Source organism: Crocuta crocuta, unplaced genomic scaffold (assembly GCF_008692635.1).
Source record: "Crocuta crocuta isolate KB4526 unplaced genomic scaffold, BGI_CrCroc_1.0 scaffold363, whole genome shotgun sequence".
In the NCBI taxonomy this organism is placed as follows: domain Eukaryota; kingdom Metazoa; phylum Chordata; class Mammalia; order Carnivora; family Hyaenidae; genus Crocuta; species Crocuta crocuta.
Genome location: NW_027531626.1, coordinates 583,188 through 838,283, shown reverse-complemented (window position 1 = coordinate 838,283; position 255,096 = coordinate 583,188). Strand labels below are relative to the sequence as shown.

Here is a 255,096-nt window from a genome sequence, read left to right as displayed (position 1 = left end):
GGCGTGGAGTCCTCTTGCACCGGCCACCCAGGACTGGGATTGAAATGAGGCTTGAAGCTGCGGTCTTGGTCTGCGGAGAGGAAACGTCTAAGGCTTGATTCCTAAACCTTTTGGGATCGGAACCCTCCTGACCACCTGACGCAGGTCCTTCCGGCAAAATGCACGCGGGCCCTTGCTGTCAGCATTTGGGCACCATTCGGTAAATTAGAGATCCTCTGAAGTGGAGTCCGCGAACCCCGAGTTAAGAACCTCGTCCGCAGAGACTAGGTCTTTATTCTTAGAATGAATGAAAGTGGGGGCGCCTGGGTGGCTTAGTCGGCTAAGCGTCCGACTTTCGCTTAGGTCATGATCTCGCGGTTCGTGGGTTCGAGCCCCGTGTCGGGCTCTGTGCTGACTGCCACGGAGCCTGGAGCCTGTTTCAGTCTGTGACTCCCTCTCTCTCTGACCCTCCCCTGCTCATGCTGTCTCTCTCTCTCTCTCCTAGAAATAAAAAGATTTAAAAAAATAAAAAATTTTAAAAAATTAAAAAAAAATTAAAAAAAGAATGAATGAACGTGGAGGAAAGTATCCGGGCGCCTGGCTGGTTGAGTCCGAGGAGGCTGCCCCTCGATCTAGGGGTCGTGACGTGAGTTCAAGCCCCATATCCGGTGTAGAGATTACACACATAAATACATATATACCCAAACAAATACAACAAACTTAATAAGGTGCAAGGAAAGTATCTGGTTTTGAGGCTGCCACTAAATCATGACCCAGCGGGGCATGTGGTCCGGCGGCTGGTGCAAGGGAAGTTCGTGGAGGAAAGACTGACGCCCAAAACCTGTCGCCCCTGAGTGCCTGCCGCTGAGCACGGAGCTGGCGCCCCACTCGCAAGTCCTTTCTTGTCCTTCCTCCTTCGTAGCCGCCGTCCTGGGCCGAAACGGAGGCTCAAAGAGCCAGGCGTCAGCGGGGCGGGACGCTTCCCCAGCGGGCCTGACGCCTGCCCTCTGAGAATGCCTTGCACGATCTAGGGCAGTCCTGACCCTGCAGCCAAGAAGTCAGGGATAAAGCTGCAAGAGATCTCTGAAAGAGCTGCTCGTGGAGAGAGTGGTGCTCAGCTGCTGCAAGAAGCCAAAGGAAGCTAAGCCCTAGGTCTTCTCCTTGAGAAGCAATTAAAAGTTCTTTGTGCGGGAAATGTTTAATCAGTGTGACCAAACCTGTTTTGTTTGTTTGTTAAGCACAAAATCCAGCACTGTCTAAACCGTTCGACAGTGGAAATACCACTACACCAAGCGCCGTATGTGCCTGCAGAGCCCATTGTCGCACACAGTGAACTTGGTGCGTTCTTTAGAATTCAAGGNGCTCAGATCATGATCTCAAGGTTTCATGGGTTCTGGCCCCATGGCAGGCTCTGCACTGAGCATGTGGAGCCTGCTTGGAATTCTCTGTCTCTCTCTCTCTCTGTCTCTCTCTCCTCTCTCTCTCTCTCCCCCTCCCCCACTCACCCTGTCTCTGTTTCTCTCAAAATAAACTTTTTTAGAAATCCTTAAATGAGATATGCTTGACAATGATAGTAATTAACTATATTTTTTTAACATTTTTTTTTATTTCTAGGAGAAAGAGAGAGACAGCAGGGGAGGGTCAGAGAGAGAGGGAGACACAGACTCCGAAATTGGCTCCAGGCTCCGAGCTGGTAGTCAGCACAGAGCCCGACGCGGGGCTCGAACCGCGAGATCATGACCTAAGCGCAAGTCGGACGCTTAACCGACTAAGCCACCCAGGCGCCCCAGTAATTAACTATATTAATCTCTCTTTAAGCAAAATGACTCCAGGAATAAAAATGTGGAAGAAAAAAAAATATGGTCTCAGTTGGAAAAAAATATATATGGAGTAGATACTGAGCTAATGGGTAGGGTAGGTCCACTTTGGCATCAGTGGCATGCCTTGCCTGGGCGGGCTGCTGGGAACCCTGATGTCACCATCTATTAAGTTCTTTTTCTTGAGCTGGTCCGATTTCTCAGAGACCCTTTTTTTTTTTAGTTTATTTGTTTATTTATTTAGAGAGAAGGGTTGGGAAGGGGGGCAGAGAGAGAGAATCTCAAGCAGGCTCCATGTTGTCAGCACAGAGCTGGAGGCAGAGCTCCATCCCTCCAACAGACAGATCATGACCTGAGCCCAAATCGGTTGCTCATTGCTTATCTGAATAAGCCACCCAGGTGCCCCTCTCGGAGACTCTTTAAATCTCCCCCTTTGAAGGGCATCTGGGTGGCTCAGTCAGTTAAGCACCTGACTTCGGCTCAGGTCACAATCTCATGGTTTCTGAGTTCTTCCCTTCTTCCTCAGGTTTGCTTAAGCATCCTAAATATGTGGCATGGAAGACCAGAAGAGAAGTGGAATCCTCAGACCTCAAGCTTTTTGCAAGTCAACACATTTCTCTGAATTTCACTTAGGAAAATAAGAACTATCTATGTTTTTAAAAAATGTGTTTTACGGGTGCCTGAGTGGCTCAGTCGGTTAAGTGTCCAACTCTGGTTCAGGTCACGATCTCATGGTTCACGAGTTCTATCAGGCTCTATGCTGACAGCTCAGAGCCTGGAGCCTGCTTCGGATTCTGTGTCTCCCTCTCTCTGACCCTCCCCTGCTTGCACTCTGTCTGTCTCTCTCAAAAATAAAAGCACTTTTAAAAATTAATTAATTAATTAATTAAAAAATAAATCTCCTCCCTAGAAAGTGAGGGTCTGGTTGCCAGAGTTCCAGAGCCAAGTAGAGCAAGAAAGCCAGGAGGCTCAGCATTCAAGACCCAGTCTGAATATCGGACCCTCTAAAGACCACTAAAATCGGGGTGAATGGGAAGGAGTGGGTCGGGGTTCCAAATGAATGACTCAACTTTGCCCAAGTCCTCCTCATTTTAGCCTCTCCTCTTCCCACCCCATGATCTTGAGTCCCAGCGGTATATAGTGCTCCCAGTTGCTGAGGCTTTTGAGGATTCTTCAGACTGGATGCAACTTTGCCTTAGTTTTTCCCATTGCATGTTTAGGATCGTGCTTTCTCTGCTCAGCTACATCAGTTACTAACTCCCAGATAGGGGCACCTAGCCTCATGGTCTCTTTCCCTGGGGGTTATGTCTTAATTGTTTCCTTCACTGTAGATGTAGTGGGTTTGAAGAAGAGACAGCATATGTTCAATATGCCATATTTACCCTAGAACCTTAAATTGTGTTGTAAGTGAAACTTTCTCCAAGTAGCTTCAAAACTGTTACACTTACGTGTTTTAACTAATCCTATCTCATATCTAAGTAGTAAAAAGGAGACAGGATTGTAACCAGCATTTCATGACCCTTCAATCCTTTTTCATATTCATTAACAAATCTCATGTTTAATAATAATAATTCCTGAATGTGTGTGGCAGCATTTTTAGTAATAGCCCAAAACAGGATACAACCCAAATGTCCAAGCACAGATGAGTGAATAAACAAAGTGTGCTATGTTGCTATACTGGACTTGTGTTCAGCTATAAAAATGAATAAACTATAGATACATACAATATACACAAATGCCAAATTGTGCTGAGTAAAATAAGCCAGGAAAAATAATATATGATATGATCCCATTTGTATAAATCTAGAAGGTGCAAAGTACTCTGTGACAGAAGGCCAACCAGTGTTTGCTGGGATGGGGAAATGGAGAAGGAAGCCCGGAGAGATTATTGAGCAGAGCAAGGACATTGGGGAGTAACAGATACATTCACTATCTGATTGTGCTAATGTTTTCATGGGAATATACATATGGAAAAACAAACTGTTCAGTTAAGACATGTGCACCTTTTTCTATGTCAGTTACACCCAGTCATACCTCAACACTGTTTTTTTAAAAAGCGTCCATTGTATAAAACATAAAATCTTATCTCCCAAGAATAGTATTCAAAAGCCTTCACCTGACACGCAATTCTTTCTTCTCATCCCCTGCTGGTCCTCCGCTCCTTCCAAGCGTTGTATCTTTCAGAACAAAACCCTACAATGACCAGGAACCCTCAGAGAGACCTAGCTGGGCCCGTGCCCTGTGACGAAGAAATTAACATGGACTGGACTTATAATACAAAGCAGACGTGGTGTTAAACACAGTTAAATGGATATCTCATTTAACTCTTATGATAACTCTTCACAGCAAGTATTCTTAAGCCAGTTTTTCAAATAAGGAAACTGAGAGGTAAGTACCTTGCTCAAGATGACACTGCGATTTGAATCTAGTCTGACCCCCAAAGCTCCATGCTCTCCACATCTGGTGGACAACGGTGGATGACAAGTGTGTGACTGGTCTGCAGGACAGAGCAAGTAGGTAAATAAGTAAAATAGCTTCCCTAGCAAACATACTAGAAACAGCTCTAGAGCCTAGGGCAGTACAGGTGCTAAAAAATCCCTAAAGGCAAAGATTGGAGAAGCAGCAGAAAGAATGCGGGTGAGGTGAGAATGTTTGTAGGAAGAGAAGCCAAATGGGACAGAACAAGGCAGCTCCCCTCCTTAATGAAAAGCAAGCAGATCCCATAAGTTTCCTTCCTCGGAAACTGCCCTGGTTAGTAGGGGCTGAAGCCAGGCAGCCCAGTGATGTCCTCTCAGGTTCTGCTTTGTCCTAGGGGCTCCTAGAATTTGACTCTATACACATAGCAAGCTAAATAAGACCCTTCCCTCCATCGGTCTTCATTCAGGTGAAAACAGCATAAGGCTTTCAACAAGACTTCACTAGATGCAATATGGGTACAAGGAAGACATAAATAGATACCGGAACAATGCCACTCTGTCTCAAATAGTCCAGGCTTGATCCAACCAGCTCTATTTAGAGAGTGCCACCCCTCCCTCGACTTAAGAACTCTTAGACATGCTTAGAATCACATAACAGGGCCTCCTCCCTTGGGTGGGAAGCTCTAAAGGGACCCATATATCACAAACACACTAACTCAAAGAATACATGAGTGAGGGTTCCTGTCACTCAAGATCCAAGGACACAAGGTGACCTTGAACAGCTGCCCTCTTGGTTTAGACTGTTTAGACTCCAGAGAAAGGCATTTCTATATAGTATCTATGTCCTGATGAGTTAAAAATACAGGGAGGGTTTGAGTTGCAGAAGGTAATAGGTAAGAGAAAGGACAATTAAAACTTGTTAAAATCTCTCTCTTGCCATGAATGTAACAGATTCTTGCGTAATTAAGTAACCGTCTTTTCTTCACAGTGAGTGATGCTCATTCCTTTGTTTGCTACTCTTTGCGTTCTATTTTTGGCTCTGGAACTAGTCATGAAATAGAATTTTATTTACAACAGATAGAGACAGTAGCTAGAAAACATTTCACAGTTTAAACAACTCAGATGTACCATTCAAATGAGATGTAATATGTCACCAATTCTTCACATTAGCCAGTGGATGAGATCAAACACTAGAACTGTTGAGTTTTGTTTTTATAAAAGATTGGATTAAATGTTTCAGATATTTTAAAAGTTTAGCTTTCTTTAACCAGCATGAAAGTTTTGATAGTCATTGATTATAGTTTGTATTTTGCTTTTAGTTTTAGTAAATAATTTTAGATGTTTTAGAAGAAAAACAGAAACATTTTCTTAAAAATTTACATTTTTGATGAAAATACATTCAAACTTTATATACTTGGAATAAAATTACATCATATATTTTTAATTCTTTAGTTTATTGATGTTAATAGGACCAGAAAAAGAAAAGGAAAAGACTGGATTCTCCCTTAGAGTCTTCAGTCCTTCCCACACCTTGATTTTAGACTTTTGGTCTCTAGAAATGTGGGTGACTAAATCTCTGTTGTTTTAAGCCCCCCAATTGCTGGTAATTTCTTACAACAGCCCTAGCAACTGACACAAGTTTTAAACCATCATTAAGATTTCGTCGAAAGAAAGTCAACATAAATAAATTCTATGGAATAAATATATAATATTATATGCCAATTTTGTATATATTTCATTACTTATGCAAACAATACTGGCCAATCAAAAGAATACTTCAACATGCCCAATAATTTAATTATTTTAATTATTTTGATGACTGGCACTTAAAAAACATGGTTTAACACATGTTCTTGGTTATGAAGATAACATTTGTCCAAGTAGGATGATAGGATATATTTCACATAGAATTATTAGTTTAAGGGGCACCTGGGTGGCTCTGTCAGTTAAGCGTTTGACTTTAGCTCAGGTTGTGATCTCATAGCTTGTAAGTTTGAGCCCCATGTTGGGCTCTGTGCTGACAGCTCAGAGCCTGGAGCCTGCTTTAGATCCTGTGTCTCCTCTCTCTGCCCCTCCCCTGCTCATGCTCTGTCTCTCAAAAATAAGTAAATATTAAAAAACCAATTACTTTAATAACTTAAATATTTGAATATATGGCATGTATATCTCCAGATACACTTCCCCTTCGATCAAATGACCATTGAGTGGCTGTAGTAATTTGAGAGGCCCAGGGAGTTGGGAATATATTTGATGTTGGTTCAGCGAGATAGATTTATGTAGTTTACAGTCATTTCTATGGATAATTAAGACATGGCTTCCAGGAATACTCCTATAGGCAACTTTCTGTGTTGATCTCTTATGGAACAAAAATACAGGTTGAAGGTGTTAGGGCAAAATAAATGAGTAATTCCTCTGGTGCTCTGGACCAGAGGTAGGTGGATGATGGAAGAGAAGCAAGGCTTAAAGTGTACAGAGCGATTAGAGATCTACAGAAAAATTTTCCAATAATCAGATATCTAAAACTGTGAGAAGACTCAGTCCTTGTCAGTGCCTGGCCAAAATGGAACTCTACTCCTGTCAGGAGTATGNCGGAGGAGTGTTTGACTTTGGGTTTGTAGTGATCATGCAGGTGGACAAGAATCAGCATCTCAGCTGAATACTTAGAAGTGACATTCTCCCTGAGGGCTTGGCATATGGTGAAGGGCTAAGGAAGGGCAATGAAGTCATGACCTTAAATAGGGAAGCTGTGTCTGATCTTGATCTTAAGCAGACGGAGTCCCTATTTTCTGAGAGGAGTGTTGGGCTCACTGTGATTGCGTGGCCACTGGACACAAAGGAAACTTGTGTTCTTCCTGGTCACACAGTGACCTGTTCTCAAGGGACCAGAAGAGTCTGCTGTCCAATCCCTTCTGGGGGAATTCCTGGATAACTTTAAAAAGAATACAACCAGTGATTTCAGCAATGTCCCTGATATCACAACTGGTCTGGAAAGGAGTCAGACTGATGGAATGCTGGACCCGCCTTCCCATAGGGAGAAAAGGCAGCAGATGTTAAGGGACCCCGCTCTTTTTTGGGCACTGATCATCCTGAATTACGTGCTCAGAGCTCCTCTTCCCATCCAGACTTGGGCCACCGTGAGCAGAGGGAGTATGTCAATCTGCTCATCACTGTGTCCATAGAAACAGAATGCTTAGAGCCTTTTCTGCCTGGTATTTTAGTATATTTTTATTTTATTTTGAGACAATGAACACAAGTTGGGGAGGGGGGCAGAAGGAGAGGGAGAGAGAGTCTTAAACAGGCTCCACCCTCAATGCAGAGACTGAAGGCAGGGGGGAGGGGGGGCTGGGGTAGGGAGGGGGTGAGGCTGGACCTCACGACCCTGGGATCATGACCTAAGCCCAAATCAAGAGTTGGCCACTCAACTGATGAGCCACCCAGGTGTCCCTGCCTGATTTTATTTTTAAACTGACAGGAAAGGAGTCCATTTATAAAAAGTAGTTAAAACTTAAACCACTGTTAAGACAGAAAATTCAAATAAGCCAAAGGATTAAAATATCTTGATTGACAACAAGAATGAAAAATAAATTATAAAACCAGTATTTTTTTTCCTTTTTGATGAGAATTATGGAATACAGAATTTATGTGTTGGTGAGACATAATCCTGTTGGAATACTATAAACAGTGTATATGTCCGTGGGTGAGGTGCATTTTATGCATCCCTACCATCAGTAGTAAAAAAGAAATATTAATCAACCATACTGGAAGAAATAAGGAATATTATGGCCTGTGAAGAGGTGATCAAAAGATTACAGCCAAGAAAATAACAGTGAAAAGACTGCAGCCAAAATATGTAAGGAAAAATGACGTATATGTCAATTATTGTTAGGTTATTTTTGGCATTTTGTTTGTGACATTTTAATTATGATCTCTTTTCCTCACTTTAAGTTTCCACTTGTGTAAAATTAAAGAATTCTAGGGGCGCGTGGGTGGCTCAGTCAGTTAAGCGTCCGACTTCGGCTCAGGTCATGATCTCACGGTTTGTGGGTTTGAGCCCTGTGTCAGGTTCTGTGCAAGTAGCTCAGAGCCTGGAGCCTGTTTCAGATTCCGTGTCTCCCTCTCTCTCTGCCCCTCCTCGCTCATGCTCTATCTCTCTCTGTTTCAAAAATAAAAACTATTAAAAAAATTAGAAAAAGAAATCTAAGAACAAAAGACAATTACACTGTAAAACTGCAAGGATAGAAGACAAATAGGAAGTTAAATTAAAACTATTGACAAGAGTCAAATAAAGGGCTGTCATTAAGGATTGTCATCAAGTTCAGGAAGAGAAGTAAAAGAATAAGACATTTAAGGTAGGTTACTATCTTAAACTACAGCATAGTATCAATTAATTCAATTACCTGTGAAACTCTTAGATGGAAAGAAATGTTTAACAACAGCAGGGTAAAAAAAAAAGAGATTTAAATAAACCTTCTACATAAAATTTAAAAATAATAAAAAATACACTACAAAAGGCAAGTTCAGAAGCCTTTCGGTTAAGGTTAGATTAACCTTAAAACCTAAAGATCAATCATTAAGTAAATTAAGGTTTAAAAAAAAGGCTTCAGGAAAGTTTCAATCACTATTCATTTTAAAAAAATAATAATTCAGGGGCCCCTGGGTGGCTCAGTTGGTTAAGGTGAGGTCCTGATTTCACTGTTCAAAAGTTTGAGCCCCATGTCAGGCTCTGTGCAGGCAGCTCAGAGCCTGGAGACTGCTTCAGATTGTAAGACTCCCTCTCCAACTGCCCCTCATTTGCTCGTGCTCGGTCTCTCTCTCGTTCTCTCTCTCAAAAATGAAATAAACATTAAAAAATAAAAAAATAATTCAACAGATATTTATTAAATACCTCTAATATGCTGGACACTCTGTTGGCGGCTAAGGTGCCAGAGGTAAACAGTCCCCACGCTCAGGAGACTCGCAGTGCAGTGGAAGAGACATGCACGCAACACAAAGAGAAACAACGACCTTGCTCTCGAGTGTGATAAAGCACTGGTGTGCTAAGGCTGGCCAGAGCCAGTGCACACCAAAAAATTCAGCCACTATTCTAGAGTAAACCTAACGTGAGATAAAGGGAGTCGAACACTCCCTTTTATAAACGGGGTCATGCATGAATTACAGAATTCAATCAGAAATACATGTAATTGCCAGGTTAAAAAATATCCAATGTGTAGCTAGCTATTTCCAGATAGTTTTTGGAAGTAAACAATGAGAAATCTGTGTCATTTAACTCTCAGGGCACAACCAGCTAAAACCAGCTAAAAGAGCTCTAACTAGTCTCTCTAAATAATGAAAACAGCTCTAGGGAGATGGGGCTCTGTGGCCCCGGAAAAGAGGGAGAAAGCAAAGAACGAAACCTGTAGGAAGGTTAGGGAAAAGCGATAGCAAGGAGCAGAAGTGCGGGATGGGAGCAGGGGGAGGGATGAAACAGATCCAGGTCTACCCTTCTGACCTAGCCCTCGGAAAAGAGGAGGCGAGGGAGGCGGGGAGGATCAGTAATCCGATGCCCCCAGCAGCCTGGACACGGCTGGACCAGGCGATTCCTCCCTGGGGAAAGAGTGTATAAAGCTGCAAAATAGTGGCCAGTGCAGTTTCTTCCTGCGCGAGAAAACATAGCTGGTGCAGCCTGAGCAGGAGCACGTAAAGAAGCACAGGAAACCAGTCATGTGGTGGAGCCCGTGGGGTCACTACAGGATCGCATGGAGGGTTGAAGGGAGGAAGCCAGAGGATGCCTCTTTTATCTTGGAAATGGACAGGCTCAGAGGACTCAGGACGGCTCCTGTAGCCTGAAGCATCAGGCGATTAGAAGCTGAAAGAAAGCTGTGGGAAATTGAGCAGCTTTTCAAGAGAAAAAAGGGAAAGAGCTTTTTTTTTTTTCTTTTTAAAGTAGACTCCATGCCCAACGTGGGGCTTGTACCTAATGAGCCAGCCAGGTGCTCCAGAAAGGGCTTCCTTTTGGGGTGCCTGGATGGCTCAGTCGGTTAAGCATCTGACTCTTGATCTCAGCTTAGGTCTCTATCTCAGGGTTCTGAGTTCAAGCCCCACACTGGGCTCCTTGCTGGGTCTGAAGCCTACTTAAAAAAAAAAAAAACAACCTTCCTTTTAACCTGGCTGGCACCTTCCAACTTGAACACATGGCCTCTGCATTCTTACCACTATCCTAGGCTGAGTGGGAGCATAGGAATGGTAGATGAGACCCAGAGAGTGGTTTAACCTATTCCAAATGGGCTCCAGACGGGCTTACAACCAGTACTAAATCAATCCCTGTTAGAAAATATAGGATTCTGGGGCACCTGGGTGGCTCAGTTGGTTGGGCAGCCGACTTAGGCTCAGGTCATGATCTCATGATTCATGGGTTCGAGACCCGCATCGGGCTCTGTGCTGACAGCTTGCTCAGAGCCTGGAGCCTGCTTCAGATTCTGTGTCTCCCTCTCTCTCTGACCCTCCCCTGCTCACGCTGTCTCTCCTTCTCTCAGAAATAAATAAAAACCATTATATAAAAAAAGAAAATATAGGATTCTTTGGTCTTTGTACACGGACACCCTTTAAAATAATAAAGAAACAATTAAAATCACAAAGGAAAAGATCAATCGATTATTTCATGATGATTTAAAACTTCTGTGAGAAAAACTAAAAGGCCATTTGGGAAAATTACAAACAAGAATGATAAAAAAAATAACATCCTACTACACAAGCAGCTCATATATATTAAAACATTAAAACAATACATTAAAAAATGGGAAAGAGGCATGAAGTCATCATTGACAAAGTAGAGATTCAAATGGCTAACAATGTTGAAGAAATGCAGATAAAATCATATTTGATGATGATAAGTAAAAATGCTAGATTAAAAAACTATAATCCCCAATGCTGGCCAGGGCATGGCAATGTTAAGGGATATTGTAATTAAGAATCAATACAACCTCTCTGGGAAGCAATTCATCATTATATATATCAAAACCTTTTACTTTACTTCCAGGATTTATCATAAGGAAATAAAGGGGTATTGACCATGTTAATCAGAGCATTATTTGTAATTAGAAAGACAGAAATAAACTAAATGTCCAACAGTAAGGGATTGGGTAAGTATACCCATATTCATGTAGCCATTTTCCTTAATGATAGAAAGTGTCCCTAACATGTTGTTAAAAAGCTGATAGAATTGTATATACAATCTAACAATTACATAGAAAAGAGAAGTATAGAAAACAGATTTGGAGCGAAAGATACCAGAAAACTAATTTCACATTTTGTATTTTTTTCAGGATTTTTCCAATTTTCCATAGTGAGCTGTACATTAAACTATAATAATAATGAAAACCCTCAGCATGATGAAGCCAGATGAACCCAAGAGCTTCCATGCCCTGACTTCCTTGCCCAAGACTGGAGCATCAGCGCGGCAGCCCGGGCCAGGCTGCTGGCCGGTCCCCAGCCGCCCTGGCTGCCTCCCTGGCTGAGTCTGGCTGGCTCGCCCCAGGTCTGCAACTGGATCTCTTGTTCCCATGTCTAGGTTGACCCAGTGGACATGTCTGTTTGCACCTTGGAATCTTTTGTTCTAACTAGTGTCATTAGCTCACAAGATGTGAAGCTTGTTTCAGCAAAATACTATTCTAGCTCCTACACAGGTCCTACCGGAATAAACTTTAAGTGTATATATTGTTTGGTTAAAAAAAAAAAAAAGCCAACCGTAGAAATTCATCTACTTAATCAGCTTTGGTTTAAGGAATAAATGGCCACAGGGTACTGCCTGGCTAGGGACCAAGCCTCATTTGAGTTGTTGAGCACAGTGCACCTCAAGTCATGGTCAAGACTGCTTCCAGTGCACAATAGGCAAAGTACAGACCGTGAGAGGAAACAATGTGACAAACTGCGACCTTTTTATGGCATCTTATAAAGTGTGGAATGGGTCTCTAACAGAAAGGAACCAAAAACCTGGACTCTATCATTTCAAGACACATTAACTAGAACATCTCACCTCATCCATCTTCTCCTACATAAACCAAATTACAGGACATTTAAAAAAATTTATAGTGCTTTCCCATTTGTCTGACTTTGAAGATGTTGGTCTTAATGGTATCTATGCGGTTTATTTCTGTACTTTAAGATAACATCTTCATAGCTAATAGTTTTAAGAATACATCAGTGGCTTTATTGGTTTCCAAATTTCTTCACATTTTCTGCACGTGCTTTTTTGGATCTAGGCCATCCTATGCCTGCTGGGTTTTGTTCCATCCTTTTCCAAGGCCTTCATGCTTACCTTCCCCACCCACTCAAACCTCCCTCAGGCTCCTTAGCCTGTAAACATGCTGGTCATTCTTATACCAAAAAAATATGCATTCCCCCCTCCTTCCTACTTCTTTGACCTAGTTTATGCCCTACCACTTGGACGCTAGTGGGCCCTTCTCTCCTTACCTTCCCATAGTTGGTAGAATCATCTTCCTGAAACACAGTACGACCAGGTTGCTCCCCTAATTAAAGCTCCTTGGGAGCTCTCCATCACCCACAGGAAGTTACAGCTCCTTAACAAGAAACGTCTTCCATGATCCAAGCCCTCCTATCTAATACTGCAGCCTACATTTCATTTGACTATCCTACACTATTACAATCCAATGTGTTATTAACTCGAGCTCTCCTCTTGTTCCCTTGTGTATTTTTTTAAAATTAATGTTTGAGAGAGAGAGAGAGAGGAGAGAGAGAGAGAGAAAATGAGAGCAGGGGAGGGACAGAGAGAGAGACACAGAATCCAAAATCCAAAGCAGGCTCCAGGCTCTAAGTTGTCAGCACAGAGCCTGACACGGGACTCGAACTCACGAACCATGAGATCATGCCCCAAACCGAAGTCAGATGCTTAGCCAACTAAGCCACCCAGGTGCCCCACTTATGTCTGTAATAACTTCCTTCTGCCTAAAGTCTTTATCCTCATCCTTCAAGACCCAGGATATCTTCCTTAAGGAAGCCTTTCCTGGCCATGTGACCTCAATGACCATTAACATTTTGCCTGAGCTAAGCGTTCCTCCCCTGCGTTCCCAAAGGTGCCCTGTAAAGAACTCTATCAGAGAACGTAGCAATTGTACTGGCATTAAGGTTCCATGTCTGTCATACAGCCCTGAAGTCCAGGAACCTGTACCTAGTACCAAAGTGAGTGGTCAAATGTTTGCTGGCATAAAGTGAGGATCTCAGATGGAACCATTTGAAAGGAATCAGTCTCAAATTCAGACTTCTAGGTTTTGGTTTTTCAAAAACATGAATCAGACCTTACTGTAGTGGTATTGTTACTTTTCTTTTATAAAGCTTTCTGAAGGCTAGTGGTGTGAACTGGAGAAAATGACCCAGCCTTATTTTAATGATTAAAAATAAAATCCCAACTTGGGGGCAAATAGTACACCTGATAGAGTAGCTTTTATCATCTATCCCTGACAGAACCCTGAGAGCCCAAAAATCAAAATGCCTAGAGGACTGAGGACTGTTCTTTTACTTCTTACTGCTCATCATTTTATACCTAGATTGCAGCTAGCGTGTGTGTGGATGACACTTAATGGACTCTTCTTCCTCATAAATGGACTTTATTTTGTCATTCTTGGTGTAGCTCACCACCCACCAGATCGAACAGTGTGTGTTTAAGAACTTTGTGTTTTCTGGTCACAGTCTGTCCCCTCCCCTGTCCAGGAGCACTACCCCTTGGTACAGAGAGTGCCATGCTCTCTAGTTCCCCTGCTGGTTCAGAGAGCAGCTCACTGTTCAGAATACAGTTTCTCTTGGTCACCTCCACATTCAAGGTTCCCACAGGCCACATCATTTTATATACTTAGCTTTTCCTTTGTGATAATTGCTCTTTGAAAATATCCTTTCTTTCCCAGGCTTAGGTCCTGGAAGTGTCCAATTCTTTGTAGAAATAGCATTTCACACCATGGCAAACTGATTTAGAAAGAAGACATACTAATACACCTAAGTCTTTATTTATTTGGCTCTAGGAAGAATTTGCATGAAAATGAGCCTATATGGCAGGTACAGAATGTACTGTAACAGCACCAGAGAGGTATCCTCTCTGCTCTACAGAGCCTCAATGTTTAATACATACATGTGACTTTAGTATTAAAACCAGAGTCCAGGAAAAAAGGAGCCCTTTAGGAAAAAAATCAGTTTAGAGTGACTTTTTAAATTGACCATTCCTTTTCATATACTTAAATTCAAATAACGGATACATTCACAGGCCCAAATGTTGGCATAGAATAAAATCATGTTCATTTATTTTTTCTGCATCGTAGAATTAGAAGGCATAAAATTAAATACGTTGAATGTAATAAATTCATCCATACAAGTGCAAGTCTCCAGCTATAATGCATATTATGGCATATTTATCATTTAAAAAATGTACCAGTAAATCAAAAAAGAGGGAGTATGTCCATTTAACTTTTATTTAAATGTATGTAGGAGGTCTTCAGAAATCAAATATGAGCATGAAGATATGGCCAAACATAAAATCTATCAAATTCAGTGAAAAGTTGCTGACTTTAAATAGTAGTTGTAAGAATGACCAATATATATTCTTTGTTAACAACCCCTCACTCTACAGTAAAAAAAAAAAATAAAATAAACATTCAGTAAACATTCTTTCCTAAGGTAGTTTCCCTTATAGATCAGTGATTTATCCATTTCTTTGTATACACAAATTTGTTGAACATACCAATCAGTGGTTCTCACAATTGAAAAATAAAAGCACAAAAAAGTTTACACTCTTGTACAGGTAAATAAAAGATCACCTTGAATTAAACTGGATCTCCTTAAGGGCATAGTATAGTTTCAGTTTCAATAACTATTACATAATTAGTTTCTTACATACAAATATTGACATATTTGGCTTGTGCTTCAAAGCCTCTGTGTCTACGAAGTCCATGTCAATGCAGCTCATAATTTGAAGTCACTGGGGAGTTCCTTACTGCTGCTGGGTTTGACCTGATCATGCATTAGAGTCCCCTCAGCACCCGCTGTGGCACTGCACATCTCCGAGGCATCATCAGCATCAGGGTCCAGGCCCTCGGGACAGGGAAGTTTTAGCAGCTCTTCCCGGAGCTGAGCAGTGTGACGCTACACCGGGGGAAACAAATGATATTGGAATTGTAAACCCTGGGATTCCAACATAACATCAGTTGAGAGAGGAAATGAGTTTAAAACAAAACCCAAAGCATTAGGCTTACAAATACTTACTGAACACCTTCCTTATGCTAGTTATTGTAAGAGGCAGTGAACAAAACTGGCAAAAATCTCAAACTTCAAAATAACTGATGTTGCTAAAAAGCCCCGAGTAGCATGGCCACAGACCCTACTCAGGTCTCCATCCCTGTAGCAGAAAGAGCATTACTTATGACTTATAGGATACCATTCATTTGCAGTATATACTCTTTTAAATTAAAGAGAGCAACCTCTCGCCTTTTCATACAGCTTGCCTCTGGCTAAATATTTTTGAGAGAAAGTCTTTAAATGAAAATAAACCCACCATTATTTTACTTAATGAAAACAAGTATTCATTAGGCACACCAGGTCGATGTAGAATATTTGCAAAATGTTTCACGCTAATTACCTCACGTAAGGCTAGAAAAAACTTTAGAAACAATTTTATCAACCTAATTTTTTTTTCTAATTTAAGCAAATGAAAAAGAAGATCTAGAGGGAGTATATAATTCCTACGATACCATACTGCCATTTAGGGAAAGATGCAGACTTGTTAACAGAGAGTAGTTGTCTACGAATATTAAGTTGTGGATTATAATTTTCTAGAGGGAGAGAATGACCTCAAATATTACACCAGGGTTTGAAATTCTGTTGTTGTCATCAGCTGACTTTGAAAACTAACAAACCAACATTTACAGTACAAGTTTTATGTAGGAGGCACTGTGTTCAGCAATGACAATGTAAAAGAAGGAGAATAAGGAAGACATGATCTCTGACCTCAGAGAGACTAAATTTTGGTCAGAGATCTAAGATACATAAACAAGATAAGACAGCTACACACTTGCAGCCATTTGTAAGGTTTTAAAATGTATTAACATGCTGGTAACTCACAAGTTCTCTACCGCAATTTCCCTTCCACTGTGAACAACAGGAGAAAACAATTAGGGAAGGAGAAGGAAAAATTCAATGATTTTAATCCTGATTCCTTTACCATCTGGTGGCCATGGCTCTGTCGGTGGATATACAACAGGGCTCCTGTGAGGAAGGCTGACTCACCTTGAGAGCTGCCGCATGGTGAGACATAGTCCTGCCTACCCGCTTATCACTGCTGTACTGCTGGATGTCCGCGATCCACTCCTCACACTGGGCCATGATCTCGACTCTTTTCAAGTAAAAATGTTTGTGTATAACCTTAAGAATAAACCAAGGGAACAAAATTTGTTAAGGTCAGAATTTAAAAGACAGACTAAGTAGCATTACAAAGAAATGTAATTTATAAATTTTTTAAATGTTTCTTTGTGAGAGAGAGAGAGGGGGAGGGAGAGAGAGAGAGAGAAGGGGAGAGGCAGAGAAAGAGAGGGAGACACACAATCAGAAGAGGCAGAGAAAGAGAGGGAGAGAGGGAAGGAGGGGGAGGGAGGGAGAGAGAGGGAGAGAGAGAGAGAGAGAGAGACAGACAGACAGACACAATCAAAAGCAGGCTCCAGGCTCTGTGCTGTCAGCACAGAGCCTGATGTGGGGCTCCAACTCACAAACTGAGATTGTGACCTGAGCTGAAGTCGGACACTCAACGGACTGAGCCATCCTGGCGCCCCACAAGGAAATAAAATTTAAAAGACAATTACAATGTTTTTGTCCCCATACAACTCAATTTAGTGAATTCTGTATTAACAGGGAAACATCATGCTTATGACATCAGATGCCATGTGCTGAGGTGCCCAGCTCTACATAGAAAATAATGCCCAAATAGTCCTATCAGAGAAAATAAAGATGTGTATAATGCAGTATATTCACAAGGTAAGAAGTGTAAATAAATAACTAACCAGGAGAAAATAATGAGGAAAGTACTGACAACAGAAAAATTGTCAAATTTTCTACCTTTAAAAGAGAACTCTACAAATCTCTAAATAACTAAAGACGTTCAAATGTCAAAGATATTCACACAAAAATCAGAATAGAGTCCTAAAAAATAGCACTATTACTACTTTCTCAATTTTATCTTCTGGATAAATTTTAGATAAAACTGTATTTTATAAAGTTAACTGTCCTTATAATAATAATTGTAGTTTGTATTTGGAATTAAAAAATTATCTGAAAAATTAAATAAAATTTCTCCCTGCACAAGCAGGAGTCGACTTCTGATAAATGTAAGTTAGAAAAGAGATCAAATTGGAAATATTATTAAATCAATTAAAAAATACTATTCTGAATGCTGGGTGAGCCACTATATTCCCATGAGCTTATGTCCCCTAAAGAAAAGGCAACAATAGCTACAAGGTTTTATTAGGGGAATTTGGGAATGGATGTAAAACACCAATCAGATCCAATTACAATTAACAGTTATTGCTGTTGATGCCTGACATGACGACACATGAGGACACAGAAGACCCTGCCTGACATGATGAACCATGACAACCATAGAGCCAGACAGGAGGTGAGTGCACCAGACAAAGGTACTTAAAAAACAAAAACGTGCGGAATTATTCAATTGCTATATTGTACACCTGAAACTAATATAACACTGTATGTTATCAATAATGGAACTGAACTGAACTGAACTGAAATAAATTGAAGAAAAACCTCAAAAAACTCTCAGGGAAGTCAAAGAGGCACATCTGATGGGAAAAATCAGGAAAGCATTCATGGACGAAGGGTGCCCCGTTCAATGTGAACTAGATGCTAAAGGATGAGAAAGATTATTGTTTCAAATTATACTTATCTGCTTTTTGCAAAAGTCATCCCCCAACTCGGAATTCCTTGTTAACAGTTTTTCTTCCAGAAAAATATGTTTATGCATAAACCAACAAATTATGCATCAACTGAATATAAATACTTACACACTTATTTCAATACATTTTAAAAGTTAAATTTAGCAAAGAGAAAAGTACACAAATCACACATACCATTGGATGCATCTTCCCAGAGTGTACACCAATGTAATCTCTACTCGGACCAGAAGCAGGACATTAGCAAGCACGCAGCAAACCCCTTTGTGCTACCTCTCGCCACTAATCCTCATGCAAGGGTAGACGCTATCCTGACTTCCTTAAGCTCAAGTTAGTTTTACTCATTTCTGAACTTTCTATAAAAGGAAACATATGGAATGTACTATCTCTTTCTGGCTTCTTATGCCCTATATTTTATTCATGACATTTGTCCATGTTAACCTGCATAGCAGTTCATTCGTTCACATTGCTGTATTCCATTTTATGAATATTCCCTAATTTGTCCATTCTGTTGATAGACAAATGAACTGTTTCTAATTTTTGGCAGTTATGAATAATGTAATGAATATTCTCTATACCCAGTATGTACCCAATTTCTGTGAAGCACATACCAAGGAGCGGAACTGCTAGTCTTTCAGCATATATTGAGCTGATCAGGTCCTGCCAAAGAGGTTTCTAAAGAGACTTTACTGATTTATGTTCCCATCAGAGGGTATCAAGGTTCCAGTTGCTGCACACCCTAACACTTGGTATGAAAAGCCTTTAAATTTCTAGAGATGCTGAAGAATGAGAGGACAGGGCCCAGACAATGTAGGGCTTTGCAGGCCATGGTAAGGACTGGAGTTGGATTTGGAGATTATGTGTAGAAAAGCACTGCAGAGGGACAAAAGCAGAAGCAGGAAAAATGGTGAGGAAACCACTTCAACTGCCCAAGCAAGAGGTAATTAACGATGGCTTGAAACAGGCTGGTCACGGCAAAGATAGTTTTAACCACTAGATTTTGATTATGTTTCAAAGGGTGGAGCCAAGAGGATTTATCATTACACTGAATGTGGTATGTGAGGAAAAGCGCCTGGGTGGCTCAGTCGGTTAAGCATCTGACTTCAGCTCAGGTTATGATCTCGCAGTTCTTGGGTTCAAGCCCCATGTCAGGCTCTGTGCTGACAGCTCAGAGCCTGGAGCCTGCTTCCGATTCTGTGTCTCTCTCTCTCTCTCTGCCCCTCCTCTGCTCATTCACTGTCTCTGTCTCTCAAAAATACATAAACATTAAAAAAAATTAAAGAAAATGAATCGAGTCACAGACGGTAAAGATTTGGGGCTTAGATAATGGTGCTTGTACTGAGACAGGGAGTGGAGGAAGAATCCAGAGTTCAGTTTTATAGTGTTAAGGGGACTCTTGGTACTATCTAGTGGACTTGGCAAGTAGTTTATGTATCTGGATTCAATATTTGAGTCTTAAGGGCACTAAAGAAATTCATTAATGATATAACAGGAGGAATAGAAGTTTTTCAAGGGCAGGAGCTCAGTTTAATTTATTCTTGAGTTCTGAGCACCTTAGTGGAGTGCCTGGTAACAGTTGATATTTGATATGGGTACAAAAGTAATTAACTTAATAGCAGTAACCCAAACTTGAAAAGAGATAGAAATATGCATAAGAGCACAAAGAAGTAAGTGTTTGTATTTCCTGTAATATCAGGAAAAGTGATTTCCCATTGCCTTACAAGGCAAAATAAAATGCAAGCCTTTGCAGAAATAAAATACTCAACTTTATCAAAGTGTGAATTCATTTAGTAACAACAAAAACAAAAGAAAAAATGTTCTCGTCACATTTCTTCAAAGTATATTCATCACTGCTCTCTGGTGAAAAGGAGGGCTTCGAGTATGACGTTACAAAGCAGCCACACATAACTGCTTAGCTAGGCTAAAGGGCAATTTCCTGTCAGGTAAAAATGCCAATCTTCTCTAAAATGCTGAGTTTCTAGCACAATTTAAGAAACTGATGACCAAGAGAACCAATTTTTAGAAAGAACCATGTTTCACGACATAGTCCAACTACGATGTGATAAAGTAATGTGGTGTCACAGGTGAAGAAAACAATCATATGTTAGGCAGATTATGGAGAGAAAACTAACCAGAGGAAGAGTTACGTTTCAGGATGTGGAGAAATAAAAGCACTTGAGAATATCAAGAGAGATTTCAGAAACCTACTAAGTCCAACTTTCACCAAAAGGGAAGAAAATCTGTTCTCTTCAACACTCACACATAGCTATTAGCATAAGGGCAAAGTTTTCATTTGCAAGACAACTTTAGAAAGTACCTTGACCACGAATAAAAAAGAATATTTTTATGAGGTCTATTTTAATAACATAGACAATGTGCTAGTAGAATGGTAACTGTTAAAAATAAAGAATTAAAAAATTGTCCCAAAATATAGTCAGACGTCTTTTAGGAAGTAGGTGGTTTTAAGATTCATCTGTGTTATATTATTACTCATCTTTTATGATCAAAAGCTATATTGAGTATACCACAGATTGTCTAAATATAAAGGCAAGTACAATACTAACTATATTTTATAAGGTCTTTAATAAAATATTTCATTAATTTTATTGAACATACCTCTTTAAAGCATGGTGAAGGGTTTCTGATTTGTTCTAGCATTGCCCATTTAACCGTTGCTTGTCTAATGTTTCCATCATATTCTCGAGAACTCTGTGTGCCACTGGGAGTGCCTCTAGACCGTTCATATCCTGGTTCATTAAAGTAAGGCTCAGCTACTAGTATAAGGGACTGAACAGACACCAACACCTGCGGAACAAAGAAATAAAGAAAAGCAATTATAATGGCACATTTTTATTACCAGTAAATTGGTATCTTTTAATATGTGCTTCCACATATTTTTATCACCATATAATTGATGTTAATCATGAGGACACTGAAATGCTATATTATTAAAAGCAATAGACACAGTAGGTTCTTGTAAAACATTCATATATCTTACATTTTATATCTATAATGAAGATATTTCCTGAAACTGCTAAAAACATTTGTTTTTATAAACATCCCACACCAATTTAGACATTATTGAGCTCAAATTGTCNGGGGGGGGGGTGCTGTGGGGCTCAGTTGGGTGAGAGTCTGACTGTTGATCTGGGCTCAGGTCATGATCTCACAGTTGCAAGATCAAAGCCTACATTGGGGTTGCAGTGACAGCGAGAAGCCTGCTTGGGATTTATTCTCTCTCTCTCTCTCTCTCTCTCTCTCCCTCCCTCCCTCCCTCCCTTTCTCTGTCTGCTCTTCCCCTACTCACACTCACTCTCTCAAAATAAATAAACATTAGAAAAAATACTCACTTGTAAGAACAACTATGCATGAGGCAATCTTCATTTTTATTCTAAAGAAAGTACTTTTTAAAGGCATTTTCTATTTGCTTTTTAAAACATATACCACTTTGGAAGTATGCAGATGTTATTTTATTTTTCTTCAGTGAATTCAGCTATTTATGAGTCATATTATTTATTTTATGGAATTTTCTGGAGCCACGGATTATCTGACCTCTTTAGTCAGATAATCACAGTACACTTTACTATAGCCATAGAAACTGGGCATGAAGGGATTCCTGGCTGGCTCAGTTGTTTGAACATCCAACTCTGGATTTTGGCTCAGGTCATGATCCCAGGGTTGGTGGGAATGAGCCCTGCATTAGGCTCCGTGCTGACCGTGGAGCCTGCTTCAGATCCTCTCCTTCTCTCTCTCTCCCTCTGCTCCTCTCCCCAGCTTGTGCTCTCTCAAAAACAAAAAAATAGAAACAAAACTGGGCACAAAAAACAAGTAAATTAATAAATCCTGCACAGAAAGATTTCTCTTTTTTAAAAGGATTTGAATTTCAATATTAAAAATTACCTATCCCTAAGAACAATGTATAATGTATATTTTTAAACATTTAATTAATTATTTATTTGTTGGTTTATTTGTTTGCTTGATTTAGAGAGAAAGAGTGCTCGAGGTGGGGGGAGAGAGGCACAGAGACAGAATCCCAAGCAGGCTCCACAGTGAGCGCTGAGCTTGAGACCTTACTTATTTTTTTAAAGTAGGCTTCACGTCCAGCACTGAGCCCAACTCCAGGCCTGAACTCACAACTCTTAAGATCAAGACCTGCACTGAATCAAGAATCAGTCGTGTAACCAAGTCACCTAGGTGTCTCCTTGAGAACAATGTGTAATATTTAAGTCAGAGACCACAGTAGGCAGAACAACTTAGTCCCTCAGAACTACTCTGGTCATCTATAAAATGAGGATCACTCCTACTTACGTAAAGACTGGCTGTGAGGATCAAACAACCTTTGCAGCAGGTGAAATAGTAGCACTTAAATTTAAGTTTACCTAATACAGAGCAGCTATTCTTTCTTGGAGTAAAAATGACAGCATGAAGCCAGAAGGCAGTAAAATGCAAAACAAAATCATTTTTACTCTGAAAATAAAGTCTTTTTACCTATGTTAAAAGGGTCCTGCAAAAAAGCAGTCAGCATGAGTTCCATTTTGATCAACAAAACTTAACAGAGCTACCTAGCTCAAATAAAAAGCTAATATGTATCATAGATACATCTGCCTAAAGTGTTTTCTTAAGAATATGACCTGACAATGCATTGGTAATTAACAGAAAAACATCTACTACCACCATAGCATACTTACATAGTTACATTTAAGTTCATAATAAACACAAAAGATATTCATTCTGTGACATAGGTTCACTGATTCTTAGTCAATCCTTTGATACTTTAAGATAAAGAATTATAGACTTATTCATAGGCTAAATTTACAGTACCCTCCTCTTTAGTTTTATATTAGCATCCACAAAACTACAAGAAGTTTTCACTATAATTTGTTCAAGAACTGACTAAATCAAGAACCATATAACACCTTTCTTTCACTATCTGTGTCAAAACAAAAATTTTAACCCTATTGCATGGTCTTCTACCAGGCCACTCAAGTTGTCAGTAATCTGGTCTCCTATGATTTTATATATTCATTTGGTCACTATATTGCTACCACTAACCATTCTTGCAATTTATTCTTTCGAATATCCACTAATTTGCCATATTCCTCCTCCTACCTCACATCCCTTAGAAATTATTAACTTTTGGGGCGCTTGGGTGACTTAGTCGGTTAAGCGTCCGACTTTCGCTTGGGTCAGGATCTCGCGGTTCGTGGGTTCGAGCCCCGCGTCGGGCTCTGTGCTGACTGCCAGCTCAGAGCCTGGAGCCTGTTTCAGTCTGTGACTCCCTCTCTCTCTGACCCTCCCCTGCTCACGCTATCTCTCTCTCTCCTAAAAATAAATAAAACATTAAAAAAAAAAAGAAATTATTAACTTTTGACTTTTTGTATTTTCATATGGCATCTCATCAAAAGATTTAATTCTCTGACTTGATCTGGTACTTCAAAACTTTTTATCACAGGTATTTAAAACATAGGAGAGTACAGAGTATATAATCCAAAATACTAATTTTCAACAAGAAACTATATTTTAGGAAATAATAACATCTTTGGTGTGAGGGAAACATTCCTTTTTTAATGTTTATTTTTCAGAAGAGAGAGCGCGAGAGGGGAAAGGGCAGAGAGAGAAGGGGACAGAGGATCTGAGGCAGGCTCTGTGCTTGAAAGCAGGGAGCCGGATGTGGGGCTCAAACTCAAAAACTGTGAGATCATGAGCTGAGCCGAAGTCGGACAACGAACCAACTAAGCCACCTAGGCAACCTGGGAAACACTCTTAATTAGTAAAATGCTTTTTGCCTTTTAAAATAGTAAGTACCTATCTCTGGAAAATTATGCTGCTGTTGACTAGGACTGTAAACAAGTGGCTAATTTCCAGAATTTTCTATTTTAAGAGAAATAGTTATATATATTTTGTTAACATTTATAAATGGTTGATTACATGAACCATAAAATATGTTCAATTCCGCTTGCATATGATATCTTTATTAACATCCAACTGGAACAAACTATTCATAAGGCATTATAATAGGTTTTGTTTTTTTTTTTTAATTTTTTTTTTATGTCTTTATTTTGAGAGACAGAGAGCGAGCAGAGGAGGAGAGAGGGAGACCCAGAATTGGAGGCAGGCTCCAGGCTCTGAGCGGTCAGCACAGAGCCCGACGTGGGGCTCGAACCCACAGACTGTGAGATCATGACCTGAGCCAAAGTCAGACACTTAACCGACTGAGCCACCCAGGCACCCCTTATAATAGGTATTTTAAGTACATTATAGCAACATTAAAAACCAGTTATAAAAGCAATGCTAAGATTTGGTGCTACTGTAAAAATTCTGATGATAGTTCTAATGAATAATATGACTTTGATATGATGTAATTTTTTTAAAATGTTCCTTTATTTTTGAGAGAGTGAGTGTACCAGCAGGGTAGGGCCAGAGAGAGAGAGAGGGACAGAGGATCTGAAGTGGGCTCTGTGCTGACAGCAGAGAGCCTAAAGAGATCATGACCGGAGCTGAAACTGGACACTTAACTGACTATTATTTTTAAAAATATTAACAATTTAAAAAATTTTTTTAAATATATTTTAAAACATTATTTGAAAAATATTTTTGAGAGGCGCCTGGGTGGTTCAGTCAGTTAAGCGTCCAACTTCGGCTCAGGTCATGATCTCATGGTTCGTGGGTTTGAGCCCCACATTGGGCTCTGTGCTGACAGCTAGCTCAGAGCCTAAAGAGGGGGACAGAGGATCCAAAGTGGGCTCTGCACTGACAGGCTGATAGCAGCTGTAAGCCTGATGGGGCTCGAACTCACGAACCGTGAAATGATGACCTGAGCAGAAATGAGACACTCAGATGACCAAGCCACCCAGGTGCCCCATGACTTTGATTTTAAATTGTGCTAATAGTTAAGGCTATTACTACTAGCTATGAGACCTATTGCATAAGGCTACAAAATGTATTATTTTTATACAAAGAAACATTATTCTTCTGACAGTTTCACTCAGAGAAACCAAGCAATTCTAATAAAAGCTGTCACTGTTCAAGTATTTCGGAATTGTTTTTAATTGTATATAACCTTCAAAAACTTTTGTGGAAGATTTTCAGTCTGGCAAAAGTACTTTTATCCTTTGTGTGATAAATAAAAGGGTAAAACAACATTAGGCTCTAAAATCTAACCAAAAAGAAATAAAATAGTTTTCCCTGAGCCTTTCTAGTCTGCCTCTAAAGAAAGTTCTAACACACAACATTGAGCAATGTGGTCCCGCCTACATGTGTTTATGTCTTGTATAATGTTAATGAAACCAGCTCACAAAGTGATCAGACCAATATTTTGTAGGAACACAGATGCAAAAATCCTCAAACAAAATACCAGCAAATTGAATCCAATAATATTTTAAAAAGAATTATACACCAAGAGACCAAATGGGATTTATCCCAAGAATGCAGGGTTGGTTTAGCATCCAAAAATTAATAAACCATATTAATAAAATAAAAAGCCAAAAATAGTAGAATCATATCAACAGATGCAGACAAAGCATCTGACAAAATTCAACATCCATTCACAATAAAAAGAGGAGTAAAGAGCAATGTCCTCAACATGAAGAGATGGGGAAAGACTGAAAGTCTCCCCCCTAAAATCTGGAAGAAGACAAGGCTATTCACTCCTGCCAGAGAAAAAGAGAGCCTCCTCTTGCTCCTGCCCAAGTCAATTTTCCAAAGATCTGAAAACCTGGATTCAGGAAACTATCTAAAGTGTACAGAAAGTCAAATAATAAGTATTATTTATAAAACTAAAAAAAATTAGAAGCAAAAACATTAATAGAGTCATTAATAGAAAACCAGTTCAACTAGAGTAGATGAATTCAAAAGATTAGTAAGAGCAATTAGAAATTATAAAAGTGTAACTTGGAAAAATGTATATGCTCTAATGTTATTTGAAAAGAAGAGTGTACAGATGATTTATCTACTATGTTAATTTTCACTCTGTGAATTATGTATATGGCAAAAAAAAAACCAAAAACCAAAACCCAAAACCCAAAACCAAAATAAACTCAAATCCTAACTAAAGGGAATAAAGAACAAAGATCATTTTCTATGCATGGGTAGTTAAGTTTCCAAACTTGTAAAATCTAAACCTCTGAACAGAAGTTTCTTTACAAGATTTTGGTTATATATTAGATACATGAGTCATATGGGTGACTCAGTTGGTTAAGCGTCCGACTTTGGCTCAGGTCATGATCTCACAGTTTGTTGAGTTTGAGCCTCGCATCGGACTCTGTGCTGACAGCTCAGAGCCTGGAGCCTGCTTCGGATTCTGTGTCTCCCACTGTCTCTGTCCCTCCCCTCCTTGCATTCTGTCTCTCTCTCAAAAATAAATAAAAATAAACTAATTAGTTGTAAATTTATTTTAAAGATTATCTAAATTTGACAAAAAATTCAATTTTCAGCTAAATCTAATTTACTTTATGAAAAGTAGGATATCTCTGAGTTTCCTTGCTTAGTAAAACTCATCATAAGCCTGTTTGTGTTGACAAGACTAACATACATGTAGAAAAAATATTTTATTTTAAAGTTTTTGGACTAGAACTGAAATAAGCATATCTAAAATGAGGTAGTAGTCACTTGGGAGGAATATTCTAATATTTTCCTAATAGTTCTCCTGCATGAATCACGTAAACTTCCTTTTTCCTAATCTCGACATCAACAAAAAGGGCAAAATTATACCATGGTATTATTTCTTTAATTCATGAGGATGATACAAAGTCTTTTCAGAGAATCAAAAAAGTGACATCCTAAAGAATTATTTCTCATATCTTCTTTCACCTAATTCAAAATAAGAATGTAGAAAAAGAATCTTTTCAGAAGCAGGCTCCTGGCTTCGAGCTGTCAGCACAGAACCTGATGTGGGGCTCAAACTCATGAACCGTGAGATCATGACCTGAGCTGAGACTGAATGATTATGACTGAGCCATCCAGACACCCTTAAACAGTAAACTTTAAATGTGAGTTTAAACTCATCTGAGCAATAGTGATGTTTCTGCTGCCTTACTGAACAAGCAGAAAAGTTAATTCATGCTGTTTAACATGCACACCTGTCCATCTCTTTGCTGGAATTCTGAACTAGTAAGATAAAACATCAGCAAAAAAGCATCTGATGGGATATTATGTAACATATTATGTGCTCAAGTGGTCTGTGGAAATTAATTTCCAAAATTCAAGATTATGAAATGTATGTCAAATGCTCTACAAAACAACAACTACAAGTCCCAAGTTTATGAATTCTACCACAGTGCTTCTGAGTTTCAAATGAGTCCCATTATTAAGGAGACTACAGAAAAACCGTATTATTTGTGGAAGAAAATATAATATTAGTAGTTTATGAAATTCTACTCCCATGAGTTTAAGTCTGTATGGAGACAGGAGAGACCGACCTGTCTTAGGTTATCATTCTGTACCATAGAGTACTTCAGGGCTAACTTAAGCATTTTCTTAAAGGTAAATCCGACAAAATGCAACTTTTGTCTAATGCCCTAACTTAAGATTCTAAACTCCAGATAAGATGAGACTCGACTCTACGAACTGCTAACATGTAGGTTATTTAGTGTGGCTTTTTTTTTTTTTTTTTTTTGGTTTCTTATGTTTTTCTTGGTCACTAAAACACTTTAAAAATTTTTTTTGACTTTTATTCATTTTTGAGAGAGAGAGAGAGAACGGGCATGCACACGTGAGCGGGGGAGGGGCAGAGAGAGAGGGAGACACAGGATCAGAAGCAGGCTCCAGGCTCTGAACTGTCAGCACAGAGCCTGATGCAGGGCTAGAACTCGTGAACCACGAGATTGTGACCTGAACCTAAGTGAGACACTTAATCAACTGAGCCACCCAGGCACCTGCAAAACACATTTTTTTAAACATAGATACTTCTTATTTTTCTTTCTAAGTGAAATTCAGAGAAATGTGTTTACTTGCAAAAAGCTTGAGGTCTGAGGATTCCACTTCTCTTCTGGTCTTCCATGCCACGTATTTAAGATGCTTAAGCAAACCTAAGGAAGAAGGGAAGAAAACACAGAATTGAATAGAGTGCTTTTTAAAAGCAAAGCGTCACAACTAGAAGCAAAAATTAAATGCTATCATGTCATAGTATCTCCGTTTTATGTCCCCAACAAAACCCCAAGGGTCAGTTTGTTAAAACAAATTGGCATCTTCAGATGTGATTCAAATCTGCATGGCATTTCATTTTCATAATGAAAAACGAATCAGCACCTATTACATGTTACTAAAAATAACATTTTTAAATAAAATTTAACTCATTCCCAAACCAAAAATAAATTTCAGTGAGAAAAAGTGGCACCATTTATATTTAAAAATACTTCTCTCAAAATTTTCTAAATTTTAAAAATGGATATGGTTCAAAAGAAGAGATCTCGATTTCATATCTGCTTCTACATTCGATGTGTTACTATATACTGTTTTGGTTGAAGTATGATATCATCTAGCTTCACATAAACCTGAAGTTGGAAGGAGGAGACCTCACAGACTCCCTGAGAGGGGCTTGAGCGTCCACTGAGTTCCTCGGAACAAACTTTACCACATAGATACTTGTTCACTCACACAACAAGAATGAACTTAAACTATCTGCCAACACAGGTCAAGAGGCCACTCTGGGAAAAACAAAACTGGGGACATTTTATGTGTACTTGTAAACCGGCAATTTCATATAATGGGCAACAGATTTGGAAAATAACTGATCCTTAATAAAGCAGAAGTCCATTGCCATGCTACTTTTGCAACTGCTCTATGACAGTAATAAGGCAAAATACATTAATTCATTTAGAACATAATCTCATTAACAATTTTTAAAGAACTATATCTGAATGGCTTTGTACATTATTTAAGGTACTGTCAGACATTTGACTTTTTAGAACATCCCTGTGACTATCAATGCCAGGTATTTTTTTTTTAAACATAATTTATTGTCAAGTTGGCTAACATACAGTGTATACAGTGTGCTCTTGGTTTTTAGGGTAGATTCCCATGATTCATCGCTTACATACAACACCCAGTGCTCATCCCAACAAGTGCCTCCTCAGTGCCCATCACCCATTTTCCCTTCTCCTCTGCTCTCCCTGCCCCCTATCAACCCTCAGTTGTTCTCTGTATTTAAGAGTCTCTTATGGTTTGCCTCCCTCCCTCTCTATAACTAATTTTCCCCTTCCCTTTCCCTATGCTCTTCTGTTAAGTTTCTCAAGTTCCAAATATTAGTGAAACATCTATCTTTCTCTGACTGACTTATTTCACTTAGCATAATACCCTCCAGTTCCAGTCATGTTGTTGCAAATGAATGCCTGGTATTCTTATCCCTATCTACAGATCTAGACCCCAAGGTTAAATGTTACCAGTGCATTAATAACAAAGACTATATAAATCAAAATATATACTGATAAATATAATGTATATTATATAATATATATTATGCAATATATTATATCATATATATGTATAATTCAGGATATATCCCAGGCCCTTACCTGCTTCACTATAACATTAAGTTTTAAGGAAATAATTTCTTTCTTTTTTTTTTTTTAAGGAGGCTTCACAGCCAGTGTGGAGCCCAACCAACACAGGGCTTCAACTTAGATCCTTAGATCAAGACCTGAGTTTGAGGGGTGTCTGGGTGGCTCAGTCGGTTAATCTGACTCTGATTTTCAGCTCAGATCATGATCTCAGTTTGTGAGATCAAACTCCTCATCAGGCTCTGCGCTGACAGGATTCTCTTGGGTTTTTCTCTCTCTCTCTGCCCCTCTCCTGCTCATGCTCTGTCTCAAAAAAAAAAAAAAAAAAAAAAAAAAAAAANCCTGCTCATGCTCTGTCAAAAAAAAAAAAAAAAAAAGACCCAAGCTGAGATCAAGAGACCAATGCTTAGCTGACTGAGCCACCCAGGTACTCCAATGAAATTTCTTAAATAAATTTTAACATTTTACACTTAAACTCTTCAGATTCTAGTGTCTCTCTTGGGTAAAGTCAACACTGCTATTTCCTCCTGTCTGCTCAGTTATAAAAGACCTGTTCTTTCCTCTCCCAAAGAAAGTAAGATCTCTGGTTAAATCTCCTGCAGTCAACTCAGAAAACAAATTTCAGCTTTATGATCTCAGTTTACAATGAAGATAAAACGACAGCCTAGGAGCACAGATCTCAGGCAAGCCCCTCCCGAAACCAGGAAGATGATGCCAAGGGAAAACGTAGTCCATCTGTAATAAACCAGATCAAATTCAAGCCCTTGTTCCTCTCAGATCATCACAGGGGTATCTGCTTGTGAAGTCTATGAATTTCTTCTTACCATCTAGTGATTTTTAAATATTTAATACATCCAGCATGGAACTTACTATTGAAATGCCATCAAGGCATGCAAATTACTTTGAAAAGTGATGGCTGCTCTTTAAAAAAATTTTTTTGTTTTAATGTTTATTTTTAAGAGAGAGAGAGACAGCATAAGTGGGAGAAGGGCAGAAAGAGAGGGAGACACAGAATCTGAAGCAGGATTCAGGCTCTGTCAGTATAAACCCTGATGCAGGGCTTAAACTCATGAGCTGTGAGATCATGACCTAAACCAAAGTTGGATGCTTAACTGATTGAGCCACCCAAGTGGCCCTATGACTGCTCTTTTAAATCTAATTTTAAAGAGTTTACTGTCAAATGAAATGCTTTTTATTATACCTCCTACTCAACTTTTTAATTTTTTTTTTAGAGAGAAAAAGAGAGGGGACGAGGGGGAAAAGGGGAGGGGGATAGAAGGAGAGGGAGAGAGGGAGTGAGGAGGGAGAGAGAGAAAGAGAGAGAGATGATGGATCAACTGGGAGAAGATCCCAAGCAGGCTCCACATGAGTGTGGACCCTGACGCAGGACTCGATCCCACAACCCTGGAAGAGCCGACTGATCAACCAATTGAGCCACCCACGTGCCCCAACCTTTTTTTTGAGATAGAACACATCTTCCTATATATATTAAAAAAGTAGGAAACATTTTAGCATAAATTAAGTATCCAAAATAAGATCATAATTATATGTTTCATGGAAAACATGGATAGCTATGAAAGCAAAAAAAAAAAAAAAAAAGTCAAGACAGGCAAAAAACAAGGGAATACAGAGTTGCCAGGACCATGCTTTTGCCATTCAACTATCTTCAGGCTCTTGTGAAAAGAAAACGGAATTGGAGATATGGAAAGTAAAGAAAGGTCAGAGGCAAAGACAGACATCTGGCTCTACTACATCCTGAGGGAAGAAAGCTCTCAATTGGCCAAGGAATGTGTTGAATGAGTTAGTTCCTCAGTAACTTAAGACTCTAAGTGCTTCTCAACACTGTTATGTTTTTGCCTGGTTCCTTCTCTCCTTCCCCAGGCTAATCTTTGCCTACAGGAAAGAGAAGCATGAAGAAAGCCACAGAACTCTTGGAAAGAAGATATCCAAAGGAAAATTTTTGCTTAAATTACAAAGAACCTTTGGTTACGATACTTTGGCATTAGAAACAAAAGGCTGAAATTACATTACCTTGCCATCATTATAAAGGTTTGGATTAAATCGCACGCTATGACCACCAGTCGTCTCTAGATTCACAAGAGGGGGTGAACTGGGATAATCTTGAGGAAAGTATACATCAAACTCAAAGCAGCCATTTGCATAAGGAGTGTCCGCTGGACCAGTTATCAGAACCTAATAAGCATACACAAATTCAGAAGTCTCTGTTACTGCTCCCAAACATTGTTTGCTATTTAGAAAAACACAATCCAACATGAAATAAGAACAACCTTCTTACATCCTATTTACATCTATCTCTACCAGAATGTGTTAAAAATGAGTTTGAAGTTAAAAATAACAGCATGAATGGAAATGGCTACAGATTAGGATTAAGGATTTTTAGTTTTGGTGAAAACAGGCTATTAAAGGATGCCTTAGTGGCAGCAGGAAAGCTTACCGTAACATCAAATACCTTTTAATATTAAGTGACTATTTTCCTGAGAGCTTTCCTTCGTGATATCTTGTACAGTATTTAATAATTCGAGATTTTAGGTATATTCATTATCACATCCAAAAGGTATGGGGGTAATTTTCTGCAATATATCTTCAGATAAATTAATGTCTTAGGAAATAACTTAGTTTTAAATATTTTTCTCTGGGATAATAGGACAAATAGGTAACAAGAAAGGTTCTCACATAATAAGATAAAAAGGTTTGAGGGAACAACAGGTGTTCCCTTTAGGGTTACCAGTAGTCCAAAAAATAGCAGAGGATGACTATCAGGACGACGACTGTCAGAATTATTTAATGAATTTTGTTTAGGTCAATCAACAGATACTAATTGCGCAAGGCCTGAGCAGCAAAGCCTGTGATCCTGAAAAGCTACGTGTGTGGAGGAAAGTGATACAGAGTCTCAATCTGTGACAACCCTGATTTAAGATCTAGAGCTCCATGTTGGGATTTTTTATTTAGGTACAGCATAATGTGCACCAGAGACAAAGTCACAAGTCTGAACTTCTGTGGTCTATTTAGTGATAAAATACTTCCGGAAGCAATCCTTCCATAATTGGCTATTGTTTGTAACAAGGGACAGGTAAGAGTGTGCTCAAATAGGCAAAGCCTAGGAGATTTTTACTGAAAAATTATTCAAAAGAGCAAAATTAAAAAGTAACAAAGAAGCAAAAAAAAAACCAACACACAAAAAAGGTTCTCAAATCAATGTGTTGATAGTTACAGCTGTGTATCTAAGGAAGCCAGACTGTAACCCAGGATTAAATAGCAAATGTAAAGAAAGGTTCCTCCCCAGCAGGTGTCAGATCTTTATTATTTTCCTGTGGAAGCAATCGCTTAGAATTTAAAGCCAGATAACCACAGTGGTAAAACATAAAGGTGCAGTTATTCATTATTATACTATCATTACTGAACTCACAGATCTTAAGTAATTAAGTAGGCCTTAAGTAATTAAGTAAATGGATGAATTTCTTAGTAAAGAAAAAAAAAGAATAATTTCTGAAGGCTGATAGTATAAAACATGAAGGAAATAGCCTGGATGACAAGGAAGAAGTCCTATGATTTTTTTCTACCGAGTAACATTAAATCCTTTGATGCTCAGCCCTTAAAGCTACAGGCTGCATTCCACCTTTACTCAAGGCAGGCATTTTGGTACTTTCTTCTAAATTGTTATTTTGTCCCATACACATGCTCTAGCGTGAAAAAAAGGATTCTTTTCAGTGATGTCCAAAATGGTCAACAGAATTCTTATTTATTAAAATTCATGCCATTTCTAGTGCTCTGTATAAACACTACCTGAATAATACAGACAGTATCTGAATAATGACATTAGCCAGAGAGACAAAACAGTTATTTCCACCTTCATGATGTCAAGTCGCTCCTCGTCGCAGCGCACAAACACACTCGAAGAGGATGACAGAGGCAGTGAAGTGGACAGTGTCACGGCCTCCTGGGCCAGGCGGCGCGCTCTGGCCGCACTGTTGGCGTCATTCGCGTTCTTCACCTGAGACATGTAGTGGTAATTTACTTTAAAACCCAACTTCCCATCTTCATCCTCAGAAACCATCTCAAATGTATCTAAAAGAAAAAGAAGAAAAATAAAACACTGAAAAACAGAAAAAGCACTAGAATGGAGTAGTGTTATCACGACAAAGATCACAAATAAATCACTAGCCCTTCTTCCACCCAAAATAGAGAGGACCAGAAGCACAGTACAGGGAACACAGTCAACGGCACTGTAACAGTGTTGTATGGTGACAGATGGCTGTGACACTTGTGGTGAGCACAGGAGAATGCACAGAAATCATGAACTGCCATGTTGTACACCTGAAACTAATGTGACACTGTGTGTCAACATACTAAAAAAAATTTTTCTTTTAAGCCCTACAAAATGGATAGGACCATGAAAAATTAGCAAGCTACACATGTTTGTTACAACTACTGTTTGATGGATGGATTAGGTATTGGAGCAAAATCAAGAAATGATTTTTTTTTTTAAGATTTTATTTTTAAGTAATCTCTACACCAATGTGGGGTTCAAATTTACAACCCTGAGATCAAGAGTCACATATGCTCTACCAACCGAGTCAGCCAGGAACCCCAGGAAGTGAGTGATTTAATAATCTATATAATGTGGACACACTGACAGATTGTATCAAGTTGCTATGACAATGTAAAGCAGAAGAAAATTTATTCCTAAAATGTGTGGTACATAATATTTTTGCCAAAATAATTCAAAATACTAAATGACAGAAAGTATTATTACATTTCATTTTTAAAACCAGAAAAGGTCTTTATATATTTGCACTGATTTTGGAATCAGAAAACAGAAGTCTCAGGCTGAAGTTTACTCTTGCTTTACTTTTGGGACTTAATGGAATAAAGGAAGATTATTAGGTCAATCTTCTAAGTACTCTGAGAAAATACAACTAATGGGCTAATTCTTCACCATTTATTCAGGCAGATTTAGAAAAGACTTAAAGTTATTCTTTTCTTATAACCTCTATATATAACAGAAAGAAAAATAACGGATTTGAATTTTATCTCTAGTTCAGATTACTCCACCCTACCCAATGGGTTACAACAAAAGAGATTTATATAAATTTTAACACTACATCAAAACCATGTACTAGGGCAAATACTGTCAATTAGAAGCAACAATAACTTCTGATCTTGTGTTCATATAATTCTAAATATATGGAAAAACTAATGCTATATTATAATTAGCACTAATGCACTAAATTTCACCAAGAACTTACTAAGTGTAAAATTCTAAGCTAGGTTGTATGGATTAAATGATAAATAGGAAATGAAATCTTCAAACCTTCAAGTAGCTTATAATCTAGAAAAAGGGAAGACCTATGAAGTGTCACAGGTCTGTGTACTCCATATGTTTAAAAGAGGAGTGCTGCCATCTTTATTTAACAAACCTTTCAGAGAGGAAAAGAAACTTTTGGTGCGTTTCTTGTAGAAACTATCACCAATTCTACATGAGTTGAATCTAACAAGAAATGTTGAAAGCTAACTTTATGACACAGTACATATAGCTGTTACTATCAAATGTACAAGACTGATAACTACTTCCTGACAGTAAAGGTGTAAACTGGAGTTGTTTCATCTGCCCAATTCTTCCTTTCACATACTACAGAGATAAACTTCTGTATAAATTTGAATTTCATTAACAACAATCCACCAGGAACAAACATGAGCCCATTCCCATGACTGGAGGAAAACTTTTCTATCTTATACCTATGAGAGAAAAGGATCTACTAATACCAAAATCTTANGTGGGGATGAGCACTGAGTGTTATGTGGAAACTAATTTGACAATAAACTATTAGAAAAAAAAATATTCAACGATAATGACTAGTTGCTAAAAATGTACATACTGTTTGCCACAACAATTCCTCTTCTATTAATTTATCCTAAAAATCATCATAAATGTATATAAATATTTATAACAATCATATGGCCCCTGAGATGTTGCAAATGTTATTAAAAAATGGAGGGCCACCTGGGTGGCTCAGACTGTTGAGCATCTGACTTTTGGTTTTGATTCAGGTCATGATCTCATGGTTTGTGAGTTGGAGCCCCGCTGACAGCACAGAGCCCAGTTGGGATTCTCTCTTTCTCTCTTCCTCTCTCTACCCCTCCCCCACTCATGCATGCATGTACATGCTCTCTCTCAAAATAAATAAATAAAGTTAAAAAATTTTTATATTTAAGAAAGGAAAACCTGGAAACAACTTGAAGATCCAGTTATTGGTTATATGACAGTATGTTATATGATGGAATATCAGGCAGTCAATAAATATCAAATTGTAGAAGAATCATCATATTGGAAGTACTCGATATAAAAGGTAGAAAATATAGTTGATTCCAAAAAGCTCAACAGAAAATATGCAATTTTTTTTTTTTTTTGGTGAATGATTTTCAAAGTCAATGGGTAGTAGAAATTATGTTTAATGTCACATCCAACTTGGAGAGTTTATGATTTTATTTGGTATGAGAGAAGTCTCCTGGCTCTGACATAAGGTCTCTGAATTTCTTGATTAGAGGTAATAATTTAAATCAGAATTTCCTATACATACAGAAGCATAAGACATTCAAATTGACAAAATGAAACTTTTTGAATGGAAAGATGGAATGTGGCTAAATACTTTCAACTACATGAACATTACAGTATGTTTTCAAAAACCGTTAATACATATTAGGGTCTGACCCAGTAAGTGAGTTCAAATCTAAAGCTCACTAAAACATTTAACTTTCACACATACACAAACACATTTCAGGAAAACTTCTTAGAATTCTAGAACAAATTTGTTATTTTCCTAATAGAAGCTTGATGGTTTAAAATACTTTCAAAAATTCTTTGACACCCTCTTCAAAATGTAGAAATTAATTCCCCTTTTCTTGAGTATGGGCTAGACTTCTTAGTGATTTGCTTCTAATGATAAAGCAGAAGCAATGGTATATAACTTTTAAGACTAAGTCATACAAGGCAGTGTGGCTTCCTGTCTGCTTTCTCTGTCTATGAGAAGCCAGACACAGTGTGTGAAGACACTCAAGAAGTCCTACGGATATGCCCACATGGCAAGGAGATAAGGCTTCCTGTCAACAGCCATGTGAGTGAGCCTGAAAACACAGCCCCCAGAGCCAGTCAAGATCTTACATGACTGAAGCTCCAGCCAACATTTTGATGGCAACCCTATATATAAGAGACCGTAAGTCAGAAACAGTGAGCTAAACCATTCCTGACCCATGGAGACTGTGAGATAATAAAGGTTTTAAGCACCTAAGTTTTAAGAGTAATCTTTAATGCAACAACAAATAAGGGAATAATCTGATAAAATACTATAGAAAACTAATCTGAGTCCAAAAAGATATAACCTATCTTAGTAATGCTTAATCAAATTCACATAAACCAAGTTCAAGCATTTGCTTTAAATAACCACAAAAAGGAATTTCCAACAAAATGCTTATTCAGGGGGCCGGGGTGGCTCAGATGGTTAAGAGTCTGACTCTTGATTTCAGCTCAGGTTATGATCCCATGGTCACGGCTCCCACTTGTTCTCTCTCTTTCTCTCTCTCTCTCAAAAAAAATTAAACTTTAAAAAATGCTTCTTCAGAGTATTGTTTAAAAACAAACAAAGGGGCACCTGGATGCCTCAGTCAGTTAAGTATCTGACTCTTGGTTTTGGCCTGGGTCATGATCTACCAGTTCTTGAGTTCAATTCCAGCATCAGGTTCTGTGTTGACAGTGCAGAGCCTGCTTGGGGATTCTCTCTCTCTCTCTGCCCCTCCCCCACACATGCGTGTTTTCTCTCTCTCTCCCTCTCTCTCTCCCTCCCTCAAAATAAACATTAAAAAATTATTAAAAACAAACAAACATGTTAACGGAATGAAGGAACAGATTAGATTGCCAAAATGAGTGAGGCAAAAGGCTGCAGTATCATTAGAAACTAACCAGACCCCTAATTAAAGTATACAAAGAAGAAATCTGCTTGACAAAGATTATGAAAAAAATTTTAAGAGACATAAAAATGATATTGTACAATATCAGAACACAAATGATAATTATATTCCACAGTATCCTTTCAGGACTAATAAACTAATAAGTAACAACGGAAGAGAAAGAATAATCACTTTTATTTACTTATTTATTTTAAATGTTTTATTTATTTCTGAAAGAGAGAGAGGGAGAGAGAGAGTGTAAGCAGGGGAGGATCAGAGAGAGAGGGAGATACAGAATCTGAAACAGGCTCCAGGCTCTGGGCCAGCTGTCAGCACAGAGCCCGATGTGGGGCTCAAACCCATGAACGGTGAGATCATGACCTGAGCTGAAGTCAGATGCTTAACTGACTGAGCCACTCAGGCGCCCCAAGAATAATCAATTTTAAAAGATTTCTAAAAAGCCCAAACCAGCTTTCAAATGATTAACTAAAGTTATATAAAAAATTAATCTATATAAATTTTCACCCACCAGGAAGAATGTTTTTCCAAGTAGAAGGAAACCAATTCTTGGTTAGAATAATCACCTCTTCTCGCTCCCCAACCCTATTCTTGACACCTCCCACTCGAGGCTAACACTATAAACATTGAACAGGAAATTAAAGTTTGCAAATTATGTGCCCCCCAAAAGACCAAACACATTGAATAAAAATTCTAAGTAAAATTAAGAACTTAAAAAAAAACAGTTTAAATCTAGTTATATCCAAAGCCTCTGTGAATTACTAAAGATCAGTAAATCCAAAGTTCAGCAGTAACAGCAAATCGTATGTGGTTTATAAAATGCTATTTAAAATCTTGAGGGGCGTCTGGGTGACTTAGTCCGTTATGCATCTGACTCTTGATTTTGGCTCAGGTCATGATCTCAAGGTCATATGATAGAGCCCTGCATTGGGCTCTATGCTGAAGGAATGGAGCCTGCTTGGGACTCTCCCTCTCCCCTGCCTTCACTCTCTCTCAAAAATAAACATTTTTTAAAGTCTTAAAAAAAGAGAGATTTAAAATCTGAAAATATCATGATCATGGATCACTTTTTCTTCCTTTTCGTATAGTTCCAGCAAGTATCAGTGTTACGTCTAATGGCATGAGTGGGAAGCAACCGAATGAAGTCCTTCTGTCAAATCTACCAGTCATACTAGAAAGGTCTTAGTTTTTGCAGGATTTATTTTTAACCTACGCATGCTTTCAGTGGCTCCACAACAAAGGTACTGTCCACTGACTTGAGGTTCAAAATTCTGTTCCATTCCATTCCACTCCACTCAGGAATTCCATTCCAGAAACAGACATTAAAGGTTTCAGTAGATATGCAATGTTACCTAGTTGGGGCAACTCATGGACTAAATCTCATTCATAATCAAAGTACAATTAGACAACAAATAAAGAAGCAGAAAAAGTTTCTTTAGGCTTTTGAATCTGAGGGAGGGAAGGGAAACGGGAATGAATGCTTTTGTGGACAACAGGTTGTCACAAAGTGGAAAAAGTATGCAGAAATGTGAAGCTAAAGATAAACCCATCTAATATCTGAGTTTTGCCTCAAGGATACCAATAGTTACCTTCAACTGTATGCAGACAAACTGAGTAGAGATATATCAAGTATTTCATCTTAATGAATGCTACTGACAACTCCTGATATATCTCCACTCTATTTCTGTTGTTTTTTTCCTACACAATATAGTGAATTTAGTTTTAAAAAAGGTTTGCAATACATTAATCAAATTATAACTATAAAGGCTTTCATTTGAGAGATTTAAAAAATGAAGTCTATTTAAAATCTGAGAGTATTTTTCCTAATTGTGATAGCAAATGTGGCTACAAGGATCGTACTGGTGTGTAGCTTTCCCTGATAATTCTGATTATTCCTTTATATGACACCCCTCTGAGGATATCTACAATTGTTAAATTTGTATAATAGTATTTGTTCTTGGTATCATGTAACTTTAAGATTACAGCAGACAATATTTTTGCTACTTTGGTAATCATTTATAGTTATTAATATAGTGTTGAATGAACCTGACATTTATTACATCTTCCTGAATTGAAGTGTTTATTAAACAAAACAAAATGATCACAACCTATCAGTGGCTGGCACAATTATCCAAAAACATGGATTCCTTGGCAAAACTTTACATTTTTTCTGAACATATATATATGTTCACAAACACACATATATATATACACTTCAATTCTTCCAATCTTTTTTGAGATGAACAAAAGCTGCCTGAGTGCTTTATCATTTTCATATATATTACTACTATAAGTGATTTTTACTGCAAACCTAGGAAGCAAGGTAGAGCAAAAGCTAAATGATTTCTACTGAAGTTTCAAAGACGTGTGACAAAAATTTATGTATTTTTATGCTTGCTTTAGTATTCTTTTCCTTTTCTTTTTTTTTTTAATGTTTGTTTTTGAGACAGAGAGCAGGGGAGAAGCAGTGACAGAGGGAGACACAGAATCTGAAGTAGGCTCCAGGCTCTGAGCTGTCAGCACAGGAGTTCAAGGCAGGGCTCGAACCCACAAACTGCGAGATCATGACCGGAGCTGAAGGTGGGATGCTCAACCAACTGAGCCACCCAGGTCTCCCTTTAGTGTTCTTTTTCATATCATCAATGTATTATGGCTGGTTCTCAAGGGTGGAAAGGAGGCACAGACAATAACAGTTACTAACCGTCACCAAAATTTGGAATTCTAGTGTTTATTTATAGACTAACACCTTATGAGGGAGACTGGTAGGCCTCTTCATCAGTCTTTACTTGTCAAGAGTTTTGGAATAGAAAAGGCTACCAGTGAACTTTACAAAACTATGTTTTCCAAAGGCAAATCTCATGGAATTCTAAAATGGCAAGAGTAACAGACTTAGGTCAAAGTCCCAGGTCTTAGCTTTCTTCTGGTCAGGATATACAGAAAAGGAGAGGTCTTAAAGAAAGAAAACCACTTTCTGCCATTTTTTTTTTTTTTTTAGACATTGGACTTTTTTTTGTTTTTGTTTTTCTAGGTTTCTACTGAATCATGATTTCCAAATACAACTATAAATACATATATAAATTCAGAGATGAAAAGCTGATCAATTTTTTGCATATATACATATAGCATGCACATATACAGACACAAACACATATAGATAGGATATGAATTCATGGTACAGACCACATTTAAAATCTTTTAAAATTTACTAGAACACATTTCAATAGCACTATTACACAATGTGAAACGAGATCTCAAGAAATGAAGGTTAAAATTTCAACTTACCAAACTGTAATTTCTTCATAACAGCCACATATTTTTCTTCAAGTGATTTCAATACTGATAGAGGTTTGGGTTTCATAGCCACCTTCTTTGAACATTCACCTAGTTTTTTTTCTGTTATTTAATATTTCAAGATAAATAACATAAGCATACATTTAAAAAGGTTAAAACAAAAAACAATTTCTATACTTCAAAGAATGAATTCTAAAAAATTACCAAACTCTTCACAATCATCTTCCTATTGTATCAGTTTAAGAATAAGAGATTTCTATTTCATAAACATAACTAACAAGGCTAAAACCTTTCCCAACTTTAAAGTTTATGTTCTTAAATTTTACAAAATTAGTTTTATCCAATCAGGCAAAACAGCATAAGTAAATCAATAAAGAATACACTGCTAAGACATGAAAATACTAATTTAAACCTAATTCTCCCATGCAGTCTAAATATACTCTTTCTTCTCCAAGACAATGGCATTTTTCAATTTCACAGCTACAAATAGGAAGAAGAGAAGTTCATATGCATGCTGTCAGCCTGCTCAATCTAGTCTGAGTGATGGTACATAGTAGACGTAAGTATTTAAAAATTAGAGACTATTCATGATTCGCTTGGAAACGTGACAACAAAATTTTTACGTAAATGAGCTTTCTCGAAAACCATTAACACAGAGGAAAGAGAGAGGTAGTTTTCAGAAGTAAATGAGACATCTCTGGATCAAAAGAAAAGCAGCAAAGGACAGTACTGTACCTTGATTTGCCTGCCGCAAACTGGTAGTGGCTGCATGCACGATCTCAGCAGTCTTCTGGATGTCCGGTACCAACAGTGTAAGTCCTTCTGGCTCTTGATCAGATGCATCTGGTTTTACTCCTGTTTTAACATTTTCCCTTTTAGATCTGAATTTTTTTTTAATATGGAAAGAAATGCAAGGAAAATTAAGATTTTAGGATTGAAAAATAAGTAACTCTGTTAAGTCACAAACAGTGGTTAAAAATCAAAATGATAGTGTGTATTTCATTTCAAATACATATGATATATGGCAGAAGTAGTTTAAATTAGATTCATTGTTGCTTTTGAAGCCATAGAATAATGCCTAGCATAATACATAAAGCTTTGGACAGGTTTTCCCTTCAAATGCAATCAGCCAATCAATCTAAAAAAAATATAAATACTGTAGAAACACCATATTGTAAAAAGACTCAGATACCCGATAAATCCTTGGATCCACACCTTTAAAAACATACTTAGAGTAATTATCAATACCTAGAAGTAGAGAAATCACTTCTTCTTTTATCTAAAAGTGACAGAGGTCTATCCTCTGTCTTCTAAGATTTGGGAATCAAAGAACCATATTACTTTTCCACTTTAATACTATTTGTATTTCCCTCAGAGTAAGTACATTAATCCCAAGGGGAAAAATTAAAAGACATATTCTTGGTAAAAATGCAGGTTTACTACTAGGTATCTTAATATAATGCGTTTTTATACATTAGAACTGTATTTAAACACTAAGTTTTAGGACATAATCATTTTAGAGGCATTCTCAATTCAAGATCTAAAATGTACCCAACCTTGTATCAAATTTTGTATCATAACAGGATGTACCATAACAATGTCTCAGTGTATGAGGCATCAAAATGTTTCTTTAAAATCTCTAGATGAATACAGTAGAATTTTATTGTAAGAGTCATTGAAAATAACAAGTGAATATCAATATCCTTTTTGTATTTCAACTCTCAGCACATATTATTCACATAATAATCACCACACTATTGCTTAGATACTAAAAATTCACACTTTTGTTAATTCACTAAATAGATAATCCAAACTGAAAACACATAGAAATAAAGGTGTTCAATATATTCATGCTATGACATTACTTATTTTTCTAGTTGTATACCTACCAACAAAAGGACTTGGCAACTATATTACATCAGCATTTCAAAAAGTGGGCATTGAGCCATAGATGAACTATATGAAAAGACTAGAAGGTAGAAGAGTCCTTAACAAAATAATACTGTTAGCTGTGTATAAATGAACTGTTCTTGATCACAAAGAGGAAAATCTGCTCAGAAGCAACTCAGGGCTTACACTCAAGGGAGATAACAAGAGGTGAGTGAGGCAGCACCATTCAGGTGGCTAGCAAGGGTAAACATATAGAGTGTTCTGCATGTGTTCTGAACTGATTCCTGAAGCGTGTGAAAAAACTAGTATCCACAGGTATTTTTAACTAGAAGGTACATAGTTGTCTCACCTGGCAAGATGGCTCAACTCTGTAAGAAGTCACAAAGAACACATGGCCGACTTGGTGGATGTTATACTTTTCATCATTTCCGTTAGCAACTTACGTGTATGTGTATATGAACATATATGTTTGCATGTTTATGTAAGGAGAGTATAGTGAATGAATGTTTTAAGACTGAAATATCAGGCATTTTAAGTGCTAGAATCAAGTAAGATATTGTTGTCTTTTATAGCTACAAAATAAAGTTAAGACTATTAACAGTATCTGATACTTTTCTTAATAAAGATATAATTCTGGACAAGCTCAAACAGATTCTCAACTTCTGCATTTACCAACAGCTATTCACAATCAGTGTCAAACAATGAGAATCAAGAAAAGTGGATAAGCTGTATGTTTGACTGTCCTTTCTGAATTTAGAAGGACTCTCCCCGCCAGATGTAAATGATTCTCCCTCCTCTAATACCAGGGCTTAAACAATTCTTAAGTAATATGGCCACTGACCATAATAGGAAAACAACAGTAAGTAGTTTGAAAAAACAGAAGAGCTATGGTTATAGCTATAATAAAATTAAGATGGTTTCCTAAAATCTGTCATCAAACAGTTGATCCACTGTATGCTCAATAAAGATTTCACTTAAGAAACACATCCTGCAAAGCAGAGAAGAAAGATATGAAGTGAAGTTTGTTTTTCCAGAATTAGCGTATTTTCTCCTTGAAGAAACAAGGATGTCTGGCATGCAGAATAAAGTGCATCAATACAGTTGAGAGCAAGTCACCCGTGGAAAAAGTACTCATTCTAAATTTCAAGCCCTATTCATGAATACCCATTTCCTAAATCCAGTTTTTAAAAGATGATTAGTAGGAGAAATTCCTATTATTAAAATAGTTCAAATAGTCAGGATGGTAAATTTTATAGTTTTTTTTTACCACAAAATTTTTAAAAAATTTTTAAAAAAAGGGGAAAAACACATAGAAGTTAAAATATTTTTATACTAAATGTGTGAAAGAAACAATTTTATGGATTTCCTATTGAAAGTAATGGTGAACTCATAAAGCAGTTATATTTTAGAGCTTTACACCAGGTTTCAATGAGAAATTTTTACATGAATAACCTTGACAAAAACATACAGGAGAAAAAGGGATAATGTCCAAAGGCGAGAGTACTTCAAATATATGAAGAACACACACTCCCTGCCTAATGATGACTACAACTACTCATTGTCTGATATTAAACTACAGCCAGTAGTCTCTTTTCTATCAAAGTTGCAGGTTACTGTCAACCCATATGTAGGCCCAGCTCATGAAAAAAGGCCATACCTTAGCTCACATCCTGAAGTCTGTGGGAAAAGCTATTTGAGTTCAAGGCACCTAGCTGGAAGTAGGTCTTTGAGACTGACAATGGATCCAACATGGTAAAAGCAATCAGCGACGGCCGCTACCATGGTATCCGCTGCTTTGTGCAGACGTTGAATCTGGTTGTGATCACTGCCCTGAAGAAATACGAGGAATCAACTGAAGTTTCTACTATTGCACAGAATTATCTGCAAACATTTTCCACTATGCCCTGAATTCCAACTAAATGGCTAACAAATTAAGCAAATTTTGGCTCTGTGACATATAATCTGAACTAGGATGTGAGCAAAATGGGTAAATCTTTCTTGTAAAAACAAAAGGAAAAAATCCCCACAACTCAACATTCAGTTACAGTGCCCTACCTCTGCTAACACTGTCACCCAAAATAAGTTGGATTTTTTAAGACTAAATGCAAAATATCAGAATTATGTTATTTTATGATCTATAAACCGAAAACAGCTTAATATAGCTATTTTCTTGGTTGAACATTAAGGAAGACCACCTCCATTCCCTGCACTCCTAATTCTAAAGTCAAAACTATCACACAGTTGAAATAAACATTTAAAAAGTACAGCCATGTTGAAGAAGTGATCTGGAGACAACATGCTGAAATGTCCAGATTCCAGAACTACTAAGGACTAGCATCTTAGAGAAAGATTCTAAAACTATAAGCAAATGAAACTTCTACATTTCTCTGTAAACCAATGCATCATATAATATTCCATAGTTCTAAAGTCCTTTGTCGGGGTAAAGTCTAAAATGACTTAAGATTAAAAGTAAGCAGAAAGATTTAGAAAAATATATTACTGTGGAGAACTATTTGCTTCTAATTAACTCCAGAAAACATGAAAATTCTTGAAATGCACCAGTAAATGGAACAAAGACCCCTGTAAGATGAACGCTTTTCATTATTAGTTTACAGCTTAATTTTTAACTCTGATTCCCTTTTGTTTTTATTTAAACTCTTTCCAAATGGAAGTGCCAGCTTAAGTTTTCAATAGCATTTAAAACTGAAAACATAATCTCCACTGTCTTGGGAAGCATAAATGAACAGTATTAAGAGAAGGAAATATTCAAAGCAGAGGGTATGATAAGCCTTTTAAAAATAAACCCTTGATTTCTAGCTTAGATAAAAATAATAATTTTTAGGTCAGAATAAACACCACAAGACAAAATGAAGGTACTGTGTGCTGTTGCAGAATGGGTTGCCACAAATAAGATGGCTTCACCAAGGGATAACCCAACGGAGGCAAATAAAAAACAGTAAAATAAACGGCATCGTTATCTCCGCCACCGAGTAAAATGTTGATGAACTATTAAACTTGGTCAATGTCATCAAAAAAAGAAACTTAAAAAATAAAAATGTATGTATGGTTGTAACAAATGCTTCTTGGTTATGAAACTAGGTCTCTTTCCTTCTGTAGGTATTAGAAAATAGAGGAAAAACAGGAGAAATTAGGAAATGTTTTTCCAACAGAAACAAGAGTAGGAGAGCCGGAACTGAAATTCTGTTAGCTAACTGAAGCCCTAGAGGAACTAGCTTAAGGCCGTTAAAATTAGAGAGTCTGATAGAAATTATGCCTTTGAAGAAAGACGTCAACTAATCTTATTGCTTAGTTAGATAAAAAGGAATTGGACATTTCTACAAGAAAATTAAGTTATTTTCCTTTATTTATTTTATGAAAATATTTTAATGTTTATTTCTTTTTGTGAGAGAGAGAGAGAGAGCGAGAGCGAGCGAGCAGGAGAAGGGCAAAGAGACAGAGACACAAAATCCAAAGCAGGCTCCAGGTTCTGAGCTGTCAGCACAGAGCCTCATGTGGGGCTCAAACTCACAGATCACAAGATCATGACCTGAGCCGAAGTCGGACGCCCAACTGACTGAGCCACCCAGGTGTCCTATTTATTTTAAAAAGTTTATTTATTTTATTTTGGGGGAGAGAGTGCAAGCAGGGGGAGAGATGGGGGGAGGGCAGAGAGAGAGAGAGAGAGAGAGAGAATCCTAAGCAGGTTTCCATGCTGTCAGTACAGAGCCTGATGTAAGGTTCATGTACCATGAGATCATGACCTGAGGTGCAATCAAGAGTCAGATGCTTAACCTACTAAGCCACCCAGGTGCCTCAGAATTCAGTTATTTTAAAAATATGATGACCTTTCTTACACCAGGAAGATGTTTCAAAATAGCTAAGGGAAATGGCAATAAAAGATGTTTGCTTTAATGCTGTTAAAGAGAAGTTCAATGTCCAGAACACCTCATACTCAACACAGACATTTGTGATGCATCCTTTTTTTTAAATTAATTTTTCTTATTTACAAATAGTTTATTGTCAAGTTGGTTCCCATATAACACCCAGTGCTCATCCCCACAAGTGCCCTTCTCGATGCCCATCTCCCCCTCCCCCCACACCCATGAGTCCTCAGTTTGTTCTCAGCATTCAAGAGTCTCTCATGGTTTGCCTCTCTCCCTCTCACCCACCATTTCCCCCCTTCTTCTCCCCCATGGTCCTCCGTTAAGTTCCTCCTAATCCTCCTATACGTGCAAACATATGATATTTGTCCTTCTCTGCCTGACTTATTTCGCTCAGCATAACACCCTCAAGGTCCATCCATGTTGCTACACATGGCCAGATTTCATTGTTTCTCATTGCCATGTAGTATTCCATGGTATAGATAAACCACATCTTCTTGATCCATTCATCTGTTGATGGACACTTAGGCTCTTTCCATGTTTTAGCTATTGTGGAGAGTGCTGCTATGAACATTGGGGTACATGTGCTCCTATGCATCAGCATTTCTGTATCCCTTGGGTAAATTCCTAGCAGTGCTATTGCTGGGTCATAGGGGAGTTCTATTGTTAGTTTCCTGAGGAACCTCCACACTGTTTTCCAGAGGGGCTGTACCAGTTTACATTCCCACCAACAGTGTAGGAGGGTGCCCGTTTCTCCACATCCTCGCCAGCATCTAGAGTTCTCTGATTTGCTCATTTTAGCCACTCTGACTGGCGTGAGGTGGTATCTCAGTGTGGTTTTGATTTGTATTTCCCTGATGAGGAGGGATGCTGAGCATCGTTTCATCTGTCTGTTGGCCATGTGATGCATCCTTATTAGCAATTCAGATTAACTGACCGACAAGTCCCTCTTTAAAATTTTTGGCGAAAACTGTCAAGTCTGCATAGAAGATGAAAGATAAAATAAACTGTCTTCACCCCTGCTTCAAGGAAGCTATGAAGTGTCACTACTACTATGAAATCAAACTACTATGGCTTACTCTGACTTCGTTTCCAGGTAACAGGTTGGAATAGCCAGCAGTAATTGAATTTCACTAGGACTGATATGTAAAAGCCGAAGGGGTTACATCTTCACAGTGTGACTGTTTTGTGGGCAAAAGAATGAATTTTCACACTAGACAACTATATTTCAAATGGAAATGATTATATATGTATGTGTGTGTATATAAAAGTATATATGTATGTGTATATGTATATGTGTGTGTATATATATATATGTACACACACAAACACACACATACATACACATAGATATATACAAAAACTTAAAGTATTATGTTACCCATGCCACAAATCCCTTCATTAACAAGTGAGGTTGCTTCCAAGTTCTTTCATTTTTTAAGTCTAAAATAAAATGTTGATCAATAGCTGATCATAAATGGGAGGGGGAGTGTTTCTGATTATTCTTCAAATATCAAGTATTGCTATATAAATTCTTTAATTATCCCTTGATAATATAGTAAAAGATAACAGAAATACAAGGTATACAAGGATAGCAATAAAATTCAGGAGACAGAAAATAATAGTGTGGGGGCGAGGGATGGGGAGAGGCTTCCTTTATCACCCAGATAAAACAATTTATAACCTATGCATTACCCTAATCTATGTGAGGAGATACCAAAACCAGCTTGAAAAGACAGTAGAAGAAAAACACACACATTAGCAACTAAGAAAATTTCAGAGGAATATATTACTTTTTTCAGAGAGAGCACAATCGGGACAGAGGGAGAAAGAGAATCTTAAACAGGGTCCATGCTTAGCATGGAGCCAAAGGCTGAGCTCGATCCCATGACGCTATGATCATGACTTTAGCCAAAATCAAGAGTTGGCATGCTCAATGGACTGAGCCACTCAGCTGTCCCTACTTTTAATTAATTCTTTTGAGCAAGAAAAATATCAAATAGGTAAAGCCAACTCACTCTTCACTTAAGTGCTAATTTTATAATGTTGCCCCTTGCTCATGTATTAGAGAGACCAAAATACAGTGAGGCTTAGTAATGCAGTAATCTCTACTTAGGCACAACTCAAATGTTATTCGTGTCAGTATAACATGCTGCATTTTAATAGCTTATCATGACTTGAAAATTCTTCAGGGTAATGAAAGAAGATCAATAAAAGGAAATTATCAGAAAAACTGTAGAATTTGTATTATTGTATATATATTTGTAATTCATAAAAGCAGAATTTGATTAGAAAAATTTTACCTTACTATCAACACTAAAAAAATGATATATATCCTAAATATCTAAAACCAGCTCAGAAAGAAGTCCACCTCTCCAATTTCTAATTATTCACTGATGCCCAAACTGAATTGTTCTTTGGAACTTAAGCTTAACTTAGTGGATAAACTTATTTGATTAGAACATAAGAGATCTGAGTTATCACAGCTGTGCAACTAAGCATCAGAGAACCTGGAACAAACCAAAATATTTATGGACCTTGTTTTCCTCATTTATAAAAAGAAATATCTGAACCACCTGAACTCTACAGAGTTCCCTCATCGCTCTAAAACCTATAGATATTATGGAACAGTTTACTTATTGAGATGTGCCCAGAAGGATTTGTTATAGACTAAATCTTGATATTAGCAAGACACTTTAGATTCAGCAATTTAGAACGCTTGAAGTATTATCTGAGATAAAGATAATGGAAAGTCTAAAGCTCATTTAATGTAATTTGATAAGGAATAATCATTTTATATTGTTATGTTATGCTACTGAGGTAGAAATATTAAGTCAATCTATAATTTTTTACGAGTTTGTTAATCATTTTTTAAAATATTTTTTTAAGCAGACTTCACACCTAGCACAGAGTGTAATGCACAAACCTGAGGTAAAGACCTGAGCTGCAATCAAGAGTCAGACACTTAACCAAATGAGCCACCCAAGCACCCCTTAAATTAAAAAATAATTTAAAAAATTTTTTTATTTTAAGTAGGCTTCATGTCTAATGTGGAGTATGCTTCAATGACTGAGCCAGTGAGGCACCCTGTTAATCACTTAAATAATAGAATAAGTTGTATTTTGGCATTTGATCAATGTGTTTCTCAAGAACCAGCTAATCCTCAAGTATAGCCATTATACAAGCATGAAGCCTAAATGATCAACGCACTATTTGGTAAGATAGAATAGCAGTGGTCTAACTGGAGTAAGGGTTAATTGACTTGTCTTTATTCATACAGTTTTTTTTTACTTAGAAATTTTTTTTAATGTTTATTTACTTTTGAGAGAAAGACAGAGCACAAGCAGGGGAGAAGCAGAGAGGGAGACACAGAATCTAAGGCAGGCTCCAGACTCTGAGCTGTCAGCACAGAGCCCGATGTGGGGCTCGAAATCGTGACCTAAGCCAAAGTTCAATGTCAACTGATTGAGCTACCCAGGTGCCCCTTAAATTTTTTGTTTTTAATAATGAATATCATAGGCATCAAGAAACTGGGAAGCAATATGCTAGCTCTATAATCTATTAGTAAGTTTTTAATGTTAAACTCTTAAGCAACAGTTTCATTCTCTGTCAAACAACAGTAATAAGTATTTTCTTGCCTACTGCATAGAGCAGGAAAAAGTAATAAATACACATCTAAGAACTTTTGAAACTGTATACACTACACAGAAGTTATATTACTTCCTTCTATTTTTATATGACTATGCTACCCTATATTATTAAAACTTAATCCACAATTTAAAGCGGTTTGGATAATTCTCAAGAAACAAAAAAGGAAATCAGTGACAGCACAGAGGCTGTAACACAAATACTATATACTAAGCAAATTTACTTCAAACTGGCAAAAAAGGAATGCAATCAATCTGACAGTTACGAAAATTCACTTTCTCAAGATTCTGATCTTTTATAATTGGTATAAAATTAAGTGGTAGTGACTCTGGACTTATACATCAATGAATATCTAATCACAGGCTGTCTGGCACGTGAGTAACACTGCTTACACCTTATGTACATCTTTTGGCCTCTACTGTTGATACACTCTGTCATTCTCCATGCACTTCCTCTCCATCTCTCTCTCTCTCTCTCTCTCTCTCATTTGTTCCCTAGGGAACTATTTCTTCCCACCGCCTGTAGGCCTAAAACTTATTAAGCACAAAAATTACTAAGCTGAAGAAAAAACCCAGAAATTAAGACGTTGTGTAGAAAACAATTGAGAAGCCAGTAAACTGTTTTTGCATTAGGCCAAAAAGAAAAAGGTTAATACTGGTAGACAAAGAGCATCTGAGAAACGGAATGTTTATGGTAATGAAAAATTTTAACCACCACCAAGGGAGTTAATTCCACTTAGAGTATAAGTCTCATGCAGATAAATATTCAACTTTTTGTTCTTCACAGGTGCCTAGTATATAGCAGGAGACAAGCAAAGGAAATGGAGCCCTTTATCACTTTGGAAATCCTTTGTTCTTTCTTTCTTTTTAAAACATTTTTTAAATGTTTTTTTATTTTTGAGAGCTAGAGAGACAGAGAATGAGCCGGGGAGGGGTAGAGAGGGAGACACAGAATCCAAAGCAGGCTCCAAGCTCTAAGCTGTCAGCACAGAGCTGGATGCGGGGCTTGAACTCATGAGCCGTGAGATCATGACCTGAGCCGAAGTCGGACGTGCAACTGACTGAGCCACCCAGGTGCCCCTTCTTTGTTCTTTCTATCGAAGAGATGAATAAAGTGGCTTTTGAACAATGTCTCTGAAATAAAGTAATAGACTATATTATTGAGGCCAGGATAAATAGCACCAATATTTATAGTTTAACCATTTCCCCATTTTCACTGAAATTATTATAAAAAGTTTCAAATGAACAAGAAAAAAACTACAAAATTTCCTAATGCTCCAATATTGTTTGGGTTTTAAGTAACAGATAATGGAAGAAAATTATGTAAGTAGAAAACTACATTACACACCCTTACAGGCACAGGTAAAGTGTGCTTTCAAACTGCTACATAACTAACATACAAAATATGCCATCTGTAGTTTATTTTTTCCTAAAGCTTATTTATTTTGAAAGAGAGAGAGTGCGTGCAGAAGTGCAATTAGGGGAAGAGGGAAGGGCAGGGGGAGAGAGGGAGAGAGAGACTCCCAAGCAGGCTGTCAGCACAGGGCCCTCAAGGGGCTCCATCTCAAAAAATCTCAAGAACCTGTGAGGTCATCATTTGAGCTAAAATCAAGAGTTGGCTAACCTCAATGAGCCACCCAGGTGCCTCTATATCATCCATATTTTTAAAAATCAATTCCTGAAAAAATCCTGCTGACTAATTACCTTTCATCTTGTCCATTTCAGACAAAAATAGGAAAATAGTGAATGTAAAATTCTCTATTTTGAAGCAATACACTTTTGCCTATTCTTTTGTGCTTCCAAAAGGAACATAATCCTTGATTTCTCTTAATCTAAATGCTTACTAATAATCCGTCAACAGTAATATTGATCAGTTTGTCTATGTTAGCCATTAGACTCAAATTAACTCTACACAGTTAATATAAACTGTAAATCTTGAAAGGCAGTAAATAATAAAAATATAGAATCATGGATAAAAGAATATTAAAATATTATGATCTTTAGAAAGTTCTTAATGCAATTTGTACAGTGAATATTTAACAACTGCCTAAGGAATGGTCAACTTCAAGCCAGGAAAGAGGAATACAGTAAGCTAGAAGTACATTCATTCCCTGAGTAGTGCTGTGGTTTACACTGAATATCAATCCCACAGTCATCACACTATCCTGGCCTACAAGAGACCATTGTTTTATTCAGGTATAATTATAATTGAAGGAAATTTCAAACATGCCTCAGAGTCTATTACTTCAAAAATTAAAAACTCAGAAGGTACTTTTCAGAGACATATATATGTGCACACTGATATATACATGCATATATAATTATATCTCATATATAATAAAACAGCTCAGTAATTACAGGACTAGGCATAAAAGGCATCGTCATGGTGTTATGCACTGTGCCAACAACTCATGTTCCTTGTCTAAGCAGTCACGCTTGCTCAAGCCTTGGGTACAAAGAGAGTGGGGAAATGCAAATCCAATCAGGTCTCTGAAATCCCTTCAGTGGCTCATCACCACACTTCAGAGCAAGTAACTGTAAAGACAGCCCTCTCCACCTTCTAGCTCCTGCTCTCACCTCTAGCCTCCCATATACCGTACAGAGTCATACCAAACTCCCTTAGGTTTCCTTGAATATGTGACACTTTCTTTCACTGCTAACACTATTCCTACTTTGGTACAGCAGCCCACTACACACTTAATTTAGCTAATTCCTACTTACTCCTAAATATAGTCACAATTTCTAACGCGCAAATTAGGTAACAGCCAGGTAAATGATCTGCCGTTTCAGTCTCTTAATAGTATCTTTCTGTTTCCTCTTAGAGAAGGTTCAAAGTTTAGGTGGGGGAGAGTTGGCTCACCTATATAATCTCCTTCACTTTTTAAATTTTGAGATCTAAATCTGTTGGGACAGAATAATCTCAATCTCCCAGCAGAAGAGTAAACTTCCTTTCAGTACTGGGGCAAAACATTCTCATTTCTCTCATCCACAAAAGGGAGAAAAAAATTGTAAATATATACAGAAGAAATAATTTTAATGAGAATCATTATATGTAATCACAATCATCATCTAGGGACCTACAGAGTACACACCAAATCTCTTTTCTTTGTTTAAGATAAACAAATGGTTATATATAAATGATATACATTTCATTCAAAGGGGAAAATATTGTATGCCCTTTGTGTATGCTTAGTTTTAAAAAAGTAACAACTGAGAAGTTAACAAGGGAATAAAACGAGGAAATAAAGTACATAAGCATTAATTAATAAATAAATACTTTCTACTTTAAAAAAAAACTATAGTAAAAAGATGTACTTTATTCACTCTTACATTTTTTACTGAGAGCAGAGACAAAAAGAACGTAAAAATTTTCTGAGCTGAGGTGCACCTACACATTATTTTTAAAGCCACACCTCCAAACCCTGATAATGCAACAAAACATATCCTAAAAGTGATCAATGAACAGAACATATTTGTCTTGACCATTGTTTCTCAAGAGTATCCTGGGTTTAAAAAAAAAAATACAGCTGGGATGGGGTAGAGAGGTGGGGGAACGGGAAGTTTTGTACTTTCAAACAGTGTTAAAATTGAACTCGGCCAATCTCTGTAGGTATAAACTCTTGACTTTATTAGAGTTCTATTATAATGAAAATATTAAAAGAAATACATCTTAAGTCTTGACAAGCTGGAAGAGAATAGATTTTACCCCCTCTCTGTGTGAAGTGGAAAATGAATTCTCAACATACCAAACCTCGAAAGGCAAACAGCGATGTTATAACATGCATGTCTTTGCTGGTTTCTTTGCTAACAGTGGCTGTAAAATGTAACACATATCATGAACAATCTTGACTAAGAAGAATACTCAAATCCTAATGTAAAACTCACTAGCATTGTTTCAACATCACTAAAGCAGAGCTATTAAAAGTAGTTACTGAAGAGTCACCGTAAAGCTAAAACATAAATAAAATGAGCTCTGAACAGTCATTACGATCTTTACGTGTATGTTTTATGATAGAGAATGTAGAGTCTTAAGTGACATTTTTTTCTTACTTAAGTAAGAAGGAAAGAATTCAAAGAATAATTTTTTTCCAGTAGGAAAAGTAGAAAACAAAAGCTCCAGTTAAACAACACTTGTTATTATCTGTCTGAAATTAAATTTTATAGTGAATCATGAATACAGTTTATACAGAAGTCAAGCTTACTTTAAAAAAATTATACTGCATATGTTATGTAAACAGGAAATATATTAACTTAGGAAAAGCAACAAGAAAGCTACTCTAGGAATACAAATTCCATTCATTGCGTCTTCTGTAATTAATTTAGAACTCAATATACTGTAATTTCATTTTTGCAGAATCCAACAGAAATTATAGCTTAAGAAAATACATAATATAGAGTTGTTCATATCTTAATGGTCTTATTTTAACATTTATACCATCATAAATTTGTGATACTATTTTTAATGAATGATAATTATAACTACATTCCCAATTTTTATGCAATTTTTTCATCTAAGAAATAAAATACTCATGGGAAAAAACTCAAGGTTTCATAAAACTTTTCAATACAACTCAAAACACAGAAATATGACGTAAAGAAACAAAGGGCAAGATCACCCTAAAAATATTCAAAACTCTGTGTATTTATATTAGTTGCCCTGTCAGAACTATATGTTTATTGTACAATAAGGAACACAGATGGCCAGGGTAGAGATGGGATATTCCATTAGAAGTTTCTCAATGAGACATTAGCTCAACTAGAAAATTAGACCTTTAGTTCAATTATGACACGACACTCTGCTTAGGTAATTATTCCAGCTGCCTAGATTACCAGTTAGATTTCTGACATGATGAAGGATGGGACCAAACATAATGTTCTCTTCTCTACAACAGAAACAATCTCACTATCAAAGAAACTATACCTTTACATTGTCCTTCCCTGTGAAAGAGCAGTGTGAACCTATAGCTATTTTGTTTCCACAAACTGGCTCTTTTTTAATCTTTTGTCCAAATTACGATTCTTATTGCCTGGTAGTGAACCACCAGCTTTAAAAGTGATAGTGACAGTACAAAAAATCAACAGTCAGGATTATCTCAGCAGCTGATTCCTCCCTGAAAAAAATTATTCTTCCAGTGACCAATTCTCTGCCATTATTTGACATATATTGTTTCTCAAATTTTAGTATAAAAAAATAAGTGAGAATAGGTAGAACAAATTTATTGTAAAGACGGTAAAGATCATTAAATGACTCAAAACCCGCTGACAAAAGAATAAACTACCACTGGCAGTAGAAATGCCTTAAAAATCAGAATCAGGCCATCTTTACATAAAATGGACAACCACTGAACAGATTCTGCTAAGAGAAAGAAAAAGGTTTGCTAGGTTACTTAAAAAGAGCTTTTGTTAACAGAACCCATCATCTGAATCTAATGAAGTATAAAGTTAAGCCAAACATTCATTAAATAATTAAATTTACCAAAAAGAGAAATACTAACTTTATTATAACTTCAACAAGTAAATATTGAATATTCTCTCTTCTAAAAAATATTGTAACATGAATTATAGCATGTATCACAATGAAATAGGAGTAATCTATAAATCCAACAATTCTATTTCTATGAATCCACTGTGTGGAGATTTCTACAAGCCTCAAAAGATGTATTCTGAGTTTATAAAATAAAAATAACCCAAATGTTGAGTAACAGATGGTTAAGTAAAACACAGCAACTATATACAATGCATAACTGGAAGCATTAAGAACAATGTCAGCCAAAATGTATTTACTAACACTGAAAGGTGTCTGTGTCCTCAATATGGACTAAAACTAGGATCCATCTATGTAATCAGTACAATATGACAGAATTTAAGAAAAACTCTATACCTAAAGCCCTAAGATTGCATAAAGAGATGTCTGATAAGCCAGTGTAAATAAATGTTTCTGAGTGTAGGATTTGGTGGATACTTTCTCTTTGTAGTTTTATACCTTGCTTGTATGCATGTGTGTTCAGTCAGCACAAGTCATTTAAAAAAACCCACAAAGTTATTTTTAAAAGATTGTTAGGGGCACAATCAAGGGAAATGAAACAAGTATACTACCTTAAACGGTTGGTGTAGGTATCAACACAGGTCTTCATTTTGGCTAGTAAGGTACCAACAGAAGTTTGACACTCTGCCTGTTCTTCTTCCTCTTCACCATTCTCTGTAGAAAGAGGCAGCAGTAGGGGCACCATGGACGTACAAGAAGCAATGGCCCGGAGCAATTCTAGCAGAGCTCGATAGAGCGGCACATGTCTTGCCATGTCAAGAACTGTACAAAGGAAAGGGAAAAGCATAAAATAAGAACATGTGCAATATAAAAGTCCACAGCCATGAAGCTTCTACTCAAATCTCAAGATTGCTTGGTTACTTGTTAATGAATTAATGCCAATGTTTAGGAAGCACCATGTGCAGAGTGTAATAGACATTTCTAGGGAACAAAAAATGAGTAAGGCAAACAGAAGGGGAGAGAGGAAGAAACGAAATTAAATATCTAGGTATTTTACACATAAAAATGACTAAACAGCCCGGATAATACCTTCTGGCAATAAGTACATTAGTAATGAAGTGGAAATCTATTTATAAAATTAAATTGAAGGGTGTCTGGGTGGCTCAGTCAGTTAACCACCCTCCTCTTGATTTCAGCTCAGGTCATGATCTCGCGGTTCCTGAATTTGAGCCCCGCCTCTGGCTCTGTGTTGACACTGCAGAGACTGCTTGGGATTCTCTCTCCCCCTCCTTCCCAAGCACACGCAGCTCTCAAAATAAACAAACATTAAAAAAAACTGAAAAAATAAAGACACCATTAACTTAGGTAAAATAAAAAGATATGATCACAGTGTATCAAAAGTATAATTCAACAAATCAACTTGTTAGGAAGGAAGTTAACTATGTAACTTTTAATCACTAGCTCAAATGTCTTTTCTTTCTCTTTCTTTCTTTCTTTCCTTCTTTCTCTCTCTCTCTCTTTCTTTTTTGAAAGAGGGAGACAGAGAGAGAGGAAGCATGTATGCGGTGCTTGAGGCGCAGGGGTGGGAAGGGAGTAGAGGGAGAGGGGACTCTTCTTAAGCAGGTTCCATGCCTGAGGTGGAGCCTGATGCTTAACCAACCTAATCACCCAAGCATCCATCCAGTGTTTTCTTTTTTTTTTTTAATTTTTAATGTTTATTTATTTTTGAGAGAGACAGAGCATGAGTGGGGGAGGGGTAGAGAGAGAGAGGGAGTCACAGAATCCCAAACAGGCTCCAGGTTCCGAGCTGTCAGCACAGAGCCCAACATGGGGCTCGAACTCACAGACTGTGAGATCATGACCCGAGCCAAAGTCAGACGCTCAACCGACTGAGCCATCCAGGTGCCCCCACCTAGTGTTTTATTAAAAGGACATGTATCTAAGAATAAATGCCCCTCTGTAAGAATATATACAACGTCTACAGCTTTTATAAATTGTTTTGTTAGGTTTTATAGTTTTCTTCCAACTGGAATTTACTTTTGTGATCATGTGAGATAGACTTTAACTAACGGGCACCTGCGTGGTTCAGTTGGTTAAGCAGCTGACTCTTGTTTTCACTCAGGTCATGATATCACAGTTTGTGAGACTGAGCCCTGCATACAGGGCTCTGCACTGACAGGGCAGACCCTAACAATTTTTTAAGTGTATTTTTTTATTTTGAGAGACACAGAGACAGAGAGCGGGCACCTATAGTGAGAGAGCATCTCCAGAAAGACTCCACCCAGCCTAAAGTCTAACTTGGGCTCAATCCCACAACAGAGAGACAATGACCTGAGCTGGTATCAAGAGTTGGATACTTAACCAACCACCCAGACACCCCTCTTTTTGTTTTTTTTTAAAGTAAGTTCTCCTCGCACTGTGATGGGACCCTGAGATCAAGAGTAGCGCGCTCTACCAACTAAACCAGCCAGGTACTCCTAAAAACTTTTTCTCATACCAGTTTTTGAATAAAGTTATCCCATAAATATTCACTAAAAACGTGCTGCTGAGAATATACCAGTGAAGAAAATAAACAAAATTCTTCTTGCTCTCATGCAGCTTACATTCCACATAGAGGACATAGGAGTAAAATTTTTTTCAGATGCTAACAGGGACTCTTACTGCTACAGAAAAGACTGAAACAGGGAAGGAGAACTGGGAGAGTACCCACTGGAGGCAGAAACTGCTTCACTGCCCACAGACCTATACTGAGATTAGAGTAAGGGGGATGAGGCCTAGGAATCCTGAACTCTATGTGGCAACTGATTAAAACAATACAATTAGTTGTGATAGTCTGATGACAAAGAGGAAGGCTCTTCAGAGTGATGGAGGACAGGTCATCGGTGCACACCTTCCAACGGTGATGCAGATGACAGGGGCAGGAAAGTAGGACTGCTCATTCTTACTTTGAAATTTTACTCTTCATCTTAATCATATATAAAATTTCCACACATCCTTGGTTAGGTTTAAAGCCTCTTTTCCAACCCATGACCTAGTGTTATGACTTACTACAATTTTATAATATAACATAGTACACTCTAGTATTCAAGGAAATCTGAGTTAAAACCCAAAGTTACGAATCGACAGGCATAAAATACAACATTAATTCCTGTGAGGATATGAGAAAGCCAGATTTCCAGAAATGGACAGATATGCAACCTGATAACTAATCTAGCATTATTTAATGCCCATATCCTGTGACTTAGCAATACCACCTGTTAGTATACACCTATAAAACAAGGGTGATTAATATAATACTGTTTTTAATACTGAAAATAGGAGCACCCTAAGAGCAATAAAGGACTAAATACACAATAATATCTAAATGACTGTATCCTATGTCGCATTTAAAAAGAATATAGATCTCCTATACCTATACTTTAGTGAAATAAGTTGTAAAATAATAAAGATCACATTTATGTAAAGAGAAACTCAAATATATTTGTTTTTTTTATAGCTAGCGAACTACATAGTAATAGAGGAAAAAGATGAATTTCTAAACATAAATGTTACACATACATGACTAACATCTCACAGTGATTATCCCGACAAATCATAAAACATTCCTGATAAGGCTACAGTCTATTTTGACCATTTCTCTCCTTCTCCACTCCTTCACCAGGCATATCACTTTGGTATACATATACCTAATCCTTTTTCTAAAGGTATTTCTGTGTGTGTATAACTTTTAGGAATTACATTCCTCATTGTATATATGAGAAGCTAAGATTTAAGAAGATGTACAAGCAGCTAAATAGAAGATAGCAAGAACAACAATGACACTGAGGCACATCTAACTCTAGGGTTTGTTAACTATACTGTGATGCCTCCTGAGTTGTTCAATATGATAATCACTGGCCACGCATGGCTATTTAACTTTAATTAAAATGGAAAAAACTAAAAATTCTGTTCCTTAATTTTACTAGCCACATTTCAAGTGATCAACAGTCACCTGAGTTCATACTGGAAAACATAGATATAGAATATTTCCATCACAGTGAAAAATTCTCCTGGGTAATTCCATCTTCAAAAGCCGAATTCCCAGGGCGCCTGGGTGGCTCAGTCTGGTTAAGCGTCTGACTTCAGCTCAGGTCATGATCTCACGGTTCGTGGGTTCGAGCCATGTGTCGGGCTCTGTGCTGACAGCCAGCTCGGAGCCTGGAGCCTGTTTTGGATTCTATGTCTCCCTCTCTCTCTGACCCTCCCCTGCTCATGCTCCCTCTCTATCTCTCTCATAAATAAATAAAACATTAAAAAAATTTTTTAAGTCCTAAATTAAAAAAAAAAAAAAACTGAATTCCCTTACTTTCATACACAAGCCATGAAAAACATGTGAGTATGGTCTCTACCCAAAGAGATGGGTCTTTCTCTGGGAGTTGCAGATATCGTATAGAGAAAAAGAAACAATCTCTAGACTACATTCAAAACAGCACAGATACTTTGTTTCAGGTTTATTTAAAAGCCAGTGATATATACATGTACTAGATATACAGTTAGATATAGAATATCAATAATATTAATCAAACCGTAATGGTACTTTCATGTAGAAAGAAGAACTAGTGTTGGGGGGCAATATTAGGGTGAATTACTTTTCATCATCTACCAGTTTGAACTACTTTATAATGGTTTATCAGGGTATTTGTTATGCAGTAAATATTTCCTTGACAAAAGGAGATAATTTGGTAATTACTAGGTCATAACAACTTGATAACATATAGATGATTTAAAGAACTTAAGACATAAAAACACTCCAGCTATGACCTTGTCACAGAATAAGCAACAGACAATACATCATGTATTTTTTCTAGTTTAAAAATGAATTGATCTCTATATAAAAGAAAAAATACTTATTATTTTAGACAGTGCGTTCATTATGGGATAGAATTTTGTTTTCCAATATTATTAAGTAATGTATACTTATAGACTTTGCTCAGAATTTGGAGTTTTTCCTTATAGTCTTTTGAATAGAATTCTATGAATGTAATTTGTGCTCCACATTAAATTACTTCCAGATAATCCATCCCCCACTGCTATACCACATTCTATTGCTGGAAAAATTAAACCTAATAGAACAAAGTATGGCTTTTTATAAGTAATTAATAACATATAATCTCACATTACAGAAGCAGTAAAATAAATTATATATACTAAATCACATCATATTGAAGTGACTCAAAACATTAAAGTGACAGGAAATTATTATATATACACAGAACTGTCTTAGAGGTTTTATAACAAGACTCTTGGCAAGGATAATCAACAGGAAGAAAAATAAACACCAATTTTGTTCTTTCAATAAAGTAACTGAGGCAATGTTGTTTTTGTTAAAAGACAATAACTCTTATTGAATTAAACCTAAATGTTCTGAAATATAAACTATTTGATACAAAGAATATGAAGAAATAATCTGACAAAGGAAATTTTAAAGTGAAAAAGCATATCTGCTAACAGTGTAACATTAGCTCCTCACTGATCAATTTTTAAGAATAAAGGTATAAATCACAGTACACTGATTGCTAATCCCCAAATGAAAATAGCAATTATAAACAGTGTAATTATCTGCCTTTCTAAAATTGGAAAACAATTAAATAATACAGGAAATGACTCTGATTGTATTATCCACAATTTACTGAAGCCACACACTAATACTAGAAGTAATCCCTCTCTACAGGTAGTGACGGCTGCACCTATCTGTGAAGATGCCAAAACTCATCCAAAGTACACTTTAAGTGGGTAAACTGTACAGTAAAAGTGAATTATCTGCAGAAAAACTGTTATGAAAAACGTTTCAGTTAAGTACTTATCCACATACCATTTCCACTTTTTCCTCCTGGGGTATTTATTTTTTCAATTGCTTTGTAATACTACTTTGTATATGAGGAAAAGAAAAAAATGAGTTTTATAAACATTTTCCCTAACATGTCGTTTTAGTTTTCAAATATATAAAAACATAGACATAAATGCAACTTATACAGCTTCTTTCGTCTTGGGGCCAGCAAAAGAAACGAAGCTTAAGCTTATCTTCCCTCTTCCACTAAAATTCTGAATAGCTTCCATTTCTACACTTAAGTATTTGAAACATTAGAATTTATACTCATATAAATGTAGCCAGTTATCCAAGTATTTCCATTTGTATTATTTTATAAACTCATATAATGAAGTACTGCAGACAGTATTTTATTCTTCCAAACCTTTCTCATACAAAAGAAATAGAATAGAGTACAAACTACCTCAATAAAAACCCCAGTAACTTATTTTGTGGATATCAACCAATTCTAAAATTTATATAGAAAGGCAAAATACTCAAAATAGCCAATACAATACTTAAAAAGAAGGACTGCTAAAACCAGACTTTAAGACTCACTACAAAGTTACAATAATCAAAATAATGTAGTATTGGCAAAAGAACAAATAGATCAATGGAACAAAAATTTTAACAAAACTCTGTACATGAAGATTTATAGCAGCTTTATTCATAATTGCCGAAACCTGGAAACAACCAACATGTCTTTCAAAAGGTGAACCTATTAGTTAACTGTTGAATAGCCAAGCTTTCAAGCCACAAAATGACATGGAGGAAAGTCAAATACATATTGCTCAATGAAAGCCAATTATACAGTATATATATATATTCCAACTATGTGACATTTTGAAAAAGGAAAAACTGGAGCCTGTAAAAAAGATCAGTGGTTACCAGAGGTTTTGAGGGGTGAGAAAGAGGTTGGGATGAATAGGGGGAACACAGAGAGTTTCTTAGGGAAGTGAATGGAATCTGTTTAGTGTGACACAATAATGGTGGAATGCAGGACACTATGCATTTGTCAAAATTCACAGAATTGTACAACAGAGAGTGAACACTAATGTAAACTACTGACTTTAAAAATAATGTATCATTATTATTCCATCAACTATAACATGTACCACACTAATGCAAGATACAAGTAACAGGATACTAAGTAGAAGAGAGAGGGAGTACATGAGAACTCTGTATTATGCTCAATATCATGTAAAGCTACAACTGCTTTAAAAAATTAAGTGTATATATATATATACACATACTTAATATATATATACACTTTATATACATATATATACTTTATACACACACACACACACACACACATTTAAGGTTTTTAAGTAATCTCTTAAAAAGCTCCAACTCACAACCCCAAAATCAAGACCTGCACACTCTNAAGTGAATGGAATCTGTTTAGTGTGACACAATAATGGTGGAATGCAGGACACTATGCATTTGTCAAAATTCACAGAATTGTACAACAGAGAGTGAACACTAATGTAAACTACTGACTTTAAAAATAATGTATCATTATTATTCCATCAACTATAACATGTACCACACTAATGCAAGATACAAGTAACAGGATACTAAGTAGAAGAGAGAGGGAGTACATGAGAACTCTGTATTATGCTCAATATCATGTAAAGCTACAACTGCTTTAAAAAATTAAGTGCATATATATATATATACATACTTAATATATATATATACTTTATATACATATATATACTTTATACACACACACACACATATTTGGTTTATTTATTTTGAGAGAGAGCGCATGCATATGAGGGGGTAGAGCAGAGAAAGAGGGAAAAAGAGAATCCCAAGCTGGCTCCGTGCTGTCAGTGTCAAGTCTGACACGGGGCTCAAACTCATGAACCATGAGATCAAGACCTGAACTGAAATCCAGAGCTGGTCACTTAACGAACTGAGCCACCCAGGTATACCCCAAAATAAATTAGTTTAAAAAACTAAACTACATAAAATTAAAGTTATTTTATACAAGAATATAACCTAAGAAACAATGGGTTTTTTTTTTTAATTATTAAATGGTTATAAGTTATCAAAGAAAGACAGGAAAAACCACAAAATAAAAAGCTACCTGTCCTTCTAAGAATAATGCCAAGGACAGACTAGCATGCTAAAACTCAATAAAGAGGAGTCAGGGAAAAAATATATGACAAATTTGCAATTACATGTATGATGTTAATTTTTTAAAAAATTTAAAAATAAATGGGAATAGAGAAAATAAAACCCCTCTTTTAAGTAATGAAACATGGTATTTCCTTTTATTCAAATGGCATTTATTGCATTCAATTAAGTTAGCAGTGAGAAAGGCCAACTGGGAATCTGAAATGATTCATAAAATTATGAAAATAAAACACATTCTCTTCAAATGAAGAACAGAAGCAAAAGCTGTGGAGACAAGGTAATAAGCAATGGACAATGAAATTGAGACTAGTCTGAACACCGTGAGACATAAAACCTAGGGTCTGATTTACAAAGAGCTTTAAATTTCATGACTGTATTATTTCTTATGTGTTTTGCTCTTAAAATGTCAAGTTTTTGTATGCCTGTGTTCTTCCTGCTAACAGTTACATAAACAAGTACATTAATTTTAATGTCAAATTCTAATAGATATTAACATATCTGGCAATCTGCACTTATGTCTGGAACCTAGAACATTGTTATAATATCTAATTTTGTATTAATCTGTGTTTTTTAAAAAAAGATTTATTTCTGAATATGGCCAGAGAGGAGAAAACCAAGGAAAAGCTAATTTATGTTCCTGTTTTTTTGATATATACTTTTAAACATGGGTTGGTGGTCAAAGAACAAAAGGAGTCAATAAATCTAACAAACTCTTAATGAAAACCTTCTTGTTAAAATATAAAACAAGGAGCGCCTGCGTGGCTCAGTCCGTTAAGCGTTTAACTTTGGCTCAGGTCATGATCTCACAGTTCATTGGTTCAAGCCCCTCGTCAGGCTCTGTGCTGACAGCTCAGAGCCTGGAGCCTGCTTCGGATTCTCTGTCTCCCTCTCTCTCTGACCCTTCCCTGCTCATGTGGTCTGTCTCTCTCTCTCTCAAATAAATAAAACATTAAAAAAATTAAAAACAAAACAAAGCAGGGCACTTGGATGGTTCAGTTGGTTAAGCATCCGATTTCGGCTCTGGTCATGATCTCATGGTTTAAGAATGCCAGCACTGCATCAGGTGAGCCCAGACTCCACTCCAGGCTCCATACTCTCTCTCCCTCTCTCTCTGAACCTCATGGGATTCTCTCTCTCCCTACCTCTCTGCCTCCTGCTCTCTTGCGTGCTTTCTCGCTCAAAAAATAAATGAATTAAAAAATAAAATAAAAGAATTTTAAATTGCTTTAAAAAACACAAAACAAATTGCTTTTGGTGTCTCCCTCTCTTTCTGACTCTCCCCTGCTCATACTCTGTGTGTGTGTGTCTCTCTCTCTCAAAAATAAACATGAAAAAAATGGAAAAAAGAAAAAAGTATCTTGTTTTTTTTTCGATGAATCATCAGCACATGTTGATTTTACTCTCTGATGAATTTCAGTAAAAACAAAAACAAAATAGGAGACACTCACCTAAAGTGTGCAAGAGTTTCAATTTAATCAAATAAAATAGTATGTTTACAAAATATTAAGTGAACTGAAAAATAATGTGAAAACTAAATAAATTCATTATTCAAATGTTTGATTTTATTTAACATTTAATTTTTAATGTTTATTTATTTTTGAGAGTGCAAGCTGGAGAGGGGCAAAGAGAGAGAAGCAGACAGAGAACCTGAACCACTCTCTGTGCTGACAGCAGACAGCCCAGTGAGGGGCTCAAACTCATGAACCATGAAATCATGACCTGAGGCAAAGTCTGATGCTCAACTGAATGAGCCACCACGTGACCCTCAAATATTTAATTTTTAATTAAGGAATTTATTCACTTACTTTGTCTAACTTGAAACATAAAATCATTCTATATTTCATGGAAATACCATATGGAAAGAAAGTAACCAGATATCTTTAAATTATTTCTCTGTAAATTATAAATCCTTTCAGTAATTAAATACTAAAATTTAATCTATAGTTATTTGCAAATAATAACTCTACAAAGTAATGTGGGTAATGTTCCTATCTTAAAAGATAATCACATAACAAATACATTATATCTGATAAACTAATTTATTTAAAAGACCACTGATTTTTTTAGTAGTGATCTGATAATTTGACTTTTATAGTTAAAATCCTTCCTAACTAAAACTGGATTTTCTCCTCTAAAAGATCAAGTTGTATAATTATACTTGAACAAAACATAGTTAAAAACAAATGCTGAGGAGCGCCTGAGTGGCTCAGTGAGTTAGGCATCTGACTTTGGCTCAAGTCATGATCTCGTGGTTCATTTGTTCGAGCCCCGTACCAGGCTCTGTGCTGACAGCTCAGAGCCTGGAGCCTATTTTGATTTATGTGTCTCCCTCTCTCTCTGCCTCTCTGCCATTCGTGCTCTGTCTCTCAGAAATAAATAAATGTTAAAACAAAGCAAAACGCTAAAGTAAACACTGGGTAGAGTAAGATAAAGAATTTTTTCACCCATGATAATCTTATATTCTATGAAAATGTAACTCAATAAATTAACCAAAAACTATTTTCTGATATTATTGCATTTTTAAAAACAAAATATGCCTCTGCAATTAAGATGCTTGCAAATGAGGGGAGACTGGGTGGCTCTGCAATTAAGATGCTTGCAAATGAGGGGAGACTGGGTAGATTAAGTGTCCAACCCTTGATTTCAGCTCAGATCATCATCTCAAAGTTTGTGAGACTGAGCTCCGAGATGGGCTCTGTGCTGACAGCACGGGAACGTGCTTGGAATTCTCTCTCTCTTTCTCTTTTCCCTGCTCTTGCACACACATGCTCTCTCTCTCTGTCTCTCTCTCTCAAAATGAATAAACTTTAAAAAAAATTTTTTTAAAGGTAGTTGCAAATGAAATTACTAAAAGGATATTTTAAGTGAGCACACAGCGTGAAGACTATTTGTCCCCTAACAAACTATTAGAAGGTGTTTTACTGAATAGCTATAAATTTGATATAACAAGCACTATCATATACGTATTATATCAGAAACACCAATGAGTTTCATACAAACACTTTGACAAAAACAACTTTTGCATATAATTCATATGCAATATTTCATCTCCCATGCAATTTTCCAATTAATTTATTGAATTCAGACTCCTCAACCGAAGCTTAGGCAACAAATTGTTTTGGGGATTCATGTCAACCTTAGATATGCCGAATGCTGGCTTAAGCTGGCAGTAAAGCCAGCCAGTAGACAAAAAGAATGAAACACAGAGAAACCCACATCAAAGTATCAAAGATTTTTGCGGGAAGATCAAAGTACGTATGTTTCTTATACAAGTCAGGAAGGGCTCTATCCAGCTCGAAGGGCATTCTACTGGGGAGATATGTATATATATGATATATTTTACAGTTTCTCAATGTAAACCCAATTAACTGATTGTTTTAGCCAATTCCTTTTTTTGTGGCATCTTTAAAAAAAAGTATTCTAAACTTGTCATATAAACATTTAGTTTATGTAATATTTAAATTATGTAATGGCAATACAGAGGCATAAATAAATTTGGAAACAAGCACAACTAACTTTTAACAGGTTTACAATTTAATTACTGAGAAGAGAAAAATACATACATAACTCAAGTTGTTTATAGAAGAACTGGAGAGTTTGGTTTAATTTGGCAAGTTGGTTAGGTGGATTTTCATTAGGAAAGGTTATACTATAATAGGTCTACAATGTGACAAGTGAAAATCTTAGCATTAGGTACACTGGCAACTAACAAGAAGGAAGGATAACTTTACTTTGGTTGATCAAGTAAGGTATCCTTGCACTGTTGCAGGTATTTTATCTTTATAAACCTGTATAACTCAAATCAGTTGGAAATCCATTTGAAGTTTAATTAAAGCAACCTCTACTCCCTCTTTAAATTACCAGTATAATTATTTAACAGATAGAGTGATGTATTCTACACCAAAGATATTTCCATATAGGATGCCTTTGACAAAGATAAGGATTCCAGATACAAGGAACTAACATTTGTTGATGAACACCTTTTGCAAGACACCTTGAGTGGACACTAATATGATCAAAATTTTGGCATTCTATACTCCTTTACCAAGAATGAAATGGTAGAAGGGTGCTGGAGTAGCTCATTTAGTTAAATGTCTGATTTTGGCTCAGGTCATGATCTCGCTGTTTGCGTGTTTGAGGCCCTGCACTGGGATCTGAGCTGACAGCTCAGACCCTGGAGCCTGCTTCGGATTCTATGTCTCTCTCTCTCTCTCTCTCTCTCTCTCTCTCTGCCCCTCCCCTGCTTGCGTGTACGTTCTGTCTCTCAAATAAACATCAAAAAAATTTAAAAAAAAACCTAAATGGTAGACAGATCCTGATAGTATCGTGTTTTTGTAGAAAATAAATACANAGATTCTGCCTCTCTCGCGCTCTCTCTCTCTGCCCCTCCCCTGCTTGCCTTTTCGTTCTGTCTCTCAAATAAACATCAAAAAAATTTAAAAAAAAAACCTAAATGGTAGACAGATCCTGATAGTATCGTGTTTTTGTAGAAAATAAATACACTAAATATAGACAAGCATTCCAAATTTCATTCTGTACCCCACAGCTAATTTTCAAGAAAACCAGGGCCATATTTGGGATTAAAAACCAAATGGCATGCAATTCTACATAGCAGAATTATCTTTTAAAATGTTTACCTTTTTCTGAAATATTGTTTACTAAAATAGTGCAAAGAAATGGCATGCACAACACAGCTCAAAAGAATTAAGTAAATCATTACCAAGAAAACTGTAAGTAAGGCTATAAAGTTAAGTATTATGGGTCATAATGGCTCAATAATTTCTACTTATTTCTTGCCAGGCAATTTGTATCAACAAAATAACTTTTTGTAAATGATAAAACTGCATACTTTCTATTGATAAACCATTATNCTGTCAGCACAGAGCCCCACGCGGGGCTCGAATCCACGAACCGCTAGATCATGACCTAAGTGAAAGTCGGACGCTTAACCGACTAAGCCACCCAGGCGCCCCATTAATAACTTGGGGTTTTAAAGAATGTGGTCATAACTGAATTAAGACATTTGCCATAACAACAAAGTTAACTTTATTCTGAAATCGTGTTCTCATGAAATTAAGCTTAAGTCCTGACTTTCTGAGAAATACAACAGAAGATAAGATACAATAAGAACTATAAACACATAAATCCAGTGTGAGGAAAATCGGATGGTGTAACACAGCTTGCATTAATGGGTTTTGTCCCACTATAGGTAGTTATGGAACTGGCAAACCAATACTGTCAAAATGAGAAAATTTCCTATTAATATATACCATTACTTAGCTAAGACAAACAGCCAAACAGATAGATATCTTATAATGTTTCCAACAAAATCTCTCATTTCTACCTTCTTCTAACCTATCATGTTTATTCATTTTTCTTTTCCATACTGAAAAATCCATTTACACCTTTCCTTCAAATTTGAAAATTTGTGATTTTAATAATGGCCATATTACTGCTAAACATTTAAACCTGGGCAACTGAATAAATGTCTCTGGATTTCATTTTTTCTCATTTGTCCCTTCCTAATCTGTAAATTGGCAGGGACTGAACAGGATAACTCAAATTTCCCTTTGTGAAATTATATTTACCTCCATGCTATGAAACCAGCACTAAAATGGTAGAGATTTTATGACACTGATAAAGGAGTTTTTCTTTTTTTTTTTCTTTATTTTTTTTGCAGAGAGAGAAAGAGAGTATGAGTAGGGAAGAGGGGTGGTGGGAGGTGAACAGAGTGGGAGAGAGAAGGAGGGAGGGAGGGGGGAGAGAGAGAGAGAAAGAAAGAAAGAGAGACAGACAGACAGACAGAGAATCTTAGACTGGCTCAATGCTCAGTGTGGAGCCTGTTGTAGGGCTAGATCCCAAGACCCTGGGATCACGACCCAAGCTAAAATTAAGAGTCAGATGCATAACCAACTGAGCCACCCAGGGATTCCTGATAAAGGCTTTTTTAAAAAAATTTTTTAATGTTTTATTTATTTTTGAGAGAGAGAGAGAGAGGGGCAGCGTGAGCAGGGGAGGGTCAGAGAGAGAGGGAGACAAAGAATTCGAAGCAAACTCCAGGTTCTGAGCTAGCGGTAAGCACAGAGCCGGATACGGGGCTCGAACCCACGAACTGTGAGATCATGACCTGAGCTGAAGTCGGACTCTTAATCGACTGAGCCACCCAGGCACCCCCTTGATAAAGGCTTTTAACATGTTCTATTACATTAGTGGTAAGTAAGTTTATGTGCTCAGTGATGTTGTTTTCTGAAAACAGGAGAATGTCATTTTCAAAACGGTACCAAGATGAAGTGAGGGTGAGGTACCCTAAAGTAACATTCTACATTCATACATTTTTTTTTAACCAAATATTGCTAGCAATGAAACAGGATCTCCATCTACTGGCCAGTAGGGTAACTGCATGCTTACTGAATAGCCTTTAAACAGTGGCTTGAAGAAAAAAAATCTTGTTTACAAGGCAGCTTTCAAACTAACATAGCTATAACAAATAGAAGTCAGAATGTTACCAGAGAAAAGTTAAAATGAACACATTCTTTATGCAAGGATTTTCCTATCCACCTACTTTCTCTAATGGTTTTTACCATTCCTTTGAAAACTGATACTGGAGTTAAAACATAAAATTCACTTATTTGTTTCAATTATCCATCTTGAAGCTCTGGCTTCAAATTTACTGTTTTATATTATTTTCCAACAACTCTCTTAATTACAGACTAAGCTTAATGAATTAAATTCTTTCAAGACAAATTTAAAAATATATACACAATACTGTTTGATACATAAAGCTGGCCAACACAGTTATATTACTGGGTTAATCTAATGTACAAAAGCAAGTGAGAACACTAACAGATTTCTTTATTTTAGTTAGTATAAAAAGAACTATTATTAAGCTTCAAATGTACATATCTATTTTAAGTAACTGGAACCACCCCATAACATTTGACAAATCTGATAAATTTAGCCTAAATATATGAAGACTTACACTGCTGTTGTGATGCCACCAAACCAAACACTTCAAAAATTTTTCCATTGTTTGATTTATAAACGGGTCTCTACATTTTCTTCCCCACTCATTTTCAGGCCAAGAGAGAAAGGCCAATATATGAGAAGTGTATAGTAAGGAAACTACTATTAGGTTATTAAAACTTCCTGCTAGCGGTGCCTGGGTGGCTCAGTTGCTTAACCGTCTAACTTCAGCTCAGGTAATGATCTCATGGTTTCTGACTTTGAGCCCTGCATCAAGCTCTGCACTGACAGCCTGGAGCCTGCTTTGGATTTTCTGTCTTCTTCTCCCTCTCCATCTTTTTCTCTCTCTCTTTCTCCCCCTCCCTCACTTGCATGCACACATGTGCATGTGCTCTCTCTCTCTCAAAAATAAAGTACTAAAAATACACATTCATAAGTCCATCTAGTAATTTTTAAATTTTACAAATTAATATAAAAATAACATACTGGATAAATAATACAGAGACATTTTATGCTACAAGTTAAAGTGTTTGAGAAATCACTTATTGTAAGTATAACAGATGTAATGACTAAATAATCAGGACCTATCTCTGGGGAATGGGGTCAGTGTCTCAGGTATAGTACTGTTAGAAGGTTAGTAATGGAAAAAAGTTGTCCTTTTCTCCCAAGGAATCAGTATGCACTCTTTATGCTGGTAATAATTTTACAACTGACAGTACTCTCTTTTCACCTCTGATGCAAAGATGTTCACAGCTAAAAATGAAAATCAATTATTATATGCAAGTGCTATTTACCAGTATGGCTAGCATAGTGTTAATCACTTAAAATTTTTGGCCAATTTTTAGACTTCCACCAAAATAAAACAGAGTTATAGTTAAACTGCTACATAACAAGCCTTCTAATATGAGAACTTGAAGGCATTATTAAAAGATACAAAGAGTAGACTCTGTTATTCATATCAACCTTTAACATTAAATAATTAAGAAGAAAAGTTCAAGGATTTCAAGTATCTAACATGTATATTAGGAGCCAGAAAAGGACAAAAAGGAGGTTGTAAAGGGGGGTAGGGTAAGAAACTACATTTGATAGTTAATGGCAGGCCAATGAAAAGTAGGGCATAAACTACTGTATGTTTCTGTATTTTCTTTTTTTTTTAATTTTTATAGTTTTTAAACTTATTTTTGAGACAGAGAGACAGAGCATAAGCAGAGGAGGGGCAGAGAGAGAGGGAGACACAGAACCTGAAACAGACTCCTGGCTCTGAGCTAGCTGTCAGCACAGAACCTGACACGGGGCTCGAACCCATGAACCACGAGATCATGACCTAAGCCGAAGTTGGATACTTAACCAACTGAGCCACCCAGGCGCCCCTGTATGTTTCTATATTTTCTTATCTTGCTGACCTATCATTTCAAAACATGTAACAGAAAGGAAATGTGTACTACTTTACCACAGTTCTCAAGAGAGCCTATTGCATTATGCTTGTGTTTTTGTATATTATCTGCTAACGATGTAAGCAAACCATCCCTTAAACATAATGTCTCAAATGAAATTATTAGCACTTCTCCCAGAAATACCAACTTGCCAGATAGTCCATGAAATAAATGGCCTGCACTCTATAAAAATGGTCAGTATTATGAAAGACAAAGAAAAGCTGGGAACTGTTTCAGATTAAGGAAGACAGATTATGATTCTAGACTGGATTTTTTTTACTCTACCCCACCCCCCAAACTTGCCAATATTCCTTTTTTTTAAAATTTTTTTTATTTTTAAGAAAGAGAGCAAGAGCATGTAAGCAGGGGAGGAATAGAGAGAGGAAGAAAGAGAATCCTAAGCAGGGTCCACGCTGCCAGTACAGAGTCCAACGTGGGGCTTGAACCGTGAGATTGTGACTGAAGCAAAATCAAGAGTCTGATGCTTAAATGACTGAGCCACCCAGGCATCCCACCAAAAATAATATTCTTTGGCAAATGACAAAACTGGAAATTGGACTAGGTAATCTGTTCAGATTTTAAAATGCTACTTAAAAACTAATATTTAGGGGCACCTGGGTGGCTGAGTCGGTTAAGTGTCCGACTTTCACTTAGGTCATGATCTCGCGGTTCGTAGGTTCGATCCCCGCGTCGGGTTCTGTGCTGACTGCCAGCTCAGAGCCTGGAGCCTGTTTCAGAGTCTGTGACTCCCTCTCTCTCTGACCCTCCCCTGCTCATGCTGTCTCTCTCTCTCTCTCTCTCCTAGAAATAAATAAAACATTAAAAAAAAACACTAATATTTAACCAAAATTGATGATTATATAAGTAACATATTTACTAATATAATACTAAGGTATTTTCTTCCTGAAAACCATCTCATATTTAGAATATTCTAAATGAGCATACTTTTCTCACAATCTAAAGATCAGACACAGATGAATGAAGATCTCTGGAAACGGTATCAAATAAAAAAATATAAAAGATAAAGATCAGAATATATCCCAAAATCAACAACAATTTTCTCTGATCATTTAAAACATCACTTAAGAGGTGTGCTACCAAATTATCCGATCTCCTTAACTAAGTCACTTTACATCAATCAATTTATGTTAAAGTACTATTTCAAAATAATTTTTAACCACATTCAAATATAGATGTACCAATTCCAATTATACCACTGGACAAGGTGCCAGGTTCAAGCACATAATTCTACACCTACGGCTAAAAAATATCATTTTATAGAGAAATAGTCACAAAGGAAAGGTCAAATTCTAATCTGTCACATTAAATTTCTAAAATAATTCCAAGATACAGTAAATAAGTCTCCTTAATTCCATATGGTTAGCAAAATCAGTTTATTTATTGACACACATATACTTACCAGAAAGTACACCTTACATGAATACATTACTTTAAACAGTAAAAGTAGGTAATAATGGATTTCCTTTTTGACTCCAATCCATAAACATAAAAGTTCAGTGTTACACAAGGACTGAATTATAGAACACGAAAAATTTTAAATTTTCTGAAAAGATATACATTTTAAAATGAAAGGGGGCGCCTGGGTGGCTGAGTCGGTTAAGCGTCCGACTTTCGCTTAGGTCATGATCTCGCGGTTCGTGGGTTCGAGCCCCGTGTCGGGCTCTGTGCTGACTGCCAGCTCAGAGCCTGGAGCCTACTTCAGAGTCTGTGACTCCCTCTCTCTCTGACCCTCCCCTGCTCACGCTGTCTCTCTCTCTCCTAGAAATAAATAAAACATTAAAAAAAATTTTTTTTAAGTGAAAGAACTAATTAAATAATATTTTAATGTGGAAAGAGATAAAGAAAACCTTATCCCACTCTACTCACTTTTCTACACAATCCGATGTTAAATTTCAGCACTGATATCTAAAATAGTTTAATGCTTATACCTCTAAACATTTTAATAAAAAAAATACACTGCGTATCTGACATCTACTTTTAAAAAAAAAGACCAATTTGATGTATCAAACAGGTGAATGTAAAAGAAAGATTAATCTACATAATGTATCATCTCAATATTTTTATGAAGTTTAAGGCAGATTAGAGAACTGTATGCTTAGAAACCCAATAATGTCCACAGTGGTAGAAAATAGGGGCAGTTACCCCTTTTCAAATACAAGTAGCTTTTCCATCTTCAACAGTGCATTATACTACTACCAAGCACCAAACGGAGTTCAAGATTTTTTACCATCACTTTCCTTACCTATTCTTCCTTAATAATCTAATTAGACACATAAATGTCTATTTTCATAAGAATATGACTAAAAAAAGGCATAGATAAGAAGAACAGATAGTAGAAAACAAAAACAAAAACCTAAAAGTTCCTCGTGAAAGGGAAGTGATTTTAATTACTTGTTTTTCTTGGCACTATCTGTAAACAGAACATAATCTTCTATTATTATTTAGGAAAAGAATACATTTCTCAGAAGATATTTTCACCACCAGGGTAAAAATAAACTAATTTCAAAGATCAGTTGCGTATTGGCAAAGTAAATACCTGTTGTTCTTTTATTATTGCATTTATAAAAATTAGTCTTATTATCAAGTACCTATGGACTATAATAATTTCTATGTCTTGAAATTACCATCATCTGAAATTTTACAGTGTTTGAGAAAAACACTAAAATCATTAAAATGAGTAGAAGTTCAATCAACCATATTTAGCTCAGAATATTGTCATGAAACTACTAGCCTTTGCCTATTATTTTCAGTTATACATTATTTTTAAAAAAGTACATTCACAGGTTAAAACAAAGGGATAATGAAAACTTTCATTTTGTGTTTCAGGACAGATGACAAGACAGGTTGCCCAGTTAGGAGCTCCTAAAAACAACTAAGTGTTTTCAGAATAATTTCTAAGAAATAGATCTGTTAATCTCATTCCTAAAGATACTGGGAAAGGATAAAACCAATACTTCAAGTGAACCTTATTATTTTAATAGACAATAAAGTAAACAAAGGCCTAATGACAACATGATTTACCTGAATCATTTCGTAGATAAGATGACATAGCTGGGATGAGGCAAGACTGACTGAGAAGCTCCAGAAGTACAGAAGGAAGGGCATTGCTGTTCTGTGCTCTACTCTCATGAGATGACTGAGCTTCCCCGTTGACTGCACCACTCACAGGATTTATGTAACTTGCAAGAACCTAAAAATAAAAATTAGTGGGTTTAAATTGGATTTTAGCTTCACATTCTTTAAATTTTTTATGTTTTATTTTATATTTGAGAGAGAGAGACAGAGAGACAGAGCACACGCAGGGGAGGGGCAGAAAGTTGGAGACAGAATCTAAAGCAGCCTCCAGACTCCGAGCTGCCAACACAGAGCCAGATATGTGACTCAAACTCACCAACTGGGAGATCATGACCTGAGCTGAAGCCGGATGCCCAACCAACTGAGCCACCCAGACACCCCTAGCTTCATATACTTTAAAAGCCCACATATTGTTAGATATTTAATCTAATTTCCAAGAGTTTATATTTTCAAGTCAGTCAATGCCTATGTTTCGAAAACAAGACTTGTTTCCCTCAGACTTTCAAAAGAGAAAAGTGTTTTGCAAGATGTTACACTGTATATAACTAAACATACCGGAAAAAAATTCACCTAAGATCACAAACTTAAAAACTTAGCCACAATTCTCGTATTATTTACACTACTGAATAGATTCAGTTTACAGTTTGACAGTGATCTTAGAATTTTAAATGAGCCTATCATTCTAGAATTACAGAAAATAATGCTTATAGACTTGACTCATTTTAGTCAATTAGTTGATGCAGGGACTAAAGCTATAATTTAAGCACCTGCCCTTCTCATTGGTACTGTGGGACCTTCTATAGTGGTTCAACTTGTCTGATTCTAGAAACGTCATAAAACAACACAAGGAACAAAGATAGATAGATATAAATAAATAGAAATAAGTAAATAAATAAATAAAATATTTTCAAAAAAAAGAGTCCAGATACAGCATTTTAGATGTGATGATGAGAAGAAGGTAAATATGGTATATTTTCCAGTTATTGGATAATTTCGTCCTTGTCACTTGCCTCTCAGTGAAGAAACTAATTGAGAGGGAAGAAACCTAGACTTATAAGTAGGGAAGAACAATCTTTGTCAGTGGTATTTCAATGTACTAACAGCAAGGAGCATTATAGATTTTTAAACAGTAGCTGAGAATGAGTTGGATAATCATCAATACAAATATAAAAAATAATTTAACTATTATCAATGACAATATCAACTCTGTAAATATACCTGCAGAAGACAGGTAACATGTTCCTCTTCCAGCCTCTGTTTAGTTAAGGCTTGTTCCACGTCCCATCCAGAAGCCGTAGAACCTGTTCCAAAGCCAGTCCCCTTTGCCCAATACAGCTGTTGTTCTTCTGTTGATGTAGGGTTATGAGAACTTGATACCTGTGGCTTGTAACAAAAAATGAAAATTTCTTACTATTTGATTTTACTTATCCTCAAAAATATTTTTGAGTACAAACATAAATAATTTAGCTTCTATAGAGAAAAGTTGAGTCTCCTTAAAAAATTAAACAAAGGATTATATGACCCAGCAATTCCATTCCTAGGTATACGACCAAAGAAATAAAAACTGACACTCAAAGGCATACAGGACTATGAGTTTTCAGGGCAAGACTATTCCTAACAGCCAACAAGTCAAAACAGCACAAATGACCACTGATGGATGAATGCATAAATAATTGTGATATTTACATACAATAAAATTAATTCAGTCATAAGAAGTAATTAAGTACTGATATATGTTACTTTGTGGATGAACCTCAAAAACATGCTAAGTCAAAGATGACAGACACAAAAAGTAACATACTGTACAATTCCACTTATATGAAATACCCAGAGTAGGTAAATACAGAGAGCCGGAACACATGGTAGTTGCCAGGGGTTAAGGGCAGGGGGGAATGGAGAACAAACGCTTACCCTTAAGTATATATCAATAAAGGGGCGCCTGGGTGGTTCAGCTGGTTAAGGGTCCAACTTTGGCTCAGGTCACAATCTCACGGTTTCTAAGTTCAAGCCCTGCGTCGGGCTCTGTGCTAACAGCTTAGAGCTTGGAGCCTGCTTCAGATTCCGTGTCTCCCTCTCTCTGTGTCCCTTCCCTACTCATGCTCTGTCTCTTTCTCTCTCAAAAATAAACGCTAAAAAATTTTTTAAGCAAAAACATATAAAAATTTAAAAATATTTATTAGTAAAACATGGGGTAAAGACTTGTAGTCATTGACAAAAAATTAGAGCAAACAGTGAAAGGGACAGAAATATGAGCCAGATCCCTTAGGATGAACCTAGTTAAAGCACATCTTCAATTCTTTAATAGTATCATATGTCTTTAATCACAGGAAGTAAGATTCCTTCTACTTTTAGAAGGAATAATTTTCAATTTCTTTCTTGAGAATGTGATATGTAGAAAAAATTTCTTAGAAATAGGGAACATATTAAAAAAGTGAATAGTATAGAGACAAAAAATGACTTACAACCATTGGTTTTATTAACATAACCTCAAACTCTGTAAAGGTCAATTCTTTATTATTATTCTTGCGGAATGTAAAATTATTTATATAACAAGAATCCTCTTTTTTTTTTTTTTTAATTTTTTAATGTTTATTTATTCTTGAGAAGCAGAGACAGACAGAGCACAAGCAAAGGAGGGGCAGAGAGAAAGGCAGACACAGAATCCAAAGCAGGATCCAGACTCTGAGCAAGCTGTCAGCACAGAGCCAGAACCCACAGACCGTGAGATCATGACCTGAGCTGAAGTTGGACACTCAATCAACTGAGCCACCCAGGCGCCCCACAAGAATCCTCTTTTTAAAGAATTTTCATTAAATATAACATACTACACACCTTCAAAACATATGAAATTAAGTATTAGTTTCAAGGGTAATTTAAAATTAATACCAATGCCTTTCAATTCTTTTAATGAGAATATTCTAAAGAGGAATATTATATACAATGAAACTTTATACAAATTGATCTGTAAAACAGTTTTATGGATCTATGACTTCAAATGTCATTTTTAGCATTTTTATAAGATAAACTGTATANTAATTTGACAATAAACTATTTGTAAAAAAAAAAAAAAAAAGATTTAATATACAAATAAAAAAAAGACAGACTGTTAAAATGAATAATTTCATTGCCATATAAAAAGTACGTATGGAATAATTAACATTATTGATAAAGAGTGATTTTTAAAACTTTGTAAATATAAAGCATAACATACACAGGATTAAAAAAAGACGAGTTTAATGAACTGCAAAAACCTATTTAACCATGCAGGCCAAGAACTACATCACTGCACATAAGAAATTGCCATAATTCCATCTTTTATTTCTCAAACCTTCAATTTCTCCACAAAGTTAATTATAAAACCTCAATTTTTATACTCATGCTTTCTTACTCTTTTACCACCAAAGCATGAAACTCCAGCCACTATAGTTTCATTTTGTCTAATTTATGAACATTCTATCAATGGAATCATGCTGTATAAATTCCACCATGTGTGTGGCATTTTAGTTGTGCTTGTGAAATTTATCACTGCTGTTATGTGTAGTTGGCTGTAGGTGTTTATTTACATTCCATTATACTATCCCGTTATATAGGAGACTACAATTTGCTGATCTTTTACCGTCTCCTCATTACTGTATCCATTTTAGTCAAATTATGACAAATGATGATGGGACAGTATTTGGCATTGTGGTTTTTGAAATTTTACACTTTCGGATTGGTTTGGAGTCTTAGTGTATTAAAGGTGTTCATTTGTGCTTTTCTGATAAAGAAATAGATCACCTTTTCCCATTCACTGGACATTTAGATAGCCCCTCTTATGAAGTGCCCATTCTAGTTTTTCCTCTATTTTTCTATGAGATTTTCTGCTTTTTCCTTTTGAAATTTTTGAAGCTCTCCAATTATGCTGAAGATAAGTTCTTTATCAGATACACCCAAATACAGCCTCCCATTCTATGTTTTCCTTTTTCACTATCTTAATAGTTTTTGAGGAAAAAAGTTCTTAATTTTAACATAGTTGTTTTCCAATGTTTTTCCCCTTAAGGGACAGTGCTTTTTAAAAATTCTTTTCAATAAACCTTTGTGTACTTTAAGATCATAAAAGTATGCATATATTTTTTCCATAAAAGAGTACTGTTATATTTTGTGTGTTACATACATTTATATGTATCATCCAGTTAGAATTAATTTTTGCATACAGAGTCCATTACTGTTTAAAGCTTCATTTTAGTTCCACAAAAATAGCTGACTCCCCCATCATTTATTGATAAGATCATACTCACCCCATTATGTTGTGCAGTTATTATTGTCATACCAGGTAATCATATATACAAGGGTTTAAGTCCATTGTTTGCTGGGCTTCTATCTCTCCTTGTACTAATAACACAAACTATTAACAAATTTTGATATATGATAGTATAAGCCTATAAGATATGTTGTTCTTTGAAACTGCCTTGGCTATTTTTGAGCCTCTGCCTTTCCCAAAAACATGTCAGAATTGCCTTGTCAGTTTCCTCCAAATTACATCCAGAATTTCATCAAACATACAGATCAACTTGAAAAGAAATATTATTGGGGCGCAATTGGTTAAGCATCCAACTCTGGATCTCACTCAGGTCATGATCGCGTAGTTCATGAGATCTAGCCCCATGTCGGGCTCTGCACTGATGGCGTACAGCCTGCTTGGGATTCTGACTCTTCTGTTTGTCCCTCCTCTGTTTGTGCACTCTCTCCCTCTCTCAATAAGTAATAAAACTTAAAAAATAGGAGAAATATTCTCAAACTGTTATATTTTCTGTGCCCATGGAAATAAACACGAGCACACCTCAGATTATAAAGTCTAGTGTTTAAAAAATTTCACATATTTCATGTGTAAATGTCTTGCACATATTTTTTTCAGGTTCATTCACAGATACTTTCTCTTTTTGGTATTTCTAAAAAATAGCTTGAAAAAGCTTATTTTATGCTTCTTGATGGAATACAGAAGGATCTTATTTTGAAATACTGAACCTGGATACTGTACCCTCATTAAACTTATACCGTTAAGTATTTAAAAAATTTCCAAAAACATAATCAAATCATCTTGAAATAATCAGGTTTTTTTCTTTCTTTCTCTTTTTCCCTTGTTTTACTATCTAGCTAGAGGCAACAATTCAATAGTATGATTCTAAGGTTTGAGAAAGAAAATGAAGAGAGATCATAGTATAAATTCAGCACATCCTGGTAAATGGGAAAGCTTCCTTAAGATTTTAAATCTTTGTTTTTCAAGCAGATGGGTTAACCTATGGTTCCTTAAAGCACCCAATAAAGAAGAAAACACTTAGTTCATAGTTTCTCTTTCTTTTTTTTTAATTTTTAATTTTTATTTTTTTCATAGTTTCTCTTTCAAATATTGTTTAAGAACCAAAAAAGATGTACAGGAGTCTCTGAAATATTATTTCAGAAAAAACCCTACTCTGAACTCCATGAATTTAACTGGCTTTTCTCATAACGTAAGTAAAACTCAACCTACCTCTGCTTGATTGAGACTAGAGTTGGGAACTCGTGGGGCATGGTGGCTCAGGGCAGAGAGGCAGACAAGGATGAGGTGCAGTGCTCCAATTTCCAATGCCATCCGCCTTAGAAGCACACCATCATCAGTGGTCAAGGGTGTAGTGCTGAACAAGCTACGAAGGACATGGAAAGGAAGAGTTGGAAGCACATTGGCTGATGGAGACTGCAGAATATGACCTAGATTAAAAAAGAAAACTCAAAATTAAAAATATTTAAGAACACAATAAGGAACAATATTCAGGGTCACAAATTAACAGTGATAATGTAACAGAAAATTATATCATTAATTTATTAAAAAACAATCCAAAGACCACAGAATATCTTAAAATTTAATAAGTGTCTAGAAAACTCTTTAAGACATTCATGTATGTAGACAAATAAAAACCAAGATATATTCAAAGAATAATTAATAATCATAGCCTATGTCAAGATTGTTATAACCCAGAACTAAAACCTAACAACTAAAATAGAAGCATTAGAAGTTCCTTACAACAGTATATAAGTAACCTGATTGCCCTGGAAGTAGTTTCAAACAAGAACAGATAATGAAAGAGTGAAACTATTTTACTTGGTTTGTATGTAATACAGTTTTCTACTATGTCTAGCTAGAATGTTAAATGAAAAAAAGAAAGAAAGAAAGAAAGAAAGAAAAAGAAAACAAAACCACTGCTGTATGAATAGTGGAAGAGAACCACTTCAGAAACAGGTATCAGAATTATACTTTTTAAAAAACATTCACTGTACGTTCACACACACAAAAAATCTGAAATGGCATTAATGGTAATTTTCTGCTTAGAGTTACACCTATTATCCTATAATAGACTCCCATAATACAGTGGTTCGTCCCTCTCTATCTACTTAAATCAAAAAATCAGATCAAACAGGGGCGCCTGGGTGGTTCAGTCAGTTAGGGACCCAACTTCAGCTCAGGTCACAATCTCACGGTGTTTGTGAGACCCCCACCAGGCTTGCTGCTATCAGCACAGAGCCCGCTTCAGATCCTCTGTGCCCCTCTCTGCCCCTCCCCAACTCGCCCATGGGTGCACGTATAAGCATGCTCATTCTCACTCTCTTTCTCTCAAAGAAACACTTAAAAAAAAAAAAAAATCAGTTCAAGTAATTAGAAATTCCTGATCTAATGAAATAGGTATATAATTTACATATGAAACCAAACAGATAGGACTACTCAGTATGTAGAAGCTGTAATTTAAGAAATTATTACAAGAGGGGCGCCTGGGTGGCTCAGTCGGTTAAGCGTCCGACTTTGGCTCAGGTCATGATCTCACGGTTTGTGGGTTCAAGCCCCGCGTCGGGCTCTGTGCTGACAGCCAGCTCACAGCCTGGAGCCTGTTTCAGATTCTGTGTCTCCCTCTCTCTCTGACCCTCCCCTGCTCACACTGTCTCTCTCTCAGAAAAAAATAAAATATTAAAAAAAAAAGGAAGTTATTACAAGAATATTCAAAATAATATCATCATTTTCAAAGACAGATTTATTGACTGGTTGATAGAGACAGATGTGTGCGGGCAGAAGGGCAGAGAGAGGGGTAGAAAGAGGGTCCCACACAGGACCCACACGGTCATCCCAGAGCCTGACACAGAGCTCAAACCCACAGACTGCGAGGTCATGATCTGGGCAGAAATCAAGAGTCGGACACTTGACTGACGCCCCAATCATATCACCATTTTTGAAGAATTCCATCAAATAAGAAATTACGTTGAAAAGTATGTGCTTTATTTGGTAAAGTATGTACTCTGAACATTCAATAGTTTCAAATTCATACAGTTTTTATTAAATATACTTTGTGGTACGGATTTAATATTCTTTCTAACTAATATGTAACAGAATTCACCTCCAATAGAAACCATGTGATTTTAAAATAAAGAGCAATTAGGGACGCCTGGATGTTTCAGTTGGTTAAGTGTCCAACTTCGGCTCAGGTCATGATCATGGTTCACAAGTTGAAGCCCGGCGTCCTGCTCTCTGCTAATGGCTCACAGCCTGGAGCCTGTTTTGGATTCTGTCTCCCTCCCTCTCTGCCCTTTCCCCATTTGCTCTCTTTTTTTATTCCCCCTCTCTCTCAAGAAAGTAAACATTAAAAATTTTTTTTAAATAAAGAACAATTATTAATTTTCAAATGGAATGGTCATTAACTGAAGAATCACAGTTGTAAACTTAGAAAATCTACTTGTTAGGCTATCCTAAATTATGATTTTTCTTTAATGTTTCCTTATATTAAATAAAACTGTCAGCCTAATGCAAACAATCACCACAGCTTTCTATTATTATTCTGTAATATTATTATAATTATCACGTAATGTTTATTTTCCACATTCTGTTCTCTTTAGTCTAAATATTGGTTCCTGATTCAGTTTCGTAAAAAAAATCATATCATGACTTGGTTTATGTATTTTAATAAATCTTCACTACTAATCCAGAATAAAATCTGAAGCCAAAAAAAATTTTTTTAAGGTTTATTCATTTTTGAGAGAGGGAGAGGGACGGAGAGGGACTGAGTGTGAGCAGGAAAGGGGCAGAGAGAGGGGGAGACACAGAATCCAAAGCAGACTCCAGGCTCTGAGCTGTCAGCACAGAGCCTGATGCTGGGCTTGAATCCATGAACCCCAAGATCATGACCCAAGCTGAAGTCAGATGCTTAACCAACTGAGCTACCCAGGCGCCCCAAAATCTCAAGTTCTTAATAAGACTTTCCATGATGTTATCAGTAATAATAGCTTTTCAAATGAACACTCAGTGTTGCTTTTAATGCAAATTTTCATCAGCTAAATTATCCTCTCCAACATAATCTGAACACAGAAATGCTGCTCAAATCATCTTTCTAGCTCATTTTGGCCTAAATAGAGTCTATCCTTCAATGCCCTACTAAAAACTAATACGCCACTTTTTCACATAGCTGGGTAGTAAGGAAACAGTCTCATACCTGTAAGCCTACACAAGACTGTAACTCTGGCAAAGCGTTTGTAACCTAAGTCTACACTTATATGCGCTTCTTATTGCTATTACTGGAGAATAGGAGAACATTAGGTCTCAATACCTGCTTCATCTTTAAATGCTTCCAATGATGCCCAACAGTTTATAAACAGCAAATATATTTTGAATGAATAAAGAAATAAAAATAAAGATTCTTTAGGACTTATTATGTGTATCGTTACAATGAAACAACCAATAACAAATCGTCGAGGAGCTTCACCATGAATAAACAATAAATAACAGGCAATGATCTGAATAACTTTTATGCAACCTACCTTTGTTAAATTTCATTAATTTAACACTTCTTTAGAATTAACACTTTAGAATTTAACAATTTTAAACACTTACTTCCTTCTCCATCATCTGTCACTCCCAATACCAGTCGAAGAAGGCACTGGGCATGTTTTCTCTCTTTCAGTAGCACTTCAGCATAGCCCGGAAGACGAAGAAATAATCCAAAAGCAGCCAAAGAATGGGCAGGTATGGGAGACATGGTCTGCACTGCTGACTTGATAGGTGGAGGTTCAGCCGCAATGGTTTCTGGTGCTTCATAAACTAATTCCCCGGATTGTTCAATGGTCACCCATTCAAACTGATCACTATCTTTTGGTTTTTCCTGAGTGGTGGAAGTTACAACTGGAGCACTTACCTAAAGAAAAAGGAATTTTTTGTTTGGTTATTTGTGTGTTTTAACATCAGGTTCAAATTAAAGACTTGACTTTAAATGTTCTCTATAAAATATAGAAATAAAATATAGGAATAAAAGGATCAATAAAGGGACATGTTTTTTAAAAAAGTTTCTAAATATCAGGAATTAAATGATATCAGGAGTATAATGGTATCTGCAAAATATCTTTATTTTTTTTATAATGTTTTATTTATCTCTAGGAGAGAGAGAGAGAGAGACAGCGTGAGCAGGGGAGGGTCAGAGAGAGAGGGAGTCACAGACTGAAACAGGCTCCAGGCTCTGAGCTGGCAGTCAGCAAAGAGCCCGACGCGGGGCTCGAACCCACGAACCGCGAGATCATGGCCTAAGCAAAAGTCGGACGCTTAACTGACTAAGCCACCCAGGCGCCCCAAAATATCTTTACTTTAAACTTAGTAAAGTCACTATTTTATTTTTTGTAATTAGTTAAGAATATGCCAACAGAGTCTTTGAGGCTACATAAATATTTTGTTACTTTCTCACCAAACTTCAAAAAATCTGCATTTTTAAAATTCTTGCCTGAAATATAATTACTACAGTGGTTGCCAAGTTGGTGACTTTCTATCATTCTTTCTACATTTACTAGTTGGCCAGAACTCTAGTAAAAGCATTCCCGCCTTTTCCACCTATTTATTCATTCATTAATCTATACCAGAATGGAACTAGGGTCTTTGCAGATGTAGTCATGTTAAGATGACATCATACTGGATCAGAGTGGACCCTAAATCAATGACACTTATCCTTATAAGGAGAGGGAGACACAGAGACACACAGATACACAAGAGGGCCATGTGAAAATGTAGGCAGAAACTGGGAGTGATGCAGCTACAAGCCAACGAATGCCAAGGGCCAGCAAGCCCCAGAGGCTAAGAAGAGACAAGGATGGATCCTTCCCCAGACCTAGCACAGGGACCATGGATCTGGTGACAACTTAGTTTCAGACTTACAGATTCCTACAATGTAAAAGAATAAATTTCTGTTGTTTTAGGCCATCCAGTTCGTGGTACTTTGTTACAAGAGCTCTAGGAAACTAATACATATACTAAGTACATGCAATTACAGAGAATAATCCCCCTACTTCATTCAATAAACATGCAGTACTTTGTATTTACAACTTTCTATGTGCCACACTCCTCCTCATTAATAGAAAAGCATGGAAAGCACATCAATAAGCTCATCAGTAACAGCAACATTAACTGTAAAGAGGTTAAAGCAGTTATGTTTTTAAAACTACCGTAAATGGAAATGGTACCTAAAACAGGAAAAAAGTTAAGCAAAAAGACAATGTATTTGGGTAGCAGTATACACTACTACCTTATGCTCCCATTTCCAGTAATATCTATAGTTAATATCATGCCTAAAGCAGCACAGAAATAAAAATATTACAGTGTGATGACCATAAAATCAAGGAAAATGCTGTAATGTAATGAGTCTGGCAAATGTACTCGGTCTTCAGCATTTCTTCAGTCCCAACAAATTCTCACAAAGCTCTGTACAAATCCTGTACAAATTTAAAGGATGCTCAACCACTGTAAGGGAAAGGGTACTCCCCAAAAGTTATTACAAGTAAGTATTTTTAAAAAGCAAAAAAATAACAAAGGGCTTTGCCATGGAATTGTTTATTCACTTAGAAATCTTATCTTACTTGCTGAATTACTTCTGGATACAGCATGGGTAGTCTTTCTGCAATAAGAGCCAGTCCACCCATTCCTGCAAAAACTTGTAATGGTGACTGGATGGGACAAGTTTCAAGTAAAGATTCATCCAATACTCCATCCATACATTCATCACTTGGAGTGAGAGGCTCATCTTCTGGACAGCTACCAAGTAAGTCTCCATGATCTAGAATAAATTACAATTAACAGGTAAAAACAAAAAGGTCTGTGTTTATAATAATCTTTCATTTACAAGGTAGATATTATTGTCACCTCTCTACTCAACAAAAGAGCATCAGTAGGTTATTCAGAAAAAGCTTTAAGGCTGGACACTATGGTAATCTTTAAATGACTTCTGACGCTGCCTTTTATAGTCTTGCTACTCAAAGTAGGGTCACTGGAATGTAAGTACTGGCACCATCTAAGAACTTTTGGAATGTAGAATCTTGGGTCCCACCCTGGACCTACTGAGTAAGAATCTGCATTTTAACAATGTTCTGCAGGTAACTTATAAGCATATTGAAGTTTGAGAAGTACTGTCCTTTAGGGCATATTGTAAGACATATTCTATGTAAAAATAACTCAGTCTCCAGATTCAAAGCAAATAATAATATATGAATCAAGTTCTGAAGTATCCAATTAGGAAAAACTGATTACTAACACAGGCTTCTCATATTGAAAACTAAAGATTATATCCTACTGGTTAACTCTGAATCACTCACAAAGGAAAACCAAAAGGTTAGTATGTTTACAAATGACCAGATGCTATAAACACTAAAAAGAACCCCAAATAATCTGCTGAAAACTGAGCAAAGGCAATATTCCAAGATTTACTAAAGAATGCAAAATGCTACAGGCACCTGGGTGGCTCAGTAGGTTTCACAGTTAACTCCTGATTTTGGCTCAGGTCATGATTTCATGGTTTCTGGGTCCAAGCTCCTGCTGTTAGGGCAGAGCCTGCTTGGGATTCTCTCTCTCCCTCTCTCTCTGCCCAACCCCCACCCCACTGGTGCTCTTTCTCTCTCCAAATAAAATGCTTAAAAAAAAAAAAAGAATCCAAGATGCAAATTAATAAACCAAAGCATATGTGCTCATAAAGTAAGTGATGCTATAAGAAAAATTAAGATTTCCAGTGAAAATAAGAACAAGTTTTTATATTTACAAATTAATTCAGTCATAAAGAATAAGACCTCTTGACAGAATAAAAACAAAGGTAAATTAAGTCATCAGCAACAGAAGTCCCTACTTCCTCAGATTACAGACTATATTTTTAAAGGATCACCATATACATACCTTTTTCAGGATGTAACCTTTTGAAAGAATCTGTTTTTGACAGACTTGGGTCTGTGATAACTCTAGATCCCAATTTAACAGTCAGATCTATTGAGCGGTAACCTTGAGGAAGTTTTCGGTCATACAGGAGAGTTAAAAGTTGGGCAAGTGTCATTTCAGCTGGCAATGGTTGGCCTAAAAATGACATAACTAAGTTAAACCTGGAATCCAAGGGGGAAATATTTACTTGGTTTAAGTCAATTAGTGTTTTACTGAACTACATGTAAAGCATCTGATTCTGACACCAACTTAAAAACAATTTAAAATCAGCACATGAAAAGTTTATAGAAATCTATTTCTGACACATATGAACAATAATAATGTCTGTAGAAAGTGTTAGTCACAAACCAAATCCCACCAAGAGCTTCTGAGCCATAGCAAGAAACAAAGAAACAGACATTCTTAGACATCTGGGGTAGGCAAAATCTCTTCCCTACAAGGCCAGAATATAAATATTTTAATCTATGAAGACCATACAGTCTCTGCTACCACTACGAACTCTACCACTGTGGCATGAAAACAGCTATGGGCAATGCACAAATAAATAGGCACAGCCATTATTTCAATAAAACTTTTTTATGTCCAGTCTACTGGCCATAGTTTGTTGATCTCTGCAATAAATCGGTAACATAAAACTAAAAAGGAAAACCCATGTAAGTTAGTTGACAATTTTTGAGATTAAAGCACAAAAATGGAGATAAATTGGGTATCGCCTTGACCAATAAAGTATATTAATCAAAGATTATGTTTTAGCCAGGGAGAAAATACTGCTTAACTCTCAGTGGTACACCAATGACTTCCATTACCATAACTACTCTTCAAAATCTGCCTCATGCCCCTTCCTAACTTTATATGACCTCTTTAAGGCATTAGCTTTACTGATATTATAGCACATTGATAGCAAAATTTAAGAAGCTAGTGAAGTGTAAATACGCAACATTATCATGTTAAAAAGAATATATGTAAAAGGTTACCTCTTCTTTTCTTCTCATTTTTCTTAGAGGGAGCTGTAGGGATAAAGTCTCACTAACTCATGTATCTCATCAAAAGCACTTGATTAAACAGGAGTCTGAGTCTGGTGATTACATGTCTTTATAATTTTTTATATTTTTAAATATTGTGAACATTACCTGCCAAGAGTTTGTGGAACAGGTGAAACACTGGGACAGTAATTATTTTGCTGGCAGCCTCTGCTCCTGACGAAGCACTTCCTATTTTATCAGGAATTGTCCTTCCTCTCCTGGACGGTGGACGAGGTGGTGTAGCTGACACAGCCCGTTTGGATTGGGATTTCAGTCCTAAAAGAATCAGGAAGATTCTGTATCAGCAAACACACTAAAGAAATAAGAGTACTTCTGCAATATTTTTAAAAAGCATCACATTCCTAACTAATGCCAAAAGAGAGAAACAGAAATGTTACTTCTGATTTTATATCTGATCTCTCAATTCGATTTGTCCTTCATGACACACCATGAATTTTGGCTTCATGTTTGTAACTATTTTCCAAGAAAGTAAAAAATAAGGCTAAATTCTATTACTCTATTTCTCTGACATAAAAATAAAATCCACCAGAGATCTCCTATTTGAGAAGTAATGTATGCACACTTAAGCCTTATCTTTTCAACTAAAATCACCTCACTTATGTTAAAGAAAATATCCTCCAAAATTATCAGTGGTCTTGGTCATTTTGTCTTCTTCTTTTACCTGACAGTACGAACACAATTCTCTGTATACTGTCAAGCTTAACTGGAGTGCCTCTATGATTCACACATGTGCAATATCTGATGAAAGACACTAAGTTTTGGATACAAAGTATGTTTAATAATTACAGTGCCAACAAGTAATAGATTTTAGATGTAATATTTTTACATCCAGTATTATACATCATTTTAAGTCACCTTTTGCATTAATACTTTTATTACATGAAGTTCCTACAATATATATTGTTATATTTTACATAAAACTCAAACAAAATCAAGATTATAAAAAACAGAAAGCATACCTGAAGCAACAACAACACTGTAATTGTCCTGAAATCCATTTTCTGCCTTAACTTTTTCTTTTTCTTCATGGTTTTTCTTTTCTTTGTCATCTTTCTGTTCACTGATTAGTTTAGCAGTGATACTGGGTGTATCTGTAAGAAAATATTATTAAAATATACTCCTTTTCAAAATCATTAAGAAGGAAGCTATAAACATTTCAGACAAGGATTACACAAGATAGTATCATTAATATGAAGGCAATGTAAATGGATTTAGGAGAAATTGATGAGATAAAGCCTGATATTCAATCCTTAATGATTATCAATGAAAGGGAATCACCACTGTTCATAAGCCAGGATACTTAAATTATTATCTCAAGAAAATATTACAAATTACCTCTTGAGGCAATGAAAAACCTTTATTTTAGGCACAGTTCAATGTACTTGCCACAAACATTTCATTTCATCTTCACAATATGCATAAAAGAATTTTATTTTCAAAATAAGGAAAGAGCCTTTAACAAGGCTACTGATTATAATTTATAAATGACAAATATGGAATCTGAGTTCAGGGCTCATCCTAAAGCATTACAGCATATTTTTTGTTCTACAAATGGGAGTAGAAAGGAACAAACTTCAACAATGAAGATTTGTTTTGCTATTTGTATTTATGAAACTTAGATACTTTGAAAACAAATACCTAGGGCTTTAATAAGATAAACTCTCTGAATTAGTATTTTATTTCATTACTTTGGAATATGGCAAGCTATTAAAAATCATGAAATGAATGGGTGACTGCAAAATGATCTGATGTGACAGTTAAGAAATCCAAAACCCTGGATGAACTTAGGAAGGGCTCTCACCAGTGTGGTATGTTATACAGATTCTTTTTGTACTTTTCTAACTTAACACAAGTGTGATCTAATGTTTTTTTAATAATGTTAAAAAGGTGAAACAATCAAAATAGCAAATTAGCATGTTTTATATTATCTCCTGCGCTGTGATTTCTTTGAACATCTGAAAATAACCCTGTGATGTCAATTTCTGGAGTTCCTTCCTAATCACAGACTGCCTTTAGAGTTTCTGTTTTTTATATGAAATTTAAAAATTCTGTAAAACGATGAAATACATAATACAACAATACATTTACTCTCTTAAAAAACAACCAAGAAACCTCAAATGGCAAAAACAGTTACAAAGTCAGAGTAAAATACTTAAAAAAAAGAAAATCACACAATTAATTCGAAGCATAATCAGGAAAAACATTAAAGATCATTAGATGATAGGAATTTACATAGTATTATCCCAGTAAATGTCAAATACTAAAAGGTATCAGTAAAAAACATTTTTCTCAACTTTCTGTTTAAAATTGTTTTGGGACACCTGGGTAGCTCAGTTGGTTAACAGTCCAACTCTTGATTTCAGCTCAGGTCATGATCTCATGGTTTGTGAGATCAAGACCCATGTCAGGCTCTGTACTGACAGCATGGAGCCTGCTTAGGTTTCTCCCGCCGCCCTTCCCCCGCTTGTGCACGCATGCTCTCGCTCTCTCTCTCTCTCTCACTCTTGATAAATAAACAAACATGAAAAAAATTCTAAAAATAGGGGTGGCACCTGGGTGGCTCAGTCGGTTAAGTATCCAACTTTGGCTCAGGTCATGATCTCACGGCTTGTGAGTTCGAGTTCCATGTCGGGCTCTGTGCTAATAGAGCTCAGAACCTGAAGCCTGCTTCAGATTCCGTGTCTCCCTACCTCTGCTCACATTCTTGTCTGTCTGTCTCAAAAATAAACATTCAAAAAAATTTTTTTAATGAAAAAAAATTGTTGTAGTTTGAAATACCACTTCTGATCAAGATGAAATAACAAAACCAGATTTACTCTACTACCTGAAAGAACTAAAAACTGGGAAAATACATTAAATAGTTTTCAGACAATGGCCATCGGGAAGGCCACAGAGTGATGCCTAGGTGCATGGAAACTAAGGAGGTGAGCCCTAGGACTGCTCCAGCTCACTGCTAGAGTTTCCCAGGCCACAGATTGGCATGAATCAGAAGTCACCCAAGGTGAGGATATGAACTGGGAACCCATAAAGACAAAGATGTCTGGCTGCAGTTTTTAAGTCACATTGCCAGGGAGAAGAGATCTGCAGAAAGAACTCCAGACATCTACAGTCTCTTCTGGGTCTTTAGCACATACAGATGAGCACTCTATATGAAGAAACCACCAAAAGCCAAGTTAAGTACTTCTCAAAAGGGAACTAACCCAAGAGTCTAAAATAAGGGCTGTGCTATTTAGCCTAGTGAATTCCTAACAAGTTCTCTGAGGGGTATTACCTCTGTAGTGAGTTAAAGTAGCCCTACACTTTCATTTTCAAATGTGGTACCCTACTTCTATTTCAATATAGTACCTTTTCAAAATTAAATTCATTAAAAATTTAGTTCCTTAGTCTCACCAAACACATTTCACATGCTCAACAGCATAATGAGGAAAAAATCCATAATGAGGAAAAAATAATCAACATAAACAGACCACTGTGTTTATTTATTTATTTTTTATTAAGTATATTTATTTCTAGGAGAGAGAGAGAGAGAGACAGCGTGAGCAGGGGAGGGTCAGAGAGAGAGGGAGATACAGACTCTGAAATAGGCTCCAGGCTCTGAGCTAGCTGTCAGCACAGAGCCCGACGCGGGGCTCGAACCCACGAACTGAGAGATCATGACCTAAGCGAAAGTCGGACGCTTAACCGACTAAGCCACCCAGGCGCCCCCAGACCACTGTGTTTAAAGGAAAGCTTATACATTTTAAATAAGGACAAGGTGATATAAAAAAGAACTAACAAATTAGGCACTACAGAGGAAAAGAATTTAAAGACAGAGTAAAATCCAAAAATTTAAATAGAAGGGAAAACAGATGGGGTCGGGGAGAATGAACAGAGCTTCAGTGAGCTATGGAAGAACTTCAAGAGGCCTAATAAATCTGTAACTGGAATTACTCTAAGAGAAGAGAGAAACAGGGAAATAGAAAATATGAGAAAATGTCTGTAAAAAAAAAATTTCCAAATATGGTGGAATCTATAAACCCAGATTCAAGAAAGTCAACAAACCCACATCATAAATAGCAAGAAAACTACAAGGCATTAATCAAATTGCTTAAAAGCAATGATAGAAATTTATAAAAACAAAGATACTGACACATAACTATATTATTTGAAAGCAATATAGTCAAAAGCTATGGGAAGTGGGTCCAATTATTTTGGATCACTTGTTTTTATATATACTGATAAAATATATATGCACATGTAAATATACCAAGTATGACTGAACATCATAAACACACTTTTTTGTTAATCTTTTAAATGTTTGTTTATTTTTGAGAGAGAGACAGACAGACAGATAGACTATGAGCAGAGGAGGAGCAGAGAGAGAGGGAGGCACAGAATCCAAAGGAGACTCCAGGCTCTGAGCTGTCAGCACAGAGCCTGACACAGTGCTTGAACTCACAAACCATGAGATCATGATCTGAGCCAAAGTCAGCTGCTTAACAGACTGAGGCACTCAGATGCCCCGATAAACAAACTTTAAAGGACCAAAGCATAGCTAAAGAGAGGTAAAATTAGCACTTGCAAATTTTTGATGTATGCCCAGGATGACTCTTTGTCTGACTTTTTACTAGGAGTTAGTAGTCTTATAGAGCAACCAATTTATTTTTTAAATTTATAGGTAATAAAGGTCTTTATTTTTAATGACCTAATATGACATTTTAGGATATAGCGTTCCTTTATAGTGAAGATAGAAAAAAAAAATATGTATGAAATCTCAATAACTGAACTTCAATACTCTTCCCCACTTCTCCTTCTTTCATTTAATTAATTATTCATTTTTTCTTCATCATATAGAAGGAACAATTTCAAGGCTATGATAGAAAAAAAGTCTGTAAAATCAAATTTTCAAAGAAGTTGAGCTGTAAAAGGATATGGCAGACATTTTCAAATAAGAATGTTAATTATACAATTATAATAGTATTTGAACATTTTATTGTGTAATTTGTAAAACGGAAAGCATTATGTAGTATTATGTACATACTTGTGTTGGCTGCAGCGACTAAAACCAAGAAAGAATCTTTCTACCTTATTTTCTCATAGCAATCACATCCATTCATGTGGTTTAACTTAACATCTCCCAAATGTCTTCAACCCAGTTTTTTTCCTAAGCTTAGATTTGTATTTCCCACCAATACAGGGACTGATCAGCTTTTTGCTGAGATAATAAGTTCCCAGCTATAGGATTTAGGTATCCCCTTTTAATGTACACAGATAGAATTATACTTACATTTATGTGAGGATGCAAACATTCTTAAATTTCATTTATTTTTTAATCTGACAGCACACAGAAGATCCTAATACTGAGGGGCAGAGTATGGGTATTACTTACTCTTACAGCCTGAGAACTTATACATAGAAGGTGCTAGATCAATTCACTCACTGATTTCATTCTCAGGATTTGAGAGGCAATAAAATCAAACTATCGACAACTGATTTGCATTCTGCCATCAAAACTACTTATATTTTAATATAATACAAACCTGTGTTTTAGTAACCTGTATACTGTTTAAAGCTTACACCTTAGAATATAGGCAGGAAGCCTAGGGGAAAATTTCTCTCTGCTTTCTTCACTATTATAAACAATAAGGTCACCAGTCATTTTCATGTCTTGATCATTCATTTCTTCTTGAAATCTAGCAAATGTTCATTATTTAGAATCCTGTCATCCAACCTAATAGCCTGCAAACCATCTATTATAAAAAAGCCAAATGGTTTATCATGAGAAAATTCCATCAATGTCTTCCCAAGGCTTGTCAACATTTCCAACTGTCAACTGCCAACAATTCCATTCTGTCAATTCTCCACACAACACACAATACACCAAAAGAACTATGGGTGCTAGAAGGTATCGTGTATTTTGTCCCCTATATCATCTTCTTACCCCTGCCTGAAAATGTAAAGAGGTATTGAACTTTTCTATTCATGAAATGGTTGCTGAGTGAGCAGATGCAGTAAAATAAAGTTACAAAAGATAATAAAATTTTATATATTCTAACATAAAGTTAAAGAAAAATTTCAATACTTAAATCTGACTTACCTGACACTCTGTCAAGAACTTCTGATAACGTTGTTGAGACCGGCAAATGAAGTGTACGGAACTTATGGCCTGCTCCATACATTGGATGTTGGATAACATGGCTTGTAGCATTAATTCTACCTTTATACAGCTGAAAATTCAAAAGAAATAAAGAAGTGATTTTTTTTGAAACATGTATCATTACAAAATAATGTCAAAAACTTTTATAAAAGAATAACAAAATTGTAAATGCACACAAAATATAAAAGGTTTATTTTATATATTCTTAAAAATGTGGTACATTTGAAGGGTGCCTGGGTGGCTCAGTGGGTTAAGCATCCGACTTCGGCTCAGGTCATGATCTTGCGATTCATGGGTTTGAGCCACACATTGGGCTCTGGGTGGACAGCTCAGAGCTTGGAGCTTGTTTTGAATTCTGTATTTCCCTCTTTCTCTCTGTCCCTCCCCAACTCATGCTTTCCCTCTCTCTCTCAAAAATAAGCATTAAATTTTTTTTTTTTTAATGTGGCACATTTGACATCTGATTTGTTGGTCAGCTTTTATATTAGCACCACTGTACCTATTACTCTGTCACTTTTCCCTCCAACCAAATTATACTTTTCATGGTAGTGTATATTCATCACAAGGAGGGTTATCCAAAAAAAGATTTGTAAGTCTTATCATTAAGTACAAAGGTTGAGTTTCCATTTGCTATTTAAGAAATTGAGATGTAAAGACAGCTGCAGGTTCTGATATGAAATTATAAAATATCTTTATACATAGCTAATATTAAGATTTAACTGTTAAAATACTCACTGGACAGGGAGACTGAAGAAACATGGTCACTTTCTCATCCTCCAGCATCAACTGCAAAAATAATCTACGTATAAACCCTGAAATGTTCCCTGATGTTGGAAGGTTCCCTCTTTGAGGGGATGTCTGAAAAAGTTCACAGAGAACCTGGCAAGTAAAGAGATGTAAAAAGTTAAGCGCAGCTTTGAACTTCCAATAGGAAAGATTATCCCCAGAGAAAATTTCTATGGATAAATTACTATCACAGGGTTTTCACATATTAAATACCTGGTGTAACCAACTTACTTTTAACTTGAGTCAATATCAGAGTGGTTACAATGCAATAAAAATTATGAAAAAAGGGTATTAAAAATATCAAACAAAGCCTTAATAAGAAGCTGAGAGATGATAATTAAGCCAGAAAGCAACAAGACACAAAGTTTCATGCTACCCAGAGGCAGACACCAAATATTCAAATTCTCATATCCATGACCTTGGTTAAAATTGGTAGTTGAAGCATTTCCTTTAATTAGGCACATTAAGCAGATACAGTTTGACAATAATTAAATACTTTAGACCCTCAAGTATTTTCCTATCCTTCTCAATAAAGTTAAATCATTCAGTATTTCTTGAAAATTATGTTAACTATCTCTCTACATAAAGGTTAAAACAGCTAGAAAGGAATAGAATCTGGCAAAAATCAACTAGAATTATCCTTGAAATAATTCTAGCTTTCAAGATTTTTGGCCTCATAGACTTAAAACAATAAAATCATCTTTCATATTTTTAATGAGATTTGTCAGGGGTCTCCTATCTGAAATCTACCCTACTGTCTGCATCATCAGAAGCAAACTAAAAGTCGCAGCAATCCAGTTGTAACAAAATATAATACCCCACTGCAGATAAGGTGTTCGGGGACGACCTTCAAATGGTCAATCTGGTCTTTCAGCAACCCAAGTGTTGTTCTTCTGGCTTGTTCTTTTTTATGGGAGTGGGAGAGGATGAGTTTAAAAGGAAGAATGTATGATCTATAGCTAGCATCACCATGAATTTGCCCATTATTTCATCAAAAGGAATATGTGACAGTTGAGAGGAAGAGGGAAGAGATATCAAGACTTTACAGTTTCAATTTAGATCTTTAAATGCACCGAATCCCAATCTTCATCAATCTTCATCATCACCTGCAACACCTAACCCATTCTCAACTAATTTCATTAGTGTTATTTAACAGTGTTTTAAAATAGTAAGATGCCAATATTTCTAATCTTACCTGGGCCATTAGTTTTTGATTATTAGGGTGGCATGAAATGCACTGCAGGAAGAATGCAACAGTGGCATTCTCAATTGCTGTTCTCTGTTGCGTAGTCAATCCTGTTGGAGCAGCGGAAGAAAGAGAGGCCGATCTTGCACTAGTCTGTTGTTGTGCACCTAAATTATGTCCTCCAGAAGTGGACCCAGAGTGACACAATAAAAACAGAAGTGCTGTCCATAGTGGATTGACTTCAGACCCACCGAGCCAGTCTTTCATAACATGGCTACTGCCAACTTCTGTCAAAAACCTAAGAATGGGAGCAACCAGGTCTGCTGTAATAGGCATCTTATTACACTGCTGGGCGACATGATGGCGCCTGAGCTTGTCCTGGGAAGTATCTATTGACTGAGCAATGCTTTCTGAGTAAGAAATGTGACTGAAGCAGAAACTAGCCAGACTCCTCACAAGAAGAGAAGGCAAACCTGAGTCTAATAATTGTTTGATAGCTTCTGGAGATTGAGAAGAGGATGCAAGGGTTGCCAAATGTGATTCAGTCAGTGCGAGAGGAGCTTGTGCATTTTTAGAGTCATCTGTTAACGATGAAGTAAGATCTTGCTTTTTGCTATCATCAGTCATGGACAGTCTGTGGTGGCACTGCACTGGAGGAGGGGTAATCCCCATCCAGCCCATGAGCAAAGAAAAATAATTTGGGTGTATATGACACATTGAGCAAAGTAGACTGTCAACAGCTTTCTTCAAAACCATATTGCAGGGAAGAGACATGGACCAATTAAAAAGTAACCTAGGAGAATAAAAGACACCAGATTAATACTATATACACCAGATTAATATTATATATTTATCTTTAGAAAGGCCTCATTTTTCCAATACTTCTATTAAAAATCAACATACAGTGTATAAAATTGTAACATCTATGAAAGTATACATTTTATTTGACATAGAATATCATAAGACTTCACAATGACTGCTTTCATATATATTATTTAAGTATTTAGGTAGACAGATTAGACTTGAAAAATCAGTAGAGAAAAATCAAGAAATCTGTATAAAATGGATCTACCACTCTCTATGTGACATCAAAAGAGTCATAAAGAAACATTGAGGGGTGCCTGGGTGGCTGAGTTAGTTAAGGGTCCAACTCTTGATTTCGGCTCAGGTCATAACCTCACAGTTCCCGAATTTACGTCGCACATCAGGCTCTGCATTGATGGGGTGAAAACTGTTTGGGATTCTCTCTCCCTCTGTCCTTCTCTCTCTTTCTCTCTCTCTGCCCCTCCCCATTCACACACACTCTCTCTCAAAATAAATAAACTTAAATAAAAAAAGAAACATTGGAAAATTACACAAAACAAACGTTCAGGTTGAATTTGACATGATTGATGGCTTAAAATTCACGTTTGCAAATCAAAAACTATTAGTAAGTTTCATTAATAAGTCATGGGTTATGCCAATTGAGAAGCCCAAATATGAAAATGACAGACTAAAAAGGACAAAAGGCCAATCTTTCATTAGGTTATGGAACTCTTCAGAAATAAATATAATATTCTGTTACAGATTTAGCAATTACAGGTGATAAGTTCAGCCAAGTCTTAGCTAAGTGTGATAAAGAAATGTGGGTAAGTAGTAACTACCAAAAGAGCAATCGTATCAGATGACTAGAAAGTAGTAAAAACAAGTAATCATAAAAATTCTCTAAAGTAGTAACTCTTTCAAAACTTCCAGTTATAGTTTTACTCCTTAACTAGTTATACATTAACGATAAAAAAAAAAAATCTGGGGGTGCCTGGGTGCCTCAGTTGGTTAAGCGTCCCGCTCTTGATTTCAACTCAAGTCATGATCTCACAGCTGTGGGATTGAGCCTCATGTTGGGCTCCATGCTTGGGATGGAACCTGCTTGAGATTTTCTCTCTTCTTTTGTCCCTCTCTCACTTGTGTATACACAAGCACAATAAAAAATTCTGGTGGGTAAATTTGCAAAAAAAGAATATACACTATGACCTGTATGAACACACAGGTTCATAACACTCTGATTTTAAACACTCTGATTTTAGGTGGGAAAAAGCTAACAATGACACTAATATTTCTTCTTAAAATATGGAGATAAGTTTCATTAAATCTGGGTGCACCTAGTTCCAAAATAATACCTGATTATAGTTAACTACTACTTTCAAAGTATTATCCAAATACCATATTAAATACTACTTCATCGAGTGAAAACCTAGAACAATCTACTAAGAGAAAAAAAGGATTTCAAAAATTGTACTTACTCAAAGAGGTCTCGGTCCAGCAGCGCTGGTAAATCGTACTCTACAAGCAGTTCATAGCTGTGCCACAGAATTGCTGCCACACAGTGCAAGTGAGAAGGAGACGGCATGAGAAGACCATACTCTATTGTCGAAGAGTTAGGGCACATGTAGCTCATCCTGCCACTTCTCCTCATAGCAGCCACTCTTGCAGAATCACTGACCCATTTTAACAAGGCCTGAATTCTTAAAAGAAAATGAATTCAAATAACCAATTATACCACAACTGACATTTATTATGGAAAAATCTCACCATTACAAGTAAGCACTGTATTTATCAGAGTAATATTAATCTAAAATAGGAAGGAAAAGGAATTTATATAAGCAAAAAGGATATAGTAGTTCTAGCTTTCCAATAACCTTACTAATCTTAACTGATGAAAATGTCTGAAATAACATAACTATAATTCTGCAAATAAAGGTTCGTTAATTTCTTAACTCATTTACAAAAAAATCCTATAAATATCTGAACTTAGGGCATACAAAGCTTTACAGATTGTCTCCTGTAAACTTTCCTTCATCTTATAACAAATCCACACACCCTAGAATAGTAATCTGGGGCTAATTCCTCATTGTGCAGAAGCTCATGCAACACAGCATGTCTTCCATCCCGACCCCCAACCATTAAACACTACTAGCAGCCACCCATCCCCCTGCACTCTGATAACACAACATAGAGCCAACATAAGTACTTTTTTCAAGTGTCACCCTACCCTCAACACCCTGGAGTTGAGGGAATACTGACAACATTAAAAAAAAAATTTTTTTAAGTTTATTATTTATTTTGAGAGAGAGAACAAGCAGGGGGGAAGCAGAGAGAGAGAATCCGAAGCAGGCTCTGCAGAGTAGCGTAAGGGCTTAAACTCACAAAACTGTGAGATTATGAGCCGAAATCAAGAGTCAGACGCTTCACTGATTGAGCCGCTCAGGAGTCCCAAGAACAACATTTTTTAAAGCAATATGGCTTTGGAGTGTATATAAAATACAGAAAATGGGATACGATTTATATGGAGTTCTTAAAACACTGTGTTTTCTATTTTTGTTTACTTTCAAATTTCTAGTGTAGATCACAAGATTCTTTGCTCCGGGGTACAGGAAATAGGGGTAGGAAGGTATATAATTTTACTTAATCCCCTTTCTCTGCCCTGAAGGACAAGGCCCTTTATTTTGTTGTTTCTTAATATTTTTTTAAGATTTTATTTATTCAATCTGAGAAAAAGCGAGAGAGAGAAGGGCAGAGAAAGAGAGGGAGAGAGAGAATCCCAAGCAGGCCCCTCACTGTCAGCACAAAGCCTGATACAGAGCTCAAACTCACAAACTATGAGATCATGACCTGGGACAAAACTGAGAGTCAGACGCTTAACCGACTGAGCCACCCAGGCACCCCAGGACTAGACCCTTTAAATTTCATATGATAGGAAAAAAATATAAGTCAGAAAAAGAGAAAGCAGATGAGGCAATTAGAGAAGAGCAAGATTTTCTCAGTCCACAGAAGCCAGTATCTTGTTATGATGTCAGTTCTAAAATATTTATATGTTTTAAAAAGTATTATGCAGTGAGAACAATTTTATTTAGGGTGATTTTCCTATGATAAAAAAACATAAAACTATTAAAGAATTAAATAACTAGAAGAGATTTTAAAGCTGTTCTAGAAAAATATTTAAAACTAATTTTTTAGGGGCGCCTGGGTGGCTTAGTCGGTTAAGCGTCCGACTTTCGCTTAGGTCATGATCTCACGGTTCGTGGGTTCGAGCCCCACGTCGGGCTCTGTGCTGCCTGCCAGCCCAGAGCCTGGAGCCTGTTTCAGTCTGTGACTCCCTCTCTCTCTGACCCTTCCCTGCTCACGCTGTCTCTCTCTCTCTCCTAGAAATAAATTAAAAAAAAAAAAAACCTAATTTTTTATATTCTCTTTAACTCTATTAACCATTATGATTCAAATTTGGCACAAATTTCTTGTATCAAAGAATATTCCAAAAAATTTCATTCTATTTTTAAATATAATTATGTGAAACATAATTATTAAGCATAAAAAGATTAATAGAAAAATCAACTTATTTAATATTTTGATATTCAATATCAAAATTAATTAATTTACCATGTTGAAATAAAATAATGAAATAAATAATTAATCTAGCAAGCTGAAAATAAATTCAGTTGCTTGAATGCGAAATTAAACATTTTTCACTGGAGAATATGAAAGCAACTAGCCTAAAATATATAAAAGCTATTACATTACCAGTGGTTAAAGTATCAATATTTACTAGGCACCTGCCATGCCGAACACTATCCCATACCCTCAAGTGTGACCTATGTAAATCTTCCCTTTTGAGTGACAGTATTCTGTCCCTCAATCCAAGGCAAAAAGCTGGATTCAATTAACCTGGACACTCTAGTATCTAGCACAGTGCCAGACACAAAGCAGCTATTCAGTAAGTACCAATAAAATGAGTAAGTACCCACAAAATGATTTGTTAGTAATTTATAAACAAATTAACAAAATATCAAATAATTGTCTTAAATATTAATCAAAATATTAAAGGACAATATAACTCAGAAAACAATAGAGATTATTTGTTTATAGAGTCACACATTCAAGAAATGTTTTCTGATATATAAAACAAGAGAATATAAACAAGAGAGATATAACACAAGACTATATAAAACAAGAGAATGCCCCATCACTCAAAACTCTGTCAACAGAAACATGTTTCAAAAATATTTGGAAGTTCTTCTCAATGTGGAGGTCAAAGACATCAAAGAAGAGCTACATTAGTAAAACTTGTCTAAAATTACTTATACGTAAAGCATCACTAAATATTTAGGTGAGATATTCAAATATTATTTACTTGGTATGACAATGTTTCACCTTGCAGTAGGAAGGAGAAGGAAGGTAGAGAGTCCAATGAAAAGCCGTCAATGAATATTATAAATAAGTAATCAAAATAAATATTACCTTTGTCAAAATAGTCTAGGGACCTAATATGGACAGAATATTCTAATATTCACACACAGTTAGTAAATATTACCTAAGATAGTATGATTTGACGCTATCACAATTTATAAAGATCTCCTAACAGCATGGTTCACATTCTTGGGATTCTCTCTCTCCCTCTTTCTCTGCCCCTTCCTCACTTGTAATCTCTCTCTCAAAGTAAATAAACATTTCAAAAAAATGTAATATTTTATTCCATTCATCAAAAGTTAATATTGATTACAATTCTATTTCAAGTCAAATTTGCTTTAAGTATGTCCGAATATATAAAAATTGATGTTTAATGTTCACAAAAGTCTCTAGAAGTTATACCATGTAAAGCATACAGGTAAATGTCCAATATAATCAACAGTCTTGATTTTTATGAAACGACCTAAGGAGAAAGTATTCTAAGTAACGTTGCCTATCATGTAGCTGTATATATGTGTGCCCTTAAATAAAAAGCAAGATCTGGACACCTGGGTGGCCCAGTCGGTTGAGTGTCTACCTCTTGGTTTCAGCTCAGGTCATGATCTCACTGTCCGTGAATTAAAAACCCACATCTGACTCTGTGCTGACAGTACAGGCCCTGCTTGGGATTCTCTGCCTCCCTGTCACTCTGCCTCTCCCCTGCTCCACTCTCTCTCAAAATAAACAAACTGTAAATAATTAATTAATTAAAAACAAAAAACAAAAACAAGATCAATGTATACCTGTCTTTTGTTCCAGGATCTTGAGTTGTTCCAAGCTGGTAAAGAATATCTATCGTAGAATCAGAAGAGAGTCCATTCAGTCTTCCAAAAAGTAAAGGGCTGTTTAGATCTTGCAATAAAGAACCAAAAGAAAGTTTGCTAAATAAGCAAATGGTATAGGAACGTTTGCTCAATTTAATTTTAAATTGTTAACTAAAAATAACTCTTTCATAAAGTACAGCAATTACAAAAACTCCAAGAACATTGAAGCCATAATGAAAATTAATTTCAGAAACAGATTTCAGCACAAAGTTTACCTAATGCAACTGTCACTGCTTTGCAGATAGGTAAAAATTAAAATATCAAAGTTAACAGTCACCTGTAGGATCACTCCCTGATGCTGCACAGTTTCTCAGAAGAATGTCTATGAGCTTCAGGCCAATTCTCGTGGACTGCAGTCCTATCTTTACAAGCACGACCTCAATGTTGGGTGAGTGCATCCCACAGTATGGGGACATCAGTAAGGCAGCACAAGTCTGCAGCAGATTCGCAGTAGGTGCCGCTGCACTTGCCATCATTCCTTCCAGATCACTTATGTGAGTAAGGCAATGATGCAATAACCGTAACCAGCCGATGCTGAAACAGACAACACAAAGTGGCTTACATGGTAAATTCAAGTGGCTAAGATTATTTCTGGGGTAAAATAAAACTGAAAACTCAGCATGCTGTGTTTCATGAATAACACCAATCTGCATTTAAAAAAGACTATAACATCAATAAAGAATTAAGCACAGTAAGTGTCCTCCATAATTTAACAAATAAAAATACTTAACCAATACATGCTTGTCTTTTTTATTTAATCAGTCAGAAAATGGTCTGTTTTTTGTTTTAAAAGTAGGTTCCACATGCAATGTGGGGCTTGAACTCATGACCTTAAGATCAAGAGTCATATACTCTACTGACTGAGCCAGCCAGGTGGCCTGTCAGAAAATGTTTATATATACACATATATGTTTAAATATAAAATGAACAGAGATGATAACCTTGCAAAACTATGATGTCTTGGCAGCTTGAGAATAAAACAAAAAACTCTAATTTTCTTATCAGGCAAAACTTTCAATAGAACCAGTCTATAACATTTTCAACTATCAAAATTTATAACTGTGAATTAAAGGATGTATTCAGGTCCTTGTTTATTTGGTCAATTTGTATGGTTCAAATCTAACCCTTCTGCTAACTGTCATTTAGGAATTATCATATAAGACTAGGCCTCTGTCCATATGGTCAATTTGTATGGCTCAGATGTATACTAGTGACAGGCATGTGGAAATTCATGTATTAGACTGTGATCCAAACAAAAGAAACCCATACCCACAATTACTACACATTGTACAAATCTCAGGAATTAAACACACATAAATTTCCATCTTAACCAGCCTCCAAGTTCTGGTTTTAAAGAATTATTCTCTTTATTACATCTAATAAAATTATGGTATTATATAAATTCCCTATAGAACAAAGAATTTCTTAAGCCCTAAAACAAACCACAGAGTAAATAATTTAATAAAAAGCTCAGAAAGCTTTTTTTAAGAATGAGAAATTAGGGGAGCCTGGGTGGCTCAGTTGGTTGAGTATCCGACTTTAGCTCAGGTCATAATCTCACAGTTCTGTGAGCTCAAGCCCCTCCCCCTCTCTCTCTGCCCCTCCCCCGCTCAAGAGCACTCACCTTTTCTCTCTCTCAAAGATAAATAAAACATTAAAAAAAAAAAAAGAATAAGAAATAAAACATACCTTGTTTTGGAAACCTGATCTTCAGATGGAAGAAAGGGATTATTAACTGTTGCTGAAGAAGTGGTACCAAAAGCAGTGAGGCCCAGTAATTTAATTTGTGAAAGGCCTAATGTGCTGGCATCTCGTGGGCGATGAAGTCTGAGGCAGACAGCAGAAGCTACTTCAGCTTTTACCAGCTGAATTTTTATGTAGGTGAGACCGCTTGTGACAACAGGAGTGGACAAAGGCAGCATGTTTACCCCATCTGCACTCACTTCAACAGACACTGAGGATGGGCAGGCTGTAGGATAAGAATATTGAAAAATTACTAAAGAAAATGTGAACTGGACTTCATGGTTTAGTGGAAATCCCAGTAAGAGAGCAGCTTTTAGTTATGTTCATTGTGAACTTGCAACAAGATAATTTATATGCCAAATCATACTTTGTCACTGACTTTCACCATGACTGATTTGGGGGCTGTTTTCTAACATGAGATAGGAGATCTACAATATAATATTTTAAAAATTATAACATTCCACTAAATAAAAAGAATATCTGAATACATGTAATCCACATTTACATACCTGACTCTTGACAAGAAAAAAGTTGCCAAATTGGCAATTACTCTATTATTTCTATTACTCAGAATTATCACCAACAATGTGAGACATTTGATCAATACGCTATGGTTTACTGCTGTAAATAACTGAGAAAAGAATAATATAATAAAAACAAAGTGCTTTGGGGCATCTGGGTGGCTCAGTTGGTTAAGTATATGACTTTGTCTCAGGTCATTGTCTCATGGGGTGGGAGTCTGAGCCCCATACTGGCTCTGTGCTGACAGTTTGGAGCCTGCTTGGGATTCACTCTCTCCCTCTCCCACTCTCTCAAAATAAATGAACTTTAAAAAGTAATTCAAAAACAAAGTGCTTTTCTACCAACTCATTATTTCACTAATACCGTACTGCAATGATTTCTTTAACACAGCTGAGTTTAAAAACTGCTTTTGCCTCTAGTATTTTATTTCCCTTTAAAATTTTAACCAATTACCCAGAAGATTTTAAATCATTTTCTACTAAAATTTAAGAAGGCTCAATGAAGTAACAACTGGCGACTGCAACGGGAAAATGATTTCTAATGTAACATGGAAATCCCTATCACAAAAGTACCTATCAACTAAAATGACCTTTGAACTTTGATTTTAACCTGAATTACAAAATTAGGAAGTGTCTTACTATACGCCAATTACATGCTAGGTTTACAGCGAGAACTAGACAAGTCATATCAATTTCGAAATTAAATCTTCACTTTTGAGATAAGTATTATCCATATTTTATATAAACTGGCAGAGTCCAAGAGATTAAGTAATCCAAACTCCCACATGAACAAATGGCACATTTTATATTAAAGCTCGTATCTAATTCTAAAGGCTGTATAATTTCCACTGGAACAAAATATACTTTTAATTTCTGCTCCAATTCAATAATAAAACCAAAATGTTTTATTAAGCACACTTACAGCAGGGAACACCTACCTTGATTTTTTTTTTTTATAATGAACAGAGTTCTTCCTTCTAATAGTCTTCCTATCTCAATTCCCAAGTTCAAATTCTAGCCCCACTGCAAAGCCACCATTAACAAGGACCACTCTTTCTTCTTCCAAATAAATGCAAATTCTTCCTCATCTTAGGTTTTCCCTGATATCTTATCTTGACTTATATTATACCTTGTAATAGAGTTGTTTTTGATCTGTTAAAACACTATGGATTAATGCATTTTCCTTCTGCCATTTTATTCATATCTATTTTCATCTAAGAAGTTTGAATTCCACAATGATATTGGATATAATATCTAATTATATCTATTGGATATAATAGTCTAATGTTGCAAGTAAATAGAATAATTTATAATTCCACATATGACAGGGGTGTATAAAGTTTCCCACAGTTCTTCATCCAATTACTGAGTGACATCTGATAACAATGAGAATTAATCAATGAACGTAAATGAATGTGACAGTTTCAACAATTCTGTAGAAATCACTATGTTTTGGGGGCACCTGGGTGGATCAGCTGGTTAAGAGGACATTCGACTTTGGATTAGGTCATGATCTTATGGTTCGTGGGTTCGAGCCCCACGTCGTGGGATCAAGCTGTCAACTCAGAGCCTGGCGGTTGCTTCAGATTCTGTGTCTCCCTCTCTCTGCCCCTCCCCTGCTCACACTCTGTCTCTCTCTCTCTACAAATAAACAAATGGGAAACAATGGGAATAAGACAATGGGAAGAGGGGAAAACAACATATAAATCCAAGCTAATTTCCCACTGCAGGACTGTCAGCTGTCAGGTCAGAGCCTGGAGCCTGCCTCAGATTCTGTGTCTACTTTTCTCTGCCCTTCCCCTGCTCACAATCTGTCTCTCTCTCTCTACAAATAAATATTTAAAAATCACTATGGTTTTATTCTTAGAGAGAGTGCGAGCATGTGAGGGGAGAGAGGGGCAGAGGGAGATAATTCCAAGCAGGGTCCACGCCTTGTCAGCACAGAGCCCAACGTGGGGTTTAATCCCAGGACACCAGGATCACAACTTGACCCAAAATCAAGAGTTGGTCGCTCAACCAACTGAGCCATCCAGGTGCCCCCAAATCACTATGTTTATGCTAAAAGAATCTGGGGATCAAAAATGCTATACAGTATTTCAGATTCCTTTATGAATACTTGAAGAATTCCTTTTCCTCTTAATGTAAAACTTGTTTCCAAAAAACTCTTTTCAATTAATTATACTTTGCAAAGTGAAAACAAAATATATTCAATGAAAAAGCACCAAATGAATGATATCAATACAGTACAAATTTTAAAAAATCACTCAAATATTAAAAATATTACACTCAAATTATTAAAAAATTCTGTACACATAATAATCTTACAATAGGAAGAGCGGAAAACAATATACAAATCCAAGCTAATTTCCCACTGCAGGACTGGCACTGAGGATGGAGCTAGAGAAAGTATGACTGCTGTCCACAGGTGTGTTAACTCACTCATTTTAACTTAAGGCTAGATAGCTTAATAAATTGGGGAGAAAGGCAAGGCAAAATTATTTATAGCTGAAATAGATCTGTTTGGATTTCAGGAAACACTCTATTTGTTTAAGGGGAGTAGCCATGTCAATTCATTTCATGGGAAATGATTTGGTGATAAGGTTGAGTATTATATAAAAAACTTCAAAATTAAACAGTCTGGGAATTACACCTAAGTGTATCACTGTTTACTAACTATTTTTCTCATTTTTAAGTGTTCCTACAATAGAGTTTATTTTCATAATGCTTCTTTACAAAAAATATTACTCACTCGCAAGAGATGCAAGGTGAGGCTGAATATGTATCTCTTTAAGAAGCACTGCTGCAGGAAGGTGAATGGTGAGGTCACACCAAGCCTCCTCTGGTAGGAAGATATAGGACCACGCAGCAGAGCGAGCCCTTCTGTGGGGAGGTGTAGCCTGTAAAAGCACCTCGGCTGGCTGGGCAGTCGGACTGCTAGATGTAATTGTACCTACAGAAGACATTTTAAATATAATAAAAATTCTGTAAAAGAACCCAAACAAAGCAATAAGAACTATCTAAATAAACCCTGAACCAGAAAAATTAGCTAAAATCATAAACATTTGATGCTACAAACTTATTTTTTAAAAGTGTATTTAGCACGATTTGTCACAATATTCACAAAATATCAGGACATCCAGTCAACTTGCCAGGTGGTAAGTTCATTATTAATTGTTGCCTAATTTCTTTATACTCATAAATCAAATGAAAATTAAATAACAAATCTAGCACCATAATTCTTCAGTGATTTAATTAAAAACATGTTCAAGACAATCTTCAACTTGAAAAAAATCACCTTTATCTTAGTTGTCAATATTCATGAGTTAGAAGTAGGAAAAGAAATATTTAAAAAGAAACTATATAAACTGGGAAAAGGAAGAACTACCTAAAACTGAAGCTTCTTAAAAAATAACACTCAAGATGGAACAACTCCCTTAAACTGATTAACATTTACAGTGAAAACTGACATTGTATCTGCTATTTCGTTTCACAAATTTTGTTATTGTTTAACTCAGAAATAAAAATAAATGAGATCGCTAAAGAGCTATTAAAAACTTCCTTCTAATCAAAAGAATGTTTCAAAAACCACTACCTTTAAAATCACTTGTTTGTAATTGGTGATATTATCACATGATCAACTTACTTCAAGAACTATTTTTGCTTCATACTAGCTAATAAAATATACAAGTTCATACCAGTAAGACTTAGTAATTCTTTTCTTACCCAGGGGTGCAAAGTTATGGATCCCTTCAGCATTGTCAGGCTCAGAAGCTAGTATTCTTGTTTTCAAAGTGCTATCAACAGCTTTATTGGGACCAGAATCAAGAAATTTCATAATAGTTGATACCATACTCCTTGCAGTGTTTACAATAGCCCTTGTACTAGTAACCATATTGTTGCAAATGAGCTGAACTCCACCTAATTTACAAAGAACACCAAATGAAAATAAGGTAGTTTGACAATAAGTCACTTTTCACACAAGACTACAAAAATGAGAACATACACTGTCAAATGAGTTAACTTAAATGACAATTTTTGGAATTTATCTTACCCATGTCATGGAATGCTTTCAAGGCGTCACTAGTATCCAATACTCTCAAAATAAACCACAGTAATGGTTCAGATAACTGGCAAGTAGCAAGAGAGCCCTAAAGAAAACCACGTGTATTGTGACTTTAGAACAATGATTATTAGTTTCTTGTAATTAGGACAATTAAACTTATTAAATATAATATTCTTTTATATTAAGTATTCTAAAACTACAGTCTTAATCTAAATTACAAATTCAACATATCTGCCAAAAGACATAAGAAATCTTACCTAAATCAAAAAGGAAGGGTAGTCTTTTTTCTGAACTCGAGTATTTTTTACATTAAGCATCTGTCTTTATTTTGACCCAAATGTGCACTGATTTCGTTTTCCAACAGACACTAATTCCTTTTAAAAACTGATCCTTCTCGGGGCGCCTGGGTGGCTTAGTAGGTTAAGCGTCCGACTTTCGCTTAGGTCATGATCTCACGGTTCGTGGGTTCGAGCCCCGCGTCGGGCTCTGTGCTGACTGCCAGCTCAGAGCTTGGAGCCTATTTCAGAGTCTGTATCTCCCTCTCTCTCTGACCCTCCCTTGCTCACACTGTCTCTCTCTCTCTTAGAAATAAATAAAAATATTAAAAAAAAAAAATAGAAAGTACATTTAAAAACCTGCATTTGAAAAAATTGTAAACGGACTAGAAGTTAAAATCATCACACTGGTTCCTACAATTCCACTTTATAAGAAGGAAAAATAAAAAGCAGTAATATTCTAAACTATTTTTCTTTTAAAATTACCCAAATCCCTTTTAGCTGAAAGGAAAGTAAACAAACATGCAACAAAGCTCGAAAAAATAGTCACATTAAATTTTTGATTATAACATCTACAGAGAACTTTTTGGTAGTCTACTATGCTATTTCTTTTTTTAATTTTTTTTTAATGTTTTATTTATTTCTAGGAGAGAGACAGAGAGAGAGACAGCGCGAGCAGGGGAGGGTCAGAGAGAGAGGGAGTCACAGACTGAAACAGGCTCCAGGCTCTGAGCTGGCAGTCAGCACAGAGCCCGACGCGGGGCTCGAACCCACGAACTGTGAGATCACGACCTAAGCGAAAGTCGGACGCTTAACCGACTAAGCCACCCAGGCGCCCCCTACTATGCTATTTCTAGAGAAAAAGAAAACTACTTCTTGAGATCACAGGAAAACAATCTAAAATTTAAGGTTATGTTTAATGTTTTATTCTTATATCACTGTGGTCATTTTTGACAACATGGACTCAAGAAAACTTTACATTCAAATTTTATTTAATAGTCTATAGTTCTTACTTGCTGCTGCTGCTCTTTTTCCAATATATGAATCCTCTGTCTTTGTCCTATAAATACTTCTCTGTTCCCATTGCCAGAAACTATTTAAATTACTGAAATAGTTGCCGGATTGAACTTACTTGTCTGCCCATATATCCACAGGCCATGTAGGTTAAAATTGGCTGCAGCATCATGTGAACTGTAGAAGCTTTCTTACTGAGGGTTGTCAGTATGGTAAACAGTCCATCCCCAACAGAGATAGCATCTAACCCACCATGAAAGTTCTCATGTTTGGTAAGATGCAATCCACTTGCCCCTAGTTTAAATAAAAAGATTACACATTCTTTTAACAAGTTAAAACCTTACTTACTTAAAAACCATTAACAATTAAAACAGAAAAGTCATTTTTCCTAAAACCACTGAAGGCTGGGTATATAACAGCGATATATACGTGTATGTGTGTATATACACATTCATGTACACATATACTAGAAATTGAGATATTCATCATAGCATTCAGTAAAGCATATTTTGGAACATCTTCTTACATGAGATACCTCTGTTGTTGGTAGGAATAAAAAGAAGTTGCTCTTTTATATGACTGAGGAATATCATCTTACATATAAGCTATATATCAAGAACAAAGGAAATGGAGAGAAAAATAAGTGGTATTGTTATATAATTATGCTTCAAGACACTGAATTTAAAAAAAAAAAAAAAAGGATGATTGTTTCCCTTAACAGAAAGAAAGTAAAAATAGAATGGAATTAATGGAATTAATTTTGTCACAGTTTACAGAAGTACAATATATCACCTTTCAAACAGGGAGAAAAGTGAAACAATATAGAAATTTTATATTGATGTATGCATCACAGAAATGGTTACAGTTTGGATAAAATTTTACACTGCACATTTTAAGAAAGTGAGAATCAATAAACCTTACTGGTTCCCTACTATAAAATTTGATGTGAAATTCTTTGCCTTTAAAACATTAGAGATGTGTGACTATAAAGTATGGTACCTGATACTTTATAATGAGACTGATTTTTTTTCTTAATATAAAATACAATATAAAATTACAAGTTATTTGATTGGTATATTACAGTATTTAAAAAATTCACACTTAAAATTCTTCATAATTTCTATTTCACTTATTGACAGAAGCCACTCTATAAAAGTTTCCACTTACATCATGCTAACAAGTTTGCAATAAAGTAGCTTTACACTATAAAGTAATAAAAAAATCAATCTATGTGTTGCTAAAACAAAGAGATACAATACCAAAAACAAGTATAAGATTAAACATTCTCAATACGTACCAATTATCATCGCCATGGCACTGCTATTACACAGGCCCAGAGCAGACAAAATCTGGCTCATAATCTGTTGGTTGGCTAACACTAAGTCAGCAACATATGCAGGTGATCCTTGAACACTACTACTGCTTCCATTACCATCTTTGCCTCCAGAGACTTTTTCCTCATCTGAAACACTGTCTGTCGTATTGGTGGTCAAAGACACTCTTGCACTGTATTCTCTATTGCCCGAAAGAGGCAGCTGTACTAAAATGTTAACCAGTTTTAACAAATCAAACATGAGTTGATCTCTTGTCATTTCGCCACAAACTGCTTTTGCATCACCTGGACGAATAAGGTTGGCAAAGAGTCCCCCAAAGCATGCTCGAGCACCCACCGAGCTATCTGATCCACTTCGAGACATTACTTTGTCTGAGCAAGTGATATAGTGGTGCACTAAAAAGGTGACAGACTCTATCACAGCAGAAATAGTACTAACTGAAACAACTTCAAAATTCTGCTCCAGAGTAAATTCTAAGAGCTTTACTTGGGCATCAAGAGGACCTTGGCCTGTCTGGAAAGCACCCCTGCAGAAAAAGAGAGAGGATTAAAAATTAATCCATCTTAAATTTTTTAAAAAAGTAACCACAATACAAGAGAGCTAACATAGTAATTAAACTCTTGGTTTTCAATGTTCCACTTTGTAGCAAATGGTTTCCGTCTCTTCCTGAGTTCTTCTTACTGTCTTCCATTTGACACAAGATCAAAACTGACTTCTCTGGGGCACCTGGTTGGCTCAGTCAGTTAAGCATCCAACTTCAGCTCAGGACATGATCTCACCGTTCCTGGGTTCGAGCCCTGTGTCAGGCTCTGTGCTGACAGTTAGCTCAGAGCCTAGAGCCTATCTTTGGATTCTGTATCTCCCACTCTCTCTGACCCTCCCCTGCTCACGCTGTCTGTCTCTCTCTCAAAAATAAATAAAATGTTAAAAAATTAAAAACAAAAACAAAAAAAACAAAAATGACTTATCTTCCAATAGAAAACTAAATGACAAGTAATCAAAGCTACGGACTAAAATATTTCAGTATCACATGCTACTCCTAATGGAATAAACTCTGGGTTTTCATATCCTCAAATGGTACAATTTTAAACATTTTCTACTGATTATGATTTTCAAAAATTAAGATTCAGTCAAATAATTCTTACGCATCAAAGTTAAATGCTCTCAAGTTCTGCTTATGCCTAAAATATAAAAAACCTGGAGAAAATACTGCTCCCAAATTAACAAGAAAAAGTGAAACTAACTATAAAGTCACATAAACTCATTACAGAGCCGGAAATCCATGAAGGATAGGCACCTCCAAGGAGACAGAACAGAAGCTTGGCTTTCCCGTGACAGAACCTGAGAACAGACACTGGCAACATACAAAAGAGTGAGAATTCAGCTAATATATTTAACAAACTGCTAAATTCTGGTGTCTGCAATAGTGACAGCACAGAACCTTTGATGTTCAAACCCATTCACAGACACCCAACTTTACAAACTCCCTGCAACACACTTTCCCATGCATCTATTCCATTTAGCTGTTCCTGAGTTATATAATTTATAATAAATCAGTAAATGTAAGTGCTTTTCCTGGGTTCTATGTGTCATTTTTACAATACCAAAACTGAGGAGGGTGCTGTGAGAACCCTTGAATTTGTACCCAAATCTGACAGAAGGGTGCCAACTTGCAACTTACAAGTGCCCTCTAAAGTGAGGCCAGTCTTACGGTACTGAGTAGCTAAAACTGTGAGTCTGACACTAACTTTGGATAGTGCTAGAACAGGACTGAGTTGTAAGACAAAGCTTCATGTCAGTTCTCTGAAAATACCAAAAATAATGATAAACTTCTGGCAAGAATGACATAAATAAATAAATAACAATTACCAATATCAGTAATGAAAATAGGAATCGAAGTAGAGTCCATCAACAATAAAAGGATAATAAGGAAATACAAATAATTCAACAACATAGATGAAATGAACAAAGTCTGGCAAGATGCAAACTGCCAAATCTCACTCAAGAAGAAATACAAAACATTAATAATCCTTTAAGATAAATTGAAAATGTTTTCTATAAGAAAACTCCAGACTCAGCATCAATCAGTGGTGAGTACTATCAAATATTTAAGTCATCAATTTTTCACAGCTCCTTTCAGAAAACAAAAAAGGGATCACTCATTTTATGAGCCCAGAATTAACTTGTATAAAAAACAGGCACTTTTCATAAAAACCAGACATTGTAAGAAAAATGCAAACATTTTTTGCATGCTTCATAAAGATAGATTCAAAAATCAACAAAATGTTAACTAATTCAATTTAGCAAGATATAAAAAGGATAATATATCATGACCAAGTGAGCAGTGAGTCTATCCTGGGACCATATATTGATCAACACTTTTTAAAAAATCAATGTAACTCACCGAATTTATAGACTACACAAGAAACAACATATGATCATTTGAAAAGATGCAGAGAAAGCATTCCACAAAATCCAAGGGTAACACGTGATTTTTTTAAAGTCTTAGCAAATTAAGAACATAAAAAACCACAAATTGCTATCAGGGATCTACAAAGGAAGCTACAGCTAGTAACATTTCGACCTGTGAAAGACTACCAATAAGAGTGAGAAAAAAAGACAATTTTTGTCATTTCAACTGATCATATTGAAAGTACTAACCAGGGCATTAAGAGATGGAGAAGGGCAGGGCAGGGGTTGGAGGTGAAGACATATACACTAGAAAGGAAGAAGATCATTTTCATCCAGTGACTACATGACTGGGTACAAAGAAAAATCGAAAGAGGCTATGTAACTCTTCCTAAATTGATCTGTAGACCAATGCATTCTCAATCAAAATCCAGCAGGGTTTTGTTTTATTTCAAGCAGTGCAGATGAGAATCACTAAACGTACTCTAAAACTTAAGTGGAAAAGCAAAGGAACCAGAATAGCCAAGACAATTCTGAAAAAAAGAACAAACTTGGGAAGCCAACACTACCAGATTTCAAGAAACTATGGAGGAACCAAGGCAATACAGTATTAGAAAAGTAGAGACACAAACATCAATTCTACAGAAGAGTCCAGAAATATTTCAAATATGGTTAAAAGAAAACCTGATTTTTGAAAAGCATACAAAGAAAATTCAATGAAAAAAGCATAGCCTTTACAACAAATGGCATAGGAATAACTAGACATCCATAGGCAAAACAAACAAAAACAACAAAAAAACAAAGAAAAAACTTGGACCCAAAAGTAACATAAACTTAAATGTAAAAACAAAACTCAAATTTCTAGAAGAAAACATAGCAGATCATGCGTAGGACCTTAGGTTAGGCAAGAATTTTTTTTTTATGACACAAAGATAATATGTAAGGAAAAATGTGACAAATAAGACTTCATTAAAATAGAAAACTTGTTTTCTGAAGGTTACTGTTAAGAAAATGAAAATATAGGGGCGCCTGGGTGGCTTAGTCGGTTAAGCGTCCGACTTTCACTTAGGTCATGATCTCACGGGTTGTGGGTTCGAGCCCCGCGTTGGGCTCTGTGCTGACTGCCAACTCAGAGCCTGGAGCCTGTTTCAGTCTGTGACTCCCTCTCTCTCTGACCCTCCCCTGCTCACGCTGTCTCTCTCTCTCTCTCCTAGAAATAAATGAAAAAAACATTAAAAAAAAAAAAAAAAGAAAATGAAAATATAATCCAAACGCCAATAGAAAGTATCTGCAGGGACACCTGGGTGGCTCAGTCTCAGAGTGTCTGACTTTAGCTCAGGTCATGCATGATCTTGAAGTTGGTGAGTTTGAGACCCGCATTGGGATCTGTGCTGACAGCTAGGAGCCTAGAACTTGCTTCAAATTTTCTCTCTCTCTCTCTCTCTGTGACCATCCCCTGACTATGCTGTCTTTCTCTCGCTCTTGAAAATAAACAAATATTTAAGGAAAAAAAAAAGTATCTGCAAAACACTTACCTGATAAAACTGAGTATCATGTTTATATTAAGACTAAGTATTTCTTTCTGGTCATTAATTTACCTAAGAGCTCCCGGCTAACTTATCAGAATACTAGAGACCTTAAAAACATAGAAAACAAACAAAACATAAACCAAGACATTCTTAGCTCAGAACCTTATTGAGTTAAAGAATCTACATTAGAAAATTTACAGGGTTTGTGTAGGGCAAATGGGGCTCGATGAAAAAAGTAAGCTAAAAAAGAAAATTCCTGATCAGTTTTTGAGGCATGTCAACCTACAAATATCTCCACTTTGAAAACAAAAAAATAGTATGTAACTGAACTAAAATCAAGGCTAATATTTCTGTAAGAAATGTCAGAGCAAATATTTCATAGGAAAACTTTTACTGCTATACAACTTTACAGGAACAAGAGTATACTGAAGCATACATCTAATGAATATGTTTGGAGGTCTCATACACAGTTAACAAAAAAAAAGCCTAGTTAAAAGAAAAAGTAAATACATGGTGATTTTTGCTTGTCAACTGCTTTTACTTACATCACACAAAACCCTCATGTCCATGTTTTCCAAATACTGTACATGTATACATATTGTAACATCATGTCCTTGGTTTTGTGAATCTACTCCTTGCCATTATCTTTCACTGTGTATGTACAGTAAGTTAAACTACACCTATTATTAGTTATTTTATTATTTTTTTAAATGTTATTTTGAGAGAGACAGAGAGAGAGAGCGAGTGAGCGAGCTAGGGAGGGGCAGAGAGAGGGAGATACAGAATCTGTCAGCACAGAGCACAATGCGCAAGCAGGAGAGGGGCAGAGAGAGGACAGAAAGAATCCCAAACAGGTTCCGAACCCAGTGAAGAGCCCAACATGGGGCTTGATCTCACAAAGTGCAAGATTATGACCTGAGCTGAGATTAAGAGTCACTTAACCAACTAAGCCACCCAGGCACTCCAGAACGAAATGTCAGATATTTGAAATGCCTTACCAGTATGAAGAAAATAATGTATTAATATGATACATTAGGATATTTAACCATTTATGCATTTAAGAATAAACCCATCATGGTCACAATTTATTTTTTTAAAGTATTACTTGATTTTCATAACAAATTTATTTAGGATTTCTCTATGAGACTGGTGTGTAATTTTCTTTTGTAAGCTTTCTTAGGTTTTCTTACATACAGGTTTCAAACAAAATAAATTACACCAATCTATGAAAATGTTAAAAGCAAACAGAGATTTGACACACTCTATTCCTTCCATATAGTTCAGGAATCTGAGAGAGCAAGAATGGAATGAAAAGTCAGGAGAGAAATGAATAAATCCTTCCCCCTTAATCCCTACTATACTTATCTGTTCCCACATTAACCCCCAACAAATGGTAAGGCAAAGTTTATTTGGAGGATTATGTATGACTTCTGTATCAGGAATATATGCATACATTGAAATTTACCTTTCTGTAGAAAGTATATGAATTAGCTTGAGTAAAAATTCACTGAATATCTGAGGACATGTTGAAGAAAGATGCACTTGTAATCGGGTAAGAAATTCTTGCATAGCTTGTGTAGCAGTTGGACCAACCTAAAGAGAAATTAATTCCATTGAAAACTTTTTACTGATACTATTTATAGAATTATTTTAAAAAGCATCATTGAGTCAAGCACTATAGTCTTTAATTTTTCATATGAAGAATGAAATATTAACAATGATAGCAAGACCAATTTACTTAGGTTTTGATAGATTTATTTTGAACTTAAAATTATAAATTCTTTTTCTAACATTTATTTTTCAGATAAAGAGGGAGAGCGTGCATGTATGACTGGGGAAGAGGGGGGCAAGATCCAATGTGGGACCTGCGCAGGCAGCAGCAAGCCTGATGTGGGGCTCAAACTCACAAACCATGAGATCATGACCTAAACCAAAGTCAGATGTTCAACTGACTGAGCCAACCAGGTGCCCCTAAAATCATAAATTCTAATATCAATAATTTTAGCATTATGGTTTAGAACTCATAGGTTTATGTAACTCAAGACAAAAAAATTCACCAGAATTACACAAGAAATATCTTCACAATGATTCAAAAGTACAAAGAATTTTTGCACCGATTTTCACCAACCACCCTACTAATACCCATTTCACAGCAGAAGCACTCAAAGAAGTAATCCACAAGTGGTCATGCTTCGAATGACCAGCAGAGCAAACACGAAAATGGATAAAAAAACCAAAATCACAGACTCCAAAGGTACAAACCTGTACCAATTAATAAGAAACTGCTTTCCCAAACTTGTATCTTGTCAATGAAAGAAATGATAGTGAAAACACACTAGTTAACCTGAGGTATGTTTTGGAATGTTTTGTAACACTTCTCTGTATGATCTTATTCTATCCTTATTTACTATGATCATAAAAATTTTGAGGTGTTTTGGTAAAATAAAATGCAATGTAATTCTTCAAATTGTTTTAAAGTTAGATAAAATTAATTTCCAATACTAACCACCAAAGTCACAGCAATCTTAACCAAACCTCCTCTATAAAACTAAGATCTTAGGGGCGCCTGGGTGCCTCAGTCGGTTAAGTGTCTGACTTCGGCTCAGGTCATGATCTCATGGTTCGTGGGTTCGAGCCCTGTGTCAGGCTCTGTGCTGACAGCTGGCTCAGAACCTGAAGCCTGCTTCAGATTCTGTGTCTCCCTCTCTCTCTGACCCTCCCCTACTCACTTGCTCTCTCTCTCTCAGAAATAAAAAACATTAAAAATTAAAAAAAAAAACAAAAAACTAAGATCTTAGAGGAAAGCTTGCTTTTCAATAACTTACTCTGCCTTAAAAAAAAAAAAACAGGAAGAAAAAAAACCCTATTTAATACATGGAATGCTCTCCAATACACTAGCAAGTTGTAGAATTGTAAGCAATGCAGATACTGCATTTTTTCTTTTTCTTAATTCATTTTTTGAGAGACAAAGAAAGACAGAGCACAAGGCAGGGGACGGACAGGGAGAGAGGAAGACAGAAAATCCCAAAGCTGGGACACCCAACCGATTGAGCCACCCAGGCGTCCCTGCATTTTTTTCTTATATATAAAATAATGAAGTTACAATCAGTGATCCCAGGAATCCTCACATTCCCAATTCATGAATCTATATGTACAATAATCACCTGTAATATGCCTCTGCTCCCACCAAAACTCTGGCCCAATTTTACTATAATAGTTTTTTTCTCCCTTATTTTCATCCTTGTCTCACTTGTTTTATTGTGATCTGCAAAATTAAAGTATGTGCAGTAAGAGAGTACTGACTAAATGTATCCAAGAGAATTTAAAAATCCAAGAAGGCAGAGACTTGGTCTTGGTAAATACTTATATCCCTAGTACCAAGAAAATACATGGACCCAGCACATAGAAGGCTGTTAAAAACTTATTGAATAGGGGTGCCTGGTTGGCTCTGTTGGTTGAGTCCCACTCTTGATTTGAGCTCAGGTCATCATGTTTTGTGAGTTCAAGCCCCACATCAGGCTCTGTGCTGACAGTATGGAGCCTGTCTAGGTTTCTCTCTTCCTCTCTGTCTATCCCACTCACAATCTCTCTCTCAAAAATAAATAAATAAACATTAAAAAAACTTACTGACTAAATGAAACAATAGAAAGGATGATATTATTGTAGATTACACAATGAAATGAGATTTTGTCTAATGGCAAATCCAGAGAAAAATTTATAAATTTAAATGATGATAATGTTGTGCAGCCTCCACTAAAAAGCTGCTATGAACACTAAATTTATATTTATATAAAAAGAAATATAATGAGGGCAACTGGGTGTCTCAGTTAAGTGTCCAATTCTTGATTTCAGCTCAGGTCATGATCTCATAGTCATTGAGATTGAGCCCCACATCAGGCTCTATACAGAGCATGGAGCCTGCTTGAGATTCTCTCTGTCCCTCCCCTGCTCACGCTCTCTTTCTCTCTCTCTCTCTCTCAAAAAAAAAGGGAAGTATAATAATATAGGAATATTTTAAAAAGCAATACAATGTAACAAGTAACTAAGCTGACACAAGTAAAGTTTATAATAAGATGAAAAATGTTTAAGCTCTGAGCAATGTAACTTGCTTTTTAAATAATATATTCAATATTATAAAATGACTAAGTTAGGTAGAGTATCAGTCTTAATAGCAGAGGTCATTAAACATAGTACATTTTTTTTAAACAACTTTTTAAATTCTTAGGGCGCCTGGGTGGCTCAGTTGATTAAGCATCTGATTTTGGTTCAGGTCATGATGTCACAGTTCATGAGTTTGAGCTTCTCTCTCTGTGCCCCTCCTGGGATTCTCTCTCTCTCTCCCCCTCTCTCTAGCCTTCCTTCAGTTGTGCCCTCCTTCTCTCAAAAAAACAAAACAAAACAAACTTTTTTAATTCCAAGTTTCTTAAATGTTTCCCTGACTTTCAGGTAAGCATTTTTTTCAGAATGTTTCTTAAATTGTCCCAAAATTAATGCCAAAAATACATATCTGAATGTATATCCAGTAAAAATTCAAGTAAAAATTTACTACCAGCTGTGCAGTTTCAGTATAACTCTTACTATATATCATTCAAAACATTTCATTCAGTACATTGAAATATAAAACATCATTTAATATCTTAGCAATGAAGATTTTATTTATTAGTTATATTTAGTTTTTCTTTAAAATATAACATGTTTACTGAACTGTCTGGGCCTATCACTAGTTTTCAAAAGCCACCGTACCTGTGGACTATGTTGATTTGTTCCATGTGGACTGGTGCCAGATAGAAATTTCACTAACACATGAATCAGGTTTGGATCGGAAACCAGCAGATGAGCAGTGCTCTCCTGAGTTCCAATGGCACTGCTTGAACCAGCTGTAAAACAGTTTTTAAAAAATGCTCTTAACAAATGGACCCTGAAAGAATGGAAATGCAGTATCTCAAATACCTTTTAGTTTCAAGGAACACTCACATATTCCTGGAAGTCAGTTTATTAAAAGGGTCTGTATCGCTACTGCATTGACTGTATTGGGCTCGTTCTCTATTTTCATCTATCACAGATCTCCTATGGCCTCTCTCCTAATCCGACTGTAAAAAATAGCTGGTTTAAAGTGCATCTTATTTAGTATACAGTCAAGTGAAAAGAAATTGGAAAATAAATAAACAAATGCTTACTGACCTTTAGGTGAGCCTATTCTTGGTAATTATTTCCCTCTTTCAGAAAAAGGGACCTACTTTTCAGGTAGATTTTAACCCTGTTTTCTAAAATAAATCTAGGCAAACACTATTCATGTTTGCAGGCCAGTACCACAAAGGCTGTACACTGTTCAAAGATATACAGGTAACAAACCAGCTTTCTGAACTGAATAATATCCTTTGAGTTAAATTAAATCTATCTTCAATATGAGACAAGGATGCTTTTGAAGCTATATTTGGAAAGCATATACCAACCAAAAAAAAGGAAAATCACTTTGATGCTAAATAATGATTTAAACTGATCTATTTATCAATGTGACAAAGTTTTCTATTTAGTGAAATTAACCCCAGAAAGAACAGGGATAAAATTTACCCACCTCTTGTCATAATCTATAGACGGAACAAGGATTTCAATTCACAAATGGCAAGTCCTTGTTTTCTAGTCTGAACTTTCACCCCTATCTTAACAACAATCTCAAGAATGTCAGATTAAACCGACTTAAAAGTGAAAAGTAAAACCAATGTGCACTATAGAAGACAACATCGAAGGGATCTAGATGTGGAAACAAAAACCTAGGAATCTAATTATATGTTCATGATTATAATAAATCACTTTTAAGTGCAAAGAGACTTTAAAAAGAAAAACATCAAACAGTAAACATTTGACTTCGTACTTTAAAAGCAATCACTTTTGTTTTAATACACAGTAAGGTTATAGAAAGTAAAACTAGGATTTGAATTTGTGATGGCAGATGAGAGTAAGCTGTCAAAGTAAAGAAGCACAAAGCCTATATTTGAGAACAAATTCAGACGAGGCATAGTCAAAGAAGGAACATAATCTTCACAACTGTATCACTTCCTAGAAAAATCTTTAGAATCTGATAGTAAGAATAAAAATGTATGTGTGAGAGACTTAAAGGAATAGATTTAAAGGAATAAATCTGTAAACTTACGATTAAGCTGCATATTCGTCATGAGCGTTAGACTATGAAGCACAAGGCACCAAGTCCGGAGGAGAGTGTTGGGATACCAAGCTAACACGGTGAGGAAGCTAGTTATTGAAGCTACACAGAAACGAGAAAGGGGGAAATTGTTCATTAATGATAACCAAATGTTTCTTAAGAATTAAAAACGAAATGGATAAATTTAGAAACATGACACTATTTCTTTACATCAACTCACCACCTAGTGGCTTCAAAACATACAAATGAAAAGAGTTCCCTGTTAAACAGCACTAAAGAATTAAGAAAAAAAAAAGTTTTATGGCGGAGTTTAAAGCTCAGCCCATAGTCCATAAAATAACATGTTATCACCATAAACATGCTGTCCTTTTCAAACTACAGGCACTTCTACTGCAACAGTTTTACTAAAAATCTTCATATTCTGCAAGACCTGAAGCCGAAAATAATAGGGGATCCTGGAAAAACAGGGATGGGGTAAAACCTCTGAAAACCAATAAAACTTCACAGCAAAAGCATCAATTAGAACAAAAATCAGATCACCTGAAGGCCCAAGCAGGAAGCATTATGGCAGCTGGAAAAGCCAAAAAAGTTATTCAAGTGCGCAAACATAATACAGTGCTGAGACTGTACTCTAAAAACACCCTTGAAAATTGGCTGATTCCAGATTTCAGGCTAAAATATAAACAGAATGGAACATTTACTATACTTTAAAAGCTAACAAAAACACAGTCATGTATTTAAAAAAAAAAAAAGAAAGAACAAATGAAAGAGCACCTCCCTGGCCACAAATGGCAAAATTTTAGCATCAGTAAGCTTAACAATTGTAATAAAAACCGAAAAATATTTTTAAATCCCTGAATTTATACAACATTTATTAAAGAAACTAAATGGTCATGCACGTAGACTACCTGTGAACCAATTGAATTTAAAAACTAAAGAGGGGCGCCTGGGTGGCTTAGTCGGTTAAGTGTCCGACTTTCGCTTAGGTCATGATCTCGCGGTTCGTGGGTTTGAGCCCCATGTCGGGCTCTGTGCTGATTGCCAGCTCAGAGTCTGGAGGCTATTTCAGAGTCTGTATCTCCCTCTCTCTCTGACCCTCCCATGCTCACGCTGTCTCTCTCTCTCTCCTAGAAATAAATAAAAATATTAAAAAATAATAATTAAAAAATAAATAAAAACTAAAGAACTGCTGGCATTTTCCCTGCCTCTACTATACAAATTATACCAAAAGAGGGTGACAGAATAGCCTATAAACTTTCCCTTTATATATTTCAACTAAAATGAAAAAGTGACAGAAACAGACTATCCTCATTTTGAAACCTCTAATGAATTATTAATGCCATTCAGCATCAGTATTAAACAATGTAAAAATTGAGGTGACCTATGAAACTGCTTTTTTTTTTTTAAAGAATTTTTTTACTATTTATTTTTGAGAGAGCTAGACATAGAAAGCTGTGCAAGCAGGGAAGGGGCAGAGAGGATCCAAAGCAAGCTCAGCAGAGAGCCTGATGTGGGGCTCAAACTCACAAACGGTGAGATTATGACCTGAGCCAAAGTCAGATGCTTAACTGACTCAGCCACTCAGGCACCCCTGAAATTGCCTTTAAAAAAAACTAAGCTCCAGGTCTAACTACCTATTTATAAGAAATCGAGAGGACAGCATGGAGACACAATCACTAAAATTCAGGAATCCTGAAAAACAACCAACCAAACTTGTTTGACAAATGACTTTGTTAAGGCGATAAAAAAAGATCTAGAGGGAAGCTATACAGCTTAAGAAGGATTAAAGAAATATAATTAAAATGTGTGGACCTTATATGGATTCTATCTCAAGTTCTAAAAATTTGTAACAGTTGAGACAACTAGAAATTTGAATACTAACCAGATATCTGATGATAATGATGAAGTTATTTACCTTTCTTACTAATTCCTGCTTATGTGTAATGGTTTTCACAATAATAAAGAGCACAACTTATAATAATTTATTAGTACAGTGGAAGAGATGAAAACCTATTAATTAACTCAGGGCTGGCTCTTGCCAAAGCAACGCAGATATAAGTAGGACCGTGAGCCAGTGAGACTGTCAACTCAGACTGAAAGACCAGCCTGAGAGCCATGTGAATAGAGAATGTGCCCCACTAGGAAGAAAGCACCAGAAATAGATGATCATTTAACACTTTATAAAACTAAATAGATTCCTGCAGCCAGAGCCAAAGGTTAATTCTATTTCTATAGAAAAATATTATTTTATCCCATTATTTCCACATTCTTGCATTTGTCAAAAAAAAAAAAAACCCAAGAGCTAATGAACACAACTTTAAAAAAATTTTTTTTAATGTTTATTTTTGAGAGAGACAGACAGACCATGAGCAGGTGAGGAGCAGAGAAAGTGGGAAACACAGAATCTGAAGCAGGCTCCAGGCTGTGAGCTGTCAGCACACAGCCCAACACATGGTTTGAACTCACAAACCCTGAGGTTATGACCTGAGCCAAAGTTGGATGCTTAACTGACTGGGCTACCCAGGCGCCCCTAACTAATACAACTTCTACAGAAAAGTGACATCCCTCTCCATTCTATCAGGTCCTATAGGTCTCATTCACATTTTTAGGAAATATCGTGGGACACCTGGGTGGCTCAGTCAGTTAAGTGTCAGATGTTGGCTCAGGTCATGATCTCAGGGTTTATGAGTTCAAGCCCTGCATCAGGCTCTATGCTGACAGTTCAGAACCTGGAGCCTGCTTCAGATGCTGTGTCTCCCTCTCTCTCTCTCTGTCCCTACCCTGCTCACGCTCTGTCTCTCAAAACAAGAAAGAAAGGAAGAAAGAAAGGAAGGAAGGACAGAAGGAAAGAAGGAAGGAAGGCAGGCAGGCAGGCAAGAAAGCAAGCAAGAAAGCAAGCAAGAAAGAAAGGAAGATACCAGTGACAACAGAACAGTTTAAGAATAAAACAAATATGGGTGTCTGAATGGCTCAGTCAGTTAAGCATCTAACTTCAGCTCAGGTCATGATCTCACTGCTCGTGGGTTCGAGCCATGCATTGGGCTCTGTGCTGACAGCTCAGAGCCTGGAGCCTGCTTTTGATTTTTTTGTCTCCCTCTCTCTTTGACCCTCCCATGCTCACGCTGTCTCTCTCAAATAAAACATTTTTTTAAATTATATTAAAAAATAAATATCTTAGAAAATATAAAGATGTTAACACTTCAAGTTTTAGTTGCACATAGACATAAGATAATATAAGCCAGAGAATAAGTTTTTTGTTCTCTTCACGGCTAATTATTGTCAGTGTATAAAAAAAACAACTTTTTTCCACTAAAACATTATAACCCTAATGATAAAGATTAGGTATATGTTAACCTAATCATTGACTTTTTAGTTTATTTATAGTATGTTAATAATTTTTCTTCTAATAAATCTTACCCTGATTTAATGAAATGACAGGTATTCGATTAGCATTATATAAAAAAATGTCTGCTCCATTTTCTTTGTTTCCAGATGAACTAGAATTCAGACTCAATGTGAGCCACAACTGGAGAAGTGATTCCAACTGAAAAAGAATGAAAATTGACAGGAGGAAAGAAAACATATCTATTGTGTAATGAAATACTGTTAAATAAAAACCTTATGAATGATTCCTTACGAGTAATTAATTTTTTGATTAAGTATTTCCTCTGGCTACTCCAATTTAGTTGGCAAGCAAACACATCTCACACTTCTTAATGAAAGAAAATTTAACTAAATTAAGATTTATAATGTACCTAATACATATGGTTTTCTAAATTATAATAGGTGACTCAAGTCTTTAAATACAGAGGCATATACAACATATAACTGGAACTAAACTAATAAACCTTAAACATCATAAAAATTATAAAAACCTACCACTGAGGAGCTGTGGTTATGAAAGGATCTCCAATACATTTCCATCTGAGATAATGAATAAAACACCCTTTCAGGTTGAGAAAGATCTCCCCAGTTATTTTAATCTTTTACTAGGCTGGCAATACTTGTAAAATACACCACTTCTCCTGAAGTCATACCTGGACATGATGGACTTGAAGCATGGAAAAAAGTTTGTTGAAACAAACATTTAACATTGGCACAGATGATAACTGTATAATTAGCTGGTTGGATTGGCTTGCTGCTTGTAAACCCCCTAGAAGTGAATCATCTGTTCCAGTAGGAGACTGTGATACTGAAAATTAAACACAATTATGATTTTATACACAAAAAGTATCAGGAGAAACGTTCACTAGCTATTAGTATGTACAGGTAAGTGACGATCTTAAAAACACTTTTTTAATTGCATTCCTAAGAATGGTTCATTATATTATTTGAAAATTTGTTTTTACAACATTACCTGAAGGTCAAAAAGACAATCACCAAAGAGAGAAGCTCCCCAATTCACAGCACTTGTCCATCAAAGGAACAAAACCTTACTCTCTAGCAATTTCTATTTTCAATTTTTTCCTAATTAATAAAAGAGGAAAAGGAAGAAAAAGAAGAATCTTGACTAATTCTTAAGAAAGTAGTTTTAGAATAATTTAGACACTAGCTCACTGATTCTTAACCTTGATTACACATTAAAATTACCTGGGAAGCATCAAAAAATTCTGAATCTCAGGTCACACACCAATCTAATAAACAGTTATATATTCATGGGGAATAGAGATATACATGAACTCTAAGAGAGGTTTTCCATAGAAAGGTTATTTAGAAAGTCACTAAAACGGGGACAAAGTTCTGAACAGTATAAAAATCAAAAGATACAATAGTAATAGGAAGTGATACAAATTACAAAAGCATCTTCTAATAAATTATTTTAAACAAGAAATATTTAACAAAGAAAAGGACTACTTAGGTCAGTACTAGTTGTCTGTGGTCACAGAGAGGCTGACCCAACAAAAGAGATCCCTCCATTACATGAAAGATAAGGTGCAATAATATTCATGTACCAATATCAAGATCATACAACACTAGAACATTTCTTCAGTTTTTCACCGTTTTTTCTATAGCTCCTAAGGTAAGAAATAAATGAAAATAGCAAAGTGGATGAATTTAATTTGACATAGAAATACTTAAAGACCCAAATTTCTCTAACGCACTGTGAACTCTCCTTCAGAGAAGGAGAACATGATGCTTTTCCTAGGTTCTAACTAGTACATCTGCTCCTTTACTCAGCATACTCCAGAGAAGGTGAAGGGAAATAAAAAACATCACCATCTCCTCAGCAAAGCTGCTCAATCTTTTGTCTTTGAGAGACAGGCTGCTATCTTAACTGTACTCACCTGACAGGAGGCAATCCACCCATGTCTAGCACTCTACTTCAGCAGACTTACAGCCTCATGATTAAGACTGGCAGGCACCTGACTGTGGAAGTTTCTGTATCAGCCATGCCCACTTGTTTGGATATTGTCTATGGCTACTTTATTACTACAAAGTCAGAGTTGTGTAGTAACAACACACACTACAGCTTAGAAAGCCTAAAATATTTACTATCTGGTCCTTTATATAAAAAGTTTACCCTCCTGTGATATAGATAATCAGGTAGTAAATCCTCAGTTCGACAGTTCAGTTAGGCCCATATATATATCTCTTCCATCCTAGTCTTTAAGGATGACAAAGATGCCACTGCAGTAGTACCCTCTTATCAATAGTTTTGTTTCCCATGGCTTCTGGTTTCTTTTACTAGCAGTCAACTGCAGTCAGGAAGCAGATGATCCTCTGATTGATGTACAATCAGAAGGTCAACAGTAGCCTAACACTCCATCACTACACCCATGTCATTCACCATACTTCATTACATCATGCAGGTGTTTTATCATCAAAAATCACCACTAGAAGGGTGAATAAATAACGTATTTTGAGAAAGAGAACACATTCACACCTTTATTACAGTATTGATTATAACTGTTCTATTTGTTCTATTTTATTATTATTGTTAATTTCTTACTGTGCCTAATTTGTAAATCAAACTTTATCATAGATATGTGTAGAAAAAATATGGTATATATATGGTTCAGTACTATCTGTGGTTTCAGGCATCCACTGGGGGTCTTGAAAATTATTTCTCTCAGAAAAGGGGGGGTTTCTGTATCTAAAAACCCACTTTATACTAACTGTGGATATAATGCAAGAAACTCCCAGGCAGCTAGCTAAACAAACAACTCTAGGAATTTGATTAACTTCACAACACCACAATAACAAAACATCACTCAGGTTTTTGGACTGAATGTAAGCGTACTACTCCATGGAGGCATTTTGTTGCCCCCTCCACTTTCCCATTTATTAATCCTATGTCTTTTTTTTCAATTGCTACTAACCTAGTGATGGAGACGCGCTATAGACTTAGCTTACTCAGATTCACAACATATATGGAATTTAAAAATTTGTCCTCGCTGAATGCACTTAAAAAGAACTAAGAGAGGGGCGCCTGAGTGTCTCAGTCAGTTGAGCGTCCGACTTTGGCTCAGGTCATGATCTCACAGTTTGTGGGTTTGAGCCCTGCATCGGGCTCTGTGCTGACAGCTCAGAGCCTGGAGCCAGCTTCAGATCCTGTGTCTCCCTCTTTCTCTCACCCTCCCCTGCTCATGCTGTCTCTCTCTCTCTCTCTCTCAAAAATAAATAAAACATTAAAAAAATTTTTAATACAAAATAAAAAAAATAACCAAGAGATAAATCATTCATTGTAATATTCTAAGAATGGTGATTTTCACTTACATGTAGGAGACGTATTTGTTAGTGCCTGTAAAATGGAATCTGCTTCCAAAGTAGACATCATTTTCAACATAAGTTCCGCTTGTTGTTCAAGTCCAACTTCTAGGCGAGCATCCAGGGCTACAAAGGGGAATTAAAAGAAAAAACAGCCATTTGGTAATTATTACCCATGTCCTATTTCCTATAATAAAATGTCTACATCCAAATGCAAAACAGGGTGACGAATGTGTCCTCATGGAAGAACAACTGGTCCGGGAGTATCAGCCCAGCAGATAACATCTGTGCAGAGGAGGCCAGAGATGGGGGATTGGTTACATAGAGAGAGGCGGATCAAATAAACTAAGTGATGATAGTGGGAGCAAGTAAGGTAAGGATAGTGAGAACCAGGCTCCTCACTTCAGAGAAAAGAGATACAAAAATGGGAGTAGGTTAAAATGAAGCCTATGTAATATTACAGTGTACATTACCCAACTAGAATTTAAAAAATTGTTTTTAAATAAAGAAATATTAAATGAAGCCTATAGAGTTTTATTATAGTCAGATATATATATATTAGAAATATAGACACAAATGTGTATAAACACACACACACACACACACACACACACACACTCCCTTACTACCAAGAAGACACAGAAACAATCACAAAATCGTAGTTAAGTATACCTAGCACCCAAATCTTTGTTTCCTAATCATATTCTTTCACTAAAAGGTTTTGAAATAACCTTCTTGCTGAAGTAGTTAATTACCAATCTAGGGAAGGAAAAGAAAATGCTAAGCCTGGGGTATCTTGTGCCAGAAAACAAGGAAACACTCAAAGAAAGGCAACATATCAAAAAGACAGATAAGCTTAAAGATCCTACTGTCAAATGAGGGATAATTTGAACATCAAAATAAATAATGAAAACACTGTGAATATACTTAATGCCAAAGAACTATATACTTAAAAATGGTTAAAATGGGGGGCCTGGGTGTGTCAGTGGTTGAGCATCTGACTTCGGCTCAGGTCATGATTTGGGGTTCATGGATTCAAGCCCCCCATGAGGCTCTGTGCTGACAGCTCAGAGCCTGGAGCATGCTTCGGATTCTGTGTCTCCTCTCTCTGTCCCTCCCCTGCTCTCTCTCTCTCAAAAATAAACATTAAAAAAAATTTTTTTAATGGTTAAAATGGTAAATTTTATGGTATTTATATTTTGTCTTAATAAAAACTAAGCAACAAATATACAAATAATAACAAATTATGACCCAATGAATAAAACAGAAAACCATAAGTCCACTTAAAAATGAATAATCTAATTTTCCTAAAAATAACAGTTTCAAAGTACCACTCTCCTACATTCACAAAAATTTATTTGGCAAGGGGTAAAGAATGATTTATAATGGAGTCGACTGACAGATATCTCCTTAAATCAAGTAATTAAACTTCAAATCACCAGTCATGGAACAAATTAAAATCATAAGTCAACAACAGAATACAGTAAGAAAACCTGAGCAATCATGAAGAAATAGCACACAAACCCAAGTTGTGAAGAACATTTTACAAAATAACTGGCTTCTAATTTTCAAAAGCATTAAGGTCATGAAAGTGAACTCTGATGAACCTTGGCAGGCACTTGGGTGACTCAGTCGCATAAGCATCTGACTCTTGTTTTCAGCTCAGGTCTGATCTTGCAGTCTGTGAGATCAAACCCTGTGTCTGGCTCCATGCTCACAATGTGGAGCCTGGTAAGAATCCCTCTCTTCCCTTCTCTCTGCCCCTCCACTGCTCTATCTTTCTCTATGAATGAATGAATGAATGAATGAATGAATGAATGAATGAATGAAAAAGAACTATGTCAGGCTGAATGAGACTGAAGAAGAATGACAACTAAAGACAAGGCATCTTTTTGCTTTGGATCCTTCTGCATAAAAGACGTTATTTAAACACAAACGCTGAACTGGAATGGGATAAGAATGTTAGTACTAATGTTAATTTCCTAATTTTGATGCAATTTGCTTCCTGATTGCTTTTGTAGAAAAATGCCCTGATTTATAAAAGAAATTAAATCCTCTGATATATTCTACATGACTAGAAGAGTGCAAAAACAATACTCAGTGTGGTTTCATCTGTCACAAATAAAATATGAGTTATTATTAAGAGCAAAAAAGTAATTAAAAAAGCACAATCAGTTAAGTTAAAGTCCTTGTCAATCCCACACAACTCACAAACATATTTTGTTTGGTGTTATTCTGAGAAACAAAATGCACCATAAACGGAAGCTCCTCCAAATGGACTGACACAAAAACATACGTCTGTGTCACTCTGATGGCACACCTGGGAAACTAAACCCTCACCACACACACTCAGCCTCGTTTTCTCATATGCCAAAGCATACATAAAATGAGGACTTGTTTTAAAGAATAGCACATGACTTAGAATATAATACCCACTTACCCTGAGATACTGAAACACTAACTGTCTGTGATCCATTCTTCTCTGTGTTTGCAGGTGGCTTTGCTACAGGAATTCCAAGACCTCCAATGTAAGGGTTGTAATTGTAGGTACCATAATCGGCACCCCAATAATCATACCAGGTACTGCTTATTGGCTTTAAAAAGTGGGAAAAAAATTGTGGTTTATTTTTACCTCTTCATTAAGAATGACATTACTTAGACTATCTAAATTCAAACAAAACTACAAAATAAACATGCTCCCCACCCTTTACAACACCAAAATCTACTTCTCACCTTAATCATCTATAGGAATAGTTAAGTAATTTTCTCTTGATTTTATACCAAAATCTAGAAGTACCTTATTTATTTAGAATCTGAGAGAGGGGTGGGTGCATGGGTGGCTTAGTCAATTAAACATCCAACTCCTGATCTCAGCTTATGTGAGGATCTCACGGTTTGTGAGTTCAAGCCCCATATTCAGCTCTGTGCTGACAGTGCAGAGCCTGTTTGGAATTCTCTCTCCATTCTCTCTACCTATACCCGACTCTGCTTTCTCTCTCTCTGTCTCATACACAAAATAAATAAACTTAAAAAAAAAAAAGTAAAAGGCTATTAGAATCTGAGGGATAATTAACATCCTTAAAAAAAAAATCTCAGGGCACCAGGGAGGCTCAGTCAGTTAAGCATCTGACTTCGGCTCAGGTCACGATCTCATGGTTCATGAGTTAGACCCGCATCAGGCTCCACTCTGACAGTGCAGAGCCTGCTTAGGATTCTTTCTCCTGCTCTCTCTGCCCCTTCCTGACTCATATTCCATCTCAAAATAACTAAAACTTAAAAAACAAAATTTCTTACACACAAAAACAAACAATATAAAGTATCAGGGGAATACCTTGTTTAGAAAAATTTGAGGCTAACATAAAAGTAGAACTTGCAATACACTGGGCTTGGATGAGCTTAAACACTGCTTGAAATTTAGTAATCAATAACTAAGTTTCCCCATGCCTATGAGTGGCTCTTACTAATCTAGGAGACAGTAACAGTGGCTATATTAATAAAAGGGTACATGTTCCTTATACTATTCTATTGATATTATAAAAAAACTGCAAAGTAATGAATGTTGAGAACAATGAATAATGAATTACATTTAGTGATAAACAGGTATACTTTCCTGTTTTAAGTGATTAATAAGCCAAAAGTATAAAATGAAATATTTAAAACGCAAAGAATAGCATATCATACCTTAAAAACTTTAGCTGCAAGAGGATCTTTTTCCAAATCAATATCTAAGGGATCAATGTCGACTTCCATTAGATCTTGAAGTAGCTCAAGATCAATTTCTTTATCTTTTTCCAAAGAAAGAGGAGGTGCACCTTCAGATAATTGAAAACAATTACACTGATAAAGTATATAACATAAAACTAACCAATATATTGATTTTAATTACAGAAAGTTACTTTACTTGTATGTAACATATATTTCTACTGACATAAACATCTCTAAATTTTTGTATTTGACAATTAAACACTAATAAATTATGCAAAAATGTATCCATCTATAAAGAACCAATAAAAAACACAATACGGTTTTGGCCTTAGTAACCACAATACAAAAATAATATAAAAAAATTAATTTTCTACTGAACTAAAATTCTGCATTTTGACATATATATTCAAGGGTGCCTGGGTGGCTCAGCTGGTTAAGAGTCTGACTTCAACTCAGGTCACAATCTCACTCTTCATGGGTTCAAGCCCCACACTGGGCTCTGTGCTAAGCTCAGAGCCTGGAACCTGCTTCAGATTCTATGTCTCCCTCTCTCTCTGCCCCTCCCCCATGCACACTCTGTCTCTCTCAAAAACATATAAAACAGGGGCGCNGCCTGGGTGGCTCAGACTGTTGAGCGTCCGACTTTGGCTCAGGTCATGATCTCATGGTTCGTGGGTTCGAGCCCTGCGTTGGGATCTGTGCTGACTGCCAGCTCAGAGCCTGGAGTCTGCTTCAGATTTTGTGTCTCCCCCTCTCTCTGACCCTTCCCTGCTCACACTCTCTCTCTCTCCCGAAATTAAAAAAAAAAAAAAAAATTAAAAAAATTTTTTAATAAATAAAACATTAAAAAAATATTTGTTTTCATTAAAAAAAAAAAGAGCAAGCGAGCTATGTTTTTAAATAAAACATAAAGAAGGTACCCGTTATGTCGTGTGTCAAAGGCTCATCGATAGTCTCCAGCAGCTGCACTGAAGACTGCTGCAGGGAGTCATCCGAGTCGCCAGCTGCTGCAGCCACATCATCACTCACTGCTCCTTCCTCCATGGCTTCTGCTGCTACTGGAGCCAGCAGCTCTCCTATACGACAGAAGAGAGCCATAACCGTTTTTAACAATTTCTTAACCAATATCCAAATCATATAAAGTACATTTTCCCTCCAATTTAGAGAATGACACCATGTATGCTCCACCAACTATGAAAGATTGAGGCAAAAGATTCTCCACCTACCGTGGAAATACTAGGACCCACCACACTATCCTCAAATGTTAAAGACAAGTAAGTAGTAGAAAACACAAAATGTTTAATATGACCAGGAGTTATTATAGTTCCTTTACATGTATTAACTCACTCATTCATCAAAACAACTTTATAAGGAAGGTACTCTTTCTTATTATCCTCATTTTATGGATGAAAGGAATGAGGCACAAAGAGTCCTCAAGGCCACATAAAGAATAAGTAGCTCATTGCTAATATTAATAATGAAACTGACTTTCTCTAATGTCCCTGTTCTTTAACAATGTAACTCCTCATAAAGACTTGACATTTATCACAACTGTCAACATAACTAATACAAAGTAACTCCAAATGGTTGCTGCTGATACATTAAACAGACCTTTTACACTTTGGAGAATTACAGTTTCTTTTAAATGTTACTTATTCAAGCCATGACCAGCTAATTTGGACATACCCTATGAAACATACACCCAGACAAACCTGCTAATATATCCTGTAGCATACAGGTTAAGGAATACTGAGCCCAAGCACCACCCCAAGATATATCTCCTCTATTAAAGTCAGTTCCAACCAAAAGCAGTAGCAGTCTTTCCAGCTGGGGTTCATTCACAATCTCACACAGATGTATAGTTGGCCTCGTGGCATTTGCAATGCGTGCCAGGACCTGCAATACATTTAAAAAAAACAGACACTTAAACATCAATTACACATGTTTTCTCCAAAAATAAACAGTTGAAATAATAGTCCTCATTAATGAGATATGCTTTCAGTGTCAAAATAATTGTTTGAGACAAAATGCAGAGAAATGTATTTTCATGAATCAAATATCAAAATCTCATTAAAATTTTTGGTGGATTGGTTAAAAATAATAGTTACAAATAATGAATATGCTACAAGAAAGCCTTCAGGGCATTAAAACCCCTAATCATCATAATCTAGCACTTATTTTTGTATTTCTTATTTTAATTAATAGGAAAAAGGTAGGCTGGAGATAGACATACCTACCTGACAGAGATTTCAAATCTATGTTATAGTTTTAACTAGGTTAAAAATATGAATCACATCTCTTAAGGAATATACTTTTTAAATCTTTCAAAGAACAATAAAAAAAACCTGAATTACATAAAGAAAACCAATAAAAGCACTATTATTTCTCTTAATCAAACAATTAAGGACTGCATTCTTTCTTTTTCTTACCCTCGAAGTCTCTAATTATAAATTATGCCTATTACTTTACTAACCTTACAAACAAACAGCAAGAGATCTGCATGACATGTAAAATCCATGGAGAGGAGAAACAGAACAAGTTTCTGCACTACTGAAATACAACGTTCATGGGCCAGGGTGAATGGAAGTGGTTCTATCTCTGGACTTTCCTTTGTTGTTGTAACTTCTGTATCTAAATTAGAGCGGGACCATTCTGCTGTCCGACGTAACCGAATTAAATCCTTGAAGTGCTGCACAGAGAAATTTACAATATTTAAATCAGTGTTTATTAATGTTTATTATTATGTATTTTTATCTATTATTATAAGATGTTTACTATTATTAATATGAGAAAGAGCAAGCATGTGTGCATGCCTGCGCAAGCGAGCAGCAAAGGGGCAGAGAAAAAGGGAGACACAGAATCCAAAGCAGACCGCAGGTTCTGAGCTGTCAGCACACAGCCCACGCAGGGCTCAAATTCATGGATCGTGAGATCATTACCTGAGTTGGTAATGTTTAACCTACTTAGCCACCCAGTCGCCCCTAAATCAGTGCTTATTAAGTGAACATTCTTTATGGATGAAAATATTCACTTTGGAAAACTTACAACTTCTAAAGAACAAAATTTTAGATAATCCATAAGCTTCAGAAAGTAACCGTACTTTCTGATTTCATACATCCAACTACTGGTATAAACAACTCCCTGCAAAATCCTGTTTTAACTATGTTGCTGATAAGTCATTTCCAAATCCTAACTGTTATCTCCATATTATAACTAGACTTAATCAATTCCTCACCCATGGGCCAAGGGAAATAAATGGAAGACTTTCACTTCCATTTCTGAAAAGTGAAATTCTACACTAAGGCTACATTAGGTCAAATCTAACATCTTGAATAAAAATTACCAAAACACCCAAAACATAATTCAGAAAAGGTGGATAATAAACCCATATAACATAACTTCAAGTACAGAGTATGAACTCAAGTTACTGCAAAATCTGGTGGAATAACTTCATATTTAAAGAAACACAATAAACAAAATCAGCTACTATATGTGTTATCCCCCCAAAATTAAAAAATAAATATTAACTGAGGCACCTGGGTGGCTCCGTTGGTTAACTGTCTAACTTCGGCTCAGGTTATGTGCAGTTCATGTGTTCGAGCCCTATATCGGGCTCTGTGCTGACAGCTCAGAGCCTGGAGCCTGCTTCAGATTCTGTGTCTGCCTCTCTCTCTGCCCCTCTTCTGCAGTCACTTTGCCTCTTTCTCTCAAAAATAAACATTTTTTTAAAAAATTAAGTAATATATCATTATATTTAAAATTTTTATTTACAAATCACTAGATGGATTTTCACTTAGAAAGAACACATTAAATACACAATACATTTCCTTGACTCTTTTATCTTCAATTTACTGGCACACAATCCACTTTAAAGTAAGCACACTGGAGGGCATGTGGGTGGCTCAGTCAGCATCTGACTTCAGCTCAGTCATGATCTCCGTCTCTGAGTTCGAGCCCTGTGTTGGGCTATATAGGCTGACAGCTCAGAGTCCAGAGCTTGCTTCAGATTCTGTGTCTCCCTCTTGCTCTGCCCCTCCCTGTGCTTGCATTCTGTCTCTCTCAAAATAAAGGCATAAAAATTAAAAAAAAAACAAAAAAAAACACCACACTGGAAACATACTGTGAATCCACATTTATCCTATATTTCCTTGAGTTAAAAGCTATCTCCTCTCAAGAAAAGGGTTTAGAATAGATTTTTCTGTTGATAAGCAGTATATTTTAAGTTTCTTAATTATTGTTAAAGATACTTTACTCAATTAAAAGGAAAAGTGACTTATCCAAAATAATTACATTAAAAACCATAGCTCATACCTTTGAAGTAGCCTGCTTTAGTTTTGCTTGCTCTACCAGAAGCTTATATGATGATCCTTTGTTACTCTGTATTTTTTCTTTTTCCATCTGTTCCACCAAAGCTTTCTGTTTAGCTTTTAACAAGTTAAGTTGCTGAGAAGGAGAAGAAGATTAATCTAACTTTTTAATCTAAATTTAGCTAACAGTGTTAAAAAAACAAAGTAAATTACCATATACACTTCATACATACAACTAATGGAATAACTCCCTGCAAGATCTGTTTTGCTGATAAGTCATTTCCAAATCCTGACTTTTCTCTCCATGTTATAACTAGACTTAATCCATTCTTCACTCATGGGAAAAGGCAAATAAATGGAAGATTTTCTTATGTAAGCCACCAATGAGATTGACTGATACGTATTTTTTGAAGGGAAAAGTATTTTTAAATATGCAAGGAAATCTTTTTATTGTGTAATATTCTCAGTTTTGTTTTTATGGCAACCTCCCTCAAGAGTAGTATGTTTTTGAAATACCTATATTTTTTATTGAGGTAACTATAGATATACAGTTGTGAGAAACAAGAGCGATCTTTTGTAGACTTCCATTTCCTCCAATGATAACATTTTGTAAAACTATACAATAATACAACAACAGAGCACTGACATTGTTAAAATACAACAATTTTATTCCGGTTTCTCCAGTTTCACTTCTACTCTTTTGAGTGTGTCTATGTTTGTGTATCTTACTTGTATTGAATTCTACATAAGTAGAGACACATGAACCACCACGATAGTTCCATCACCACCAGATTCCCTCATGTTCTTTTATGTTGCCCACCCACACCCCCCCATCCCAGGTGCCCAAATCCTAACCCCTTGTAACCACCAGCCAGTACCAATGGACAAATAGACCAAAACCAAGAAAAAAAATTTCTGCACAGGAAGACCTTAAATATCCACTGAATGACTTCACCACATCTCCATATAGCCATATGTGCAGAATATGATTCTAAGTATAGTCACTAGAAGGTAATAACTATGATTATAAATGAATAATTTGTTAAGAACTTAAACCTATTTCTTCAAAGAACATCTCAAAAATTTCTACTTTCTTAGATATTTTTTTCATTTTTTTTTTTTACAAATAGTTTGTCAAATTAGTTTCCACATAACACCCAGTGCTCATCCCCACAAGTGTCCTCCTCCATGCCCATCCCCCCTCCCCCCCACATCCATCAGTCCTCAGTTTTTGTCAGCATTCAAGAGTCTCTCATGGTTTGCCTCTCTCCCTTTCCCCCACCATTTCCGCCCTTCTTCTCCCCCTTGTTCCTCCGTCAAGTTCCTCCTAATCCTCCTATATGTGCAAACATATGATATTTGTCCTTCTCTGCCTGACTTATTTCGCTCAGCATAACACCCTCAAGGTCCATCCATGTTGCTACACATGGCCAGATTCCATTGTTTCTCATTGCCATGTAGTATTCCATGGTATAGATAAACCACATCTTCTGGATCCATTCGTCCGTTGATGGACACTTAGGCTCTTTCCATGTTTTAGCTATTGTGGAGAGTGCTGCTAGGAACATTGGGGTACATGTGTTCCTATGACTCAGCATTTCTGTATCCCTTGGGTAAATTCCTAGCAGTGCTATTGCTGGGTCATAGGGGAGTTCTATTGTTAGTTTCCTGAGGAACCTCCACACTGTTTTCCAGAGGGGCTGTACCAGTTTACATTCCCACCAACAGTGTAGGAGGGTGCCCGTTTCTCCACATCCTCGCCAGCATCTAGAGTTCTCTGATTTGCTCATTTTAGCCACTCTGACTGGCGTGAGGTGGTATCTCAGTGTGGTTTTGATTTGTATTTCCCTGATGAGGAGGGATGCTGAGCATCGTTTCATGTGTCTGTTGGCCATCTGGATGTCCTCTTTGGAGAAGTGTCTGTTCATATCTTCTGCCCATTTCTTCACTGGGTTGTTTGTTTTTCGGGCGTGTAGTTTGGTGAGTTCCTTATAGATTCTGGATATTAACCCTTTATCTGATATGTCATTTGCAACTATCTTTTCCCATTCTGTTGGTTGCCTATTAGTTTTGTGGGTTGTTTCCTTTGCCGTGCAAGATATTTTAATATATTATAAAGAAATATTCCCTTGGCCATAACCTCCATGTATGAAGAACAATGTATCCTAAATTAAAACCAGTACGCACATGTATTAGATAATCAACATATGTTATGTGTATGAGAGAACTACCATAAATCAGTATTTGCAGAAAACTATCCTAAAAGTTCCACAATAAACCCAACAATTACAATAACAAATACATTATTTTAATGTATTTCAAAACAATCACAGTCTTAATCAGCAATTTTAATTACGGCAAAAAAGTCATTTTTTTCCTCAACTATTTGAGAATAAGTTGGCAACCTGATGGCCAATCAACCCTGAATACTTTAGTATTTCCTAGGAACCAAATCTCTCTACAAACCACAATAAAACCAGCAAAATCAGAGAATACTACTAATATACCACTACCAACTATGACTCATACCCCATTTTAAGTTTTGCCAACTGTCCCAATAATGTCCTTCACAGTAAAGAATAAAATAGTAGTATTTTACTAAGGTAAATCGAGTAGGTTATATTTTAGGTTTGTTTTCCACCTTTATATCCTAAATTAAACACAGCAAGCATAAACATTAAGTGTTCAATAAATTCAGCCTAATTCAAAAGGATGCAAATTATTACCACCTACAATTAGTTAAGAGTTAAAAAAAAAAAAAAGGTGAGGGAGAAGCTTCACATCATTTTTCTTGCAAAGGATCAAATAGCTTATAGTTGAAAAACACAGAAGTGAAAACAATTTAGTGCTAAGTCCATGTTTTTAAAGAAGTCTAAAGCTTTCACAAACTTTAGATCCTAAGGATTTTCATATAAATTCTCATTACAGTTTAAATCAATTATATAAATAATTATTGATAAGACACTAGGCTCCATACTAGGTATGAAGGATGTAGTATATGACCTTGTATATACTGTAAGAGAAAAGAGACAGACCCATTAAAAAAAAAAAAAAAGTAATGGCTCACAAGAATCTGATGTCAGCTATAAATTCACTTCTAAACAGTACAGTGCATATGGACCAAATATGTGTAATTTCAAGAGAAATCATGGAACCAAGAAAAAATCCAGACATATGCACAGATGTTCTATAACAAAAGCCGCATTCTAATACATGACCCTCTGTGAAAGAAAGATTGAGTGGGTGTACATGCAAACATTTACATATTAAGCAAAGAAAGAAACATATATGCCTATTTATATTTCAAAAAGAAAAAAAAACAAAACTAAAGGGTCATCAACAGGAAAATGAATAAACAGATTCTGGATATTCATGGAATAGTGCTCAAGAATAAAAAGAACCAATGATATACTCAATATGGATGAATCTCAAAAATATTTTGAGGAAAAAAAAAGGCAGGTAAAACAGAACACTCTGCATTACTCCTAACAAGGCTTTAAAAATCATTTACTCACAGTGAAACACACAAATCTCATAGTAACAAAAGAATCCCTACCAAAATTTATGATGAATATAATGAAAGGAAAAATACAGGACATGGGGAACATATTTAGCGGGTATGATCCTAATTTAGAAACCAGAGAAAACCTCTTTAAGGAAGCAAATATAAACTAATGCCTGATGGGCCCCTGGGAGGCTCAGCTGGTTAAGCATCTGACTCCTGATTCTGGCTCAGGTCTGGTCTCACGGTTCCTGAATCTTAGCCCCACCACATGGGGCCCTCCGCTGACTACACGGAGCCTGCTTGGGATCTTCTCTCTGTGTCCCTCCCCCCGCTCTTGTTGTCTCAAAATAAATAAATAAACTTAAAAAAAATAAACTAATGCCTGAACTAATGCCTAGTAAGTTAGGTTATCCTATGTGGTGGGAAAGGAAACTCACCACATGGGAAAATCCTGGATGAGAAAACTGGTGGTGCATGAACTCAAATTCAATATGGCTAGACTAAAATTCAAACCTGACAGGCACAAAGAGGGGCAGAAGACACATATTCTCAAGCCATGTTAAGGACTTTGATCTTCATGCACAGATCAACTGGAAGATACTAAGAACTGGAGAAGGAAATGATGTAAGGTTTGACTGAGAAAGAACAAAAAGGATGACAGGCCTTCTGACCAGACAAAGGAAAATGAAAGCCTCTCACTCAGAATGGTAGTAACAGAGACGTGAAAAGGCAGATACGTTAAAGGACCTCACCAAATATCTGTAAACTACAAACTGCTGCCATCTTACAAATAAAGAAGCAGTCTCAAAACTTGTTAAATAATTTCCCTAAGTACCTCATTAAATATCATACGTGAGATTTGACAGTAAGCTCATGCAACCTCAAAAGCAATGTTTTCAAACATTAAAATTTTAAAAGTGTATTGAAAATTACCTGTTTATGATGAACTAGCTGCTTTCTGATTTTTCTGGAATATAATCTATCAAGGCTACTGCTGCCTTTCGAAGACCTATTTATGCTGTGAGTGTGCAGATTGTTGTTAATAAAACTCCACTGGTTACCTATAAGAGCAAAAGTTTTATTAATAATTCTGTAAAATGTGGTTTTAAAATACTTTCCATACCCAGAAAATAAAAATTTATAAACATGTCAATCACAACAAAGCAGTTTTAAAGAAACTGAGCATTACAAAGAAATTAGTAGTAAGATTTAACCCTAGAAAGGCTAATCCAGATCCTAAATGACTTTAAGATCAGAGTTTTCTTGTCTCCAATCTTTCCTTTAAGATAACAGCCATCTTTCCCCACAGTTCCTTAAGATTAATCTTTGTACAACACACCACTGATGTAACTCAATTCAACAACAAATGCTCACTACTATGTCAAACCCATACGTTCATGCAAGGACCCAAAAAGAGAGTGTTCAATAATGTGGCTTAATAAGTGTAAAAATAAGGTTAAACAGTTCAATAATTATGCTGTGTAGCTCAAATTATTCTCATTTTTTTTTAAATGTGTCCAGACTATTACTTTAAGTATCATTCCTCTTTTCAATTCAGGCTCAATACCACCCCTGACCCATCTCCAATTACTTGTCTATACCTGCTTAGACCTAAAGATATCTTTTCCTATTCTCTAATATCCATTAGTCAAGTCTGTTCAAATTCTTCAAAACCTACAAAAAATGTCTTGCAACAGTGCATTTGCATATTATCGGAATGCTATAAATAAAAACTAAGACCTCTAATAGTGTAATATTCCAACTTTATATGACAGTTAGATGTAATTGTACAGATATCTCTGTATCCCATAAAAGACTAAACTGAGACACTGACTCTAAATATTTAAGACATATTTTCTCTGAATGAATAAAATTTCCCACCCTTTCATCAAATGTAATGGACACCATTTATCAAATGATAATCAACTGATTTACCTATAAAACACCCTGAGGGGTCTTTTTTAATACTATGGCCCAGACAATGTGTAAAATTCAAAATTATGGCACTTAGATATAAGGTGCAGCTATTTCAAAACCTTTAGGAAAAATGTTGTTAGGCTGGAAAAAAGAAAAAAAATAATTTGTCTTACAGTCTGATTTCCTTTAATTTTTAAATTTTTCTATGCCTCGGGGTGCCTGAGTGGCTCAGTCGTTTGAGCGTCAGACTTCTGCCCAGGTCATGATCTCTAGATCCGTGAGTTCAAGCCCCATGTCGGGCTCTGTGCTGACAACTCGGAGCCTGGAGCCTGTTTTGGATTCTGTGTCTCCCTCTCTCTCTGCCCCTCCCTCACTTGTTCTCTGTCCCTAAAATAATAAACTATAAAAAAATTTTTTTTTAAATTTCTATGCCTCGAAACTTCAAGGAGAAAGACAGAAACTCAAAAAAATTTTTGGTAATTTCTGAATATAAGCATAAAAGCTCTTTATAGTTGATTAGAACAATACTCCATGATGATAAATAGAGTGACACACTATACCAAAATAACAGATTTCCTATTCATAAATTCACTGATATGTATGGTATTACAAAGTGTTTAAATGAGCCTAGAAAAACCTCATTGAAAGACATAGTTGTATTCAGACATTAAAAGTCATGCTCACATAGGGGTTTGTCCATTAAGTCCTTCAAAAATAAATTCTAACCTTAAAACAGATTTCTGGTAAATTTAATTCACACTTTACATAAATTACATACAGCTGGAATTTCCAGGTGACTAGCCAGTTCTGGAACAACTGTGTACTCACTCAAAATCCCCACCAACAGATTATTATAAACTTCTGATACCTGTCAGAAACCTTTCCCTGTCTTTACCATTCAAAGGTTTCTTTGCAGCTGCTGCTTCATCTTCAACAGTTGCCACATAATCCAACAACCGGGACACCAGCATAACAACCCAACTGATCATGGGAATATCTAGTACTCCTATGTAGAGATGACAGGGAGAAAAAACAATCAGGTGTCTATGGTATGAAAATAGATTCTTAGTCATAGGTTGAATCCAACAGATAATAATTTATAAACTAGGAAACAAGGTATAAGGTCCTAGTCTTAGGCTTACAATAACTAAATTAAAAAAAAAATCTCTCACTTTCTCATTCATAAAGTTTTATAAACTATGTTCTTAAGTTTTTTCCCAATAACAATTTTGTTGCTCAAATGAAATATATTATCGATGACCAGAACAGCAACTGTGCCTTAAATTAACAGAGACTTAAATAAGAGACTGTGAGGAGTGCCTGGGTGGCTCAGTCAATTAAGCATCTGAATCCAGCTCAGGCCATGATCTTGATTCCAGGCTTTGAGCCCCGCATTGAGCTCTGCTGACAGCTAAAATCGTGGAGCCTATGTCTCTCTCTCGGTCCCTTCCCCACTCGTGTTCTTTCTTTCTCTCTACCTTTTCTCTTTCAAAAATAAACACAACACTAAAATAAGAGAGTTTGATCTTAGTTATGAGTATATAGAAAAAACACAATAGTTCCCAAATTCAAAATTCAAATAATGAAAACATAATAGACTTTTAAAGCTATAAACATATGGCAATCAACTACATGAAAGTCTACATCATGAAAATATTAACATAAAAATGTGTTGTGATGATTATTAAAGTAAGTACTTCACAGTAGCCATTTTATGACAGCAGTAGTAATAGGAATCTTATGTTTTTACAAAAGACGACCACTTTAAACAATACCTTCTGTCCTCCTATGCATGGGTAACTGCGGCTGAAGAGGTGACAATAAATTATCCAAAAGATTTAGTAAGCTTTCTAATACTCCACTATTACTAAGAGATCTTTGACCAATGCAGGAAAGTAACATGAATACCCTAAAAAAGAGATATAAATACTCAGTATGAATCAATTTCCTCATTTAAAAAATAATTTACATTGAAATTTAACAAACAAATGATAGGATGTGCAATTCTTAGCACGACTAATATCTGGAGCTATGATGTTAAAATTACCTCTTTTCAAACTACTGGTTGTATTTCTTAACTATATCTATAAGAAATCAAGAAGAGAACTTTATCAAAGTCTCAAAAAATATATTTAACAGATAAAGTAACATAATCTGTTAGGAAATACTTGTAAACACAAATTACAAACTCTGCAGATTGAATTACAAAACTAAAGAAGGTAGTCTGGTTATATCATGTGTAATCTTCAACATGCGCTTTGCTGGGCATTTCCCAAACCCCGGAAAGACATGCTTCATTTCTCCATTCAGTATCCACATATATAGGATTTCAAAATCTGAGCACTGACTATGAGAAGCAGAAATTACGAATAACAAACAACTCCAGTATCTTGTGACCTACCTATCTTGTGGAAAGATGAGAAGCTGCTCTGAATTGTACAATTCCTGAAGAACATTAGAAAGAAATTGACCCCACCATCTTTCACCACCACAGAGCTGAACAAGTAGAAGACCAGTATGCAATCGTATTTTTGGGGTTCCACTGATGCACAAGTGTTTAAAGAGCTCTTCACAGGCCTGGGCGTGAAACGTGCTCTGCAAAACTGCAGGAACAGAGTGTCCTATTACAAAACAGAAAACAATAAAATTTCCTATTTAAGTGTATGCTGTAATATCAGTATCAGCATACCTAAGTACACTTTCCTCTTTACCAGCAATCAGTACACAATTGTATTTTATTTATTTTGCTATTCATTTAATTATTCTTCACGAGTAGAATTTTAATTTTAATTTAGAATTTTAATTTTAATTTAACACTTGGGGAGGAGAAAAGCTACTAGGAAGCAGTTCAATCAACTATATTTCTTACGGGTGGAGTTGGGTATATCAGATAGCTGAGTACATGTCTTTGCATGTGTGCATGTATAATGATCAAAAATAGCTCAGAGTGCATGTGTATTCATCAAAAATAGCCCCTGGTTAGAAAATTACAATATCTTAGGTTAGCAATTTAGTAACAGTTTTCATAATAACAATATTTAATGTATTGCCAATAACTAAATGATGTGCCACCATCAACAGCAAAACTCAAGAAAATAATCGAAAATGTATTTAAAACAAAAACAAGTAAAAGTATGGGGGGGGGAGTTAACCTACAAACACAATTCATAGTCACTTTAGAAAGGATATCAGGGGCGCCTGGGTGGCTCAGTCGCCTAAGTGCCCGACTTCAGCTCAGGTCATGATCTCACAGTTCATGGGTTCACGCCCCGCATTGGGCTCTGTGCTGATACCTAGCTCAGAGCCTGGAGCCTGCTTCCAATTCTGTGTCTCCCTCTCTCTCTGACCCTCCCCTGCTCACACTGCCTCTCTCTCTCTCAGAAATAAATAAAACATTAAAAAAAAAAAGATAGGATATCAAAATGAGCTATACTCAGGAAGTATTAACACAACAACACAACATGCAACAAAATCACATCAAACACATTTCTAGGATTTGAAGAACTTAAGCCAAATACAAACCATTGGAAGAGTGAAGAAGACTGAGCAAAGTGTCCAATAAATATCTGATGATGGTACGTAACTGCTCTGTGGAAGATGTCTGAATCAAATCTTTTGGATCCGATGTTTCACTTAATACCTTCCGACTTGTGCCTAGAGCTACTCTGAGCCTCTGTACTGCATTATGAGCCAAATTCAGTTGAAGCTGTAGCTGAATACAATCTTGATAGGCAGAAAAAACTCTACTATCTTCCTCAACTGCCTTGTCTGGTTTTCGCAAAAAGTACTGTGCATTGTTAGCACTGTTGAGAGGTGGAAGATCGATACTTTGCAAAAGAGTTTCCAGTCGATGACAAGCTAAGTTATACCTGTAAATAAAAAACACATGTACAAAATAATCCCTGCAATGCTTTCTTTGATGTGTATGTATAAATGTACACTGAAAATTAAATCTCTACAACCATTAAAAAGAATTAATCAGTTAAGTATTAAAGAAATAGAGCCAATTATTTAATCACAATATTTTAATTTATCAAGTATCACTGTAATGTTCTAGTTTCCTACTTCCTTTTGTTCTTTTTTTAAAAGTTCTTTTTTTTTTTTTTTTTGTAATCTCTACACCCAAAGTGGGACTTCAACTCATAACCCCAAGATTAAGAGTCACATGCTCTTTTGACTTAAGCCAGGTGCCCTGTCCTTTTGTTCTCTTCTATACATCTATGAAAAGGCATTTCTTGGAAAATATACATAAGGCATACAATATAAAAGGTTTCAATAAGATTAAATAAACTGCAATTTTCTAATAACCTGCACTGTATATCTTCCTGTAGAGCAACCATCATTGCTAAATGCTGATCAATTTCTGGTTGGTTTGCAGATTCACCCTCTCCCCTTAAAGGATCATGCATTAACTTCAGCTCACTCTCCCAAGGCAAGATATACGTATGACCGTAGTAAAATCCTAATGGGATTTTGGCTCTGGCATTTGTACTTCCATAACGTCCAATGACAGTGATCTGAAATTAAAAAACAAAAAAACAAAAAGCAAAAACATAAATATACATACACATCCATCTGCAATAAAGTTCTGAGCAATGTATTTAAAAAAGCAGTTATACTTTTTAATTCTATGTCTAAGTATCTTTCATAACTTGTCAGAAACATGGAATTCGCTGTCTTGAAGTATTTTACCTTCATGAATCTGCACACAGGAGGTGGTATCAAATCATGCAGAATTAGTGAATGGGTGCTTATATCAGTTGCCACTACCAGTCGCCTCCCATCCACCTCTTCTCCTAATGTCCAAATGTCAATTGACAAGGAGGCCAAGTCTCCACAAGTGGGAATCAATACATCTGTCAACAGTATTGGTCTGCCAAAATCCAAGGTCACAAATCTCCTTGCTCCTATGAGAGAGAGCAATAGATGACAAAAAATACCATTGTTTCAATTAACCAAAAGATACATTAAAAAATAGTTGGGAACACTCATCTTAAAATATGAAATCAACTTATTAAACAACAAACAAATGAGAAAAAGACTAGGTAGCCTTTGAAAATTTTCAGAAACCTCAATCCATGCTAGTTAAGACTGAAGCAAAAAATACACAAGAATAAGTTTGTTACTATAATGACAATCAACTGTGCATATAAGCGTAATTAATTTTTTTAATGTGTATTTATTTTTGAAAGAGAGAGAGAGAGGGACAGAGTGCAAGTGAGGGAGGGGCAGACAGAGAGGGAGACACAGAATCTAAAATAGGATCCAGGCTCTGACCCTGTCAGCACAGAGCCCAATGCAGGACACAAACCCACGAACCACCAGATCATGACCTGAGCCGAAACTGGATACCTTACCAACTGAGCCACCCAGGTGCCCTGAACTTAATTTAAAACATCAGAGTAGAAAAACCGTGTTATCAAAAATAGTATATAGATGAATTCTTAAAGGTATCTGTTCTTTTTTCAATCATTTGGTCATTTAAAAAAATAAATTTCCACCTAGATGCATTGAGGATACCAAATTATATTACCTTAGTTTCCTCAAGCCTTGATTAACTTCTTCTGGAGTGAGATTTTACATTGTGGTTACAATGTAAAGTAAAAGTGCAAGGTGGAAATCACATGCTGTCAGCACCACCACTATAAAAAATTCCTGAGGAAGGTCCTCCAATGAAGACAAATACAGATTGTCTCAAACCCTGTTTCTGCCCAGCTACTGACACATCACTGTCTCCTCAGTTCAGTACTAGGTGAAGTCGATGGCTTACTCTCAAGGATCACACTCAAGAGACAGGGTTGCCTCTTTGTACAAGTACTAGAATCACACTCAGCACGGTTGAGATGCACACGTTAATGAAAGGCAAAAATGATCAGAGAGGAACGGAAGAAAGAAGAGATTTGCATCTCTCAGCTCACACACATTTCAGAATAAGCCCAATTAGTGAAATAGTAGACAGCATCATTAATCACGTAATTTTTTTCTTCTTTACGGTGAGGAGCACTATTCTAATAACCTTGCCAGCTACATTTCACAGTGAAGGAATCAACTGAATTTCTAGAACTAGTTTTTAATGGAGCTAGTTTAAAAGCAAACAAGGTAGTTACCAATACTTTCCCAGATTAAAAAAAAAACAAACAAAAAACAAAGAACATAATTATTCTACATCCTACAGTCAATTCCATTGATAAAACAAGACCAAACTGCAGTATAAACAACTGTTCACATTTCCTAAGACTACACAACAAAACACACTCTAAACGTTACAAATGCTGATGTTGATACCAATGAAGGATTAGTTGAGCAAAAAACACCATTAAGAATTTTTACTTTAGGGGCAGCTGAGTGGCTCAGTCAGTTAACCATCTGACCTCAGCTCAAGTCATGAACTCACAGCTGCTGGGTTCAAGCCCTAGGTTGGCCTCTGCACAGACAACTGAGAGCCTAGAACCTACCCTGGAGTCTGTTTCTCCCTCTCTCTCTCTATGCCTCACCCCAGCTCATGCACTCTCTCTCTCTCTAAATAACAAATAAACTTTAAAATTTATTAAAACCAAAAAGAATTCAACTGTTTATTTTTTTAAAAAACTCTCTCTTCCAAAAAGAAACAGTGCAATGCAATAAACTATTCATATGATGCAAAGTGACACAGTCTGCATTATAGGCATAGTACTTTCTTCTATAAGAGGAGTCTGTTGAATTCTGCTGCAGCACAAGCCCAGAACTAATAGTTTGATAGGATGATAAAGTTAAAATCACCTGTGGTTTATTAGTGAACCACCTATCCCAGTTACAGGTTGCTAGCATGTAAATATGGAATAAACTTAAGTAGAATTTGAATTATCAAGAGACCATGAAATGTTATTAATCTTACTTAAGTTACTAAATTCAGCAGTAAGTCTGTCTGCTATTTTCTGGAAATGATTTCAACACCGGGATGCTGTTCTTAGGAATATTTAAGTGTAACTTCCAGTGTAATGATAATTGAGCAGCTACAATGGAGTTAGATATACATGTCCATTAGAGTTCAACAGGTGGGATCCATGTCCAGGTGAAATCCACAGCCTAGACAGAACTAGTCAACCTACCCAGGAGCACTTTGCCACCCAATGTGGTTACTACACAGCTGGAGCCTTATGTAGTACATACTTCTGGTAAAATGTACTTACCAAGGAACAGAAGTGATTAACTTGGAAAGGAAAAATCAACTACAGAATATTAAGGGCTAGCAGAACAGGCAAGAAAAATACCTTAAGAAAGTCAAAGATTACCTGAATGCATTCGCTCTATAATAATGGACTGGTGAGGTGGAGGTTGAAGAAAATGTGAAGCATGAGAAATTGCAAGAGCTAGACCAGAACCAAGTGGATTCTAGAAAAGAAAAAAGTATAACTCTATATTGATATTACTCTTGCTCTATACAAACTAGTAACCGTATATCAAATTAACAAGTCTCATCTGATGTACATTCTGTAAAATTTTAGAAAACAATCTAATTTGATGTATCACATTGGCATAATACAATTTTGCCTTCTCAAGCTAGTGTATACATCACAATATTTTTAAACGTCTAAGCGCACACCTACTTAAAATATAAGAATTTACCATTCTGGACTTGTTGGAATTTTTGTTATGTGCAGCAAGATTGACTGTTGGGGGATCAATAACTGAGCCTGGGAAAAGCTGTGCAAGTTCGGCATTAATCACAACGGAAACTGCTTCATTGGGTGGGGTGAGTGGTGGAGTCATAAAGAGTGGTGTTGTTTTTGGAGTGGGTGGAATAACATCAGATGGGTGGATGAAGAATCCGGGGGCTGCCACCGGGTTGGAAGGCACAGAGTTGTGAACAGGACCTACTGCTGGAGCTGCTGATGCTGCGGCAGCCGCTGCGGCTGTTGTCTGATGCAACTTGGCTTCCAGCTTTGCTTTCTGTAAAAGAAGTAAAGACAACAAATTTAGACGGATCCTGCCTACCTAACTGTGGAGAACACTACACAGGAATGCCTTATGAAGATAAACATGGTTCACTAGATCCTAGTTAAGTAAAAATGAAATTAAATGGACTCAACGTAAATTGAGCTTTTCTTCACTATATGAACTTCATTAAATATTTGAGATCAAATTCCCTGCGTTCTGGAAACTTGGACTTCCACAAAGCAAAGGTGGAAAGGAAGAAGAACAACTGCCATATAAACAAGGAACCACAACTCTACTCAGGATAAAACATTAATCGGAGGAGGCTGACCCTTGTGTCGCCTAACCTGAAGCAATCTGTCACCTAGAATCGCAAGGGATGTATTTAGACAACAATGAAAACTCCCAAGCATCTGTCGTTGTTACTAAATTTTAATCCACATGATTTCAAATCATTTTTAAAATGTTTTAGGTTCGTCAATATATAAAAATAGTAACTGGTAACCATAACATTAGACCAAGAGTGTTTAAACGGAGTTACGATGAATTTTACTTAAAGACTGCCCCCCCCAAATATCAATTATAATCCCTCAGATACTTGCCAAATAAAATTTACTTACATAATTTTTAAACACTCAGATATATCACAAAGACATTACCTCAATTTTTGCAGAAACTGATTAGCTCAGATCGGTCAACCTACTCTCCTTTACGAAAATAATGGTCATTTTTACAGTACTTTTTTCAGCTTTTGAAGTTTAGAGACAGCATGAACAAAGAGCCAAAGAGTCTCCAACCTGTTGCTGAAGCTTCAAAAGCTGCTGCTGTTTCTCTTGCAGCACCTGCAGCTGTTGCTCGGCTGAAGCCATTGCATGAGAGAGAGACTGCAAAGCTACCTGGGCTGCTGAACTCAGGGCTGTCGAAGCTTCCCCAACTGTCCCCGATGACAGTCCACCTACTGCAGGAGTAACCCCGAAGGAACTCACTGGCGTAAGACAAGGGGGGAGAAAAGGGATGAAGAAAAGGTTCACATAGAAACATATTCCAAGTATACTATTTTGACATTAAAACTAAAGTTTCATTTTAAAAGATAGTAAGCTATAGAGTATAATAGGGAAGTCTTAATGACAAAAGTCTTAATGATAAAAGCATACTCATTGATAATACTAGTATTTGACTTTAAGGGATCCAGGAACTATTCCCAAATCAAAGAAAAATTAGTTAGTATACCTTTGAACTTAGAAACATTTTCAGCATGTAAGAAATCCCATTTAATATGGCTAAAATAAAAACACAAAATGAGAGTAATCCTATTATACAATTTGAGCATAACAAATAAACTGAAATTTGCTTTACTAAGTTTTCCTATAGCAATACCTCCTTCTCCCTCCTGCAAAAAGGTCAAAAAAACCTTCAATTATAAGAATATCATTTAAAAAATCTGATGATACTTATGTCTTCATTTTAAAGCATAGCCTAGACACAGTCTGGCCCACATAGAATACGTAAAACAATGTTTCCTACCATATGCTCCCCAGAACACTAATATGGAGAGAAACAGCTCTGATTTGACCTATGTCAAGTAAGTCTGGCACAGCGGCTTACACATGAATATTACCATTAACGGCTCTATGAAATCTTGTAGGTTAAACATCTTTGACTTTACAGTGTTACTCAAATATAAATTGTAGAAATAACTCCTCATTAAATATTTAACAATATTTGTGGAAAACTCTTAGGAAAAGCTAAGATAAAAGCTTAATATCACAACTTAATGAAACAGATTAGCACAAAATATAGGTATATTGGGAAAAGAGAACCATTACAACAGTAGCAAATGTTTAGTGTGCATTACCATGTGACAGTATTTTAACTAATTACTGTATTCAAGAGATGAACAACCTGAGAAGCAGATACTAAAACTCTGTTTTTAAATTGATGACTCAGAGAAGGGACCTGTAGAGCTGGTAGTGGTAAAACTAGGGTTGGAACCAAGGACTGTGTGAACACAAAGCCAATGAGGAAGCACAGTGCCAAGCACGGAACTTACTTGAATCAACTCATCTGTCTTTGCAGTGGCACACAGGTAGGTTCTACTGTTACCCACTGTATACGTAATGACTCTAAAGCTGAAGAAAGCAATTTGCTAATACCTGAAAGGGAGGCGGGGGAAAAAAACCCAGGTACATGACAGCCTATCTTAACAAGTAACAATGCTACACTGTGCCAGGATTCAAAAAATAAACTATTTAAAAAATTAAACTGTAATCAACAAGATAGCAGTAACAATGAAAACTTTTACAATTAAAAGTGTCCTCAACTTAAAAAAAACAACATACATTTATTACAGAATAGCCATACTATACTTCATTTAACTTTCAAGAATCCTACAAGCTTGGTCAAAGAGCGAGCAATCAAAACTCACATAAGCTAAGTGCTGCCAAATGAAATCCATTTACTTCATCTAATGTTCCATCAAAGAGACAGCTATTAATTCCAACTCCAGTGGGAAAATTGTTGGACTTACTTAAGCACTCCTATTGTACTTTTTTGGGTAATTATAGTCATATTCAGTATTAACCATGTGGAGTTTAGCCCTAAACAGACTTTAAAATCCAATGCCCAAATAATACTTGTGGGAAAATGAAGTAAGTCACCAGAAACACAAAGATACTTTCCAAAAGAAATAAGTGATTTTGCAACTACAAATTTTTTAGCTCTTTTGCCCAGTCTGAGTCTGCAATATCCTTTTCTATTTTTATACAGAGAGAGTCAAAAACCATTTATATATATGAGAGAGAGAGAGAGAGATGAAAACAAAATAAAAACTACCATAACCACCATATCTATTCAGTATCATGTAGTAAATTCTAGAAAGCACAAAAAAGCAAGAAAAAAAGTAAAAGATATAATGATTAGAAAAACAACAAAATAAAACTTATTAACAGATGACATGATTGTATATATAAAGTCTTTAAGAATCTAAAACTATTAGAATTGGTAAGCTAATATAAAAGTGTCACATGAGATTAATATACACAAATTAATTATACTTTTAAAGACAAGCAACCAAAAAAAGGGAAATAAAGAAAAATATTGCTTTATTAGCAAAAAAAAAAAATCAAACAGCTAAGGATAAATCTGAAAAAGATGTGCTAAACATCAACACTAAAAACTAAAAACATCTCCCAGAGCAACTGAAGACCTAAATACACTAGATATATCATGTTAATGAAGTAAAAGGCTTAATATTAAGATGTCAATTCTCCCAAAATGATTTATATTCAAATTCCAAATTAAAAAAATAACAACTTTTAGGTGTATTATCTGACAAGATGATTCTAAAATTTAAATGGAAACACAAAGATCTAATGTACAGCATCATGATAATAATGCTGTATAAAGTTAATAATATAATAATAATGCTGTACAGTTTATACTTTCGCATTTTCAATTTCATGTGTTACACCATCAATATGAATATGATTCTTAGTTTTTAAATCTCTCCTTTTACTGTGGGTAGTTGAAAGGTGCTAAGATTAGATCTTAAATGTTTTCAACACAGAAAAATAAATGGTAATTGTGTGATAGGACAGAGGCATTAGCTAATGCTATCATGGTAATCATTCTAGGATATATGAATGTATCAAACCAATACATTGTACATCTTAAATTTGCTCAGTCTTATGATGTCAATTATATTTCAATAAAGCTGAGGGGGAAAGAGAAATAACAAAGACCTAGAATCTTTAAGAAAAACTATTCTTAGGGGTGCCTGGGTGGCTCAGTTGGTTAAACATCCGACTTCGGTACAGACCACGATCTCGCAGCTTGGTTGTTGAAATTGAACCCTGTATCGAGCTCTGCACCAACAGCTTGGAGGCTACTTTGTATTCTTTGTCTCCCTCTCGTTCTCTCTACCCCTGCCCTGCTTGTGGGCAGGTGCACGTGTGCTCTCTCTCAAAAATAAATATTTCTTAAAAACTTTAATAAAAAAAGAAAACCTTGTGTTTAAGAAGAAAAATGGTGAATTCCACTCCTAAGTATATTCTCAAGAGAAGTGAAAACACAAAAATATACACAAATATGCTGCACAGCAGCGTTTATCTTAACAGCCAAAAAAGAAGTAATGACTCAAATGGGGTGCCTGGGTGGCTCAGTCAGTTAAGCATCCGACTTTGGCTCAGGTCATGATCTCACGGTTCATGGATTCAAGCACTACATCGGGCTCTATCCTGACAGCTCAGAGCCTGGAGCCTGCTTCAGATTCTGTGACTCCCTCTCTCTCTGACCCTCCCCTGCTCACAGTGTCTCTCTCTCTCTCAGAAATAAATAAAACATTAAAAAAAATTTTTTTAAAAAGAAGTAATGACTGAAACATCCATTAACGTCTAAGTGCATAAACAATATGAAGTATATCCAAGTTGTTTTAAAAGTAGCATATCCATGCACTGGAATACTATTCAGTCATAAAAAGGAATGCCGTACTGAAACATGCTACATGGATGAAACATGAAAAATTATGCTAAGTGAAAGAAGCAAGACTAAAGGGCCACAAACTTATGATTCCACATTTATATGAGATGTATGGGGTGGACAAATCCATAGACACACAACAAAAATTAGTGACTGCCAGGCGATGGAGGGGAGGGGTGATGGGGAGTGACTGCTAATGACTACAGAAGCTCTCTGTGGAGTAATGTAAATATTCTGCAATTGGTGACAATGACTGCACAACAAGCTTTATACCAATTTTTAACATCTACCAAAAAAGAAAAACAAAACTGATGAGTGTATACTATCAGATTTCAAGACTTAATATAAAGTTACAATAATTAAGACAATTAGGTACTGCATAAGGCTAGAATAACTGACCAATGGAACAAAAACAGACCCATACCAGAGCAGATATGATTTTAACAGGACAATACTAACACTGCAGCAGAGTAGAGTAAGGGTAGTTTTTTCCCATAAATAGGAGAGAATGAGAACTAGTAAACTAAGATAAATTAGAAGAAAATAGCCATAGTAAAAGGAGAGGTCTTAAAAAAACGGAGAATTTTTTGAATAAATTTTATATAAATGATGAGGTGTAACACATGAAACGGGAAATGCAGAAAAAGAATACAGAAAACAAGGCAGAAGCACTGTTTGAACAGTTAATGGCTGAGATCTTTCTAAAGCTAATGGAAGCTATCAAGTAAGGTTTCAGGAAGGCTTATGAATCCTAAGCAGGATAAGTACAAAGGAAACTGACTATAGGAACATCACAGAAAAATGCTCGGGGTGGTGGGGTGGGAGAATATGAATGAATCTCACAAATAGCTTGAGAGCTGACAGTAACCTTAAAAGAGGAATAGTGAGACTGACAGGCAATGTCTAACACACACAGTGGAAATGACAAGAAAAAACTATCTTTAAATCACTAAGAGAAATAATAACTAACTTAAAATTCTGTAACATGTCAAAACATACTTTGAGAATGAAGAGGACACCTCTGGATCTAATAAGCCAAATGTAAAATATACTGTTTGGATATTCAGATAAATTCAATTAAGTGTGGAAAACAGACCATACCATGAAATTGATTACGCTAATTTAGTCGATTATGATAAAAATGGATCAGGACAAATTATAGTTTACATGACTATGATAAAAATGAATATGTTGCATCAGTTATTAAAGACCATATCCACACTGTTTAGGTACTTTACACCTGTATTATACATTTTATATATATATATGAAAAGAAAAACAATATAATATCTAGTATTTGTTTTGAAGTGCTTCAGCAAAGAAAAAAAAAGCCGAGATAAAAGAAATGTGAAAAACATCAATAATACTGGAATGTGGATAATGGCTGTGTGGCTTGTTCATCTAACTATGTTTTTAAAATTTAAAAGTTTCCTCTTTCAAAACTAAGTTTACTCATCATTCAACAATAAAAAGAGACCTTATGGAATACTTTGCAAACAAAGAAAATTATACTTGATTGCAGCTCAAATGCCAAAAAAGAAAAAAAGAGGAAATAAAATGGAATTATGAGATAAATCCAAATGAACAGTGAATATAAAAAAAATGTAATAATGCATTTGGGAAACAAAATACAAGTAAAATTAAGGTATAAGACCACAACGCCATATAAATCAGAAAGGTGGTAAATGTTCTAGATATTTGCACTGTACAATACAAACAGCAACTGGACTTCTGAATATATAAAGGGTATGTGTATATTATCACCTCTGGGATTAACTGCTAAAAACAGTAAAAAGTAGGCAAACAGCCCCCCAAAAATATAATCACCCAAAAAAAGAAGGAAAACACCAGATTGAGGGGCACCTGGGCAGTTCAGTCAGTTAAGCAACTGACTTTGGCTCAGGTCATGATCTCGCAGTTGGGGAGTTGAGACCCCAGGTCAGGCTCTGTGCCACAGATTCAGGATTCTGTGTCTCCCTCTCTCTCTGTCCCTCCTGGGCTCTCTCAAAAATAAATAAACATTAAAAAAAATAGCAGACTTAAGAGCAAATATATCAGTAATTACTTTAAAAGCAAATAAATATTCCAACTGAAAGACAAAGTATCAGACTGGATTTTAAAAAAGCAACTATAAGCAGCCATGAAAGAAAAAGTTTAAAGTAAAAAGAAGGAAAAATATCTATCATATTAACAGTAACCAAAAGAAAGCTGACACAAAGTATATAAGCTCAAAGTAATTTTAGGAAAAATAGCCATCAGAGATAAAGAGATAATTCTTAATAATGAAAGATTCAATTCACATGAAAGGTAACAATCATTGTGAATTTGTATGGTAAATACATAAAATACATAAAAATTGATAAAACTCAAAATTACAAATCCACAGGCACAGTGACAAGAATTTAACTCCTTAGAAACTAAGGAGTTAATCAATCAATATAGAAAGAGAATTCAAAGAACACATTTAGCAAACACACCTAAATGGACAGAGTACAATTTACCAACAGGTGTAAATATTGTTGTCACATATTTATGGAATATTTCTAAAACCTGATTCTGAGGACACCTGGGTGGCTCAGTCAGTTGAGCGTCCGACTTGGGCTGAGGTCATGATCTCATGGTTTGTGAGTTCAAGCCCCATGTCAGGCTCTGAGAGCCTGGAGCCTGCTTCAGATTCTGTGTCTCCTTCTATCTCTGTCCCTCCCCTGCTTGAGCTGTCTCTTTCTCTTTCTCTCTCAAAAATAAACAAACATTAAAAATTTTTTTAAGCAAATAAAAACTGATCCTTGACAATTCCCAACACAGTCTAAAAGACTGACAGAGTAATTTTTGACCCTATAGCAATTTAAATAGAAATCAATAATAAGACAACTAGAAAATCCTCATGTATTTGAAGATTAAGAAGTGCATTTCTTTAATGTTGCTTACTAAAGTTGAATATATGCAAAACCCATGAAGCAACAAATCAACTACTACATTCATATCGAAGAAAATAATATATCCAGTAGTACTAAAAGTACCACAAACAACCCAAATATCAATCAATAGTATACTAATCAAACATTAGACACACAATTTTTTTTATCTAGACAACAGAATTTTAAGGAGCAATGAAAAACAACCAAGTATCTTCATGCACTGAACAATCATAACACTGAACAGAAGGTAGACCAAAAAACACATAAATATAATTTTATATTATAAATATAGACCCTATTCAATCAGCATTCAGAAATATGTAAGTGCTTGTATAATGAAATGAAAACCAAGAGAAGATTACTCTAAAAGTTAGGACAATGTTTCCCTTTTAGAAAGTGAGGGAGAAATAAGTGGAAGCAGACCATGAAGACACTTTCCAAAGTGTTGGAAAAAAATTCTTTTTTAATTTTTTGTATGTTTTTATTTTATTTTTGAGAGAGACAGAGTGTGAGCGGCAGAAGGGCAGGGAGAGAGAGAGACACACACACACAGAATCTGAAACAGGTTCCAGCTCTGAGCTGTCGGCACAGAACCTGATACAGGGCTCGAACTCATAGACCGTGAGATCATGACCTGAGCTAAAGTCGGATACTTAAATGACTGAGCCACCCAGACACCCCTGAAAATTATTTCTTGATTTGGTGGTCACATGGATAGTTTTTGTCATAAATTTCTGGGTTATACAATTGTTTTCTGCACTTTTTCATAATGGAACTATACTTCACAGCTAACATTTTTCAAAAAAAGAAAAGTAAACAGGAAGTTGAGAGACTACAATCACCTTTTAGCACCTTACAATCACAGTCAGGACTTTGCCTTGCACCTGGGTGGCTCAGTCAGTTAAGCATCTGAAGATCTCAGCTCAGGTTATGATCTCACAGTTTGTGGGCTTGAGTCTTGAGTTGGGGTCTGTGCTAACAGAGTGGAGCCTGTTTGAGATTCTCCTTCTCCCTCTCTCTCTCAAAATTAATAAATACACTTAAAAAAAAAAAAAAAAGACTCTGCCCTAACATTTAATAAATAACCCCTTTACCGGTCATGGTTTCAGTGTGGGTGAAGTACAAATATGACTGCACACTGTCTTTGGAAATACAAGAAAGTGGCTCCATTGCTTGCTTTGTAGGAGATGACAGGGTGTATGAGGAATACTTCTCTTTTTCAAACCTAATCTGCCATCTGTTACAAAATTTTATACCTTCTGAAAGCATTACTTACTCAAACACATGTATTTTAGATACTTAATTTCATGACAGTTCCAAAAGAGTCTGATTTATAATAAAAGAGTTCTCTGAAAGTTCAATTTCTTGTCACAGCATTTTTCTATTCCAATTTAAATGGATGTCTCTACAAAATGATTACAACAATCCAAGAAAGCAAACACAAATAAAATTGATCATTCTAGCATCCCTATGTAAGATTTTAATTGAAAACTCTCATGTAAATTAGGTAACCCAAAAATTTCACTTAGTGGTTACTTCCACANTTTTTTTTTGGGGGGGGGGGGGGGAGCTGGAAAGAGGGGCAGAGGGAGAAAGAGAGTGAACTCCAGGTAGGTTCCAGGCTCAGTGCTGAGTGCAATGCAGGGCTTAAGCCCATAATTCTGGGATCATGACCCTAGCCCAAGTCAGAAATTCTTGACCAGGTGCCCTGATAACTTTTCTTTTAAAAAACCTTCTTGAAAAGTTTTGTGACTTCTCAAACTGTTTTTCCTTTCTGTTAATCTATTGAAGAAAACAAAAAGAAACCCACAAACATAAAACCACCAACAGAATTCATTCAAGACAATATTCCAACTCTTCTGTGACCGTAATATAAAGATAAAACCCTAGCTAATATTTTTAATTAAAATTTCAATCATGTGTGCCAACACTGAATTATAAATACTTATCTTACAAAATGAGGAAAAAAGCACAGAAAGAAGGCTTATTAAAAAGAGTTCCCACTGACTACTCATTAAAAACACCAATAATACCGCATATTCAACACACTGAAATATTGGTTCATATGTCTGAAGATGCTTTAAACTAGCTGGAAAAATAGTATTCCCTCTTCACTCTTCTCAACCTTCTCAAAGATATTACCAAATACACTGTCAACTTTAAATGCAAAACATAGCATTACAACACCAAAACTACATGTTAAGAGTAGCCAGTAGTTGGGAGTATTGAGGCTAAGCAAAGGAAATGCATCAATTGTACCTTTCCCTTTACTTTTGTTATGTCTGATATTTTCCAAATTAAAAGGCATCTAAAAATACACATACCTAAAAACAAAAGGACTTAAGATAGTGTTCTAGAAGGTAGGAAAAAACTGCTATGAACTGACTTCGAACAGAAAAATACTTAAGATTTTTCCCTCTTATTAATAAGTTTCTATTAACATGACACTAAAGGAACTTAGAAATAACATAAACTGATACTGAATTACTTATATTATCACTTTGTATTTATGTCAGCATAAAATGTACAATAAAAGGAGTATATAATAAAAGAAGGTATATACCAGTAAACGTACTTGCATCATCCCTTTCTATTCTGGTGCCATCACTAGTTGACACACAAGTAAAGTGCAGGGGCTCAACTTCTAGAAGTCCGGTGAGAGATGTGAAACTACCTTCGGCAGCTGTGCAACTACTGACCTTTCCATTTCCTATTGCAGAAAAGAGACAAGTTTCATGATACGTAAGTGAATTTTTAAATGGCAACAGTCCTATGGAAAATTATACCTGCTACTACAATCTTAATTAGAAAAGATGCATAAACACACAAACGTCATACAGGGCTTCCACGACAGACACAATATTAAGAAAACTCAAAAACAGAAGATCCTGTTTCCCTGCTGCAAAATCAAAGTCACATAAAAGCAACTTAGTGGCCATTCAGTTAATACAAAACAGCAACAAGTGATTAAGATTTTATATGAAGAAAATATAATGAAACAGTTACTAATATTAGCTATTCCACAGTCTGTTAAGTATGCATAAAGTATTTCTTTGATATCAACTGTACAAATATGACACTAAATATAAAGTAAAGAAACATTCCAAAACATTATACATTAAACATTCCAAAATATTATACAAATTTATCTATAAATAGATCTTTATATTTCATATATATTACCAATTTTCTAGAATGAAGACTACTACTTTATAATCATGGAAATACCCTTGAACAATGTTGAAGTTGGGGTGCCAACCCAGTGCAGAGTCAAAAATCCACATGTAACTTCTGACTCCCTCAAAACTTGACAACTTAGTGCCTACTCTGACCAGATCCCTTACAGTTAATATAAAGAGATGTTTAACATATACTTTTCATGTCATATGTAATATATTACTGTATTCTTACATTAAAGTAACCTAGAGGAAAGAAAATGTTAATGAGAAAATCATAAGTGAAGATACATTACAGAATTGTACTGTACTTATCGAAAACAGTTCTGCCTAAGTGAACCCACGCAGTTCAAATTCATGTTGCTGAAAGATCAACTGTAGTTTAAGTTGGCATATGTAGTTGAAAAAAAAAATTAAATTAATTCACATGATCACAACTATGAACAGTAAAACCACAGCAAGAAGGCCAGACGGAAGAACACAGAAGAATTAACAGTGTATACGCTATGGAGGAAACGATTTATTTTTGGAACTGACCAAATTTTCTGGAATTAGCACTGCTTTAAACAGAATTGCTGAGGAGCACCTGGGTGGCTCAGTCGGTGAAGTGTCTGACTTCAGCTAAAGTCATGATCTCAAGGTTCATGGGTTAGAGGCCTGCGTCGGGCTCTGTGCTGACAGCTAGCTCAGAGCCTGGAGGCTGCTTCACATTCTGTGTCTCCCTCTCTCTCTGACCCTCCCCTGCTCACACTATCTGTCTGTCTGTCTCTCTCAGAAATAAATAAAACATTAAAATAAATTTGAAAAAAAAAACAGAATTCCTGAACAGATAAAATTAAATAGAAACCAAAGATGGAAAGAATGGGAAGATACAAAAACTAGTAACATCTGAAAGCTAAATTAAATATAAGACTAAAGTGACACCACCATGTTCTCCAACATTTCACTGGTGCATACCATAGGACCTGACACATATTTTAAAAAAAAAATTACTGAGCACTTACTTAATTCAAGACATGGGAAATGCATAAAAAAAGGACAGGCCTCAATCTCATGAAACACATTATTTGGTGTTACTAGGTTAATAGGCATGAAACAACTAATCATACAATTTAAAAGAAAGTGCTTACCCTACAACCCAACATTTGCAATATTAAGTATTTACCCAAAGAATATAAAAACACTAATTTGAAGAAATACATGCACCCTGATGTTTACAGCAGATTATCTACAATAGCCAAATTATGAAAAGAGCCTAAATGTCCATCGATGGATGAATGAAGAAAGAAGATGTGGGGTGTGTATGTACACACACACACACATATGCACACACACACAGGAATGTTACTCAGCCATAAAAAAGGATGAGATCTTGCTATTTGCAATAACATGAATGGAGCTAGAGAGTATTATCTTTAAGTGAAATAAGTTAGAGAAAGACAAATACCATATAATTTCACTCATAGGTAAAATTCAAGAAAGAAACAAAGGAAATGATCATAGGGGATAAAAGAGAGAGGCAAACCAAGAAACAGACTTTGAACTATAGAGAACAAGCTGATGGTTACCAGAAGGGAGGTGGGTAGGAGATGGGTTAGACAAGAACAATGCAGAAAGACCAGTTACGACACTATTATCGTAGCCCATATTCAAGATGACTGGCTTTCCTGTAATCACGTGATTGTGGGAGGTAAGAGAATAGATTTTAAATATATGACAGGGTAAAAAGAGACAGGATCTGTTGACAGCCTCAATGTAGAGGCCGAGAAAGAAGTATCAAGGATGACATTCAGATTTCTAACTTGTGTCAGTGATGCCATTAACTGAGAAAAGGAATACTGCACAAGGACTGATACTGAAGAATAAATAATGAGACATTGATATGGAGACTTAGGTCCTGATTTCTAAGTCTCCTCTTCTGGGTCTTCTTTACAGAGTGTGCTGCTCTAGTGTATTTAATTCCTTGGCCTGACCTGAGCTTTATGGTCTTCTCCTTACACTCTCTCCATCATGAATCTGATTCTATCCTAACATACACAGAAAGGCACCTATATATGTAATTCCAGCTGTTTCTCTGAGTTCCATTCATAAATTAATGTGTCATTTGGATAGAGATAGAACAGCATAAAATAGAGCCTAAGTCATCAAACAGAGGAAGACACATATACCCACAGCAACATAAGCCTTTAAAATGCCTTTAAAACATAAGCCTTTAAAAGTTAACAGACAAGTATGATCTCTTTCATTAAAAGTCTTCATGAACATGTGTAGCAAACAAGTCTACACAGCTAAACATCCTGTTAATAAAAGTAATCTGAGATGGTGGAAAGGTTGGAATTAAGGCACTTTACGTACTATTTATATTTCTGTATTTGATTTTTCTCATTTGCTTTTCTTCACAATTTATCATTTAAAGTAAAAGAAACTGAAATTAATTAACCCCCAAATTCACTTCTATTTAATGTGGTAATTATCTTAATATTTTTACCGAAAATTCTAACACTGTGGTTTATTAGCAACACTTATAGTAAGTTCGGTCAGGTGGAAGAAAATTAAAAAAAAAAAAATAGTCACTGCTTTATTTAACAAAACTAAATAAACGCCAAATTCTAGCACTTGAAAAGGTTACACGGTGTTATATGTTAAATCCTAAAAGCAAATTCTTCAGAAAAGAATACAAGAATACATGTAAAACTGTAGAGTTTATCTGAGTATGCCAGTAGATACACAAAATTATTTTTCTTTCTGCATCTTTACTTATTACAATAAATATACATTAGTTTTATTTGTTGACATGAAATAAACTGTTCTTTAATTTTGTGGACATAAAAAGCATACCAAATAAAGCTGAAAAGGCTACAACAAATAATCAAATTTTAAATCGTCTCTTATGAGGATTAAAGTCACACTAACATTCAAAGAAACACAAAAAAAACAAACAATCCTTGCAAAAATAACTTCCGTAATCTTTTTGAGGGGAGAGTTAAGAAAGGCCATTTCAGATGTTTGTTAAGGTGAAATTCTAAAGAAGTTTAGTTTTTAAAGACAGAATGTGGTAACTATCATCTATTAAGTCAATGATAGCTTAAACAGAAGATACAAAATTCAGAAATTCCTTTAATAAGAGAAGTTACTACCTGAAAGGACATCAGATAAATCAATTTCATCTGACTGGACACCAATGCTGCTATTGTACACATTTTTACAAGAAGAGCCGCTCATTTCCAAATCGAAGAGGACTGGATCAAATGGTGAGCTATATAATCCATATCTGAAAAACAAAATAATGTCCTAACAATTTTCCTGTTGGACATCCAATTAACTAAATACCCATTTACTTAGATTTGAAATCACTTTGACACAGGGCGAAAGGATACACTAAACAGGGTTAACCCACTACACTCAATGAATCTCAGTTGTGTTCCCTGGAAAGCTATACTCTAGAAGATGTGGGCCAGAGACTCAACAAATGTGATTCCAATAAATCGGTAGCTAATGAACCAAGATTGAATCTTCATCTGCAGGCTGAGGTAAGGAAGAGATTATCAGGCACCCTTCCCTCAACTCCATCAATAATTACACTGAATCAGCAGAAAGTACAAAGACTTAGAGTAAAATTTCATCAGAATCAAAATTTCTCCCCTAAAAAGATTACAAAATCATCATGTTAAATAAAATAATACTTCAAATACTGAAGATCAGGCAAGAACTCAAATCTAACCATTAGCTATTTATTTCATTATGTTGGAAGTTTTTAGAAAAATCAACAAGCAGATGAAGAATACTAGTTAAGGCCAGTAAATGATTTATTAACTTCAACCACAAAGTATGAACAGTAAAGAAATGATCTTAAATGCTTCTTCAATTAGCAAGAAATACCACTTTTAAGTATTCTAATATAATGGATCCCCTGTGTAATCATCTTCAGGACTTTCAAAATTGTTAAAAGAATTATTTCAGAGAAAACAGAGGAAAAGAAAACCTAAGACTAATGTTCCAAAAAAGGAAAAGCATAAATTAAATCGATTTTTGCAGGCAAATATGTATTTTAGCATTTGTGTGCAAAGCTGGTGTCATATCCTGAAAGACCATTATTAGGCATTAAGTATATTAAAATACCTTGTCTGCAGTAAAGCTTCCATGGGCGTTAGCCTGTCCTGTAACTGTTTGGACACAGCAGTAAGCAAAGACGCACAAGCTGTGCTGCACCCAGCCAAATCTTCATCTTTAACATAATTCAGTAAGACAAAATACCAATAGACGGAACCTGAAAACAATAAAAGCAAATCAATGTTTCTTTTCCTCATTTTTCTCTAACAAAGAGAAAGTCATATTACATTCTTGTAAGTCCCCTTACAAAACAACTCTCAACGACTAACTCTTTGGAGGACTCTTAGAGGACAATGAGAGGGAATCTCACATTTTTAAAGAAGTATATCAAGTCAATATAGTCATTCAGATTTTCACTAACTTGAGATGACCCTGAGGGACATTTTTGAATAGCTGGAAAAGTACAGAGCTGTCAAATCTTCCAAACTATCCTTTCTGGAATAGTGTGGTTTATACAAAAATTTTCAAAAACAATGGATGACAATGAGCTACTAGCAAGTGAACAGAGTACAGTTATGCTATACTGCAAGTTAGACACAGACCAACACAGTTCAAAAGATGATCATCATGATGTATTTTAGGGCTCTTTTATAAAATTTGAGGTATATAAGTACACCCCAGACTTTAAGCATCCTATCTCAAAGACCATCCTCAAATAATGATTTTAAACTGCAAAGCCTATTAAAGTGAGCAACCAAGTCCAAAACATCCTACCCTATGTAACATAAAATTAACTGTTCTACCCAAAATATGATCAAGGAAAATATAAAGAGATTCTTTATCCAAATTAAGATAATGATAATACAACCATTTATCAACTAACTCTGAGGATTTTTTCTATAAAACCATAAAGATCAAATCCTTGTGAAGTATATTTATCTCATTCAGACAACTTGCTGATTATTAAACAAAAGACTAAAAACTGTCTACAAAAAGATAACATTAGGTTTAGAAGGGCAAATTAATAGCTCTTTATAGTAACTAAAATGGCAAAAGACATTGAAAATACTTTTAAAATCTTTATCAATTTATATATGTGCTATTTTAGGAGACTGTTTTGCAAAATGTTACTTGATAACTACATTCATTCTTGAATGGCATGTCTATAGTGTTCAGGTGTTGAAAAAACCTAATGGCCCCTTTTCTGGTTTGCCCAAATCCCTACCAATCACACACAATATATGCATGGACCATTTTCTTATGTCATCTCTCTGGCACCTACTGGCATTTTAGCAATTTGAGGTATTGGATCTACGGTCTGCAAATAACCAAACAACTCAATGATTTGAATGAAGTATAGAAAATGTATGAATTAAGATGACTTGCTATTTACTTAACTCTCCCACTTTTTCCAAGCAATATTATTGAACAGAGTATCTGCCCACCTTATCATAATCTGTCAGCCTGTAGAGAAGCTAAAGAAAAAGGGGGGAATAACAGAGGAAAAAATGCTGACTAAATAATCTCAAATACATTGTGAGATATTTCCTATGACTACTATTATTTGTGATGAAACTAATTTCACATACCACCAGTTGCTGCTGCAGGTAAAAATGACATATTATCAAGTAAGGCCTTCAACAGAACAGATCCAAATCCTGGTTGACACGGGTCACATTTGCCGTTACTGAAAAAATTAGAAAAAAAACTTAAATATATCACTCAATGTCTAAATTCAATCCTAAACACGGTATAGTATATAAAAATAAACATTAAAATGTATTCATTCAGATTACAAGAAAAAACTGCCTTAAAGCCCCATACACATGCAGAAAGAACACAGGGACGGATTATACTAAGGGTCTTTGTAACTGTTTTCCTTTGCATTAAATCATTCTCTCTACCAAAAACGATTAACAAGCAGTCATAGTCATTATTGAGTATCAGTTTTTAAACATTTACTAGATGGTTTAAGTCTCTAGGTCTAGAAAACAAGTCTACACAATTACAAATAAGCCTGGTAAGACTGTCATGCAACAGGGAATAAGACCTCAGGTAAAAAAATCAAAAGACAATCAGGGAAGATAAAAATAAAAGTGGAGGAAGGGTTCCCCTTACAAAATTTCCCAAAATGCTACCAATAGGAAAAGAAGCCTAGTAGACTTCTTAACTTATGAAAAGGCTTATGCAAGATGACATCTTCTCCTAAAATTCTTTCTTAAAATCTCAATAATCCTCAGGGCACCTGGGTGACTCAGTCGGATTAGCATTCAACTCCTGATTTCAGATCAGGTCATGATCTCACAGTTCTGAGTTCAAACATCACATTGGGACCCATGTTGACCTTTGAATTCTCTCTCTCCCCACCTCTCTCTATCCCTCCCCTGCTCATGGTTTCTCTCTCTCTCTCAAAATAAATAAACTTTTTAAAAAAACAAACAAACAAAAAAAGAATCTCGGGGTATCCAGATGGCTCTGTCAATTAAGCATCTGACTTCACCTCAAGTCATGATCTTCCAGTTCATGAATTCAAGCCCCACATAAGGCTGTCTGAAGCACAGGCACTCTCTCGCTCGCTCGCTCTTACTGTCTCTCTCTCTCAAAAATAAACAAATATTAAAAAAAAAAAAAAAGACTGAGTAACCCTGATCAACTTTCGAGATTTTTTTTAACTTGTGAAAATTCTCCTGTTATACATTCATACGCCAAGTATCAAATTACACTCAGACACAGCATCGCCTGTCAAGCTGCAGGTGCACCTACAAAGTGTACTTTCAACTAAAACAACACCAACCTAATGCATAAGGCTAGAAATCGGGCACACTTATGGGCGATGCTCCGTCCCGCCTCAAAGAAGCATACACGCACAATGTCTGAAAGACATTTTCGTGTTTTTGAAAGCAGGCTCTCATTTCCTTCTTTGGAGCTGCAAAATAATAGCAGACATTTAGATTCCTCCTGAACTTCTACTCATATATCCAAATGGCCATCATTAGTCATTAGTAAAGTCTTAATTATTAACCTTCCAGGTCCATTTGAATGTACTCCAGCTAACCAACAAAGAGTATCCAACACAAGGCTCTGGGCATGTTCTGTGATTTGGCCATCATCTGCTTTTCTACAAAGAGTGTTAAGAAGCTTCTCGTGAAATTCTGAAAACTGTAACATAGCACATCGTTGTACTCTAAAAAACAGAAGACATAAACACATTAACAATCAAAACAGAACAGTAAAGACTAAACCTACCACAACCTCTTTGGTCATTTGAAATCGTGAATGTCACAATTAAAATGTATTTTTGAAAATTAAATTTTAACAATGGAATGTTGATCTCTTAATTTAAGGTTATGGTATGAAAAGGTCAAAAGAGCATATAAGCAATAGTTGGTTTGCAAAAAGTTTTAAAAGAAAGGAAGTTTACAAAAATGTACTATATTCTGAGAGTGAATAGAACTTCAAATTATATTTGTCTTTCCTTATTCATTTACAAATATACTCCTGGTATATACCAAGCACTGTATAGATATCTGGGATAAACCAATGAAGTAGAAAGATAATTCATACCCTCACTGACAATACAAACACTTAAGTGAAATGGAGAGCAAACAAAAATTTTCAAGTAAAAGATTTAAAATATTTTATGTGTGGGGGTGCCTGGGTGGTTCAGTTGCTAAAGCGTCCAACTTCAGCGTAGGTCATAATCTCAAGGTTAGTGAGTTCAAGACCTGTGTCAGGCTCTATGAGGACAGCTCAGAGCCCTGGAGCCTGCTTCAGATTCTGTGACTCCCTCTCTCTCTGACACCTCACCACCCTCAACTCATACTCTGTCTCTCTCATAAATAAGTAAACATTTAAAAAAATGTTTTTTTAATTTTAAATGGTGTTAATGTTTACTAGAATTCTTCCTTTGTACATTTATTACCAAAAGAGTAGCAGACGAAGGAAACGAGATTACCTTTCCTTAGAAATTGAAGTTTTCTTAAATCTTCGAATGGTGACTGAGACCTCTTGCAGTAAGTCACAGCCCCGGAGGTTCTCAGATTTGCGGGCGCTGCTTGAATTTTCATTCTTTACATTAGATGACTTTTCCTAAACATACAAAAACAAATAACTCAATGAACAAACAAACAAAACTAAAAAAGTATTTACTATTTAAAGTTTTTTAACAAAGGAAAATAACTGAATTATGACTATCCAAACAAATATCAAATAAAAATGATACGAGGCCTCATATTCGGTAAATGACTAATTTCCCCCAGTATTTATAATGGGGAAAAACAAAGTCACTGTCTTAAAGGCAATAACCCAATAATTAAAGATTAGAAAGCCAACGTCCTGAGTCCAAGTCCCAGCCACAGCACTTATAAGTGGTATGAAATGACAGCTCCCCAATCTCTAAGGTTCACTCACTTTCAATATGAAAAATGGAGATAATAATAACACCTGCTCTGCCTACCTCAGAGTTATTTTGAGGATTAAATCAGATAAAGTACACAGAAGTCCTTGAAAAATTGGAAGACCTATACAAATATAAGATGATTGGTGTTACTGATATTGCTATTGTTGCTTATGAATGAATAATGATGATAGAGAAACAAAAATCTCCAGAGTTCAGGAAAATCCAAGATCAGACAATTATGAAGAGACTGTATGGTACACAGGTAGTTGTAAAAAATCAACCTTGACATTAGTATTTATCTGTAACATTACTCCCCAACTTCTCTTCCTGCATCCTCCCAAATGTTTACCAAAAATAAAGTGATGAGTTATCAGTAGAGGACATAGAAACAAACTCTAAAACCTAAATAAATCAGTATTATGGTCTAAAATAATTATAAAGGGAAATATCTGCTAACAATTACTCTCTGCTGAGTATACTTGATAAACATTTGCTTGAAGTTAATTCAAAATATGTTCTTCTTAGTTACATTTTTAAAGTCAGTCACTGCAAAGAAAAATTATAAACAAAGTGTCTACTGAAAAATCAATAAAGGGTCATACTACTGCAAGAGTGTGTCAGATGTTGTCTCCTATGATTATAACAACACTGCTATAGTTCAAAATGGCACAGCTTCATACCTTGCCAGCTGCAACTTTTGCCAAGAGTGAAGCAAGTGAATAACCCTTGTTACTCTGGTGTTTTAAGGACGGAAGTCTTACTACTGGGCGTATACCACCATTACAGATCTCATCGGTTCCTCTTTCATTCACCGCCTTGACATGGATTAAAAAGGAACGGTATTTTCCTCCTGCCATACCTAGAGGGGCCAACAAAGAATGGGAAAACTAACTGAGTCACCAAAAGAACAAACTGGTTTTCACCTTCATAGAGCAAGTTACAGAGTCAATTCCACAAAAAGAAAAACATACTTGATGGGACTTTTCAAATTACTGTTTGAGTCTAATCACTGAATAATCTTCACATGTTGGAAGCAAAAGAACACATGGCACAGGGGCTATACCAACAGCAGAAGACAGAAAATCCCGACTAAATGTTACAAACATTTTGCATATTTTCCCCAAGTGAAACTATTCATTTTAATAACATTTTGTGAACTACGGGAAAAACAAATGAAGCTACCTTTCAGAGAGCACCACTGATAGATAATGATGGTATCGTTCTGTGAATCCATCCAGTCCTTTCACACACACATGCACACAGACATACGCACATAGACTTGAGCACTGTACATTACTGTGCTTTGAAAGATGAAAAGACACCGGCTTTGGCATCACTACCTGGGTCTAAATAATGGCTCTGCTATTAATTAGGCATGTGTGCCAGATAACCTCCTGTGGTTCAGTTCCTTCAAATGTAAAATGGGAATAATAATAGTACCTACCTCAAAGGTCCCTAAAACACAATTGTGCATGGCACAAGGAGAGCACTCAATAAATACTGGTTGTTATCATCCCAGTAGATTTTATTTTCACCAGTAAACCACCAGCTTATTGTTATCTCACAGGTATTAAATCTTTCTGTAATTACAAAAGTACCTTGGTTGTTTTCCACTGATCCACCTGCCTACTGTGCTAACATTACACTGTCATATTCTTCTTACTGCTGTATTATTACTCTATGCTCTAGTATCTGACAAGGCCCTCCCTCTCTCAGTTTTCTTTTTCAGAACTTCTTGACCCAGATAGTCCTTTTATTCTAAATATTTAGCAACCATTTTCTCCATTGCCAAAGATTTCTGGGGAATTTAGTAAGAAAAAAAATCATCCTCCGTAAATTCTAGGAAAATTAACACTTTTAAACTGAGTCTATTGAGGGGTGCCTGGGTGGCTCAGTCAGTTGAGCCTCTGACTTCAGCTCAGGTCATGATCTCATGGTCTGTGCGTTCAAGCCCCACATCCAGCTTTGTGCTGTCAGCTCACAGGCTGGAACCTGCTTCAGATTTTGTGTCCCCCTCTCTCTCTGCCCCTCCCCTGCTCATGCTCTGTCTCTCACTCTCTCAAAAATAAGTAAACATTTAAATAAATAAATAAATAAATAAATAAATAGAGTCTACTGAAATCCATGTCTTATAATTCCATCCTCCATTTTGTCAAAGTCAACACCTTTATATTCATATATAACTTTACGTTTCACACTTTCACTCAACAAAATAAGTTATACTCTCAGCAATGTAAGAGATTTGATTAGACTTGCTCACTGCTATACCCCAGAATGGCAAAACACACAACAGGATCTCATAAATTTAATAAACGAATGAGCTGTAGTCAAGAGAGCACATTAAAACTTGTACTCAATACATACTATGCATCTAAAGGTAAATGTGTAAATGTGGACAACTATTATGAAGAGAATGTACACAAATGAAAATCGGTGTTATTTAGGTTGTCAGGTACTTTCCGGTTTGAGGAAGGATCGCCAATCCCACCTGACCTCCAAATTTACTTTAATAATTGAGGTAGGTGCTTTGTTTGTTGGCTTTTTTGATTTACTGGGATATAAAAGCTCATAATGTAAACATCTTACTGCTGCAATATCTATCATCTGTGCAATAGCCAAATTATTTTTAAATATACATTAATTAAAATGTGCTTATGTGAGAAACTCAATAATTACATCCATATTATCAAAACTCTTCTATAAAACCCTCTTAAGAGGAAATATTAGAACAATAAAAATATAAATAAACAAATGAAGACAGAGAACTCTAAGTTGTTGGGTAAGGCAACCAGGTCAGAACATGTCACCTGGTTACTCAAAAAAGCTCTCCTATGTCATACTAAGTCTGCACATATTCATTTCCTTTGTGCTTTCTCAAAAAGTACTGAAACCTCCCAAATACAGAAAGTAGTATCAGAACTTTCACATAAAAATACACTCACTTCAGAGAGGAAATGACCTCAGTTACCAGAAAACTGTGGAACTATTAATGCAAATCCCAAACAAAACTATATTTTCCTTTTGTGGGATTAGCTTTAAAAAAATAAAAATAAAATTAAAAAAAAAATCTATTTTACATTTGTGGCATTATTTGTCCTGTGTTAGTAAAATATTTTACTTCACCTTTAACAAGTTTGGGGCTTGTTAATGTCAACATCCCAGCATGCCCTGACAGATCAAGGCCACTAGCAAGCCATACTGGTCCACACAGAATGTCTTCTTTGTGATCTTCTAAAAATGGACACAATCTAAGACCTAAAAAGAAAAAGATATTATTTTCTTTTAAATTAGTCTGGAATTTAAAAAGATGTAATAAGCAAATATCTATCCCATTTATCATACCACCATACAATATACCATATTTTGAACGTGTTCAAATAAGAATTCACTATCATGCTAAGGAAATATAATCGAAGATCGGACATATTTTCAAATATCTGATATATGTTGCTTTCCATTCCCATATTATTTACATTCACCTTGATTTCCCAAAAATATTATAAAACCATGATATGATTTTAAATCTCAGGATATTAAAAAACAAGAATGTAAGTATTGGCGCAGCTGTGTTCACAAAGATGAGCTGAAAGTTAAAGCGTATTGCCAAAGCAGAATTACAGGTTATGTTTTCATTGTATTTGTGAAACCAGGTTTTTGCAAGCCATAAGGAAATCTTTGCCCAACATGATGCATTTTGGATCACTATTCCTTTTACTGTCATGGACAACAGCTCTGTAATTTCACTCACACTGTGATTCCTCTACATCCATGTGCTGCATTTCTTCATTCAAATCAACCAGGGACGGTTTCCCATTTTGTTCCACTTCAATGTTAAGAGCTGGAGACAAAGGAAAGGTGATCTGCCTATCTACTGCTGTTTCTAGAGGATAAAAATATTAGTAAACTTAATTTTGTTTAATACCAATAATTTATATGCCTGAAATTCTAAAATTTTCTGTTATATTGGGAACTATTATGATTTTCATCACAGATGCTACAAATAGGTTGTTAGGAGAAGAAAAAAATTAGATTCCACGGTTTCATATACTCTTCTCTCTTTTAATGGAATTCAATATTCACCTGAGAAATAATCTGCTGGCAACTAAACTAAAAGTTTGTACCCTAGGCTGCAGAGTACAAACACCTGCAAAGTTTTAAAAATACCAGTGCCTAAGTCCTAGACCCAATTAAGTTAGAATATGATGATTCAAAAGAATGCACCACACACACACACACACACGTGCACGCATGCGCGCGCACACACATATACAAACATATACACAAACACATACATATGTATTTTTGAAAATAAGAAATTCTTCGTGTTTGTTTCTGCTCGCTGGTGTAAAGAAGCCATGTGATATGATAACATGAAAGTATTCCCAGCCTTTTAAATTAACCTATTAAGGAGTAAACACCAGAGTAATATCTAGTTCCCAACATGCTAAATGTGTACAATCTATTTAACGAACTCAATATACCTAATTCTGAATTTGTAAAAAAAGCTAAGTTGGGTTTTTTTCTGGCATTACGTGAAAGGCTGGGTTTCACCAATAATCTGAAGAGTATGTGACTTCCATTAACAAAATTATTTTCTCAAACGGGTCTCCATGTAGGAAGAAAAATGTCTAAGTCCAGTAGTGATGAAAATGAAACTAATTTAGAAAGGAACTAAGTGAATTTCCCAAATAGCATATTTACATTATTCCAGTTTATGCATTTCTATACAATACTAAACTACCAAAATCCTCTAAAATGTTCTAGAATTAACCTTTCTAAATAAAATGACCAAGAGCAGAATGGAAAACACGTACAGGGGTAGGGGTGTGAAACCTACACAGTCACGTTGAAAACCAGTTGTTTTAAAGAAATCAACTGCAAAACCATCAAATATAAATTCTGATTCATTCTTACCATTGACTTTCCCTAAGCCCGGAGCTTTATTTTTCAGCAGTGTCACTTGTATCTGTGGAATATTGGTGATGTTTGAGTTCAAAACAAATTTGAAGTCCACATGTCCAACCATACAGGCTTTAGGTAGAACCAGTTCAAATACATGTTCATCCCAGCTGTTGCTGTCAAGTAAGGGGGAAAATGCTAAATAGAGCAAAAATCTTTCCTTGGCCAAGGCCACATTATCATTAACACTTTTCGTATTCTTTGATTTGCAGCCTCCAAAAACACTCAGTGCTTCTCAACTGGATCAAGAGAGAAGACAAGCAGCTCCCAAAAGAGAGGTTATTAATCTTAGGGCAGTAACTGATCTTACCTTAGAAATGGACACCTATCCTGTGAAGTGAGTATTAAAATAAGCCCTGTTTCTTACACTGTGGAGTATTATGCATCAGAGCTGTCTGCAGGTTCCTGGGCCCTACCCTAAATCTATCAGTGGGTGTCAGGAATCTGCATTTTAAAACAAGAACTTCTTGGGGTGTGTGGGAGGCTCAGTCGGTTAAGTGTCTGACACTTGCCCTTGGCTCAGGTCATGATCTCGGTCTGTGGGATTGAACCCCATATCACGCTCTGTGCTGATAGCTCAGAGACCTCTTGGGATTCTCTTTCTCTGCCCCTCCCCCACATCTCTCTTTCAAAGTAAATAAACTTTTAAAAACTAAAAAATAAATAAAACAGGGGCGCCTGGGTGGCTCAGTCGGTTGAGCATCCAACTTTGCCTCAGGTCATGATCTCAGTTTATGAGTTTGAGCCCCACGTCCAACTCTGTGCTGACTGCTCAGAGCCTGGATCCTGTTTCGGATAATGTGTCTCTGTCTCCCTCTGTTCCTCCCCTACTAGCACGGACTGTCTATCTGTTGGTCTGTCTGTCTCTCTCTCTCTCAAAAATAAAGATTAAATAAGTAAATAAATAAAAACAAGGACTTCTTGCATTTCTTATACATCTCTATTCCAATTTTAAATTCAATATATATGCTAAAATATAAAAATCTCCAAACCACACTCCTCCACTAAATTCCAGACTCATTCGAATGTCTACCAGGTATCTCTAATTTACCATAAGTCAAACTTGACTGTCCACTCCAATCTCAGTAAAAAGAAATTCTATTTTTCAATCAGCTCAATCCACAACCTCAATCAGACTCTCCCTGACTCCTCTCTCACAACAGATGTTCAATATATCAGCATATAGTTTTCCTTCTACTCCAAGTTATATCCAGAATCTGACCACTCTTTTCACTACCTCCAACAATTATCACCATGATGGAAACTACCATCAACATTTCACATGGATCACTGCAACAGCACCCAATCTAGAACTCTTCCTTCTACCATTGCCCTCTAACACACACAACCACTCATAATCTGTTATCACAGTAGCCTTACTGTATCCTTCTAATATAAAAATTGTATCATTTCTGTATCCAAAACCCTCTAAAATCTGCTTAGTTTTACACATCATAAAAATCTCACTGTGACTGATAAAGATACTTATGATCTGGTGACCAGCTACCTCTTTTGACCCAGCCTCCTCCCAATCTCCCCTACTTTCCCTGCACTCCAACAACAGTGGTTTTCTTGCTCTTGCTAGAATTCACAAAACACATTCCTCATGGCCTTTTTACTTGCTATTACCTCAGAATTATGTCTCCATGGAGGCCTTTCTATACACCTTTTCTCTCTTTCTCTCACTCTTGCACCTATGTACGTATCCAATAACCACTCTGTCACCATACTATTTTATTGTATTTCATAGCTTTTATGACTACGTGGTATAGCAGACATCTGCTTACTGTCTTTCCATCCCCACTAGGACAGAAATTCCATGACAACTATATTACTAGTGTCTACAGCAGTGCCTGCACAAAACAAGCATTTGAATATCTGTTAAATAAACTTGTGAACTGAGTGACCGAACTAATTACAATGGTGGATTACTCTCAACTAAGAATATAGAAATTTCCAGTTAAGGTGACAAATGAAAAGAACAGTTATTAATACACAAACTTCAATAGAAACAATATATCTAAGAATTTTATGTTGCATCTAAACAAAAACATAATGTGGACTTAAAATTAAATACCCTGAAACAATGTTTTACCTGTCAGACTGTAGTTTCCAAGTTCTAGTATGTTGAGCAGCATCTCCATGGTGTTGCTGGTGTAAATGCTGAGGATGCCTCCTTTGCTGTTGTTCTTGCTGAACCTCCACCCAGCATGGAGGAACAGTCGCTGAAAACCGTGGAGTCAAAGTCTCAAAGCGGGTTAGCTCCACTAGAGATGTCAGGATGTCAAGGGTGAATGGCTGGTCCACCAATAAATCAACTCCTTAACAACAATAAATATTGAATTTGAAACAGGTTTTAAAAAAAGTAGTTTTGATCCGTGTTTTTTATCTAGTCAATTACAACACTTATGAAATATCCTGAGAGTTATTTTTTGTTTTGAGAGAGAGAGAGAAACAGAGAAGCTCCATAAGGAGGGGAAGAGAGATGGGGGCGGGGGGGTGGATTCCCAAGCAGGCTCTTCACTGCCAGCGGAGAACCATGGGGCTCAAACTCATGAAACCGTGAGATCAGGACTTGAGCTGAAACAAGGAGTCAGATGCTTAACCAAGTGAGCCACCCAGGCACCCCTCTTCAGAGTTATTAATGGGAGCTCAGAGATCTATATGCAAATAAAGTAACTAGCAGTGACTTCTTAATGGCCATAATAAAAATCCACCTTGAGTATTTTAGATTACAGACAGGCTACTCCTTGTTGGAGAAGCCCAAACTCAACCTGTTAGAAGAGACCTGACTGGGGTGCCTGGGTGGCTCAGCTGGTTGAACATCCAACTCTTGGTATCAGCTCAAGTCACAATCCCAGGGTCGTGCGATCAAGCCCCGAGTTGTGCTCCATCCTGAACACAGAACCTGCTTAAGATATTCTCTCTCTCTCTCTCTCTCTCTCACTTTTGCTTACCCCTCTGACCTTCTCCTGGATCGTGTATTATAAAAAGAGAAAGAGAAAGAGAAAGAGAAAGAGAAAGAGAAAGAGAAAGAGAAAGAGAAAGAAAAAGAAAAAGAAAAAGAAAAAGAAAAAGAAAAAGAAAAGGAAAAAGAAAAGGAAAAAGAAAAGGAAAAAGAAAAAGAAGAGTCCTGACTGAGCTCTAACCAGCCCTAAGTTAACAAAGGCAATGAAAGTAGTGCTGAAAGGCAGGCCAAATCTGTATCAAATCAGTAAATAACTTTTAGACTTTGTAATTTACAAAACAAAATGCTAAACGTCAATAAGTATATAATATCTGCCCTTTTATACTTCATAAAAAAGTAATTTTAAAAAGTCAATAATATAGTGATGGCAAATAAATACTTACAAATCAAAAGCTTAGGGAATAAAATGTGTTAAGGGCTAAGGGTAAAACACTAACAGCACTGTGGAAGCACAAAGAAGAGCTTAGTGTAACATGTAAACAGCATGAAATGGAATTATACACTTAAGAAATCATGAAAAGTTTACTATAAGTAAACACCAAGAAGAAGACTATAGAGTTATTTCATAAAAGTCCACAAAGCAAATTAGAATTTCAACAGCAGTAACATGTTAACATTACTTCTCAAAAAATAGTTCTGGAGGGCAGTAGTGAGGAACATAAACAGGAGAAAAGACACCAACAACAAACAAAAACAAACCTGTGTAATGGTGCACATGGGGCAATAAAAATCTGAGTATCATGTCCCAGGAAGAAAGTATTTTTTCAGCTTTTCAATTCCAGTAATGATATTAGTAATATTAGCCACTCCATTGATTTTATACTTACTTAATGAACTACTCTATTTTATGCTACTTCTCTCCCTAACTAGACCAAAAGCTCCTTACTGGCCAAAATTGTGTTTTTACCTCTTAGATGACATCGCCAATATTGGCCAACCTACCATTAAGTGAAAAAACATTTTTTTATTTTAATGTCTACGACAATTTCTAACTACTGAAAAAATGATATATGATAAACAAAAACAAGCCTAGTAAAAGAACAGCAACAAGGAAATGAAGTCCCTCAACAAAGTAACCAACAGTTGACTGTAAAAACTGAAAAAATACTTAAGATTATTTAAGAAAGATTCAGAAACCTTTGAACATCAGAAGAATTTGTGTTTAAAGAGTCATTTAAAACCTTAGTATCATACCTGAAATCCCAGGACTTGAAGGATTTGATAAAGGTTTGGAACCTTCTGAAGACGGTTCTATTCCTTTAGAAAGAGCTCCATCTACTAGTATATCAGCTTCATCAATATCATCACAAGCTCCTCCAATTTGGAGAAAATGAAGCTCACCACCTACAGTGTAGTAAAATTTTATCAACAGAGGCACACAGAATATGGGTAAATAAACATACAAGTGCATACTACGTAGGTAAGAAACTCAATTTATTTTAATATTACTCAACAGGCCGAAAAGGGGGCTGCCAAAGTGCCACATCTCCCAGAATTTAAAAATTAAATTCACAAGGCACTGCAAAATGAAAATTAATAAAGAAAACGGCAAACACATAAATATACATGAAAACAGTTATTTACCTAGTACTAACTATACGTAAGACACTACTTTAAATGCTTAAAAATTCATTTAGTCTTCACAAAAACCCTTGAGGTAAGGACTATTACTGTGGCCACTTTACAGAAGAGGAAACTGATGCACTAGCTATGTATCTCAGCAGTAACCAAAATGAACAAAAAGTCTTAATTTTTTGAAGTATTCATAATGAAATGAAATTCAATTGCTATTTTTTGTATCTCTCACATAAACTGAAAGTAAACTTAGCAAATATTTAAGACAAAAATCAATGGATAAAAGGATATTCTAACAAAAGTATTTGGAGATTCACTTCCACCATGACAGAACAGAATAAAGAGGATGATACGTCATCTTCCTTTTCAGGAAGAGGTCATTCAACCAGGGTTGGCTGGGGTTGAGGGGTGGAGCAAGCCATGAAAACCAGCAGAAGGGCTGCCAGACCGGGCTCAGTGGATTTGGACTTAAAGGGCTCAGTTGCAACAAAAATGAGGTGCATCAACTCTGCTACCTGAAGTTAGGAGTAGAGTTGTTTGAAACAAGTAAAGCACTTAATATGAAGTTTTAGTGAGTGAAAAAACCATAGGGGGCTTAGTAAAATCTCCACATACTCCACAATGATCAGAGGATGTACACATGTGTAGCAAAACTAGACCGGGCCCAAGCCATCCACATTGTCCCAATCAACTAAGCCCCACACATATGTAGGAAGACATGTGAGAGAGCACAAGAGAAAATAAAAATAAAGAAAACAAAAGACAAAGCATACCTGAATGCAGCCTTACTGGTGAAATTACTTAGGCACAATCACTTAATAAAAATCTTTGGCTAAATACTAAGCTACGTGGATGCAGAGGCAACAAATGAAAATTAAAACTGGGGGCGGGGGGGAATGAGGAGCGACATCAGTGACTGCACAACTGAAAAGAAATGAATTTCACTATATAGTCCTGGTGGGTTACCAAAGAAAGCAACCTCCAAAGGGGTGGATCAGAATGCAGAATTCTACAAGATTATTTAAAATGTTCAATATTAAATTAGGAATTACAATACAGGTCAATAAAGAGTGACCCATGCCTGAGAGAAACAAAATCATTGAGAAATATCCCTGAGTTCCCAAGATATAGACTTGGCAGACAAGGACTTCAGAGAAGCTACTGTAAATGTTTTTATAGAATAACAGGAAATCAGGTATGGAGAATTAGAGGAACAAATGGTGGAAATGACTCAACAAGTGAAGAATCTCAACAACAACAACAAAATTACTTTAAAGAACAAAAGGGAAATTCTGGAGTGGAAACATAAAATACCTAAAATGAAAAGTTCACCAGAGAGGCTCAAAGCAGATTTGAGATGTCAGAAAGAATCAGTAAAATAAAAACTGAGTATAACTAATTAGCCAATCTGAATAAAAGAAAAAGATTTTTAAAAATGAAACTCATCTCAGATACCTACAGGACAGATCAAATATAAAAGCATACACGTAATGGGAATTCCAGAAAAAGAAAACCAAACAAGGGGAAAAAACTGATGAAATAATGGACAAAAACTCCCCCAAATTTGAAGAAAAACATTACACTGCAAACCCAGTCAATTCAATGACCCTCAAGTAGGAGAAATACAAAGAGATTCACAGATACGTACGTGACAGTCAAACTACTCAAAGTGAGTCAATGAGAAAACCTTAAATGCAACAAGTTAAAAATGACTCATCAGATGGAATAACTATGATGCAAAATGAATAGCAGACTTACCAGAAACAAGTGCGGAAAATAATCAACCAATAATTCCACATTCAGTACTATCCTTCAAAGATGAAAGAAAACAATACCAAATTTTCATACACGCACATGCACACGCAAACACACACACACACACACACACACACACACACCAGCAATGATAAAGTGGTGAACATATGTATATTTTTTCTCATTTCTTTGAAAGCTTTTTTAAAAGACAAAGGTGGTAGAATGTAACTTTGTGCTTGGGTTTATAACTTATCTAAATGTAAAATATACAAAACCATAGCGGTACAAAGGGACAAGAGATAAAAGATCAAAGTGTGTTTTACTAGAACTAAGTTATCAGCATTGTTCTAAAGTAGGCTGTGACAAATTAAATCACTAAGAACAGAACTCCAAAAAAAAAAGTATTTAAAAAAATATATATAAACAAAGGCAGCGGTAATGTCGCACCAAACAGCGAAGTAGGAAGTTCTAGGTAGAAAGCTCTAGAGGTTAGCTACTGAACTAGAAAGAGTGACTGAGAAATCAACTATTTTCAGAACTCTGGAACCTAACCAGAAACAACACTCAGAGGATGCTTGATAAGGGAAAGGCTGTTGATAGTCCATGAAAGTGGCCTGCAGGAACCCACTGCCACCCCCATTCCTTGGCCCTGCCCCAGCCATGGGAAGAGTGGCCCACACTGCTGGAGTGGCTGGCTGGTGGCAGAGTGGCTAGCAGTGACCTTATTTCCTTCTTTCACATATAGGTATACGTGTATGTACATTCTAACTTTAATCAAACAAGCTGCATCAAATCTATCCTTTAGTATATTTTTAATACTATTTGAAATTAACTTACAACATTTATTAGTTACAGACTTTTATCAAAAGGAATGATTCTCCATGAGACAGAGTTTTATGCTATCTGAATACACTCCTAGGACAGTGTCATGTCCATTTGATTCTGTCTGCAAACCTTTTTACAAATTTTACAACTGCTTTATGGACCATCCTATACATTTTAAATCTTCCAACTTTTCTTTCCTCTTTTTTGTTACTAATCTTTTCAAATACATCTTGATCAGTTAATCCTTGAAGAACTAGGGGATAATTTTCAAAGGGCTTAATTTCTCGGGCCTTTTCTTGTCCTTCGATTCATCTGGATAAATTCTCTATTACATGAGATCAATTCCTAGAACTTTTCATTATCCAAACTCCAAGAACAAATTAACCTGTTTAAATACTACTTCTCCTCCGACTCAACAAAAGTGTATCTCACCAAATAATTAAAATCATTAAACCCTGACTGCCATTTCTGGAAGCTGTTAGTATCTTACACAGATGTGCCCTGGGGCAGGGTCCCTCAGGTTCCAAATCCACTCTGGATGGCCTATGGCAAATTAAACTGTTTTCATTTTTAAAATCTTTCACATTAAAAGATTCCAAAAAACTCAATGTACAAGTCTTTGGCTTATGTTACATTCTGGCAGTATAATATAGTTTAAGCACCCTGATGAAAGATACCTAGGTATGAATGCTGACTCTGTCATTTATTAGCTCTGTGACTTAGGCAAGTTACTTAACCTCTCTTTCCGTCAGTTTCCTTATCTGTAAAATGGAGACAATAATCATATATACCTCATAAAGTTGGTGTGATGACTAAATAAATTACCAGAAGTAAAACTCTCACAACAGTGAACACACACATACATGATCAATAAATTCAAGTTATCCTTCACACCACTTGGTATTTTACTGGCTTTCCTAAACTTTATCAACTCCAATTCAAAGTTTTATTAAAGTTATTCTGCACTGCTCATTTTTGAAATTAATCTATTTGGATTTTGATATTATATCAAGATTTTTCTTCTCCTTATTTCACTGTATGTATTTCAAACAAGGCAATCTGAACCACTATATTCACCACTACCCTTCCTGGCCAAACTCTTGCAATCTTTTTTAGAGGAAAAACACAGGTTAATTCCTCCCAAGAAGCACAAGCAAGATGGATAACTCTCCAAAGTTCCTCTCCGAAGGAACCCATGGGTTCCTCTCCGAAGCACTGGTTATAATTAACTGGGTTTCAAATGTCTTCTGGCCCTAAATTCCTACTAAACTATCAATAAGACTATTCATTGTGCCTGATACAGCTTTTCAAAAACAGCTTTATCTATATAAAATAAGAAAGGTGGGGGGATGCACACTGCGTGTTACTCTGTATGGGGCCTCAGATGATGCAAAACTGATTCAACTATCAGCCAAAGGACAGGAGTAAATCAGACAAGGAAAATTTATTCGACAAAACTAGTAATTTGTTAAATATTTTTATTTCAGGAGGAATTACTGACCAGTATACACTCCATGCCAAAAACTTTACATACATTATTTCATTGAATTCTAAGTAGCCTGGAAATAGGCCTTCTTATCCTCATTTATAAATACACAAAGGTTTACTCAGTTTAAAGTAACTTGCCCAAGGCCACAAATTTGAGCAGGTGCAGAGTCAGGACTCACAGAAACAACAGCAGGTTATTTTCTTGAGGTTAAAGCAGAGAAGATACTTTCTGAGAGACTTATTAACTTATTTACAATTAGAATCCTTACCTAGGGCAGTAGAAAAAAGTTTTAAAATGTTAAAATAGTAGAAAGATTCACTACTTCATTCTAAAAAAAAAACAGATTTCACTGCATCTATATAGATCTAAAATTCATCACAGGTACGCATATAAATGAATGTCATATACACGGATTTTATAAGATTTGTAGAAGAACCAAGCAAACCCAACTGCTTACCTTTGGTGCATGCACACAGCCTGTCTGTGCCCGAGCAGTAAATGACAGAAACAAATGTGTCCTGTTCTTCAGTGCCCTCCTTTTTGGGAGGTTCCACTTTGGCCAAAATTTCAAAATTTGAAAGATCTAATATTTTTACATATCCTCCCTGAGTGGTTATTACCAGGTGTCCAAGAGTAGAAATATCAGCCTTTTTTTCTCTTTCAATGCCATTCTTTGAGGTTAACTGCATTTCCTCAACAGGCTCCTCACAGTCATCTTCTCGATTATCCAAAATATCTGGTGGAAGCAAAATGAGCGAGGTAATTGTGTCCTGGGGGTCTTTGATATGTTGGATTTTTATTGGCTCCTCTTCTAAAGTTACTATCCGAGTGGCATAATTCATTTTATAAAGTATTAAATATCCACCACTAACATTCCTCTGCTCAGGCTGAATTATCAAAGGAGTTTGTACATCTGCTGGTGATTCATGTTGGATTACACTAATATTTGCACCATTCACTACAGCAAGATTTGATTCCAGCTCACCTTTCCGTCTATTACATAGTGCAGAGTTTAATTTATTTAAATTATTCAAGGCCTCTACTTGATTTATTGCACTCAAGGATTCAACAGGGCATGTCCGCAGTCCTACCAACAAATGAATTCCATCAGCACAAGGAGTTATGGAGTCTATACAAAGATTCTCCTCCTCTGCAAACTTTGGCAGCCTCAAGCACTGAACCAAAGTCCCAGGCTTGGGAAACACAGAGTTCCACTTCTCTGAATCTGGAGAGGTAAGGTTGGCTGCTGCATCTGCAAATTGCTGAATGTAAGTCACAGGAGGATCCTGCAACAACAACTGCTCCTGACTATCCAGCTCCATTTCAATAATCTGTGGAACTGTAAAACCATCATCGTGCAAACTTTTACTCATTATATTGTTCATCTGTGAAAATAATTTTCCTGCTTTCTCATCAGATTCCTTGATGCTATAAAGAAGCAAAATGGGTAAAGTCCTCCTTACCAGAGGAGAATTTAATTCTGAATTAGTACAGGATTCATTGTCAGTTGACCCTTGTTCTGATATACTTTCACCCTGAGTTCTGCTTAAACCATCCAGTGACCTATGAGAATTACTACTAATGGGTGAGGTAGCAGGAGATTTATATGTTAATAAACCTCCAGCTAATAAACAAGGAAAGGGAATGTTGTGTTGTTCCTGGTGCTTCTCCTTTGTCTTTTCACTCTTAGAGTTTGTTAAGCAAGGATTTGCCCCAAGTTCTTCAAGATCCTTAACAGTATCTTCAAGCACATTTGCAACAATCTCCCACTGGAGTTTTTCAGGCTGCTGGAGAATGCTGAGTGCTGTTATATCAAGGCTCACTTCCATGGCTTCCTTCTGTGATGTGTGCCCTTTGAAAAGGAACAATATTCATTAGAAGTGACCTTGAGAATGCAAATCAAAAATCAGTCAATTAAGTGTCCAACTCTTGGTTTCAGCTCAGGTCATGATCTCAGGGTTTGTGAGTTAAAGCCCTGCATGAGGCTCTACACTGACAGTGCAGAAGCTGCTTGGGATTCTCTTCCACCCTCTCTCTCTCTGCCCCTCCTCTGCTCACTCTCTCTCTCTCTCTCAAAGAAACTTAAAAAAAATCTTTGCTATAATGCTTTCATTCATTTCTTTTTGTACACATCTAATCAGTGCATTATAATTACAGAAGTGGAAGAATTTCAAGTATTTTAAAGGGAAGTTAACCAAATCTGAGATAAATTTACTCAGAAAAACCACTTAAGTATTTAAGACAGTGAAAATCATTTTCAAGTCAGAATACATTCTCCTGACAATGTGAGCAAACCCTCCCCCCCTTTTTTAATTTAGGAGAATGGTTAAAGACTGAAGACATTATTAGTATCAAATTAATAGGAGTTCTGTCCTTCAATTCTAAACCAAAGAACACTCAATACCATCATAACTGTCACTTATGCACTCTACAGAATATCCATGAAACAGTGTCAGTTCCCTTTTATCATTTAAAAGGAGTCATAGCATCCTCTCCCCTCTCCCACCCACCATGATAATTATCAGTCGATTATCATAGTACACAATGTAATTCTAAGCTCAGCTTAGAAAAAAATTATAACTAAGAAGGAAAAGTTACCAAAATGTCATTTTAATGAGAAGCATAAGTGTCTTCTGTGTTATCTGCCAATTTATACTTTGTTTAGAGTCAACTGCAGTATCCCTTAATGAATGACCTTTTGTCTACTGTGTGCTCTTCAAGCTGCCCCTTATAAAGAGTACAAAAGTCATTTCTCAGTCTCAACGCTCCAAACATGCCCTGTCTCTCTACACAAAACCCTGAAAGAGATGTCACTCAACCCCTAAACCAGGTAAAATCTCAATACTCAACTGAAAGTTTGAACCAATCTGCTTTTTTCTCAATTGCAAAAAATACTATCAGTCAGGCAACATTAGCAACAGTAATATCGACGTATTTATGAGGGAAAAAAAACAGTGGAAACAGCTTTACAATTTTAGATAAAAAAAATATAAAAGAGTAAAGGAAATAAATATAAAATAACTCAAGGCAATTGTATGAAAGTTTGAAAGCTGTCCAAGTAAAAGAATGTACAGCTGAGATTCATGGAACATCATATACTTAAGATATACTGAAAGTTCTGCTCACACCATTTCTGTTAACTACCTCATCTACTCCTTCAAAATGCTCACTGACAGCTTTATCGATTATTTCCCATTTTCTGAGAATAATCTTCTCACTTCAAATAATGTCACTATTATGACCTAAAACTGAAACCATTTCTAATTAAACAGAAGAAAATTTTAATTATACACTCAGCAATTTAATTGTCCTAATGGAGTTGTTCGTTTATTTCACCACTCATTTGGCTATAGTCATATGCAATCTGCCTATACTGCCATGCAGTATTTAAATATATTAACTCTAATTTAGATTTGAAATTAAAAGTTGACAGTAAGATTCTGATAACATGTAGTACACTATACTAAATCTTGAGGATGCTCAACTATTGATTGAACTAAACTGAAACTTTTTAAATTATTTTAAGTTATGGTCAGAAATCTATTTGTTTATCTATCTGCAGAGAGATAAAAACAAAATAACCATAACTTACACATATTAACACACATTTAAGAAATAGAAGGTGGGGGCACCTGGGTGGCTAAGTCGGTTAAGCATCTGACTTCAACTCAGGTCATGATCTCACGGTTCATGAGTTCCAGCCCCACACTGGGCTCTGTGCTGACAGCTCAGAGCCTGGAGCCTGCTTTGGGTTCTGTGTCTCCCTTTGTCTCTCTGCCCCTCCCCCACTGGTGCTCACTCTTTCTCTCTCTCAAAAATAAAAGTATCTTTAAAAAATAGAAGGCGGGACTATTCATTAAGAAGGGCAGTATAACAAGTGGCATTATTACTCCGCTCCTTCGCAGCTATTTAAGCATTCTATTTCAGAAGACTGACAAAGCACAATAACTGTCAGTGCAGTAAGAAAATCTGTTATCTTAGAAATTCTCAATCCTACTGGACTATCAAACAAGTGTTTATACTATATACCTACAAACATACTGCAGTACAATATTCTCCAGATAATCATTTTGGGAAACCCTTCTCTACTCTACTTTCTTAGGTAATGTCAAACAACAGTTCTATGAGCCAAACCTCCTAAAGTTAGCACCAAGGTTTTACCTAAATATTTTTCTAAAACTATCAAATTTCAGTTTGAACTCTTCTTCAGTCTCTTGCCAAACACTCTTCCCACTCTTTACAAGAAGCAAAATATCCTTAATTCAGTAATATGGCTCAAGGCCAAACTTGTTTCTCTGATATCATCCAGATATTTCAAAACTCATAACCTTCAAATGAAAACAGGTAAAAATCTCTTAAGTCTCTAATCACATTTCTGAAATTAAGAAATACAGTCCACAATTCTTCCGACCATATCATTCACTTTGATGGGAATCACCTAGAGTTGGTAAATGTTAAGTTTTGAAATAGCATCTCTGACTTATTTTAGATACTTCAGGAAGAGAACACATCCCCTGTTCATATTACAAGCCTCCACAAACTCACCAATAATCCTTCAATATAACAGAACTAACTTAGAAGATATAGTAAACCCCCTTTGTTTGGTCAGGGATATGTTCCAAGATCCCCAGCGCACATCTGAAACTGAGGATAGTATCAACCCCTAAACATACTACATTTTATTTATATACATACGTATGATAAAGTTTAGTTTACAAATGAGGCACCGTAAGAGATTAACAGCAATAGCTAATAATAAAATAAAACAATATAATAATATACTGTAATAAAAGTTATGTCGTGTGGTCTCTATCAAAGTATCTTACTATACCGTACTCACTCTTCTTGTGATGACGTGAGATAAAATGCTTACATGAAGAGATGATAAAATGCCTATGTGAGGAGATGAAGTGAGGTGAATGACATAGGCACTGTCTCCTAGCATTATGCTACTACTGACCTTCTGACTACATGTCAGAAGGAAGGTCATCTGCTTCAAGATAACAGTGGGCCACAGATAACTGAAACCATGGAAAGCGAAACCACAAGTGGGGGTGGGGGGAGAACTACTGTACATATTTTACTACAAATGAATTAACTACTTATAAATCCTAAAAGGAGGGAATTAAAAATTTTGAATCAGAAGGATTTTTTTTCTCTTACCATAGCTACCTTTTAATACTACATAAAGACAACACTCCCAACCTTAAATGAGGTATCACAGAGAAGTCAACAAAAATACATGGTGACTTTCTTAGATACTGGGAAGTGAGGTAAACAGGACTATATTATCTAAAGGAAGTGTTAAAGAGCAACTAGGCATAGATGAAAAAGATAAAAGTAGAAAAGGGAATAAGGCAACAGACCAAAGATAGACATTATAATTACAAAAATACCTACTGAGATCCTTAGACCCAGAGAAAAGAGCAAAGCTACAGCACACAAAGGAAAGGTCATGGTTAGAATCAAAAACTTAAAGAGGAGAAAAAGGAAAATTTATTCAAACACTTTACTTTTCAAAGGAAAAACTGAGGCCCAGAGAGTTTAAGTGACTTGACAACACCCAAGAGTTAGTAGAAGAGTTCAAGTTCTAAACAGGTCTCCAGGTGACCTGTGACCAGTTTACTATTTTTGTCAGATTAAGAAAATGCAATTGTAGCCCTTTTCTGTTTTTAGAAAAGGATAACAAAATGGGAAACAGCATTATCTATCTTCATTAAACTAAATTTCTTTTAATGAATCTATTATTTATTTTACTAGAGCTAATGATACATTTGTACATTAATCAGGGCATTTTCCTACCTTAAAAATTTTTTCATTGCTACAAACTACCTCAAAATACAACTAAGGTTTAACATCAAATCAGTCTAGCATTGTTTGGGAGCTTTAAAAAATTTTCATAACAATTTAGAATTTAGAAAGCACTTGCTATTCTATACTCACCCTAATTTTTGACAACTCTTCTATACAAAGCCGTGTCTCTTCCACAGAGATTTAACAAGTTATACATATCATTAATTCATAAGATTTGACATTACAGAACAGCCACAATTTAATAAGTCACTTTTTAAAAATACTGAGTGCTTCCCAGGTACTACACTTTATATATTTTTATCTTAATCAGTCCCCAAAACTCTTAACAGATGTTACTACATTTTCATGTATTAAGAAAAGCATTCAGCCTATAATAAATAAAAGAGAATCTGAATTCGGATACTGAAAAACTTAAGATGTACTATTAGCCTTGCCTATTAAACAAAAAACTACATTAAAATATGCTTTCACCCTAATATTTCATAAGATAATGAGTAAGGCAGCAATTATGTGATTGCCATAATGTCTATGATTCATATTTTGAAATTTATTCTCTATTCACCTGTTTTATTTTGGGAATAAAGAACCTTAATTTCAATATTACTTTTTATTTAACCGCAGAATAAATTATGCAAATAAACTGAATTTATTCTGTCTTAATGTCAACTCCTTGACATCTGTGACAAAAATTCAGTAAAACTATCACTTCATGAGAGCCTGGCTGGCTCAGTCGGCTGGGCATCTGACTTTATCTCAGGTCATGGTCTCACAGTTTTGTGAGTTCAATCACCACATCAGGCTGTGTGCTGACAGCTCAGAGCCTAGAGCCTACTTCTGATTCTGTGTCTCTATCTCTCTCTCTGCCCCTCCCCCACTCATGCTATGTCTCTCTCTCTCTCTCTCAAAAATGAATAAACATCCAAAAAAAAAACCCCAAAAACTATCTCTTCAATCTGTTTGGCGTAAGTATGTACCATTTTAAAATTTAAGCCTGGGACCCCAAATATACTAATTCAAGATCTCTAACGCGTAACAGTTGAGTTTTCTGTGTATCTTAGTGAAAATTTAGAGTTTGCATTTACTGAGAAATTTAGAATTAAGTAATATTTAGCTTTACATAAAACTATATAAATGCAAAGATTTAAAAAATAGATTGTCTAACATATTTTGTACATACCTGTTACAGAATCTGATCTGGAATGCTCTTCACTGTCTGAATCCTCCAGTAAATCATCACTTAAAGACAAAGGAAAAAATAATTTAAATATCCAAAAAAAGTATACAAAATATGAGACAAAGAAAAGAGTACAATGACCATTGCCTTGTATCTCAAATATAGGTATCATAGAAAACTATTAAAAGTAGCTTCAACGACATATAAATGCTCTGAGATCATAACCAAGCAATACTGCTGGTAATGGAATACCTTAAAATCACGAAATACGTGTCTGCCTGAGAAAGAGTACGGAAACCTTTAAGAATCTACAATAAAATTTGTAGGGATTTGAAGACTATTATAGTGTGACAGAAAACAGTCTGGGTAAATTAAATGATAAAAGAGAGTCAGCTAATAAAATCAAGTACAAACTTCCAGTAGCAAAATTTTAATAATACTGTATTACAGAATTCTGGGAAGTGTTCCTAGAAAAAAATAAAAGAGCTATATAAATTTATGTATATGTACACATATTCACACACATGCATGTGTTTCATTTTTCTTTTGTGTATGGTTGGTTCTGGAAGGGGTGATAAAAACTCTTTGACAAGTAGGGAAACTATTACAACTCAGAAGTTAAGAGACAATATTCCCTCCTTTACTCTTCACTCTGTCAAGAAATCACAAGCCAGCCTCCCTCTTTGCATCATCTTTATCCTCACTCTCTGTTGTTAGCCGACAAGAAAAAAAAAACTAACAAAAGATCCCTCTAGCACAGTATTAGGCTGTGTCTGTACTCTAACAATCAGCACTTCTACAGCAGTGCTAAAATTCTGATGACCTCAATTACAAAAGTAAAAAGATTCATTTTGGAGGAAAGTAAATATTAATTCTCCCTTTTTGAAACAATGTATTTCACTTACAAGTGAAATAACGAGGCACTTGCTTTAAATGAAATGTAAGTTAGTGATCTCTGTTAAAAAAAAGTTTGAAATACGGAGTAGCGGGAGGGCTCAGTTAGACACTTTTGACAAATTTCTGTGCTTTATATTTTTAAAGTGGAAATAACTGTCCATAAAACAATTTTGTGCTATAATTTAAAACAACAAAAAATATGCATAAGTTCAAGATCAGCTGCTAATTAGCTTCAAGCTATTTAAATACTAATTGGCTGGTTTCAGAGAAATAATAAATATACCTAGAAAAATAAATCCCAAGAGGAAATATTAATGATTGGGAATTATCCAGAATGAAGAATTCCAAACCAAGGTACAACAAGCTTCAAGTATGGAAAGGTTTTCACATTAAGAAAAATAACCAAATATTACCCAGCTATAATGAAAAGGTTAAATGAAGTAGTTGTGTATTTTGAGGAAGGAATTCAAGGCGTCTTCATATGCTTTACAAATAAGTAACAATATTACAAATAATGTTACAAAGGGTTGCCAGATAATCACCTTAACTGATCCCCCCCAAAAAAAGCTTTATCTGAAGTTTTTCAAAAGTCTTTTTTCTAAAAATTACTTTATGATAGAAAAATCCTCAGACCATTACATAATAAAATCATGAGTAAAATGAATTGTACACTAAAAGGGTGGTATGTAATTACATCTCAGTAAAACTTCAAAGTATGGCTTAAAAAACATACATCAATACACATTAAAATAAATATACGTATATATATGTTAACATAACTGAATGATGTGATTATGGGTACTCTATGTTTCTTCAAGTTACTTCTCTACAGTATCTAATTTTGTACTTTAAACATGCATTAGGTATATAATACACACTAGATTTACTGAAGCCTTATACACACAAAAACCTTTTGTAGAGTAATACACNTTATAAGTAAGTTTTAAATGCTTAGGATTATCTGTTTTTGAAAACTGAAAATTATAGGGACATCTTAGTTGTGATACATCAATACTATTAATAACTTCAAAGTTAAATGCCACAAAGTTCTGCCCTTTTGAAAAATGTAACATACAAATGAGATAAAAATGTTAATTCATTAAATTGTATGCCAAATATTCTTCCTTCCCAAATATTCTTCTCTGAATAAATCCAGGGGAAAAAATGTTGCCTTTTAAGTAGAAAGGGTCATAAACAATTCCTGGCCAAACTATACTACTAACTACTTTAAGCTTCTTGGCCAACCTTTAATCTGTTCAATTACGTATTAATTCTTCAAGCTTATGAAACTCACAGAGTATGTTTTAAAATCAAATATACTGTACCTCGTACTACCAAATCAGTAGTAGTTTGGTTCATTATATTTACTACCAATGCAAAAGAATTCCTGTTGCCTCTGGCAGAGGAGAATGTCAGAGAGGAAGACTGAGGTCAGATAGAAAGTTCCACCCCTTTGGCTTCTTCATGCCACCTTAAACTAAGAGTACTCTTTCTGTATGATTGATTCACTACACTTTGTTAATAGGAAAATGTCCTTCTACCCTAGAAAGACTGCCTCTTAAAAGTAGGCAGAGAGACTTATATCTCAGCTCCAGCACACTACCCCACATAGTACCTGCCCACCTGAAATACTGGATACATGTTCAGAAAATGTACATTTTACCTGAGTGTGTGTGTGTGTGCGCACGCGCGTGTGTGCAATCTTAAAAGTATGTCTTGATTCAATTTTTAATCCTCAAATTACATAACTCCAAGACAAAAGTTCTAATTAAAATCAGTGTTCAGAATATCTAATTTCATCATCTTTTATAAATTTTCCACTAATTTCTAAGAAAATCAGAGCTCGAGTACACTTACTTTCTAGCCCTATTGACAAATGTGCTCAAAACTAAAATAATAGGCCAGATGCCTTCCCGTCAAGTTCTCGCAGGGATTTATAATAACTGAGAACAATGAAGCTTTAATTCAATCTGTTCCAGAGCTCAGGCCACATGCATTTAGGTACCCTAAATTTATACATATCATTATCAAGAAAGACTAGAGAGAGCTAACCTTCCCAAATAATATATTGTCAACTTTCCATTAATTCCATTAATAAAATAATATGTACTCATTAAACTTTACATTAGTTATTAATGAAAATTCATGATCATGAAGCAATATATTGTTAAATCACAGACTGTGACATGTAACATCGATCACACATCAATAACGTAAGAAGACCCTGCAAGTGAAATAAATGACAGACCTCCTTAGCATCAGGACATCTGACCACAGTTAAACAGGCTGCATTTCACATTGCTACTGTCAGAATCTTAAAAGGGAATAGCTTCTACTGCCTAAGACAAGTTGAGTGGTTTATGGACTGCAGACGTTCCTCTATGATTCCAGCCTAGTTCAGAGTTACAACTGCAGTGCCTTGGGAGACGAGCGGATGAAGTGAGATTATACTTTGACTCTCCTGTCCCCAAACAAATCAAATACAGCTACAGAAATAAAGACTGTCAGAAAAGCTGAATGGAAAATAATCCAACACAGCAATTTTACCAAAATGTCTCTTTAGCAATCATGCCTCAACTCACTGCTGACTACTGATAAACTGTTTTACATAACTGGGTCATCTTGCCTAGCCACGGGTTTTTTCACTATTCAACGGCACTTCTACAATTTAAAGTGTTTATGAAAAAAAGTGGAGACCAAAATCATTTGCTTCAACTGCTCTATGAAAAGATTTAAAAGAAGATAAAACTTCAGGTATAATCCAAGGATTTCATTTCATTATTTAGACTTTATTTTTCAGTGCAGCAATTATTTCCCATTGGCCCAGACCATGAGAGAATATAAAAGTACATTTTACAGACTAGAGCATTTCCCAATGAAACTGTTCTCAAGAATTACACAGCTCTTTCAGATTTAACAACCATTTATTCTCCATTCTCTTGACCTAATAAATTTTTCTCCTTCTTTAATTAGAATTAAGAGGATATAAAATTTAGGAAAACACATAGCTTTTATAAATGCCACTAAAAAAGAAAAAGACCTCACATACCTATCTCCTTCTAATTTTGGTATATCTGAGCAACTGGAGGAGTCTTCCAGCCATGCCAAAGTTGGTCTCCTGGATTCAACTGCTGAGCTTGGCTCTCCCGACAGAATAAGCTGTTGTACAATTGCTGGATCATAGGCATTAATTTCAAACTTTAAGTGCACCTAAACCAACGAAAAGCCTAAGTTTAAAACTTATTTTTTTCTCAATTACTAATCTATCACTTCAAAATTAAAACATACCTTCATAAGTTTGGAAACATCCCATATGCAAATCTTTCCTCGTTTCGTCGCAGCAGCTAGAAAATGAGGGCAGCTCCCCGACCCAAAGCAGGATATTCTGTCAGTTCCATCCGTACAAGGAAACTGTGCAGGACTTGTTGCAAGAGTGACTGACAACGGCACATTCTGTGTGTGCTCACCTTTCACAAATGGGCAGTTTGGGGAATGTCTCTCGTGTTCAGACCTTGACACAGATTGAGGAAGGAAAAGTTTACTGAACAACATTAAGCTATTAAGTCTGTAGATTAAAACAGAACTCCAGGGTCTTTTCTTTTTTAAAGAACAATAAAGTTTATTAAAAAGACTCAAACACCACAACCTTCAATCCTATCAAGATCACTAATTTATTCAACCACTCACTTTAGTAGCAGTTATTCTTCACTTGAATGGATTACATAGGTCAGTCTCAAATGAAACAGAACGCTATAAGTATAAATTATACTCTATTAACATACTGATAAAATTGTTTAAAGTTCTGATAATTCCTCAGTTTCTTACAACTGTAAATAAACAACTACTATGTTTCAGTTTAAAATTCTCCATAAAGGTAAAACATGATGACAATAGGGAATAAAATGCATTATATATTTGAAATTTGAGAAGTGGATATATCTTAAATTAGATCTTAACACATGTACACACACAGAATGGTAACTAAATAGGGGTGATATATATATTAATTAGCCTGATGGTGGTGGTCTTTTCAGAATGTGTAGGTACCAAAACATCAAGTTACACACCTTAAATACATATAATTTTTACATGTCAAAGATATCTCAATAAAGCCATTTTTAAAATTAATTATATATAATTATATGTATATTTATATTTATCAGTGGCCACAATATAAATGACAGTGACTAAAAACTCAATAAATGCCATTCATAACACACAAAACATTTTAGTAAAAATCTGAAAGCAAAAAGATCTATAGAGTATGGATAAAATGACCTATATTAAGAATACACATAGATGAGGTGTGGTAGTGTGGCCGAGCGGTCTAAGAATACACATAGATGATGAGTAGGTAGCTCAGTCAGTTAAGTGGCCAACTCTTGATTTCGGCTCATGGTCTCATGATTTGTGGGCTGAAGCCCCAAATCAGGCTCTGTGCTCTCAGAGGAGTCTCTCTGCCCTTCCCCTGCTCACTCTGTTTCTCAGAAATAAACTTTAAAAAACAAAAAAAGGACACACAAATATATCTTATATGCATTAACTACAGGACCAGACCAGGTAAATAACTTCTAAACAAAATTTATTTTGGGGGACCTGGGTGGCTCAGTCGGTTAAGCAGTGGTCTTTCAGTCAGGTCATGATCTCAGGGTACGTGAATTCAAGCCCCGCCTAGGGCGAGTCTGCTTAGATTTGGTGTTTCCCTCTCTCTCTGGCCCTCACCCACTCACACGCTGTCTCTCTCTCAAAAATAAGCAAACACTGGGGCGCCTGGTGGCTCAGTAGGTTAAGCGTCCAACTTCGGCTCAGGTCATGATCTCATGGTTCGTGGGTTCGAGCCCTGCATGGGGCTCTGTGCTGACAGCTAGCTCAAAGCCTGGAGCCTGTTTCAAATTCTGTGTCTCCCTCCCTCGCTCTCTGACCCTCCACTGTTCATGCTGTCTCTCTCTCTCTCTCTCTCTGTCTCTCTCTCAGAAAAAAAAGGGGGGAAAATTAAATAAATAAAAATAAGCAAACATTAAAAAATGTTTTTCTAAATTCTTTTAAAGAAACACAGAAAGATACTATTCATAGACTGTATTTTGTTAATAAGTACTTACAGAGCAAAAAAGAAATGTTAAATTTGTTCACTACAAAATTCTAATATGTTTAATGAAAATAAAATACTAAGACTTCTGATCAGGTCTAGTAGGATGACTTTAAGAATTTTCTCAGGGCACCTGGTTGGCTCAGTCGGTTAAGCATCCGACTTTGGCTCAGGTCATGATCTTGAGATTATAGAGTTCGAGCCCCACATCAGGCTCTGTGCTGACAGCTCAGAGCCTGGAGCCTGCTTGGGATTCTGCATCTCCCTCTTTCTGCCCCTTCCCCACTCAGACTCTGTCTCTTCTCTTTCTCTCAAAAATAAACATTTTTTTAAAAAGCTTAAAAAATAATTTTCTCAAATACTGAAAGCAGGATCAACTTTAACACTTAGAAATTTTTCTTTCCAACTTTGTGACTACTTTGTTTCTGGTTATTCTTTTTTTACTTTCACTAGCTGTAATTAGACAGCATTATCTGAAATGGCAGGATGCCTCTACCAAAAAAAAGAGGCTTTTTTAAAATTTCCATGGCAAACAAAGGAAAACTATACTTATAAAAATGCTATTCCTTGGGGTGAACATATTTCTTTATACAAGGTACCTACAACTTACCTATATCCATAATAAATCCTAGACAATTTGCAATATGTAGATGTCTTACATAATTGCTTTTACATGGCACCCTCAAGCAAATATTTCTATTGGATTCCCTCCCAGCTAAATCCAAAAGTATTTTTCTCTTTCCATCATTCTTTCCTGAGTTTTAACTTTTTAATTAAAATGTTATTCACACAACTGACATTTATTATATAAAATAAAGCTAAATATCACTCAATTATAATATCCAATCCCATTAACATCTTTTCCCGCCTCCAAATAACCACTTTCATACACTTCTAAAGTATTTTTATACATGAAGATATTTTCATTTAAAACATTTTTTTAACGTTTATTTATGTTTGAGAGACAGAGAAAGAGAGAGAGAGGGAGTGAGCATGAGCAGGATGGGGCAGAGACAGAGGGAGACACAGAATCTGAAACAAGCTCCAGGCTCTGAGCTGTCAGCACAGAGCCCGATGCAGGGCTCAAACTCACGGACCATGAGATCATGACCTGAGCCGAAGTCGGACGCTAAACTGACTGAGCCACCCAGGCGCCTCTAGATTTTTTCATTTTAAAGAAAAAGTACTATTGTATGAATCATTCTACAACAGATCTTTTGATATAATAACATACCTAAAAGTTACTGAAGGTGATTAATAAGGAGCAAACTACTGATTCCTTTTAATTGTTAGATAATAGATTTTATGAGTATATCATATTCTGTTTTGCTATTCCATCCTGACAGGTATTTAAGTTGATTCCAGTTTTACAACTGCAGTTTCCAGCCATTTTATGCCTCTTTGCATACAAGAGGAATTAGTTTTCTGGGGTAAATAAGTAGAAGTAGAATTAACAGATAGCAAGGTGTGCTCAATTTATTTTCTAAAAACTTTAATCTCCCTCCAAAGTAGCTCTATTAACTCCCACCATCAAAATATGAGAGTCCCCTTGTCCACTTCTAAGTCTTCCCTCTTTTCTTCCTTACAGATTCAGAAGATACCTAGACTCAGCTTCCAGCTGTCTTCAATCATATTTCCACATACCCATTTAGAACACTGTCTTCAGGCCCTCAAATATACTACAAATGGCTCAAATTTGAAGAATCCTGAATCCTGGGACAAAATAAGAGGTAGAATCCTTGATTCTTGGACCAAGGTGAAAATCTGAACCAATTCCCCCCATCAAAATATTTTTGAATAAACTTATTATTTCATAATATGACATAATTTTTCAGGTGGGTTAAATAACTGAGGATCAGCCTGAAAAACTAAAAGGACACATTAAAATGGTTTCTATGGGCATACTGGTGGCTCAGTCAATAAAGGATCTGACTCTAGATTTCGGCTCAGGTCATGATCTCAAAGTTTGTGTGTTCGAGCCCCACATCAGGTTCGGTGCTAACAGTATAAAGCCTGCCAAAAAAAAAAAAAGCCTGCCTAGGATTCTCTCTATTTCTCTGCCCCTCTCTCACTCTTGCAATAAACAAACTTAAAAAAATAAATCAATCAATAAAATGGTTTCTAGGGCGCCTGGGTGGCTCAGTCAGTTAAGCATGACTCATGATTTTGGCTCAGGTCATGATCTTACGGTTTGTGTACTTGATCCCCACCTCAGGTTCTGTGCTTCAGGTTCTCTCTCCCTTTCTCGCTCTACTACTCCCCCATTCTTGCTCTTGTTCTCAAAATAAATAAATAAACTTTAAAAATAAATAAATGTAAAAAATGGTTTTTAGGGGCACCTGGGTAGCTCAGTCAGTTAAGCGTCCAACTCCTGATTTTGGCTCAGGTCATGACCTCATGGTTAGTGGGTTCGAGCCCAGTGTCAGGTTCTGCACTGATGGCACCAAGCCTGCTTGGGACTCTTTCTCTCACCCTGTCTACCCCTCCTCCCCTACTCTCTGTCTCAAAAATAAATGAACATTTTAAAAAATAATAAAATAACATGGTTTCCATATCTCAGGGTGCCTGGATGGCTCAGTCAGTTAAACATCCAACTCTTGATTTTGGCTCAGGTCATATCATGAGATTGAGCCCTGTGCTCGGCACAGAGCCTGCTTAAGATTCTCTCTCTCCCTCCCTCTCTGCCCCTGCCTCACTCACATTCATTCCCTCTCTTTCTCTCTCTACCTCTAATAATATAATTAATTAATTAAACTGTTTCTATATACATAAATAGTTTCTAGGGAAAAAGACGGAGTTCCAAAGAGAACCTTAACCTACACTGAAAACTGTACGTGTTCAACTCCCAGTCCACAGGTGGATATTTCATGCAGCACAGCCCTATAGCCCACTGCAAGCTGGAATCCATGTACACGCTCCAACAGACTTTAGCTAGTTCAGCCCATTCACATCAGCTGATTGACAACCAGAGACCTCGCACTAATTTTACTACAAAATAAATGATGCATCTTAAAACCAAATCCAATCCTGGCTCGGTCACTTATTAGCCATATGCCCTCCAACAAATTTTATTTATTTTCTTTATTTTACAGTGGGAAAATTCCTCTCACTGAGTGACTATAAGGATTAAATTGGAACTATTCTCAGTTCCCTCCTTTAAAATGAAGATAATAATACCTATTTCATAGAGCTAATGTGAGAATTAAATGAGTTAAAAATATATATATAAAATGCATAGGATGGTATGTGATAAGCAGCATTATATAAATATTTGTTACTATTATTACTATTTCTTTAATAGGGCCTCAGTTATTCATAAAAATTAGGTTTCAATACATGATCTCTAATGTTTAACCAAGTCCTTTTTAAATAAATTTATTTAAGAAAGAGTGTGCAAGCAGGAGAGGGGCAGAGAGAATCCCAAGCAGGCTCCACAGTCAGCACAAAGACCATCACAGGGCTCAAATCCACAAACTATGAGATCATGACCTGAGCCAAAACCAAGAGTCAGGCATTTAACCAACTAAGCCACCCTGGCACCCATAATGTTTAACTGAGTTCTAAAGCTTCATCCACTAGAATTCAAAATTACCACAGACTCCCTAAAATTTCTTCAAAGTTAAAAATGTAAATCGTGGGGTATCTGGGCGGCTCAGTTAAAGGGTCCAACTTTGCTCAGGTATTGATATCACAGTTGGTGAGCTTGAGCCCCACATCAGGCTCTGTGCTGTCAGCATAGGACCCACTTAAGATCCTCTGCCCCCCTCTCTCCAGCCCTCCCCCACTCAAGCTCCCTCTCTCTCAAAAATAAACAAACATTTTAAAAAACCCTTAAAAAATGTAACTAGTAAGGCCCTCCTCTGTGGATTCCCTAATGACAGGCGGCCCTCAGCAGACCAAGATTAAACTGCTGAAGCTAATCATGCTATATCAACTTAGTTTATCACAGCCTTCTGGTTTCAGAGCCTTATTCTATTTCTTTGGCACTTCTCCCATGTAGATGTTATGAAGTCAAAGATCTTAGTTACTATATGCCAACTGATATCACAGAGCATACCACTATCTCATTCCCTTTAGGACAAAAGGCAAAAATACATATGGCAGAAAGGCAAGAATATTATTGTATCTAATGAAAAGAGGAAAGTTTAAAAGCCTACTTATAGGATTAACTTAGGCTATCACATCCAGAAAAATCAAAACTCACCAAGGTTCATCAGTAGGTTCCCAACAAACAAGACATACGCTACAAGTAAAACACATGGCTCTATCATCTCCAGATGAGGCAGGCTGCAAAGTTATAAAGAAGACAAAAAAGTTTAATACTGAAATCACCTTCAGTAAAAACGTGTCTTTAAAGGTTCATAATTTTAGGTAAAATACCACACTGAGGAAAAGACAACCTATACAGTGGTCCCCAAAATATAGTGAGTATATTTCATCCAAAAATGAGCACTAAATCAAACATGGAGGCACATACATACTCAATCTCTGATCTAGCATCTTCTTACTGTATTACTAAAGTATTTGAAATATAGTCAAACATATAAGGAAATGAAGTCTAACGGATTTTATTATTAAAAACTGAGTATCACACAACCACACAAGAAAGCCAAGTAAAAAAGAAAAGTCAACTAGAGAACCTAATTTGTGTCATATTCTTCAAGACACAGAAGACAAAATGCTACCATATACATAAAATAATGTATCAAAATCTGAACTAACATATACTTCTGAAAACAAACATTAATATTTTTGAGCTCAACTTACTCAGCACCTACTAAGACTACAGATCATATGACTATGACTACTATATATTTAAAAAAATATATCTGGTATCTGAAAGAAAATAGTTATGAAGCATTAACTCAGCTGTTACTTGTAACAAATATTTTTTTCCTTTTTGTACACAATAAAGGACATAGGAGATAGCCAATCAGTATGATGATCAAACGTATAAGAATAAAACAACTCAAACAAATGCAAAAACAAAAGCACACAGCAAGGTTGCATAAAGTAAGTTTTTGAAAGAGTATTAAAATATTGATGATTTTACTGAAGACTACAAAAGCATACTGGGAAAAAAAAGGTTTTCTTGAGTCTTTTTCACCTGATGATAAAATCCAGCTTGAGCCATGGGATCTGGTTGTGCCCATCTATAGCCTACATGAGGCCATGAGGTAAATGTCTCCCGTCTGTTAGCTTCACTATACATCAATGATCTAAAAGTAAACACACTTTATGTAATCAAAGTTAGGCATCAAATTATACTGATATTCCTATTTAACAATGAAGAAAAATTTTACTAAATTATCAACAACAACTGGGAATGGACTAATGACCAAGTTCAAATCTGTATTTTAAACTAAAATTTATCACCTTTAGCCATTTCCCTTAAACAGAGTAGGCAAAAAGATTGATGGATACCAACTGATAATTCCAGAGGTAGATTAAATTAACAGATATTGCAGAATTACCAAGCAAAGAACAGAAAATCTAGAAATGTAAAGACAGAGAAGTATATGCTTTCGTCATGTGCCAAGTTTTACATAAAGATAAAACCACAACCAAAGAACAGTGGTTTTATCTCAACATTGTTGAAAAAGTATTTTCTATTAAAAAGAACTTTTTTAAGTAGGAAGCAGTTTTCCTTCCGTTCTTTCTCCAGAGAAAACCTTTTCCAGGAAAGCTGTACCTTCCAGGGAATTATCAAAAAAGGAAATCTTCATATATGTTTTCACATTAAAATATATTAGTTCTTGGGGCGCCTGNACCTATAACCTAGACTTTTTTAAAGTGAGTTTGTTTTTTTTTAATTTACTTTTTTAAGTAAGCTGTATGCCCAATGTGGGGATTCAAACTCACAACCCCAAGATCAAGAGTCGCATGCTCTACCAACCAACCCAGCCAGGTACCCCAACCTAGACTATTTTTTTTAAAGAATAATACTAAATTTAGAAAAAATCTAAATGGCTTCAAGAAAGAAAGAACTGGTAAGCAAAGGTTATTCTTCCAAATACAAAAATCCAAATGGTAACAGGAAGGGGGAAAAAAGAGNAAAAAAAAAAAAAAAAAAAAAACTCTCTCTCTCTCTCTCTCTCTCTCTCTCCCCCTCCCCCCCAACTCTCCCCCACTTGCTTGCTCTCTCTTTCTAAATTAAAAAAGAAAAGGGGGAAAAAACAAAGTTGTTGGGTTAGAAAAGCCTTATCGTTTACAGGCTATAGATGTCTTCAGGATTTGTGTCAGACAGAAAACTGTCCACTTACTTATATTACCAAACAAAAGAATAACAGCATCTAACAGACCCTGACTCAAACCTCCAACAGACCTCAGTTCATGAACATCTTCATGAGGTTCTTAGATGCATTTTTACTGAAAAAAATAGCACAGACTATATCAAAATTAGTATTTTGAGACATTTAAACACCTCCAGAAACACTGAATATCCTATCCAGTGAATGCATTTCCTAAAATTAGACATTTACCACAGCTTGCATGCATTTCTTTAGAAACCCAGCTACTGTTTGCAAAGAAAATAGCTCTGAAGGGCTGTTTTCTAATCTTAAGATAGGCATAACTCTAGGAAAAGAAATACTTATTCCAGGTACATATTTTTCCCCTCCCCAGATCTAGTCTAAGGAATATTTTAATGACAGTCATAGCACCTATTACCTGAAGGCTATTCAGATTATAAATCACAGTCTCTACATTTTACCCAAAAGACAGAGATTGCAATACTACTACAGAATATAAAAATCCTTCCCAAATGTTAACATCCAAAAGAAGTTATTTATATAATAGAATCACTCAACAACAATAAAATAGTCAACTGATTAAGCAAAAGTCTCAAGTTTACCAAGGGATAAGCTAATAAATATTGCAAACTAATCTAAGAACCACACTTAATAGAAGTTAAAAGCTAAATTTATTCAGTAGTGGGTTTGTTAACATCAGTATGTACTATTTATAAATGTACTTCAGAAAAAAAGCATAGGAAGTTATAATTCACATCCAATGAAAATGTAAAAATTTCCCCGTACATGGGAAGGCAAATGAGAACTTATCAAAATTGTTAGATTTAATATTTCCTTACAACATTTCTAAACTTCACTACTTTTAGTAAGAACCTGCTAAATGTTATTTCAAATTTAACGTTTAAATGAACATATTACTCTCTTTTTAATTAGTTTTACACAGAGGGACCTCAATGAGTCTCTACTGAAGAAAATAATGGCCAGAGTAGGGTTTTTGTGAAGTACTTAAACCCAGGGGAGGAGGCAAAGAACCTGTAATTCAATATTACCCTAACTGATTTTTCAACTCTTCTCATCTTTTAAGTAGGAAATAATACATGGCTCCTATACATGGATTCTGGCATGGCTGTTCAATTTATGGAAATTTTCTCAAAGGTCACGAAATTTCAACCAGGCAAAATATTATGTGTTGATTAATTATATTTTTAAGTGGACTCAAATACTTACTGTGTACAGGGCTGGAATTTTCAAATACAGTTTTATGGTCTCTTTAAATACCTTCCAGGCACCAAAAGAAATTATTTAATAGCAATTCAAATACTAATTCACTTCAGTATTTTGATATGGAGATCTGAATGGTTTTCAAAATTATTTTGAAATACATTTTCAATCATAATTAAATTTTTGTTATTCTTGGTTAATCCAAAAACCTAATCAATTCAATTTCACTGTCACATCTCTTCATAAGCAAGGGTTATACCTGTCCACAGAACGGCCTGGCCCCACTCCAAGTTCTGGACGAGCACTAGGTAAGAGGTAAGACAATCTGTCCATCACTGAGGACGCCACAGGTAAGGCAGCAACATTTTGATTTATTTTCTTGAGTTCATTCACAATGGCACTGGCAACGGACTTCAACACATGATGAGGAAGATGAAATGTAACTGTGGCCCACTGAAATAAAATGGGAGTGTAAGCAAAAGAGAATGCATTCAACAGTTTAAACCAAAACCATAACTTATACATTATAAAACAAAGAAGTATTCATCAGTCTCATGTCAGTGTACTTCATTAACTCAGAATTTAAAGCAGAAACTTGCAATGATAGAAAAAAATGAAATCTCAATTAGAAAAAGACAGCTTAGAACCCGATGGTAGCACATCTTCTTACGTATGCATCAACAATTTAGAACTACAAAAATCACCTGTTGTTTTTCATATTCCTCCAGCCCATTTACAATGTTAAGCACATACTAGGCACTCAAACATATCCATTCATAAGAATATACTTGTATAGTGTATCACTACTGGGCATATGAGGATTTACTTCAGTTTAGCAGACTCTTAGGTATTTGTTGTTGTCAGCGTAATTTGGCAAAATAACTAAAAACATGGATCTGGTAGTTACACAGAATTGGATTCCAAGACCATCTTATCCCTGCTCACCTATGGTTCCACTGTGTCTTAAACATTCTAGACAGCGTACTAAATTATTACTTATCTAACTAGAAAAACCTGTGGGCAGAGATATGACTTTAATTACTAAAGAGAGAGACAGAGAGACAGAAATTGAAAGCCTCTGACTTTGTTTATAGAACCCATTCATAGTCCAGAGCCTCCTGCCTGAATCTCCTGAGAAAGGATATAATATAATACTGCCTCACTTCACTGTAAAGCATACTCCAAACCCGCAAAAGTACATGTAGACAGACATTCTCCATAGTCACTGTCTATGAGAAAATAGAAAATATTGTGATTATTCAGGTACTACAAAGCAGTGGTGGGGCGCCTGGGTGGCTTAGTCGGTTAAGCGTCCGACTTTCGCTTAGGTCATGATCTCACGGTTCGTGGGTTCGAGCCCCACGTCGGGCTCTGTGCTGACTGCCCGCTCAAAGCCTGGAGCCTACTTCAGAGTTTGTATCTCCCTCTCTCTCTGACCCTCCCCTGCTCACGCTGTCTCTCTCTCTCTCCTAAAAATAAATAAAAATATTTAAAAAAAAAAAAAAAAAAAAAGCAGTGGCACTGAACTGATGTAAAACATCACTGTGGTCCACTACTGAAAGTGGGGATTTGTGGTGGTCAAGTGATTAACAGTTTTTTCCCCCAAAGTTGTCTCAGTGAGCTCTGTGGATCCCCACATCTGTCTCGTAGTTATTTGTCCAGTTACCAAATGCATAATTGGAAGAGATAAAAAACAGACAACTAGAAAAATTTTCACATTGTTTCTCTATTCCTCTCTAAAAACTAGCAAAGGAAGAAAGGCCAAGGGGAAGCACCTAGAACTTCCATTCCTCTAGAAAGCTACTAAACCAGAACAATACCACATTCTTGAGGAAATTGCTCAGATTAATACCACTATAACAAACCTGGAAGGTACAGGGGAATTCAAACTGTCTCACCTTCATTTAACTTTATTTTCATTTATCTCACCTTTATTAACTGGCCTGTTTGGCCTATGTAAAATGTAAATGGAGCTGAAAGGAAAACTGTGGATTATAAACTATCAGGTGACTTCAACTGCAGCTGCTGTTCCAGATGAGGTATCTTTACTGCAGCAAGTCAACAAATCCCTTGATATCTGGTAGGTGGATACAGTTTGGTGAAATCCTCTTTATACCAATTTTTAAGGACCATCCAAAAGTAGACTGCTTTTATATAGCAGTAACAACCAAGCTTCAGTCTTACCCTGGGACTGTATCTCATGCTCTTTACCATATCGAGTCTGCAGAAATCTTGATACACGTAATATCCTGCAGACCATCACAATGGTCTGTCTACCACATCATGCTGTAACACACTATGGCACCATGCTGATTGGTCCTAGTGAGGTGAAAGCAGCAAGGAACTTACATGCCTTACTTAGTAAGACATAAGAAAGCCAGAGAGGATCAATAACGCCCAGAAAAACTCAAAAGTCCTATAGCCTCTGTGAAGTTTCTGGAGGTGCAGTGGTCTGAGCATGTCAGAATATTTCCTCCAAGGCGAAAGATACGTTCCTTCAACTTACAGAAGCAAATACTGAAAAAGAGGCACAATACTCAGTAGGCCTAACTGGATTCTGGATCCAATAGTCAGCGTATTTGAGTGTGCTCCTCTATCTCAATTTTCAAAGAATACATGAGGCACAAAACAATAAGCTCTGCAGCAGGTCCCGGCTGAACCACGAGGTATTCAGTGAGCATGTTCACTGACAGAAGAAGTGTGTGCAGCAAGTAAAGATCCTGAAAGGCCTATCTGGCAGGCTGCACTGGGACAACCACCAGCACAAATGTTAGGGTAAAGCCAGACCCTCTCCTGTAAATAACTGTTCTTGTGAGAACAGTTTCCCAGTCCTGACAGAAATTAACACCAATCCATGAAATATGTCTGTGCAATCAGAGCTGCCCAACACAAACTAGATGTTATCTGACACACCAAACCATAATACTGGGCACAAAAGACAACTTTCCTTCATTAGGTGATTTCTAAATCAGTCTTGAGAAAGTCCAAAAGGCCAGTTTTGGACGAGCTGAATAAGCAAGTAACTGAGACTTCTTCAACACCTACTCTTGTTATAATCTAGTCTTCTCATCCAGCATTGTTGGCTTCACAGACAACTTATGAGGTAATTGTGGAAGAAAAACCTTGGCTCTGATTTACAGATGGTTCTACACATCCGTACCACTCTAAAGTGATGGCTCCAACACTACAACCCCAATCAAGACAGTAGTGAAGGCAAATCTTCCCAGTGGGTGGAGCTTCAACCAGTATACTGGCTGTTCTTTTTGTCTGGATTGAGTACTGCCCATAAGTGAAGATCCTTACTGATTAATGGACAGTAGCTAATGTTTTGGCTGGATGGTCAGGCATTTGGAAACATCAGGATTGCAGCCATGGGTAAAGGTTTACGGACAAACCTCTTAAAATAAACTTAGAATGTGAAAATATTTATGAAATACACAAATCTCATTAAAAAATCTATTCCTGAGGATATGGACAAATTATATACATTGTATTAATGTCATTTACCCTCTCTCCATAGCCATTCCAATGCTTGCTCAATGGACCTGTATGCAAAGTGCCATGCCAATAGACATGGAGAGTATGTACAGGTACAACATAAACTTCCCCACACCAAGACTAACTAGGCGACAGTGGTTACTCATTGTCTAATCTACCAACAGCAGATACTAAAGCTGAGCTACCAATATACACCATTTTCCAGGGGGAATAGCCAGCTCTCTGATTACAGGTAGATTATATTGGATTTCTTGAGCCATGGATTAGGCATCAATTTGTATTCACTATAATAAATACGTTTTCTAGATAGGCCCGTACGTGTTATGCCCAAAATGCTGCTGCTATAATATGAAACCACTACCTGTGGACTAAGAGAATGGCTTATGCACTATCATAGTATTCTGCACAACTTTGCTTTTGACCAAGAAAGAACACAGCGATGGCTCTTGCCCATGAAACTGACTAGTATATCATCCAGAAGGAGCTGGTCTGACAAAAATAGTGTAGTACCCTACCAAAGTCTCATTTTCGGTACTAACTGTAAGAGGGGTTCTACCTTACAGGATAATGACAAAACAAAACAAAACAAAAAACCACCTTACAGTTTCTCCCAATAGGGTTGCTATTTATATTTAATATCCCATTCAAAGAATTTTTTCTAGCTTTAAGCTCTAGCAGTCCTACAACACAAGGAAGAGGTGGTCTACCAGGAGTACAATGGCTGCGTTGAATTATGTGCTCAGATGCTACCCAGCAATTTGGGGCTCCTCTTGTCACTGGATCATCAGGCAAAGAAGATGGTTATTCTCCTGGTTGGTATGATTAAAACTGACAAACAACAGCAAACTGGATTAATGCTAACTAACATGGGCAAGAAGAACTTAATTAGAAATAAAGAGATTCTACAGAGTGCCTCTAAGTCCTTCCATGTCTAATACTAAAAGTGAACAGACGCTTACAAAAATTGCAATAGCGCCACTGAGGATTTAGATCCTGCAAAAGTGAAGGCTTGAGTGGGTGACTCCACCACGTAAAGATATCTGCCCAGCTGAGGTGCTGAGGGCCATGCGAAGACAGAACAGGTAGTAGAGGGATGTTATAAATAAATATCAAGTGTATCCTCTTGACCATTATAGGACTAAGGGATACAGCAGCCATGAACACTTTCTTCCCTTTGTATTATACATGATGGATGGATGAATAAAGATTTCTAGATAGATCCAGACCTACAGATGCAGATAGACATGTAGACTTATTTCATGTAAGAATTTTCGGAAGTGATTTAGCCTCTAGGTAGCACAGTTATGTTACTTAAACTAATGAGACCTAAAAATAACTAAATTTTAGTAATTACTATCACCCAGGGACAGATAAAGTATTTTTGCAACTTTGTGTCTCTTATTTCGGGGGTCAGGGAGAGGGAATCTTCATTTGTAAAATATAAAAGCAGGGGCGCCTAGATGGCTCAGTCGGTTGGGCGTCCAACTTCAGCTCAGGTCATGATCTCATGGTTCGTAGGTTCGAGCCCCACATCAGGCTCTGTGCTGACAGCCAGCTCAGAGCCTGGAGCCTGTTTCGGATTCTGTGTCTCCCTCTCTCTCTGACCCTCCCCTGCTCACGCTGTCTCTCTCTCTCTGAGAAATAAATAAAACATTAAAAAATTTTTTAAAATAAAATAAAATAAAAGCATAATATTCTTGTATTAATAGTAAAGGTTCAGGTATGAACAGAAAGTGTGTATGGAGTTGGTAAGCAGTGCCAATTATGAAACTATTATCTCTCAGCTCCAAACTGATCCTTTATTTCTCTTCCCTACTGTGTTAGGGCTGGGACTCTGCCAAGTGTATTTCTTCTTTGCCAGCCTGGTTTCCTGGCTCTCAGGTTCTGACAAAAGGAACAGAGGATAGAAACTGGAAAACATGATGAAGGGGGAAAGACTTCCCCTTGCTAATACTTGTCACTACTGTCAACACTGCTTTAGCACAGGACCTGGTGGCAGCAGTTGATTTGTACAGTCTTTAGCATTTTGTTCTGTTTTCTCAGCATTCTCAGAACCAGTCTCACAGAGCTCCTCAGAGGCAGTAACACCAACCAAGCTGTACCTCTCTTCAGAGATCTGTGTCTCAGCTCCACAAGCTCCAATCCCCAAGCTCCTGAGGCACCAAGTGGGCAGCAGCTCCTCCTGTGAAGTCCAGACCCCAGACCCATAGGGCTTATTCTCTCAGTCTGTACTTGCTGACAACCCTCACTTCTTGTTCCTCCAGACCAAGGTGATGGCTGCTTCCTGTAGTTACTATCTGCTTGTTTACTCAGTTTCCTCTTCACTTTTTCAGTTCTCAAACACACATTAAAATCAATTCCTTACGATACATTCTCTCTGTTGGAATGCAGAGTATGGTTTCTATTTTACTAAATAAAATATCTCATCAATGGAATAAAAATTAATAATATCATGGTAAGTCTCTATTAAAAATTATCAGGAGGGGCACATGGTTGAGCGTCCGACTTCAGCTGAGGTCATGATCTCACCGTTCATGGGTTCGAGCCCCACATCATGCTCTGTGCTGACAGCTCAGAGCCTGAAGCCTCCCTCAGATTCTGTGTCTCCCCCTCTCTATGCCCCTCCCATGCTTATACTCTGTCTCTGTTTCTCAATAAAAAATAAATGTTATGGGGTGCCTGGGTGGCTCAGTCGGATAAGCATTCAACTTCAGCTCAGGTCATGATCTCACGGTCTGTGAGTTCAAGTCCCATGTTTGACTCTGTGCTGACAGCTCAGAGCCTAGACTGCATCCGATTCTGTGTTTCCCTCTCTCTCTCTCTCTCTCTCTGCTCCTCCCCTGCTCTCGGTCTGTCTCTCGAAAATAAATATTAAAAAATAAAATAAAAGTTTAAAAAACTTTTTAATTAACAGGAAGGATACAGTTGATCTGAGGATTAATATCAAAGATACTCAAGACAAATTCTTAAATTTAAAAAAGCAGGATACATGCTACAGTCTGAATGTGTGTTCCCCTGCACAAATTCATCTGTTGAAATCCTAACCCCCAAAGGTGATGGTATTAGTACTGGTAAGGCCTTTGGGAGATACTTAGGTCATGAGAATAGAGCCCTCATGAATGGGATTAACGCCTTTATAAAAGAGGCTCCAGAAGGATCCCCTGACCTTTCCAGAATGTAGGACACAGTGAGAAGGAGCCAAGTATGCACCAGGAAGAAGGACTTCACCAGAAGGCAACCAAGTTGGCACCTTGATCTTGGTCTTCCCTGCCTTCAGAACTGTGGGCAATAAATTTCTGTTGTGTATAAGCTACCCAGTCAGTGGTATCGTTACGCAGCCCCAAGAGATGAATGTACCTCACAACATTTTTGTACAGTTACAACTGTACTTGAGAAAAAAGGTATTTATAAGTACAAAAATTATTTTTAGGAAAATGGTTTTAACCTTCTACCTTACAGCCTCTGGTACAGAAATTTTATATGCATCACACTTAGACAAAAAATAAAAATCAGTAAAATGTATCCAAGGATTTAATTCAAAGCACCATCTCACACACACATCCTAGCCACGCCACCCCTAAAGTATTTCAACAAAAACCCAAACAGTCCCATTTTCAAATACATACTCCATTTCTCACGGAAGCTCATCACCTGACAAGGAACTCTCTTTCAGCCTCTCAACCAACATAGAACCACTAAGCACAGAAGCTTTAGGAACAAAGCAAAAAGTTCCTGTAACCTGAAGTTAAACTTCAGTAAAAATAGTTTCAACTTTGAGGTGACTTATAAACACATTTTTTCTCTAAAGGAGAGGAAAAATCTAGTACTGGAATATTTCCAAGGGGAGGTGGAGAGTGAGGGAAAGACAGAGAAAGGCAAAAGTATGGAGGTGTGATATAATCCCAAACAAGGTAATTTTGTTTTAACCTCTTACCTTAGCAACTTTGTGGTTTGCTGCAGTCTCATGGGATGTATTTTTTAAACCATCTTTGAGCTGTGTGATGAACAAATCATAACCTTCCGTACTAGAAATATCTACCTTTTCTAAACATGCTGATAAGAGCTGTTGTGCCTAAATTTAAAAAAAAGATGAATGCAGAAAATTAAACACAACAAAAAATGTTACACTCAGATCCTTATTCAAATATTTCAATTTGTAATGACTCTAACAAGTACTATACTAAAGTTTACTGCTTTTTTACTTTTTTAAATGAACTTAATCATATATTGATTTGAAGGGTTATTACAAAATTAAATGAGATAAAACAATGTATTCAGTGTACTATCAAAGAATAAAGTTTCAATACATGGAAGTTATTATAAACCAAAGAAAGATTTTAAAAAATTGGACAAACTGACACCATGATCAAAAACGAAAGGCAGGGGCACCTGAATGGTTCAGTCAGGTAAGCACCAACTTCAGTTCAGGTCATCATCTCAACAGTTCGTGAGTTCAAGCCCTGCAACAGGCTCTCTGCTACTAGTGCCGAGCCCATTTCAGATCCTCTGTCTCCCTCTCTCCCTGCCCACCTGTCTCTCTCTCAAATAAACATTTCAAAATAAAATGAAAGGTAAAGTTTTACAAGGGATAAATGTAAAATCTTTCAGTGAATTTTAAATATTCAAACTAAGCAAAGCCCTCTTAGGGTTTTGCTAAGTCAGCAGATAGTATAAAAGAGCCCTCTGTATTGTTACCACATATTCAAAATGAAGTACCTTAACAGAAATGCATTGTTAACATATGGAGAAGAATACATCCACACTGATATAACCAAACCTCGGACCCAATACGTCAGTGAAGACAGTGACAAACTAATGTGGTGCAGTAAAAGATGCCTGGAATGGGGGAAGGTCTACAAACAAAATTATGTGAACAACAGAGTTGTAATAATTTAGGTAAATGGAGAGAAATCAGCAAGTAGATGTTAAAGGTCAACAAGGTAGAGGAGATGGTAAAAGTCAGGTAAATGCCTAACATTTCAGTCAGTAGAGAATGAAAAATACTGACTTGAGGGTCTATTTCATTATAAATATTCCAACATTTTATTGTAATTCTGTAGTTCTTTTTAAACATGAACAGTTTGATACCATCTTTCATTGTAGAATATATTTCCTTTATTAAGATATCTGCCTTAAAGCATCATCTAGTATACATTCCTCAAATTAAGGTGAAAAAATGTTCAATACAACTAAAACTAATTCTCTGCCCAAAAATTTAATTTATTTATTTATTTTAAGTTTATTGTGAGAGAGAGCAAGCAGGGAAGAGGGAGAGAGAGGGAAAGAAAGATAATCCCAAACAGGCTCCACGCTTTCAGCACAGAGCCCGACGGGGGGCTCAAACTCACAAATGATGAGATCATGACCCGAGCAAATCCCAAACCGGACGTTTACCCAATTTGAGCCACTCAACTGCCCCATCTGTCCAAAAATTTTAGACAAGACCCCAGATCCAGATATTCTGATGACAAAAAGAGGGCTACTCTCTTTTTAGAACTCAGATTTCCAGCAACATACTCTCAATATTAGCATACAATAGATAACTGTGATGTGACACTGAGTATGAAATCTAAGTTGATATATATTGGTATCTTTTTTTTTTTTTTAATAGCCTTCCAAAAAGAGAACGAAAACTTTTACACTGCAATTTATTTTTACACACTGACACTGTTCAGGTCCTAAAAATGGGAAATATGCTATCCTGGTTTTATCAACTAATCATTATCAATCCACCAAATGCAAAATAGTTCATAATTAACAACTTGGTATGAAGACAAAAATGGTACCTTACTTATTAGGGAACACAGCATTATAATCTTTTATATTCTATTTAAGATTACTTAAAATTCCAGGAACTTTGAAAAGTATACTTTTAAATTATATGAATATCAACACACACAAAATAATTTAAAGTGGAATTAAAAAATTAAGTAATGACTATGTAACACTACAGTTAATATACATACAGCTAAAATTTTAAACTGGGATTGTTAAGAGATATGATACACAGCAAAGACTACTTGTCCACTAATATTCATTCCTTCCTTTTAGCTAATGTTTTTTTTTTTAAATAAATTACTACCTCTTCTTTCCCAGTCTTCTCAGCTTGATGTGACCATGTGACTAAATTCTGGCCAATGGGATGAGCGTGAAAAGATCTTTGAGAGTTTATGAAAGAGATCAGGAAGGAAGGAAGGAGATAGGGAAGTGGAAGGGAAGGAGAGAAGTGAGAAACAAAGGGAGAGAGGAAGGGAGGGGTCACACCAGTGTGTGTGCTCCCCTGGCCTTTTGCCCTTCCTTTCGCTATGACTGGGAAATACTAATGGGACTGGCTTGGACTCATGAGATGAAAGCTAAGTGCTGAGGGAAGTAAAGTTAGCCCTCCCCTATTGCTGAAAAAAAAAACAATATTGCCTAAGTCACTGTATCTTGGGATCTCTACTACAGTTTAACCTGTACAGTTTACACTTAAATACCACTTCAATAAACATCAATTAATTATATAGACGGATTAAGCAAACTTGTGATTTGTAAGTCAATTCTTTATTCTATATGTACAAGAAGGGGTACATATATAATGTTGTCAAAGGACAACCTAATTTCATTTAACAACTAATAGGTGTGAAACTATATTAAGTAGAAAAGTTTACTGATACTTATTTCAACTTACCTCTGTGACAGGTAATTCAAGCTGAACCACATCATCCTGCTTTGAAACTGGAGTTTGCAGAGCAGTGTCTAACAACAAGATTCCATTAAGGTCCTTCCTACACCCTACTGCATAATCATCCACAAATATAACTTTATCCACCGCAGATATATACTGACATTTCACCTGTCCACCTGGTTTAGCTGTCAAAAGAACAAAAATTCAACACTTATGATTTAAAGACCAAGAGTCTATTAAAAATAAATATTTACATGGAAGCTAAATACAGTATTTAATCCTAGCATGAAAAAAATTGCTCTAAAGGACACTATTAGAACAACTGATAAACTTGTAATATGTACTACAGCTCAGATAAAAATATCAATGTGAAATTATCAGAACTTGACAACTATAGACCCATTATAAAAAGAGAATATAATTGTTCTTAAAAATTAACAAGGGCTCCTGGCTGGCTCAGTTGGAAGAGCAGGAGACTCTTTACCTCAGGGTCATGAGTTCAAGCCCCATGTTGGGTATAGAGATTAGTTAAATAAATGGAAAGGAAAGGAAAAGGAAAAGGAAAAGGAAAAGAAAGGAAGGAAGAAACCTAGAAATAGTAAAGGATAAAAGGACCTGATATGTGCAACCTATTCTCAACAGAGCAAAAGTATGTATATATATATGTGTGTGTGGAAATGATAAATGCGGTGAAGTATTTAAAATTAAAATTGGTAGAACTGGGTAAAGTGTACAGGGAAGTTCTTTGTACTATACTATTTCATGAAGTGTTCAGATCAAATATTTTTAAAATTCAGTATTTGTCATTTTTTGCAAAATTAAATAAGCATGAACAGTTTCTAGGTAATTACCATGAAAGTTTTTGAGGGCTTTTATATCTGAGATAAAATTATGGATAACTATAACCTAGGTTAATAGAACTAGTAAAGCCTCTAGTTCAATTCCCAATGAGAAAACAGTCAACTACTATTGAAGATCAATGTTCTCTGAAGTTTCTGCTGAGTCAGTGTCAGAAGGGAATTTTAATGGAGAAAGTCAGTGAATAAACAAATCATAAAATTTCTCAGACTAAGAGTGAAATTTCAAGAAGTCTTAGAAAAGACAGGGACAGATGGGCACGAATCTTTGAATATAATAAAAAAAATTTTGAAACATAACATCAGTTTCTACACTTAAATCTTTAGACTTATTAGGTGAGTAATTTAAGTGTTTCTGCTACAAATTTCTGTAAAAAGGACTTTAAAGAATGATCAATTGTGAAATTTTATTCCATCAGAGAAGATACTTACCTGTGGGCAAGTAATCCTGCTACCAGTATATCTCATCCTAACCCCACCCCACCCCCACCCCCACAACTCTACAGAACATCCCAGGAACTAGTGCTGCTACTGCCTAATGATACAAAAGCAGAAAAATAGCAATAAATCAGGGTCCTAGTCTTCAATCTCCAGAACTATAAGGCATGTTATGACCAATGAATATTGAGTTGACATACTTAATCCCAGATTATTATAGCTCTTCTGAACTCCCGACAGACTGTTTGGAGGCATTACAAAACTGATTAGGAGCTAATTCATTACTTAAATAAAACAAAACAAAAATCTATATACTTCAGTCTCAGAAGCAGAGGTTTGAAATACATGTTAGCATACAGGATAATAATTTCTGTAGTATAATAAAATAGGAATATGTATCTAGCGCTTCTGATATCTAGGTAAAACCACAAGAAATACAAATTATAGAAACTCAGAGTAAAATTATGTAAGAACTTGCAAAGATCATTTCAAACCTCTAAAACCCATTAACTGTATTTTTTAAAACTATTCTTTTTTATAGCAATTTTAGTTTCTAGCAAAGGCAGGTACTTAGATTTCCCTCATTTGCCCTGCCCTCACACATAACTATAAAAAATTTTAAAACAAACTGCAAATTCTGTTTTATTGTCTTAGAGATTTGTAGTTAAGTACAATTTATAAAAATTATAGTTTTGTTAAAATTTCCCCAGAGAGGTATAAAATGTGCGTAAGACTATACCAGAGTTTCCAAATGGGTTTCCACACAACCCAAAAGAATACCATACTGGAGAGTCATCACCAGATCTTAACTGAAAAAAAAGTCAACACTGTGTTTTGAACTTCTTATACTATACAATACTAGCACTCAGTCACACACAGTGACTAAGCAGTCTTTCTGGCAAGTTCTTCAGGCCAGTACAACAGCATGCAACAGGACAATGTTCATTCAGAGGAGTTGGCTCCCAGGTTCTGACCTTAGTTAGGGAAGGCCATCCATGACTGAAGGCTGTATGGACAGGGGCAAGAACATCAGGGGTTATCAGCCATACTCCCCTGAAGGATCTCCTAGCTTGCATATCTCATCTGAATTACATCTGTAAAACTGCTACCTCCAAATAAGATCGGTCTGAGGTTCCACATAGACATGAACTTTGAGGGAAGATTACTGAACCCACTAAAGACCCTTTTCTCTCAATCTTTTACTCAACCTGAAGACTTTATTTTTGAGAGGAAGAGCTTTATTAGTGTCGTCTGACAGCATGTTCAAGATGAGACTTACTCATCTGCCCCTAAAAAGTCTTAGATGGGGCGCATGGCTGGCTCAGTCAGGAAAGCATGCAACTCTTGATCTTGGGGTTCTGTGTTCAAGCCCGACATCAGGATTGCTGCTATCAGCATGGAGCCTGCTTCGGGTCTACTGTCCCCTTCTCTCTGCCCCTCCCTGACTTGTACTCTCTCAAAAATAAACAGTTTAAAAAATTTTTAACAAAATCTTTTTTTTTAAGTCTTAGATTTCTGTGAAAGAAAAATATCTTGCAATGAAGAAAGAATATTTTGTGGAGCTTTTCAACTTCTTACATGTTTGAACAAGTCTTTTATTGAGCAAGCAATAAGACAAAGGATAGAAATTCTTTAATTTCAGTTAAAAATAAAATCCATGTATGTTTAAATCTGACCCAGAATTGAGCACCTGTACAACAGCAACAACAACAAAACAACAAGGACAGGTTTCACAATGAGGGAAATTCAACACATATTTTTAGTTATAACAATTTTAAGCACAGATAGGTCATAAAATAGATGAAGAAACCAAGAAACCTATACCTGAGCTTGACTCTGTCACTCAATAAGAAAACATGTTTTCAGAGTCCTGTAGAATATTATGTCTTGAGTTACACTTTTTTTTAATGTTTTTTTATTTATTTCTGAGAGAGAGAGACAGCATGAGCAGGGGAGGGTCAGAGAGGGAGACACAGAACCCAAAGACAGGTGACAGGCTCTGAGCTGTCAGCACAGAGCCCGACACAGGGCTAGAACCCACAAACTGTGAAATCATGACCTGAGCCGAAGTTGGATGCCTAACCGACTGAGCCACCCAGGCGCCCCTTGAGTTACACTTTTATTCACGTTACTCTGGTTAATGATTTTAGTGGCATTACTACTCAACACTCAATATATTTTAATGTTACCAATAATATTGATAAACTTACAACAATTCGTAAATTGTATCTCCCAAGACTACCTTTAAAAAAAGTAAATTCGGGGGCACCTGCGTGGTCCAGTGGGTTAAGCATCCAACTTCAGCTCAGGTCATGATCTCACGGTTGGTGAATTCAAGCCCCATATCAGGGTCTCTGCTGTAAGCACAGAGCCCACATGGGATCCTCTGTCTCCCTCTCTCTCTCCTCTCTCTCTCAAAATAAATAAACATTTTAAAAAACTTAAATCCCATTTTTACATAAATCATCTATTTATTTCATTTGCCCTATGAGTTTAAAATACGTGAAAATAAATTACTCAAAGAAAAACAGCCTATGCTTATCTGTTTCTTATGTTTTCAAGAAAAATTGGCTAAAAGGTCATTTTTGGGTTTTATTTATTATTTGAGAGAGAAAGAGCAGGGAAGAGGGGCAGAAGGAGAGAGGGAGAGAGAGAAAAAGAGAGAGACAGAGACAGAGACAGAAAGACAGAGAATCTTAAGCAGGCTCCACACTCCACATGGAGCCCAATGCTGGGCTCAATCTCACAAACCTGGGATCACGACCTGGGTCAAAATCAAAAGTAGGACGCTCAAGTGACTGACCCACACAGGCAACCCCATTTCTGGTTTCCAAAAAAAAAAAAAAAGGAAAAAACTCTGACACATACCCCATATCACATACTGCATCTTTTTAGAACTCTGTACAGAAATTAATTGTAAAATGACTTTTAAGCCTAAGTTAAAAAAAATTCAAGTAGGAAATTTTAAAACAGGAAAAATTCAAATTCCTCCATCTATACCAGAGATCAGTAAACTTTTTGTGGCAAGGGTGAGATTAGTAACTATTTTAGGGTTCACAAGACATATGGTCTCCCTCACAATTATTCACCTCTGCCCCGTAGTGCAAAACCAGCCATAGCCAACATGTAAATAAATGGGTACAGATGTATTCCAGTAATTTACAAAATTAGGAAATAGCCTGAGAACTATAAGGGGTTGCAGACCTCTGAAATTGCCACTAATGCCTCACATTAGTGCGGATGATATTCTTTCTGGGCAGGGGAAACTTCACAAAAAAAACCAGTTTAACTTCACAGCCAGACACAATAAACTGCTGAAAACTAAGAAAAATCTTGAAGGCAACCAGAGAAAAAGGACATGTTATATACATGGAAATAATAATACATTTATCATTAAAAACCATAGGGTTTATCAAGGGATACAGAAATGCTGATGCATAGGAGCACATGTACCCCAATGTTCATAGCAGCACTCTCCACAATAGCTAAAACATGGAAAGAGCCTAAGTGTCCATCACCAGATGAATGGATCAAGAAGATGTGGTTTATCTATACCATGGAATACTACATGGCAATGAGAAACAATGAAATCTGGCCATGTGTAGCAACATGGATGGACCTTGAGGGTGTTATGCTGAGCGAAATAAGTCAGGCAGAGAAGGACAAATATCATATGTTTGCACGTATAGGAGGATTAGGAGGAACTTGACGGAGGAACAAGGGGGAGAAGAAGGGCGGAAATGGTGGGGGAAAGGGAGAGAAGCAAACCATGAGAGACTCTTGAATGCTGACAAAAACTGAGGACTGATGGATGTGGGGGGAGGGGGGGATGGGCATGGAGGAGGACACTTGTGGGGATGAGCACTGAGTGTTATGTGGAAACTAATTTGACAATAAACTATTAAAAAAAAAAAACCATAGGGTTTATTAGGAAGCGAATCATTTTTTAAATACAAGGGAAAAGAAATTCCATAGAAATAAAAATATCCATCAAGAATAAAGGTGAAATTACAAAAAAAAGAAAAAAGGCGAAACATATTCTTCAGTGAAGGAATACTAAAAAGAAATTTTGTCAGCAAAGCTACTCAAAAAGAACTGTAAAAGAAGTTCATCAAACTGAAGAAAAACCATTTCAGAAGAAAACTTAAGAGTACCAGAAATGAGGGAATACCAACAGAAATGGTAACTATCAGGGCACCTAAGTGACTCGGTCAGTTAAGCATCTGACTCTTGATTTTGGCTCAGGTCATAATCTCACGGTTCATGAGATCAAGCCCCATGTTAGGCTCTGCACTCATAGCACAGAGATACTATCTCTCCCTCTCTCTCTGCCCCTTCCACTCACTCCAGGTGTCTGTCTTTCTGCTTTTCTCTCTCTCTCTTAAAATAAATAAACTTAAAAAGGAAAATAGAAATGGTAAATATCTGGGTAAATATAACCAGCAGTTTTTTGTCTCGGTTCTTTAAAATATTTTTTTTTTCAGAGAGAGAGAACAAGAAAGCAGGGGAGAAGCAGAGAGAGAAGGAGACACAAAATCCAAAGCAGGCTCCAGGTTCCAAGCTGTCAGCACGGAGTCCAATGCGGAGCTCGAACCTACAAACCCTGAGATCATAACCTGAGCCAAAGCCAGACGCTTAACCAAAAAACCACTTAGGTGAGTCCAACTCAGTGCCTGGAGCCTGCTCCATGGTAAAAAGGTTGCTACATTCTGCTTAAAGTGGTAAAGTGCTGATTCCAGATTGTGAAAAGCATATATATTGTAATCCCTTAACTACAAAAATATATACAAATAATTACAGTAAAAACAAGTAAACAAAAAACAATAGATGGTTAAAACAAAATAATTAAAAATATCAAATAATCCCAAGTGCCTGGCTGGCTCAGTCAATGGAGCACGTTAATTCCTGACCAAGGAGTTAAAGTTCAAGCCCCTTGCATGGTGGGCATGGAGACAGAGGGGAGGGGAGGGGAAAGAAACAGAGGAAAAAGGAGGAAGTAAATAATAAGACAGAGTATCTAATTCAAAATATCAACAATTACATTAAATACAAATGACCTATATATGCCAATCAAATTACAGATTGTCAGAATGAATTGAAAAACACATATCCAATCCAATTTTCTTTGTTTTGTTTTTTACATTGGCTTCACGCCCAGCGCAGAGTACACTGCAGGGCTTGAACTCACATCCCTGAGATCAAGATCTGAGCTGAGATCAAGACTCAGATGCTTAACTGAATGAGCCACCCAGGCACTCTCACAATTCAATTCTATGAAGTCTATAAGAAACTTTTACCCTTCTAGAAAAGGGTAAAAGTAAGGGATACCTCACTGGCTCAGTCAGTAGTATGTGACTGCTTAAGATTCTCTCTCTCGCACTCCCTCACTCTCCCTCATTCTCTCTAAAAAATTTTTTTAAAAAACTGGAAAAAGAAAAGATAAACACACAATAAGCAAAAAAAAAAAAAAGGTAATGACAGGAAATCAATGAAAATAAAAAATAGAAAAAAATCAACACAAAAAGTGTTCTTTGAAAAGATGAATAAAATTAGCAAAGTTGTCAAAAAAAGACACAAATTACCAATAATATCAAGAATTAAAGAGAAAATACACTATAGATCCTGCAGAACATTAACAGATAGAAAGGAGAATAAGTGATTTAGAAGACATCATTATAGAAAAACAAGAAGCTGACCAAAAAAAAGAACATTAACAGATAATAAGAAAATACTATAAACACTATGCACATAAATTTCACAACTTAGGTTGTCAAAATAAATAAATCTGAAAAGTTAGACTGTCAAAATAAATAAACTTGATAACTACAAATTTAAAATAACTGGGGAATAATAAAGACCGATCGACACATATAAATTTGAAAATACTGATGAAATATATCAATTCCTTGAAACCACAAACTACCAAAAACATCCCAAATGAAACAGATAATCTGAATTAAGAAAATTGAATTCATAGTTAAAAATCTTCCAGACAAATCTCCAGGCGTACTGATTTCACTGCAGAATTATACTAAACATTTAAGTAAGAGGTAACACCAATTCTACATAATCCTCCTACAAGAAACAGAAGAAGGAATACTTCCAAACTCATTTTTTGGAGACTAGCATTAACCTGATGCCAAATGTAGAAAAAGCACAAAAACTACATACCATAATCCATCATGTATATTGATACAAAAATCCTTAACAAAATAAAAGCAAATGGAATGTAGCAAATATAAAAATAATAATATGCCAGGACCAGAGTTATCCAAGGAATACAAAACTGGTTCAATATTCAAAAATCAATCAATATAGCCATCACAGTAATAGCTTAAAGAAGTAAAACTGCATCAAGTCAGTAGATACACTTGGCAAAATACAGCATCTTTTTATGATTAAAAAAAAAACCTCAGGAAATTAGAAATGAAAGGGAATTTGCTCAACCTGGTGAAGGACAGCTACAAAAATCCTACCATTATCAACATACTTAATGATAAAACACTGAATACATTCCCCCTAAGATGAGTAACAAGGCAAGGATGCACACTCTCACCATTCCTACTTAGCATCATATTGGAAGATCTAGCCATTGCAATAAGAAACGAGAAGATTAAAAGCCATACAGATTAAAAAGTAACAAATGAAACTATCCCTATTAACAGACAACATGATTAACCTATACAGTAAATCTAAAACCAAAAACAAAACTCCTAGGGACACCTAGGTAACTCAGTCAGTTAGTCCAACTCTTGATTTCGGCTCCGGTCACGATCTCCCAATCTTGAGATTGAGCCCTGAGGTCAGGGTCTGCAGTGAGCATGGAGCTTGCTTAGGTCTCTCTCTCTCTCTCTCTCTCTCTCTCTCTCCCTCCCTCCCTCCCTCCCCCTCTGTGCCTCTCATTCACTTGCATGTTTTCTCTCTTTCTCTCTTTCAAATTAATAAATTAATTAAAAACTTCTAGATCTACAGTCAGTTAAACATCTGACTTCAGCTTCAGTCATGATCTCACAGTTCGTGGCTTTGAGCCCTGCATCAAGCTATGTGCTGACAGCTTAGAGCCTGGTGCCTGCTTCAGATTCTGTGTCTCCCTCTCTCTCTGTCCCTCCCTCCCTGTCTCTATCTCTAAAAAATAATAAATAATAAATAAATTAAAAAATTTTTAAAGCTCCTAGAGCTAATAAATGAGTTTAGCAAAGTTACAGTAAACAAAATCAATACACAAAAACCAATCAATTGTATTTCTATATACTAGCAATGATCAATCAGATGCTGAAATTTACAAAACACTAACAGTTTACAATAGCTTTAAAATCATAAAATAGGGGCGCCTGGGTGATTCAGTTGGTTAAGCATCTGACTCTTGATTTTGCTCCCTCTCTCTCAAAATAAACAAGCAAACAAAATACAGTACCACAAGAAAGTGTGGTAGTGGCAAATGGATAGACATATAGATCTATGGAACAGGAGAGAATCCAGACAGACCCACATAAACATGGCCAATTGAATTTTTTAATTATTTTTAGTTGTGGTAAATTAACATAAAACTTGGCATCTTAATCTTTTTTTAATGTTTGTGTTTGAGAGAGAGAGACAGACAGACACATAGACATAGTGAGAGCAGGGAGAGGCAGACCCAGAATCTGAAGCAGGCTCCAGGCTCTGAGCTGTCAGCAGTGAGCAGGATGCAGGGCTTGAACTCACAAACTGTGAGATCATTACCAGAGCTGAAGTCCGATGCTTAACCAACTGAGCTACCCAGGCGCCCCATCATTTTAACCATTTTTAAGTATACAGCTGAATGGCATTAAGAACATTCACCCTGTTGTGCAACCACACCACCATCCATCCACAGAACTCTTCTCATCTTGCAAAACTTAAGCTCCATAACCATTAGACACTAACTCCTCCTTCTTACCTCCATACCCCCAGGGCTCAGCAATCACTATTCTACTCTCTGTCTCTAAGAAACTGACTGCTCTAAGTACCACATATAAGTGGAGTCACATGGTATCTGTCCTTTTGTGACTGGCTTATTTCAATAAGCATAATGTCTTCAGTTCATCCATGCTGCATGCAGTATAAAATTTCCTTCCTTTCTAAAAAGGCTAATATTCCATTGTATATACACCATATTCTGTTTATCCATACATCCATCACGGACACTTGGTTAGCTTCTATTTTTTGACTATTGGGAATAATGCTGCTATGAATATGATGTACAACTATTTCTTCAAAACTCTGCTTTCAATTCTTTTGGATGTGGAACTGTGAGATCATAATTTTATTTTCAATTGAGGAACCACTATATTGTTTTCCATAACAGCTGCACTATTTTATATTCCCACCAAGAGTGTACAACAAGGGTTCCAATTCTCCATGTCCTCACCAACACTTATTATTATTTTCATAAGAGTTATCTTAATGGGTGGGAAGTAGTATTGTCTTGTGGTTTTAATTTACATTTCCCAAAACTTCAGTGATAATAAATATCTGTGTGTGCTTGTTGACCCTTTGTATTTCTTCTCTGGAGAAATATCTTCAAATATTTTGCTCATTCTTTAATCAGCCTGTTTGTTTTTTGTAGTTGTTGAGATGTCAAAGTTTTCTATACATTCTGGATATTTTCTATATATACCTGGATATGTGACTTGCAAATATTTTCTCATATTCTGTGATTTGATAGGGTCCTTCCTGCACAAAACTTTTTCTTGACAGGGTCCTTCATGCACAAAAAATTTTCATTTTAATGAAGTACAACTTGTCTATTTTTTCTTTGGTTGCCTGTGCCTTTGATATCTTATCCCCAAAATCACTCCCAGATCTAAGATCATGAAGCTTCCCTCTCTGTATTATTCTAAGAGCTTTATAGTTATCAATGTTACTTTTAAGGGTCCAACTTCATTCTTTTGCCTGTGGTATCCACGTTTTCTCAGCACCATTTCTTGAAGAGACTGTCCTTTCCCCCACTGAATGGTGCTGGCCTTTTTGTTGAAAATCAGTTACCACATATGAGAGGGCTTATTTCTGTGATCATTATTCCATCAGTCTTTATATCTGTCTATGCCAGTACCACACTGTTTTGACTACTGTAAAACTAGTAAATTCTGAAATCAGGAAATGTGAGTCCTCAACTTTGTTCTTCTATTTCAAGAATGCTTTAGTTATTTTGGAGTCCCTTGAGATTTCACGTAAATTTTATGATGGGCTTTTCTATTTCTGTAAAAAAAATCTTTGGGATTTTGACGGAAATTGCAATGAATCTGTAAATCATTTTGGGTAGCATTGACTTTTTAACTATATACAGACAAAATCAAGCACTTATAAGGATGCAAAATAGTGGAACTCATACATTTTTAATGGGAATGCATAATGGCACAGTCACACTAGTTTGGGTATTTCTTATATGATTAAACATACACTTACCAAGTGGTCTGGTAATCCCACTTCTACATATTTACCCTAGAGACCTAAAATCTTACATTCACACAAAAACCTGTACTCAAATGTTAAGAGCTCTATCCATAATCACCAAAAGCTGAAAACATCCAAATATCCTTCAATGACTGATTGACTAAACAAATGGTGACACATTCATACAACGAAATACTGTTTAGCTATAAAAAGAAATTAACTATACAGAGTGCCTGGGTGGCTCAGTAAGTTAAGCATCTGGCTTCGGCCTAGGTCATGATCTCACATTTGAAGGTTCGAGCCACACGTCAGGCTCTGTGCTGACAGCTCAAGACCTTGGAGCCTGCTGCAGATTTGGTCTCCCTCTCTCTCTGCCCCTCCCCAGCTCTCACTCTGTCTCTCTCAAAAATAAATAAACATTAAAAATTTTTTAAGAAAAGGAAGAAATGAACTATTGATACATGTAACAGCTCTAAGTGCAAAAAGTCAGAATCAAAAGTTTACACAGGTATACCTGGAGCCTGACTAGGATAATCTCTCTCCTGCTGCCCCCTTTACTTGAACTCTCTCTCTCTCTAAAAAAAAAAAAAAAAAACTGTAAATGTTTAAAAAAAAGAAAAAGGTTATATACTGTAGGATTCCGTTTCTAGGACATTCTAGACAAGACAAAACTAATAGTATCGAAAATGTGATTGCCAAAAGTTGGAGGGGATGGGGGAGGCAGGAAGGTAGGCTATAAAGGAGATAGCAGAGGTGTTGAAACTGTTCTGTATCCTAACTGTAGTGGTAGTTACATACATTCATTGCTAGTACACACACACACACACACACACACACAAAAATGTGTACTATTTTGTTGAGCAGTATTAAATAAAATTTATTTTAGGGGCACCTGGGTGGTTCAGTCAGGTATGCCTCCAACTTCAGCTCAGGTCATGATCTTGTGAGTTCGAGCCCTGCATCAGGCTCTGTGCTGACAGGTAAGGGCCTGAAGCCTGTTTCAGATTCTGTGTCTCCCTCTCTCTCTGACCCTCCCCTGCTCGCTCTGTCTCTCTCTCTCTCCTAGAAATAAATAAAAATAAAAAAAATTTAATAAAATTTATTTTAAAATATAAAATAATAAAGGCTTAGGAAAATATTCATAATACACTATTAACTAAGTAAAAGGAGAGAAGCAGTTTTATAACATATCATTGCAATTCAAATTCTATAAAATTACATTAAGGAATAGAAAAAAATCAAAAAGAAATTATTACACAACAGAATGCTAACAATGGCCATCTCTAGGTAACAAAATCATAGGTGACTGCTCTTTTCCTTACTCTTTGATATCCTATAATAAGGTAAATCACTTTTAAAATGAGAATTTTCAGGTGCAACTCGAAGGCTCAGTAGGTTAAGTGTCTGGCTCTTGATTCGGCTCAAGTCATGATCTCACGGTTCGTGGGCTCGGGACTCACATCAGTCTCTGTACTGACAGTGTGGAACCTGCTTGGGATTCTGTCTCTCCTCTCTCTATCTCTGTCCCTATCCTGCTTGCTCTCTCTCTCTCTCATAAACAAACTTTTTAAAAATTGAAAATTTTCAAAGGTCTGAAACTGTGGGGGTTTTTTGGTATTTTTGTTTGTTTTGTTTTGTTTCTGAGAGAGACCATGAGAGCAGGGGAGAGGGGCAGAGGGAAAAGGAGAGAGAGAATCTCAAGCAGGCTCCCTGCCCAGCACAGAGCTTGATAAGGGACTTAATCTCACAACTGTGAGATCATGTCCTGAGCCACAATCAAGAGTCAGAAACTCAGATGACTGAGGTGTCCCAAAACTGTTTTTTTAAAACATGTATTTATTTATTTTGAGAGAGAGAGACACAGCATGAGCAAGGAAGTGGCAGAGAGAGACAGGGAGTCACAGAATCAGAAACAGGCTTCAGGCTCTAGCTGTCAGCACAGAGCCCGATGTGGGGCTAGAACACACGAACCGTGAGATCAAGACCTGAGCCGAAGTTGGCCGCTCAACCTACTGGCCCACCCAGGCACCCCAAAACTGTTTTTTAAAATCAGTTAATTCTAATACCCACTTCAAGAAATACTCAATTACTTATCAATGCACTATCCATTTGTATCCCTACTAAACTTGCAAAAATATTATCAAAAATACATTATCTTTGCAAACTGATAGGACACGCTGTAAAATTCCATTTCCACAGAGATAACATCAGAATTCAGTGCTTAAAATACTCTACTATAACAGTATGTACAAACATCATTCAAAGTCAATCAAGAGGGCACAAAACCAGTGTTCTTACAAAGCTTTTAAAATGTAATTAAAGTAACCAAAAATAAAATCACTTAACAAGACTTGTTAGTACACTGTATTATTCAAAGACAAAGTGAGTATTCCTGCAAGACAAAACTTGGTGCAAAGCAAAGAAAATTTGGTAAAGTTCAGTGGCCAGGCCATGTAAAGAGTAACAAATGGATAAAACACAATGCAGGGACAGTATTATTTCAGGCAAGAGAACCAACATCTGCCTGAGCATGAAAGAGGGTCTCCAAAAGAGACAGACTTATTGGAATTAAAGTTCCAAGTTCTGGGGCGCCTGGCTGGCTCAGTCGGTGGAGCATGCAGCTCTTGATCTCAGGGTCCTGAGTTTGGGCCCCACACTGGGTGGAGATTACTTAAAATATAAAATCTTAAAAAAACAAAAGTTCCACTGAACCACTTATTTTACAATAATCTTAAGTATCTGACATCAGTTGACAAAGTTTTAAGAACATAGTCACCACTGAAATTTCCATGGATGGGATTCAATCTTTAAGGACCTACTCCCTGCAAGAAATTTTGGGGCCTATTTCATATATCTTATTCAACTTGGCACAGTTAAATCTTTCAACCACCCTGGGAAACCAAAGTTACATTCTTCCTTCAGGATTTTGAGCTGGCTATAATTAAGTAAAATTTGGGAGCTACCTTCCCTATCTGATGTTGCTCAAGATAACTCTAACCATCTGTATATAAATTCCTGCTGCTACACAAAGTTGCCCATGTGACAAGGAGCTCAGCTACAAATCAACACAATTCACTAATACGGAACATGTACGCTGTGAATTTCTATTTGGAACTCATATTTGAAACTACTGTTCTCTGTTGAATACAGATGGTATATGTATCTAAACTAGAGGTCACACAGCCTACATTTTAAGTCAGTCCAAGTCAAATTCCATCCAAATATGATGAAAATCCAACTAGCTGTTTTTGCATATACAGTATGCAATAGCAGGGCAACAACAAGGCAAAAGAAACTTCCCTGGATTATCTGCCCTGGTTTCTAGCCTCACTGGGATCTTTGCTCAAGGGCCACTTCATAGAGATCCTCCAGATCATAGCACAGCACAAATTTATCCATCACCATCTCATAATTTCTTACAGCACTTATCACCACTTGATAGTGTGTATGTATGTGTGTGTGTGTGCATGTATGTTTAATACACCTCTCCCTACTAAACCATTAGCTCTAGTAAAGCAAAGACTTAATTAACTAGTGTATCACCAGTGCTTGACACACAATAAATGTCTTTGAATAATAAATCATTTTCTATAGTTTCAAAGAACTTTTTTTTTTTTCAAAGAACTTTTTAATAGATTAAAACTAAACGATAATGTGACAAAATACATTAGTCTCACAGCTCTTTTTGTTTTGGCTTGTTAATACAACATGAAACAAAGACAGTTCAGGCATGAAACTAGTTGACCTGGTACAGATAACCCCAGCCATCTATGCCCTTCATGTCTCTATTTTTCCCTATCTTACTCCTGGCTGAAGTATGAGGAGGTCACTGTCTTTGGCTCTACTGACACTTTGGTGAACAAGTATCAGAGCATTTAGCTGGTTCAAAATCCAACCGAATCTGAATTACACCAGAAAAGGACAAAATAGAAAGCAGCAGAAGGGCGCCTGGATGGCTCAATCTGTTAGGCATCTGACTTCAGCTCAGGTCATGATCTCATGGTTCATGAGTTCAAGCCCTGCACTGGGCTCTGTGCTGACAGCTCAGACACTGAAGCCTGCTTCAGATTCTGTGTCTCCTTCTCTCTCTGCCCCTCCCCTGCTCACGCTCTGCTTCCCTCTCTCAAAAATAAATAAACATTACCAAAAATTTTTTTAAAAAAAGAAAGCAGCAGAAATTTGGTTCTTTATATGTCCCTGCTGCTTTAGGCATATTGCATTATATATTCACTAAATACTATTTAAAACACAATGGGGTAGGTTTTATTAGCAGACTAACTTGGGAGGTTTTTCTTACCCAAAAAATTAAGGCTAAAAAGAACACTACTCAATTCAAGATAATATTCAAGTGAAACTTGTCTCTCATTTATCCCAGGCTTATCATGAAGTTTGAACCTCTAAACCTACCTGCACATTAGAATCACCTGGTATGCTGTTAAAAAAAAAAAAAAGAAGAAGAAGAAGAAGAAGAAATGCCTGGCCTCCACTCCAGACCACTTAAGTCAGAACACTGGCACCCAAGCAGAATTCTTTAAGTTTCCCTGATGATTCTAATGAACAGCCAAGGCTGAGAACCAAGGCCCTATCCCATCTCCCCAATCTTCTCTCCTACTTCATAAATGAAAGTAAAAGTACAGAAACAAATCATGAAGATTTAAATTCCTGGCACCAACAATAAATCTCAATCCTATCTGCCCCTTCTAACACTTCTATCATTTCCCCTAAAAAGTAATCATAATATTCATCTTCCCTAAAATACACCCCTGATTTAATATACTCAAATAAGACCACAATTACTTCCTTTTAGGAGCACTGCCCTTATCACAAACTATTTTATATAGCAATTACTTATTCTTTTTTGTTATTTGTACATCTATTATCCCCTCTTTTATACCCAAGGAGTTTGTACTAACTTTTGTGACCTCAAGCCCCTTGCTGAGCATGGAGCCTACTTTACCAAAAAAAAATATATATATATACATATATATAAGTAAATAAAAATAAATAATTTAAAAGAAGAATTACCAGCCCCTTTTAAAGATAGTAATGCTGAGACAGATATCTTGCCAAAGGCATGAGGCCATGAGCAATACAATGCACATATCAGAGAGATACCTCCCTCTCACACTTTCCCCATTGCTCTTACGTACTATAGTATAAAAATCTATTACTGTTTATACTCTATCAACTAACTGATACTAAAAACATAGCTCCTATAATAATAGGTCCCTAAACTTTTTACCCTAAACTAGGAGTGTCCTTACACTGAAAAATATGGGAGCCATAGGTCAGAGGGACCAAATCCAAGATCCTCAGACTACCTATCATTCCCATCCTTGTGCTCAGCACTCTAATACCAAAGTGCTTGTAACAAAAACTACCTGTTGCATGCCTCTACTCTTGCTCGTGCTGTTCCCTCTACCTAACTCAAGAGCCAAGGTATCAACTCTTCTAGAAAGGTTTCCAAATTGGGAGGCAGGTGAAATTTCAAATTCATCTTTATCCCCATACAGCAGGCAAACACTTGTTGAATTGAGCTATGTAATTATAAACACCAACCCAAAAGTAACATTTACTGAATGCTTATGGTAGGTTAAGCAGTAACTACATGTGTCAGTTTACTTAATCTTTCCAGGGGTGCCTAACTGGATTAGTCAGTCAAGCATCTGACTCTTGATCTCAGGGTCCTTGATTCAAGCCCCACACTGGGTGTGGAGCCTACTTAAAAAAATTTAATCTTTCCAATAACCCAACAAGTTAAGGATGCAGAGAGAGGTTAAGCATCTTGCCTAAGGGCAAAGATAGTAAGCGGTGAATCATACACTGAAGGCAATCTGGCTCCAGAACAAATTTCCTTAACCACTAGGCTCAGCCTTCCTAACCCGTGTCCCCAAATCCTCCAGCTTCAACTCTGAATTCCCAATGCCTTCTAGACACCTCTACTTGGATGTCCTTCAAGAACCTCAAAATTAACACAACTGAAATCACTATCTTCCTCTTGCTCCCCAAACTTCTCCAACAAAAGCCACTTTTCACATCTTCTTGTACTGCTTATTTGGGTTAATATACACCATTTACCCAGTTACCTAAAGTAGGAACCCACACATGAGCACTTTTTGTCCATCTCTCTAATCCCCACATTCACCAGATTACACTGTTCCTACCTTCCAAAGTAACTTACACAAGGCTCTCATCACTTCTCACACCCGGGCATTAGCTTCAAACCTCTCTAAAAACAAATTTGATCATGTACTAACCCACAGTAGCTCCCTACCACTGACATCAAGTCAAATTTCTTAACAAAACATATTATAATCTTATCTTTGCCTATCTCTCAGCTTCAATTCTAACCATCCCTTTATACATCTTAATCAATCAATCAATCAGCAAATCTTTGACATAAGATAGGTCATCACGTTTCATTACTAAAGCCAGTCCAACTGCAACATCAAGTTTGTACTCAGCCCACAAAGAGATCTGCCATATTAAGTTTTTATAAAGAACTCAGATCCATCCAGAAAACAATTATCTTCTAAGGCTACTAAAATCCCAACTCTATACTGTATTGTATTATCTTTCATAAAAGAATAATTGTGACCAGGAAGGTTGCATGAACCAAAGTAAGTCAGGAAAGAGGAAGTGGTCTGAATCATTTACAATTTCCAAAAGTGAGACCTAAGGAAGATTTTGCATTTTATCCAAATAATGCATGCCTAATTCAGCAGTAGTGAGAAAAATATTTTCACTTCTAACAAAGTGATAGTAAGAATTGTATCCCAAAAAATTATTTCTTAAGAAATGTGTAGGTTAAGCTAACTGGTTTTCTATACTCCAAGACTTCTTGATGCAGGCAGCTCTGGGTTTTGGGTCTGAACAGCAAGTTCATATCAAACAAAAAGTAAATAAAGAATTAAAAATTCACCCAATCTGAACGTCACTGCAACTGTAGTACAGTAACCTTTTCTCCTTTATGACCATCATACAAATTTCTCAAATCAAAATCAACATCTATACAGGTAAAGGAAAAAAGGAAATATTAATAAAGAAATGTGAAACTAGTGTTTGTCTAAAAACACTGAGCAGTTTTAGAGTTTCCTCACTGTGACAGAAATCTGGAACCTACTTCAGAAACTGAAGAGACACGATTTCCTTTTATACATATGCTACAACATCTACTGATTAATATCCATACATCTTCTGTTACTTGTGTAGATATACTTACTACATGAACAATCCATATATACACCAAACTAGTAATACAACAGTCTTAACTTCATTCTGACATTCAGCCACATCAATACACCGTTAAGACATTTATCCAGAGATAATATTTGTCACAAACACTTACGTTTCCATGTACAATTCAGTGATATCGATCTATCGTCTGTATATAACATTAAGTCAGTGAGTATCTTCTTAAAGTAATAGGAACATGGCAATGCTAATCCATGAGGCTTAAGAGAATTAAGATTCACTATGTACATATGCTGAGCAATGTTAGGCACTTAAAAATATGTTTACCACTTAATCTAAACAATCATCCTATTAAAAGTTAATTTTAATTAAAAACTTTAAAAAAACCTAAAAAAATCTTAATTTACAAATTAGGAAGCTGAAGCTCAGGAATTTTAGAGAATGAGTTAGTAAGTGAGCTAAAATTCAAAATTCAGGAAAACTTGGAATACCCATTCTCTTCCCGCATGCCCTCAAAAAAAGTTTATTAAAAAAACAAACAATATAAAATGTACTACTACACTGGGGCAGGGAGGTTACTATTTCAGAAAGCAAGAGGAAACATTACCACCAGTAATTAAATAATACAAGAAAATGCTGAACAAAGGGCCTAGACCAACCCCTGGCACTTAATGGATTTAATAAGAATGTTGATTCCATAAAAAAGAAAAAAATAATAACAACAATACCTTACTCAAAGCAAAAATTAGATGGATTCTGCTAAATGGTAAAAAGTGGTATATATGAAAAATTCCTAAGAAGTTTCACTTTAGGGTTAAGTTCAAAAGATTTAACAGAGAATACCAAAAAGGTTTAAGTAAAAAACAAACAAACAAAACCATATTTACAAAGGTTTACAATTAACAGAAGAAATATTTTTGAGCAGTAAACACACTGTTCTAAGAACTTCCTCTGTATTAACAGTTAATCCTCACAATTAGTACAATTATCATCCCCATTTTGCAAATGGAAAAACTGCAACAAAAAAAAATGTTAAGTAAATTAGTCAAGGTTACACAGTTAAATTGGAGAGGTGGGGGAAAGCAGAAATTGGGATCTTAACCAGAGCCAACGGTCTCCAAAAGCAAGCTACTCGCTTAACTGTTATGCTAAATCGCATGAACAAACAATAGGTAAAGAAGATATCTAGTAATATAAACAATATGGTCAAGTGGTAAATGTAAACCTATTTTGATTTTTAAAATCCAAACTGCACAAATTTTGATTAGGGAATTGCAAACTGAAACAATGAGATACCACTACATACCTATCCAAATGGCCACAATCCAAAACAGAAAACAGAATGCTGAAAGGGATTTGGAGCAATAGGAACTCTCATTCACGACCACTTGGAAAACAAAACAGTACAGCTGCTTTGGAAGGCAGTTTGACGGTTTCTTACAAAACTAAACATACTCCTGACACATGATCTGGCATTCATGCTCCTTAGTATTTACCCAAATGAACTAAAAACTTATGTCCACACAAACACCTGCACACAAATATTTACAGTAGTTTTATTCATAAGTGGTGTAACGGACAAGCAACCAAGATGTCCTTCAATAGGTGAATGGGTAAATAAACTGTGGTACATCCAGACAATGGAATATTATTTAATGTTTAAAAGCAATGAGTTACCAAGCCATCAAAAACTATGGAGAAACTTAAATGTATATTCCTTTTTTTTTAAATGTTTTACTTTTTAGATTTTATTTGTAAGTAATCTCTACACCCAATGTGGGGCTCGAACCCACAATCCCAAGATCAAGAGTCACATGCTCCCTTGACTGAACCAGCCAAGCACTCCTTAAAAATGCATATTCCTAAGTGAAAGAAGCCCAACTGAAAAGACTACATGCTGTAGAATTCCAGTTATATGACAATCTAGAAAAGGCAAAACAAGACAGTCAAAAGATCAGAAAATGGCAGGGGGTAGGAGAGAAGGATAGGTGAATAGGCAGAGCACAGATTTTTATGAAAGTGAAACTGTTCTGTATGACATCCCCATCTGTCAGAACCCAGAAAATGTACAACACCAAGAATGAGAACTAACATCAACTAGGGACTTGGGTGATAATGATGTGTTAATGCAGGTTCACTGATTGTAACAAACAGTGAAGGGAGGTTGTGTGTGCACAGGGGCAGGAGGTATATAGAAATACTGTACTTTTCTGCTCAATTTTTACTATGAACCTAAAACTGCTCTAAAAAATAAAATTTATTTAAGAAAAGAAAGAGGGGTGCCTGGGTGGCATAGTTGGTTAACGTCTGACTCTTGATCTCGGCTCAGGTCATGATCTTCAAGCCCCACATGGGGCTTTGTGCTGACTACAAGTCTGCTTGGGATTCTCTCCTTCTCTGTGCCCCTCCCCCATTTGTGCACTGGCACTCTCTCTCAAAAATAAATAAACTTTAAAAAAAGAAAAAAAAAGCCAAAGAAATTGTTTATTTTGGCAGTTAGTATGTAAGACATCATATATTTAACACAGTCATTAGCATATATACACAAATTTAAAATATTCATTAACATTTTGTACCAGGCATCCTGAGGAGGGGATATAAACATTCCCACAAGGAGTTTTAAATATAGTTAAATGGACATCATATAGTCACAAAAAGCTAAATAAAATGGAATTTAAATAGTTCAAGACAAAAAAACACACCACAAAGAGTAAGTTGCCAAATTACTAAAATAGACATTAAGAGGACAATATGTGCTTACGGGTTCGGTGGATCACTTCAGGCTAAAAGAATCAGGAAGTTAAGATCTGCTCCAGGTCTTGAAAAATGGCTAAAATATGTCTGGAGGGAATTGGTGCATTCCAAGAAAGAGCAAAACTACTGAGTTAGGAAAGAAAATTAAATGAACCAGTCCACAAAACTAAATAGGGAGATAAGACCAGAGACTGGTAGAGGCCAAATCATCAAAGAATGCCAGACTAAGGAATTGGCCTAGACACTGAGAAATTTTACCTCTTAAACACTAAAATGGAGCAAATACTTGCCTAACATATATTATACTGACAGCTCTTACCCCAATGAAAAGTGTATTTATAAACATCCTATGTCAGATACAAATATACTGAAGATATATACTAGTAGACATAGTTAAAAATTCACCACCTTTGCCACTCAGTTGAAATATACACATAAGTCTGCTTCCAACCCTCAATTTCTCATCTACACTAATAGGCTACCTATAACCCTATAACCTGAACCCTTTAGAAGATATACTGTTCTATCACCCAAGAAAACACTCTTTTTCCCCTGACACAAAGTGTCTTTCCTCTGGGGTATGAAAGAAGTAGCTCTTTGCCCCTTAAAGAGGGGTCATGTTAGGACCATGGTCACTGCTAGCACCTCTTCCTTATTCTATTTATAGGTCTGTCACCCTCTATTAATCATTAAAAGCAAACCTACTAAATAAATATGTAAAGTATATACATATTCCAGGCAAGACAAAAAATGCAGCATTCCCTCCCCAATCACCTGAATAGATGACGTACACAAGACTCTATACAACCTCTGGTAATTATTTTTAATAACCGCAATTCTCATAAATGAAAACATTTCAGATTTTGCCCACTGTTACTTTCAAACCTTTTCTGTAATCCTTTTGTTTGCCATAAACTCTTCTACATATTTTAAATTACATATTCAATCTTCAATGCATGGGCATCTGCAATTGTACTCAATCCCATACTTTTCTAATTAACAAATGCCCCAACATATCCCAGCTAAGTTATCCCAAATCAGGGCTGTTCTACACATGTACCTTTAAAGTTGTATTTAAGCCCTAAGCCCCACCCCTTTAGCAATCTACCACTAGAGTGACTATTTTCTTCCTGTTCATAAGACACATTCATATATGCCCAATTTCCCCAAGTACTTATAATAAACTCTAACGTACATTGTTTTTCTCAAACATAGCCTCCAAGCATAAAAACACCCTATTAAATTCCTTTCTATCATAAACATTTTTAAACTTCTGTCAGTACTGTTTTCTATAAAAAATCCAAAAACACATACTATGATACCAATTAGTCAAAGTTTAATATCATGAAAGACAGCATTAGATATTGCTTAAAAGACAAACATATACTAAAAAACAAAAATGTGTAAAAACAATAAAACCAAACTGAACAGAGTGCTCATGGGGAAGGTAGGATAGGTGGATTACAATCCAAAGGACACAGAGGAGGCTTCAACTTTGTAATGTTTTATTTCATAGACAGAATCAGGGATACATGATTGTTCATCTTATTATTCTTTATACCTTTTTGTGTTTGAAATATTTTACATGAGTTTAAGAAGAAAGATACCCAATTACTGATGAATATCTCCCTCTCATACATAGTGGCAAGTTGTTACCTCCAAATTGCAGTTACTGCCAACTGCTACATCTGGGACACCCCTCGTGTCCTTTACCTAAGTCAAGAAAAGAAAAATTACAAGCCTACAGCCCAAAACTTTCTCTTAGACGTATCTTAGACATGATCCGGGTTATATTCTGTAGCTGTATACAATCCGTATCTTTCACATCTCTTATCTTTCTATCCACAAAAGTTAAATCTCTTATCTTTCTATCCCTACATTGCCATTAAATCTCTTTTGTGCCTTATTACACAGTAAACTACAATAATGACCTTTCCGTATTTGTGCATGTTACACCACAAGTGAACTGGTATACCACCTTAACTCATTTCGTTGGCTAAATGCAGACAGTCATATATATTATATCTCTATGCAGGAGTCTAACTCACTCATATACTAACTTTTCAATCTCAGTTTGTAACATCTAAATTAAGCCACACATCACCTAACCACAAATGAAATGTCATCTCAGCCAAACATAACTAACTTGGCCAGGGCAATTCCAAACAACTCCACTCCAATACACTGAGCGTTCACCTAATGCATAGAGCCTCGTCCCTGGACAACGTTTACATCACCCAGAACTGCTCTCCTCCACTGGTGAGATTCAGACATACCTCCAAATCCCAACTTTCGTCTCGCTGTGGTAAAACAAGTTAAGAGAGGGCCTATAGTTTCACCTCATTACGAACCCAAAGGAATCCAATATATGTTTCATACATTGCAGGTCCTGAGCTTCTCATCACTGGGGAACAGAAGTTGGAAGCCCCGACCTAGAGAACAAGGTCTAGTCTTCCATGGCGTCCGCCAGAGTCCTAAAGTCGTCGACGGAAGAGTTCAGGCAGCTGGCCCGCCTACCTGCCTCCCCACCCCCACTTCAGGCGCACCCTACCCCCTCCCCCAGTGCGAAGCCCCGCAGTACATCCCTGCACCTGCGGATCCTACGAACAGTCGAGTATCCACTTCTCTCCACCAGAGGAGAGGGCTTACATGCCGGCTCCGATGCTCGCCTCCGGCCACCAGGGCTCTCACGTCGGGCCCAACCCTGCGACCCATTCGCTCTCTAATCTAGCAGAAGGCAGCACCGACACCTTCTCCAGGACCGACCCCGGAGCCTGGCCTTCTCAGGTGCAGAGCTCCGAGGCCTCCTCACCTCTCCCAGAGGACCAACCTACACCGGACGCTCAAGGCCCGAAGGCAACTCCCACCACTCCCCGGCTCCCCAGTCTTTTCTTCCCAGCAGCAGCCGCTGAAAAAGCCAAGTCCTAAGGTCCTCCTCCATCAGCTTCCGGGCCTCGGTTCACAAACACGCCTGAGCCCCCAGCCCTGCCCTCCGCTACCCCATTCCCGTCACGCCGCTTCCCCTCCTCCCAAGGCCGAGCCCCGGGGCTGGGCGGCTTCCTTCTCCGGCATCCCGCGGGCCCGGCTCCTCCCGCGGCGGGCCCGGCCCCAGCCCGGCGTGCCGCACACTCACCGCTGAGCGCTGAGGCCTGCAGGGTGGCCCCCGACGTGCCGTCGATGACTTTGATGGTCCCGCGACTGGTGACGGCCAGGATGGCGTTGAGCGCCGGGTGGTAGGAGAGGCTGTGCAGCCCTTCGGCGTCGCAGCGCATGCAGCCGTCCCGCAGCGCCAGCCACTCCGAGACCCCGGCCGCTCCCGCCCCCGCCGCCGAGGAGCAGCCCGGGCCCGAGGCCGCCGCAGCCGCAGCCGCCATCTTCCGGCCTGCGCTCAGCACAATCACACTGGGAAACGGCTCAGTGACAGTCCCGGGAGGTGCAGCACCACCGCCAGTCACCATCCGGGGCCAGGGGGCAAGCGGAGCGCGTTAGCCGGAAGTGAAGTCAGGCGCCGGCACGCACGCGGGACGTCGGCCGCGCGCCTGGAGGGGCTAAGCTCAGAGGGAGGTTGGCGGGGGAGGGGGACAGAGAGCGAAAGAGGCGGGACCCGGGGAGGAGCCAGGCGGCGAGCGGCTGGAGCATGCGCGAGAGGGCTCGCGCTTGCCACGCGCCCTGGGTCCCGCCAGCTTCGCGTCCGCAATGTCCCAGTTTTTTTTTTCCCTAAGCGTGGGGAGTGGCCGCTGCTTGAGCCCCGCCCCGCTCCCTGGCTCCTGGCAGGGCGGTTGGGCTCCCTGTGTGTCCGCTAGGCCGGGACCCCGGCGGGTGGGACCTCTGTGAGACGCGCTGAGGCCCTTTGCGGCGTTTCCAGCTGTACCTGGACTGTTCCCTGCATGAGCGGTGCAGCTGTTTGGCGGTGGCCGGAAGGAGACCCCGGGGTTTGGGCCACGGCTCTAGTCTACAAGTAAGCAGTTTGAAAAACCTCTGGTCTGGATAGGGAGAAACCAAACGACCTTTGGACCCGGTGTCTATTGCCCCGCGCCATTCCCAGATCTTTGTGTTGAACCGAAGTGCTACATAAGAGTTACACGCTGGAAGCTTATAACTTAAGTGTCTTCATCCCCATCCCAAACAGGTCAAGTTATGTGAACTGTTAGTAGATATGTGTAGGTGTGGTGGGACCAGAAAAGACTGCAGTCAAGTAAATTTATTAATCATACTCCCTAGCAATGCATTTTTATTTAAAAATACTTGTTAGATGCACAGTTGCAAATACAGTACAGACCTCAGTGATCTGCTTCCCCAAAACCTATAGCCCCTATCTATCAAAAAAAATTCGACAAACTCAAATTGAGGGACTTCTGTAAAATACCTGACCAATACTCCTCAAAGGTAGGACAGGTCCTATTACCCAGTTTCCCCCAACAGCTGTATGTTACATAAGTTTAGTACACTATCAAAAGCAGGGATTTGACATTTATATGTTGTGTGTATAATTCTATCACACATTTTAGCACATGTAGATTCCTGCACCACAATCAGGATAGAGAACTGTATGTTCTGTGTGTCTTGGGATCATTCAGTTATCTTGGAAAGCCTAACTTCTTCCTTAAAACCTAAAGAGCTGTTGTGAGGATTAAGAATCATGTAAAATAAAGTTATGAAAAAAATTGTCCTCCCACATTCCTGCACACTTCATTAAGGAATTTTCATAGATTATCCCAACTCTGTCTTAAACATGTTTCTTTGTATCCAAAGGTTTGTTTTTTTTTTAAGTTTATTTTGAAAGAGAGTGTGCACAGAGGGGGTGGGGGCATAGAGACGGGGAGAGAAAATCCCAAGTAGGCTCTGCGCTATCAGTGCAGAGCCCAGAGCCCAATTGGGGACCCAGTCCCACAAATCATGAGATCATGACCTGAGCCAAAATTGAGAACCAGGAGCTTAAGCAACTGAGCCTCTCCAGTGCACCCAAAATTGTATTTATATAATCTATCCGTTTCATTTTGGAGTGGCAAATATGCCATTTCTTTCAGTGTTTTTCATTTTTGAGAAAGCGAGCATGATGAGGGAAGGGGCAAAGAGCGGGGGACAGATGATCCAAAGCGGGCTCTGTGCCAATAGTAGCGAGCCTGGTGCGCGGCTGGAACTCAGTGAGATGACCTGAGCCAAAGTCAGACACTCAACAGACTCAGCCACCCAGGTGGCAAATATGCCATTTTTATCTGCTGTCGGGAGACAACATATAAGAAAGTGGAAAAATACCCCCAAGGACTAAAGTCTAAATGAATACCTGATTTTGAGTCACTGTGGCCTCATTTATCAGCCCTATCTATGAACCTAGGCAAGTCACACGTTCTGAGAAATTTCCACCAAGTGTCAATTGGCAATGATAAAATTATTTGCCCTACTTAGGTTTGTTACAAGACTTATAAGTTGCAAAACTTAATGAAAGTACTTGTAAACTGTAAAAATGGGAACAAAGGGGTTCGGTGGCTTGATGAAGGTCTCACAACTTATAAGGAGGGGGAAAACAGCAAACTAGAGTGTGAACTCAAGCAATTGGACTCCAGAACCCAGACTCCTGCTCAGAACTTCAGTGTCTTGAGGTAAATACAGTAATGCAAATAATCAAATCTAAATGTAACTGGGGGTGTCATTCTAAAAGTGTATTACATCCCAGGACACAAGCAGAAACTGAAAACTGCCATTTCAAAGCTGTTTCCTGGTGGAGTGCCTGGGTGGCTCAGTTGGTTAAGCGTCTGACTTTGGCTCAGGTCATGATCCTGTAGTCCGTGGGGTTGAGCCCCATGTTGGGCTCAGAGCCTGGAGCCTGCTTTGGATTTTGTGTCTCCCTCTCTCTCTGTCCCACCCCAATTGTGCTGTGTCTCTGTCTCTCTCAAAAATAAATTAAAATAGGGGCGCCTGGGTGGCTTAGTCGGTTAAGCGTCCGACTTTCGCTTAGGTCATGATCTCGCGGTTCGTGGGTTCCAGCCCCGCGTCGGGCTCTGTGCTGACTGCCAGCTCAGAGCCTGGAGCCTGTTTCAGAGTCTGTGTCTCCCTCTCTCTCTGACCCTCCCCTGCTCACGCTGTCTCTCTCTCTCTCTCTCTCCTAGAAATAAATAAAACATTAAAAAATATATATATATATCCTATGTGAATGAGCAGTCATCCATGTTTCATAGTGAAACTGGCCAAACTACTAATACAACAACTTGTATTTGTTTTCTCTCCTTCCCGCCTCATGTTCCTTTTCCCAGAACTCTTGCTACCCTAAGATTGTAGCATCACACATTTGAAATGAAGGAAGGGAGGAAGAGAGAAAGGAAAAAAGAGAAAGAGAGAGAGGGGAGGAAGGAAGGAAAGAAAAAGGAAGGAAGGAAGGGAGAAAAAAGAAGGAAGGAGAAAGGGAAGGAAATGAAGAAAGGGAGGAAGGAAGGAAGGAAAGAAGGAAAAGGAAAGAAAGAGAAAAGAAATTTGGAACCATTGTACACTCTTGTAGAAATGTAAAATCACACAGCCACTGTGCAAAACAATATGGAGGATCCTCAAAAATTAAAATAGAATGACCATATAATCCAGCAATTCTATTTATGTGTATATAACTGAAGGCAAAGTATCAAAAGATATTTGTACACCCATGTTCATAGCAGTGTTATTCACAATAATGTATGGTGGGAACCCAAGTGCCCATCAATGATGGATGAATGGATAAATAATAATGGAATATTATTCAGCCTTAAAAAGAAAAGAATGACTTGTGGTAAAATATAGATGAACCTTGAGGACATTATGCTAAGTGAAATAAGCCAGCCTACAAAAAGACAAACACTGGGGGGTGAGGGAGAGGGGAAAATGGGTGATGGGCATGGAGGAGGGCACTAGTTGGGATGAGCACTGGGTGTTATATGGAAACCAACTTGACAATAAACTATATATATATATATATAAACTATATATATAAACTATATATGAGCTATATATATATATAAACTACATATATAAAGACACATACCATATATGATTCTATTTACATGAGGTATTTAGAGTAGTCAAATTTGTAAAAACAGAAAATAGAATTCATACAGATAGAAAACCAGAGGCTGGGGACAGCGAAGAATGGGGAATTATCTTAATAGGTACAAAGTTTCTGTTTTGCCAGGTGACGAGAGTTCTGCGGATGGATGGTGGTAATGGTTCTACAACAGTGTGTATGTGCTTAATGCCACTGAATTATACACTTAAAAATGGCTAAGATGGGGGTGCCTGACTGGCTCAGTCAGTTAAGTGCCTAGCCCTTGACTTCTCAGATGTGATGTCAGACTGTGATGTCACAGTCGTGAGATCAAACCCTGCATTTGGCTCTACACTGAGAGATTTAATTAAGGTTCTCTGCCTCCTTCTCCCTCTGCCCCTCCCCCACTTGCATGTGTGTGCATACATGGTCACTCTCTCAAAAAAAATTAGGCAGCCAAAGAATTCACACACTAAAAAACAAACAAAACAGTGGGAACTAACTGGAAGTTCATTAAAGTACCTAGAAGTTCATTTGCTTTTCTTCTTGCTTTCATACATTGAGTTGCCTTTCTAATAATAATTTGCAAACATTTGTTAAGAATTTATTATGCCCTGGTCACTGAGTAGGTGTTTATTAAGCACATACTACACACGAGGCATGTGATAGAATAGAGATGACAGAAACAACAGAATAAAGAGACAGTCATAATCTCTGCTCCTTGGGCTTTACAATCAAGTGAGCAGGCAGACATTAACCAAATCATCATCACAGTAAACACATGATTGCAAATGTGATAAGTGTATGAAGGAAAAACTGTGGTGCTATGAAAAAGTGACAGGGGAAGCTGGGCAGTCAAGCCAGGCTTTTCCACAGATGTAAAAGTCCAACTGACATGGGAAACCAAAAAAGGAAATATCACTATTTAGGTGTATTTTGGAAAAAAGAATATTCTGGGCCAAGAATATTCTGAGGGAAGGCTGTGGGGAATTTGGCTTGTTCTAGCCAGTGTCCCTACAGTTCGGTAGGCAATGGGAATGAGGTTCAAGAGCAAGGCAGGGGCCAGCATTAGTAGGAACTGGTAAGTATAGGCCACACTAAGAATTTTGGACTTTATATTAAGCGTAAAGGAGGACTGCCTGGGTGGCTTAATTGGTTGAGTGTCCAACTCTTGGTCTCAGCTCAGGTCATGATCTTGCGGTTCATGGATTCAAGCCCTGATTTGGGCTCTGCACTGACAGTGCTGAGCCTGCTTAGGATTCTNTGTGCACTCTAAATAAATAAATAAATAAATAAATAAATAAATAAATCTTTTTTAAAAAGAGTGGGAAAATATATTAAGTGCAAAGGAAAGCCATTAGCAATGGAGTGATATGATCTGAGTTGCCTGTAAAGAGACCACTCTGACTGCTGTGTGAAGAGAAAACTTAAAAGCCACAAACAGGGCACAACTAGGGAGAAACAGTAAGGCACTCACCTAGGATGCAAAATTTAAAGACCTACCAACACATTCAGTAAGCCAGATAAATAATACTTTGCTTTTCTTTCCAGATAAGTCACATTTTATTTTTATTTTATAATTTTTTAAATTCCTTTAATGTTTTTTAAATTTTTTTCTGAGAGAGAGAGAGAGGCAGCGTGAGCAGAGGAGGGTCAGAGAGAGAGGGAGACACAGAATCAGAAGCAGGCTCCAGGCTCTGAGCTGGCTATCACCACAGAGCCCGAAGCGGGGCTCGAATTCAGGAACCATGAGATCATGACCTGAGCCGAAGTCGGATGCTTAGCTGACTGAGCACCCCAGGCGCCCCTCCAGGTAAGTCATATTTTAAAGCAAGACTTGGAAAAATCAAATCTACAAACAGTGGCCTACAGTCTAGCTGCCTGTTTTGTAAATGAAGTTTTATTGGAACCAGGTCTGGGATTGGCCTCAGAAAAGTATAATAGGATTGTGGGAGTGCAGATGCTGCCCTTAGTTAAAATTTTAATGTTTTTTACACCATTTTTTGCATTTATTCTGATTTTTTTAAAAAGATGTTTTAATGTTTATTTATTTTGACAGAGAGCAAGCAGTGGAGAGGTGGAGAGAGAGGGAAAGAGAAAATCCTAAGCAGGCTCTGCACTGTTAGCGCTGAGCCAGATATGGGGCTCAAACTCACAAACTGAGAGATCATGACCTGAGCCAAAATCAAGAATCTACTACTTAAACAACTGAGCAACGCTACATGCCCCCTATTGTGATTTTTTTTAATTAGTTCATTAAAATATGACTTATCTTGATTACTGAGGCTTTGGGCACCCCCTTAAAATTTTGCACCTAAGGCCACTGCCTCGCTTGCCTCACCCTACGAGGGCAGAAATATGAAAACCAATTAGGAGATCATTCATCCATTCATTCATTCAACAATACTAGACACTTCTACACTGTGCACGTGCAGGGTGGAAAAGACAATTCGAGTCTCTGTACCATCATGGAGGGTATATTCTAGTAAAATATAAATAACCAAAAAAAAAAAAAACCCAACAAGATGATTTAGACTTTTTCAAGTGCAATTAAGGAAGTAAAAGAGAAAATCTGATCTGGAGACCAGGAGAAGACTACTTATGACGATGTGGCCGGGGAAGGCCAGTGGGACTAAAATCTGAATGGTGAGAAGCAAAGGAAAAAGGTCCCAGGAAGAGGAAATGTCAACATAGGCTGGAACAGGATTCAGAAGCATGAATAATAACCTGAACTGGCATGGTGGCAAAGAAATGCAAAGCAGATGTGAGAGGTTTTAAAAGTAGAATTAGTAATTGGTACAACAATCCTGGAGTGAGAGAGACATGTCAAAAGACTCCCCATTTCCTAACTCACAGCTGGTTGAATGAAGGAAAAGTGTGACAATAAATGCTTTGACTGTCATAATGTTTTAGTCCAGCGGAATTTATGAATCAGAGGAATAAGTACATCAACATAGCTACTGGCCACTTGCCCCAGAATCAATACTTTGACACTGCACAACTCCCAGCTCTAATGCCCACAGCTTCACTGAATTAAAGGGTATCGATATCTCTAAGAGATCCACTCCAGTTTTCCTGAATGAAAACTACGATAAGGAGAGTCCAGCCATTGGATATGTAAGGAAAAGATGTGCTCTGGGCTAGGCTAGCATACTCTGTCCTGGATGCCTCACATTATTCTGTGGCTCTCATTTCTCCTGTCTAAATGGAGAGTAATCCCTCACATCGCACTCACCCCTTATCCCTTTGCATATCTTTTCCCTCTTTTCTAACCTTCTCCACTGTGTCAGAATAGTCAATATTCTGGTTGTTTCCTGATCTTGATAGCAAACTGCCCTTCTGAAGAGCAATCTTTTCTGTAAGGTAGCAACTGCAGTGAACTCTTCAACACATAAGTCAACATTTGGGCAGTTATACAGATTGAGAAGGCTAAAGGAGGAATATTAGCTCAGATATACCTTACAATAATCTTAAGGTGCAAAGTGTTGTTATTACTGTTTTATGAATAATGCCACTGAACTCCTAAGGAGCTAGAGAGATAAGGAAAATCATACATGAATAAGTAGAGGAGTCAGGGTTTGAACTTTGAATTAACATCGAACTTCATACATAGCCTGTATTTTCAGCCACTATACATACTAAACTTCCCCCGAAAGGGCATAACTTTATTAATTTGATATCAGTGCTCAGAGGCAATGTGGCATACTAAGAGGAATGCGCAGGTCAGTGGACCTGGGTTGTAATCATGCCTTTTCCTGGTGTCCCTCACTCCATCCCCCTGAGCACCCTTCTCAATTGCAAGAGCCCTTCAAGTCCTCTATGGGAGCCTCCTTGTCTCACAACAGACCTATGAGTTGGAAATGTTGCTGTATAAGAAGGCAGGATCAGTGTAGATAGATATGATTCTTTTAAACAAAGCTGTCAGTTTGGACTTTCTGTGTGAAATTTCTAATTTTTCAGCATTGGCAAGGAATTTACAGCTGTTAAAACAACAACAATAAAAAACTCTGTGTGGACAAATTATATCCTTGGACCTAACCTAGCTTGCTCTCGGCTGTAAGCAAGCCACCTATAGAATTTTTCTCCTTAACAGAATATACTTTGTTTAAAAACATTTTAGTGTAAATTTAAAAAAAATTTCAACTAGACTATTAAGGAAACCCCAAATGGAATATATAGTATAAAAAATGAACCTAAGTAAAATAAACTTTAAAAAACAGGGTGTACCTCAGTGGCTTAGTTGGTTAAGCAACTGACTCTTAATTTCATCTCAGGTCATGATCTCAGGTTGTAAGTTCAAGCCCCACATCAGGGTCTGTGCTGACATCTCAGATTCTCTCTTTCTCTCTCTCTTCCCCTCCCCCCACCTTTCAAAATAAACAAATAAACTTAAGAAATGAACCTAAGTGGGGACACCTGGGTGGCTCAGTTGGTTAAGTGTCCGACTTCAGCTCAGGTCATGATCTCACAGTTTGTGGGTTCAAGCCCTGCGTCGGGCTCTGTGCTGACAGTTCAGAGCCTAGAGCCTGCCTTGGATTCTGTGTGTCTCTCTCTCTCTGCCCCTCCCCTATTCATGCTCAGTCTCGCTCTGTCCCTTAAAAGTAAATAAATGTTGAAAAAAATTTTTTTAAAAATGAAGCGAAGTGTATCATGAATCAATAATATAAGTACACTAAAGGGAATGGAGCAGAAAAGAACTAACCTAAGAGTAAGTTTGGAAATCAGTATTTTGACTGTCTATTGTAAGGTTAAAGAAAAAACAAATTGCACCAGGTACTGTATCCGGGCTAGTAAGCCTGTTTCTCATAAGTATATGGGTTAGTAATTCTGAAACTACTTTACACATTAACATTATATATGCTACAAGGGAAGTTTTTTGCTAAAAATGCATAGCCTCAATCATCAGGAAAATATCAGGTTTGAACTAAAGGACACGGTACAAAAAGACTGTACTCTTCACAAGTTTCAGTGAAGGTCTGAAAGTTTCAAGGTCTTGAGGACAAGGAAAGACTGAGAAAATGCCAGAGAAGACTTACGGAGACATGATAACTAAATACAATGTGGGATCCAGAATTGGTACTGGAACAGAAAGAGGACATTAATGTAAAATCTGATGAAATCCAAATAAAGGCTGTCATTAATTTAATAATATTGCACTCATGTTAATTCCTAACTTTGATAAATGTACTACAGTTAAGATGTTAACACTAGGGACAACAAGGTGATAGGTATTCAGGAACTTTGTGTATTACTTTTGCAGCTTCAATGTTAAATCTAAAATAGTTTCAAAATAAAAATCTAACACACACACACCACACACTACCCATATCTTAAAGGCTGCTTTGGGTTGGCCCGTGGAGTCCTTCTAGATTGGACTGAGAAGCAAAGAGAGATTCCAATTGTTTTGCCTGGTAAATTCATGGAAATTTTGGGAGGGACAACTAAAGGACAGGGGAGAAGACCAAAGAGGAAACAAGTACCCAGGTCCAAGGCTCTGTGGAGAGATAAAGAGGGAGTGATTGAGGGAATTTAAAAAAAGAACAGGATCCAAGTTGGAGTTGTTTGTTGGACTATAATATGCTACAAGCAGCCTTGTGCAGGTCCTTTGGCGACTGAATGAAACAGGATGATGTACAGCTGTGACACAGGATGGCAAAGGGACAACACTGCATGGGAAATAAAACAGCACAGAAAAAAGAGAAGTCAGCAGAACTTAAAGACAGAGGCAAATAGGAAGTATGTGAGTACCATAGGAGTATCCAGAGTTTTCAAAGGAATTTGGGTTTTCCCAGTATATTATGCTTCTAGACTATTTTAAAGTTTAATTTATTTTATACTTTGTCTTTTTAAAAAAAAATTTTTAATGTTTTATTTATTTCTGGGAGAGAGAGAGAGAGAGAGCATGATCAGGCGAGGGTCAGAGAGAGAGGGAGATACAGAATCTGAAACAGGTTCCAGACTCTGAGCTGGCTGTCAGCACAGAGCCCGACATGGGGCTCGAACCCATGAACCATGAGATCATGACCTGAGCCAAAGTCGACACTTAACCAACTCAGCCACTGAGGTGCCCCTATTTTATACTTTGTCTTTAAAAAAATTCTTCCTTCTTCTTCCCTCCTCTTCCCCCACTCCTTCTGTCTTCTATTTGCATGGCACTTCCTTCCCTCCCACTAACAGTTAATCACTGTTGTTAGTTTTTTAAGTATGATTTTAGACGTTTTAAACATTCATTTACAATCAAATATGACTACATATTGTCCTTCTGTTTATTGTTACACAGCTAGCATACTCTACATAGTTATCTTCACTTTGCTTCTTTTGCTTAATGATGTTTTTAGTAGATCTTTCCACATCAGTTTATGAACAGCTTCCTCATTCTTTTATACAACAGTACACCATTGACTCTATGTACCATAATGTATTTAATTTTTTTTTTCTTTTATCTTAGAGAGAGCACACAAGCAGGGGAGGGGCAGAGAGGGGTACAGAGGATCCTAAGTGGGCTCCGTGCTGATGGCAGACACTTAACTCACTGAGCCAACTAAGCAACCCCCATAATGTTTTTTTAAATAGACCCGACTGCTAGATATTATGGTGATTCTAGTGGAATTGCTGGGTGAAGTGTACATGTATTATTTTTATAGATATTGGTATATTGTCATATGAAGGAGAATTTTATTTAATTAAGTTTACTAAAGAACAAATTGATCATGGTAAATTGGAGGAATAAGAGGAAAATAGTCAAATGAAATCAGAGGTCCTAAAAAAAAGTCCTAGTGTATTCATCACATGGTGAATCCATGCTAAGCACATTAGGATGAACTTCCACATCTAGAATTATCTCATGACTGTGCCTGCACACCTGTGAGATGGCAAGTGTACAAAATTATTTCTCCAAGCACTATTTGTAGTAGTGAAAAAAGCAATCTAAACATCCACCAATAAGGGATGGGTTAAATAATAGTATATAATCATACAATGGAAATGGAATCATACAATGGAAAACTAGGCATCTAAAAATAAGGATGTATAGGTTCTTTTTGTGGTGATATAGCATAATCTCTGAGATCTACTGGAAATGATTTTTAAAAATACAGTGCACAGCAATGCACATAAAGGTCATCATTGTGTAAAAGGGGAGGGGAGACTATGATACACATATATACTTGCATATGAATAAAATAGCTCTGGAAAAATACACACAAAAAAGATACAATTGTTGGGGTACCTGGCTGGCTCAGTCAGTATAGCATGAGACTCTTGATCTCAGGGTCATGAGTTCAAGCCCCATGAGGGCATGGAGCCTACATGAAAAAAATTAAAAGAAAAATATAAAAAAGAAAAAATTAAAATTAAAAATCCAGAGCAGATAGTACAAGAACAGTTTTTAATGATTGTTTATTTCTAAGGAGAATAAGTGAGCTGCTGAGGGGCAGTTAATACAAAGCTTTGTGGAACATTCAAATTTTGAACCATATGAATACATTACCGACTCGCAAAATAAAATAAAATTGTCAAGTACGTTTCCTGAAGGGGAAAGATTGACCAATTAGGTGCTAACTGTTAAAAGTAAATCAAGGCCACAGCGAATGTAAACACCACAGAAAAATCTTTGATCTTGAATTTGGTGCCCCTGCACAGCATCTGACCTCTAGCCAAGCAGTCATTTCTGTTCCCACTCAGTGTAAAATGGGTGTGTCATTTTAGTGGATAAATGTGGAATGGCTCACTCAACCTACATTCTACCCTCCTCTAGGGTGCTCACCTATGTGACAGGAGAGGCTAGAACACTAAAACCTGCAGTCCTGGCTCCTTAGCAGGTACAACTCTGGATGTCACTTAACTTCTGTCCATTAAACATACTCAAGGAGATTTGGAAGGCAGATATGAGGTGAAAACTATTTTTCCATTCTTCTTGCTTACTTTTCTGCTGCAAGTGATGTCATGGAAATGTGAGATTTTATTTTACAGCATCACCTTCAGTGTTCTTTCTACAGCTTTCTGGGGGTTGGAGTGCAGTTACTATGGTAACAGGAGCCATGTTGTATTCCTGAACCCTGAATCCACAAATCTTGTGTCCATGGTATTGTGTCTTAAACTCAGTCTTTCCAAGTAGTGGCCTCAGAAGGCAGTTCCCTGGTGAGTCAGTTCTGTATTGCTCTAGAAGTCATTCCTGATGTCCCCCGCCTAGAACCTGCTCCTTGAACCCTTTCAAAGATTTTCTAAGCACATAAATCTGTATATCCCTTCATGCTTAAAATACCTCCATTGGTTTCTGTTTCCTGCACTAAATTCCAGCTGGTACAATAAACAAGATCTCAGAGAACAATAATACATGGAAATATTGTGCCTGGACCTTCATGTTCTCATCCAGCTTATTCTTATAACTCCCTCCCCACCACCACCACCATGGTCCTGGCCTGCCCTTCACTGTGAATCCACCCTGACCCCAGGTTAATAAGATATGCAGAGCCCAAATTCAGGATAGCCCTCTGGCTTTGCTGCTTATTCTCACCTAACCTTTGTTCCAAGTTTTCCAGCATGTGGCATAACCTCCCCTCTGCAGCTGAGTTTCTACACTTGTGACTCAGTTTCTGAAGAACTGGATATTTACTTAATACCTTGGGAGCTGAGTTCCTACATATATGATTAGAAAAGTTTCTGGATCTCTGATCAAGTGGTCCAGGATGGAAACCAACTCAGAGGGCTAGGACTACCAGCATGGCTATACAGGTGGTTAAAATACTGAAACAGCTACTATCCAGGACGCCCCAGTGTTCCTCACACTTCCCCTCCCACCTGGGGGCCACCTGGAGCCTCCCTCCAATGCATCCACTAAAGAGTTAATGCTCTGTCCAGCAGGGTCCTCTATGCACTCGTTCCAGAGCATGGTCAGCCTCAACTCTGATTAGTCTTTGACTCTTCCCAATTGGTTGTCAAATATTTTGAAGAGCATCTCTGTATAAAAGCCTGTAGTGTCTTTGCTGAGTGGGTAATCCTCTTTACCTGTATTATTTCTTTGCAACTGGGATACTTGCCTTCCATTTATTCAATGAATCCTGACTGTGCACCTCTAGGGACTATTATTATCCAATTCTTGGTTTTAGATTCCAGTTTCTACTGATGTCCAGGATTTTTATATTATTTATCATACCCTTCTGACAAATCTTTTAGGCTTGATCAACCTTACTAACTCATTATTGCAGAAAAGACTCCTGGGATTATGGACATCTTTTAAAAGTTTCAATATTTACCTGCCCATACTCCCAGGCTTCCCAATCAACCCTATGCTAAGCTATATTTATAAGAAATAATGAAAATAAAAGAGTATTTAAAAACATTTTAAACATTAAAATATGCTTAATATCCTTAGGCTAAATAAAAGTTATCTCATGTCTATTATTAACAAATAAAATTTCTGGGGGCGCCTGGCTGAATCCGTCAGTTAAGTGTCCTACTTCAGCTCATGTCATGATTTCATGGTTCATGAGTTTGAGCCCCACATCAGGCTCTGCACTGACAGGGATTTGTTCTCTCCCTCTTTCACTCCCCTCCTTCCCTCATGCTCTCTTTCTAAATAAATAAACTTGAAAAAATAAAATAAAATTTCTGGTTACAATTTAGGTCTTCTCTTTACATACCTACAAAGATTAAATTGTACACCCTTAAACTGAGTTAGTCATTGGAAAACACTGTTAAAACCAAGACAATCTGACAAAATTGGTCAAATTCACACTCAATTTCTACAAAACCTGGCAACTTCTTTGCTGCAAAACGTATTAGGTTTTTCCATATTATCTGCATCATTATTCTCTACCATATAGAGAATCAATGGTTGCTCAGAATTATAGAATTTCATAGATACACAGCAACTGGAACGTGTGGGTGGCTCAGTTGGTTGAGTATCTGACTCTTGATTTTGGCTCAGGTCATGATCCCAGGGTCGTCAGTTCAAGCCCTGAGGCTCAGCACAGAGCCTGCTTCAGATTCTCTTTTCCTTGGGTGCCTGGGTGGTTCAGTCAGTTGAGCATCCGACATCAGCTCAGGTCATGATCTCACAGTTCGTGGGTTTGAGCCCCACGTCGGGCTCTGTGCTGACAGCTCAGAGCCTGGAGCCTGCTTCAGATTCTGTCTCCCCCTCTCTCTGCCCCTCCCATGATCATGCTCTGTCTCCCTCTGCCTCTCAATGATAAATAAACGTTTAAAATTTTTTAAAAAGAAAGATTCTTTTTTTCTCCCTCTGCCCCTCTCCTTTGCTTGTGTGTGCTCTCTCTCTCTCAAACACAGCAACTAACTAAAAGTCCAGTGATGTGGTAGATCTGGAAGCAATCTGTCCCCAGAGGACATAAGTCAGTGTGCTCCAAGGAGCATGTATTCAAACAGAAGCATTTCATGCTGTGGATGAATAAAAGAGGCACATATGTCTTCTCTTCAGTAGGGAAAAAGAAAGGCAATTGGAATTTCCAGGAAAAACAAATAAAACAAAATCTCAAGAAAGCCACCATCCAGATATAAAGCAAACTAAAATGTGGCTTGATTCTGAACAACTGATGGAATTTAAGGAGAGGGACACTCTCTCTTAAGTAGCAGAGAGAAGCATCAAATAGTGGACCCATGAAAGAGGAAATGTTGTCCTGGTATTTCTCCACCGAGTAATGTTTACCTTGTGATAACAGAGCAAATGTTGTTTACTGCCATTCAAAGTTTAGAATCAGTATGGACAAAACACTGAATGTTTGTTTATAGCTACAGTACAGAATGCAGTTGTCATTAAACTTGATGTTGTAAAATTAAAAGAGAAAGCAAAAGTGAAGCTGACAGAGACTGGCTGGAAGGATAAAAGGAAAGGAAGTTATGATAATGGCTTAATCTTCCATAAAGGAGAAACAACAGCTACTTTAAAAAAAAAAAAAAGCTGATTAACAAGAAACAGCAGCTTATCTTAAGTTATAAAGACTTTCAATATAATAATCAAAGATACTAAAACTGGAGAGGAACTAGATTAAGTAGTTAAATCTTTACCTTTTTCTTTTAAATGTTTATTTATTTTTGAAAGAGAAAGAGCAGGGCAGGGGCAGAGAAAGAATCCCAAACCAGCTCCACACTACTAATGCAGAGATCGACATAGGGCTCCAACCCACAAACCACAAGATCATGCCCTGAGCTGAAACCAAGAGTCAGACATTCAACCAATTGAGCCACCCAGGCACCCCAAATCTTTACCTTTCAAAGGTAAGAGTAAATGTCTACAGTTGATACAAGAAGTAGCAACATCGGAGTATTATTTAGCTATAAAGATGACAACATGAAAAACAAAAATAAACGAGTTGTCCCAGAGCAGCAGTACAGAAATAAGCAGGGATTAGGGACTGTGGCATTTAATTGTATGTCTTCTGGACTAGTGTTTTGTTTGGTTGGTTTTGTTTTGGTTTTTGTTTTACTAAATGTTAATTCCTTAAAACAGTTAATAAAAATAAAAGTGGATTGAAAACAGGCATAACAATTTTTGTTCTCAATATATCAAATGTGGGGAGAACTGGTAATAGATCTAGAATATTTTAGAAAATAGTAAACAATTAAAAATAATAAATAAATGCAGTCAAATAAGAAATTTGATAACAGTTTCTAAAGAACATTAATACTTGTTTTTCCTTCTTAACCACTGTATTCCTGGGGCGCCTGGGTGGCTCAGTCGGTTGGGCATCCGACTTCGGCTCAGGTCATGATCTCACAGTTTGTGGGTTTGAGCCCCGCATCGGGCTCTGTGCTGACTGCCAGCTTAAGAGCCTGGAGCCTCTTTCAGATTCTGTATCTCCCTCTCTCTCTGACCCTCCCCTGCTCATGCTGTCTCTAAGAAATAAATAAAACATTTTTAAAAATTTACCACTGTATTCCTTAATTATCATTTATTTCTTACTTCAAAGATTTCTAGACATGTGAGGTAGTCATTGAATACAAGACATTACACATGATTTTCAAAACTATCAGGTGACCTCAAGTTTTGCCACAGATTGATGAAAGTTTTGTGGACAATTCCTTTCCTAGTGAGAAATAAAACCGAATGGTGGTATAAAGAAACTCTCAGCATTTTGTAGTTTCTCCATTATAACAGAAATACCTTCAAGCTTATGCTCCTGAGGAGCAAAGTGATGATAAGTAACTTCCTACTACATCATTTTCCTCGAGCACAAAATAAGCAGAGGAGGATGGGGAGAGATTTGTCCTCCCCCATTTGTCTGGACAAGCAGTTGTGGCCTGAACAGCTTTAAAGATTTGTACAGCATGTGAACCCTTACAGGGCTGGATTCTTATCCATGTACTGAGTATCATTTGAACTTGTTTCTAATGAGATTTCCTAATAAATGTCTTTAAAATGTCATTGAAAATCCTTTCATTATGATAGAAGCCATACAAATGTTCTTTTACACTCAATATCCTATGGATATTGGCTTTTCTCCACTTTCTGGTATCCTAGTTTATCTATGATCTTGTATAAAAATCTCTCCCTTGCTATATCTTGAGACAAGGGTGGGATACTTACAAGGTAGTTGGTAATGTGGTTCTGATCCAGTTTTAGTGCATAGATAAATGATGGGAAAACCATAAAAAATACTCATAGAATAAAAGCAGCACACATTTTTGATTGATTAAATAAATATATATTGAATATTTATTATGTATTAAGCAGTAAGCTTGCTGATAAAATTCTATATCAAGATAGGACTAGAAGCATTATTCTATCCCTAGTAGCACTTGAACTGCTTGAAATTTTAGAAAATGTATTCGTTTTGTGCAGGATTTCTCACTTAACGGCACTATCAACATTTTGGACCAGATAAGTCTTTGTTGTAGGAGGCTGTCCTATACCTTGTAGATTATTTAGTAGCATCCTGATTTCTAACATTAGATGCCAGTAACATTCCCTCCACTCCTCATCCTCCTCCCACCTGGTAGTGACAACCAAAAATATGTACAGACTTTACAATATATCCCCTGAAGGCAAAATTGCACCTGGTTGAGGATCACTGGGTGTGATTGCATTTTTAAAAGAACTAAAATTTATTTAATTTTAGAGATTACTATACCAACCTTAGCTACTACTTACATGATGAATTTGTCTTGCAGACAGCTGAACATCCAAACTTGAAAAATACAAACCACAATGGACTCTGATTCTTAGGTAGGATAAATGAAATTGTTAGCACGGAGATTGATGGCATTTTCAACTAACTTATGAATAGCAGAACAAATATGATTATTTTTAGCTTATGTGGGTTTATCTTAAACCATACATGGCTGATAAAAATGTGAAATCCAAGCTCTTAGGATTTCTCCTGAGTTAACCAGATGGTGTGCTTATGATCTGCCTACAAAATCTTTCCATTCTTTTCAAATAAAAAACTATTTTTTACTTTCCACTTTAAGATCATATGGTTTTCAATTCTTTCCAACTGAAAAAAATATATAGGCTATGTTAGACACTAAAATAAACTATCACAAGTCCTGGGATTCCTGAGACTTGTGACAATCTAAGGAAAATCTAAGAATTGTTATGTTGTTTACCCTCACCTAGGCTTCTAATCTAGCCTTATAATGATAGCAAACACAAATATACTTATTATGTGTCAGACACCATTCTAAGCTCTTTTACATATATTTATTTAAAAATTTTCCCACTTTATTGATGTATAATTGATACACAAAAAACCGCACATATTTAATGTATGCACATATGTGTATGCCTATGAAACCAATACCATAATCAAGGTAATAAACAAATCAGAATTTCAGATAGAAAAGTTGCAAAAATATACAAAGAGCTCCTAGAAACCTTTCACCCAGATTCACCAATTGCTAATATTTTACTACATTTGCTTCTCTCTACTCCCTCCATGTGTGCGTCTTTAATACGTAACTTTTTTCTTGAACCATTTAAGAGTAAGTTACAGGGGCACCTGGATGGCTCAGTTGGTTAAGCAGCTGACTTTGGCTCAGGTCATTATCTCACAGTTCGTGGGTTCGAGCCCCATGTCAGGCTCTGTGCTGACAGCTAGCTCAGAGCCTGGAGCCTGTTTCTGATTCTGTATCTCTCTCTCTCTCTGACCCTCCTCTGCTTGTGCTGTCTCTCTCTGACTCTCAAAAAACAAATAAAAAAACATTTAAAAATTAAAAAAAATAAGAGTAAGTTATGTCATTTTATCTCTAACTACTTTATTAGTGAATTTCTCCTAAAATCATGGAAATTGTAATTAATGTAATACTATTATCTAATCTACATTCAGATTTCACCATTTGTCCTAAAAATGTCCTTATCTAAATCATAAGAAAATCCAAGACTGTGAGTGCATTCAGTTGCCATGTCCCCCCCCTCCC

The 255,096-nt window shown here is 36.5% G+C and overlaps 1 protein-coding gene across 5 annotated transcripts; it reads right to left on the bottom strand.

The window, feature by feature from the left end:
- Window positions 1-14,466: 14,466 nt before the first annotated feature.
- Window positions 14,467-237,175, bottom strand: BIRC6 (baculoviral IAP repeat containing 6). 5 transcript variants are annotated; one of them, XM_077772791.1, is made up of 74 exons: window positions 236,851-237,175; window positions 213,064-213,245; window positions 210,328-210,465; window positions 203,155-203,348; window positions 200,531-200,642; window positions 199,628-199,710; window positions 193,626-193,848; window positions 193,387-193,547; window positions 189,444-189,502; window positions 182,910-184,304; window positions 178,003-178,152; window positions 175,936-176,161; window positions 173,796-173,956; window positions 172,630-172,761; window positions 172,005-172,136; window positions 169,562-169,740; window positions 168,438-168,571; window positions 167,505-167,666; window positions 167,277-167,408; window positions 166,072-166,169; window positions 164,552-164,699; window positions 163,570-163,703; window positions 159,832-159,966; window positions 150,660-150,847; window positions 149,554-149,877; window positions 149,220-149,319; window positions 146,641-146,855; window positions 146,257-146,465; window positions 145,471-145,817; window positions 144,350-144,569; window positions 143,724-143,857; window positions 142,817-142,954; window positions 140,965-141,092; window positions 136,531-136,662; window positions 134,693-134,908; window positions 133,932-134,115; window positions 133,140-133,295; window positions 132,196-132,326; window positions 130,955-131,108; window positions 128,524-128,640; window positions 125,844-125,998; window positions 125,224-125,350; window positions 121,798-121,908; window positions 120,390-120,523; window positions 117,112-117,239; window positions 111,672-112,234; window positions 110,493-110,668; window positions 109,074-109,170; window positions 108,746-108,940; window positions 107,772-107,972; window positions 104,448-104,727; window positions 103,036-103,292; window positions 102,678-102,786; window positions 98,958-99,179; window positions 96,688-97,471; window positions 95,442-95,585; window positions 94,647-94,776; window positions 89,530-89,661; window positions 88,658-88,825; window positions 87,489-87,662; window positions 86,186-86,382; window positions 84,183-84,483; window positions 80,805-81,022; window positions 76,517-76,681; window positions 75,245-75,413; window positions 56,425-56,635; window positions 41,646-41,791; window positions 40,902-41,012; window positions 33,508-33,725; window positions 31,671-31,832; window positions 28,092-28,169; window positions 20,761-20,949; window positions 16,475-16,609; window positions 14,467-15,334 (listed from the first exon to the last, which is right to left on the bottom strand). In XM_077772791.1, exons 1-74 carry the CDS (start codon window positions 237,173-237,175, stop codon window positions 15,155-15,157), a joined length of 14,655 nt encoding a protein of 4,884 aa, XP_077628917.1. In that variant the 3' UTR covers window positions 14,467-15,154. The 5 variants fall into 5 exon arrangements, 4 of the variants coding, with proteins under 4 accessions (XP_077628917.1, XP_077628918.1, XP_077628920.1 ...); XM_077772792.1 differs by having other exon boundaries at window positions 144,350-144,551; XM_077772794.1 differs by having other exon boundaries at window positions 149,806-149,877.
- Window positions 237,176-255,096: the final 17,921 nt, after the last annotated feature.

Excerpts from the sequence above, each read along its gene's own strand:
- BIRC6 (XM_077772791.1), bottom strand. The coding sequence starts at position 237,175 with ATGGTGACTGGCGGTGGTGCTGCACCTCCCGGGACTGTCACTGAGCCG. Across the intron at positions 149,878-150,659 it reads TTTTGAAGCTTCAGCAACAG|AAAGCAAAGCTGGAAGCCAA; the intron begins GTTGGAGACTCT and ends CTTCTTTTACAG. Across the intron at positions 89,662-94,646 it reads AGTTCTTGACAGAGTGTCAG|ATACACCCAGTATCACTGCT; the intron begins GTAAGTCAGATT and ends ATTTTCTTACAG.